General features: G+C 35.2%; 22 protein-coding genes across 41 annotated transcripts; 6 read left to right on the plus strand and 16 right to left on the minus strand.

Annotated features, from left to right (window-relative positions):
- Window positions 1-5787: 5787 nt before the first annotated feature.
- CysRS (Cysteinyl-tRNA synthetase) lies at window positions 5788-12694 on the minus strand. Its single transcript, XM_053744510.2, has 12 exons — window positions 12560-12694; window positions 12282-12468; window positions 11620-11886; window positions 11186-11402; window positions 10892-11102; window positions 10234-10466; window positions 9583-9816; window positions 9055-9190; window positions 8152-8357; window positions 7584-7746; window positions 6861-7057; window positions 5788-6197 (listed from the first exon to the last, which is right to left on the minus strand). Exons 2-12 carry the CDS (start codon window positions 12461-12463, stop codon window positions 6072-6074), a joined length of 2172 nt encoding a protein of 723 aa, XP_053600485.1. The 5' UTR covers window positions 12464-12468; window positions 12560-12694; the 3' UTR covers window positions 5788-6071.
- Window positions 12657-19613, plus strand: LOC128669598 (uncharacterized). The gene is made up of 7 exons (XM_053744514.1): window positions 12657-13590; window positions 14057-14239; window positions 14643-14965; window positions 15175-15334; window positions 15658-15775; window positions 17216-17352; window positions 17852-19613. Exons 1-7 carry the CDS (start codon window positions 13468-13470, stop codon window positions 17951-17953), a joined length of 1146 nt encoding a protein of 381 aa, XP_053600489.1. The 5' UTR covers window positions 12657-13467; the 3' UTR covers window positions 17954-19613.
- Window positions 19614-19958: 345 nt separating this feature from the next.
- Window positions 19959-33268, plus strand: nompB (no mechanoreceptor potential B). The gene is made up of 19 exons (XM_053744509.1): window positions 19959-20289; window positions 20696-20838; window positions 21191-21317; window positions 21766-21870; window positions 22041-22154; window positions 22261-22364; window positions 22588-22697; window positions 23378-23496; window positions 26796-26947; window positions 27204-27432; window positions 27722-27935; window positions 28376-28535; window positions 29018-29120; window positions 29202-29315; window positions 30116-30224; window positions 30704-30811; window positions 31215-31280; window positions 32000-32054; window positions 32719-33268. The coding sequence occupies exons 1-19, from the start codon at window positions 20074-20076 to the stop codon at window positions 32840-32842; spliced, it is 2472 nt and encodes an 823-aa protein (XP_053600484.1). The 5' UTR covers window positions 19959-20073; the 3' UTR covers window positions 32843-33268.
- Bcat (Branched chain amino acid transaminase) lies at window positions 33174-44278 on the minus strand. The gene is made up of 8 exons (XM_053744511.2): window positions 43809-44278; window positions 42454-42633; window positions 41018-41227; window positions 40300-40530; window positions 38932-39115; window positions 38352-38474; window positions 36110-36264; window positions 33174-35116 (listed from the first exon to the last, which is right to left on the minus strand). The coding sequence occupies exons 1-8, from the start codon at window positions 43827-43829 to the stop codon at window positions 34928-34930; spliced, it is 1293 nt and encodes a 430-aa protein (XP_053600486.1). The 5' UTR covers window positions 43830-44278; the 3' UTR covers window positions 33174-34927.
- A 139-nt stretch (window positions 44279-44417) lies between these two features.
- On the minus strand, window positions 44418-46265 carry LOC128669599 (succinate dehydrogenase assembly factor 2-B, mitochondrial-like). The gene is made up of 3 exons (XM_053744515.2): window positions 46063-46265; window positions 45858-45988; window positions 44418-45195 (listed from the first exon to the last, which is right to left on the minus strand). Exons 1-3 carry the CDS (start codon window positions 46090-46092, stop codon window positions 44922-44924), a joined length of 435 nt encoding a protein of 144 aa, XP_053600490.1. The 5' UTR covers window positions 46093-46265; the 3' UTR covers window positions 44418-44921.
- Window positions 46266-47111: 846 nt separating this feature from the next.
- On the plus strand, window positions 47112-106868 carry btv (beethoven). The gene is made up of 78 exons (XM_053744548.1): window positions 47112-47344; window positions 47422-47555; window positions 47792-47959; window positions 48183-48282; window positions 48949-49078; window positions 49156-49289; window positions 49801-50045; window positions 50292-50391; window positions 50476-50615; window positions 50958-51179; window positions 51474-51617; window positions 51770-51988; window positions 52575-52760; window positions 53122-53250; window positions 53418-53563; window positions 53925-54074; window positions 54575-54784; window positions 55156-55408; window positions 55853-55996; window positions 56615-56838; window positions 57331-57446; window positions 57854-57999; window positions 58343-58510; window positions 59349-59507; window positions 59801-59919; window positions 73530-73743; window positions 74161-74406; window positions 74617-74987; window positions 75084-75225; window positions 75356-75475; window positions 76055-76249; window positions 76588-76811; window positions 77016-77198; window positions 77561-77684; window positions 77842-77949; window positions 79576-79732; window positions 80223-80430; window positions 80766-80940; window positions 81244-81387; window positions 81626-81819; window positions 82066-82168; window positions 82423-82548; window positions 82867-83009; window positions 83462-83585; window positions 83832-83945; window positions 84252-84462; window positions 84725-84810; window positions 85125-85262; window positions 85613-85772; window positions 85976-86138; window positions 86757-86952; window positions 87310-87524; window positions 88012-88108; window positions 88250-88386; window positions 88788-88997; window positions 89289-89502; window positions 90001-90101; window positions 90200-90356; window positions 90964-91112; window positions 91405-91565; window positions 91781-91890; window positions 92221-92352; window positions 92670-92828; window positions 93223-93378; window positions 93486-93608; window positions 93974-94166; window positions 95059-95189; window positions 95522-95662; window positions 100511-100609; window positions 100914-101058; window positions 101328-101584; window positions 102031-102154; window positions 102567-102694; window positions 103631-103738; window positions 104038-104170; window positions 104558-104683; window positions 105196-105338; window positions 106229-106868. Exons 1-78 carry the CDS (start codon window positions 47305-47307, stop codon window positions 106394-106396), a joined length of 12312 nt encoding a protein of 4103 aa, XP_053600523.1. The 5' UTR covers window positions 47112-47304; the 3' UTR covers window positions 106397-106868.
- Window positions 66596-72952, plus strand: LanB1. Its single transcript, XM_053744549.1, has one exon. The coding sequence runs from the start codon at window positions 66670-66672 to the stop codon at window positions 72025-72027; it is 5358 nt and encodes a 1785-aa protein (XP_053600524.1). The 5' UTR covers window positions 66596-66669; the 3' UTR covers window positions 72028-72952.
- Window positions 106863-114226, minus strand: LOC128669622 (uncharacterized). Its single transcript, XM_053744550.1, has 8 exons — window positions 113893-114226; window positions 110776-110988; window positions 109951-110123; window positions 109736-109849; window positions 109133-109253; window positions 108935-108985; window positions 108583-108664; window positions 106863-108255 (listed from the first exon to the last, which is right to left on the minus strand). Exons 1-8 carry the CDS (start codon window positions 113898-113900, stop codon window positions 108073-108075), a joined length of 945 nt encoding a protein of 314 aa, XP_053600525.1. The 5' UTR covers window positions 113901-114226; the 3' UTR covers window positions 106863-108072.
- Window positions 114227-115515: 1289 nt separating this feature from the next.
- Window positions 115516-124421, minus strand: LOC128669417 (uncharacterized). 2 transcript variants are annotated; one of them, XM_053744237.2, is made up of 8 exons: window positions 124309-124421; window positions 122162-122380; window positions 121307-121464; window positions 120537-120665; window positions 119855-119975; window positions 119385-119480; window positions 118880-118955; window positions 115516-118291 (listed from the first exon to the last, which is right to left on the minus strand). In XM_053744237.2, exons 2-8 carry the CDS (start codon window positions 122356-122358, stop codon window positions 118073-118075), a joined length of 996 nt encoding a protein of 331 aa, XP_053600212.1. In that variant the 5' UTR covers window positions 122359-122380; window positions 124309-124421; the 3' UTR covers window positions 115516-118072. The 2 variants fall into 2 exon arrangements, with proteins under 2 accessions (XP_053600212.1, XP_053600211.1); XM_053744236.1 differs by lacking the exon at window positions 124309-124421 and adding an exon at window positions 123947-124214.
- Window positions 124422-127161: 2740 nt separating this feature from the next.
- LOC128669380 (transmembrane reductase CYB561D2-like) lies at window positions 127162-129214 on the minus strand. Of its 2 annotated transcripts, XM_053744183.2 has the most exons (3): window positions 128983-129214; window positions 128634-128881; window positions 127162-128262 (listed from the first exon to the last, which is right to left on the minus strand). In XM_053744183.2, the coding sequence occupies exons 1-3, from the start codon at window positions 129209-129211 to the stop codon at window positions 127747-127749; spliced, it is 993 nt and encodes a 330-aa protein (XP_053600158.1). In that variant the 5' UTR covers window positions 129212-129214; the 3' UTR covers window positions 127162-127746. The 2 variants fall into 2 exon arrangements, with proteins under 2 accessions (XP_053600158.1, XP_053600159.1); XM_053744184.2 differs by lacking the exon at window positions 128983-129214 and having other exon boundaries at window positions 128634-128975.
- Window positions 129215-129286: 72 nt separating this feature from the next.
- SkpA (SKP1-related A) lies at window positions 129287-130827 on the plus strand. The gene is made up of 2 exons (XM_053744185.1): window positions 129287-129705; window positions 129832-130827. Exon 2 carries the CDS (start codon window positions 129832-129834, stop codon window positions 130318-130320), a length of 489 nt encoding a protein of 162 aa, XP_053600160.1. The 5' UTR covers window positions 129287-129705; the 3' UTR covers window positions 130321-130827.
- A 283-nt stretch (window positions 130828-131110) lies between these two features.
- On the minus strand, window positions 131111-134114 carry LOC128669292 (uncharacterized). Its single transcript, XM_053744031.2, has 2 exons — window positions 132850-134114; window positions 131111-131608 (listed from the first exon to the last, which is right to left on the minus strand). The coding sequence occupies exons 1-2, from the start codon at window positions 133176-133178 to the stop codon at window positions 131383-131385; spliced, it is 555 nt and encodes a 184-aa protein (XP_053600006.1). The 5' UTR covers window positions 133179-134114; the 3' UTR covers window positions 131111-131382.
- Window positions 134115-134249: 135 nt separating this feature from the next.
- On the minus strand, window positions 134250-139077 carry LOC128669291 (uncharacterized protein). 6 transcript variants are annotated; one of them, XM_053744030.1, is made up of 7 exons: window positions 139059-139077; window positions 137836-137946; window positions 137295-137539; window positions 136757-136903; window positions 136321-136453; window positions 135147-135344; window positions 134250-134608 (listed from the first exon to the last, which is right to left on the minus strand). In XM_053744030.1, the coding sequence occupies exons 2-7, from the start codon at window positions 137903-137905 to the stop codon at window positions 134487-134489; spliced, it is 915 nt and encodes a 304-aa protein (XP_053600005.1). In that variant the 5' UTR covers window positions 137906-137946; window positions 139059-139077; the 3' UTR covers window positions 134250-134486. The 6 variants fall into 6 exon arrangements, with proteins under 6 accessions (XP_053600005.1, XP_053600001.1, XP_053600002.1 ...); XM_053744026.2 differs by lacking the exon at window positions 139059-139077 and adding an exon at window positions 138747-138850; XM_053744027.2 differs by lacking the exon at window positions 139059-139077 and adding an exon at window positions 138556-138836.
- A 346-nt stretch (window positions 139078-139423) lies between these two features.
- On the plus strand, window positions 139424-142998 carry Hmt4-20 (Histone methyltransferase 4-20). Of its 2 annotated transcripts, none has more exons than XM_053744023.1 (3): window positions 139424-139684; window positions 139991-140323; window positions 140731-142998. In XM_053744023.1, exons 2-3 carry the CDS (start codon window positions 140003-140005, stop codon window positions 142492-142494), a joined length of 2085 nt encoding a protein of 694 aa, XP_053599998.1. In that variant the 5' UTR covers window positions 139424-139684; window positions 139991-140002; the 3' UTR covers window positions 142495-142998. The 2 variants fall into 2 exon arrangements, with proteins under 2 accessions (XP_053599998.1, XP_053599999.1); XM_053744024.1 differs by having other exon boundaries at window positions 139424-139606.
- Window positions 142999-143849: 851 nt separating this feature from the next.
- On the minus strand, window positions 143850-145556 carry Roc1a (Regulator of cullins 1a). The gene is made up of 5 exons (XM_053744032.2): window positions 145364-145556; window positions 145247-145274; window positions 144995-145116; window positions 144144-144229; window positions 143850-143980 (listed from the first exon to the last, which is right to left on the minus strand). Exons 1-5 carry the CDS (start codon window positions 145454-145456, stop codon window positions 143968-143970), a joined length of 342 nt encoding a protein of 113 aa, XP_053600007.1. The 5' UTR covers window positions 145457-145556; the 3' UTR covers window positions 143850-143967.
- Window positions 145557-149095: 3539 nt separating this feature from the next.
- Window positions 149096-158639, minus strand: LOC128669508 (proton channel OtopLc-like). Of its 5 annotated transcripts, none has more exons than XM_053744402.2 (12): window positions 158516-158639; window positions 157959-158158; window positions 157110-157282; window positions 154855-154971; window positions 154251-154368; window positions 153860-153947; window positions 153212-153420; window positions 152038-152451; window positions 151552-151764; window positions 150812-151035; window positions 149556-149757; window positions 149096-149281 (listed from the first exon to the last, which is right to left on the minus strand). In XM_053744402.2, exons 2-12 carry the CDS (start codon window positions 158082-158084, stop codon window positions 149096-149098), a joined length of 2070 nt encoding a protein of 689 aa, XP_053600377.1. In that variant the 5' UTR covers window positions 158085-158158; window positions 158516-158639. The 5 variants fall into 5 exon arrangements, with proteins under 5 accessions (XP_053600377.1, XP_053600379.1, XP_053600378.1 ...); XM_053744404.1 differs by having other exon boundaries at window positions 157959-158141; window positions 158516-158636; XM_053744403.2 differs by lacking the exon at window positions 158516-158639 and having other exon boundaries at window positions 157959-158168.
- Window positions 158640-160128: 1489 nt separating this feature from the next.
- Window positions 160129-171791, minus strand: LOC128669503 (proton channel OtopLc-like). 3 transcript variants are annotated; one of them, XM_053744393.1, is made up of 14 exons: window positions 171651-171791; window positions 168752-168858; window positions 166373-166525; window positions 165870-166034; window positions 165238-165352; window positions 164814-164916; window positions 164117-164230; window positions 163380-163840; window positions 163197-163299; window positions 162403-162575; window positions 161934-162048; window positions 161479-161633; window positions 160824-160970; window positions 160129-160321 (listed from the first exon to the last, which is right to left on the minus strand). In XM_053744393.1, the coding sequence occupies exons 2-14, from the start codon at window positions 168856-168858 to the stop codon at window positions 160148-160150; spliced, it is 2085 nt and encodes a 694-aa protein (XP_053600368.1). In that variant the 5' UTR covers window positions 171651-171791; the 3' UTR covers window positions 160129-160147. The 3 variants fall into 3 exon arrangements, with proteins under 3 accessions (XP_053600368.1, XP_053600370.1, XP_053600369.1); XM_053744395.1 differs by lacking the exon at window positions 171651-171791 and adding an exon at window positions 170021-170104; XM_053744394.2 differs by lacking the exon at window positions 171651-171791 and adding an exon at window positions 169185-169419.
- Window positions 171792-213772: 41981 nt separating this feature from the next.
- On the minus strand, window positions 213773-228439 carry LOC128669435 (proton channel OtopLc-like). Its single transcript, XM_053744274.2, has 15 exons — window positions 228275-228439; window positions 227320-227472; window positions 221301-221373; window positions 220986-221048; window positions 220258-220408; window positions 219590-219695; window positions 219358-219507; window positions 218945-219089; window positions 218556-218752; window positions 217599-217758; window positions 217087-217245; window positions 216709-216814; window positions 216260-216415; window positions 215406-215655; window positions 213773-215026 (listed from the first exon to the last, which is right to left on the minus strand). The coding sequence occupies exons 1-15, from the start codon at window positions 228437-228439 to the stop codon at window positions 214706-214708; spliced, it is 2355 nt and encodes a 784-aa protein (XP_053600249.1). The 3' UTR covers window positions 213773-214705.
- A 449-nt stretch (window positions 228440-228888) lies between these two features.
- Window positions 228889-233782, minus strand: LOC128669436 (uncharacterized). Its single transcript, XM_053744275.1, has 8 exons — window positions 233515-233782; window positions 232897-233067; window positions 232051-232397; window positions 231648-231810; window positions 231339-231434; window positions 231156-231254; window positions 230676-230887; window positions 228889-229120 (listed from the first exon to the last, which is right to left on the minus strand). Exons 1-8 carry the CDS (start codon window positions 233668-233670, stop codon window positions 228889-228891), a joined length of 1476 nt encoding a protein of 491 aa, XP_053600250.1. The 5' UTR covers window positions 233671-233782.
- Window positions 233783-235359: 1577 nt separating this feature from the next.
- LOC128669602 (uncharacterized protein) lies at window positions 235360-240159 on the minus strand. Its single transcript, XM_053744526.2, has 9 exons — window positions 239960-240159; window positions 239702-239819; window positions 238982-239084; window positions 238366-238522; window positions 237868-237960; window positions 237371-237469; window positions 236926-237140; window positions 236065-236187; window positions 235360-235564 (listed from the first exon to the last, which is right to left on the minus strand). Exons 1-9 carry the CDS (start codon window positions 240098-240100, stop codon window positions 235480-235482), a joined length of 1134 nt encoding a protein of 377 aa, XP_053600501.1. The 5' UTR covers window positions 240101-240159; the 3' UTR covers window positions 235360-235479.
- Window positions 240160-245875: 5716 nt separating this feature from the next.
- LOC128669304 (uncharacterized) lies at window positions 245876-247958 on the minus strand. Its single transcript, XM_053744046.1, has one exon. It carries the CDS (start codon window positions 247899-247901, stop codon window positions 245940-245942), a length of 1962 nt encoding a protein of 653 aa, XP_053600021.1. The 5' UTR covers window positions 247902-247958; the 3' UTR covers window positions 245876-245939.
- A 9550-nt stretch (window positions 247959-257508) lies between these two features.
- LOC128669575 (delta-sarcoglycan-like) lies at window positions 257509-280693 on the minus strand. Of its 6 annotated transcripts, none has more exons than XM_053744479.1 (8): window positions 280449-280693; window positions 279785-279853; window positions 279178-279378; window positions 263210-263432; window positions 260997-261186; window positions 259606-259798; window positions 259244-259367; window positions 257509-259171 (listed from the first exon to the last, which is right to left on the minus strand). In XM_053744479.1, the coding sequence occupies exons 3-8, from the start codon at window positions 279264-279266 to the stop codon at window positions 258977-258979; spliced, it is 1014 nt and encodes a 337-aa protein (XP_053600454.1). In that variant the 5' UTR covers window positions 279267-279378; window positions 279785-279853; window positions 280449-280693; the 3' UTR covers window positions 257509-258976. The 6 variants fall into 6 exon arrangements, with proteins under 6 accessions (XP_053600454.1, XP_053600456.1, XP_053600458.1 ...); XM_053744481.1 differs by having other exon boundaries at window positions 279178-279468; XM_053744483.1 differs by lacking the exon at window positions 279785-279853.
- Window positions 280694-288358: the final 7665 nt, after the last annotated feature.

Genomic DNA, 288358 nt, shown 5'->3' on the forward strand with positions numbered 1-288358 from the left:
AATTTTATACATGGTCGTGAAGTATACGAATATATATATTCACGGTGTTGGTTTCAAAATTTCTTTTTTGTTTTTAAATATCACAGTATTTTAATTTGATTAATATCAATTCAATATTCTATCTTATAAAAAAAATTTGATACTAATATATATTGCACTTACAAAAAGTAATGAGTTTAGTCGAGATAGATACCCATAGATACGCACAAGCAGTACCTACACTTTGATTTATTGCTGAACAACAGTCGCAAATTAAGGAGAATCCCGCGGACACCCGTAGCTGAGTACTTAGCGCGAGACAAAGTATAAAGTAGCACCCCACCCACCCACTGAAAAACGTCTCTAATATTCTTTTAGAAACGGTGGCATTTACGGGCTATATTTTATCCTGAATTTGCATACGCTCCTTTTTTCGTACCCGTCCTCTATTTTATGGGAGAGTATTTTTTCATCCGGGGGTTAAGATACAAAAGGGTAAAGCGCGGGAGCTCGCTCCGATAATTAAATTGCAGCCTACGGTGCGCGCGTGGAGTGAACTGTGCTCCGAGCCCCACAATCGCAGCGGACTACGTCGCGCTTATACAATAACTACGGTTTGTCTCGTGCTCGCTCCATTGTATCCTCGGCTTTATTATTGTTTCACGACACATTAAATTCGACAATTAAGCGATTAATCTCCCGAAATGTAATTTCTTTGTCTTTCCACCGAGACTGTCCTAAAATAATTTTCCTTTCTATTTTTACGCTCGGTCTCATGAAAGTAACTAAACATTAAATAAGTACACGTTAAATTTATGAGTTAAATGTTATATAGGCTCCAAGAGTTTCGGTTGTCACGATAATTATAAATTTAACTAACAAATTAGGAGAAATCTTACCCTGCTCTAAGTCAAATTTCCATAATTGCTAATCAAATGTTGGTAGGAGTAGCCGGCGTTATTTCTCTCTAATTACAAATTCTAATTCCCTCTCTTGTTTCGTGGCTCTTTTGAATTTATAAATTATTGTCTTTCGGTACTATCAAATGAATTCAAATTAGGAACGTTTCAGAATCAACCCAAATTTTAGGGAAAAAATATTAGCAAGAGTTTTAAATTATTACCTACTGTAGAGACGATGAATACTAAAAATATTTATAATTTGGGTGGAATATAGAATCGTTTTTGATGCTTCAAATACTGGAAGCAAAATAAGATCATTCAATATCCCGCCCACGGGCACTCCTGTCAGCGGATCACTCATTTATATCTAAACAATCGATTTTTTTTCATTCTTTAAATATAATTTTAAACAGTAATTATGTTAGTGTATGTACTGGTTGTGATCTAAATCCTTCCGGCTTCACTACATGGCCAATATACTAAAGATAAAATAAAAATTTGTTTGCCTACTCATTAACATTACTACCTAGTTAATAGGTACAGATACTTACCTATTCAACGTAATAAACGAACTGATAAGAAATGCTGTAAATTTGTTTGAAGTCTTACAAAGAGGATTTTCTTGAAAGGAAAAATCGTCAAAAAACTTAATAATATTATAAAACATTTTCAGTAAGCACCTGCCCATTCGGGAGCGACGTAGCGCGCGATTTTAATTCTATCACGAGTCTACTTATATATAAATAACACGGCTCCAATTAAAAGAGCGCGACAGCTTTGAAAAGCGGAATGAAGCAAATTATAAGTAGGTGGGGAAATGTGCTCGTGTTTACGGAAACCTCCGGCAAATATTATCGCGAGACGAGCGCGATCAAATATTCAGGCGGCGCGCGGCGCGGGACGCAACCCTCTCCAACTTTCAAGCCCTTCCCTTTGCACGCCCTACACTAATTACGTTTAGAGTTCTTAAGCGAAATTACTTAGGCCCCTCGCCACCCGCGCCCCCCGCCCTGCAACCCCCTTCCGGAAATGAGGCGCGCTGGAAAAACAAGAAAGAGGAAAGCGTTATATAAGAAAGTCAAATCTGGCCAATCTCTAAAAGATGTTGATGTAATGATTTTTCTTCATTTTCGCGACCGTTCTCTGTTCATGAGCGGTTGCTAAGTGAAAAGCAATTAAAGCATGGGCGAGTGATCTCCACACCGCGCCCCGGGGGCCACCCCGTGTCTTCACTTTCTCGATCAACAAAATATAATTATCATGAGTTTTACTGGTTTGTGATACATTTAATTAATAAACTACTATCAATACTTATCCTCTTTAACGATGTCACACAATGTTATATATATTTTGTGAAAGAAGTTACATAACTACTTATGTTTTTTAAAATAAAATACTTTATAGCGTCATCAGTCTATTAGAATATTACGATCTAAAATACCACGATTTATATTCTATTGTATAAGTAATTCTTACGCAACGAAAACATAAAGAATTTTTACTAACAAATAAAACATTATTAAAGGATTTTTCCATATCTAAATCCGATTTAATTAAAATTCACTTTAATATTTTTTTAAGAAATTAAAGAGAATAGTCGAGTCATCAGCGAAACAGCGGCATGCTCGCTCCCCAACGAGGCTATACCTCTCGTTTCCGCACCTTTCATGTGCCAGCGCACAGTGTAATTTCCTAATTTTCAAATTTTCCCCGAAAACAAGACTTATCATCAAATCGGAAGCGACCGTCATCACAAACATTCAAGTGTCTGTGTTGTACTACATAAATTCGTGTACAGCGTCATAAATACAACAACGCTGAATAATTTCCTGTTTAACTAAATGGCTTTGAAAGCGGTAAATGGATTTTTAGACGTATTTAAATTTATCATTTGGATAATCTGGTATCGATATAACTATAACCTTTACAATTTCAATAAAAGTACAATAATTATTATATTAAATTGTAATTACCTAAACAATATTATAAAGCGTATTTTAAATTTAAATGGTAAGTTATATATCAAAAGTCCTAGCTTAGCCGGAGTCCCAGAAGACTTTTCACTAAATTTGGCGCCGAGACGAAGAGCGTCTCAAAATTACAAAACAAGAGGGAAACTTGCGGCTGTTTAATGAGATTTAAATAATTAATGAGCGTGCAAAATTGGTTTCTTTTTTCAGAAGCGGCAGCCGAGTGCTGCGGGGGATGTGATGAAAAACAAGCCATAATTGAAACCCCGTCCGACGGGACACTGCGACGCGCCAGCACCAGATCCTCTAAAATATATTACAATAGATTAAAAACGATATTACGCAGCGAGGACGCCCCCGTTCATAATTCATAAATTAAAATTTTAATTGCCATCGTCGTAAATTTGCTAAGACAACAATTATTGCGAAGGTAGTACTCATCACTGAAACGAAGCATTAATAAGAGGGGGAAACTGTCGACAATGCTAAATAAAAATAATATTGGCCGTTACATTTGAGCAAGGTATACATTAAAATAAAGATTGTTATCTCAAAAATCTAATAAAATGAACGTCAGAAAATTAACATAAAGCTTGGCGATGCATGCCTCAAATCAATGGTCTCAATGGTGCGACCGTTAAAAATGTCACACACGATTGGTCCTAACGAAAATTTTATGAAAAGTAACAAAACTTAAATCACGATTTTCACTTCGTTGACTTCATTTCAATAATCAATCGTAGAATCTTTCCGAAATGCGGAAAAGGAACAATGTCCGCTTTGAGCGACTCAGTCGTTGTATTCAAATGATCGTGATTGACATCTCGCCGGGCGGCCGCCAGCAGTAATCGCCCCTTCCGAATTGCTTCCGTACACAAACTCATTGTTGGGTTGACCACGATCAAATGTGATTGTGATCAAATGCAGAAACTATTTCAAATTCCTTCCCTCTATGAAGTTTACTATTTGACGGTTACCTTGGGAATATCCGTTACTTTAATCCAGAAAAAAATAACTTCAAGTAGAGATTATGTAGTCAACCGCAATCTCAATGTCAACAAATATCCAAACAAAGTAAGCATGAAAGTTGAAGCCATGGCTACCCATGGGATATTCGTCTATAAATTATTTGATTTCGTTTATTGCAGCGGCACAGAGAAATGTGATGCATCAGTAATCAGACGACAATAGACCATGCTAATGAAACTTGGGTCTAAACTGGTATCGAAGGTAGGTAGGAAGGAAGTTAGGGCATAGAATCTTACATAATATAATTTTTGTTTTACTATTACTGTCCATCATCATCAGTCAATATTAACGAAGAAACGACATGAACCAGTTCTGTCTCTGGACCTACCATTAGGTTATGAATTTATACCCAAATGCATATTGTAAGGCTGTGTTGTTTGGTATTTTTATAGTTATATAGCTCGTCTATAACATTTATATAGCTTTCGCGAATTGCTCGAGTATCCCTTGGCAAAAGGGAAAATCCCAATAAGTGCTGGCTTGATCAAGGTGGTCAAAGATGATATGCGTGCCAATGGTGTGACAACTAGATGATGAGAACGAAGAAGAAGAGACAAAAAACTAGGAAAGCGAACCCTGGACTCCGATACTCAACGGCTGAGGAAGGAACCGGAAATAATGCTTCGATAGAAGAGAGAGAAGCTCCAGTTCGTAATTGAAAAATGTGTAATTAACTAATTAATGCATTTGAAATATTATAACACTGTTTGTTATATTATTAGGAAAAGCGAATACTTCGATTACTTGCATTCAACTTATTCTCGTGTGGATTTCATCACAATTGTGAAATGTAATTATTAAAATATTTCATCCATTTATATAACTTATAAAATAATTATGTTATATGCCAAGCAAAATTCTTTCGACGCCCGGGGCGTTAGATGCAGCGGTACAACTCGCGTGCGGTACTTGTGCCACCCCACTACAAACACCATTGTCGGAGCCACAACAAAAAACGTGGCAGATTGTTTACCTCACTTTTTACCTTTTTTAAACTTCTGTTTAACGTTTTTGTCGTATTTCGGCAGCGGCGCACGCGGCCACTTCTTTTTAAAGATCTCATTCATGCGTTGCGTTCCCATTGTCGCGATCAACGATGAAGTGATTTTTTTTAAATGTTTACATAAATGTAGATAATCTGCGGACTCTGACACAGCCCTATTTTATAGCTCAATTTGTTGAATTCGATAATCTGTCATTCTTGTTTACGGTAATAAAAATAATTACAGACTCCCCGATTGATATTTAGCAAAACAAATTAATCATGACACAAAGTAGGTATTTATTAGTTACTTTCAGTTTTGTTTATTTGTAATAATTTTATTGTAGGAGAATAAATACATAGATATAAAATTTATATTTTTTGCAATCTTTCCTGTATAGAAAAGGTACATATAAGATATTCCTACATAGTTTTTTTTATTACAGTAAATATTTGGTTTATTTAAAATACTCATAAATTTCAAGCAACGTTCAGTATTTTATTAAAAGGAATAAAATAATTCACTAAGGAAATCTTCAAATAGAATTAACAAGTCTAATGGTATAATAATAACACACGTTCAGTAAGAATCATTTATTTTTCCAATTTTTATACATACAATCTTATAAAAGTAGCAAATAAATTAATGAAACTCATGTAATACTGAAATAACAGTATGTTTCTACAATTTACCCTCATAGTGACAACTGCTAAAAGAATAATACAATTCAATATCAGTAGCAATTGCTTAAAGTGCTCTCCATTATACAAAACATGTTTAGTAGGTATGTATGTAAAACAATGACCAATATTTGAGATATTAAGCTACTTACATTATGTCTTGTAGAATCCACATTTGTTATTGAATAAAACTTTTAAGGTATTTTTTTTGTTAAACATCAAAATTTGTCATGCATGTATATACTTTTTAAATTTTACACTTATCATGTTCCATTTTTAAGTAGTGCGTTATGTTCGCGATGGTTAATCAAATTAAAATAATTGCACGAAATTAAAGAAACCTTGTGGGAATCTTGCATATAGCTGTAACTTTCATAAGTTTAATAAGGTGTTAAAGAGAATGATAGAAGAGTTATTTTTTCATAACAAGAAATTATTGGTCTATCTATAGACAAAACAAATATTTGATTAAGCCGCATAGATATAAATGCAAAATTACCTAATATTCAGTTCATGCGTTGGCAGTCATCAGCAGGCATTGACGGAACTCAAATACTCGTTATACTTTTTCTCCTGCGCTAGTTGCAGTTTCTGCAGCTTCTTCACGAGCCCCTTACTGAGCTCTTTGCCTTCGTGGTCATGCGTTGGCAAACCCTGCAAATTTTTATGCAATTGTAAGCTGTTGATCTTTAATGTTAAGATCAGTAATGGATTCGCCACATATAATATGCAAGTGAAACAAATGATTATTATGCCGCGGCACCAAGGTAGGTTGCGGCACAATGATTTCACCCAAGTGACCTTGGATTGACCATGTCTGATTGGAGGAGGCACAATATGTCAGGCGCCATGTGCCAACTGCTGGCTACAAATGATATTGCACATGGACAAAAAACATGTGTCAGAATATGTGTGGAAAGCCTGTAGACAAATAATAAATTTTACCATACCGTAATTGTTCGAAAGTTAATGCAGTAAACCAAAATAGATGAAATACGGTTTGTTCATATCTCTACTCGTAAATTTCACGTCGAAAAAACGGATAAAAATATTTTTTTATTAAAAGAGCGTAGTGTAAAATTTATATAAGCGACGGCTTCGCTTAAACCATAATAAATTTTACACTCCTTCCCCAGCAATAACACTATGTGTACAAAAATAATCGTCCAAATCGTCCAAAAATCCATCCGGTAGTTTATTGCATTAATACAAACAAGGATAGGATAAAACAATAAGTTTTTAAGTTAACAAACACTTTACTTATCGAGATACCTATAGTATTATACAAAAAATCTCAAATATTAGACACAAACTAACCTTGTCGTCGAACTTGGAGTATTTGTCAGCCTCTCGTCGGAACATTTCCGAGGGAGGTATTTTCTTCTGCTCCTCTTTAGCGCGCTGGGCTTCCAACAACTCTTGTTTCTTACGCTGCTTCTCTGCTTCTACTCGCTTCTTCTCTTCTCTCTCTTTCATCAGCTCTTCTTTACTCACGAGCTTGACCACTGTGCGATCTGCAAAAATGTCTAATGTTTATTATTGAAATCTTTAAATAACTAAATCGAACTTCCTACACCGACATCGGCCGCTGTACCCAACATAATCTTCACATGTCATGTCTATGTATACTGTTCGATCAAGTACTTAATGTACATTCTTTGTTATATTACTAAAAATATAAAATGAAAGAAACAAGAATAGTATGTGTGCGTTTGGAGCACTTATGCTGTAGTAAATTTGTCTTATGACGCTTCCATTCCACATGGACATCACATATAATTTAAATATGACGTAAAAAGAATGCGCAAAGGCCAAATTTGATGGCGGTCATACCGATGGCCGGTGTCGGAGTAGACTGTGGCGAAACTACACGGTATCCTAAAGTGCCGGGCAGACCCCACAGTCATCGAACATCGTTACACCTCGATTTATTTTATACTACCTTTAACAATTAGTGTGAAATAAATTAGTATCTCAAATACATTAGCGCTAATTCTATCAGTGTGATGTGGCCGTCTCGTATATAGAGGTCTGTCTCACCCGCCTTATCCTCGAGCCGCACGCCGAGCCCGGGCAGCACGCGGTCGCGCAGCGCGTCGCACGCGGCCAGCACGTCGCGCACGCGCGCCGCGCGCGCCGCCTCGCGCACCTCCGCGCGGAACGTGCTCAGCGCTTCCAGGTACGGCATCACTATCTCCTCCACCTGTTGCCAGCGGACAACCGATCTATTACCAGAACCTACGTCTTACACTAAATTATGGAAATTATTTACAAATAATGAACGGCATATGGTATTCGACCTATCAACGCATAACACTAAAGACAGATCGCACAAGGCATATAATAAATGTCTTTCATATAGTCCCCTATGTCTGCTCGCGTGTTCCTGATAACGCTCGGAGCTTTGAGGCTATAAAGTTATATTCTAGGGTGGGACCACACACTTAACAACATCACACGTCTCTCATACAGTCATTAGTCAAATATCGTGAGGGGTGTAGATGGCATAAGATGTGAGTGACGAGTAGGTCTGATAGCAGCAACGAATAACAACGGTGTTTCCTCTTAACGTAGTCACGCGTGGAAGAAATTAAATTAATATACTCACGGAAACATTATCAGTGTCAGAAATGGGGAATCCGATGCCGCCCCTGGGGCCTTCAACCGCGCCGAATATGTGTAGGATATCAGTGACGTATCTAGCGGCGGTGACGAGCAGCGGGGCGTTGTGCGGCGAACTCTGGCGGAGGAACACGTGCGCCGCGCCGACCAAATCACGTAACGCGTCGACGGCGGTGCGTGTATCGATGTTGTCTAGTGGAAATATATCGGGACTTAAATCAAATGTTTGTTTGTTTACTAGTTAAATAAATCCAAGTAACATACTATAAGTCAACTACTTTCAACCCGCAATGCTGACCTGATGATGGATTATTGAAAAAAAAGTTACTAATAAAAATGGTCATGATTAATTCGACATTTGAACACAAGAAATGTGAGAGTAGAATATACAGTGGGTGAAGTTTATTATGAAAACAAAGTTAAGTCTTAAGCAAAACTGCACCTTATAGTATAAATCAATGAAAACATTCACGACAAAATTCAGATAAGGTGTTATTTAACTGCATTCATTCGAGCAGAAGTAATAGCCATTACCTATATCGTTTAAATATGCTGCTGGCCTTGACGATACATACGGTAAGTACTTACATAGGTACGCAAAGAGAGAAATTTGGAATAATCGACCTTACATACAAACTACTTTTTGTATGTAAGTCGATTATTTTGTATATTATTCGAATCCTTTTGAAGTGATTTTTTGTTTTGTTTAGTGCAGAACTTATTAAAACTAAGTATAGGTACTTTGTTGCCATTTTTTTTGTTACGCATTTATGTGCTACTAAAAAAACAATTTAGATCAAAAATAAAAATATACAAAATAACAGCACCTGCATAAACCGTGGAACGTCACACTTTAATGAAGCGTAGGGTATAGAGTGAGGGTACGCACCACAGAGCGCGGCGTGCACTCGTTCGCGAACAGCGGCGAGGCGAGCGGCGAGCGCGCGCTCCGCCGGCGCCCACCCGCCGCCGCACCCCGCGCCGTAACCGCTTCGCACCGCGTCCTTCACGGTCAGGAAAAACTCCTGAAATATTTGTAATCAATCAATTTATTGCTGGAAACATAGTATAAAGACGAAATGGTTCTGGAAACTTATGTTTAGTCAGAATACAGGGTATTTTTTTATACATTGGCCTCTGTCTACATGCTTAGTCGATGATACTGAACAATTTCCACGAAATCAACAAAAACACGAAACAATAAAAATGTTTATTACAATACCTAACTTGAGAAAAAGTTAGGTATTTGATTGTATGGAACAGAATGAAAGAATGTATAAAAATCAGATTGACATACAACATTTAAGGAGTCAAATTGGTCACGTTTATTTTCGAAAATGAGCTCGTTGAAAATGAAATAAATTAAATAGATAACTTGTCTAACAACTATTATTATTGGACTTTACTAAATGCTCACATTGAAAAGTTTCTCAGTCTGTATGGCCATTTCCATGGTATTGTCAGAGTAATCGAGCGTGTCCTTCCATCCATGCAACAAGAAGGCTATGCGGAGTTGGCGCGCTGTGTACCGCTGCAGCGCGTCAGATATCGTCACAAAGTTCTTTAGGGATTTAGACATCTTGCAGCCCGCTATAGTGAGGTGGCCCGTGTGCAGGAAGTAGTTCACCCATCCAGGCTCATCATAGTGTGCCTAACAACGAATAAAAATGAGACCAAAAATAAAGTTTCAATAGTACAAACGCCAAATTATTCATGCAAATAAATTTAGGTAATCATTGGCAACAATACGATAGGTATTTTGTTTTGATGCAAAATGGTTTGATTCGATTTATTCTATCTATTACTCGTGGCGTAGCCCGGGGCAAAAAGTCACCTATGATCTCCAACTATCTCTATACCGAAAATCACTTATACATATATATACTTACACATATATACTTTCACATTTAAATAAAATACTATAATGTAGACATAATTAGTACCCATAGTATAAGTATAAGTAGTAGGTACTTATTTTTTTATTTACAAGTTTTATATTTACTCGAAGTACCTACTGAAAATGTGTAGTATGTTTTATATTGACTTGCTTAGGACGATTCACACATACCTCACTCTGAGCCAATTCGTTATCATGATGCGGAAACTTGAGGTCGACCCCTCCGGTGTGTATGTCTAGCTTGTGCCCGCAGACGTCGGAGGCCATGGCGGAGCACTCGATGTGCCAGCCCGGCCGGCCCGCGCCCCACGGCGACGCCCACGACGGCTCGCCCGCTTTGCTGCGCTTCCACAAAGCAAAGTCGTTAGGTGAACGCTTTTCATTACTGTCGTCGCTGAGATCACCTGGAACAGATTATGTTATTGTTGCCAAATAGTTCACCAAAAATTGGAGCATTACATGTAAATTTCTGGTTTTTCTGTTGCTAAGGTTATTCATTCGCATCAGCATGTCTAAGTTCCGCGATAGTCACAACGTAGTCACGACACGTCAAGACATCAATGTTTTATTTAATTTAAAAAACTATTACACTGATATATAAAAAATGTTTACAAATGGTAAACTTAGCACCATACGGTATTCTCTACCATTATACTCTATATATGATGGAGTACTTTGTAATTTTCAGATATGATATTGTCGGTAACAGTTTGTTTCACAACTAATATCAACTGTTGTCACCCCAACCATGTGTTGGCTATAAGATGAATGTGCAAATTGTGCTCATTAAAATGTAAAGTTTTTCTTCCATCTATATGCTTTTCCTTACCTTCGCCTTCTTGTAAAGACTTTGTGTCCCCATAAGCTTCAGGAACTAATCTAGCGTAATGATGTTGGTCTCTGCTATCAAATTCTGCCACATTAAAGTAAACAGACCCATTTGATTCATATGCTAGACCATTATCTATAATTTTTTGTATATATGTAATGATTTGAGGAACATATTCACTCACTCTTGTTAATACATCTGGAGGTAATACCTAAAAAATAACATTACAGATATTGAATTAGTGTGTAATAAATACATAGATCTGCAGTTTTTCTGAAACTTAAAATTACTTACATTTAACGATTTCATATCATTATGAAATTCATTTTCCCAATGTCTTGGTAGTGCTGTAAATATAGCATTGTCAGTCACGGTAGCTCCAAACTTACTGTCCAGCCAATCAGATATAGGGTCCTTGGCAGATTTCAACAGTTCACATTTTGCTACTTTAATTTTTTCATCATCCTTTTCTTCCACACAGGATTTTAGGTTTTTAACTGCTGAAGCAACACTAAAAATCAATGTAAGTGTTAAAACTTGACATAGGTTTTTAGTAGTATTTTAGAAACTTTATGTATGTTGTTTGCTGGCCATCCTATACCATAATTTAAAAAAAGATATAATAATAACTGTTGGTAACAAAATCATTCATATACGATCCATAAAAAATTAGTCAATAAACACAGATTTCTCTTAATCAGTAGCAAAATAAATAAAATTTTACATACTTATCTAACATCTTTTGCATAGCAATCTTTTTGTCTGGGTCACCTGTCTGTTTAACTACTTCTTCATAGTAATTTGCAACAGATGTTGCATCATCTATGGTCACGTTTAGGCTTCTGGTTTCTTGTACATATTTCTCAAACAAATAATTCTGTCTTGCCCTCTTTATTATCTTGTCATCTATATCAGTGATATTCATTACATACAAAATGTCATATCCAAAATAATCTGACATAACTCTTCTCAATATATCAAAAGATATGTAAGACCTGGAACAGGAATAATATTATAAATGATGAATACAAGATATTTTTAAGAATACAAGCATAATGAGTAATATGAAAGTCATTTCTTGACAGTTTGAAGTGTGTAAGTCTTAGGTCCACAGCACTAAAAGTTTCATCATGAAATTGTTTGATGGAACGAGCACCATCTTACCTTAACATAAACATTCCGTTTATGTTAAGGTGAAGAACCGTAAGAGAAGCCTTAAGTTATTGGATTTCATTAAATATAAGTTTAGACTGTGGTAAAGACATACTCTTTATAGTCTACATAGGCTGCCATTCTACAAGGAAAGGTGAAATGACATTGTCAGAGAAAAATTTTTTTCATACTACTTGTGAACCATACACATATACATAAAATCGAGTGCGATAAATACCTGGCGTGACCCATGTGGGAAGCATCATACACTGTAGGTCCACAGCTGTACCAATTTACATGATTTCCATTGGAGCATACAAACTCTTCTTTCTGGCGAGTTAAACTATTGAATAGTTTTAAAGTAGGTCGCTTATTCGTAGTAGGAGGCGGGGACCAACTAGGTTGCAATCTTTTCGACATTTTTGCTGCAATTACTCATTTATCAAATTCTAACCTCCAAAAAGAACACTTATGTTTACAAATGGTTTAGTAATAATTTCGAAAGCAATTACGAACTTCTGTTAAATAAATCAAATTAAACTTTGTACTTTTGCCACGTTCACTGCAATAATGAAATAGGTAAAACAACACAAAACAGCATGCAAACACACCACTTCGACACTTTTTGTTGAATGAAATTCCCAACCCAATAAATTATATTCCCTTGATGAGTGACGTGACAACGTCAATTTGACGTCTATAGCGTGCTGCAGATGCTGACATCATCTGTCATGTCAATCTTTGATTATGTTTTTTTTTTATTCAGACTCAGATTCCTTAAATTAACAGCCACTGACAGCTTGTAAGTATATGTATACATTTCACAGAAATATTGCTTTGCTTATATATGTTGTGATAATATATTCACAGTCTAAGAATATTCTTCAATGTAATGTATGTTCTTATATTTGTGGATATATTACATTTCATGGACCGTTACAAAAATTTATTGCCTGCTCTTTCGCTTGCCGAAAACGAAAGTTCGTGCGACAGTTTGCAGTAGGTTGTGAAAAGATATTATATTAGCATGCATGCATTCGTGATTAATAAAATAAATACCTATATGGGCTCAGCTCACCACACCGTGACTCATTACTACTAGTAGGTCATCATACTTATCTATCACTATCTCTTGAAAATTAGTACGTGACTGACTACTGACTACCAATGAATATTATAGGCATTTAAATACAAAACAGTCATCGATAATCTATTATGCTCACCCATGCCATGGTCCATGGTTTTTTATACACACACACCAGCAAAGATAGCAGTTTCATTTTGGTCTCTTCTCTTTGGTTGAGTTGATACACACACATACAATACATTATTTTTATCTATAGGATTTACTGTGCGCGTTCACGGCGTTTTAGTGTATTTTATTTGCTATTTTAGCCATATATAGGCTCCAATTTACTGTCATAATGACCCTGTGTATTTGTAAATGTTTAAACCTAACATTGGAGAGTGATAAAATTGAAGAAAATGTTGATTTTGAGAAGTTGGATCTAACAACTGCGGAACAAAGGGATATTTTTTTCAGTGAGGTAGGTACCATCGGTAAACATGTCAACAAGGTCAATACCTTGACTTGTATTATAGAAGGGTTGTGTGTTTGATGTAATTTAAATGAATGAAATATGTTGGGTAATGTTATGTTATGTGGTCATATCGTAATATACGCGACATACCTACACAGTTGGTATAAATAGCGCAATACATGTGCGACACATACTCTTCAAATACAATACAATTTTTAAGTAGGGTTATGTATATTTATTATTTATTTTTTGTAAATTTAGAATTGTTTTACTACCTATGCACCTACTCTCCGGAGCATCACTACAAAATATCAACCTGTTATACTAGTACATTTCCTGTAAATGTACATACCTATTTGTTTTGTGCTTTAAATACAATATTTTTATTTTATTAATATCAGCCACTTCTGACATTTCTTATAAAGAAAATGATATGGTCTTTCTGAAAAGAAATTTATATTGTCTTTTTCAGAAACTGGTTTCATGTCCCAGTAGTACTTTGAAGACACAGGTGGCACAGCAGGCCCTGCTAGGCCAGCGTGTTGTTAACCGCTGGACGGTATACTTCTGTTTGGCCTGTGGCCTCAACACACATGCGATTCTCCATGACCGACCTAATGGACCTTTGATTGTTCTCATTGCTAAATCTACACTTGTGAGTACCAATACAAATTTGTGATTTTTATAGTTGTCTAGTAGGTATACATATGTTACTGGCTAAATCCAATTTCGGAATAAACTAGTTGTGCCTGGCAAAACTAGTTTGACCTAATCCGGATAGGATAAACTAGTTTAGTTTAGGGCAAACTAGGTTATCCTAATAGAAATACACACTCTCACACTCAAGATAAACTGGCATCAATATTTCAACAAAATATCTCAAAAGTTTAGAGTGATACTCTTTATTGCTTGTATAATGATAAATGTAAAATAGTCATAATAGTGCTTTCAATTCGAAATTCCATTTAATTCCATGTTATCAATACCCATGAGAAGACACATGACTAAACCTTTTTTCTCATGTTCTCTAAATAATATTTTTTCATCTTTCTTTTCAGACTACTTCAGACCAGATCAACGCCTTGCGGAGTTCTAGTAACTTTTCACCAGTGTTCAACTTACTGGTACCAGGAGTCAGCAGTGATGTTGAAATGAAAGAGAACATAGACACAAACAATCGCACAATAAATAGCAAGAATATGTGGTCTGGTCAGCCCGTGATTGGGAATCTAAACATGCAGCTGCGAAGGACATTGGAGTCCCAATTAGAGTCAAAGCTGGAGGCAGTGGAGGACTCAGTTCGACAATTTAAGGATAAGAAATATGCGGAATATGAGGCATACAGAGAAAGAGCACATAGAGATCATAAGATATTAGCTAGGTATGTTTTTTCATAAAGCTGGTTTATTTACATTCTTTATATTTTTGCAAGACCATACTCAAAATTATTTTACAAAGTTTAATCCATATTTAGTCCATTATAAATTATATTATGACAAATAATTGACATGTCTACAATTTATTATTGTGACAACAAGTTCAACCTATACAACAACTAGAAATTATGGAATGTGTGTTAATTTATTTCAGCATTGTAACAAAGGCCCGTGAAGACAATGATAATGATGACCTTAAAATTGATACAAGTCTGGACAATGGACCTCCCTCCCCACTATTACCTCCTCAACAAAGAAGAAGACTGTCCTCTATCAAAGATGCCAAAAAGATTCCTCAAAGTCATGTAATTAAGGTATTCTCGTCCTACTGATATTATTGATTTTAAAGTTTTTGTGTTCCATTCCTTACATAGTTGTCAGCCTTAATTGTTGTTGTAAGCTCAATTATGACTAAACTGTTAAGTGGATATTCATGAAATTTTGTGATTATAAAATATTTTGTTCTTTATGTTGACTACATATTTCATTTATTGAAAAGTTTATAATGATAATAAAATAAATGATTGGAATTCACCATTGATGTATGATGCATATTACAAATAAAAAGCTTTTAGTTATTTATAGTCATGTTTTGAGCTGATAATTACAGCAAATTTTTAATTTTTATGTTTTCCAGCGTAATCGAAATTTCTCACAAGAAGATGATTCATCGGATGCTGATGTTCTTTTTGATTTGGAAGGCATGGATTCTCAGAACAACGCTAATTCAGATCAAGATGATTACGATTCTGATGGTAGGTTCCTTTGATATTTTTATTTTAAAATAATCACAGAACTATTTTAGTTTACTTAGTAGTTCTCACTCACATGGATTTAATAAGTATTTCATACAACTGGATAGATTACTACGAAATACCTGACAAACCTATTTTAGAATAACCATTGACAGGAGACGAAACTAACGATATTTTTTTATTATCTATGTATTTGTATATATGTATGTAATGTATGTATATATGCATGGATGGATGTATGTAACGCGATAACTTTCGAACCGTTGATCTGATTATGATGAAATTTAAAAGTATGGTATGAGGTATGTAGGTTTTGACAATAACGTAGTTAAGTTTTTAAGTTCGTAAGGAAACAAAATCGGATAAGTAGTTTTTGAAATATTCACAAATATTTGCGAGGTCAAGTTCATGGCAAACAACTAGTATTAACTTTGAGCCCACTTGTGTGATTCAGTGCCAGAGTGTTGTATGTATCAGTAAAATATCCTATACTATTAAAGTCTGGGAGCTAGACCTATCAGCTGCTTCTGACACAACATAGACCGTAGGAAGTCGGTCTAGGAAAAGGATGATGCAATTACCCGTCACGATTTTGATTCCTGTTTCAACCTCTGCGCCCACCTACACGTACGTGGCCTTTGGGTATTGGCGAAAGGGATGAAGACATGATACAATGTATGTGAAACTTTAGTTAGTTTTAAAAAGTACTTTGTTCTATAAGTACGAGTGTTCACTTGCGAGTTGTGGCGAGTGTGTCTAATGAAATTTGATACTTACAACAGAACCAAATACAACAGAAATTACGCGACTATATTGCAAGATTAAAACACCAACTCACAAAAGTACACTTCATTGCCTTCGTACTGACTCGTGCCTATACCAGAAAATTTCTTTTAACATGCAACTCTCGTCAGAAAGGACGCACGAAGATTTCGGGGCTCTCTCAGCACGGTCTCAGTTTATAGTCATAGTGAGCTTTCCAGTTGTACGGAGTACCTACTAATTCCATGGTTACTCATAACTACATATATGTATATTATATTAGTACATATATGTCTATCTTGAATGTACCTGACGTTTCAATGACCTCACTCGCTTAGTTCGTTGGAAGGCCAAAGAGAATTTTTCGCCCATAAATCTTTTATCCAAAGAGTTAAAAAATATATTTGACCAAGCGAGCGACGCGAACTAGTTCTACAAATCAACTTGGGCAAAAATTTTTTTTTGTATGTATGGTAATATATTTCGAACCGTTGGTCTGATTTTGATGAAATTTAAAAGGTATGTAGTATCTGTCATTAGAATTTTTAAGTTCGTGGGGCAACAAAATTGTTTATGTCGTTATTAATTTTGTAAAAATTTATTGTATTCGCGAGAATTAAGTTCACGGCGAACAACTTGTTTATTTAATTTGACCATTAAGGAAATATATTGTCCCAGACGGCAGTAACGACGAAGGTATCCAGTTGTCGCGGCCGCGCGGCAGTCACACGATGCCGGACATCGCTCACTCGCTCCCCATCTCAGTGCCTAACTTCGACAAGGAACGCTCTACACGCCGGGAATTGGATGACGATGTAAGTTTCTCTCTCTTATCTGAGCGTTCTCTCGGTTGCTTCCTACGTTAAAAAAATATTCCTCAAAAGAATACACGGATATTCACTTACAGAGGAAATTTATAACTTGTTTACAGTTTTTATATGTCTGACGTGACAGATAGTAACATAAGTGAAGTAACTTTTGATTATGGTATACGAATATAAATATTTTATATTGATATTTGCATGTCACACATGCTTTTTAAATTTAAATCAGATTAAAAAATATACCGAAATAAAACAGAGCTTGAAACATATTAGAAGAGTATTTAAACGTTATAATAAAAGCTGAAGTCGGCGTTAAGAAGAAAGGTGATGAAATAATGCGGCCTAAGGCCTAATAATTCAATAGCTAAGACCACTGTCCCGGTTAAGCAGGAGCGTGGGTTCGATTCCCGCTCGACTCCTGAGTTTTTTCATCTCATTATTTTAAAAGTATTCCTGGAACATGGAAACCATAGCGCGGTATTGGTCGCAGGAGGTGTCCGCGGACATCGCGGCCAGCATCAAGGCGCTAGCGCGCTCCGTGCACGGGGACATGTTCGAGCTGCCCCCCAAGCGCTGCTCCACGCAGATCTAGTGCCAGTGGTCCTCATCCTCACTCTACCTTGCTCTCCGTACTGCGTTCGCTGCATACACAAGAAAACTAAAGACGGGCTTGCGTACCCAAAGGATAGAAGATTTCCATACAACATCCCGGGCCATCTCATACAGGACTAACGGGCTAAATCTGGGGTGTCTTGTAAAACTGGACACACGCTAAAGGACAAAATGTATTAGCACTCTGTTCCGTTTCTTTTCGTGTATTTCTAATACGCATTTCTCTTATATGAGCTAAAAGAAAGTTGGCGAAGTCTATAGTTTTCTCTGTCTACGGTTCTCTGTGTGCGAGTGTTTTCGGCCGATTCCACAGACACATTGGTGCTTTCAAATTGTGATTGGTGACCCTAACTCCATATGCAGCTACAGGATATGATTCCGTACGCGTCGGCGGCTACGATCGTTTTCGTGGATTTGTTATTACATATTTTTATTATATTTACTTCCTACGTTTGTCATAACTACGCAGTTGCGATTGTGCAGTCGGAATTTTACGTGATTAAATTATTTGAGTGCCAAGTTCAGTATGGCTCAAATTTAATTATATTTGAAATTTATTAACTACAACTAATATTCACTGGAATTGAATTTGCGATTGATATTGATTAGTTCATTTCCTTGTAGTGACGTATGCTTAACTAATTGGATAATAAGCAAAAAGAAATATTTTTAATGTTACAGATACTGTAGACTATATAAGCAAGAGGCTATGAATTGTTGTTATTATAAGATCAGAAATATATTCACTTTGATGATACATGTGAAATATTAGTATAGCTTGCTTTAAAATAGATAAAAGTAAATGGCACGTTACAATATTGACTGAATAAATACTAAATTCTTCTATTAATTTAAATATTGTATACAGAAATATTGACTATGCTTAATATGGGATATGCCGCTTACGTTTACAATGAGAGAGCCAAATTCACAACGACATATGTGCCCATCCAAATCCATACAAACAATTTCATAAAGTGTGTGTGTGTGAGTTATGTTAAGTGTACATATAAAATTATGAATTATATTGATGCAAGTAAATATAAAAATATGGAATGTTAACATCTAAGTCATATCCCGTTAATAGTTACTTCTATTGTTTTTATCTGGTGTTATCTTATTGATAAGAGAAAGTGTACAAATTTAACACTTGCATTTCATACTAGTCTTATAGGGTCACTTTATTATTTTCAGCATTAGATAGTTTTTTTAATCTCATGCTTATGAATTCATGAAAGTATACATACATAGTTAAGATCATTGTTATTGCTTTCGACAAGAATACAAAATTTTTGAAATATGTTTATTTTTTATACCAGCGTATTGAATGTTTATGAAAAGGATCCTATCGAGTCGGGCTTTGGTAGTAGTGTGTCTTTTCGTTTTTAATATTTTATCTCGTAGATGGAAAACAAACTTTAGTTGTTTGGAAGTTATGTTAAATACCAGTAAAATAATGTACCATATTTCAGTGTCTTCCAATAACACTGTTCTAAAAATATTTTTTCTATATGAAAAGATTTTGTGATTGTGTTTTCAGTCAGTTGTATTAATTTTAGTCATTGGTATGATGTTTATAAGAAGGACTTTGAATGTATCGAAATGGAGATCATGTAATAAATATTGACCATGAAAAAAAATTGTTTTTATTATAAAATTTCATGTAAAATTGATTAGATAATATATTAGCACATAAGGCAGCAAAAAACAACCACTGATTTTCAACAGTTAACTTCGCGAGAAGACGCGAACAATTATTTTGAAAAATAAGTATTTTGTAGGTGGATTAGAAAGACATTAATTACTTACATATATATTTTTGTTTATCTACTCATGTTTTACCCATGGAATTAGTAGGCACTTTGTACGAAGTACATATTAAATCCATGGTTTTACCATGTATTATTATTTTATAATTGTATATAACACCACCAAAGAGTATTGATCTTGATATATGCGACGTCTGTCACGACCTCGGAAATGCAACAGCCGTTGTCATGGCGACGGCGTCAAAACACTTATTCACAGCGAAACATACGTGTTAATGTGAACAGTAACAAATAACAACAACCCAAAATAAAAGTCGTTTCGTCAATCGCAATGTTGAGTTCGCGGTATTATAGCGCGTCGCGAGTGGGCACCGACGCGAAGCCTCGCACTGCGCTGGTGGTGGACGAGGAAGATGAACTGTACAGCGGGTTCAATGACGTGGCGCCAGCGTTGGACACCCGCAACCTCCGAGAGGATCAAGCCTTCCAGGAGACCCTCAAGACTGCCGGCATCGGGAGGAAGGTGCCCAGTCGCATGGGCACGGGGGTAAGTGACATCTTGTACCGTTTCGTAATGAATTTTCATTACGGCTCGTCCCGACTTCGCTGTGATAAAGTAACCTATGCTACTCCAAAAGGTTTCGTTTATCTATGTTCAAAATTTCATCAAAATCGACCCAGTAGTTTTTGAATTTATTCATTGCATAAAAAATTGCAAAAATACAAATCTTTTATTAGTATGGAAATATGGATATTATCTAAGTATGGATCAAGCTCCCGCTGCCCAGAAACAACTGCAAGTAATGAGGGCATCACAGTAGGTCTTTGACGAAGTTGTGGATTAATTTTTTGAAAGTTCCGAACTTAATGCTAAAAGTATCTAAAAGTTCTTTCGGATTTTCAGAGCCTATGTGGGTGCAAAATATGTTTTATATCAGTTATATTTATCCCAGATGTTTCGTGTGGGCACCGTGAGCGTGCGCGGCGGCAGTTCCCGTGCAGGCACGGCCGCACGGCCTGTGACTGCCGTGCGCGCGGTCGGGTACACCTCCACGGCACGGGACGCGCCCGGCCGGGAGGACAGGAAGGAAGAAAGGTGACTAAAGTAGCCCAAGCACAAAACATTCTCGTTATGATAGTCTTCTTGAGGTTAATATATAAGGCTGTGGTAAACGTATTTGCTACAAAAATTAAATGATATTGCAAATAAAAGTAGTATTTTAACAAACGAGGATATTGTTTATATAACCTATCTTGCGGATACAAAATCAGGCGACAAATCCTCAGAATGCGTCCTTTTATCTTACTGTAAAGCAATCTATTTCTCGAGTATACACTACTTACTAGATGTTTGCTGAACTAGTACGCCTGTCTGTGTCCCCTATCTGTAGCCGAGATAGGGGATAGATAGCAAAACGAGACTTATTTATATTTGCTTTTGCTTTCAGTATAGAAGACAAGGTGAAACAGATGGAGGCACGAATAATGACTCTTGTGGAAGAGTCGTGTATGCTGAGCGCGCGACTGGAAGCTGAGGATGACTCAGCTACTAAGAGAGAGCTGGACTTAGGACAGGTATTTTTTTTTCATTTCTCATACTCGAAAAATAATATACTTATGTTTGATTAGAGTATAGGGTGAGGAATTGGGAATTCCCACCCGCGGTATCCATCAATAGTTAGATTTTGTACTGTCCCTAGTAGGCCATCGCAATAGGTATCCTAGTTGGAATTGATATTTTCACATGCTACTTTTCATTTCGAGTTTCGAACTTATTAGGGAGTGGCGTGCATGCATCTAAATACGTCCTGTAATTTATCATATTAAATGTTTGCTAACTTCTACTATTTTTAACATTTAATTAGGCTTTTAATGTTCTAGTTACTACTTCCATATCTAACGACATATATCTCTTTGTATGAAAAATTCTAATTGCATTTTGACCATACATTTGCCTCAGTCAACACGTTGTCTACGTCCTGCAATATGTTTCACCAATGTTAATTTGAGTTTTACTAAACAGGCGTTAGCGAAAGCCCAAGAGGCGTCAACATTGGAACGTCAGCTCATCAGGATGCAGGAGCAGGCCAACTTAGGAGACTCGCACAATTTGGATCTTACTTTTGCTGTAAGTATATCCACATATTTTTTTATCACAGACTAAATTGTAGTTCTGTCCAGTCAAAAAAAAACTTTGGGAAAAGTAATAAATACTAATGAGGCTAAAAATACTTTTGGGGCTACAATGATTGATATGTGTTATTCTTATTATATGCACAATTCGATGATTTTTTACAGGTACTATGCAATTTGGCTGGGCAATACGCTTTGAACGACATGTATACAGAGGCGCTGAATACATATCAATTGCTTACTAGGAACAAGCTGTTCCCGCATGCCAACAGGCTCAAGGTACGCTTAATAATAAAATTTTTAACTATCAAACATACTATGTATTTTATCAACTGCATTTTTGTACGTCAATTAAAAATAATACATTGAATGATCTTATTTTTAGGTGAATATGGGAAATATTTATTTCAAAATGGGCGAACATCCAAAAGCATTGAAACTGTACAGAATGGCCCTAGATCAAACCCCAACAGCTGAAAAAGATCTCAGGTGAGGATTTTACAAAGAAGTCATGTGTGAGTAAAAGTTCTTTGCTTATATTGCTTTCTCAACCCTTTGGAAATGATGTTATACCTATCAGCTGTCAAGGCTTTTGATCCCTTAGTACATATCTCTATTCTATGGCGTAAACCACACGCCGTGCCATGCTCTGTTGTTGTCCTTTCATTATTTTTTTTTATTATTATTATATTATAAACTTACATATTTATAGGATGAAGGTCATGCATAACATCGGCCTCCTTTTGGTGCGGATGGGCAAGTTTCGGGACGCTGTAACGAATTTTCAGCATATAATGCACGAGCAAGGAGACTTTCAAACAGGTTGGTTTCTGGCTGCTAAATTAAAATCGGACGGTGGTCAACCTGCTAAGTATTTATACCTGGGTTACTGGGATATTATCTAATCCGTGCCTGGCCACGGGCACTTTTTGAACCCGGTGCTCCACTTTATTGTAAAAATAATAATTAAAAAGAACAGCGTTAATCAATCTACAATTTTCTTCATTGGCCAAGACATACAAATTGGAGACATACTTCTTCAGGACATACAAATTGGAGCAATTTTTTGTTATATAACAATAAAGTTAATATTCGTTTCAATTTGACATAAAATGGCTCAAGCCTAATTTTCATCACTGTATTAGAGCCGCTGAAATAAACACTATAACCACATATTATAAAACAAAGTCGCTTCCCGTTGTCTGTCTGTCTCTATGTATGCTTAGGACGAGCATAAAAATAATTATTGACACTACTAAACTATTTTGATGTCACTAGTTTCATAATGAAAATTATGCTATGTATTAGTAACTATGTATAAGTTACTACACATATTCAGTGCAGCACTAGTTACTTTAGTGCTATAACCTGAAATTGTTGTTACAGTAGTGTATTACAGCTTTGCGGCTCATCAGATCTACCTAAACAAATTGACTTCTTTTTTTTCATTTGTGTACCCTCTATTCTTAAATACAAGTACTATACTCATATAAATGTTGTAGGTCTCCATTTGGTGTTATGTTCCGTGGCGCTGAGCGACGCTGAGGCGGGGAAGGCGGCCTTCCACGCGATGTTGGATGTGGAGCCACCGAGCTACCATCAGGATATCACCATTGATGATGTATGGAATTTTATTTTCCTCATTCATCAATTAAAAATATATTTGACTAGGCCTAGAATATATTCTTTGTTTTGACTCGTTGGTTCAATGTTAAATAATGAAGATTTCTTTCTTCTCTAAATCTCGATAGGAAAAAACCTAGAATAAGGGCCCGTTTCACCGCTTGCTGATATAGTATTAGATAGCCTAAATGGTCGCGTTAAAAATTGTTTCACAAGTTGCTAACTGGCCCACCACATCAGGCAGATTTATTAAGCAGTTCGTTCATCTGTCTGATTACAATATGATATTTTGTCAGAAAGTGGTGAAACGGGCCTTATATTTTCCTTACCTAATCAGAAAATAAGATGTTAGTACTCGTACTCACGTATTAATTTCTGTAGTATTTAGCAAACTGACTTTCAACACACTTTTAGTCAGTCTATATAAAAAGTACCGCTGTGTCCTCGTCGCTGGCAACACCGGGTGTTTATCAATCATTCTTGGCCATTAAATTTGTTATTGCAATCACAAAAGTATTGTTCCTTAAAAATACGCTTTCTATTCTCTATAAACAGGTCGTAGTTACTAATGTTATAAAAAATCATAAACACGAAAATTTATATGAGTGTGTTTATTACACAATCTTGAAAATTTGAATGGATTTTGATAAAACTTGGGTACTTTTTATCCTCAAGTAGAGACCCGGGACGCAGCTAGTTTTATATATGGTAAGAAATTACCTCGTGAAATCACAACATCGAAGCGACTTATTTTTGATTAATGATTTTTGTGATAAGATAAATGTAGATAGGTACCAATATTAAATGTATTAAATCCGCTGGCTTGTTTATCGATATGATATCGTGTGTGAGGTAGCTTTTATTGCATGCATCCGTATTTGATCTTTCGTATAAATTCAAAGTAAATAATCGTGGTATACTATAATAAATAATGATACACGTGCTATATTCTGTACGGAAGCAAACAGAAAATGAGAAATTCTGGAAGGTGGTTTTATAACTATTTAAGAGGGTGCTTCCTGCTCACTAGCACCACCATCACATTTTTATCAATTTCTTTTAATTAATAGCTAAAATATACAACTGGTGATTATGCTTCACTACATGAATTATTTTATTGTAGTTTTCAATTATACAAAACGTAGACTCCATTTACGATAAGGATTGTGGGCAATATTTTATTTTTAGTAAATTTTTGACGACCTCGGTTGCGCAGTGGCAAAGTGCTTGCCTCTGAACCGAGAGGCAACCGGGTTCGATACCGGTCGGGTCATGATGGAAAATGATCTTTTTCTGAATGCCCGAGTCATTGATGTATGTATTTGTTATAAAATATAGTATCGTTGAGTTAGTATCCCAAAACACAAGTCTCGTATCACAACTTACTTTGGGGCTAACTCAATCTGTGTGATTTGTCCTAATATATTTATTTATTTATATTTATTGTCACCGTGTCCAAGAGATAGATAACTATAATACTTTCTAATAAAATTGTGTAGCAAAATCCTTGTTACTTTAGTGTGCGGTTTGGCCTTTTCTTAAAGAACTCTATATTTATATTTGAACTATTTAGCGTTGGACACCTATGTTAAGTTCAACGCGCAATTAAAGAAAACCCCAGCTTTCGTAGCAATATGCTTAGACTTCTTAACAGAAATTGTTAAGAATCATTACGTTTGTTATTTTTCTCATAATATTTATCACTAGAGAAGAGATCATTTGGTTACCTGTATCAAAGCTAAAGTAAACAAAAATATTGTTTATTTTATTTCATCACTTCTATTTGTAAATATGTAACCAACGTGCTTCTGACATAATATTATGTTTTGAAGTATTCGTGCGTGTTCTGTTGTACGGTCGGGGGCAGATAAAGCCGGGTTAGCTTAGCCTGTGATAGGTAGGTAGATGGGAGGTCAGGTTTATCTGCCACCGACTGTACCTAATGCCTTAGCAGCCACTCGGCGGCAGCGTGGCCGCCATGTGGCAGGTTAACGTTTCGGGGTCATTTGCGTCGCTGATTTTATCTGCCTCTTATTCTTGTTTTCTCATAACTTATTGACCTATTTGTACTGATTTTCTGGTATTATCTAGCGAATAAATACACGGATATAAGAACAGTTTTGTTATCGTCGCTCGTACGTCTTGGAGCTGACAAATATGGCAAACAAGTTTTGCCAAAGCCGGGCTCATAATTATATTCCAAAAACTATCATGTATTCATATGGACGGACAGACATGTACATGTGGATTATAATTCAAAAGAAGCCGTAAAAATGACATCATATTCGCTAAAGCATTGCTAAAGTAATAAATTGCATATGAACTTCAAATATTTTTCTTTCTAAATATGACACAATCGATCTAGTCTGTTTTATCAGACTAACAACCAAATATGATAATAGAGGTACCTATATTATATTCTACAAATCAACTACTTACTTGCTACCAAGGAACAAAAACACTTTAACTGTAATCAGATATAGATAAAGCAAACTGGTCCCCCACGAACAGATAGCAATCTAATGGATACTTTTTAAACAACAACTGCCTGTCATTATTTTTATATTTTTTGGTTAGGTTAGGTTAAACCTTTGTAGCGGTTTCGGTTGTATTTATGCTTCCAATCGAAAACGCACTGTCTGCGCGGTCTAGGCTTATTAGCTTTTAGTAGCGAGTCGACCGTCCATCTGTCTGTAGATGTCGTGGATCACTTGTGTGGCTTGTTATTCGTTGCGTTTGGTCGGCTTTTTACATCTGCACCGTTGTGCATGTGGCGTGGTAGATGTCGCCACACCTTTATCATTGGAAAGTAATTAAGAAGTCTTGATAATAAAAAAAAGTTGCAAAAAGAATCTTTATATTGAAAACACAAAGCAGAATCAAATTTTAATCATTTTGTTTAGGTGCCTAGTTACTTAATTAAACGGATATCCCTTTTTGTCATTTTTTATTATTTAACCGGCGAGCAAATTAATTCACAATTATAGTTTTTTTAGAGAACGAAAAAGCATAGTTAAATGAAAATAATACACCTACACTTGATGTATACTTTGATCCTTCGCCATTGATCGAAAGGCCCAGTTTCGAATCCCGCTCGTACCACATGAGTTTGTATACCAATCTGATACATGTGTACTTAGTAGTTTTCTTTGACAAACACTTGCTTCCAGTGAAGGAAAACATCGTGAAGAAACCTGAACACTGGTTGACTGGAATTAAAGTTCACTATTTTATTTGCGACTACGCTTGCCACACCAAATGTCGCCAGAAGGAGTGACTGTTTGGCTCAATTTGTAGGAGAATGATGCGTACGAGTGTGTGCTTCGCGACGTGTTACGCGGGGACCGCTTGTCGCGGTGGTCGCGCCGCGCCGCCGCCGATGCAGAACGCTGCTTGGCGCTAGCTGCGGCTGCGCTGGTCACGCCTGCCTCCAGAGATGACGACAGCGGGTGAGAGAGAAGGCAATTTAATTATTAGTTAATCTGTTGTAAACCAAGAAAACCAAGAAAACTATGCTAGCTTTCACTGTTTATGACCTGTTGTTACTTTATTATCTATCGTCTGTCGCGGTGGTCGCGCCGAACTCTGCTTGGGAGGAGGAAACGGGAAATAAATTATGGCTTTGTTCTGTACCCAATTTTTTTTCAATGGATTGCGATGGAAAATATGATATAGCATAATCTAATGCGTATTTGGTTTTCACAGCGGTATGTCATGGTGCGTGGAAGCGCTGCGCGGCTACAGCGGCGGCGGTGCGGGCGCTCGTCTCGAGTTGGGCGGTGCGTTGGCGGCGCTGCGAGCGGGGCGTGCGGCGGCGGCGCAGCGGGCTGGCGTCAAAGCGTTGACGAGGTTGAAAGCCGTGGCCCGCGCACACCCCAATGATAGAGTATTGAGGGCCGAGGCTAATGCTGACGCTGCCTTTGTGGCTTATGCTGTACGTTGTCTATATTTTAATTCCTATATCTGGAATCAAAATACTGTTTCGTCTATTTGAGCCACTCATTGACTACTTGATAAAAGATCAATCAATGAAAAAGATGTGAACAAAGTCGTTATATTTTCGCCGAACCGTAGCCAAATTCGTTTATTTAACAATATCTATATTAGATTAGATGAGTTAGGGTTAGTATTTGATGAAATTGAGTAGCTATTTCATTTATTGCCGTAGGTGTGAATGTGAAATCTAGATGGCAAAATTTACCTGATAAAGAAAATTATATCAGCTGGGCAAGTATTCTGAGGCGCGTTCGCTGAGCGAGTCAGCATCGCGCGATGACCCATATGGCTGCGCGGCGCGGGTGTCGCTGGCGCTGGCGGCGGCGCGCGAGGCAGAGGCGGGCGGGGGGGACGTGGCGGAATCTTGGGCAGCGGCCGCGCCTGCGCTTGCCGCCGCTGCGCATCTCGACCCGGCCGATCTCATAGCCATGCATGATGCCGGTATGTGTTTCATGTAGCAAACTTGCTGGTTGATTGGTAGAGATCCCTACATGAGATAAGTCCGCCATTGTTACCTACTTCTTGTGTATGTATTTTTAGCATGTGTAGGTACTTTGTACAAGATAACAAGATTTTTCTAGTGACAAGACATGGTAGATTCTGTTAACTTGCAAATAGCGAGATTGGCGGACACACCGACGGTCTTAGAAGACGCTGAATACGTTGGGATTAGCTTTGCTATCTTACCTACTTATCGCTCACATCTCGAGACTATGGAGATACGCCACAACTCCTTTATTGCATTTAATACAATAAATTTACACTAGGCGTTGTGAATACTGGTGCCGTAGTTTGGTTACTGATTTATAGCCATATATTTAAATCTTCAAAAAATACATAAGACAAATTGCAATATGATTGTACATAACTTGTATGCGCAGCACTGGCTCTAGAGAAGAGCGGTTCGGAAGAAAACGCTGTGGCGGCGGAGGCGCGGTGGTCGCGCATGCGCAATGCGGCGGGCGCGGGCGCGTGTGCGCGCACGCTGGCCGCCGCCGCGCTCGCGCGCCGCGCAGACGACCCCGCCGCCGCTGACCACTGGTATCTCTCCTCTCTCAACAAGTGCTCTCTTTTTCATTAGTGCTTACACCAAAGCGATGGGTAGTAGTGGTCTTACGACTAGGGATGTCGTGGACCGTGCGAAGTGAAGACAAAAAGTAAGAAAGCGAATCCTGTGCTCCGACGTCCCAGATTCGAATCCTACTCCCGCCAACAGTTTGTATACCAATTTGACTCATGTACAGTAGTTTTCATGTTGCTTGTTTCTGGTGAAAAGTCTGATTGATTATTTACTGTACTACAACTAATAATCTATGACCGACTGCACCTAGATCTAGCCGGAGATAAACATGATACACCTAGGTGTAACCAACGAAGCGCGGCTGCACCTTGGTCTAGCCGGCTAAACCTAGGTGTAGAGCCGTAACATATATAACATATTTTATAAGAGAGAGGCTATCCAAATATACTTACCGATATTCAAGTTATTAATGTTAATTTTTAAATCATTTTCCTTGGCTCAGGTACAGCATGATCGGAGGATGGGACGTGGGCGTCACATGCGCACTTGCCCGACTGCACAGTGAAACGGGGGACACCAACACAGCCAAACATCATTATCAAGACGTAAGCACCAACAGCTCGACCAAACGATCGCTACTATCACTGTTAGCTTTTTTCGTAACGTTGGACTATTTGTAATTGTAGGTGGAGGCCGTGTGGCCGTGCGAGGTGTCTGCGCTGGAGTGGCTGGCGGCGGACTCTGCTCCCGACGCCGCGCTCGGCTACTACCGCCGCGCCGCGAGGCTGCAGCCAACCAACGTGAGATATTTATTTTTTCAAGTGAAAACGTACTTTGAAACAAATTGCGAACTTACATTCTCTTCCAGCTAGCCATTAGGACAAACAAAAAAATGTTAGAAAAATAACTATATTTTCATTTGGAGCTGTATCCTCTTCCGTTAATAATTGTCGGCAGTTGATACTAACCACATAAAATTATCTAAAACGTCTAGCCATCTTTCCCGCGTTCTATCCCGACGTCTTTTTGACTGCACGAGGAAAACACGTCAAGCTAAATTTCACACAGAAAACGAATATTTTTATCCCAATCGAATCAATTAACAGATAAAGCCTGTCTGAAAAATCTGTTTAAGTAAATTCAAGCCCGTGGTTGACGGTGTGAGCTGTCCTAATTACAACCATATTTGCTAAACCAAATCTTGTTCAAAGTTAAATTTCACCTACTTCCGCTTGTCCTATAGAATTGAAATTTTCCATGTCACTTCGTTTCCATACCATCTAGTGACAAGGTTACATACATACTCAACGTCAACCAGTGTGTAGGTTTTCTTACGATGTCTTCCTTCACTGGAAGCAAGTGATGGTCTTCGATAACTACTATTTATACATGAGTCAGATTGGTATACAAGCTCATGCGGCACAAGTAGGATTCGATCTTAAGACCTTTTGGTTCCCAGGCGGCCGTCTTAACCCCTACATATAAGATCTCAGACGACAATAAAGGTTGTCATTTTTTCAAGAAATCTTGCTCATTTTTATTTATATAAAAGCTCTGGTTGATTTCCACATATTGGTTGTACTCGTATGTTGTTGCCCAGCCGCGGTGGGGGCTGCTGATGGGCGGGTGTCTGCGCGCCAGCGGCCACTACCAGGAAGCGCTGGGCCTCTACAAAAAGATGAACGCCAGGTTTCCGGACAACGTCCAATGTAAGTTCTAATATTCATATTCGCCAGCCAACCGACAACGACATAAGTGCACCTACGGAAAGGCCTGATTAGGCAACATGAACTACCAAACGCGCCGCAGATTTTGTGGCGCGCGAATCTCACTCGCTTGGTTTTGCTCACTATTTTGTAAGGTAGGAATTTTCGCCTTCTGTTCTATAATCAAATTTTAGTACAAGCTTTTATTTAGTTTCACCTTTCTCCTTGTTTACTTGTCAATCTGTAAATATAAATATAAAGTTGTCCTACAAAGTTGAAACTTCCCACGTCGCTTCAGTTTCAATGATAATGCATTATTATGATAAGCATGACCTGATGGTGCACCCAGGATGGGTTCCCAACGAGGGAACTCCTCAACGGTTTACAGCACTGATATGGCAGCATTTGCCAGGCGTTAATGACACAAGATCTCTCTGACGACAATAAAAACTTGAACTTATATCATGATCATAATGTTACAGGCCTGAAATTAATCGTGAAGCTGTGCGGCGACCAGGGTCTCTCTGAAACTAGCGCTTGGACCCGCGAGCTGCAGCGAGCTCAGGGCAGGATCAAGCAGCAGGAGCGGGGTACTTTGACAATATATATATATATATATTAATTACACAAAGGAAACCCAAGAAGTGGTGGCTTGATGTTGTCGATTGTTTTATCGTTGTCAATGGTCTCACAACTAGGGATCCCAAGACCGTGCGATAAGTGGAAAAAAGTAACAAAGCTGACCTTGAGCCCCGACGGTCTATATGGCTACCGAGACAATGCTCAAAAGACAAATAGGTATTTAGAAAGATTATATGGTCCAGACACCCGAAGACAAAAAAATTGTGTGTGTTCTAACACCGAAAAAATCTCAGTACATTTCCACTTTTTTTATTTATACTCATTATTTTTATAGCTTCACTTTTATAAACAATTTGTAATAACATGATACCACCATCTCAATGCAATTATATAGATTTCCTTGTCTTTCAGTATCTGTGACGTCGGCGAGCAGTGGATCATCCGGAGCCAGCCAGTCGCCTATCGACCAGATTAGAAGTAGGAAGCTCTTTGACACACCATTAACTTGATTATGGAGACACTATAATAATAAACAACGCAAAGTACATGAATGAGTGGCATGGAGCTCGTGCACATTCTAGATTTCATGCTGATAAGAAACATCTAAAGAAAAACTATTAAAAAAATAAATGTGACATTTTATTTATTATTGCAAGGTTAATAGACATGTTCATACTAGTTATTCTCATTGTATTAATGTTACCCGTTTTTAGAACCAGGCAGTTTTATCTGTATAAATATTAATTAGAAAATGTTGTATAAATCGTGGAAGTAGAAACCCATCATATGACGCAACATCTTGTAAACAGTGGTCATATTAGGGTGATGTTGTATTCATGCGTCGCTTTTACGTCATCCTTGCCCTCAATCGACATATCGATGTTACGCTTTTTCATTTTGATGAATAAACAATTTTCTTATCAGTATAATTGAAGCTACGTAAGAAATACATATTTAGTTTTGAAAGCAAAGCAAATACGTGATGTAAATAAAGTCTAAAGCGAACTAGATTACACCTTCAGCTTCGCCCGCGTCTTATATTTATTCACCAAACAATTCTTCATGACCCGTCCTCTAGCTAAAAGTTGTAGGAAAAAAAAGTAAAGGTTCTTGACTTCGCAAATTATAGACGGAAGTATAGCCTTCTCTAGAAATGCATAAAAAATTACAGGATTAAAAAAATAATATTTTTTCAGCTGGATCAAGAAGTGGCAGCGGTCGAGCCGACAGCGCTATGACACGAGTTACAACGTAAGTACGTAGTTATTTGTAAGTAATTAAGTACGTAGCCTTTTGGTAAAGCACTTTCTGAGATAATATTTCAAACAAAAATAAATAGACGCATATGTGTGCGAGGCATTCAGTAAAGCAGTGACTTAGTTTTATTTTTCTTTGAAAAGGAGACTTTGTAGAGAGTGTTCATCGACCAGGAGGTCGTTAAAGCATGTTTATATGTTTTACCTCTATACGTATTTGTTTGCACTCACAAAAACATCATAGTTTCATGCAATATCGGTCCGCGTGACATGAGACAATGTCACAAAACGTGCCTGGAAATATCGACGCCAGCCGGGTTAATTAGGGTACATTAGCATTAGAATGTATAATTTCTTCTACGCACCAGACAATTTCACCAGTGAGACTGGTGCGACGTAGTGGTGGGGTCAACTGACGGAATATTCATATGTTAATTAATTTCATTCAGGCTGCTTTGCACGTACTCAGCACAATTTATATCTAATATTAATTTCAATTAGTCGTTTCCTAATATTTAACTAATTTTAAGTATTTCTTTGTCTTAGTATGTGTAGTCTGGGTTTCAAAATATTTTTTTCAGTCTAAGTTTTTGATTTGTTGTTGGGCTATAAGTTTTCTTGCTATTGCATTGGCCTCCATAGAAATGTATTTCTTGCAGTTACTCTAACGATGCGGTGATCCAAGACAGCATACAACCCGTGTCTCGATCAGTTCGGCGCTCCGCAGGCCGTAAGAAAAACACGGACGAATTCGACGAAGACTTACCCCTGCCCCCCGAGTAGCCAAGCCAATGGTTTCATAACTTTATATACGTACCTAACTGTCAATATAACTTGTTTACGTAATTTGTAATGTATGGACGTCTTTGTTTTTATTTGTAAACTCATAAGACTATACGTCATTTCGATGTGTACTATTATGATTTATAGATCATAACTTTACAAACAACAGTTTGATAAATATTAAGGATCTCACATGGATGGATTTCATCCAGGATCTGATCGCTAGTAAATGTTTATCATAGTGCTACATATGATGCATAAAAAAGGTCCTTGCACTGTGTTGGACTCGAACATCGAAGGTGATGGGATCGCGTAAAATAACAGGCCTTGAAATTATTAAACTTCTTTATTAAAAATTAATTATTTTTCATCGGAGGTATGTACAATGTTTGTCTTTTATAATAAAATACCAATACAACCCTACAATTGTATTTGTTACAGATTCTTAGACTAGAATAACAAGACTTTCTGAAGTATTACAAGATTTCTTCTTTGCTTCTTAGTAAAATATCGCTATAAAACATAGCATCCTAAAACATTCTGGATGCTTATATATTACCGTTTTTTGCACGCAACTCAGTTGCGTGACCAATGTTTTTTACACAATCAGAAGAACTGAATAATACTGGCGTCTTGTTTGGAAGCTCAAACACCGGGTTTTATAGTTCAAGGTACTTAAAGAAATTCGTCATCACATAATTTAATATCACATCAATAAAAATATAAAATAAATAACATTTTTCCTATAAAATTCACATAGTTACAATGTCGCCAAAAGGAAGCGGTAGAGGCTCCTCAACAATCAAAATTTCGTAGAAAATATAATACTGAGATTATCATCCTGTATTGCAACATCTTAATAAGTTTTATTAAAATATGAGAAAAAATCTAAAGGAAACATTATTTCCAGACATATCTTTATATTTTATCAAATTAAAAATAAATAAAACGTGTAGATATAATTTATCGGGGATAGACAGAGGAGCCATTCTAACTTACCTTACTGAAGACAGTTAATTACGAGCAATTTGCTTGCAGCATTATAATTAAAAAATATTTACATTACATATAAGTGTATACAATAAATACAATTCATAATATAATAAACATATCACGTTCTACATACTTATATACATACGTATGATAAAACTTTATAAATTCGGATTATGATACAAAAGTTTTATTACTCGACTTCTAAATTTTAGAGGTACATGCTATAGATATCACTTTAACTGGAACTTTTTTGGAACAAATAGTATATAAAGTACACTGTTTTTTGGACAAATAGTGACAATTAACTAAATCAGCTATTAAGCCCCGTGAAATTTTGCCGCACATTTATGAGATAAGAATTGATCACGATAAGTTACCGACTATGGTCCTTCTCAATGCTCTCAGCTATATACAGCTATAGTTTCGGCGTGAAAAGCAAACACACTTTTCCATATACATAATTTGGTCACAATTAAGATTAAATATTAAAAGTAGCTTTTTGAGCCTTGTAGTATCTTAATTTTATTGCCCGTGAGCCAAATTATACGGGAAATAATTATACGCAGATAGGTATATGCTACGCCGCACTTTCAGTGGTTATTCACATCACATTTACAATTGAACGGCGAAGTAGATACCTCGTGTCAACGACTTCCACGAAAAGTACCTAACAAATATTGTCCTTTTCTTGAAAATATAAAAATACTTTTCCTTGATGACTTATAAATGCCAAATAGACTAGTAACGAACAACGACTATGATGAAAACTGGAGCGCTAACTAAAAGGCTTATTTAAATATTTTTAAAGATAATAAATTAAACATTTACAAACTGATACCGTAATGACATCGCGATAATAGTGAAAAACCCACGACATGTCATACATAAAATACATGATGCGCAGTATTTTAAATTCGTAAACATCTTTGGCCCCACTGTTCACTGTAACCTTATGTTATCTTTATCGGCGGTGTTATTTACAGTTCAAACAAAACTTTCGATGATAGAAAGTTACGTAAGGTAAACACAATATTGCGTAATGATTGTCCACACTAAAATTAATCACTGTGTCTTTCACTAGTGTCTGTGATCTCACAGTATGACGCGAGCGTAGGGGTGTTCTATGTGGCCGTACTGTATGGCCAGCAGTGTGTCCTTGATCCGCTGGAAGACGGGCTGCGGCTGCTTCATGGTGGGGATGTGGATGTGGTTGTCCAGGAACCCGATGCGGCTGATGGGGCTGATCACCGCCGCCGTGCCCGCGCCGAACATTTCCAGCAACTGATGACAACGATATAGAATTAATAAAAAACAAATTACATAGATTCAGTTAGCACCAAAGGTCGAGATTTGCGTTATGGAATATTATCTCAGAAATAAACGTCCAAGAAGCTGGAAGAAATGCAGAAAGAACTAAAACACAAGACCATAAACAAATACAAAAAAATAACGTAAATATCCTAAAGCAATAAAGTCATTCATTCACAAAAATATGTGATATGTCTTTGGCTGAATATTAAGAGTCCAGCGCTAAGTTTCAAACTTCACCATCTGAGACTAAACAGAGAATAGGAATATATCATAACAAATTGTCTATATCAGAATAAAAGTAAGATTCGATCTTAAAACCAACAAATATAAGAACGTCTAATTGATAGAAATTATATGAAATAATTATTACAGTTATCTGAAACTGAACAAGTCAAGGTCTATCCAGACACTTTAGTGCCGACTCACTGGTACTAGTGACATTTTATCCGTCGACAGTGACGACAGATTGCTTCTTAAAAAAATAATGCGATAGGCATGTATGTAATTTCGATTCCAGCCGACATTTTTAGTCAATTAAAATCTATATTATTCAACGAAATCTCTTACACGTGCCTATCTATCTGTGTAATCTAATTTGTTTTCACAAATATTTATAACCAGTCGAAACCAGACTATTCAGAGATAAGTTATAAGAAACCGGCACGTTCGTATTCTAATTCCCATAACTGAACATTAGTACTGCACGATAATACTATTTGACAAAAATATACAAAAAAATCGTACTTTAAGTTTATTCGACTTTTCGAATTTAGATAATCGATTTAGAAGTTTATCTCAGTCGTAAAATAAGGATCATCAGCTTGAAACTTATTTAAGCTGTAACATACAGTGTTCCAAATACCTACAAGTAACTAATAATTTTTAATATGATCATTATACAGAAAAATCAAACCCTAGCGCATAACATTTTAGACAACACCATCTAGTCATCTAGCCACTCACCCGTCCTTTATTGTTGAGGTCTATGATCTGTCCCATAGTGAGCACCTCCTCAGTGACCACGAGATCCTCCCACTGCCCCGCCAGCTCCAGCACGGAGCGCCGCGTCACGCCCGGCAGAATCAATCCGTTTAGAGGCGGCGTGCTCAGCTGCTTGTCTATTCAGGAGAAAAATAAATATTTTTAACATAGTGTTTTTAAAACTTTCGAGCTTTGAACTCATATGGGTCTAAGATCGTTTATACGTAAGCCACAAGGAAGAAGTTCGTGCGTTAATATTTACGAGTATGTAGTCATTTTAATCATGTTATGCAGTCATGTATTGTACGGAAGTTCTACGCTAGCTAATAATATATAGTAGTTATACACTGTTTATAAATTGTAAGTGAGTTAATCTTCTCAAAATCTATCGTCTTAGCAACTGATTGAGAATATCAGTGCCAATATGGCCGTAGGGTTTGAATACTCCTTCATTTCTGTTATTTTTTATATAAACACCTTTCCCTTTGAAGATCGATCGAAGAAAGAACAATGAAGATTAATCAAATTTGTGCTAAATACTCGCACCATTTTCTTTCTAACAAATTCCACTTTGAATCAAAGTATTTGCAAAGCTAAACACGAGTCCTCGCTTATTTACAGAAGGTCATATTAGGGAAGGCATGAAGAGCATGTGCAATCAACAAAACTAACTTCATAAGTCACACTATTGTTTATTTTACGGTTGATTATTCTTGAGGGCCATAAATAAAAGTAAAGTAAATCGTAATCAATATATATAAAACTCTTCCGTTACTGAGTGACGTGACTGACAAATAATGCACAGCCGAAACTACTGTATGTAAGAAACTGAAATTTAGCATGTAGGTTCCCCGAGGAGTGTAGGTGTTCACTAAGAGGATTTCTGGAAATTCCACCCAGAAGGGGGGTGAAAGTGGTAAAAAACTTTTATATGAAATTTCTACATAGTCGAAGTTAGTTACTTGAAAATTTGGATTTTAGTTATTTACAACACATTAATGAATAAATGTTTCAGATTTCTCTGAAAATTAACCCTCAACCCCTTCAAAAGGGGGGTGAAAGATTGTATGGAACTTAATACAAGTTTCAAAATAAAAAGCTGAAAATTGGTAACCATTCCCTTCATTTTTCTTAAAGAATGGCCGAGATTTTACTATGATTTTCACGAAGCCGCGGGCAAAAGCTAGTATTTATCTAGACGATGTCATTAATTTCATAGCCTATTTAAAAACCTAATGTTGATAATGCAAGTGCAAGGGTAAGAAGTTTAATTTTCTCCGGGTTTCCCCTTAAACTGTTTTTGAAGAATAAATCATTTACTGTTCTTATTTTCACTGATAATTCAAATATACAGGTCATGTCTACAACCGTTGCCAATTTATTTTTTTTCCTATTTACTCGCCTAACATTTCAAAATATAGCGACAGATTTACTTGTGACGACACTTTGTCTCTCCCTCAAACTCGCGTGTTCCCGGTTTAATTCACGGCCATAAAGCCGAGGGTCCGCGTCAAAAATGTCTTTTGAATTTTAAAGTCTGATTTTGATGCTACGTCCGCCGCTTGCCTAACGTCAATCTTCTTTGCTTGCTTTAGGTGCCTTTTAGGTCGTAGCTAAAGCTTTAAATATATCTCTTTGTTGCTTCGTACAACATCCTTGGGTGGATATGGAGTGGTCCTAATCTAGGTTGGGAACCAACCTAGATTTCGCAACGCTGTATTTTCTTAATGACAAAGGAGCAATCTTAGCTACGCCCACTGATGTTACTGACCCTGTTGTTGCTTCAGATACATACGAGAATTTACCAGCCCGGGGTCAGACGTCACCGATAAAACGCCTCTATCAGCTTACACGGATATCTAGTTATGGAATGCATGATTCCAACGCGGACCAATTAAATGTAACGCTTTGGAGCGCTTATCATACAATTTGGGTGTAAAGCACAGATTGGACGAAGCTAAATAAGTTTTGGATATTGCAAATTAGGTTGAGGTCTTGGGGCGTCTTATACACTTTGGAGTCTAGATATCTTTAGTTGACGGCCTACGACGGCGATGTTTATGTGTCAAGGCAGTGTCTGATAACAATAGAAACGGGTGGAAAAGTGTGGGGAGGGTTTAGCTCGATATAATAAAAATAGAAATATATACATTTTAAGCAGTGAGACTTATCAGTAGACTAACAAAACTTAATATGTACTTTAGAAAGTTGTAGTAGCAAATACCTCCTTGTTCGTTAATGTATACAGCGAATATGTTCATTGCGCCTACTTCGGTGATTTCGTGGTTCGGTCCAAATAACCATAATACTTGATCGTGGCCCATTTTCGCCGCCCTACTCGTGGCCTCTGTAAACAAAACCCAAAATTATTCGCAATTCATTAACAAAACTGCAAAATTAAATCTCTATCTCCAAAACTGTGGTAAATAAGGCTCTTATCTCTATAACATCCATCCATTACGTTGTGTTCACATGGATTTACTGAATAACAGAAATCTTATAACTATCAAAACAAATTTATTATCCATATACAACTTGTTTACTGCAAATATTTCTCTCTCTCAAATTTCATTTACAGAGACATTTTAGAGAATATTGTACATACTAAATTAGTTTAATCATTAAATTTCATATTTCCACGATCCAATGTAAATTAATTCCATATTCACTAAATACATTAATAATACATACATAGATATCAACAATCATGACATGCAAATATGGTTATATTATACCCAATAAAGTATTGAACGAACTGTACACGTAGCGGCAAAAATATATGATCATATAAAACAGGAACTGACCTATAGTTGGGCCGTAGTTGGATCCGACTTTCCTATTGCCGACGCCTCCCGGGAAGGCGCGCACCACGTTGGGGTCCGCGAAGATGGACACTGCGCCGTCCTCGCTGTTCTTGTAGTACGAGCTGACCGGGCTCAGGATCACGAACAGCAACGCGCTTTCTGGCGCCATCACGCCGAACGTCGCCTGGTGGAAGGTTACGCTTTAAGGTTACGTTTGCGGAAAGGACGGAGAGAATTTTCTACTCTTTTCTCCATCCTACAAGTAGAACAAGTCAAATCACGTCTTTCTAAAATTGTCTTTGTACTAACAACTACATTTGGTATTTAATATTTTTAATACTTAATAGTTCTTTAGTTTCAATAAATAAAACGGTGATAGATAAAACATAATGGCAGACTGCGATGTCTTAACTGGCTTTACTTCCATCTCATTTCAAAATTAAATATGTATTAAAACGGTATATTAAAATAAGTAAAAAGGTTAGTAAGACCGTGGGATTAAAATTAATAATAACAAATTAGACTTTGTAAATATCAATATTATTTTAAAGAAATATTGGTTTCAATTATGTGAAGCATACGTAATTATACAATATGGTATGATACGTATAAACTGTGATGTCTAAAAATTTTAAAGATAAATGTTATTTGCCATTTGTTATCGCAGCTGATAGGCCTAGCAGATTTAATGTGTCTATTTTCCGTGTAACTATGGTCGGGCAATATTAATAACAGAGTAATAAGTTATACTATATATAAATATATAATAAAATAATAAGTACTGTTTGGTATAAATTAATTCAAAAGCGAATCATAAATTTCCATAACCAAAACAAAGATTATTAAATAGAAAACTTTCCTGCTACCTTATAAATGGAGATTAACCGATTATTATTATTTGCGATTGATTTCACATGCTACAAAAACGATTAACCGAGTAGAGATCTGTAATTATTTGAGCACGTTTATTCATCCAACATTAGGGATGATGCTGATAATACATTTTGCGATAAGATAAAACACTCACAAATTATATAACATAATTATTTTTGTCAAACTGGTATTAATAAATATTATTGCTTCAATTATTGCTTCATTGTATGACTGAGGCACGTCTATTATGATCTAACAATGTGTACCTATGTCATACAATTCATACTAGTATAAAAATAATTCGTTAAATCGTAAAATAACTTCTTAAATAACTGTTACTTGCTGGTATTGTATTCTTTTTCTATACCTATCTACTTAAATAGATCGTTGGAAAAGTTTACTTGACGAGGCCAAGGCCCACCCGCGGGGCAGTCTTAGATGATGATTAGTCTTAGTCTTAATAAAATAATAGAATATTGAGATAAGATGTCTTACCTCAGTGCCTATTAATGTAGGTCGTATGTAAAGCGTGGAAGTTTCCGAGTGCGGAACCCACTCTTGGTCTATCTGTATGAGCCTAGAGATGCACTGGACTAGTTCTTCCCCCTCAAACATCGGCAGGCCTGACCTCTCCGCCGCTAGGTTCATTCTCTCCATATTGCAGTCTGGTCGAAACAGTCGTATTCTGTCGTCCACGCCCCTATATGCTTTCATACCTTCAAACAACTGCAATAACAAACAAACAAGTTAACGTCATTCAGTATTTCCCTCCATTAAAAACATGTTGATAGAAAGCCTCGTAAAGGAAAGATAAAATTTGTTTATAATATAATGTTATCTCGTCTATGACTGCCTCGAACTTCGCATAAACAAGTTTATTAAACATTCTACTTATCTATTCTACATACGCCATAAACGATAGAAATCTAGGTTATGGCGTGTTTGTCTTTCTATAATAAATAAAAAGAAGACTTTTTAATTCCAATTGAAATTAGTGGCGAAAATGACAGAGGTCAGTGTGACTAAATATTTCTGCTTTGTAGAAAATTTGTGGACGTGGTAGCATGGCAATTTGAAATTATATTGAGCAGTTTTCGCGTCACATTTATAATGTCAGAATCAGTATCAAGTTAAAGAAGAAGATCAACAGAAGTAATATCAAGTTAAAAGTAGTGAATTATACAGAGCAATAAAACTTGAATTGTATAGTAACCTGTATTGCATAGTGAAGAGCTTTGGCCGCAGGGTGTATTGATAAATTTTCGAAAGGCATTATTTCAGGTTTCTGCCACCCTCCGAGGTGTTTGTGGTACTGGATCTTGAGCATGTGGTCGGTGAAGAACTTGCCAAACCCGACGTCGCTCACGTCTGGTTTGGGCTGTAGCTGGTACGGTGCCGCCAGTCTCACTTGCAGATCCTCATACTGTAACAATTTACTGCATATAGTGAGGGCCAGGGATGCCACAGAAAATGTAGAAAAACGGATATTGAGCTTTAACGCTCAACGGCTGTGGAAGCAACTGGAAAAACAGATCATAGCTTTCCGTTGCTTCCACAGCCAGAGTTTGTTGCTCTCAACAGAGAGTGATAGCCCCACATAATCCTGAAAAGATCAAGCTAAAAGTGTGGTGAATTGATATGTAAGAAGATAATGTCGAAAGAAAGGTTATCTTTAGACATTATCTTTTTTATTAATATGTTGTATAATTAAAGCTTCGTACACATATAACAAAGTATAGGACACGTTGCATCAGAAGTGACACAAGTCACGTGTTAGTTGGCATGCTGGTAACTCCTATCAATGCATGTGAGACTAGTCTGAAGACAGATTGAAGCCGAGAATTGAAGCGGAGAAATAACTATCTATACCTAGTCATATCATAAAGACGTAAGCACTAATGTGATAAAAGTTCACAAGCACACGATACGGGGTTAATTTCTCTAAACAAGGACGACGATAAACTCTGTGTGGTAAATAAGTTTAATTAGAATGTGTATAAATCGGATTTGGGAAAACTTTGGTTCTATATATTTGTTTTCGCTTTACCTTATTTTACCTAAAATTAACAATAAAATGGATTTGGCAAAATACCTAGTAGCTTGAAATTTTGATTGTAACATTGCACATTAATTATAGTTTAATTAAGTCAATTGTATTATTGGTAAGATCAATTGATTATTATTGTGTAAATCAATTAATCTTACCAATAATCACCACTTTTAAATGAAGAAGTAAAAGTATCTCTTTATCGTGATTTTTTTAACATAGTTGAACGGAAACAAGTTATTTCCTTTTAATTGCACTCCTCGGGCCTGCTATTTTCACAACTGTATAGCGAAAATAGGTCACATCGCGATACGTTATTAGAACCCGAATATTGACAGTAATAATGTTACGAGCGAACGTATGAAGTAAACGCGGGCGAAGCCGCGTTTATTTTAAAAAACAGCACATTGTTTGTAATGTATAAACATTAAAAGCTCTCGCTTATTTGTATGGTACCTCCATAAATTGAACAAATGTTTATCATGATACATCATATGAGATGATTGTTGTTCTCTACACATATGTGCAAATAAGATATAAACAGTATGACACAGTAAAAATACGTAAAGAAGATAATGGAGTATAATGAATGATGTAATCACCTTGAAGGATTCTTCAGGCGTGATGTGTGGGCGTGGCTGCGCGGACGCCGCCCCGGCCACGTGCTCTTGCGCAGGCGTCTGGCCCTCCTCCAACTCCTTATAACGCAGGGAAGAACTGCATTTCCGCACTGCCTGTAGTTTGTGCTGGTTCTCTAGGATCCATTTCACCAAAACTTGTACCTTGAAAGAGATATACAACTTAATAATATTTTCTTCAACAATGCCTAAATTGCAACTACGATAAGTTAATTTTTACTCTTACCTGCACCTCGAATCTTACGGTTGTTTGGGAATACTTCCCTTCATCCTTCGAGCTGTCTATCTTTTACACTTTCTCGGACTCACGACTAACAGTTGAAGTGAATTATTCTGCACTATGGCAGTTATAACAATTATAGGTACTTCTATGTTTTCTCGTAGTGTCCACGAAAGTGTTATAATATTTCATCAATACAAAATTTATCAACATCGAGCGGTACCAACCAAACAAATTCCGATTTCTATGAGTAGTAGTTAACTATATAAATAGAGGATCATGGATTATGTTACTTTTGATAGTTAATTACAGTTAAGGTAACTTTTAGATTTCAGGCGAAACTTGGCGCCATTTCCGATTTCGCCACTTATGATTACAACTTTGCTAATTAACAAAACATATTTTCGGCGCCTCAAATATAGAAAACATTAGTAGTCAATATATAATTATTAATTACTCCTTGTTCGTTAGCAGAAAATAATTACTAGTAAAATAAATGAACTTTGCACTAAGACTTGGAGGAAAGTGTATAAATTTACTTATTTTAATAGCTTATTGTTTGCGCCACAATTACTTACACCGAGTTAATTAAAAATATATAGGTATTTATTTACTAGCAATCGGCCATTTTTTTATTCACTTACTATAGTCATTTGTTTAGTTATCATTTAAAATTTTAAAGTTTGTCCAAAACAGTTAAGTTTAAAATAGTGGTGCAGAAAAATAGTTTCGAAAATTACTTTGTTTTAAGTTTTAAAAATACTACTAATATTCTGTTACATGAAACAAGATTTTTTCGTTAACTTTTAAGAGAGTTACATTTATGAAAATTATTTAAGAAAAAATAATAATAAATATCTTATGTCATACATTACACTATTTAGTATTTCCAAAAAGTTTCATAGAATCTGTACTTTTATAAATAAGCATTTGAAACATCGAATAAATCTTCACTTGTTGAAAAAGCATAAGAAATTAAGATAGAGAGAAGAACCACATAAATTTAATTAATGGTAAAATTAAATATTAAGTCGAAAATTTAAATTTCTATAAGGTCGTCATCTGACAACAAACTAACACAGATCAAATATACATTTACCTGATTTCTACGAAGTGGCATTTTAATCACTTTGCAATATAATCCACTATAAAGCACTAATTAAAATACAATGTATTTTAGTTCAAATTATGTTATCACTCCGAAATATAAGAATATATTATTTTATTTTAATTTACAAAGCACTGTAGTTCATTCATAGACTGCTAAGACTTAACTGACTTCACTGGATATAAAGCACAAACATTTAAACGAGAATTGATAAGAGACAATCAGCAGTATGCGTAAGTATTAATAATTATGAATTTGATAATGCTAAAAGTTGATCAAAATAAAGATTATGCACAAAGGCGGTTATTTGTTTGAATGTGCTACGCACTATAGTGGCAGTAAGTGCTGGTAGCGCCGAACCCCAGCTCGCGGTGTCGCGAGGTCGGGACATGGCTGTTTTAGGTCACCCAGCGCCATGTCCATACACAATTAAATGAATATGTTAATATACCTAGCGAATCAATGCTCATTTACGCACAACGACACCAATTTACATTATGAATTATTCTGCATAATAAGTGCCTGCTTAAAAAACTATATCGTATAAAAATTCTGAGGTGCAAGTAAATAACAATTTGATACATACATATAAAAGAATAATTTGACGAATAGATCGAATTTATTCCATAAGCATTATACAATAATTAACAACTATCTACAAAAATACTATCTACAAAATCACACATCATATTTTAAAATAGAAATAATGTTAAAATATAAATAACCAAATATTATTTGTACTCATTTATCTTTATGTCATTATTTAACAAAAAGCAAACAATGTCATTATTTAACAAAAAGCAAACAAGTTTCGAAAAATTCAAAATATAAAACAGGATAAAAAATTATTTTATGAACAGAAAAGCATCAATTGAATTTTAAGTCAAATAAAAGTAATTTGATTTTGCATGTTATTTCTGTAACTTGATTAGTTAGATAAACGACAAGAAATCTTTTACAAAATCTTTATTGACTAGATATTATAATTAAAGGGACTCTTTTTAGAGCAAACTTCTATTTATGTAAATGATGAATCTGACAAATAAATTCAATCATGTAAACTAAAAATGTTAAATGCTTTTGGCTTCAGATACCACCTAATAATCAGTCATGAAGATTGGGTTGTTGCAACATAACCCTATCTTCATTTTTTGCATGTTTTTTTAAAAGATCCATGACTTCATTATCAAACTCTTTAGGAGTGGGTTTTTTCTGTACAATCCAGTGGAAAATATCCCAGTCATTACTTGGAGAATTGATAAGACGGTCATACATCATTGTTTGTTCTTCATTGAATGTGTTTAAGTACTTCTTAGCAAATGTGCTCAGTAGCAGGTCATTCTCCAGCATACCCCTTTTTCTGGATTGGTAATGGAGTCTGAAATATTTATAATATTTTAATAAACAAAAATTATATGAATTGACACAAGACATGGGCTCCCACATTTTACTAAAATACAGTACATAAATTACTGACTGACAAATGACTGAATTCAGTCCCATAATAAAAAAAAAATAAAATCTACCTCTGAATTGAGCTTCTTGTTGTATTCTATTATAATATGCAATTTAAATGTTTCACTGTATGTACTACAAACAGAGGATTAAAAAAAACTTTACCACTGTTTTCATTTCCCACATGTATTATTAAGAAAACATAGGTTTCTTTAAAATATAATAGCTTTAAATCTAAGGAAGACTATCAAAGCACTCAGATAAGGAATGTCAATGAGTGTTAAAATTTTTCTATTTATCTTATTTACATTTGTTTTGCAATTAAAAATATGTTTGTTTTACCATCAAACAAATTATTTGTCGTAGGTTTCAACCTTAAAATCTAGTTTCAGTCATAGTTTTAGTTTCGCCCAATACTTCATTTCGTCGTTAAACTTACCTCAAAGCTATATACATCAACAGGTGTCTGTACTTTAGTCAAAAACAAGACTTTCTTTCCTTGTTATTAAAGTATTGTTGCTAACAAAAAAAATCAAGATTTCATAGTTTTGGTTGAACACGATATAACATACAACTATTACTAACCTGGCTTTACGCACTTCTAGAGGTTGTGCCTTGTCAACATTATAAACAGGTATTTCCATGTATGTGGTATCGACATGTTTAGTACCGTCGCTGCAGAAAGTTATGCTACGTAGCTTTTGAGCAACATGCATCTGTGACAAAAAATCTCATTAGAATTTATTGAGAGATCATTAAATGTGAGAGATATTCCAAAAACGTAACTTACAGGCCGGAGGTACCCGATGGTCCGCAACATTTCTCGAAAGTGCAGAGATTGTAAATAATTATAAACAAAATAAAGTGCTTTTTATGTGTTCTTCGTACGAAATGTATTTTAGTGTTTATTTCGTTTACTAGAATTGCGTAATTTTGAGATTTAGCTTTGTTTGTTTCGACTTCACTTCAGTAGACTTCAGTTCAGAAAGAAAACAAAACAAATGTGACGTTGACAATTGGCATATTATTTTTCTGCAATAGAATTAATCTTGTACATCCTCACCATTTCCAATTTACCCAATAAATATTTTAGCTATCAAAATGTTTGTTATATCTATCTTTAATTTCGCTCATTACAAGAAAGATAATGCATATTAGAAATACACGAAAATAAACGGGAAAAGTGCTAAAGTGCTAATATCTTTTGTCCCTCACTAACCGCTTTATTTATAAAATTTTAGTTCTCCGGTTAGGCTTGGAGTAGTTTTTCTTTTTCTCTCTTTTCAGTATATATAACGTTGAAAGAACGAGACAATACAAAGAATAACTAATTCCGAGGCTAATCAGAGGATAACGTTTTTATTAATAAGGGGGTAAGTGTTTCGTTTATAAGATACAATCTACCGCTATGCGTTACTGAGAAGGTACCTAGGTAGTTTAGTATGTACAAATTCAAATTCAAATTATTTATTCAGAAATTAGACCTTCACAGGCACTTTTTCTCGCAAATTTTTATATTTATAGTTATTTCTCACAAACTACAAACTACTGGAATGAATAGTAAAAGTAGATGACCGTATATATTTATCAGCAGTGCGCGAATCTTCGCCTGATTGGAGCCGCAGGCATCGAATCGGCAGATTTCTCACAAGCTACAAACTACTGGCATTTCGGAACGACCACTGCTGAGAAGAAATGCCGAAAGAAACTCATTTGAACAGTGTTGGTCCCTATCAGATTTATATGTTGCTTGGGTTGAGCATTGTCATTGCCAAATTGCCTGGCTGTCACTGCCATTAAGTTTGAAACTTGAAAGGCAGCGCGCTTTTGTTTACAAAGTTTTCAATTTTGTTTTCTTGGTTGTTACTAAGGCAACACAGTCGTTAAGCATTTTCAAACTCCAAACAATGAGAATATTATCAGCACAGAGTAAATTATTGATTATAAATGACAATTTGCATGTGTCGTTCAAAGGAGTTACTTGAGAAAAAGTTGTGCTGTGGGCTGGCCAGGCCAGTTGTTATGATCTGCGATGGCCTCTTCATTGCGAGATTTTATTTTATACACAACTGGTATGTGCACCAGTTCCTATACCTATCACAAAGTAAATGCACACTCCGCACAAGTATATAGTTTTTGCTTTTTTCAGAAAACTACTATAGTTTGCCGAAATTGAAGGTGGATGATAGATCTGAACAGGCTCTGTCTGACTTCATTCATAGTTCACAGACATTACTATTGCAAGGTGTTATGAACGGAAACTCTGCTACCTTTCACACTAAGGTGATATCTTACCTATATTGCATTCATTACTAGGTTCAGAATAGTAGTGATTTTTTGTGAAAACAAAATATCTTCAATAATTTAAATTTAAATGTAATTTAAAAACTGAGCTGGAGTACTAAATAAAGGAGCAAGTAAAACTTGTGTAACTTTACTGGTCTATTTCCAAAAATACTGAAAAAGGCAACAAATACTGTTTTATCAACTTGTACTGATCATATATTTATTATTTTCAGATATGTAGTGATAATAGAAGCCAATCAATCATATTCTACAAAACCTCTGCCCAAGATTTGACTGGAGATAATTCAGCAAAGATATTGAACATCACAACATTATCAGCTAATGTGGCAGAGACTTTGTATCAATCTTTGAAACAAATATACACACCTTTGTTGGCCACAGTAAGTATATAATATTGTGCAAATCATTTTTGTATACTTGCAATCACATGGTATATTTAATTTATCTAATGAATGAAAATGAATCAAACAATTTTTTACCTATTGTAGACACAATACATTCTCTGTGATCTGATTTATTCAAAATTAAAAAATATATATATATAACATCTTGCATGCTCAATATATCTGAATGGTAGCTCAAAACTAAATGGTATGTTTTCAGTATGATGATGTGTATTCAAATAAACTTCAAAAGAATCTTTCGGAGCTGGAATCTCATCTGAGAATCTTGTCACATGGTAAAGGAGAAGGCAACATAAATGGTATTTTTCTTTAATTATATATTATAGTAGCTGTATCATGACATGTTATTCATATAACACGCAAAAAAATACAAATGTATTTTAAAAAATACTTATGTTTTTATGCATGGTATCTACTTTATAAAGGGCCATATACTACCAAAATTTTTGACCAAATCCTATTGAAAACCCATACTTTCGGGATTAAAAGTATACTATGAGTTAATCCATGAGTGATACCTTGCATTAACTCACTAACTACTACAACACAAGACTAACCCAATACAAAAATTTCATTAAAATTGGCATGGCTGTCATACTCACAAACTTTTACCTTTATAATATTATTGGGACTATGTTATCTATTTATACAGACAAAAATTTTAAAAAAAATGTTTTGGCTTCTCCCATAATTATTTTTCTTTAATATCTCATATGTACAGACATAGCCCACTTATAGTTTTATGGTCTTTATGGGACTAATAGAAGCTAAAACAATTTTTTTAGAAGCTAGTTAGTATAATATATGAGATTAATTTTAAAGTATTAATACATCTAAGAGCAGACAACTAGGTTTATTATGGTTGTCTAAGAGCAGAGCAGGCAATAACAAACATCATGTCATCTAGTCCTATGATAATACTTTTGTATTGCTGGATAATTTGTAAATTGTGTGAACATTTTCAGTAATATTGTCTGTTGAAGATGAAGTAGAATATTGGAAAACATTTGGCCGGAAGTGTGACAGCAGCAATAAAGAGAGGGAGACATCATCTACAATGTGCGAGATATTTGAAGATGTTTGTGATGAGATACGGTAGGTAGGAAACTCGAGGAAGAAAATATATGTTTTTTTTTTTATTTCTAAAAATGTCATGGACTTGTTTTCTTCAGGTCAATGCAATCCACTAATATGGCTGATACTCGGGAGATAGTGGAAAACATAGGTGGTCTTTTAGACGACGTCTGGCGCTTTACTACAATTCCATACTCTCAAGATAGAATGATACACATTTTCGATATCATTGGTAAGTTAGAAAATACACTGACAAGTAAATTACCGTCAATGTGCAAATTGTGGCCTGTTATAGTGGGAACATGGGAATGTAGTTTAGTTTACTTAATAACCTGATTCGTGACATGACTGAATACACTTTCATGAACATAGATACTACAGAATGTTACTGGATATCAAGTAACTCTATGTGAACTATGCGGCAGTATTAAGAGGTTGTATGTTTTGGAGTGATTTTTTATGGTGATGCTCTATGTTTTGCACTTAATGGGGAACACTACTGAATACACCTAGGGTTACTAGAGTTTAAAACAAAAATTCTGTTGCAACTGTTAAATCCCAATTTCCTTAAAAAAATCTGGTCTTTGGCTGACAATAAATCTCATATTAGATTAAAATTAATACTAAGTTTTATTATCATTCATTCATTTGAATACTTGCACAGATAGTCAAGTCAGGTGGATACAGTCATCATCGAAAAATTCGCATCAGTTATTTTAATCATAAAATTCGAATATTTTCAGGTCATAACATATGCTCAATCATTCAAAAGGCTTGCTTCAATTTGGAACTGTGGAAAGTAAACAACGGGAATAAAGAAAATAGTCTAATACTATTCCTATCTGAAAGTTTAGCAGTGATCCAAACTTGGATCAGTGCATGTGAATCACTCACAGGCACATACTGGCCTAATTATGCACTACATGCATGGAATGGAAAAACCTACATCCCGCCATTTTGCGTTACGTTTCAAACACGATTAAAACAGGTAAAATGATTTTAGTACATTATGTGCGATACTGATTCCGTCGTAAAACAATACCTTGGTTTCATAATAAGACTATTATTGAGATGCACTTCTCATCGATTTCGATAACGGCAATCTTCGACAATAGTATTTGTTTATTATAAACAAATACTATTTTTATTATAAGTCCTTAACCCTAAATTTTATTAAATCAAAAGCTTAGACGACAAACTGCTTGTTAGATATGGTATTAAACTTTGTTTTCAGATTTCCGAAATAAGATCTACTTACTGTCAACTAAACAAATTATTGACGAATGCTGAAAAAACCGAATTGAAGACTCACCAATTATTCGAACCTTTCGAGAGTAAGTATTACGCTTTTATAGCTTAGCTGTCTTGCTTCTCTAGCTTATAGCTGTCTTGATGTAATGATAATTATGTGGACACAGATATCAATGTTTGGGCGTGCAATGGTCAGAATAATGTGTGGGCAGAAGCAGTGTCAAGGTTTTCGATTGCGCTGCGTCCTGCTGAAACTAAAATTGCCGAAAAGTTGAGACCAAGACTACATAACACTTCGACAAGACAGGTAAAGGATGATTCCCCACAAACGCTCGTTTATTTTCTCGCGATAATTATTCAATAAAATCTCATATATTGTTTTTGTGTTATCAATACATTTATATGTTTTTGTTTACTCATGGCTGTGCTCACTGCTGGGCTGTGGAAATTTAAGGGGTCTTAATTTTTCTTTTTTATAAATTTCTGGAATAGATTGCTCATTGTGCTCAATTCAGCATTTTTCGCTACATTTTTTCTTATTACTGTATACGGTAGTGTAGCTTAAATTTTACTATGATAATTTTCTTACAATAAATGTTACTGTATAATAAGATAACTTTAAATTGAATAAACAAAATACGCAAAACAGATGTTGTACGAGTTCATACGTTACAAGTTGCTCATAGAGCGACCAATAGTGAAGCAAGCGCTCAACACTGAGTTGGAAATATTCGTGTCTTCTCTAACGTCGCTGGTGAAGAGCATCCAAAACCAGTTGCAAGCGGACGAGATGGACGTGCGCATGTACCAGCCGCCGGAGATGTCGCGCCTCGTGCAGCAGCTGCAGTGGGCCAAGCAGATGGAAGCCAAGGTAACATCCATCGAACAAGTATGGACAGACAGATGCATATTCCATGCCAGAAAAGGTCCGCATCAAATGAGACTCGACATTTGGGACTTCATCTTAAATTAGTAATATTCGTTCGCTCCGTCAGTAAACATGTCGCGGTGATCGAAAAAAGTTATTGAAGTGGTTGATTCTGTGGAACTATGGATTTAATTCTATAGTTATCGAAATCATGCATGTGTGCCCCAGCAATGTAAATATCCAAAGACAAAAAAAGCTTATGAGATGGGTGTAAATTTGTATAACATTCCTGGACAGGTTAAAGACATCCAACTATGTGCTGAACAACATCTGAAGGAATTCGAAGGTAGCGTAGAGCTGTCGAAGCTATCGGCACAAGTGCTGAAAGACCTGAAAGCAATGTATACTCAGCTACATGAGGAGTGGTGCAGGGATTTACAGGTAATGTGGACCTTTCGTTTTATTATTACTTGATTTTTACATACAGCCTACATTTATTATTACTAAGCAATGTCTTAGAGTATTTTATAACACACTTTTTGTGTAGCATAACTAAAATGATCCCAAAAATGTAGGCATATATATCTCTCCAGGCCCAAGTGAAGAACGGATCTCTGCAGCTGTCCATGGACAAGCCAGTGGTGGAGTTTTCATCAGAGAGTCGTCTTATGGTGGTAAACTTCAACCCCCGGCTGGTGTGGTGGTCGCTGGAGGCGCGGGCGCTGGCGGCGCTGGGGCTGCCGCCGCCGCCCGCCGCCGCCGCGCTCGACGCGCTCAGCGCGGCGCTCGAGCACGCCAGCGCTCTGCAGCAGGTATCAACCCTCGGCTAGTGTGCTATAACATTGTTGGACCTGGACCTATGTTCAGGTAGAGATCTACAGAAGAGGCATGCCTCTTCCTGTAGATCGCTTGAAAACATCATGCGTCTTCCAGATTTTGATACGCGGCTTTTATGTCTTCGTAAGCCGCCGCGCTTGCCAATACGTAGCCGCCGCTCCAAAACCATTTATTATCCTGAGACATTATGCCTAAACGCACACTGCGATTTATTTTATTCATACTAGCTGCGCCCCAGGGCTTCGCTTCCGTGGAAATTTTGGGATAAAAAGTACTCTATGTGTTATTCCAGGTTATTTTCTACCCGTGTATCAAATTTCATAACAATCGGTTTCGCATTTATAACATTAGTTGGGATTTTTATCCAAATTTGCGCCTACTCTCCTACGAACTCAAAGTTACGTTTCCGCGATAAAAAATTCTTTATGCAAGCTAAACAATGATTTTTTTTCTTAATTTTACGAAGAAATAAAATTAAATATTTTAAATATATTCGGAATGAAATTTAATAAAGGCCCCTTAATTTATAAAGACATTTCAAGAAATACAAATTGCTTTCAGATAGCGTCGTTCCACAACACTCTAGGTGAGCGCATGATCCCGTCGACGCGGCCAATGATGTTGCAAGCGGCGCTGGACTTGTCCACGCTGGTGCAGGACCAGAAGGCGGTCTACTGGGACGATGTGGAACAGATCGCCAACTACACCAACAAGCTGAAGACGCAAGTGCTCAAACTAGAGACACAGGTTTGTACAGAAGAACCTTATTTATTTCACAACAAAAGTAATCCATACTTCCATGCTTAATTGCTTAGATTATGCGAAATAGAAATTCGCAAATTTGTCCGTTTATATGTCACATTTTCACATTTAAACCGCTTGGCCGATTTTGATGAATATAGCATGACCCGTGCTCAAACATAGACATTTGCAGGCGGACATGTAGAACTTTTAACTTTAAAACATTTAGCTTAAAAACTTTTTTTTGCTTATTAGCGGCTATTTATAGAGGAAAATTATCTCACGTTACCTCCACACTTATTACAATACTGTAAGTTAAGTGTGCTGGATTAACATAAATGATTAAAATATATATTTTTATTTTTAGAATTCATATTTGACCGGCCAACATCTAGCTATTAGAAATATTGTGGAAACACTCTTGGATACAGAACTTATAACACAACAATCAGAATGGAAGAAACTTATAAAGGATATCAGAGACATTATAGAAAATGTAAGTAATACACATTTTTTAATTAACTAAACGTCACGTAGTTGCGTAAAATCTTTGAATATATCTTAAACTTTTTATTTTATTGAATAACCAATGCTTGATTTTAAAGATATTTCTGAACTTTCTTTTCTATCTAACTGATATAATTATTGCTTCGTCATCCACAGGTAGAGGCTAATGGTTATAAAAACACAGACGCGTGGAGAACTCATTGGGACTGGCAAATCTACAAGGTCCTCGAGTGTCAGTACATCAAGACGTTACTCTCTTTGCATAAACATTTCCCACACGTCAAAGTAGACTTGGTACTTAGGTAAGTACTATTTTCAGAATCAAGTTGTCGATAATATGAGTACTGCTCTAGTCATGGTTAAGATACTATTTCAAAAGAAATATGCAAAAAAAACACTAAAGAATCGACGACGTATTTTTTCATTCCACGACGTTACAAGTTTCTCGAGAAGTCATTCAAAGAGAATGAGAAATATCCTTTTATTTACACAACAAAATGTTTGAATCATTGCTTCATTGGCTATCTAGCATTTTATTCAATACACTCGAAATTTTACGACACTAGTTTTATTTTAGTTGTGGCAGTATGTTGACTTAATGTGGCAGTATGTTGAAATAAAAGTCTAAATTAAAAAGAAATATTTATTTCTTATATAATATAGAGGGCAGTCCGTCCGTGTGCAACCACCACTGGAAGAAATCCGAGTGTCGCACTACCACCAGCTGCGGCGGCTGTGTGCGCTGCCGGCGCACGTGGCTACGTTGCGCCGCGACGGCAGCGGAGATCTTGACTTGGCGAATATCGTCCACAAGTGAGTACGCTTTTCGTGTATCTTTTGACCAAATTACATATGTAATATTTTGTAATTGCGATTGTGGAAAAACATTTTATGGTAAAAATAGCTGTTTTTTATTGAGCTTTACATTTCGAACTCTTCGAATGGACCTACGACAGTGTTATGTATGTTTGAATAATAGCTTCAACAGATTTGCTCGAAATTTTACGTTAGTGTTATTTTAGTTGTAGCAGTGTGTTGACAAACAGTAGTCATTACAAATGCTTTGTTATTGCCTCTACTTCGCGTCGGGCGGACATCCCTACTCGTATGTAATGACTAGCATTTGCAGTTTCAGAGTTTCAGTTACAGTATCATCCGGAACTTCGAATATAGCGCTTCTAGTGATCGTCGCATAACGAAAAGTCACAAATTTTAATGTATTTTGTTTTAAACAAATATATCCCATAGCTAATACTAAAAATGCGAAAGTCAGTTTGTAAGGACAGTTTACTTAGTCGTCCCCAACCCAACAGCCACAGCTGGCTGGCGAACAAAGCGGTGCAGCAGCTGGAAGCGACGCTGCGGTCGCTGCAGCAGACGAGCGCGCACTGGTCGCGGCGCGCGGCGCTGGCATGCGCGCCCGCGCTGGCGCCGCTGTGCGCGCGGCTGGCGCTGCCGCACCACTGGGAGGACAACTTCAAGGCCTGCAAGGCGTATGGCCAGGCTGTCGCTAAGATGACCTTGTAAGCTTTTTAATTCGCTTATCGTCAGGCTATCCGCATGCCCGTTTGCCCCACTATTCTACTAATATTATGGGATTACAACACTGGGTATTTATCTTGAACATTCAACTTAGTATTGCAATGGCGTTTTTAAAATGCCTTATCTTTTGTAGACAAATTGTACCTTTTAAAGTTTAAAAAATAAAGGTAAAGTGTTGTCAGCCTAGAGGCCCTCATTTATTTTTTACTCTTTATAGACATACTGCAAGAGGCTTGTTTTCATATAAGCGTTAATCGATTGAGCTAGAAACCTCAATTGTTTTACTTTTTGTAATAAAAAGAAAAAAATACAAAGCATATGGAATTTCAAATATTTTGTCAAATTTCAACAGTGAAGACGAAAAAATAGAATGGATAACAGTTGGCACAGCGTCCCTGCGCCGCGAACTGGAATCGTCATCGCGCGCTCTATGGGCCAACCTCATGTCGTCTCTGCAAGCGAGTTGTCGCTCAGACGCTTCGAAGTTGGACGAATTTGTCGCGGCCGCGTCGCTGCTGTTGCGCGATAAACAAATGCCGAAGAACGCCAAGGAACTGTCAGAGTTGAGCGCGCAGCAACAAGCACTGCAAGCGAATATGCCTGAAGTGAGTCGAATCAATTTGTTCATCTATGAGTGTAGTCTGTTAGAAAATCATTTATTTCTTGCCACAATTTTCATACTATGTTTTTCCTCTAGAACATTTCTTTTGATGAAAACATTAATTTCTCGGCTTTCGTCAAAATTACTTTTACTATTAAGACTACTATTTAAAAAGTCCTTGATCTTCTTGTATGTATAACCGCATTTGTATGAAAATTGAAAATGCGTCATATGAAATTAATCTGAATAGAGGACTAAGAAACACCTAGCATTGGCCGATATTTAACAATATAATTCTCAAGGATAATACGTCAAGTAAGTAGGTAGGTAGGTATAATTCTCATGGATAATACGGTAAGTAGGGCGGCCGGTCGTAAAATCACACACAGAACACGTGAGAATAGAGAGAGGCCTTATTTTAAAATTTTTGTATAATTGTTTATTTCAGATTGAAAAAACCGTAGAATGTCTGAAACGTAAAGGTCACATGCTGCGCACGTGGGGCGGTGACGCGTCCATCGACGGATCTATTCGCGAATGGAACAAGACTCGCGACCTGATGGCGAGTCAGCAGCAAATGTTTGAACACCAGGTCAGAATCCTTTGAATGAATATCGAACGGATATGAGTTTTCAAAAACGATTTTATTTTCATTGATTGATTGCGTTGAATAGCAAAAGGAAATTTATTTGTCATGGTCCTTTATACACAAAAGCTTCATGACTTCTTCATGTCGACTAAACTAATTGGGCTAACAACAATAGTTTGCGTGGTCAATGTATAATGCGTGTTCTGCATCAAGTGCATGAGTCTGGAGTGAGAGTGGAAATGTCATTTCCTTTTAGATATTATGTAATATTTTTTTCACTTTATTGATGAATCGCTGCGGTCTGTAAGACAATAGTCTCAAGTATAAATAAATCAAATACCTTTATTGAACTTAATGAGAATCAGAATAATATACACCACTCATGTTATAAATTTATTTAAACAGAAGTTTACTATGTCACAAACTTCACCGTAGCTTACTGTTGTCGTCATTATCATAAAGTACTTGTACTGACGATATATTTATACTTCTGATATTGTAAGGTTCGACAGTAACATAACATTTTTATCTAGCCTATGGATGTTGTGTCCTATTATTGGGCAAAGACTGTGACTGCGTTTTTTATATAAATAACAGGTTTAAACTGTATTTCAATTTCAGGCAGAAATAGTGAAAACAGGTTTGAGCGGTGAATGGGAGAACCTGAGCAACACAGTGGAAGCGTTCGCGTCGCGCTGGGAGCAGAACAAGACGCGGCTGTGGGACGCGGACGCGGACGCGGACGCGGACGGCGTGGAGTACGGCGCGGTGTCGCGGCGCTGTCGCTCCGTGCTGCTCGCTCTGCAGCGCTGGCGGACGCTGCTCGCTCACCGGGAACTCTTACTGTTAGTGCGCTTGTTTGGTTCATTCCATTCATTTTAACTATTGCACAAAATATGTATAAAAGTACATTAAGTGGTACAGTACGCTTTTAAAGGATCTTACTGCCGCGTACTCTGAGCTTGTGGCTTCAAAAGGGCGTGACAAGACGTATTTAGGACCGGCAACGCGCACGTGACGTCACAACGTGCAACGTGGTATTGCGGACGTGCATACGCTGCAGTGACCACTTCTGGTGGCCCGCATGCCGAAAGAATTTATCCATATTTATACCAAGAAATATTTACATGAAATGGCAGAGGCTAATCCTCCATCAAAGGAAAGAACTATAAACTGAAGATTCTTCTCTTAGGCCATCAATAAGCTCGCAATACATGATCATGGAATCTTAAAAACCACTAGGCCCTTATTACAGGAATATAGATTGTGACTAAGAGACGTCCGCTAAGAAGGGATTTTTAGAAATTTCAATTTCATTATTATTTTTGTAACAACAGGCAAGAATGCGAGAAATTCAACATGAAAATAGAACCGTCAGCTGTCTGGGAAGATGCTGAGAAACTTATGAACGAGTATGTGTCTCTTTGGACGCCTTTCAAGGAATATAGCGAGGGTAAATTTAAATTTTGTTGTAAATGAGAAAAATCGAGAGACAAAGAGATTTAATATATATTTCCTTTTCTCTGATTATATTTTCATCGCGTTATTTTATGTAGGTATAGATTATATAGAGGTACGTTTATAGATCATACCACACTTATACCGCACCGCTCCCACCCGGAATAACGTTAATTGAAATTGAGCTTTAAAATTTCCTCTGAAGACATCTGTAGATCTCAACATTTCCGATTGAATCTATTCAAGAGATAGAAAAAGCCGTATAACATTTTACAGTACCTTACATTATTTCATGACTCTATTATGGGTTTCGCATAGATTTTATATCTTATATGCTTTACTTTCAGTATTTATTTTTTTAAATTTTATCTTTATGAAATTTGTTATAATAATTTTCAATAGAATACGAGTCAATATCGGAGCAAGAGTGGATAGTGTTCCAAAAAAAGTTGCATTTATTGGACGAGTTCGCGAACAAGTGGGCCGCGCGGCTCGACCCCTACACCGCCGTCACTCTCTTCATACGACAGGAACTAGACAAGTTTGCTGTGAGTATACATAAAAGTAATAATACTATACTCTAATGCAAAAAAAAGAAAATTACAAATGATCAGCATTCTTAAAGATGTTTGACGTCAGGTAGACTTACGGTCGTAAAATCATAGACGATTATGCTGACGTATTCTTTTTCTTCAAAATTTTTAGTCAATTTATTTTGTAATTTTCGGAGCGCTACATCCCAATGTAATCGAGTGCAACAAGAATGGGTCAGATAGAGAGAGATATTCATATTGCTTCCTTAAAGTGGCAAAGGAGCAAAATTGCGAGACATCTAACTTATTATGAAGTAGTATAAAACGGCCACACTACACATAACTTATTATTTGGCAGGACTTGACGCCCATATTGAAATACCTCCGCGGCTCGGAGTTCACCGAATTCCATTGGCGCGATGTCTTCAATCTTTTGGAAATGGAGTATAAAAAGCCTGACACCCTGGTGTTGAGAGACTTGCTCGGCGTCGCGCCGAATATCAAGAAACATGTGAAGGCGTTACAGGTGAGCTAAATTTTATTTTATTACCACGGTAATCTTGAAAGTTTCAACCATGCCATAACGTGAATTCTAAATTTTTACACTGTGATTATATTGTGATGGCAATCAAATGTTTATTTTGTGAATTTGCTTTTGGTCACACAAATTTATAAAAAACTAGCTTATGCCCGCAACTTCCTTCGCGTGGCTGAACAATTTTTGGTAAGGAGTCCAAATTAGTTTATAGTTTAGCTCGACCATTATGACTCTTCCTCAGGTGCTCCAGATCTTCGATTTTTATACATCAACAGGAAATACTCATCAGACTGAACAACTTTTGTTAGGGCGTCATTTCTATATTTCCTGTAGTTTAGCTATGCCATCTTGGGTCTACATAAGGTATTCCAGATATTCGATTTTTATATCTCAACAGAAAATGCTCATCAGGCTGAACAACTTTTGTTAAGGCGTAATTTCTATATTTCCTATAGGTTAGCTGTACTATCATTGTTCTCCATCAGGTGTTCCAATTTTCAAAATCATTTGTACCCTATATTTTGCCCAGGCTTAATAGCTATATAACAAAAGTTTCATTAAAATCCGTCCAGTAGTTCCGAAGACTAGCGTGTATAAACAGACAAACAGACAGACATACAGGAGTTGTTTTTTTCAAATTCTTTCTCTGTTACTATGACTCTATCGTCTAATTTTGTTTTTATGTAAATATATTCAATGTATAGGATTTTTTAATGTTTATGATATGTATTGACAAAATATAGATTTTAGTGAGGAAGACAGACTTATTTTGGGCTTGTGAAAATAGAAAATATCCCTAATATTTATTTTATCTGTTATTGTTTAGAAAATAAGCGCAAACGCTTCGAGTGAGGCGGCCATCCGTAGTGCGCTGAACGACTTAGAGCTTTGGTTCGCGAGCGCTCGCGTCTCTATAACCTACTACTCCGATCACGACAAGCGACCCACGCCCATCGTCAAAGACTTCAAAGATATTCTCGCTAAGGTAAATCCATATTACGAATCTTAATCTATACTTACTAATTTACTTGTTTTCTTACGACGTTTTATGCGTATCTTTTCATATTATAAAACAAAGTACACTGTTGCGTCTGTCTGTTTGCGATAAATTCAGAAACGACTGCCCGGATTTTTATGCGGTTTTCACCATAAAAAGGGGGATAAAAAGTAGCCTATATATATTTCATCCGTCTGAGAGTGAAGAAGTAACAAACCTTGAAACTTTCGCCTTTATAAATGGCCTTTAGTGGGATAAATAAAAAAAAATATGATGCGTAGATCGAGGAGCAGCAGTGGATAGTGTCGTCGGTGTCTGCGGGCGGCGCGGGCGCAGAGTGGGAGGCGCGCCTGCGCGCTGCGCGCGCGCTCGCCGCCGCCGCGCATCATGCGCAGCGCAGGTCAGTACTGTACTGTCACTACACTACACTACAGACTAAACTACCTTACTTAATATATACCGTATCCATACTAATATTTTTTGTTGTTGTAATGAATAAACTCAAAATCCAGGGTAGCGACTTTGATGAAATTTGTCTCAAAGATAGACGAAACCTTACATAGGCTACTTTTTTATTATGGTTTTACCCGAGCGAAGCCGGGGATAGGCGCTAATATTTTATAACTTGTCATATACGAAAGATTTCACTCAAATAAGAAAAAAAAAATGTTCCTTTTCTTCTCGTGTATTTCTAGAACGCTAATATTTCTTGTCTTATTGTCTTCAATTGGCGAAATCATTTACCATCCGTATTAAAGAAATAATTATTCACGATAGTAATAGAAACCATTGTACACTATGAACGATATTGATTTCATAAAACTACACTGCTGATATGCAAAGTAACTCGTAAAGGCGTTAACGTAATCGATAACTAAAATACAACTTTACAATGAGTCGTATTTCTATTTATCGTATCGATTAGGTACGTTTGAAAGCTAGGCCGGTCGAGCGCGTAATTACTATGAGAATACTCTATTATGAGATTTTGTGAGTAATGGACAGATTTGGCCGCCGCACATGTGCGTCCCAGATGCGCTGCACTCGAAAATGTTTAGTTCCTTTTTCGTTATTTTAGTACCGATGTTATCACTTTAAACATTTTATGTAAAATTAATTACTGCAGCAGACGCTAATACAAATTATTAACTAAATAACTTGAAAGCTGTAAGCACAAACATTACCCAGCGAATCAGATCGCTTTAATAATTTCCACGGACATGATTTTGAAAGAATTTCTCCTTTTATTTACCCTTTTTGTGTGTCAAGCTCACAAAAACCGCGGTAATGTGCATTTTAAACAGAAACAAATTGTGTTATTGGAGTACTTAGGGGAATACCCTGAAATTCAATAAGCTCAACCAAGCACTTCGTTAATACTCGACAGTTCTATTAACATAAAAGTTTAATGTAAACAAAATACTTCTAGTATGACTTTTGTTAAGATAATGCACAACTTACAAGAGAAACAATATATTATTTTATATATTATTTAACCGCAAAAATTTACAATAGCTAGAATCCTTAAATATTTGAATTAGTAAATCTATTGAACTGATTTCGTTAATCTAGCACTATTCACGAAGAGACGAGATTAATTTCCCCAAATAAATATACTTTATATAGAAACGAGATAGGTACATACGAGAGAAAAGCCCCGGGCGCGTCTAGTGACGCATAAATTCCCATGCATTTCGTAGATGTAATCATTCGCTAAATATGGTGTGTTGCCTTGTCAGTGCAGTGTGGAATGCTTAATACTATAAGAAAGCGGCTCCGATTACTGCATTCTGACTGCTTTGATGCCCGACAAAAATGTCTGTGAAAATGAATGCTCGGTAGTTGAACTGTTTCTCACTTTAAAAAATAAGTATATACACCTTCTACGCAATAACTATTTTATGGCTTTGCTTGGTAATTTCTAGCAATAGTATATTAATTCTAAACCCAGTTTTATAGCTTGTTAAATTCTATTTTAGCAATTTGTTTAAACATGACTTCAAAGTCCCTCCGGGCTTGTGGCAAACCCGAATTTCTGTACATTTGCTTATGATGCCATTATGTTCTATTAGTTAAGTATACCGTAAATGAATAAGCTTGATAACACTTGTGTATTACATGTCCCTACTCAGTAATCTATCTAGATAACATGGGTTCACTGACCTGCACTGGAAGCTGCTGGTTAGCTCCATATCATCCACATTTAGGCGAGAAGCTATAAAGATAGTGTCTATGAATTTTAAGACAGCGAATGAAATAGAAGTATCTTTAGTTTCTCTCACACTAACGGTTCGCCAGTGTATTATATTATCTAAGACATTCATTAAGCTAAACCATAAACTAATACACCATTCAAAAAATATATTATGTTTGGTCAGTCTGATGTTTTCTTCTTTGGTTTACAATTTATTTACTGAATTAAAAAACGCTCAATTGTCAAAATTCAAATTCAAATCATTTTTTCAGAAATTAGACCTTCATAAGCACTTTTTCTCGTCAATCTTTAAATTTATAGTTATTTCTCACAAGCTAGAAACTACTGGCATTTCGGAACGACCACTGCTGAGAAGAAATGCCGAAAGAAACTCATTTGAACAGTGTTGGTCCCTATCATGCCAGATCGGCTTACTATTATTGTTTCTTACAATGTTTTTTTTTCTTTCTAATAATATATAAAAGTACATAATGTACATAGTCAAAAGGTATATCAAAACAGGTTATGATTGTGATCCGAGTGCTGATTATAATAGATTATATATATATATATATATATATATATATATATATATATATATATATATATATATATATATATATATATTGTTTAATCTTGATTACAAAGAAAGATAAACAAACACTATAATATTTTTATATTAGATTTAAATTGTGTCATTAGATAGTATGTACGTTTGTAAATGAATATTGTCCAGTAGTATTTCCTTTGCTGTTTTTATACTCCTATGTAATAGTAGACCGGTGAGGTAACCCGAGCGATGATGTCCCTTGGCTTCATACGCACAGTCGTAATCCGTCAAAACGAGAGTTTACGATTACGATCTGGCGCCTGTAACGCCGCAGTAGACTATTTTAGATTTCCCTTCCTGTTTGCTACGTATGAAATAATTAACTTTTCAGCGTGAACATCACTTGAAGCAAGGCTAGATTGCTCTTTGTATAGATTTTAAAATAATTTGATTCGTGTATAAGTAGCTAACTATCGTCAGCAGCGTCGATTGAAATGTTTTCTGCAATAGCACCACATATTAAAATATTGTCTATGTAGGCTTACATATAGATAATATAATTTGCCAGTGTGTATATGATGTGAAAGTAAACTAAAAAAATTATTTTTAACAATATGTTATTAGCACACCAATTAAATATCTGGGAATGTGAGATAAGCAGGAATACAGATCGGTAGCCAAGCGTTTATCACAACTGAACTTTGACATCATAACCGCCTTTTGAGAATGAACCCTTATCACGCGAAAGCGTTCATTCACAGCGCTGATGACGCACTCTACCACAATTTTTGTTATGCTTCATACAAGGGGTTTGAAGCTTAATAAAAATTGTGTTAGAGTATCAAGTAAAGGATATGCTTTACTTATAATTGTTATTTTTAATATTCATATTCATTAAACCTAAATCAATTTTTAACTTTAGAAAACATAAGACAATATGCTTTTAACATTCTACATCTTCACTAATATCTAATTACATCTTTTATGAACGATGTGTTCCCGGGTACCTACTAGTCAACTTGACACTGATAAGGGGTTATCGCCAAAACTGTCGAAATTGTAACGACTTATCTATAATAGTTAAAGAGGCCGCTCTACAATTTATTCAAATTGGACAGTTAATGAGTCACATCTCACTCACCAGTATTTGGTAAAATACTAAGTAATGGATTTGTCTATCCTCACAATAGTAAAAGGTGCCAGTAAATAACACCTCACCATCAGCCAGCCAGCCAAATTATATTAGTTTTAGTTATATTTTTGAGTAAATAATTACTGGATTCTCTCCTGTTTCTTTTTTTCCTACGAGTTTGATTTCAATTGCAATAAAAGGTCGCCACAGAAATCTCGCCGAAGGCGCTGGTGGTGCTAAAACCTGCACTGAACGTGACACACCATGCATGCCCAATGCGGGTTGGTGGTTGTTAAGTTTATACGGAAAAATTACTTAAATTAAACATTTCTTTTATAATAATCATCATTTCAACCCCTGTGCTCTTTTCGCAAAGGTCGAGTACGTTAAACCATGGTTATGAGGATAAAATGACATTTTGCTCCCCTAAACCAATGGTAACTTAATCCATATCTATACTAATATTATAAAGAGAATAAATTTATTTTTTGTTTGTAATAATTAAACTCAAAACTACTGGGCCGATGTTGATGAAATTTGACACAGAGATAGACGAAACCTTCAGGAGTAACATAGACTACTTTTTATTATAGTTTTTCCCGAGCACTATGAACTATTGCAAAAAATTGGTTTAATATGAAAATTTGCATACATAAATAAAACCCTGAACTTTAACTACGGAACGAAATAAGTGATTTATTCAATGAAAAGTTGCAGCTGAAATAGACAACTTTAGTATTGGTTTCGTTTTGCCATCGTCTGCACGGTTCACTAATGTTCATAATTTGTTTAGACAGTATAACCTTGCGTAGGTACAATCAGAGAACATCAAGCTATTTATATTCATTGCAAATTCGCCGCTATTACCATCGTATAGAGGTCCACGCCGGGTAACTTGAAATGTTATCTTTTACTCCTCATACATAACTAGTTTTGGTCCAACAGAAGGAAATGAGCGGAATGCAAACGCTTTGTCCACAATTCATTCAGTTCATTAGACAAATGCAGGTCTCCTTTTGTAAGGGAAGGACCCCTCTTTTTTGCTCTCGTACAGTATACCGCTAATGCCGTTGTCCTTCATCTTGCCTTTTACATCGTCTTCATTTTTATGAAGACGATCATCGACATCCTTTTGGATGAGATTATAAATTGATAATTATATCTATATGTTAGAGATCTAATACGGAATTCCGTAATTTATAAACTTGCAATTGAATTGTATTTTGTCTAGCAGCTTAAAATAAAATCAAACAAAATGAAATCAAATAAAAACATAGTTTTTTTGTTTGTAACGTAGGTATGCGAAAACTAAAAATAAGTTTTTTTATTTTAATTTCAAGTTGATGTTTCCAAAAGTCCTATGACATCTCTTGATAAACAGTCCTTTTTAAAGTTACAGTTAGAAAATAGATATTTATAGTGATAAATATCCAATATTAAAAATAGTTTTTAATTCACATTTGTGGAGTTACGGTATTTACGATATACGCCGGGATCGCGCTCGTTATCAGCGACGGATGTGTAGGGCGGAAGGCGGTCTCTATATCAATGCGTGACCGAGAGATCCACTCTATTGTACTCAAATTTATTTTTCATACTAATATTTGCGAAACTAAACGTATAAAGATTTGTTTTCTCTTTACTGCGAAGAAATAAAATGCTCATCCCATTTATATTTCTAGTTTCTAGGAAAATTAATCCTCCTAAACCTCGCTACTAGGTTAAATAATCTGTGCTCGCTACGAATATCGATGTAATATTTGCACTTTTAGGTAGGAGATTTCAAGGACAGTTTATAGGTATGTATATAGAATATATTTTCAGGAATTGAGCTAGGCTAGAGACATATTCTGACCTAGAAGGATTCAAAAGCCTAATACTATACAGTGGTTTCTACCATTCTCTGCCATCCATTCATCATCTGCTCTGGGAAAAATATTTTTTAAATTTTCCAGTAGTTCAATGAATATAATAACCGGAAACTAAATTTTATAAAAGTGGCCCATAAAATGTAGTACTGTCAATGAATCATTGTGAAAAAGTATTCACATATAAATTGAAAAAATATTTCAAGATTTGTTTTTGTATTTCTAATTGTAAAGGTAGGTATTTTGTCAGTTTGCGAGGATGAAATTTATTATTGCTCAATATGGCATAAAGTTAATATAATAAACAGATTACTATTGCTATCCTGCCCACATAACTAGTGAGATTTGCAGACATGGCGACGATACTAGGAAGGGACTGTTGCCATAATAATGACCAAAACAAAAAGCGCATCCCGAAATGCGTTGTTATTTTTGTTGCCTAGTGCCCGTTTCGGAGAACGGCACGAGCGGGCGCGGGCGGGGACGGTCGTCGCCTCGCACAGGGCCCCATTCAGGCATCCGGTTTTTAAAATGTGTCTTGGTTTAGCACCTAGTCAGGTGCTCGACCTATATCCGAATAAACGCTATTTCGAATATAATTTTATAGAAACATGATACATTTAGGAAAACAGATAAATATACATACTAGCTGACTGTATTGACTGTTTTTAATATTAAGCTGACCCCCATTTTTTCCCAAATTAAGTTAATTACTTATTTAAATTTCAAATACTTATTACTAGGAAACACTACTACAGTAGCTGCTAGTCCATTATCAATACATGTAATAATGTCAGTATTGATAAGTATAAACCATAAAATAAATATTATAATTAATATGCAAAATATTACTGCTCAATTTTTATATAATCAAGCAAATAGCTATCTTTCAGAAGGATTTCTTGAGCAGTATCTATATCTGCAGGTTATACAACCTAATCCTAACGTCCTAATACATAGTACAAATGCGAAAGTAAGTTTATTACCTTTTCAAGCTTTATCTACTCAACCAATCTTGTTGAAATTTTGCATACATGGAAAAAGGGTACCGACCGGGTATTCATCCGGAAACAAAAACTGTTCCCTTGGATAATTCACGCTGGTAAAACCGCGAACAAAGACTATTCATCTGTTAAGTATGCCTAATGAAGAATATGCCATATATATACACCAAATTTACCTGTAATCCGCCCGACATGTAGTTTTTGCTCCAATAAGTCACAAATCTCAACCTCCTTCCATTCATACTTACAAACTTTGACATTTATAATAATTAAGTTCCGGTAGATACGTCTCTGAGTTTGTAGGAGAGCCGCGGCGGGCGGCGGCGGACGGCGGGGGGTGGCTGGCGGCGCGAGAGTGGCGCGGCCACAGTGCAGTGAGCGGCGCGGAGAGAGCCTACCGCCATGGCTCTGCGCGCTTTGTTTATATTGCTCGCGCTTATCGCCGCTGGCGACGCCGTGTACGACCGCGAGCACCTCCGCGCGGACCCTCGCTTGCTGGACAGAGCTTGCCAACTCAGCCCCTGCTACCCCGCCACCGGCAACTTGCTCATCGGACGCGAGGCCCGCCTCTCCGCCTCCTCCACATGCGGACTGCACGGCCGCGAACGCTATTGCATCGTGTCCCATTTACAAGACCGCAAGAAATGCTTTTGGTGCGACTCGACGAACAATACGATACACGACCCTCAACTGAACCATCGAATCCAAAACATCATTTACAAATTTACACCTGGAACGCGGAATAAATCTTGGTGGCAGTCTGAAAACGGAATAGAAAATGTAACTATTCAATTGGATATGGAAGCGGAATTTCATCTAACCCACTTAATAATACAGTTTAAAACATTTCGACCGGCCGCTATGTTAGTGGAACGTTCCTTCGATTTTGGAAAAACTTGGCGCGTCTACAGATATTTTGCGCATCGCTGTGACGAAGCTTTCCCTGGAGTTCCGACGCATTCTCAACGATCTTTGACAGAAATTGTGTGTGAAAGCCGTTACTCTGGTGTGGCCCCGTCTACGGAAGGTGAAGTGATTTTCAGAGTGTTACCACCTAATTTAACATTCGTCAAGAACCCTTACTCAGAGGAAGTGCAGAACTTGTTAAGGATGACCAATTTAAGGATAAATTTTACTAAACTTCACACTTTAGGTGATGATTTATTAGATAACAGAGCGGAAATCCACGAGAAATATTACTATTCTATTTATGAAATGACTGTTCGTGGTTCATGCTCTTGTTATGGACATGCCTCTCGCTGCTTACCTATGCCAGGAGTAGAGTCTAAAAACAATATGGTACATGGAAGATGTGAATGTACTCATAATACTCGAGGATTGAATTGCGAATATTGTGAAGATTTTTTCAACGATTTGCCATGGCAACCAGCGGTAGGAAGAACATCTAATGCTTGTAAACAGTGTACATGTAATAATCATGCAACTAAATGTCATTTCGACGCTGCGGTTTATAATAAGACAGGGAAAAAGAGTGGTGGAGTGTGTGACAATTGCCAACATAACACAATGGGAATCAACTGTGAACGATGTGAACCCAAGTTTTATAAAGATCCTAATTTAGATATTCAAAGTCCAGATATTTGCAAACCTTGCGATTGTGATCCAGAAGGAACGACCGACGAGGAAATTCTATGTGATGATGAAACAGATGAAAGTAATAATAAAACAGCTGGTCGCTGTTTATGTAAGATGAACGTTGATGGACCTAGATGTGATAGATGTAAAGATGGCTTTTGGGACTTTGATCCACGTAATCCTGAGGGATGCACGGCCTGTACGTGTAACGGGCTAGGAACGATTAACGAACGAGGATGTGATCCAACGACTGGAAACTGTTTCTGCAAGCGTCATGTTACGGGAAGAAATTGTGATCAGTGCTTACCAGAATTTTATGGGCTATCTGAAATTGACGATGGATGTACGCCTTGTGACTGTGATGTTGGTGGTTCAATAGATAGGGACTGTGACGTTATAACAGGACAGTGTAAATGTCGGCCGTATGTTACTGGTCGACGTTGTGATCAACCAATACAAAACTTTTTCGTCGGCGCTCTAGATTCTATGGTTTTCGAAGCAGAGTCTAGTCAGTGTGATTCACAAATCGATGATAATGCTATTCAAAGTCAATTGTGTCACGTTGTTATTCGTGAAAACTTTCCTGATGGAAGAAAGGAAACTTGGACGGGTCCTGGTTTTATGAAATTACCAGAAGGAAGCACTTTGGTATTTATAATAGATAATATACAAACCACCATGAATTACAATGTTTTGATAAGGTATGAGCCTCAATCAAACCTGAATTGGGAAGAAGCAACAATATTGGTTAAAAGACCAGGACCTATAGATTTAGATTCGCCTTGTGCCAATATTCGCCCAGAAGATGATAGAATAACAACTTATTTGCCTGCTAACCAACGAAGTGTTTTAGTTATACCACCAGTTTGTTTAGAAAAGCAAAAAGAAACCGAAATCAGAATATATTTAGGACACCAAGATAGAAGAACTTCAAATCCTAGAGCTACGGTACTTATCGATTCCATTGTTCTTATCCCATCTTTTGATGATTTGCCATTCTTCAATAGTAACGATTCAGTCGCAAATAATATGAAACGGGAATTTGATCGTAATAATTGTGGAGATCCGTATTATTACGACCTTAATAGAGACACTGTTCCAGAAATATGTAAAAAATATCACGCTAGTATTGGATTCTACATAAGAAATGGATCTGAATCTTGTCAATGTGATCCCTCAGGATCAAAAAGTCATCAGTGTCACCCATATACGGGGTATTGTCAGTGTGTGGAAAATATTGTGGGTGCTAGATGCGATCGCTGTGCTCCCGGAACGTACGGATTTAGCAAATTTGGATGCAAGCGTTGCGATTGCAACAGTATAGGGTCTTTGGACAATTTTTGTGATGTAACAAGTGGTCAATGTAAATGTAGAGCTAATACATACGGTCGTGCTTGTGATTTATGTCAACCTGGTTATTTCAATTTCCCTAATTGTGAACAATGTGATTGTAATGGTCATGCCGTTGAATGTGACGATAGAACGGGTGCATGTAAAGAATGTAGGGATTACACAGAAGGTCATCGATGTGAAAGATGTATAGGCGGATATTACGGTGATCCACGCCTCGGAGTTGATATTGCTTGTCGTCCTTGCCCCTGCCCCGGTATCAAAGGTGATCCAAATAAAAATAATCATGCAGATTCTTGCGAACTCGATTCAGACACAAAGGATGTCTTATGTGAATGTAAACAAGGTTACGCTGGAGCTCTCTGCGACGTTTGCGCTGATAATTATTACGGCGATCCAATTACTGGAACATGTGAGAAGTGCGAATGTAATGAAAACATCGATATTACAAAACCTGGAAACTGCGATCCTTACACAGGTCAGTGTTTGCAGTGCCTACATAACACAGCTGGAGATCACTGTGAAGTGTGTGAGGAAGGCTATTATGGAAATGCATTGGAAAAAGCATGTTTCAAATGTAATTGTTCAGTCCTAGGAACTAACTTTACTCGAGGAAATTGTGATGGTATAACTGGACAATGTCCGTGCTTCAATAATGTAATGGGAATCAATTGTGATCAGTGTACTGAAAATCATTGGAGAATTGCTCTCGGTACTGGATGTGACCCATGTGACTGCGATCCAATTGGATCTTTATCTCCTCAGTGCAATCCTTATATTGGCAAATGTGACTGCAAACCTGGCCATGGTGGAAGACAATGTGATCAATGCCAGGAAAATCACTGGGGTGATCCAAACATAGAATGCCATGAATGCGAATGTAACGTATATGGTTCTATATCACCACAATGTATGCGTGAAAATGGGTCATGTGTTTGTAAACCTGGTATAGGTGGTTACAACTGTGATAAATGCGCTCGAGGATATTTAGGGGAAGCTCCTGAATGTTATGGTTGCGGTGAATGCTTTGAGAGCTGGGATCGAGTTATTGATGATTTACGAGTTCAAACTGAATATGCAATTGGAAATGCCAGTAAAATAAAGGTTGTTGGTGCTACGGGAGCATATACTAGAGATTTTGATGAAATGACGAAAAAATTAACTGAAATAGAAAACATGTTAAATAGCGCTGATATGGGACAAACTACAGTCAATGAATTAATGGCAAACATCAGCAATTTACAAAACGAACTTACTAAAACCGAGGAAAAAGTAAAAGAAGGCAATTCTAACTTAAATGACATAACATCTCAAATAAATTTAGGTAATGTTACTTTAGATAATTTGAGAAAGAGTATTGAGATATTAAAGAAAAAGACTATAGAATTAGGAAATAATGCTACAAAGCTGCAGGAAGCAAACTTGGAAGGAGCACTTAATTTGACACGAGAGGCTAAACAAAGGGCAATAAAAGCATCAGATGAAGCTGAAAATGTTCAAACTATTATTGCTAATACTGACAGACAAATAAAGAACACAGATCGCCTAATCGAAATGCAATATACACATTTTAATAACAATCAGAATGATAATGAAAAGAAGTTGGACGATATACAAGCAGAGTTGTCTGAACTGGAATCCCGATTGCCAAAATTAAACGAGAAAATGTGTGGCCAAGAAAGCAATGCTTGTGATATATGTGGTGGCGCGGGTTGTGGAAAATGTGGGGGAATATCTTGCGATCAAGGTGCTGTTACAAAAGCAGAACAAGCATTAGATTTTGCCAATAAAACTGAACACAGGATTAAAGAACATGAACTAACTGCTGAAGATTTATTCCGATCAATTTCATTAGTAAAGCAGGACACTGTTGCAGTACGATCACAGGCAAAAGAGTTGTTCAACAAAGCCAACGAATTCAAATCATCAGCTGAACGTGTTACAAATGAAAGCAAAGCCATAACATCTGAACTTAAGGACTTTTTATCGAATACGTCCAGTACTCCAGCCGATATTAGGTCTTTGGCTCAGGAAATCCTTAATCTCTCTATTAGCATAGAACCTAAAGAAATTACTGAGTTATCACAGCGTATCAATTCGACTGTATCCCAGCTGACCAATATTGAAAATATCATAACTGAAACCAAACCTGATTTAGAAAGAGCTAAAGGACTCAAACAAAACGCAACTGCTGTTAATCAGTCAGCTAATATTACTTTGCAGACAGCTCAAAAGGTGCTACAGGCTTTGGATGATGCGCAAGCAGCTCAGGATGCAGCAGAAAATGCAATCCAAAAAGCAAATAGTGATATAAAAACGGCTAAAGATGACCTAATCCCGATAGCTCAAGAAACTGAACAAGCACAAAAAAAAGCAAATGAAACTAAAGATGAAGTTGATGGATTACGACTTCGTCTTTCAGACTTACAAAAAAATATTCTTAAGATTGAAAGTGATGCAGATCAAGTGAAACAAGAAGCCAATGATGTAGTAAACAGAGCTGAAGGTGCTGAACAAAAAGCGAGACAACTGCGACTTGATTTTAAACAAACAAATATGTCACTGGCACAACGAGCTGACCAGACTTCTAATTCCAGACAGCGAGCTCAATTGTTGCTCGATCGAGCTACAAAGCTTGCTAGTGACACACAAATGCAATTGAAACTTCTTGCAAACATGGAAGAATTATACAACGATCACAACGAGCAATTAAACACTTTGGAAAAAGAAATTTCTGAACTAAATACCTTAATGAATTATTATCTCGCCGAAATCACGAAACGATCTGACTACTACAGAGCTTGCACTACATAGATATATTAAATTTCCTAATTCAATAATTATTAAGTAATCTACGATCAATATTTACCTCTATTGGTGTTACGGTTTTCACGAGTGCCATATCATGTAGTTAACAGTGTTAGCTTTATTGTTATTGATGTGGTTTGACTACATCTCGTCTTTATTTGCAATGAGTGTCTTTCAGAACTTGTACTTTAATTTGTAATTTCCCGAGATTGTACTTATGTTAAGAAAAATCTCAAAATTATATAAGTCGTGAAATAATAGTTTAATAGTATGATTAGTTACCCACCTCTTGCCCTAAACTAGCTATAGTTCAAACTGGCCTTATGACTTGTCAGATTCCTTTGAGAGATTTGTGGATAAATGGTGCACTTCCATTCCGTTAATTTTCTGGCGTAAATGGGTAGCTTTACATAAATGTTTTAAAATATTCCAAAGAATTATATATTAGTGTTTTTGAAGCGATGTCTGTTTTTTATATCGAAGTCATTGTGAACTAGCCATAATTACATAGTTGTAATAATAAGTAAGGTGTGATACCTTTTGTTAATAATTATAGATAATTTATGTTTAATATAATATTGTATGTTTATATGTAGTTTACATATATACTTTTCATAAATTATAGTTTAATTAAAGCATTTGTGTTGTAAAAACCTTTACATAATTGTACTGTACTTCTACTGCATTTATAAATTAACTTATTAACAGTGCATACATTCACGTGTTTATATTTATATGTATTTTTGTATATATTTTTTTTATATTTCGGTGCCATAAGTGTAATTTTCTTAAACCTTACGTATTTTTAATGTGACTTTATGCACTAACATTTTTTTACATTTTGTTTTTTTTTTCTGTAACTTATGTAGTTAAAGGCACCAATACTTAATACTTAATCATAAATAAAAACAATGAAGTACATAATTCATAATTTTAGTTTTATTTCCATATAAAGGCATCCCTCAACAAGGTAAAAATAAATAAGATCACTTCTGAGTATGAGAAATGAACATTAATTTTAAAAATCTAATAAATTAAAAAGCGCATATTGGTCATGTTCATAAAGTCATGCAAGCTCACAAAATGTGAATAAAAATACAGACTAAATGTGACGTCACATTCGTGTTTTTAGGTTAGCACGAGTTTTGATAGGTACGTAATAATAAAGACTACGTAATAAATTTTATCGATCAATAAAAATTTTATGGGAAATTAACAGCGAACTTACTTAAACGTAACTATTAAATATGAATTTTGACATTGTCAATACTATTTATTACGTTCCCGTAAATAAATAAATCCCGTAATCCCGTAAATACTTTGCTAAACTCACTGTTCGCTTAAATATTGTATAACTTGGATAACTTTAACGAAAAAGTTTACAATGTTATTTTTCATTAAAAATATATTACTAAAAAACTACTCTAACATCGTAAACTCAAAACTCTAAATAACGGATAGGTATACATAATAATTTCCTGTAAACATTTACAACAAAATTTCTACAGGTGGCTGTACTTAGAGCCAATACTTTGCAACGATGAAGGAGTATTGGGTACAAAGTTCCGGAAAGTGGACCAAGGGTTCCGACAAGTAGCAAGAATATTCGAAGCAGATCCAAGGCTCTCTGCCTTGCTGCAGTCCTCGAGACTCCAGTCTATGTTGGATTCTATATCGGAGCAACTTGTTTCTTGTCAATCAGCGCTCAACCAGTATATCGATGTGAGTTCAAGTTGGAAATAATAGTAATATTCCAATTCAATTATTTATTATGAGTCCTATCGTTATCCTTCATAATTTAGCGCTGATATTGATATGATATTGATATATACCTACCTATATTAAGTGTTGTTCCTGCTTAACCTGACGCATTAAACTGAAGTGATCATTCCTTTGCATATGATAGCCGGATTCACACGGAAAAATAAATACACAAACGTGTAGAGTTTATTATTCTTTGCGAATTCATAATAATAAATAGTAGTAGTATTTAGCTGTTAATAAATTTCCAAGACTACCTCCGAGCAAAATAAAAATTGTTAACCTTAGTCCAACAGTTATTCACCTGCTGTCAATCAGTAAAATGAGATGTTTAAATATTATTAACGGATTAATCAACACGACAACATGGATTTTCAGGAGAAACGAAGTATTTTCCCAAGGCTTTACTTTTTGAGTGACGATGATCTTCTAGAACTGCTAGGACAGGCCCGCGCGGGGGCTGAGGGGCGGGAGGTAGTCATGCAGACACATCTCAAGAAACTGTTCCCTGGCACCACGGGGGTGCGGCTGGGCCCTGGAGGCATGTCGATTACGGCACTTTGCAGCCACTTCGATGAAACTTTCCAACTGGACCATCCCGTTGATATTGATTGCCCGGTTGAGGTGTGTATTGATATCTACTCTACTCATTGAGGTATCTTGTCCACGCGCCGTGAAATTACAGCGGCGAAACGAAAACATGTCCGCTGGCAGGCCTGAGACTATAACATCAAACTGAACTCGATTTATTATGCAACTGAGCTTATTCGAAACATTGTTATGTATACACTGTCTTCTTTTTAATTAAAACATTTTTTCATTATACAATTTCAGATATGGTTAAAAAATCTCGAAACCGAGATGCGATCGTCACTAAAAAACATAACATTGAAATGCGTACTGACAAGTTCTGTACAAGATCAAGATCCGTTTTCGCTGCCTCCGCAAATACTTTGTCTCGCACAGAACATAAGATTCACTGAGCAAGCAGAAAAAGCTATAGCTTCTAAGGATCTGCACAAATTAAAAGCGAATGTAGAAAAGGAAAATTCTTATTACGCTTCGACCGAGGCAGACGACGAGAGTGAACGACACAAAAGACAGGCTCTAATATTACAATGCGCTTATTATATATCGGTCATAGCCGCTCTGATAGAGAATAATGTTGTGTCGACAAACGACTGGTTGTGGCAAAAACAGTTGAGGTAGGTATTTTATGAGCAACATTTTGATTACCAATTATATCGAGCATAATTTATATTTTAATGTAAACGTACAAACTTACAAGAAAATTTTTTTAGGTTCTATTTACTCAGTAACAAGGAAGTAGTAGCTAAAATGGGTCTTGCCGAAATATCATATTCATATGAATATCTAGGAGTGAACACGGGACAGTTTGTAAGGACGGAATTAGCTGACGAATGCTTTCTTATATTGACACAGGTAAATTTGTAGAATACGTTTGCTTAATCGACAATATTTTTTTCGCGAGTTCTTGAGTAATGTATGTAGTTACTGTATACATACTACATATATTACTGTCAATGTATGGCAATTCTTATATTTTTTTTAGTCTCTCCATTTGGGACTTGTTGGAAATCCCTTCGGACCAGCCGGCACGGGAAAAACAGAATCAGTCAAAGCTCTCGGTGGTTTAGTTGGACGACTTGTTCTAGTATTCAACTGCGATGAAGTGAGTAAACTGCATTTTCATTTATAAATGAACGATGTGAGATTGCCATGTTCCTTTCAGTGGTCTCATTTTCTCAGTTTGGATCATTCTAGACGAAAGGAATAGTTGAAACTCATGAATTTAAAAGCGCTGTTACATAAAACCAGATTTTAGCGGTGTAAAGGGTGCCAACGTTGTGGTACATATACTTTACATTAATGACTCATCCCATGATATTATGTGCTATGTTGTACGAGTTATCAATTGTGTTTACTTTGCAAAGGGCATAATGTTTCAACTAGCTGCGTGTAGAAACTTCGTTCCCCTCATAGTTTTGGGACAAATAATTTTAAACAAACAAATATATGTGTATTTCAGGTTATGTTCTATCCGGGCACCAAATTGTATAGATATCAGTTTAGTAGATTTTGCGACATTGAGTACAAACATTCACACGCCCTTATATTTTTGCATAATTTATAATATTAGTAAGTAGAATTGAAGCATAACAACAACTGAAGTTTATAGAGGTGTTCTTTTCGTAGATTAACTCGAGTATGTACAGAGCCTACTATATATAAATAGTTTAATTTGATATAGGCAATGGACGCCGAATGCATGGGTCGGCTGCTGAGTGGGCTGGCTCTCTGTGGGGCTTGGGGCTGCTTCGACGAGTTCAACCGGCTGGCGGCCGACACGCTGGCGGCGGTGTCACACCAGCTGGCGTGCTTGTTGCCAGCCATGCAGCGCAGTGTTGCTGGCAGGCCCGCCACCGCTCTACTCAACGGAAAACAAGTCAGTTGTTAGGCAACCTTGCCGGCTCTCTGGAGGACGTGGAGCTGCAGTTCGCCGAGTTTAACCTTTTGCATGGCCGTTTAGATTCAGGAAAGCAAAGATGATGGTACTTGTATGTCCAAAAAACGCCTATTCTCTCTGATCTCTAAATCGTAGGATATGGATTGGATTGATTATTTTATGCTTATATTGAGTTGACACAGGAACAAACTAAATGAAAAGAAAGCTGGAAGGCCTTTTCCCAGCAGTGGGAAACATGATGGCACTAATAATAATAGATAATAATAATAGAGTTGGTATTGATGGTTTCTGTTTTATAGTTAGTAATATAAATACAGGTGGAGGTGAACGCATGGTGCGGCGTGGCGGCTACGATGAACCCAGCTGGGCGGGGCTACGGCGGGCGACGGCAGCTGTCGGCGGCGCTGCAGCGGGCGCTGCGCCCGGTCGCGATGTCCGCCCCCGCGCCCCGGCCCCTCGCCGCCAGTCTGCTGCGCGCGCGCGCTCTGCCTGACGCTGAGGAGCTCGCCAGTCTGCTGTGCGACGTGTTCTCTCTGGCCAGGTAACTGGTGCATTGTCCATACTTTGGGATATTTGAAAATAACATAATAATACCACAGTTTAATGAGATTCATACAGTCGTTCGCCAGTGACTTTATAAAAAACGAGGTTCTGTATAGATAATGCAGTATCAGTATCATAACACAAAATTAATATAGATCTATATTGATTGATTTTATTTTACAAAAGTTACAATTCAATTTAGTGAGTTATTAAGCGGTCAGCGTCATTACGACTGGGGCTTGCGCGCCCTGAAGGCAGCAGTGAACAGTTGCGGGGCGGCGCTGGCGGCGGCGCGGGGGGCGGGGCGAGCGGAGCAGAAGCTGCTGCTGCGGCGCCTGCTCGCGCTCAACAACGTGTCCAAGCTGAGTCCGCATGATGCTGATAGGTAAAAAAATATAAAATATTTATTCAAAAACTTTATTGCACAAAATTAAAAATTATGTTCAAATGGTGGCCATAATATTCTCACAGTCAACCATCACACCAAATAGAGATAGCAAGATGCAAGTGCGATAAAATGCAAAAATAGAATACTTGTTCACCTAGGTTCAAACTAATAAGACGTTTTAGAAGTAAACGTTTTGGAACATTTTAATACAAGGTTGTTGAGTATACTCATTGTGTACTCGAAAACTATATAACTTTTTAATAGGATTTTTTTTTCATTAGTAATTGCTTTACTTATTATGCTAATTTTAGCAGAGACTTGACCTTTTAATAGAGATTTTCACACACTGCATTTTTCAGGTTTGAAGATATTTTGTCGCTAGTCTTCGGCGAATCAAAGGACGAAAAAAGTACTGATGATCCATTAAAAATTGCACTTGAACAAAGCGTCGAAACATTGGGTCTACAACGTAATGAAATCCAGGTATGTTTTGAGACTTTAAAAAGTAAAATACGTAACTTTTTTACCTAGAGCATTTTTGACTTCCATGGGATAAATCCGTTGTCACCATTTGTTTTTTTTTTGTTTCGGTGTGTTTCATGCAATAAAGTTGTAACACACTTTGCAATTTTCTTTACAGATACAGAAATGTATTCAGTTATATGAACAATTGCAACAACGGATGGGAGTAGCGATCGTCGGACCACCAGGGTCCGGCAAAACCACAATTAGAAAACTATTGAAGGCTGTAAGTTAACTTTTTACACATGAAATTCTCTCGTTACACTTGGATCCACCAGTAGTTTTTAGTTAAATTAATATGTAGTTTGATGTATGTGTTAGTTTCTTAAAGTTACTTAAAATGACAACTATTCCTTTATACATAGTTATATCCATACACTCTACTTCTATTTCTTAAAAGTTTTAGAAATACTATTCCCGAGTAGATTGAATCCAAATCTCAGTAAAAAGAAAATTATCCCAAACCATCAGTTCGGCTTCAGGCACGTATATACCACAGTAGAACAAATTCACAGGCTCGTGGTTAGTATACACGACTGCTTTGAAAATAAGAAATACTGTTCTGCGGCATTCTTGGATATTTCGCAGGCCTTCGATCGAGTGTGGCATGATGGCCTACTCTTCAAAATAAAAGAAATGCTCCCAATAAATCATTTTCTATTCCTAAAATCATATTTTTATCAACGCCACTTCTTCGTTAAATCTGGTGAAGATATTTCCAACCTAGAAGAAATTCAGGCGGGGGTTCCCCAGGGTAGCGTCTTGGGCCCAACCCTTTACATTTTATTCACGTCAGATTTGCCACTAACTGATGGTGTCAAGGTGGGCACTTTTGCTGACGATACTGCGCTTTTATCTGTTGATGAAGACGCATCCAAAGCTTCGGGCTTACTACAGGAAAGCCTTGATGGTATCTCGTCTTGGCTCAAAAAATGGAAAATTAAAGCCAATGAAACGTAATCCGTCCATGTAACATACAGTCTGAGGAAAGAAAATTGTCCACCCTTTACCCTAAATGACGTCAGTATACCGCAGGCTCAGGATGCTAAGTACCTAGGGTCTTTATTTAGATAGAAGACTTACTTGGAAGAAACACATTTTTACAAAGCGTAAAGTTCTCAGTTTGCAATTTCGAAAATATTGTGTGTATGCTTAATCGGAAATCCAAGTTATGACTGGAAAACAAACGGCTTGTATATAAATGTATAATAAAACCAACATGGACGTATGGAATACAACTTTGGGGTTCATCGGCAAACTCAAATTTAGAGATCTTACAATGATTCCAATCAAAAATGCTGCGATATAGTAGTGGATGCCCCTTGGTAAAATGCACAATTACATCGGGACCTAAATATCCCCACAGTCATGGAGGAAATTAAAAACAGAATGCCAAAGTACAAGGACCGTTTCTATTAAACCATACCAATGAGCTTGCAGCTGGTCTCATGAAGCCGAGAGTGGTTTTTTCCAGACTAAAGAGAAAATCGCCCTTGGACATGTGTTCATAATGCAATGGATTCGAAGCGTATACAAACAAGTGCAATAAAAGTACTGATTTATGGAGAGGACAAGTCAATGGATTTGGACCAATAACTGCTTAGATGCCATAAAAATATTGTTTAATATCATAAACGGACAGATTACAATAATAAAAGGAAAAACTTCTATTTAAAATACTATCTTAAGGTCTATTTCAACGTGGAAACAGGACCTCAGTTTAATAAACCAGTCGCAATTTTACTTGCACATTACATTGTGAATCCTGAGATCATTACCAGCAACAACGACAATCACATTGTATCGTTAATTTAAGCTTGTTATATGGGCAAGCTCCTATTTATCGTTACAGGCCCTAACCCGTCAAGGCAGAACCATTGTGGAGTACGTGATCGGGCCTAAAGCGATGAGTCGCGATAGCCTCCTGGGTCATATTGACCGCGACACTCGCCAGTGGGCTGACGGCGTCATCTCTGCAACGGCGCTCGAGATTTCTAACCAAGCTGCTGGTAAAATGATTTCCCTTATTTCATTCTAGTCTAATGTGGTGTTTTGATTGGGCTTAGCTCTAGTCTATTTCTTTGACTCATGTCCTGATATTTTAAAATAAATAAAAAAAAATAAAAATCATTTATTGCAGGCATAGCCCATTTAAATGCGAAAGTAATAAGTTTGTTTGTTTATTACCTCTTCACGCATCTACTGGAACGATTGTTATGAAATTTGGTATACGGGTAGAAAGTAACCTGGAATAACTCATACGGTACTTTTTATCCCGAAATTCCCATGGGAGCGAAGCCGATTAGCTGCGTCCCGCGCTAATCGATGAAGTTGCTCTTGCAAACAATCGTAGTGACAAAACGCTTTCGGAAATACCATGCTAAACCGGTGACATATATATTCGATGTTTGCCATGTTATTGTAATTAGAGAGAAATATTAAGCTGACATGAAAGATAACTTCTTTATTTCAAGCTTTTGAAACTTGTTACCTTCCTAGCGGTGTGGTCATGGGTGGTGTTAGACGGGGACATAGACCCGGAATGGGTGGAAGCACTGAACTCGGTTCTCGACGACAACAGACTGCTGACGCTGCCGTCGGGCGCGCGGCTGCAGCTGTCCACGGGCGTCAACTTCTTGTTCGAGACGCACGAGCTCAGCCACGCCTCGCCCGCCACCATCTCCAGGCTCGGCATTGTACTGCTCAGGTGAGGTTTCTGCTTGCTCGTCTACAGGCTTTGTCTTACACATACGTCGAAAATATTTCAAATATACAGACCCGTGTAAAAAGTATGTAAAATACTGCATTCTTAAATAATGCTTTTGTCTCAGGCGGCCTTCTAAAAATCGATGACATTGGAATCCTAATTGTACATAAATGAATGGGACACATCAAATGTTAAGAGATTTCAAAACCTCCCACTTGTACATAACGAAAAAAATATTAATTGTTAAAAAACAACTTTACAATTTTCATCGCAATTTCTTTCAATCTTTTGAAGGATTATGACACTGATTTACTAGTCTTAACTTTTTTATTTAGTGACAAAAACGGTTGTGCTGAGGAAGCATTAGAAAGTATTCTTCGAGGAAAAGACTTTGAAGATGATACAGTAAAGATGGCTGTACCCCTTCTCCAACAAGTCGTCAAGAAATGTTTGCAGTGGTTCGACTCACATAGATCTGATGTTGTGCTCAAAATATGCAATACTACCATGGTAATGTTATGTGTGTTCAATAGTTTTATTGATGAATCTAGTCTCATGATAATTTCTTTGTTGATTCGTTTCATTAGCACAATAAATATTTACGACAGTAGTATGTATGGGAACGGTTCAATATAGTATTTTCCATATCATGTACTTCGTGAATTTGCTTACGATCTTGTAGTTTGACTACGTCATGATACTTATTTACTTGGGAATCAATTCAAACTCAAAACGCCACCTAGCTTAGTTCGAATTGTGCACAGTATGAGCGTATTCGCTCATATCAATTATTGTATATATTTAATATTTAAGGTGAAACAAATGGTGACACAGTTTACGTTCGCCTCTCAAAATTCTCCGTCGCCTGTTACTCCAGAAGAACTGGTACAAGTGGCTGTGCAGCGAAGCGTCGCTGGGTTATTAAAGGCGAAAGCTGTTGATTCCTTCTTTGACCAGGCAAGTTCAAGCAATCAGCCCGCAACTCGAGTTAAAATCTCAGGTTTTGTCCATGTACAAGCGATCAAGGGCCGCGACTTTTTTCATTTGTCAAAATTCATTTCAACTGTTCTTGTATGAATATATAACCTCGATTTATTGATTCGTTTATTTTATAATCCTTGACATCATTCCGTTAAGATGAAGCTATTATTTTCAGAAATACAAATTTTAAAAGTATATTCCTATATATTGGCAGGCTTGCTCTGACATCGGCGGCACCGTAGGCATGCAGGATTCGATTACTCGCGCCACGATCTCCATGGAATCCTACACTTGGTACGGCGCAGTTCTGATGTCGCCGCGACTGAGCGCTACCGAACCAATACTACGAGCGGCATTGGATGTTGGACAACATCTCATCGTAGTTGGACCTCACGCTTGTGGGAAAAAGTATGTTCTTAAACATCTTTCATTAGTTAACATATGGTATCTCACTAATATTATCGACTCTAGTTAAATATCGGTAATTCCTTAGTGGGAAATTGATTTATTTAGTTCTTCAAAAAACCATTAGGTGACATGGACGTATATTATTTATTATTTCACTGTCCGAGACTTGAGCAAGTAAGAGCAACTTTTACGACATCAGTAAATATAATGGTTTTATGTATTTTAAAGCAACTTCGTTTTTTTCAGCTTATTAATTGAACATGTGCTGAAAGAAACAGACTCTACTGTTATTACGATAACTTGTACTCCCATCACAGATCCGACGGATATCATAGCAGAATTGAAAAGAGTAAGTATCTAGTCTAGTATTTCCAAGTTATTACTAAATGATCTTTACTTCCTTGTTGTTGTTGTTCCATGTTTTTTTTTGTTGCCCGGATATATCCAAAGTCGCTCGTCTCCGTTAGAACTGACTACAAATATCGACATCGATTGATTTCTAAGTCCCGATTTATTCAGAGTGTAGCCAGGATTCTTCAAAGGGGGTGGAGTAGACAAAAAAGGTGCTCATAGAGCTTTAATTGTGGTTGGTCTTGTTATCAGCATAACGTGGTGCGGACGGGGGCGGTGGCGGGGGGCGGGGCTCGCTGCGTGCTCGTGCTGCAGGCGCTGCACCGCGCCCTCGCCGACCACTGGGGCTCCCAGCCGCTGCTGCAGTTCCTGCTGCAGGTAGGTGCGACATCATCTGTGAATCTCGCTGCCTCTACTAATTCTTACAGCCACAGATAGCGTTCGGTTTAAATACTGAATTAATTATTAAATTGATATTTATTGCCATTCAAATTATACATCAGTTTTCTTAGCAATAGGCACACTGTTTACAGTTTGATACGATATGAATCCTGTTAGATATTTGCAAAACAAAAATTGAATCGGCAGCATTTTCCTACATACTAAATAATTTTACGTGCACTCGTCTAGTTTCTTTGTATAGCATTCTATTCTATGCTGCAGTTTGTGTTCCACATGAAAGTGACATTTTTTCAGCTGATCCAAAGCGGTGGTTTCTGGAGCGTGGGCGGCGTGGAGTCGGGAGCGGTGTGGTGCGGCGCGGCCGTGCGGCTGCTGGCCAGCGCCGGCGCTGCGCCCTCCGCGCCGCGGCTGGCCGCATTGTCCACGCTCGTGTTGCCGTGAGTTCTTTATGTCGTCAGGCATGACAATGTCCTGACAACTAAGGGTGCCGAAGACCCTGCGAAGTGAAAAAGAAAGAATAGGAAAGCGAACCTTAGATCTGACTGTAACTACTGGCAAAACGCTAAGATGTGAGAGAGAAAGACCGTAATCTATAGGTCGTCCCGCTCGGAATTTTGTTTCTTTTTCGCTGATTTCATCTCCTTTTCATAATCATTGCTGGACAAAATTCCCCATTTAATTTTCTCAGACAATGTTCCTAGCGTTTATTGATTACAATACAAGTACCGTCTTTCCTCGTACTTTCCTCCTTTTTTTTTGAATTTTTAGTCAATTTTGTTACTCCTTAAAGTAATTTAAATATTATCTATGATAATGTCATAATTTGTAATACCTAAAGATGCATGCAAGTCGTATACCAAAACTAGCAAATATAACTTGTATTTTTCAGCGAACCTGATGATGATGAACTAATGGAATTAACAAAAACTTCATTGTTCAATAATATTGATAAGAACATGAAAGATAAAGAAATAACGAGCCTCGTCCCCAAGATTGTTGCTATGTTTAAAGAAGTAAGTTGCTATGTTTTTCCAAAATTTTCATCAATTTCAACATTACCTAATATAAAAAGTCCCCCTGTCGCACCTGTTTGTCTCTTTGTGTGTCTGTATGAAAACTACTCGACGGATTTGTCACCAATAGATAATGTAATTCCTGAAGGTTTAGATTTATAATTGATTATTGTTTTATTCGAGCAAAGCCGGAACGGGCTGCTAGTTACATCTATTTTTTGTTTAGAAATATTTTTCCGCTTGCAGGTAACAGAGACGTTTCACTCTCGACCACATTACAAGTGGGACACCTCACATCTGATGAGATGGTGTGAGAATGTAAAATATTACTCCCCTTCAAATCTAGCTGAACTGTCATTGGTAAGTTTTTCATTTGTAGGTTTGGATAATACATTTTTTACTTTCTAAAGTAAAAAATGTATTATCTAAACCTACAAATTAGTATTTCGGGAAGAAATTTGAATTCCTTTTTAGTAAATCTTGATCAATTTGGACAAACTTTTTTACTTTTTGCGTTAATAGTTCTTAATAGTACTTTTGCTTGTTTGTTAATAGTACTTTTGCCCGTAGCTTCGCTCGTTCTTTGCGAAGCGGAACAGACCTGATTTTCATACAAACTTTCCCCCCCATAGATTCTTCTTTTCTTGTTAATGTTATATTTTCCAGGCTTTAATTGCTGAAGCAAATTCAATCTTCAAAGACAGACTTGTATCAGATGAAGAGCGCAGCACTTTCGCTTCGATATGCAGGCATCACCTGAAAGACAGTAGTGATATTATGTATTTTAACACGAAACAGCGCGACAACGGAGTATACTTGGATATGACAGATAGAGAAGATTGGTACCAACGCACGCAGAAGATTATTAACCAGTGCCGTATGTGCTTATTTTTATTATGGGTCTATTTTTTATGTTTTTTTTTTATTTTTTTATTACACGATTCCATCCAGTCTCCACTGGATGGAGCTATGTTTCAGGTCTCATGTTTCAGGTTCATATTTATTTATGCCAAAATAATTCTTAACGTCTTGTCAAATAACGATGTGGGAGGATGTCATTACATTCCTTATGTCATTCCGAACATAGGCTATGTGACGTCATAACAAAATCAATATAGCGTATTATTTTATCTTTACAGTATCTGAAGATGAATTGGCGTTTGGTGCAATCGGCGCTGAAGTGTGCTTGGAGCTATCCGTATTATCTACGGCAATGGCTAGAGCGGTAAGTTGATGAACGTTTTTAGTTAATTTCGTTGATATTACTATATGGCAACACAGGTGATTGTGCTGATAATCTTAAATTTTTGAATGTAAGTATAAATGAATATTAAAATTTGTTCGGATATTTTCTTCTTTTTATATAGAGTCTGTCTGACGACAATAAGTAGGTACTTGTATCAAAAATGTCACTTGAAAACCTATTTTAAATACAAAATTTTTCGTTGCTATTTTTTTACTTTGTCATATTTATTATACTTCGTCATATTTATTTTGAAAGTATAATCGTCAAACTCCTTTTCGTCATGTAATTGTCAGACAAGCGGCGGCGTGGTGACGTGTGTGGGCAGCGCGGGCGCGGGCAGGCGCGCGGCCGCCAGGCTCGCGTGCGCGGCTCTGTCCGCGCACTTGTTTGTCATCGAGTCCGCGCAACAATTCTATTTACAATTTAAAAACGTGAGAATTTTCAATGTTTAGGATCTGATCTACTACTTACTCATAAAATGTCATATGTGTCAGATAAAGTAACTGTTAGATAAATCTGCCTGAAGTTTTTTAATATGCCCAAGGACCGGTAGAACATAATTCGACCATTTTTCACCAGCCTTTAAGACCATAAACTCCGTCTTCACACACTGATGAGGTAGCACACGATTCGCACACTCGCACTAGAGATCGTAGTCTAACGGTAAGCCCTTTTGGCATAATAGACCAACACTATTGAAATATTATTTTCCGGCATTTCTTCTCAGTATGTGAGTCTAATTTCTGAATAAGCTTTGACTTTGATAGGCTATTTGTATCAGGCGACGACGGTGGCTAGCGAAGGTCGTCGTGCGCTGGTGTTGGTGAGTGAGAGCTGCGCGGAGAGCGCCTCACTGTCGCGCATCGAGGCGTTGCGCCGCGCTGTCGACCCGCGCGCCGCGCCGCTCGCGCCGCCGCAACTCTCCGCCGCCGCTTTACAGCGTAGGTGTATTTTAACTCCGTAGCATATCTACTCTTCTTTCATGGCATAAAGACATGTTTTATGTTTGCATACGTGCAAACATAAAATATGTCTTTATGACTATACTACTAACCATAAAAATAAAAATTGAACCTATTTTCTGGACAATTTACAATATAAAAACAAAAAAAAATGCTAAGTCTGCAATTGTAACATATTACAGAAATAAAACAGTACTTAGGCATTGTGATATGCCTGGACAAAAGCCAGGAAGACCTGTGGGACCTCATGAAAAAGTTCCCATGGCTACATACGGAACACGTAGTGTGGACGGAGGGATGGTGCCCGGACACTATCCGGGAAATGCCCGGACTCATAATCGATAGGTTACCTTTACCTTTGAAACTTGCACGTAGTTGTACCAGCGCACTTGCTACTGTTTTCGTTTGAGGTAGGCATTAGTGTAGTGTAAGGTTTAACGTCAAACTGCTTTTTCATATGTATTATTATTGTAGTTTGCTCACTTTCACAGCTTGGTAATTTTTTTAATAGTAATTGCTGCAATATCGATTAAATTCCATCAATTCGGTTTGATTCTCGGATTCAAGGATTGGTTCTATTGCATTTTGTAATTATAGTTCAAGCTAAAATTAAATTTTCATGAGATATTATAGGACTCAGGTTGGAATCGAACCCACGACCCTGCCTAACCGGGGCAATGCCATTTACCACTGAGCTATATACCCACTCGGCCCAATTAATTCATCTCTTTCGTCTTACTGAACTATGTATTGGTCCGTCCGGTAGTTTTTAAATGTATCGCGAACAGACAGGCAGACGCGACAGTAAAATATTAATAACATAATAATGCCGATAACCAGTATTTTCATTATAGAAGATAGTTCAAATTTTTCTGGTGCTCTTAATTTTTTTTATATTGTTTTTGGTTTGTCATGTAAAAGCAATCTAGTAAGTAATTTATATTTTTGCGTAATCATTTTCAGATTGATGAAAGAAGATGTTTCACAAAGCAAAGAGCAATCAGACCCGGTACCCGTCGACGGTTTTGTAAACATCTACAAGAGTATAGAAAATGAGGAGATGCGTGCGCCGTACAAATACGTGCGCTTCGTGAAAACATACTATCACATATTGAACAAGAAGAAACACGCGTTGTTGCAGAGGCAGACTATACTGTCCGTAAGTACTTACTTCGGATGGCACTGCAAAGTAGATTTCTTTATCTGTTTCCAGAGTGTTCTATTCTTTTTTCTCGTCTGCGCCAATGCTTGACTCTTGGTGGTCTCTTTACAATACACACATTAGAAATTATTTATTATTGTCCTAGAGCATGAAAATTCAATTTTCAATGAGATTGATGAGCATCAGTGATATCCCTTTGTCATACACGCTGAGACGCCGGGAATGAAATAACAATAACATTATATTAACTAACAATAACATTCTACGACACCAGCTCGGAAAAATTCATATATCATATTAAAACATACATGTGAAAGTAAATGTGAATATCAAGTGTGGTAATTTCACATCCAGGCAGGAGTAGAAGCACTGCGTCGTGCGCGGGCCTCTGTGGCGACATTGCAAGAAGAGGCGGCTGCTCAAAGAAGCGCCCTGTCGCAGCGGCAAGCGGCGGCCGCCGCGGCGCTGGACCAGATGGCCGCCACCGTGCGCCACGACTCCGCCAAGAAGGACGACATGACCGCGCTGCGCGCTACCATCACACGGGAGAACCACAACCTGCAGATCAGGTATGGCACACTAACACAGCGGGGAGGCTGAACGGAGAGGCGTAAGGCCTACTCCACACTATCGCGGTCCATTTCGCTGAATTTGGCGAATTCGTATCGACTACATTGCTGGTTTTTCATTGCGGTAAATAAAACCACTCATATAAACTACGCAATGTGACTACTCAACTTTACACAAGTAACTAGTGATTCTGACGACCACTACCAGACCACTACAGTATTTCGCATATTTTATTTGTGCTTGGATACCTAATTACGAACAAATTCAGACATGCAAAGAGCTCCACTAAATCAATAACATTATTACGGGATTCGTTGAACCTCTTCGTTCCATTTTAAAATATTCAAATGTAGCCAGTATTAATAATTACAAGTTCTGGATCTAAATTATTGACACATTATTGTCCTTAGGTATTACTCCTAAAGAAACCTGTTTTTTTTTTCTCTTTGGACTGATGCTGTTTTGACACCCAAAATCTTTTTGTAGGAAGAAAGAGATAGAAGCCGAGCTAGCTTCAGTAGAGCCGGTAATAGAGGCTGCTAGATCGGCTGTCGGTGATATTAAGCCAGAATCTTTGAGTGAGGTATGTCGAAAATGTATGTTTTTTAACATTGTAGGACTTAAGATACGTGTGTGACTTAGAATACGTTGTAGCATTGTATTAAATTATTCTAAGACTATTAGTACAAACTCAAATATATTTATTAGTCACATTAATTTACAGGTTCGTTCTTTGCGCGCTCCGCCGGATGTAGTTCGCGATATTTTGGAAGGTGTTCTACGACTTATGGGCATTGCGGATACGTCGTGGCACTCCATGAAGAATTTCCTTTCCAAACGAGGAGTCAAAGAAGACATTAGGTTGATAAATTAAAAATGTATATTTGTTGTTGTTAATAACCGTCATGTTTTCTAGTCTAGAAGTGAAGATAAACATAGAATGTGGCAAATACATGTTAATGTTGTAAAAGTCAATCAAGAAAGGTTGCAAATTAGAGACTGGACTTCTTTCCATAGACGATAAGCTGACAACTTGACACTATTTAATTGCAATGATCCCACCATACAGCTAAACGTGGCCTTCGAGTTGTGAACCTATTGGTTTGGGCTAGAACGGATAAAGACGTATATAATATGTATTTATATATGTCTATTTTACTTATATTTTTAGCAAAACATGTGACAACATATTTGTCACGATGTATACAGTGTACAGTTGAGGACAAGGCCACAGATAGTGTGATGGCGATATATATTCGCAGATGTCTAGATGCGAGTCAGATCAAGCCGGAAGCGGCGGCGGCGGTGAGCAAGCTGCTGGAGAAGCGCGGGCACTCGTTCGAGCCGAGCGTGGCCAAGCGCGCCAGCGCCGCCTGCGCGCCGCTGGCCGCCTGGGTGCGCGCCAACCTCGCCTACGCGGCCGCGCTCGCCAGGGTGCAGCCGCTGCTGCTGCAGCAGCGGGCGCTGCAGCGGTCAGTTGCGTCCTTTGTCTGCAAACGTGGGCTTATGCCTCTATGGCTATATACTGTTTAAATATTCACAATATGTTTAGTACGTGGAAGAATATTTCCATACAAATTTAGTGAAAAATATAAAAAAAATCGGCTCAGCTTAGTAAGTGTGACATGTTCTGATTGTTTAGTTGGGTTATCGATTTGTATAATATAGCAAAAAGCAATCATCTTTTGCTTTAGATATTTTGGTTGGTTTCAAAGCAAAAATCACATTGAGAACAGTAAGAAGTAATAAATGACATGAAACAGAAATCTCCAAGAAGCCGAGGCTCAGCTGGCGGCGTTGTCGTCCGGGCTGGAGAGCGTGACGGAGCGCGTGGACGCGCTGAAGCAGCAGCTGGGGACGGAGACGCGCGAGGCGGCGGCGATCGAGCTGCGGCTGGAGGCTGCCACCGCCACCATCGCGGCCGCCGAGGGGCTGCTGGACAGGCTGGCCGACGAGGACACTGCTTGGGGAAAACACGTGAGTTTATTGTTCAGTTTTTTTTTCTATTTTTCACGGGTTTTACAGCAACATGTAGTACTAGCTGAGCCCCGTGGCTTCGCTCCAGGGCCAATTTCCGGATAAAAAGTACCCTATCTGTTATTTCAAGATATATACCACCCGTGTACCAAATTTCATAACAATCGGTCCAATAGATTTTGCGTGAAAGAGTAACAAACATACACAACAACAACATGTATGTTTGTTGTTGTGAATGTTTGTTACTCAACAACAAACATGTATGTTTGTTGTTGTGTATGTTTGTTACTCTTCATAATCAATCTTAATGTGACGATGTATCCTCACAAACTTTCGCAATATTGATTGAGAGACAGAGATTTGCTTCAATCTTGACAAATCTCACCTGCCTCCTCTATACTCTATTCTCTCTTCAAGAATGCTCTCCGGTAGTGATTGCTTCAAATATTATGAAGGAGATTGTTTTTTATAATACGAATTTTTGGTGTTATATTTCAGCTGGAACACATTTCAAAAGAGATTGGAGAGTTGACTTTGAGATCATTACTCGCGGCCGCATATCTTATCTATTTACCACACCTCACTGAACCCCAAGCTAAGTAAGTACATCATGATTCTTATTAATCAATTTCAAAGTTAAAGTTTGGCAATTTCAAAATTTTTTATTTTAAAACTTTTATAAAATTGTATTTTTCAGAGAATATATAAGTAAATGGAGTTCGCTAATAAGTTTCGCCGACACGTCTTTCTCCGTGATCAACTTCTTGTCAACCGTGGAGATGCAGTTGAAGTGGGAGGCGGACGGGCTGCCTGCCGACGAGACGGCGATAAAGAATGCCGTTGTTATTACACAGGTTAAAACTTGCTTGTTCAGAATTAGATGTTTCTAAAAATTAAGATTCAAAGGAATATTAATTTTTCTTAAATTAAAACCCCATTCTACTGCTGTCGACAATGTGCTATTTAATAAAACTTAAACATGTCTGAAAAATTAAAACAAATTATATAAAAGAGAAGGTTTTTTACTAATTAGAAAGTGGCATCTAATTAGTAACTGGATGTCCAAAAGTTGTTGCTCTTTTAATGCCACCAATTGAAAAATTAGAAAGATTATGAAAAATAGGTCAAGAAGAGATGCTAGACATGTGTGAAGAATGATGACGGATAAATGGATTCGAACGGGCATGATGTTAGTACCAATAACCCTTTGGTACAAAGATCTGGCGAGGCTGATCGAGAACGAGGTGGCCGGCTTTGAAGAAAATGGAAGGGAACACGCTTTGGATCGAGAGTTGAGATGTATATATAAGTTGAGATTGTGAAGGTCTTTGCCCATCAGCGGGTTATACACAACACTTGAAAAAAACAATTATCACTTACCACCAATATAGCAAATAAGTACCGACGCTCAGTATGCGCAGATTATTATAGTGCAATACTATTATATAAATGTCCCGCTAGGCGCTAGAACAACCAGCGTGCGGTCTGACGCCGCTGCTGCTGGACCCGGACGGCGACGCGCTGCGCTGGCTGTGCCGCAGTCTGGACTCGCACGAGCTCGTCGCTCACTCCGCGCACAACTTCAGCACCGCCGCTCAGTATGCGCAAAGGTAATGTATCACAATTTGCGCCAAGAAATATTACACCTGACATATCAATGGTTTGTGCTACTAGTCTCTTCTTTCGTGGCGCGGATTGTCTCTGTTTTTTGAATGATACATGTTCTGTGTTGTATGACTCAAAATAGCAGAAATTTTTTCGTTTCGTTACAGTACAACAAATAAAAATATGTGTTTTACCTATCCACTGCAAACACACATAACTAATATTTTCCATGAACTAAGTCCTCGCGATAATTTTTCTCCGGTTTCACGGTAGGAATTTTTGCTATTCTGTTTGCAGACTAAACCGCCCGCTGGTGGTGACGGGCGTACGAAGTTGGTCCGCGGCGCTGGACGGCGCACGGCTGGCGCTGCAGTGTGAACAGCCGCCTAGTTTGCCGCCGCGGTTTGCCGCTCAAGTCGCAATGGTTAACTTTGCTGCCAGATTAGACCCGCTCACTGGTGGGTTCTTTTATTTATTTAAATTTAAGTTTCGCAACAATATAGCTAACACAATCATAACATGTTTGTTGGTACTAAAAACCGGCCAAGTACGACTCAGACTCGCGCACTGAGGATACCATGAAATCCGAAACTTTAACTTATTCATTACTAATTCTTTCCATTAGAAAAATACATAAATCATAGTGTTACTTAATACTAATAAACATTACCAGATCGCTTGGTGAATCACGCGCTTCAGCAGCAAAATCCAGAGATGAATGAAAAATGTAAAGAAATAAAAATACAGAAAGCTACGCTACAGAAGCAGCAGTACGAACTTCAGGTATGTTAGAAGGATAATTTTTAGGTTCAAATATGAAATGTATAGCCTGGTGATCTTTATGTTAATCTCGTTGTAAACAATTGAGTAGGCCTTGAGTAGGCCAACAGCCAGGAAGTAGTATTTACAGCCTTGTCAACGCCGGCTTGCTCATAGGTGTCACACGCGCATTATATGACTCATATTCAAATAATAAATGGGTGTTTTATTCGAGGAAATGTTGGTATTTGGTATATTATCTAATCTTCAAAAATCACATAATTGAGCATGAATAGGTTATTTGGATAAAAATACGAATATCACATAATGATTAAAATTGTTCAACATTTGTAGGAGAACTTGCTACGTGAATTATCAACAAAGATTGACATACTGCACGACGCCAACCTCCTCGAATCGCTCAAACAAACGCGCGCTACAGCTGTCACCATCAAAGAAGCGCTTCAGGCGGCTGCGGATTTGCAGGTATTAATTGCACTCATTCTTCAGTTAGCTTACAATTTAATGACATTTTTGCCACGTGCTTTTATTATAGTCAGAGAGAACTTCTTGCATACAACTTATGACAAAAACCGACGAAGAATTCCTCGCTTTTTGTGGGTCCAGGTCACACCGTCAGGTAATGCATATCATAATAATACCTTGTCACGGATCTGAAGGGACGTGGAAAATTCCAATACTGTAGGACCAGTGGAAGTGGATATTTTTGCAAGATTTGATTACAGTCAGACATCTGACATTTGACCTGTCCCGAAACGAAATGAAAGCTTGTGAATTTGCAGCGGTCGAGCTCGGCGGCGGCCGCTAAGTACTGCAGCAGCGCGCGCCGCGCCGCGGCGCTGGCGCTGCGCGTGCGCCGGCTGGCGGCGGCGCGCGCGCTGCTGGCGCTGCCCCTGCAGCCCGTGCTCGACCTCTACGTCGACGCTGTGCGACACGCTGAGGTTGCTCATGCATTTTTTTCGAAATCGATGCAATGATCATTATCTTATCCTTCCCCGATGTTTACCGACCACAATTTCTCATGTTGACATTTTTATACTTAGTGCCTTTCACTGTTTGCTTGGGCCCTTAACCCTTAATTTTTTTTACAAATTGGCATTTGTATACGTCCTGTTTCACCACTTTCTGATAAAATATCATATTATAATCTGACAGATATAACTAACTGCTAGATAAATCAGCCTGATGTGATTGGCCAGTTAGCCCTATCCAACACTTGCGGTGCACAATAAAATATATAAAAGTAATAATTCGCAACAATCCAACTCTCAATCATCATATTCATACAAGGTTTTAATTGGCATGTAGATTTAATAGCCGCGAATTTATCCACAGTCAAAAGACACAAAGGACGTCAACACCGAGGAAGTAGTAAAGTACTTCACAAGAAGAATCATCGAAAGGGTGTTGTTGGCTCTGCACAAGAAAGACAAATATACCGTAGTGATATATTTGCTGAAAGAAGTTTACGAAGAAGATTTCCCGGAGAAGGTATACTTTTACAATACTTCTATGTCATATTTAAATCACTTTTTTATTAATAAATTTGAAATTATTATTTCATTATTGAACAACGAATAAATACATTTTCCTTGCAGCTTTGGCAGTTGTTTTTGGGTAACGTCACCATTACTGATGATGACAAAGATATTATCAACAAGATCGAGAAAAGTTACTCGTGGATTCCTGAAGAATGTATCAAGAATATTGCACAAATTATGGTATTTATTAATTCGGCATATTTTTCTTCTTTGCTCCATAGATAAGTCTACATTAAGGACACGCAATGATGATAGTAACACTTTTTTCACATTGTTATTTATTTCAAAATTTCTGTTTGTAATAGTTTGTTGTTGTATTACTTGTAGTTTGATCATTACGTTTTATTTTTTCAAACGTTTGATTAAAAACAGTCTATACAGAATAGATAGTGGGATCGCTTTGTTCTCTTGGCTTGCAAGACTGAGTGTTTATCAACAAATCTTCACCATTAGATTTGGTATTGCAATGGCAAAAAAAAAGTTAAAAATCGGTTTATAGACAGACTAGACTATGTCGTAAAATAATATCCCATTATTTTCTACAGCTAACAAGCAAAGTTCTATTCAAGAAGTTGAACTTAGACGACAAAGCACTATGGCAAAATTTCATCGAAAGCGGCGACCTATCCTCGCTCGGGCGCTTAGGACTAACCCCACTGGAGACCGCGCTCGCGGCCTCCGCGCTTCGCCCCGACTCGCGGTATAGGGCTCTTGTGGCCCTGGTCGACCATTATCTAGGTAACTGTATAGCTGTATAATGCTGGGTTTCTCGTTTTCGTTTTTGGACATTGGCATTATACATTTTCACTGTTTTATAAATTCTATTTTTGTAATAAAAATTGTGAGGACCCATTACCCGTCCGATGATTGCGCTGGCGTTACAAACCAAGAACAAAATAATAATCATCATCATCATCATATCGAGTGCGTTACTGCTAATACTATTGTCAGATTTTATTCGTCTAAAGACATCTGACTTTAACGACTACCTACCGCCATATAGTGGAAGGTAGTCGCATACACACTAGGGAACTACACTGTCAACCGCGATGTTTTCCTTCAACTATATAAGAGTCAGATCGGTATACAAACTCATATGACAAGAGTAGGTCGAACCTGAGATCTTTCGATCCACAGGCGGGCGTCTTAACCATTACACCACCACCGCTTCAGATCAAAATAATAATAATAATGCCAGACTGACGTTTACATTGACAACAGAAAGTTTTCCTCTTATTAAATTTTGCTTACGCTTACAGTAGACTATCTTTATTTCTCTACATTAACATAATTCAGCCGAGTAAGGGAAAGGTCGTAATGGGTTACGACAATCATACTGTCAACAGTTCAAAAGTGGTTTTGCGCTCAGTATATTCCCAGTTTCTTCCCAAAAAGTCGGGCGCAACTCAACTAATTAATAAGTTCACGCAAACGTAAGCTTAGAACGTATAAGACGTTCTAAGCTTACGTTTGCGTGAACTTAGGCAGAAGAACGTAGGCATATTCCGTAAGATGAAAGCTCTCAACTGTCAGTAAACGCTTGTCTGTCACTAAGTACCACCACTCCTGTCACGTGTCTGCTGGAAAATATTTCTTCTGAAATCATTTATGGTTACGACTAACATAACAGGCAGCAGCGTGATGCGTTCATCGGACGTGATCCAGACCGCGGCGCGACTGGCGCGCACGCGCCGCGTCGTGCTGGCGCTGGGCGCGCACGCGCTCGATGCGCTCGTCGCGCATGCGCGCGCTCTCACTATGGTTTGTACTCTCGTTTGTTCTATTACATATCTTTTATATCGGCACTCTATCACAATCTTAACATGTTAATGAATAATTTTTGACCATATAATTATGATGCACTTATCCGATGCAACTTTTGCAGTACAAAATTGGATACTGTCAAAATCTAATTATTTATTCAGAAATTAGACTTCACAGGCACTTTTTCAAGTCAATTTTTATATTGTGTAGTAATTTCTCACAAGTTACAAACTACTGCGCTCAATAGACATTTTCGGAAGAAGACCGGGGCCAGTGTCTATAAATTTAGTGGAACAGAGTGATGAAACATTGTGGTCACGCTACTTCAGATCAACGTATCGGAAGGCGCGGCGGCGTGGGAGGCGGCGGTGGAGCGCTGCCGACGCGGCGGCTGGCTGTGCGTGGTGGCGGGCGCGGCCGCGCTCGGCGACCAGCTGCAAAACTTCGTGCTGGAGGTCACTCAGCGCCCGGTAATTTTCTTTTTAATGAAAACCCACAGCACACGATCTTAACCCAGAAAGCAGTTTGTGACAATCCAGTATTATGGAATGAAAAGAAAAGAAAAATAAAAAATGTCTTAGGTGTACGTCCACAGTATGAGCGTATAACGTAAGCGGATCCGTAGCGGATGTAACAATTGACTTGCTTGACTAGGTCCGAGCTTCGAGCATACGCAGAGTTCGAGCATTTAATACCAGTCAAAATGCCGTGTAATTTACAGTTATTAATTTCATGTCTATCTCAACTATTGATTATTAAAAAATAAATTTAAAAAGACTATGGCATTGGTGCTTAGCAACCAATAATAAAAATGATCTTTTGAGAATTCTTACAACATATATTTAATTTTATTCCCTTAACCACTGCCCAATTTAAGTAATTTAAGTGGTTATGGGCCCTGAAAAGCCGATCAAGGGAATAGATATTGAGTAAAGAGCAGAAGAAAGGAAATATTTTCCGGGAAAAAATTTTCCAAAGAAAGTGAAGATCGCAATTCAAAATGGAAGTGTCAAATTCAATGAAAATTGAGAAGTTTGATGGTAGAAATTTCAAGCAATGGAAGTTCCAGGTCAAGTGCGCCTTGAGAGCAAAAGGCTTGAACATTGAAACTCCAAAACCAACTGAAACTGCAGCGCAAGTGCAATGGAACAGAGATGACGGTATGGCTATGTTTATTTTGACCTCGTCAATGGACCTGAATCAGATATCTCTGATAGAAAACTGCGAAACTGCGAAGGAAGTTATGAGTAAATTAGAAATATTATATGAGCATAAGTCGGAATTCAATAAAATGATGGTGCATGAGAAATTCTACCAATATTCCTATTGTTCTGGTGATACAATGGCACAGCATGTTTCAAAAGTAGAAGGGTTAGCCAAACAGCTTAGAAAATGTGGTGAGAAATTAAGTGATATGGCAGTGATAACTAAAATTTTGAGCACATTACCATCTACATATCGTTCTCTGCGCCAAGCATGGTTATCACTTGGTCCAGATAATCAGACGATCCAAAACCTAACGTCACGTTTGATTGACAAAGAAGCAAGTCTACTGAAAGATATGAAAGATGATACTGCTTTGCTAACCTCGAAGAAAAATTTGAAACAAGTAAAAGAGGATGATAAACCTAGTTCCGTGAGAAATGCAAGTACTTCATAGATTTATCTGATTTATCTGGTCATAGATTTATCTGTTACAATTGTAATAAACGTGGTCATTTTGCTAGAGAATGCAGAGCGCCTATGAAATCTATTCGTAAGAATCAAGAGCAACAGAATATGTTAGTATACAATGCAGAGAGTGATTGGTCATCTGCAAATGGAGACAACATATGGATATTAGACAGTGGAGCATCCATGCACATGACATACAGGCGTGAATTCTTCTGTCAATATATGGAATTTAATCAGAATGATAGTAACAGGACTGTCAAATTAGGAAACAAACAGAATATTGAAGTACTTGGTGAGGGAACGGTTTTGGTAAAAAGTAAGTTGAAAGGAAATTGGCAAGAAAGCAGATTAGAAAATGTACTGTATGTGCCTGATTTACGAAGAAATTTATTTTCTGAAGGAGCTGTAATCAGAAAGGGTTATATAATAATGAAAAATAAAGAAAGTACTCAAATAATAAAAAATAATGAAGTTGTAATGTCAGCACATCTGAAAGAAAACAATTTATATGAGCTAGATATAAAAGCAATCATACAAGAAAGCTGTAATATTGTGCAATCAGATATTAAAATGTGGCATGAACGATTAGGGCACTTAAATGTAAAAGAGATTAAAAATATGAGCAAAACTGGAGCAATTCCCGTAGTATTGACTGGAAATGGCAATTTTGTTTGTGAAGCATGCCAATATGGTAAGCAAGCCAGAAATCCATTTAAGAAATCCATGAGAGGTGCAACACAAGCAGGAGATATAGTCTACAGTGATGTTTGCGGACCTATGTCGGAGTCATCAGTATCAGGTAGTGACTATTTTGTTTTATTTAAAGATGGTGCTACGAGTTATCGCCATGTATATTTTCTAAAGCACAAGGATGAAGTGCTTGAATGTTTCAAGAAATATAATGCGATAGTCAACAATAGATTCCAGCATGATGTACGTATCCTGCACACAGATAATGGTCGTGAGTATGTGAATAAAGAATTTAAGAACTTCCTGGAAATTAAAGGAATAACTCATGAATGTACAGCCCCTTATACCCCGCAGCAGAATGGAAGGTCTGAAAGAGAACTGCGAACAATAATGGAGAGCGCAAGGTCTATGCTTTATGCAAAAGATATCCCCATGAACTTGTGGGCTGAGGCAGTTGACTGTGCTGTTTATTTGTTGAATAGAAGCTCGTCTAGTCAAACTATAGATGTTTCACCTTATGAGCTATGGTTCAATCAAAGACCGAATTTGAATCACATTAGAATATTTGGTTCAGTTGGGTATGTACATATTCCTAATGAAAAACGAAAGAAGTTAGACAAGAAAAGTACCAAAATGATGTTGGTGGGATATGAGCAAGAAAATTATAGAATGTTTGATCAAAATACGAAAAAGATAACTGTGTCAAGGGATGTCAGGTTTGATGAGCTCAGTAGTGTAACAGAGCCAAGGAGAAACTATGCGGAAATAAACATTGATGGACAGGCTGAGGAAGATCAGCAGACAAGAACTCCACAACAAAGTACCTTAGATGAAACTGATACCCTAGAAGCATCTTCATCAGATGAAAGTATGAAAAGCTCTGAAGATCAAGATGTTTGTTATCAACCAGCTAGCAATACAGGCATGACATTAAGACCTCGGAAAAATAAGAATATGGAGGTGAATTTAACAGAAATCAACATCCCAGAGACGTATGAAGAAGCTGTGACTGGGCTGGAGAAGAAAAATTGGAAGAAAGCTATTGAGGATGAGCTTAAATCTCATGAGAAAAATAATACTTGGAATATTGTGGATAGAACACCAAAGAAACCTATCACATGTAAATGGGTTTTTAGTATTAAGAAAAATAAGGAAGGAGAAATAGAGAGGTATAAAGCTCGCCTGTGTGCTCGTGGGTTTTCCCAAATTAAAGGTATGGATTACAAGGAAACTTTTTCACCGACCTCCAGGTATGATTCAATTAGATTAATATTGAGTGTAGCGGCAAAAAAAAATTTAGAGATTGAACAATTTGATGTAAAGACTGCATTCTTGTACGGTGATCTTTTGAAGGAAATCTATATGGAGGTACCAGAGGGTGTCGAAGCAGACTCGTCGAAAGTATGTAAGTTGAACAAATCGTTATATGGTCTTAAACAGTCTCCCCGCTGTTGGAACAAAAAGTTTACATTGTTTCTTACTACTTATGGGTTTAAACCGTGTCATGCAGATAATCTTTGTTGGATATTTTAATAATATTCAAGTTTTGTTAATAATCTATGTAGATGACGGATTATTGTTATCAGAAAACAAAGACATTTTATCAGTAATATTAAATGACTTAGGAAATAATTTTGAAATTAGAACATTAAAGTTGAATTCTTTTGTTGGTATGGAAATAAATAAGAGACCAGGTCGTATATCTATAAGTCAAAGATATTACATTGAGAGTGTAATAAAAAAGTTTAATTTAACAGAAGCTAAAGGCTGTAGCACACCCGTGCATGTAAATGTAAAACTATCTAAAAATGAAGATGAGAATGATACTGTTAATAGTTTTCCATGTAGAGAAGCAGTGGGAGCGCTAATATTTTTGTCTTCGGTGTCTAGACCTGATATTACTTACGCTGTTAATTTAGTGAGTAGATATGTAAGTAATCCAGGTGCTACACATGTCAATGCTGTAAAACGTATTATACGTTATTTGATTACTACAAAAGATGTGTCAATTGTATATGGAAATGGTACAGAGTTAATTGGATATTCGGATTCTGACTTTGCAGGTGACATAGATTCTAGAAAATCTAATACTGGACATTTATTTTTAATGAATGGTGGACCTGTTACTTGGGCAAGTCGAAAACAGAATACAGTAGCATTGTCTACAACAGAATCCGAATATATGGCTGCTAGTGATGCTGCTAGAGAGATTTTGTGGTTAAGACAATTTTTATTGGATATAGGCAAACCACAAAATACTGTAACATTAAAAATTGATAGCCAAAGTGTTTAAATTAATACATAACCCTGTATTTCATAAAAGAAGCAAGCATATCGATGTTCGTTATAATTTTATTAGAGAAAAGGTGGAACTGAAAATAATTAACATAGAGTATGTAGAAAGTTCGTATCAACTTGCTGATTTTCTGACCAAGGCGTTACCCCTTAGCCGGTTTAACTTTATTAGAGATAGTATTATGAATAGTGTTTGAGTTATTTTCAGTTAACAAAGGGTTATGGAATATTTAATTAATGTCAATGTAGGTCTTTTTAATTTAAGTGGGAGTATTGATTATTAAAAAATACATTTAAAAAGACTATGGCATTGGTGCTTAGCAACCAATAATAAAAATGATCTTTTGAGAATTCTTACAACATATATTTAATTTTATTCCCTTAACCACTGCCCAATTTAAGTAATTTAAGTTCAACAGTACTCAACTCTTATCATATCTTATTAGCATTAAGGGCATGTGGTCATACACACAGTCCTTGTTAATTTATGTACACAGCCAACTCCGCGTACGCAATATACTGAAACGCAGGACGTGCACTAATATGAGATAGAAATCATATCTTTATCATATCTTTCGTACTGTGAAATGTGTCCAAAAGTTATGCGGCCTTAATTATATCAATAAACATTTTTCTCATTCGGCAACGTTTTGTTTCAGCCTGAAGATTTTAATGACGATTTTCGACTCTGGATTGTTTCCGAAGATAGCCAAGTCCCAGCAGTGTTGTCTAATGTCTGTATCAATGTTATTTTGGAGGTAAGTCTATTGTTTCTGTATTATTTTTTTATCAATTAATTATTTCAATTCTAAAGCTCTGTTTCATCACTTTTTGATAAAATATCATATAATCTGATGGATAAACGAACTAGATAAATCAGCCGGAAGACCAGTACCAGTTTGTCCAACACTTGTGTAACACATTTTATCTGTTAGATATTTTACTTGTATAGGCTACCAGATACTTGTCAGCAAGCGGTGAAACAGGCCCTAAATGTTGTGTTTCCATTTTCTAAAATAATTTGTTGCGTCACGGTATTTTTGTAAATAATGTTTGTCCCAGGCGCCGGAGGGGGTGAAGCGCAATGTAGTTGGCACACTATGCGCGTGGGGCGAGTACTCGGCCGAGCCGGCGCTCGTGCGCATGCACGCGTGTCTGGCGCTGTTCCATGCGCTGGCGCAGGAACGCCGCGCCTACATCCCGCAAGGTGGGCTGTTTAACATCATCTTGCCATTCTTCTAGCTATTGCTGTGTATTATTTTCTTATAGAACAGCTAGAGAAAGTTAATCCCTCCGGAACGATCGGTTTTCTTTCCCGTTCGGTCTAATTTGAAATAATAATAATTGAACATTTTGTAATACAATCCGTCTACTTGTCAATCCGTCTACTTGTAGTTCCGTAAAGATCTACTTTACTTGTGTAATTTGAAACAGTTTGACAAGTGAATTCCACATTACAACGAAGTTGAACATCAGGTTGGAGCCAGTGGTACTCATGGGAGTGGGGCGAGGTGTCGACGTGCGCGGCGCTGTCGCGCTCGTGCTGGGCCCGCCTGGGCCGCGAGGGCGCGCGCGCACTGACGCAGACGCTGTACAGCGCGCGCGTGCCCGCAGCGCGCGACCGCGTGCTGCTGCGCGCGCTCGCCGCCGCCTGCCTCGCCGACGCTGCCTTCGCGCACGACTGGCGCCCCAGGGGGTTGCCGCTTAAACTACCGCTCACCAACGAATTACATGTGAGTGTTTTGTGGAATAACGTAGGTTAGATAGTGAAAGGCCGTTTTGTGTACTAGCCTTGTGTATTTATTACGGGAATAATTATTCTTACAAGCTTTGATTAACTTTCACCTGTACTTCCGCTGATCTTACAAAGTAATAAAGACAAGATGTTGCATCCAAGATCAACTTTTACAGAACGATTCTAATGCAACTCAGTTCAATTTAGGCACCTAAAATGAATCTCATTCATACTAAAAATTAAGTCGATGGTACGAATTTGCGATGCAGCTCAGTTTAGGTCTTAAAATGGATCGCTTTAAGAGATGATGGTAAGCCCCAAGACTCAACTACTGCAAGAACATTATTTTTTGTCACCCGTTCTAAGCAACAGAATCTTTCTGATGACAGTTTCACATTCAAAATATTATTATTTCGAAAATATTAATTTTGGTTGTTGCTCTAGACTTACGTGTCAGCATTCGAGGGTTTGCCCGATATCGATACACCACAACTGCTGGGCTTGCCTGCCAACTGCCGCGTCGCTTGGGAGAGGACCGCCGCTGACGATATCATTATGGGATTGAAAGGTTTGTTGATAATGGAAGTTATAATGAATTTTTGCCTTTTCCTTAATGGACTTCTAATGGACTTTCAAGTCTCAAAATTTTCTTTGACCTTCGAAACAACACATGAACAATTTCTCAGTTTTGTTTTACCATAATGTTAAGAAAATTAAAAAATCTTATTATATTTGCGTTTTTCGTTTCGAAGCCCTAGCTACAAGAGTACACTGCGTCAGTACATTGTTTTATAATAACTAGGTCCAAAGACAAAATAAAATATTGAATCAACTGTGCCCAGCGACAGCCTTGCCTTATGTACAGTTAACCGCAAGTCAAGTTAGCCCGCAAAAACTTACACCCCGCAAGAATCTGACAGTAAAATGAATTTGCAATTATTTAATGTTATAATTGTAGTATAATGATGTATTGCTTCCAGAATTTGATACCATCGCAGATACAAGCAAAATCACTGGCGGTCCATCGCCTGTCGCGTCTTTGCGGTCCCTTTGGAAGAAACTCATGTCTGGTAATCCTCTCATCAAGGAAGATTATCAGATTAAAGATGTAAGTACCCTAGACACGTTACGACCTGCTTGTTATTTGTATGATCCTGTTTTCGATCGCATTGTACGACTCATCTAGGCTATGGTCATCATAACAAAGCAAAAGCGATTGCTTTATCATGGCTGCTTTTATGAGGTTTACTTACGTCTGTGTTATATTTAGCATTGTGTTATACCATAGTGTTTCAATGGCTTTTCTATAGCAGGTGGTATTTTTTACACCCTCATAGCAGAGACAAGATTTTGAATTAAATCGAATCAATGGATAAGTGGTGGAAATAGCCGATTTTGCATGAGGCAAGCCTCATAGTTGCTTATAAGTATGTTAGCAAAATCGGATAAGTGTAACATTGTCCTTTACTATTTTACGCAAGTACGTAGCCAATGATTAAACAATATTTATTAATGGTGCCACTGGAACGGTATCTGTCATATAAGTACATATATTTAATGGCTACCTAGTTGTGTCATATTTATCTATGTTATCTTGTTTTAGACATTGTTTTGTAAATTCTGGCGAGATAAGAGTTGAGGAAAAAAGAGACGCCTTTGTCCAGCTGTATTATCAAAGCATTCATTTTAATTTCTAAGAACTGTCATTATACAATACTATTGCAATTGATGATAATATGAATTTACCAAAACATAGGTTCTATGTGACCTAGCCACAATAAAATCATGTTTATGATATACAAGCTTTCGCCCACGTGACTTTCCCATGGGAACAATACTTTCTCCGACATGAAAGTTGTCTATGTCCATCTCTGTACTACGAAATTCTATTTATGCAAAATTTCAAAAATATTTTAGATAAGGCATGAAGACGTACAAACTAAAGTGTTTACTTCTCTAAGTCTTAACTTACGCATTTCTGTTATTACAGAAACTAATTGGTGATGAAAGTGAGGGTGGTATTTGATCATATGTGTGTATTCAGGTGGGCGGTGGTTGGTGGGGGTCGGTGGCTGCCGGCGAGGCTCTGTCCGCGGCCGCGGTCGCTCGCACGCTGCACGCCACGCTCAGCCGGGAATCTGTGCTTTATACCGTGAGTTTAACGTTGTACATCGTCGTGACGATTGTGAATCGAAGCATTTAGTGGCGAGGGTAAAATTTTGTTTTACTATCGAAATTCGTGGATGTACTGGCCGCTTATAAGTTGAGTAAACGAATATATATTTTCCCTAGAACATTTTACTGTTGTATGAGATTTTATTTTACACCGAGCAAACAAGACATACAAAAATGAGTATATTTTACTTTCTATGATCTAACTTTAGGCAGCTTACATTGAAATATAGTGTCATAGTTTACGAGCACGAAAAAATAAATTGTTGTATCTATCAGGTGCCGGCAGAGTGGCAGACATTGTGGTCGGGCCCGGCGTCGCCCGCCGCATATATACGAGAGTTTTGTGAGCGTGCGCGTGCCGCGTTACAGCGCATGCGCGACGTAGAACGCGGCGACCAACTACCTAAAGGTGCCTTATCTTCAACTTCACGTGCTTTAGGAGTTCCGATTTTTAGTTTTGATATTTTGCCTGTGATAGTGTACTTGGGCCACAGACCAATTTACTTGAGCAAACATGTGACAGAGCCAAACCAACTAGATTCAGACTTCTTAGATTTTGGGAAGACCACTACCGAAGAAACAGCCAATGAAAATAAAGAAATGCCTATTACTCTTTATTCGTTCACTAGTTTGCGCCTCTAGCGAAAAATCATTTGTTTCTTTTCATCCAGTTCTGTTCCGTATGTACATTATGGGTGTGACATTAAAAAGAAACATAAATAACGACAATATACTAGACAAATAAAATAACAAGATGTTAAGTCAGTGTAAGTATGTGAAGCGAATGATGTTTCAGAGCTGGACCTGCGCCAGTTCCTGCGGCCGTCGCGCGCCGTGTGGTCGCTGCGCGCGCGCGCCGCCGCGACTCTCGCGCGCGCGCCGCGCGACCTCGTGCTGTGCGCCAGCTGGGACTCTGCTGCTGGTAACTATTAGGGGTGCCACACTAGTATCACTGAATATTTTTTATTTACAATCACGCTGTTTAGTCAACTCTAGTATGTTATTTTTATGTTAATATATAGCATAGTAGGACTAGTGTGTCAACTGCCAACAGTTAAATATTATCGCAGATTATCCGTTTTGGCAGACTTTGACGGAGTTGAGTAAAAGAGTGTGAACACGTAGTAATGAACTCATTTTCGCATTTGTATTATAAGATTTAATATAGTTTATAACTTAATCAGCTAGCGGTTACTATGGAAGCTATGATAAGAAAACAATAATTTACCGCTTGTAGTTTTGAGGATTGATATTTAATAAAAATTTGCCATTTTGAAGATTGATATTTAATAAAAATTAGATGTTTTGTATGGTAATATAATTTACTATATAAGACACTGAGAGTCTTATATAGTAAATTCTATTAAAAGAGAATCTAATTATTTTAAAAGAGAATCTTAACATAAAAGCCTGATATACGAATATTATTATCAGAGGACGACGTGTCGGCGGGGGTGCGGGTGGTGGGCCTGCGCCTGAGCGGCGCGGTGTGGGGGGGGGGCGCCCTCGGCCCCGCGCGCGCGCACCATGCGCCGCATGCGCGTGCGCCTGCGCTGCTGCTTAGGTATCTGCCGCAGGTAAGTACCGTTCGTTACTGTATTATGTAGTAACTTCTACGTGTGGTTGCAGGGTAGATGTCTATAACTGGCATCTGTATTTCCCGATCATAATGCCAAAAAATTAAGTCTGTGTTGGCATGACTAATTGTCTGATATAGCTGATAGGCAACAATATCGTTCCCAAAGAGGTCAACAACCAGACGTCCTGCCGTAAAAAGAAAATGATCACCCCTTTTTTTATCACCTATGTGCAATGTGCATGTCGCGAGCGCCCAAGCTCTTTCAGTGAACTCCTCATGTCACGTGTTTATTGTGTAGATAGCAGCTCTTAGAATCAAAAACCTGAATGTGCTTCACAAATTTTAAGACATTACTGTATTCTAGCTGATTATTTGGTGTCAATAACGATTAACGTATTTAACATATCTTTGCAAGTCATTACTTGTTAGTTTGTATTACGATAACAACACAATTCATTGGTTTTGCCTGCACAATATGAAGCACATATAAAAAGTATTATTTATATCAAACCACTGTTAAATCGTTATAAATTTTACCGATATCCGCCAGTTGATTTGACGAAATCGATAAATATAATTTTCTTTACTTCCAAAAGTTATTATAATGTTTTTTATATTCATAAACTATTTAAGCAATTTGTAGAAATCGCTGATTTCATCCTAAAAGCATTCTCTACTGGCCAACCTTTGGAAAAAATGGAATAATACTTATTTTTTACTTCCTACGTAATACAAGTAGTGATATTCTATATTCAACTTAGGAAGATATACATCGCATAATTAAAAAAAAAACTTAAAACTAAGTCTTCTGACGACATCGCAAGCGCAAGTGAAACAGCGCAACAAACTTGACCACAGCTTGCAGCTGACTTGTTCTGCTTGTTGCAGTCGTCAGAATCGCCGCTGGCGCCGGAAGGCACCGTGGACGTGCCGGTGTACACGAACGAAGCGCGCGAGGAGCTGATCTGCAGCGCGCGCGCACCTCTCGCCGGCGACTTCCCCCGCGACACAGCTCTGCTCAACGCTGTCGCTCTATTTGTCGCGCCTCTCGACTAATTCCACCTCTCTCAATATTAATACTAGACAACAACAAACATGCAGTACAAAAAATCAATTACAGGTTCCCGCCGATAATAACGGGTACCTATAATTACAAGTGCCCTAAGTATGCATCACTTTTAAACAATACAAAGTATGTACACATCTTAGTGATAAGCAATCCACCGAAAGCCCGTTATCTAGCTCCGAGCCTCGTGCCTCTCGAGTCTGTCTACCCCGTAAGGGATTAAGAAGTATATAACCTCTGTCATAAAAATGTGGCTGTCATTTATAGATTTTTATTTCCAAATCAATTAATTCAGTCATAGTAGTAGATTACCATTAATTATGTTACATGAAATGAAATACGATATGTTTGTGTGCCTGTGTGATGCAACTTATTTTAGAAAAATACGTGTATTGTATTGTAATTGATTTTGCAATGTCTAAATAGTAAGTTCTTCGTTAATAAATTAAACCCAAATTTCAACGTATTTTTTTATTTCTTGTAACTAAACTACATATCACAAATTTGTTTTCAATTGGCTAGTTATAATATTAAATGATAATTTTGATATCCCTTGAAATCACCACCCACCAAAGGTAAATGAAGATCGAAAATCACACTCTGTTCCATAAAATCAGTTATAAAATTATATCCAATGTACTAAAACTAGCATTTTTAAACTTAAATTTGTAACTATACAGTTTATGCAACAACACAACCTATCTAATAATATATTTACATAATGCATATTGAGCAACTTATTTACAAGTTTCTACATACTAGATCTTAAAAATGAGATCAATTAATGTTATGTATTAAAATGTACATTTTCATAAGGCTGCATGAGATTTAGTTCACATAGAGATTCTAAAAAACTAACACATTTCTTAAAACTTAAATGAAAATAGTTAAGTACGTTAAAAAGCGGTCATTGATAGATGAATGATTGAAGTTGCTCTGAAACTTTTAATGAAATCAACGAACTATTTACAACTATTTTCGCTAAGCTAATTTCGTAATGAAAATAGGCTTTGCTCATTATATACTGCTATGAAAGTCATGCACTTGATTAGGCACTTTGAAGACAATATCAACGTGATAAAGACATTCGATGTCCATTCTATCATCAATCATTATTATCTTTGTGTAATATAATTAATCAACTACTAGAATTAGAACATACTTTTATGCTTTCGACACTGGCAAAGTTTGCTAATCAGCGTAATCGTATAGGTAGTACGTTTTTTCGTGCTCCGTATTTGTACCTAAATTAATAGCAACATTAAACCACCTTCGGCATTCGAGCACATTAATTTGTTTTATTAGTAGATATGGAAGCACGTTTTATTTTACAGTTGTTCAATTATTAAAAAGAAATAGTAATACATAGATACCTAGTAAAAAAATAAAAGTAAGTATATTTATTGTTGTAGACATATTGGTTGTTTCTTAACAATAATTATTATTATTTTAATTAAGCGTGTATTTGATCATTTGAAACTTATTTGATTAATTATGCGATATTTATAATAAAATTATAGACAATTGTATCGGGAAGTACTTCATATGCCGAGTTCGCAAGTAATAATAATTGACAAGTCATAAAAGTAAACAACCGTCATCTGTGACACAATCCTTAATTACTAATAATAAAAACCAAGGCAAAGTATTTAAGTTGTTGGCAAGGCTACAGTGGCTGTACCGTGGCTTGAGGTATAAAAACACTAGTACCATTTACTGACACCGACTGTACATGCAAGTTGTTGTTGACGACAACCACCGGCGTAGTGCACGTGCGCAGCGCTGCGTCTCCGACCTCAGTATCGACACGCTCATATATACCTCTGCTCATTCCGTTGGGACATTCTTCCTGTATAAAAAAATGGACTTCTAAAATGTACCGTTTCACAAATTAGCATTCTGCTACATACTTCTTTACAGAAGTATATCGATAAACAATTACTCGTACTTGTTTATCGATGAGACAATCATTTTTGGGTAATTAAATGTCATACATAAGTACATTGCTCAATGAAAGAAAATTATTTTCACATGACAATGTTTATTATTCGCCGCTTCCAATGCTTACATATAAAGCAATTACATTAAAAGGGGTTAAATAAGTATAAATAAATTCATACATTAAGCGTTTCCACAAATTAGGCAATCAATTTTTCCAGTAACAATGTATACTTACCATGGCTATGTTTGAGACTGTACCAGTTGGCAGAGAAACGACGTCAGTAAGTGGGGTGCGAAGACTGATCACTCCATCGACGCTACACAGATGAAAATGAGTGATTACTTCCAGTACACTAGCGCCACCTCACATTTTAATTAATTTCTTAGCGATTTTTTTTTTCAAAAGACTGACACAATTTCAGAATGTTTGCCCAGTGCCACTTCCAACGTGAACACTAAACTTAGAAGTTTAGAATATGATTTGTAGTTAGTTTTAGAAAACTAAACTAAACTTCTAAATAAAATAATATTTAACAAACTACAAGTACTAAGTGCTACATCAAAGTACATATTAAATTCGTACCTACCTGTTTTCCGTGACTCTATCTTCATGGATCGAAAATCTATCAGGTGTGGGTCTGTAACAACCAGAATGGTAATGTAATTCTAGTAATATGTTTGGCATTTTTGTCTTGATTCACTGGCATAGAGACGGTATATTTTTTTTTCGAATATAAAATCGACACAAAATTAATAATTCCTAATCTAAGCTAATCTATACTTACATGGCTGATAGTTGCGGGCCACGAATGTAGTTTGGGGGGTCGAAGGGCCGAGTGGCCTGTCGGTCCGCAGACTCGCGGATGTCGGTAGAGGGCGCTGAAGGTTTCACGTAAAGAGGGGGCTCTGGAAATAATAATAATAAAAAACTCGTCAAGTGCGAGTTGAACACGCGTGAAGAGGTTTCCATATAAAGCCAAAGTCTTGATAAACTCTTTTCCGTAAAAACGTATTAATTATACTAAATTTACCACTTAGGTTTTCCTGTAAACTAGAATCAATGAACTATATTTGTATTTTTTGTTATTTTTTATGGTATTTATTTTACAATAATAACAAAACTTTATTTGAGTTCCCCATAACAAGCCCTTCAAGTAAATAAGGTTTACAATTTTTTTTTTATTTCTTAATTTACCCCCCGAAAATTACCCTTATTCGAAAAAAGAATTCATTTACTCTGCTCTTTTTTTATAAGACCTATTTGGTGTTAGCATGAGTAATCTTATCGAAAACTTCTTTTATGTAGATAATTATGTTATCTGGCGTACTTACCTATAATATAGATAGGCACTCAATTAAAGTAGGTAGGATAGGTATATAGAACCAACCTTCTGCAATATCTTGAGGGATGTTAAATACTGCGTTGTAAGCAGGTGGTGAACTCCACGTCTCCAAATTTCCATTTGTTCCAGGAATTTGACTTTCCGATCTGGATACGGCAGCTGAAAATAATCGGCTAAAATATAATTTTGCCTATGCCTGCTTCTTATGTAGAGAAAATGTGTGTTCTAACAAAACTACCGTGACAAATAATGATACTCACCGTAAGTCGCTTTGTTGATCACGGAAATGAGCACGGCACCACCGATGATCACTACAACTATCAGTACCAGCAGAACCCAAGCATACACTGGAAGTCTAATTTCATCCGATTCTAATTCTCCTATCTTGTTTTTTGTTTTCGGTCCACAGCCATAGTTATTTCCATCATCTTTCCTGTTAAATGATAACATTATTACAATAAATAAAGCAAAGTGGGTGGTCCAGTTGTTAAGACATCTGTGATCGAAATTTCCCAGACAGGAATCATACGTGTGCCATACGCGTCTGTACACCTGTAGGCCTACCATCAACTCCCACAGAAAGGTTCCAAGGCAACAGTTCAATTTAGGAACCTAAATTGAATCGCATTCATACAAAAAATTAAGTCGATGGTACGAATTTGCGATGCAGTTCAGTTTAGGTCGTAAAGTGGATCGCGTTAAAAGACGATGGTAAGCCCCCAGATAGTAATTATCATAGGCCGCAATTGCTTTCGGTGAACAAAAACGTCGTGAGGAAACCTGCACACTGGTTGACTGTTTAGTTCATTAGTGTGTACCTATTCGGCTACTTGTCATTAGATGACGGTGGGTAGTCGTAAAAATATTAGTAAAATACCAGTTATATTTCTTTTATCTATGATGCCAATGTTAACAATAACACACTCGATAAGAAAGAAAGATTACAGTAATAATAGCGTAACCAACATTATCTCATCTAAGTACCTACCTACCTATTATTTATACTTATTAGGAATTTCCTACTTAGTTACATCGTATCATGTATGTTGCATGGCTCACGAAAGTTGTATGACCACGTTACTTACTGCTCAAGACATCCTCCGCATTCCACCATTGACTTGACGCACGGAGTGGTCGCGGGCGGTGGAGCTTGCTTGAAGTCCTCACACCTCAGGCACTGGCGGCAGGAGTACGCCTCAAGTTCGCAGTAATAGTCCACCGGGCAGTGAGAATCCTCTGTACAAGCTGTCGCCTCGGCGCTCCAGCAGGGAATACACATCCCGATGAAAAGTAATAACCTAATGGAAAAATAAATTATTTGCAAGAAGTGCTGGCTTGATTTTGTCAAGCCAGCATGGCATGGCAAGCCAATGGTCTGACAACAAAGGATACCGTAGACCGTAGGTAAGTAGAGAGGAAAAATTAAGAAACCGGACCCCGCGCTCCGACGATTTATGATTCTTAGCTCAAAGATATGTGGAGAGTTAAAATTTACAAGTGTGGCACAGGTTTATTTTACCACCATTGTGGACCTCGACTCGACTGTCAAAAAGTTACCGATTGCTAATCTAGATTATACCTAAAACGAGTTCGTAAAGCAAAACAATTTCAAATTGCCAAAATAGAATAGGTACCACTAACATTTTATGTTTTTTTTTATTTAAAAAAGTTAAATCAATACAGGTTACTACACTTAGATTATGTTTGGCATGGCGTTAAAAATAAAAGCTATACAATTTATAAGCCTAAACATTGCCAATTTTGTAATTAATGACCACATGATATTTAAAAGAAATAGGTAGATACGAACCAAATAAAATGAAAACTTTATTTTTAACTAGCGGCTCGTCCCGGCTTCGCTCGGGGAAAACCATTATAAATTATACACCTTCCTCAGGAACCACGCTATCTATTGATGAAAACAGCATACAAATCTGTGCAGTAGTTTTTGAGTTCATCGCGAACAGAGACAGACACGGACTTTGTTTTGGTTTTCAAGGTGCTCATCATGCGAGCAACATTCCCGCACTGAAATTCACTGTGCGAAGTGAAAATAGGCTACCCGCGCTAGGGTGACCAATTTGACCTCCCTCAGCCAATAGCCGTTTAGGATGGTAAAAAGATGCGAAGTAGAGAATGAGAAATGTAGAGTGTGAGTTAGTGTAAATTTATATTTTATTTTTTTGTTATTAAGTATTTAGTATCTTCATTGATTTTTAAAAACATATGGCCCTATTTGTAAACTTAAATGCTCATGTTTTTTGCAAATATTTGTGGTCGTCCAAATCAAAAGGGACCTGCCGTTGTTCCAATACAAAACAACGGCAATAAAGACCTAAGTACTAACCGCCATAAGGTCCCTTTGATTTGGACGACCATATTTTATTTTTTTTGTGACGTCATTATATGACCTAGAATAAGACCAATCCATCCTTCCGTGGACGCCATTCAGCAGCTAGCATTTCCAAGGAGAGTTCACGTCAGACAGTACAACCACAGATTTATAATCTGTGAGTACAACTAAACAACAAGTGAAAATGAAAGAGAATCTATCAATACCTCATTGAATCTCTGGAAGAAAATATGATGCAAACGCCTCCTTTTTAATGCAACATTGCATCATCCGTAAAGCCGGTGTCCAAGTTTTATTAAAATTCCTGAACATTCGTGTTGTGTAAAGTTCTCACTTACCTACTTAAAAATGTAGTAAAGTGCCTCTATTATACTGATGATAGATACCTACTTATATACTACTTAATAAGACTTAATATTGTTTAAAATACCTACTTGTTTTAATTTTAAATTAACTAACTAGGTATATGTAGGTCTCTAAAATAATGTTTATTTGCATAGGCCTATTTTCAAAATTTTTGTAGTTTTCGCCGTCGCTTCTTACCAGAGGTATGAGTATTTGATGTATAGGTACGTCTGTTCTATAGGATAGGTATGATTTCTTTATCTACGAGCTGCGTGTCAACGACAACGTTTCATACAAAATATTTTTGTCGTTCAAGCGTCGTGACTCGTGCCGTGTAGATTATAGAGATTTATCTATTACTGATTCTGCAGTTATAAACTACCTATTTTTATTTAAAAAACAATACCTAAAGTAATTTGCGTCCTGGCATTCATTTTTATTACAATGCTTTGTAAGGGAAATAGATTAGTAGTTATTTAATTTATAGGCCAGACATTTTTGAAGCATCCATGACATAGGTAATTTAGTTCGCTGTCATTTTTGGGATAGAGCACAGACCATTCTATTCTCTAAGGCACAGACCCATGGAATTAGTAGGTACTCCGAAGTACTTACTAAATCCATGCACAGATCATATAACTATTGTGTCAATATAAATAAATCAATATAGGAAAAAGAAAAAAAAACTATAAAAAAATAGAAAAGCGGAGCGGAGAGAGAGTGAACGCAGAGTGAATGGTTTACTGAGGTTACCTAAGTAAGGGTGAGTAAAGTTAAAAAAAGTTTAAAGGTTGAGTAAGGTTACGTAAGGTTGTCTTTTCAATGTGTTTATTTTTTTATTTATTATGACATAACAAAAAATAAATAAAAACAACTTTGCATTGAGATTTTTAATTTTTTGTATAAGTCTTTGTAACCATATCCCTATTACTGAAAGAAAAATGTAAAAATTTAACAATGATTATTTTTGGTTGGAATAGGTAAAATAGTACCTACCTAAGTAGGACGTTTGAAATATTTTCATTCAATTATTTAAAGTCTATCACCAAAAATAGTAATATTAGACATGATATCTTATTTAGGTAGCTATTCCCTATGTGGAAGTAGTTTATTTTTAATAGTTTATTTTTGTAACGTTTTCAATTTTTGTTACCTAAGTAGGTAAGCAGTTTAATTTTGTTTCACAAAAGTGAAAGTTTTTCACTCTTTATTTTTAACTCTTAAGTACCTAGGTACCTACTTACATATTAGGTCGGTCTCCCCAAATGTGCTAAAATGGCTTTATGTAAGTACCTAGGTAGGACCTGTTTATGTAGGTACTTATTGTTGTTTTTTTACTTTTTGCTTAGGTATTTCTCGGGAAGAAGGGTGCCTACCTACATAGGTAAATATCATTAATGATTTCTGTGTAGAAAGCTACATTCATAAGGAAAACTACAAAATATCCCCAAATTCCCACTGAAGCAAATCCGCGGTAGAAAAAAACTTAAAAGAAAAAACTTACCAAAACATTACCAACGGTAAGTATCCTTAACACAACAAAAATATTTTCTTAACTTAAAAAATCCGCGGCACTACACACTGCATAGGTGATCACTAGGACTGATTCACTGCACCAATCGGCCAACTGAATCTCTCGAATGACAATCCCGCGAAACAACTTTAGAAGCTGAGTCACGCTCCTACTTGCCCACACGCGCAACACGACTTGTTTTGTTGCCGTCCCGCCGGTACCTAGCACCACACGGCCATTTGCGATCTTCCCGAGAATATAATGAGAATCAATGATGTGATGACTCATTGACTATTAGCTGCCGATGCTGGTATGGTGGACCACGTCGTCGAGTCGGTCGCTTCGGTTCGTGTCCGAAGCCGCCTAAGTGGGGATGGTCTGAACATGTTACGACCTGTCGCCTTTCCTTGCAATTCGAACCGCAGTCCTTTGTTTGGTTGATTGTGAATGATATAATGATGTCGATCCACCTTACCTGCTCATTTTTTTTGTTTCTGGTTGACCTTACTTAATTTGGGGAATGTATGTACTACCTACCTATGCCTACCTAAGTACTTGCATTTCCCAAATTAAGGTAACTAGGTACCTATTAGAAACACAGAACTTTATCTCGATCGACTGTTGTGTGGTTTGCTTTGAAATAACAGCAGGTGTAGGTAGCAGTAGAAGGTTAGGCAGGTACAATCGATTTATTGACATGAATACGAATACCCAAAAAATAAAAGTTAAAATTTCAGGCTTCATATTTGTATCACCTAGGTACAATTGAATTATTTATACGAATACTACTTACCTACTTACCTACTACATTTGCAAATAGGAGTTACCTATATTATTAACTCTTAAAAAAATCAATAGGTAGGTACCTATTGATTTTTTCTCCTGCTATTATTCTTATGCGCTTTATCAGATAACGATGAGTGGTACCTATGTCGTATCATTCGATTTCTTACGCGGGTTACGCGTGACGGGCTACCATCTATAAGGTGGCATCATTATCATCACATAGGCCATTCTAATTACGCACGTGTTTACGGCTAAGTCGCTGAGCCGACTTTGATGAAATTAATAATAGGTAGGTATATATTACTATAGGTAATGAGTTAAGTACTTAGTTAAAAAAATATATTCTTTAAAAGTTATATGTACCTATATTTAAAGTGTAAAATTATAAGGAATCAATAAAAGCTTTTTATTGTATTTTTATATATTACTAGCTTTTGCCCGCGGCTTCGCCCGCGTTAAATTTCCGGGACGAAAGATACCCTATGTCCTTTTCCATATTTCAAACTAGGTACATGTAGTTACCTACCTATGCAAAATTTCAAGAAGATTGGTTGAGTAGATAGAACGTGAAGAGGTAACAAACAAACTTACTTTCGTATTTCTAATATTAGTTAGATTATACTCCTAGGCTCTCGCGGTCCCCAACGGACCACATCTACCACATGACAGCACGGCTTCGTCCGTGCTGTCATGTGGTAGTTGTGGTATCTATCTTATGCTTGACCTACAGAATTAATAAAATGACTTTACCTTAGCGGCGAGTTGATAAAATGTTAACCAATATTAGGTAACCAAGTCTTCAAGTTCTTAACCAATAAAACAAAAACATTGATGTTTAAATATAATTTATTGTGAAAAATTAATTTAACCTACCTATAGTAAAATTACATTTATTGTAAAATAAACTACAACAAATTGCTTACACTGAAACTAATAGATCGTAGGTAGTACCTACAGTGACTTCAATTTGATAATTTTGACAAAGAACTCAACCTACTGACTGACTGACTGTGTAGGAATGTAGGTAGGTACCTATTACTTCATAGTGATTCTTTAAACTTACTAACTTCAACTTCTCTATTTTGTTGGTTTAATATTTTCAATAAATAGGTGTAAGCAAAAAGATAAACAGAGTAGAAACTTTAACGATAGGTTAAAATTTACTATAGGTAGGAGGTACCTATAGGTTAGTACCTATATCAAACATAGAAATGCAATTTGACAATTTTATTTTAGTAATGTTATTTATTATTTAAAAATGTAGACAGAGAAATTGCTAAGTCTTTGTGAAACAGACTAATGCTACTAATAGGTACCATTAGGTACCTACATAATAGCAGATAATAATTCAGAGTATGATTATCAAAGGTACGTAAGTACCTACTGGTTACCTAATTCTTTCTGACAATCGTTTGTTTTCTAAAAAAATACTCATATCATCATTATTAGTTACATACATACATACATTATTACAACATTTATTTAATGCTCAATAGGTATACATAGTTATGTACCTATTGGTCTTGAAATTATTCTACAATAATTCATCTCTACTATACTTCATTATTTTCTTTTAATAAAATAAAACCATACAAAATCATTTGAACATAATAAGAACGACATATCTAAAACTAAGAACAGGTACATAGTACCTACGCACATAGGTATTTAAGAGTCCCGTTTATTTTCCCGAATAGCACTTGATCGATCCCAACTGGTCGAATAAACGCTTGTTTTTTCTGCTTCTGCTGCTGATCTTATCAAGGTAAGGTTTGGCCGAACTGGTTTATTTATGACAGAAATAATTCTACTTATAAATATCAAATTATATTAATCGAATACACGTTTGTCGAAAAAAAATTTAATTTATTTTTTTAATTTTAAAATTTTTTGTTGTCGTAATTTATTTTTTAATGTTTTCTATAAACGCGCATTCGACAGGACGACGAACGTACTTTCGACTAATTTGGCTATTGTCATAAAAATAATGATATATATATATATATCATTATTTTTACAGCACAGAGCACACGCTCTGTGCTTATATTCGAAGTTTTCTTGCTTTTTTTCAACGTTAATCCCAATATCAACATATGCATGGTTACTACGTCTAATAGATATACTTATTGTCATGGTTATTGCCTGAGATCAAGCGTTGTCTGAGATCAAGCGACAACTCACCGACGCAAAATATAATATAGTAGACACATTAAAAAAATAAATATTAAATGTATTAAATCTGACAATCGCGAATTACTTTTCGACACCTAGTTACCTACCTATCAACTTATTGTGAACACTACATTTTTAGCATGGAAATGCCTGGAAAGCTATTTTGAAATAAAATATAAAAAAACTACCATCGACGATTACGATTTATGATCCAAACCTAGGAAAGAATCGTTATGCTTGAATCACAGCTACAGCTACCTTTCAGCCTTGGTTGTATGGTCTGAGGCAAGTAGCCACACGATATTCCTCTCTATATGCCTAGATTTAAAATCTGCACATGATCACTAAGTGCTTTAAAAGTACCTATAACGAGGCCCCGGAATTATAATCGGTTCGCATTATATAAACAATCATCAAACATTTTGGTCTGAATGGAATTTGATATTCATATTTATCAGTGATTTGTTATCTTTATGAACCAGATAAGACAGAATGCAGACTTTCGCAAACTTTGTAAATAGATAGTGATATAATAACTACTTAAATAAAACCATACAACTTAGGAAACATACTAAGCTGGTTATATGCATAGTATTTTTAAAACTTAGGCACCTAAATTGAAGGATTTAGGTAAGCACCGTAAATTCGATATAGGTACTTAATATTATATTCTGTAGTCATTTTGTTCAAGAAGCGGTTAAAGCAAGTTTGGGATTGATATGAATAAAACAGTTACTGCTGTTATACTATACTGTGGACTTTGAAATCGAGTAGCCCGGGCGGAGTCCCTCGCGGGAAACTATTTGATGTAAAATCACTTGATCTGTGATGTTCGATCAAATAACTATAACTTCTAGAAGCCCCTCTCTGACTGTAATGGAACAATATTTCGTGTAGAGGAATATACGCATCTAATATACCACAGATTTACTTTCCTAATAAGTACGTTAGGTACTTACACAAAGATAGCAATCAATCCTGTATAATCTAATTCATTCAATATTTATTTAACTTACTATATAGATAAAGTTGTCAGACCGTATCTATCAAAAAATCTAAAACATTTTGAAAAAGATCAAAATGAAAAGAGATGACGCAATTTGTTATTGAATATTGAACATTTGGCTCATACGCCTTCGAATTAATGAGTAATAAACAACAATTAATATCACATGATCATGCGATTGCTATCACAGTAACAGCTTATCATAATCTACTTTCTAGGTAGGTAAGTCTTATCGTTATCACCAGGATTGTAAGTTTTGGTGTTGTTTCCTTGCAAGTTAAGTACTGGTGAGATATTGTTGATAAATTGCACAATGAGGTGTTGGGAGCCGCAGGCGTCGGCCGCGGGGGTGCCAGACCGGGGTGTGTCGGAGTCGCTGCCGTGGTCCCGGTCGGCGATGCCGACGTTTGTGTTGCTGTCTTGTACCTGAAGCAGAAACCTTTATGTTTACGACGTTCCAAGAAAATACCATTCATCGGAATATCGAAAAGCTTATCATAGGATAACAACATGTTACCGAGATAGATGTTCGTATTCAGAACTTAACGACCTATGTGGAAAACATCGAGAGGAAACCTGCACACTGGTTGATTCTTGTTAACTTGTGTGTGAAGTGGAGAAGGCAATGACAATTCACTTTCATTGCCTTCTCCATTTCACACACGTTTCATTCACGTAACAACCACGACCCTCAGCCATGAGGAATACGACTATGAAGAGAATTGAAAGGAAGCTTGTAAACTATCCGTGGGATACAAACCCACCGTCTTGTGGACCGGAAGCAAGTGTTGGATGATGAAAACTACTATACATGATTGGTATACAAACTCATGTGGTACGAGCATGTAGCATTCAATCCTGGGACCTTTCGATCCACAGGCGGGCGTCTTAACCATTACACCACCACCGCTTCACTTCAGTTACCGCTTCCTTTCAGTTACCGGTTTCAGAACTAGAGAAGGGGTCGATCGACCATACTGCAATACAGTCCACTTGATAAAAAAAACAAATTACCCGCGTGATATCGCTCAGCAGGGACGCATACAGGAGAGATTCTGCTTCGGGATCCGCCGCGGGCAGGTTGTTATTGCTGGGACAAAAATTAAAACTTTAACAGAACGCAGAAAGATCCTATGTGTCAGTCAGTAATTAGGTATGATTTGTAGCACGAGCCATTCTTTCACTTTCCAAATATTGATAATTGCGCTTATCGCAATTACTTATATTAATATTAACTGTGTCTTCGTAAGACTACATTTCCCATGGAAATACTTTAATCCTTTTTATCAGAAATGAAATGTAGATAAGTAATTATAATTAATAAAAGTATAAACCTCCCTATGCGACATTTTGAAAATATACCTAGGTTGTAGATAAGTGTAAAGGGTTATAAAACTAATAGCAATTGTATTTCTTTTCTCTATCGGAAACGCTTCTTAGTATGGCATATTATGGACAGGTCTTGATATTTATTTAATTTGCTGTAACTATAATGTAAGTAGGTATTGAGAATACTCACTTAAGTACATCGGCTGGGTCATTAACGTTTTCCTCCATTTCCTCATTCTCGAACAAATTTTCATTAGATTCTTCCGTCGATTCTTCAAAATTGTAACTACATAAAGACAACATTACAGTTATTAAGTAGGTTCCGTCAAGATCACAAAAATTGGTTTAGTTATAAATAGTAATAACGATAGGAATTGACTTTGTGCCTTAGATTATATAGTTTGTGCCCATTCAACTGAGGAACTGTCCATTTAACATATTTAATGTACTTATTAGTAGTACTCGTATCTACCCTACAGGGAAAATTCTATATAGGTAGGGTACTACTACTAAGTATAATATAAGTTCTAAGTACATAACTACGACGTAATTAAAACGTAGCTATCCACACTAACGCAACCCGAAATTTCTAGGAAAGAGTGGTTGTCAAGCCGAGGTCAAGCCTATAGTCATTCATTAATATGATACATTTCCGGTTACCTGTTAATATCATGTGGAAGATTGACACAGTTGCTGTAGGGGTTCGCCATTTGTTGACCGTCCATTTCCATTTCTTGAACACAAGGCGAAGAATTCGACGGAATAAGAGGCTTTGACGGCTCTGAAAAAAAATTGGTGTGAAACATCAGTGAAAATGGAATACAGACCCACGCAACTAAGTATTATCATATTCTAACACTTGAAGATTTTTGTTATAATTAATGTTTAACTACCTTGCTAGATGCGTTTCAGTGGTAAGTAGGTACGTATTTTTAAAATAAAATTTATTTTAAAAACAAGTCAAAAACAAAAAGTTGGAATGGATATCCATTCCAACTTTACCTATGAAAAACATTGATATTTCATCGAAATTCGTCACGTCGTCTTTCGCGTAAAAGAGTAACAACATCAACCTTTTAATGTTTATTAAAGTACCAGTTAGATATGTTATTATTATTAACCAGATGTTGCCCGGAACTTCGCTGCCGTGGGAATTTTGAGATAAAATATAGCCTATAGCAATCTTGAATAATGTACCTTTCTAATGGTGAAAGAATTTTTGAAATCGGTTCGGTAGTTTTGGAGATTACCCGCCTCTAACATCCGAACACACAAACGCTTTATAATAATAGTATAGATAGGATTTTAGTCAACAAAAGTTTAAAAATTCCAACTAATTTACCATTGTCATTAAATTGAGGGTTGTATGGAGGTTGGCGACCTGTGTAAGGCGGCGGGGGCGCCGTCGGGTGTTGTGCCGACAGCAGCACTGCGGTGGAGTTGATGACGGAGTCGGCTTCTGGGCAATAACCTGATTAAAAAAGAAATAAATTTGCAGTTATCTCATTCTCTTCTCCTTCCGTGCCATAATCCTTTTATTTGGCCTCCGTCTATCCTGGGTTGTCCAGTCGAGCCCGTTCCAATTTTTTTTTCCATTTAGTTGTATCATATCATATCATTGTATCATAAATTATATGATTATAATAAATAATTAAGGGGACAGAGGACTATTCTTTGTTTATTTATTTTAAAAGTTTTAAGATAAAGATGACTAGCTACGCCCTGGGGCTTCGCTCCTGTGGGAACTTGGCGTGAAAAAGTACCCTACGTGTTATTCTAAGACATATGTTATGCATTTTGGTGCACGGGTAGAATTAATCCTACCAAAATGCATCACATAAATTCATATCATATAACTTGGGATAGTTGTGATAATAATAGCTCTATATAGGGGGAGTGAATAATAGGGATAGTTGGGATACTCAGCCAGATTATTGTGCGAAACTATTGTGTGATATTATTTATCGATGGAATATTATTGAAGTTTGGAGCTGTACTACTTACAATAATGATGAGTGGATCTAATCATATAAGTAGATAAGTGAGTACGAGCCGCTTACTTTAAAAGAATTAATGTGCTTATCACTAAATACCTAGAAAGATTTTACTTACGAGTTTTCGACCTTTTCTTTTTCTTTCGAATGCAATAAAACGCCGCACAGACGACTATTAAAATCAAAATGGCGGTGCTGGATGCCGCACCCACCAAAAAAAAGAATATTCTTAAAGTGTACTGCTCCACGCATTTCCCAGGGCTGTGGAATTCGTATCTGTAAAAAAATGTATGTGTATAGTAAACCGTATGTCAAATTACCCTGAATAGTGGCGAATTTGCAATGAATTTGGATAGGTTAATGTGCTGTCGACTGTACAAAATTATTTCTAATAAGAAATAACATTAGATAGCGCTTATGCAAGTAATAAGCTGTGTAATGCATAGCGGCTTTTCTTCTCTTCCTGGGCTAGCAATCCGTCACTGAGAGAGAGCATAAATTCCTATAAAACACAAAATTCTCCAATTCCTTCCCAGCTCGTATCGCACCTCACCCTGCCCCGCCGCCAGATTGTCGCCGTCGCTGCTGGCTGCAGGCGCCGCGGTATCGCAAACATAAAATTAATTAATTATTTTGTTTTTGCGATATACTTTTAATTTTTACCTTTGGACTACCTTCGTGAATAACAATCCTTCATTTATCTACTTACCGTTATCAGTTAGCTATGTTTAGGACGTTTGTGATTAGTAGAAATAGCGTCGAAGAATTTATTTGAATGCGTTACTCTCTGGATGTTCGTGCGTCTGTGTTGTGCGTTTAAACAACTTATATGTATATAAATAGGTACACTTACATATAGGCTATCGAATCCCAAATTTCGAGTAATAGATAGGTATAAAACATATTAACAAGTGTATCTTAGAAAATAAAACATATTATTAATTATTTGGGGTAGTATTATGATTAAACTTACCCGTTTTTGCACTCCCCACAATCATCGAGAGTCTTGGGACACGTGGAGGTCTTATTTACCGTTTCAAAATTTTCACATTGAGCACATTTAATACATCTGTAGTTACCGTCGCAATAATAGCCTGTTTCGCATTGTTCAAGTGTATCTATTGTCGTACAATCCACTTGCCCGTGGGTCACCGGCATTCTAATAACCATATAAAGCAGCCATAATGAAAAACTGAAACAATTACAAGCTATTGCAAATAGGCATACCTATAAAGTACTAGCTGTTGCCCGCGGCAAAAGCCTGACATTCTCCAACTCAACAACTATCTCCACACCAAAAATCGTTTTGACGTGACACACAAACGGACAACTAAACACACAAACACACTTACACATTTATAATATTAGTATGGAATGGACTTGCCGTGCCCGCAACTTCGTTTGAGTGCGAGATTCGAATTGATCTATGTTTTTCCTTTATTATTATATTTTTTTGCGAATTGAAGTTCTTACTAACAAATTATTAGGTACTCTAGCAAAAAAGGTACTTGGAGCGAGCGCAATGTAGAAATGGGACCTAGCCCATTGCTGCGATAATGCACTCCGTCATTCTCCAATGCGGTGACTTCGACTCCATTGCGTTGAAAGAACTTTGTACAAGATTGCAATTTCTATGTTAAAACTCCATAGTTTTATTTTTACATTGTACTGCGTTGATCCGTTGACGGAAGTACGTGGTACTTTGCTTTGAGTCACTTACTTATTCCCTAATATTATATGTATCTGAATGAACGTCATACGCACAAACGCAAAAAGCATAAGCTCCTAAAATCTGGTTTTTTGTACTTAATAATAACAAATTAGGTAAATAATAAAAAATCATCTAGGTATCCTTGTCACTTGTCACCTACATCGACATCGTTTGTTTCGTAACGTACAATGCAAATCGGACGGTACAGAAAAAAACAGATATTTCGTAGCACGTAGCACATTTCGGCGTAGTAAGAGTTACGACTGCTACGAATGCTACAATTGGCTACGAGAAAAAATATGACTATTGCTACGACCCTTACGACCAATTCAAATCGGCTAAATTGGTGTTGACTTTTTACTCCACTCCACACTACTGGGCGCTTACCATCATCTCTTAACGCAATCCAGTTTACGACCTAAATTGAACTGTATCGCAAATTCGTACCATCGACTTAATTTTTTGTATGAATGCGATTCATTTTAGGTTCCTAAATTGAACTGAGTTGCATTGGAATCGCTCTGTAAAAGTTGATGGTAGGCCTGCTGGTGTGTATGTCTGTATTTTTCATGCTACTAGATGGCTGTATATTCATGGCTGTATTACATTAAGGCTTATTTTTATGCTTATAGATTAAGACCCTTATGTATAATTATGTTAGGAATTTATACAAACGCTATGAAAGTGATAGATTTTTTTTTAAATAATCCTAATCTATGCCTGTTAGCTACTACGGAACCTATAGAGAATTCCGACTCGCACTTTTTAAATTGTTATAAAAATCTAAGTACGTAAATATAATTTAGTACATAATTTTAATTAATATTCAAAATACAACATTCTACATTGCGCAACATGACGACATGTATACCTAATTATTATAACTCTTACTGATCATAGAACTATATATTGTTGTTGTTTTTAATAGGAAAAAATATTGAGTTTAAGCATAAGACAAGATAGTTTCTTACTGCAACGGATGGTACTCGAAAATCTAGTCTACCTTTCGGGCTAGGAACAAATATTTTGAAAAAAATATTAAGTTACCTTGTTAACAATTTGCGCATTTTACGGAACTCCATTTCACTGCAATCCAAATACTACTGAGATTCTAATTTATATATATTCATATAAACACTTTCACATTTGAGCAACACCACATGCCAACTAATAAATTGTTCACCTAACAGTGCCACTTGCAATATTGAATTCAATTAGATTAATTTTTAGATAAGATAAGCGTAAAATCAGGTGACATTACTAAGCAGTGCCCGACCGCCAATGTGTGGTTAGCATGGACCTATAAAAGTATACTGTACAATTTTTTTAACATATTTATGAAGGTACTAGGAACGCATAATAAATTACATTGTGAGTCTGACAGATAAAAAATAATCCCTGCTACTTACATAAATATAACGTACTACGTATTTGCCTAAAAATCCTGTGAACGAATCAACGGTTTGATAATGGGTGGTTGTTTGTTATTCTTTCACGCAAAAACTACATAAGTAGGTACTTATGTACAGAATTTTGACCAAATTTTTGATACTTATCATTCTTTTGCTATTTATTCTCAGCATGTAGGTAGGTACATAACATGCCGAGAATAAATAGCAGGCACACTCTGTATGTGCCACCCCTTTGTGTGATTACCAGAATACCTACCTTATTTATACTGAGCTTTAGTTGAGCCCCGGTGTTTGGCTCCTACGGCATTAAATGTGTGCCTTCACCATCGTTACACATTCTACCCATATAGGTAATTTTTTTTGGAACTGCCTCATTTAGATAGGTACATTTCACGATATCGTATAAAAAACTTCCTCACAAATAGGTACTTAGGTATATACACATTTTTGTATTTATAATATAGGTACTTACCTTGTGAAGTAGAGAAACAATCTATACTATTATTATAAAGAGGTTGTAAAGCGTTTGTGAGTTTGAGGAGGATAAATTAGAAAGGTATAAGACGCTATAACCTAGGAATACCTATTTTATCTCAAACTTCCCACGGGAGGGAAGCCTCAGGCATCATCTACCTAGTACTTAATACGTTTTATGCAATATTTTACAAACAATAAAACAAGTGAATTTTTGCGATACATGTAATTTATATGATACACTTTAGGTAGACAATAAGCTTAGAATATTCATGATAATATAGGTAGGTACATTCATATATAATATAGGTAGGTACGTAACACATGAAGTATATTTCTATTGCAATATTTTTAATTAAATAAATTTATAGTTTGTTATTTGTGCCTTACACATAACGTACAGAAATAATTGTTATGGGAAAACTAAAATTCTAATTTCGTATTGAAGAAAATTACACTCGTGATTTGTCTTACCTATAATATTTTGTATAACCATAAATGCTATTACATTTGGATATTGTAAATATATTTTATGTACTTAACTTTTATTAGACAACGTATAAAATCTCAAAAGCAAAACTAAGGCACAGAATAAATAAGTTTATAATGGGGGTTTTTCTGTTTGTTTCGAACATAAAATACACACCGGGCCCACAGTGTGTTTTGCCTTACATAATCATGTCCATCCTTACAAATCGTAATATCATCCTTACAAACATATTATATCACTATACATTTGGAATTCAGAAACACGTATACAAAGTACCCCCATGTGGATTAACAACAGGCAAGGTACTTTCATGTAATCATATTATCCGCCATTTTGTTTACTAAAGAAAAAAAGTTTAGTCCACATCGCAAACATTTCGTGTGTCATTTAACTACGTGTTTTTGTTGAATGTTTAAAAAAAACTTTCACTGGATACCTTCAGATACTTACACATTTTCTATTGATAAAACGAATACCTATAGAATACTTAATAATAATGTTAGAATTAAATTTTAAAAGCAATATAAGTAGGTAATAATTATAAGTAGGTACCTACTTTTGCAATTATTCGATTGTGAAACAAAAAATTAAAAAAATTTTTTGTTCTTCAGCCCTAACGCTTAACCAAACTCTTTTAAAAATCCATTTACATTAGAATTGGGGTCGTCATTCGATAGAGCACATTTAATTTGGATGACATAACATTTTCACTTTTACAAGATGATGTAGAACTTGTAGCTGAGAAAATTATCAAAAAATCACTATAAAAAGTCGATCAACACGAGGCTAGTTCAATAGGTAGTTTAACAATTTTCCAAACTTTACTATGTGACCTAGTCCAATAATCGACCAATATAACGTGCACAAATAATTAACTTAATATTTGTAGATAAATATTAATTTATGCATGCCATTTTTCATAACTTACAAAATGATAAGAGGCTCTTTAAAGTAAACGTTGTTTTATTTTTGAAAATAAAATCATAATTTATTTGTGATAGTTCATCCCACTCCATTATAATTATTATTTGATAGTCAATTAAAGTTCACGAATCACATTGATAAAATTATAAAGGAAGCCAATAAATCATTAGGTTTTATACTTCGAAACACCAAAGATTTCAAAAAACCATCTTCAGTAATTCTACTTTATAATAGCTATGTAAGAAGTAAACTTGAGTATTGTGTCACAGTTTGGAATCCAGATTATAAAGTTCACATAAAAAGAATAGAGAGAGTACAAAAAAAACTGATCCATAGCCTATCCTACCGTTTCAAGATACCAAGAACATTGAGGACCTATACTGAAAAGTTAAATTATTTCCATCTAACTGCGCTTTCTGTACGTCGTGTACATCTGGATATGTATTTTCTTTACAAAGTTATTAACAACCAAATAGATAGTCCTGCGCTGGTTGGACGATTTATATACAATGTTCCTTCTCGTATGCCAAGGTACCCATGTAAATTATTTAATATCAAATTTTGTAGAACAAGAATGGGTCGTAATTCACCTGTTGTTAGATTGGCCCGTCTGTACAATAGCCTATCAGGCAAGTTGCCCGAACTTGACATTCACTTCCAGAGCCTTCCAAAATTTAAGAAAATTCTAAAGGCCAATGATTTACTTTAGGTTGTCGCTGTTATTTTTCTTTATATGCTACTTACTACCTACTTTATTGTTGTTATTTTTTTTTTCCATTTTTGTTTAATTATAATATTTCTCTTTGAAAACCTATTGCAAAATTTTAACGCATGCTGTGGTTAACCTGTAATTGTAAGTGCAGTTAGCTTAAGGTAATTTTATTTGTACTGATTTTTTTTTTTTGTATGATATTGCTATACTTATGTTGGTAACCCTATAAATAAATAAATAAATAAATAAATAATTAAAAACATGATAACTTTATTCATTATTCTGCATCAGATCACTTAATTTCAATTAAAATATAACATACAATTAATATAAATTAACAAAAAAAAACAATACCCTGTTTTAAAATATAAGAGCTCTTGTGATATTAAGCATCTTATTTAAAATTATTATACATATAGATTAAAAACATTTGTTTATAAAATTTCCAAAATATATATACTTCATTAAAGTTTTTCTTTACTTTATCTTAATTATTACAAGATAAAGTAAAAAATATATATGTAAGTTCTTATGTTAAAAAATATCTTATGTTTAGTATTTTGGCACACTACTTTTCCTGTCATAGCAATTAAATATTTTGTGCCTGCCTCATATGATTCTTACTTAAAAAAATATAATAAATTTTAGGTTTAAAAACAATCAAAAACATTACCCTAAAGAACTTGTTGTAGTTGGGTTAAAATGTTATCTTTGGTTTTAGATTTACATGGTTAATATTTTCAAATTATTATCACAATATAAAAACAAATTAACTAAACTATTTATATCACAAAATTCAGGAAATGAAGATCATAGATGTCATAGCCAGGGTAAGTTAGTTCACATTATCTAAACGTTCTCTCAAGCGAAAGTATACCTTCAAAGAAGGCCGCAGAAGAGTAAATAACATTACAAGAATAACAATTACCAAAGAAGTATATTGTAAAATTTCCCCTTTGGCAGAGAACCAATCAGAAAATAATCCACATGAAATTGCCACAACTCCCAAAGAAAATGTGACCAAGCCAATAGAGGCATGTAATAATTTTGTATAGATTGGTGCCAAATAGTGTTTGAGTTTCAGACTATACAGAGCACCTATTCCACCCAGCATAGTGGCTGCCATAAAAATCAATGCAGACAACCCAAACTTTGCATGCAGTGTGGCAAAATGTGGTTTATTATTGATGATTTTGTTTGACAATATTACCAAAAATCCAGCTAAAATCAATATTGCTCCGAACAACTGCAAAACCCAATGTCGAGCACTTCGAAGTCTAATTGGCATCCATTCAGTTGCTAGATCCCCGGGTGAGATTGCATTTATAGCAGAAGTCATGATGATCATCCACTGTAAACAAATTAAATCTTTAATATCTACATAATCTTTAAATCTTAGAAGGAATACACATTTTTAATAAAAAAATAGGTATGTAAGTAGTATAAGATTTATTTTTCTTCTTCTTTGAAATTTAAAAACTAATACAATCCTAAGCCAGATAAATACTACTTAGGTAAATAAGTAGGTATTTTGAAATTTTTGGGTGTTTGTTAACTCTCATATCACATAAATTATAAATATACATAACTGCTTAACTGTTACATCAATAAATAGGTCATAACACTACAGCTTAGGTGTAATTCACTGATGATTTGATAATTTATTTTTAATCTACTACACAGTATGTAAAATACAATGTTTTTTTTTAAATGGGTACTCACTCCAATTGCCATAAGTGGTGGGTGGAAAGAGAATAAAGTGATTCCATTAACAAAAGAACAATATGTTACAATGCCCACAAAAACTAAGGACAGAAGATTACTGAAGATATTTAAGTAGCTGGGCTTGGATGAAGCGTTGGCAGTTACAAGCCGTGAAGATTCAGAATTTCTATCTGGCTGCGACATATTGTTGTCCGATATATCTTGATCCAGGGACTCCATAAACTTATGTTGAATGAGCAAATGTGCTGTGAAGAGTGCACAGAGTTAAAACTTGTACACTTAATATTATAAGAATATTAGAAGCGCGGACGTTCCACAAGTGGAAAACAGTCAATAGAATACCTACCAAGAAACCTATCAAGTTCACTACAAAAACATTGCGCATGCGAAATAATATGGCGTCGACATATGTAGTGTAAATTAAGTATTTTTATGTGAAAAATGTCCTTCCTTGATAATAAAATAGGACTGTAGAATCGATTGCAGAATCGTAAATATTTCAGTGCGAGTGCGAGAGCGATGCGATGCATTACATTGCAGTAACAATACCTACTAATTCCATAGCAAGTATGCATATGCATGCAGTAGGTACCAACCAAACAAAAAGGTATCTAGGTACCTACGAATGACGTGTACAAAAATGACAATGACAAACATTTGCGTTTGGCGTTGGCGTAAGACAGACCTTGGAATTAGTAGGTACTCCGCCTCAAAATCAAAAGTTGCGGCCACTTTCTCTTAAAATTGTCCAGTAAGATTTCCGAGAAAATTTCTCAACGGTAGTTTCACGGGAACGGTCTGAAGAAAATTCTCGGAAATTTCCAAGAACATTTCCTCACCGTTTCCGTGCATTCTTGAAAATTTGGAGAACAGTAGATGTGGCCGATATATCGATATCACGCTGACTTGACTAACATGACAACACTAGGTATTCACTCAAAAAGTAAATGACACTAGGTACTGGTTTGTTGTGCCCTATCATTCACCGAGTGCTTTTGTCTATTTATTCATTAACGCAAGAAATTTCCGAAGATCTGTATTTATTTGTGTGTATGATAATTAATATAAGGTAAATACCTTATATTATTTCATAATTTGATTTATTTTTATCAAATTATTGTAGGTTGTAGCTCGGGTAACTATTTTTATAATAAGATGGCGTCTTCTAGTATATTTTGTTGTGTTTCTGTTTCAGATGCCCAGTATTAAGTTACAGTCATCAGACAATGAAGTCTTTACAGTAGATGTAGAGATTGCAAAATGTTCAGTGACGATCAAAACTATGTTGGAAGACCTTGGCGTGGAAGACGAGGAAGAAGAAGTCGTTCCATTGCCCAACGTGAATTCTGCCATTCTTAAGAAAGTCATCCAATGGGCGACTTATCACAAAGATGATCCTCCATTGCCTGAAGACGACGAGAACAAAGAGAAAAGAACAGATGACATATCTTCATGGGATGCTGATTTTTTGAAAGTAGATCAAGGCACTTTATTTGAACTTATTCTAGCGGCAAATTACCTAGACATCAAAGGATTGTTGGATGTCACTTGCAAGACTGTAGCTAATATGATCAAAGGGAAAACTCCAGAGGAAATCCGTAAGACATTTAACATAAAAAATGATTTCACAGCTGCTGAAGAAGATCAAGTGCGCAAGGAGAATGAGTGGTGTGAGGAGAAGTAACTGCATACTTTATTTTTTAAATATATAGCTGCTGATCGAGAAAGACTTTTGTCATGGTTAAGTCCAATGAAGGGCTATATTCAATCATTTAGCAATATAAATTTACTGACTTTAGCATATTAGTTATATAAAGATGCAGTGATGTTTTGATTTCTCATTATTTCTTGGTGTTATAACTTTTTGCTTGTGACAACAGAAAACCCTCATCCAAAACAAAACTGGGGCCTTACCCTGTTAATAAATTTACCACATAAGTCATAATTTGAAAATCAAAACTGCCTAAGATGAAGACATTGGTTATGGTTGTTAGAAAAGCATAACTTATTGTGGAGATCTGTATTATAATAGACTAATTTATCTAATACAGGTACCATCAAATTGGATAAGTGTCACAACAATTGTAATGGGCAGTGTGATATTTCAGAGATACATGTTTTAAAATTACATTTAACACATTTTCTTTGTGTAATATTTATTGTTAAACACAATAAACCGGTCTAACTATTATTTTGATTTATTTGCCACAAGAACATAGAGCTATTCGCTATGGGGCTCCTTGGATTTAATAAATAATATATTAATGTTTTAAAAATGTTTTTGATTCTGCATTGTGTTGATTCAAAAACTAAGCTATTTACATCATTCAAAGTTGAGTCAATGCATAAACAATTTTTCTCTGGGTAACGCAGCTTGATCAGTGATGGGCTAAATGTTAAGAAATAGGTATAGACTTAAAAAAGTCTATACCTATATATAGAAATAGGTATAGACTTAAAAAAGTCTATACCTATTTCATCTCATCACTGATCAAGCTGCGTTACCCAGAGAAAAATTGTTTATGCATTGACTCAACTTTGAATGATGTAAATTACTTAGTTTTAGAATCAACACAATGCAGAATCAAAAACATTTTTAAAAGATTAATATATTATTTATTAGATCCAAGGAGCCCCAAAGTGAATAGCTCTATGGGCTATGGGCTCTATAGGGACTTCTCTATATTAGCAAATTATACTATATTTGAATAATATACAAGTATATTCAGTATCTTAAAAATAACATTCATACAATACTATAAGCATCATGAACAATCATATGTTGATCAGGTATGAAGAAGTTGTCAATGCATGTTAATATGGGGCTGTTAAATCTACCGAGGAAGGATCCACACGTAGCTGCACCCATGATAAGACCCACCAGAAAAGTCCAACCAATATAAATGAATATTACGTATTTCTGGTGTTTCAAAAGTAATTCTCTAAAGTAGCAGAAACAATCGTATAATGATCTGAAACAAAGAGTTATTACGTAGGTACTTTTCCTGCTCCTTACTAAAATAAATAGCTTCTTCTTCTTCACTATAAACCTATAGATAGTGAAGGCTGCGCGTAAATTTTCAAAATCTGGCTTATTACAAAAAATTGCGCATGGTATTTTTTATTGTCCTATCCTTTCGTCCTATTTAATCCCTTTCGCATTCTCGCAACTGCTTGCAAAAAATTCGTTCGACTTACACACTTGACCGGATTTCATCCATAGTTAGCCTAAATAATCAGTATTACACCCATATTTTAACCGGTAAGTACCAACGCATATGTATATAATATATTTTCTAAACTACTTTTTACATTATGTATTTGAGTGATTTATCCCACTAGTAATACTTATAACCTATACGAAAATTTGAATATGAAGATTGTCGCATTCAATAACGTTAGATAAATTCTACACTCAGATTTTGATGAAATTGGTACACAAATAGAATCCCAATCCCATGCCCACTAAAATTATAAATGCGAAAGTAAGTTTGTTACCTCTTCACGCATTATTTACTAGACCGATTGTTATGAAATTTGGTACAAGGGTAGAAAATGGAATAACACATAGGGTAGGTATCTACTTTTTATCCCGAAATTTCCACGGGAGCGAATACGTTTGTTACTCTTTCACCTAAAATCAACCGGGCCGATTGTTATTAAATTTGGTACACGGGGAAAGAATATAACCTGGAATAACACATGGGATACTTTTTGTGAAGCCCCGGGGCACAGCTAGTAATACATATATGTACAGACAAACATCCAAGACCCAGGTCAATCTGAAAAAGATCATTTTCCATCGAGACCTGACCGGGGATAGAAACCGTGACCTTCAGTGTAGAAGTCCGGCATGATGACCATTACGGCCGGTTCACGGCTACTTATGGATATCGAAACATAAATATACCTACAGAAGTGTTTATATTGTGGGAAGAAATAAAATGTTTTCCAGAAGTATATATATCCGCGAGAGTAAGTTTCTAAGTACTTATCTTTATTTAATTCGTGCACTATTCTGGATATCGATGAAAATGTTAAAAATATGCTACTTTCCAATCAAAGTAAGAGATAATATTCGAGTCTGAACGACCTCCTCTCGGAGTAAGTCGGGGAATATAACCTGGAATAGCACATAGAATACTTTTTATCCCGGAATTCCCATGCAGGGCACAAAGTCTCGGGGCGCAGCTAGTAAAAACATGAACCTGACCTGCAACAGTGTGGGTTTTCACTCAAAAGTTTATCCGTCTCATCTAAGAGGCGGTGCAGTTGCTGCTGAGCCAAATTAATAACGGGACACTTCTTGTGCAGTATGTTAGCTATGTCCGCCTCCTGGTCGATGTCGCAGCTGCAGCCGGGACCGGCCGGGTCGTAGGCGAAGCCATCGCTGCGGATTTCGCTGCGAGGAGACAGCTCTGATATCTCTATATTCCCATTTTCTCTTGGGCTATGAACGTCATGACCTTGCGCGCTCCGTGCATTTTTGTATGTCTTCCTGGTGTACCGGTGAATATTCTGAACACGATATTCATCAGACATAAGCTAACGGTTTGCTTGAAACAAAAGTTTGTCTATAACAAATATTATCAGACTTTGTAAAAATCTTTCTCAACCTTCAATCTATCAATCGTTGAATTATTTCTGTCTTCTGCCGTATCTGTCTCGCTCATAGATAATAAAATATTGAGCCCAATCCTCTAACCATTAATCTATGCTATCTAGGGTACAAGACAAGGTCAGAAAATTGTAAAAAATATGTACCTACTTACACTTAGGTACTCGTAAGTATGCACTTAGCAGATCAGTTAACATCAAACAGGGAGACGTGGAGAAGACCCCTTCTGAGCGTGACGTCTAAAACGTATCGAGCTAAATTCAAGAATCATATAATTTTTCCAACATATATTGCCTAAATCTCGCCAAAATGGCTAAAACTCATGTTTTAAATCCTAACTACTATTATAAACGCGGAAGTGACTTTGTATATTTGTTTGTTTCTCTTCTTTATACCTATACCTATCTAAGATGATAGTGATAAATCATAGACTGTAAAATAAAATGTAGCTAGTTCATTGTATAAAGACTTAAAGTTGACTATGAAACTATGACATAAGTTGACTATGAAAGTCCATTAAAAAAATAACATAATTATAAAAATAAACTTACTCAACCATCTTACTGTAACGTGACGTCACGTTAGTCAAAATTCAAAATAATTTTCACAAAAACAGGGTACAGGAGATGTTCATTGCAGAAAGAAAAGAACAGCCTCTTTTGCGACGAGTCCATGGAATTAGTAGATACTACCAATGTAGATGACATTTGGTGTGGATAAGCTGATGACCAATTTCCAATGCAATGTCCACAGAAATCTTACTACGTACTTAAAAAATTATATCTGAATGAAAATTGTATTACCTTGTATACAAGGCTCATTAGAAGGCAAGGCATGTGTTATGTCATCCTTACAACAATACGATAACATATCAGCTGTGTGGCATTCCACTTGACGCGGTTCAAAACTGATAATCGCTTCATTAGAGAAAAGATCATAATTAAATGCGCAGTTAAAAGATTATTGATCGAAATTTCGTAAAAAATAATTACAGATTATAGAAATAACATTTAATATATAACAATTTATACTAAATCTACTTTGGAATAACTATCACAACTTGGCAGCACTTGGTCCTGAACTTTTAATAACTACAAATAGGAGGCACTGTAAAGATTAAAATTGTGTGACGCGCACATCATAAAACCCGTAATATTTAATATAACCGAGGGCTAGAGAGTCATAGTCAAACCTATGACCCTTTTCGGTAAAATATAATTCCCTATTACAAATCAATCACCAAATGATTGGTGCATCCATTTCTTGGAGTACTCGTACACGACGAAGAGCGCCGCAGTAGCAGGGATGGTTCGCACTAACGTTGGTTTGAGTCCGTTGTATAACGCTAGTGCCCCTGTAACAAAATGTGTGTTTAAAATTACATCCATGTTAAATGTTTAAAACTTTTGATCTGTATTTGGCACGCGTAATTTAAAATAACAAATAGTTATATTAATTACATTTTCACAACCAAACAAGCATTTTGTATCAATGTCTTACATTCTTAAGTGTAACTCATACATACGTATTTGGAATTGAAAGGAATTATTCTTCTTATCAAGCACACTTGATAAGAAGAATAATTTCTTGCTAATATTGGTGTCAAATTTTTTTCAAGTCATAAAGACATCTGACATGATTTAATTTATAGGCAAGTAGTTTCATACATACTAATAAACTAAAAATCAAGTGGTTGATTTTTGGGTTGTGCCGGTTTCCTCACGATGCTTTCCGTCAATATACATGAGTCAAATTGGTATAGAAACCCATGTATATTATATATGAATAGTAGCGTTCGAATCTGGGATCTTTCAAATCATACATAGGGCGTTTTGGCAACATGACTACTATGACGACTGACTAATTGAGTTAATAGGACAAAGAAACACTACCTTCTTTTTTAATAATTTCGTAACCCACAGTGAGAAACTTCTGACTGGTGTTGGATATCTGGACGCGCGACTTGATGACGTCCGTGGGGAAGATGACCGTCCAGAGCACGAGGCCGCCCACCGCGCCGGCGGCCATTGTGCGCAAGAAGCCGATGTCGTCTTTTGACTGCCCAGGTTTCGTGAGCAGCTCCCGAGTGCCTGAAAAAATACATTTCTTATTTAATTTAAAGTATTGCACACGTTAACCTATCGAAGTCGTTAACGAATGTTTTCTGTTCGTGTTTCCATTGTTCGAAATCAGTACGACGATCTTTTAAATATCAGATAGCTTCTTTTACACATTTTGTGTTTCTAGATAATAAAATATATAAAATAGAAATATATAAAACTAGATGTTGCCCGGGGCTATGCTCCCGTGGGAATTTTGACATAAAATATAGCCTATAACAATCTTGGATAATGTACCTTTCTAATGGTAAAAGAATTTTTGAAATCGGTTTTTTGTTCGGTATCGGTAGTTTTGGAGATTACCCGCCTCATACACACAAACACATAAACGCTTGCCTCTTTATAATAATATTAAGATATATATATATATCATAATCAGCACTCGGATCACAATCATAACCTGTTTTGATATACCTTTTGACTATGTACATTATGTACTTATATATATTATTAGAAAAAAAAAACATTGTAAGAAACAATAATGGTAAGCCGATCTCGCATGATAGGGACCAACACTGTTCAAATGAGTTTCTTTCGGCATTTCTTCTCAGCAGTGGTCGTTCTGAAATGCCAGTAGTTTGTAGCTTGTGAGAAATAACTATAAATATAAAAATTGACGAGAAAAAGTGCCTGTGAAGGTCTAATTTCTGAATAAATGATTTGAATTTGAATTTGAAATTCGACTTAAGAGAAAAGTAATTTCGATCAATCAAAAATATAGAAAGTAAAAAAAACCGCAACATTTTCACTCTTTTGAAATTTGTTCTATCTATTCCTCTTTAAGATAGGTAACCGTTGCAAACACATACCTATTTGTTGTACTTATTTTCGAGTCACTATGCAGTGAAAGAGACATAAATTTAACATCAATTATTTTTCAGTTCAGCTGACAGTCCCAAGTTCTAATAATTAGAAGAATATTTTTAATAATTAGATGATATAGCACCTTCATATCCTCCAAAGAAAAAGAAATATCCAGGCATTTCCCTCATGATTGTAGGGACCAAGCCTCGGAATAACCCTTGAATTCCATATTGTCTAAATATTTGTTGCGTCAGTTGTAAAGGCGTCACTTTGACCTGGGAACAACAACACGCATATCAGTAGGTGTGACCATTATTGAAATGCAATGTGATAATGACTATTGATAAGAAACAATGAGATAAGCACAGCATACTGAATAACTCATCAGCTAAGCCATCAAAGATTTTAATTAGATATCAAACAATATTCACAAAAAAAAAAACTCCTATTCTTACATTTTTATCTTCAGATAACAGAGTGCCATACAAATTCAATGAATCAAAATATGATAAAATATATTGTCAATATTTAATTAAAATCTTTTATGTTAAATAATATGTACCCAAAAATCACCATACAGCTGTTTGGGCGCCTTGAACATTGACTTCTCTCATGGCTTGCAGCTGGCACTTAATAAGTTCAGTTGGGCAGAGAGTGAACGAGGAGAAGAATGCAGCCAGGAAACCAGCCGAGGCGTTTCCTAGTGTGGACAGCTGGTCTACACTCTGAAAAATATTTTGTTAAAATACATTTCAATACAAATGTTCATTTTAGTGAATTCCAAACAAGAATAGGATTTCTACCTACTCTCAGACCAAAAAGTACTTCCTTATACTCCTTATTATGTATTCCTTTTAAAAAGATCAATGAAATTTTTTGAATACATATGTAAGTATTTTAGATATAAACAATTTTACTACCTAAGAATTAAAAAATATGACTGACATTCTCTGTTCAGTTAGTTTCTTTCGAAAATCATACTTTCAATATCCCATTTGAGTACATTGGTACTATGTATTAATCAAAATTTTTTTTGGTCATTGAGTGATTACAATAAAGTTTTCACTGAAACAAGATATTATCACAAACACAGTTGAAAATTAATGATAAAATTACCTCTGTTTCTGTTATCCGGCACACAAATTTTTGACAATATCCATATGCAGCAAACAATACCGAGTTTTCAGCAACATTTGCCATAATCGCGGGAGTCGTGCCGGCATAAAGCCCACGAACTATGCCATCATTTCTTAATGTTTGCTTCAAGCAGTCCAACATTCCTTTGTAGAGATGAGGGAATGTTTGCATCTTCACTTTGACTGTGTCAAGTGGTTGCCCAACATAGACCACAGCAATGCCACCTACACAAATGTTGTTATTAATATAGTACCTCCACATCTGCTGCCTACAATTTGGATAAGTAGAAACTCAAATGGATTATCATGTAGTTTTTATTAATAGATAGCACTTGTGTCTATAAGCACAAACTGCATGAAAATGTTCCACATCAATAACTGGTCATGAACAAGATTTAGGAATAATTGAGAAGATAAATGACAAAGGAAACATTCATGATAAATTAGTACTTAAATAAAATAGAACACATAATTTCTGGAAAAGTGAATAACAAATAAACATTGTAATTTAATAGGATTACCTAAAGATCCAGCAGTGAAGTCAATTATGCCATTTTTAACATTCCCAGGTGAGTCTGATGAATGAACCATGATGTTTATTGTATTTTATAATTCTTATTATTACAATGGACCTGAAAATAAAGTATTTCTAAGCTTTTTTATATAACAATTTATTTGTGGCTATGTACCTACTTACCTATATCCCAAGATTTGTCTGCACAGTTGTAATATTGAAATTCTTATTTATTATACTGCTTAACTAATTATTCTTCTTCTTCATATTACTACATTTACCCACCCCATTATAAGTTAAAACATAATGTGTTTTGTCACTATCGCACTTTCCAATATTTGGCATTGACAGAAAGAGACAAATTATATTTTAGCTTAGTGTGCTATGAATAACAGGGTTAGTGAATTCTAAACTTTTCGTTTATTATCAATATATGATATTAAAAAGACAGGCATAAATTTGATCTACTGGAAAGTGAAACGGTGGAAAGTAAAATTATGAATATTAGAATCTGCGTGAATTGAACTCATTTTCAGCACGATAGTATAATGCCTTTATAGTGCAACTGCCGAAGGAATAAATAAAGTAAAAAATATATTCTGAAATTAGACTTTTTACCACAACTAGCCGTACGTTATCCTGTGGTTATCTTAGTTGAACAACACACACTATTTCATAGAAATTTAGGACACACACTTGAAAGTATATTTACATCAGATTTTCTAACCTCGATTTTTAAATACTACAGGTGGTTTTTATTGTGAAACCAAATAAACTGGTATATGATTAAATTAGGTAGTGAGTTATATTATAAACAAACACAGGTACACCTACTGGTAGTAGTATCTGCTATCAGTAAAACTGAAACCGAAGGGACTGAATCAGTCAGCTGCTGAATCCAATAGAGTAGGTATTTACCCATTTCCCAAGAGTCAATGAAGTTGTATCATGGAATAGTACTTAGGTACCTACTCCGTATATAAGTACCTACAAAATAAATCCATGAGTTGTAGTGTCAATGTCAGGTGTTATAATAAATACCTATAAGGAAAATGATGAACACTCATGGATTTAGTAAGTGCTTACGCAAGTTTTACGGAGTACCTACTAATTCCATGTGAACATTTGAATGAAAGATTAAAAATACATGGCAACAGTGAACCATAGAAACAAACAAATTGAAGCACTGAAATGCTGATAAAACACACTATATCATAGTTTATATTGCACCTTAGGTAATAGATGAAGCAGGTGAAAGTTTCCGGCCCACAAATTTCAGCAAAATACGATCTTTTTTAACACTTCACTTTTACAACTTTTACCGCCCGTAACGTTTGACATTGACTTGTTCTAAAATATATTTCGTACTGTTACCAGATAAAAAAATATACGTGACCAAATCTTTTATTTCAAAAATTCCAAATAACCCCCTGATTGCAAATAGTCCCACTTTACGGAACTAATTTGCCATATTTTGTAGCCGTGCATAACATATTCTATGCCTTCATATGATGAGCAGTGAAGGATTGTATTCATATGATAGATAGAAGGAAGTGAAAACCGAACGCACCGACTTCATATGAGCCAACCCTAGCCAACCGAACAACTACGAAAAAAAGAAAGAAAGAAAACATGGTTGTTTTTCAGCATTCATCCAACATTATTTATAACTTTGTCTGTTTTCATAGTTAATCGTCTTAATTAATTATGAATGATGTTTATTAAAAGAATTTTGAAACTTAAGTTTGTTATGTAAAATAAATGTAAATTTTCTAGAGGTTAGCGTCAAAGTGCTTGTGGATAGTAAAGTTGTTATTGGAATTAAACATGGTTTCTGTGCGTATTCCATGATTTCAGTAAGTGAAGTAGCTGCATAAATAATTTTACTACAACTTTAACTGAAAAAAAATCTTTGTTCTTTTTCCGTTTGGTACAAAATAATGTCTATCTTTTGACGTGTCTTTCTGTGGAGTTATATGTTAGGCCGCCATGTTTGTCCTTTTATATTTTAGAAATAGTGAAAAATGAATGAGTGTAGAGTTTTTCAGTAAAGATTCACAGTTTTAAACTATTGTTTATTAATACATAATATATGGGAGTGAAACTTGTGCCCTGTAATGATTTGAAACTGTTTGGAAATAACTTGCGTCCTTTGTGTTTAGGTGTAGTTCAGAATGGTTGTCGGTTCAGCGGCATATCCTGGGAGGCAAGTGCTCCACAAAATGCAGCCAATGGGCATGACACCTCGTGAGCTGTCGGAGTATGATGACTTGGCGACGGCCCTCATAGTGGACCCATACCTCAACATTACTACACATAAAATGAATATCAGATATAGACCCTTAAAAACGAATAAGGAGGAACTAAAACAAATAGTAAAAGAATTTATACAAACTCAGGATTATAATAAGGCATATTCAAGATTGGCTAGTGGGGATTGGATGCCAAGACATTTCAGTAAAAATAAACACCAACAAAATAAACTCAGAGAACATGTAAGTGCATATTATTTTAACTGACATTTTTCTCACAATATTTGTTTGTATAAAGCATATAATAATATGCTTTATTTGTTTGGATGTCAATACCTGTGAACTTACTTTTTATATGATCCTTCCCTCCCATTTGTTCATCTACAATTTCTGACAGTCTGTGAGAAGAAACTTATGGGTGAAAAATCTTATCCCATATCCAAGGGTTATTTAAAAACCTGTGTGTGCTATGTATGCCCTTTTTTATGGGTCTTTGATTTGTCAATAAAATCACAATATCTAAAAACTTCAATAGTCTAATGCTAGTTAATTGTTTACTTTAACTTACAAGTAGAAATATATTCAGTTAGTAGCTTAATAACACTAATTATTGTAAGGGTTTCTTTAGTGTTTGCTCTTGTTATTTTCAGATAAACCGTTATCTCAGAGTGTTTGACAAAAAGGCTGGTTTTGTTATAGAACCATGTTACAGATATTCTCTTGAAGGCAGAGTTGGGGCAAAAATTTCCACAACTAAAAAATTTTTTAAACATGAGAGAATAGATTTTTTAGTAGGTTGTATTGCAGAGATGACAGAAGATGAAGAAAAGCAATTACTTCATCCAGGCAAAAATGACTTTTCTGTTATGTATAGTTGTAGAAAAAATTGTGCACAGTTGTGGCTTGGACCCGCAGCATATATAAATCATGACTGCAGGCCTAATTGCACATTTGAAGCTACTGATCGTGGTAAGGCATTTGTTCGTGTTCTAAGAGACATTGAGGTTGGTGAGGAAATAACATGTTTTTATGGTGAAGATTTTTTTGGAAATGGCAATTGTTATTGTGAGTGTGAAACTTGTGAAAGACGTGGAAAAGGAGCCTTCTCTGTGAAAAGTCCTCTAAACGATGAGCAAGCAACACGGTATAGATTTAGAGAAACTGATAATAGAATTAATAGAACTAAAGCTAAGCAAACTCAGAAAATTAATGATAAGATACCAGATAAGCCTCGAATGACAAGTAGACAAAATTCTAGTATTGTATCACCTCTTAGTATGAAAGAAATGAAAGAAAAAGGATTAACAAAATATGATGCCGAGCTTTTGATTGCTCAGGGTTGTATTGCTGATATTGTTGATGGGTCTATTAATAAGCAACCACAAGGTAGCCGGGAATCGTCAGCATCCAGCCGGGGTGAAAGGCTGCGTCGAAGAACTGATAGTAGTCGTATAACAAATGGAGTGGTACCAACTTCAAAGAATACCAAACGTGTGCCCCCATCCAGATGTTGCAGCACAACCAGTTCCCGTAGTAGTTGGGACTCTCATAGTGGGATTGTTTTAAGAAGTCACAAACGCTTACTTGATTCTTGTGCTATAACCAATTGTGGAAAATTGAAAAATAATATAAAACAGGAGACTGAATCAAAATTAGAAAGAAACCTTAACACTCCTCAAGAAGAAACTGACTTGCCCAGTTCTGTAGAAAATGAAAAAGTAGTTATAAAATCTGAACCAGGGCATGAAAATTTAAGGAATAATTGTGTATCAGAAGCAGATTCTGTAATTGCTGTTAAAATTGAAAATATGGATGGTGATTGTAATGTGAAGGAATCTCTACTACAGAATATGGAATTGAGTTCATCTTCAGAAGTTAAAATGGAAGATCCGCCTTGTAATACAAAGTCAGAACAAAAGGGTGAAGGTGTTGAATGTACAAGTGATGCTTGTTCTAAAAGTGAGATTTATGACTTTAGAGAAAATGTTAATCCTAGTGAAAATGATTGTAAGTTGAGCAAGGGCAACAAAATAGAATCTAACAGAACACAAGAGACTAAGAAAGAATTAGATTCAGGTCCTCCTTGGTTAGCTGACAATTCCAACAAAGGCAGTGAGTATCCATGCACTCCACCAAGGAGAGGATTAAAGTTGACATTACGTGTGAAGAGAAGTCCTGTTGTGGAAGAAGTTATGGATTGTGGAACCACAGCAGAGGTTCCTGAGTATGAGGTGTTGCGTTTGGAGGGTGTAGACCCTGAGACAGTGCGCCGTATGAAGAAGCGACGTAGGTCGAAAGAGCGACATCGGAAGCATAGTCCTATCCGTCCCTTGCCCCCCATGAAACGTCTGAGGCTGATCTTCGGCAATGAAAGTCGCACTATTGACTTGCCTCCTGCTATATCAGCAGACTGACCGCAACTACCTTATGGTAATGTCTCCACCGTTATTATTCAATTATTAGTTTAATTTTTGCTGACTAGGACTTTATGTCTAGTATTTATTTTCATGATGTGAAATCCTGATTTTAAGTATTTGTGTGATAGGCATCAAATTTTTATTTGATGATTCCAGGAAATATTTATTAAAACGAAAAGTATAAAAGTTGTTATTTCATTAGCACTAATTTATTATTTCCCAATTTTATGGCACATATACATTATATCAAATAAGTTTAATTACTTAAGTAAATGTATATTCTACTTAATAATTATTTCCATTTGAAATGGGAGTATTACTGCCTTTACTTTAATATCTTATTTGATGAAGAGGTATTTAGATCTGTTCTCCTGATTGCATTATGAAATATCTTAAAAGCAGATTTGTAAATATTGCATGTGTGAATGCATTGAATTTGTATGTATTTAGTCAATATTGATCGATTTTCGTTGGAGCATTAAAACTATGAATAACACCAAATGCAGATATTATTTGAAGTCCAATTATACATTTGAATGTAAGTGAAAAGGTTTTAGTTATTCAATCTAAATTGGATTAAAAAACAGTTGCAAAATTATTATTTCTGCGTATTTTAAGGCGTCCATTGCGTATCGTAACTAGAAATTTCTCTTTTTAAAAAGGTTCTAACTGAGAATAATTTCGCGACATGGTTATCGCTTTCCTCCCTGCTCGCCAGTCATGAAAATCGATTGCATCGCGCGAACTTAAACGCTATCGAATATAAGATTAAATTTGTGTGAGGACGTGGACCAATATGATGATTGATATAGTATTTCTATGACGTTATATAGGCATAGGCCTTTCACGAGGCACGAGATTAGAAGCCTTTTTCGGGATGGGACACCACATTGCAGGCGGTGTCAGATTCTGGCTACGAACAACGCCCGGAGTAAGCATCAAAAATTATAATTTGTTCCTGTGATTTCACATGCTGCCAAGGTTCCATTGCCTTGGTAAACGAAAACCTCTATAGAGACCCTTGATTTGTTTCGAAAATACTGCCTATGTGAGTTGGTTTATATAGCTACAGATATGGATGTGGCCCTACAAAACCGGCCTCTTTTTGTTTTTTAGGTACTTATTTTCGAGATCTGATGAATTACTGCTAAACAAAGCTATTTGTAGGCTAATTTAGGGCCTTATGCCTTCATGGGAAAAGTTGAACAACACCTATAATGATTAAAACTTAAAAAAATAGACGCAATATAGTAATCTGATAGATTATTTACTATTTTTATATAATTTTATTTTTAATATACTTTACAAGATCAAATAAAAACAATGTTCGCGAATTTAATAATAACGAAGAATTTAGTATTTTGAGTTTTTTATTGAGAACTTAGTGGATATATTGACATTAAAGTCCAATTTACACTGGTAGTGGCTTCTTGTAAGGGCCAGGTTGGAACCACTAAGATATCGATTCCTCTAATGTCCATATCTGAAAAGACGAAAAATAATCGTAATATTAAATCTGTATTGAAAATAATCCTTCTGGAGTGGTATCAAGCCTAACCACTAATTAAACAGAGCTTTTACAAGCTGCTACAAATCACTGGTTATCTAGGTAGAAATAATATGTTAATAGATTATACATTACTCACTTTTGGAACTCCCATTCTCTATTGTCTAAAGGACAGACTTGTCTGGTTTTCAGCCAACGTGAGATACAGTGGAAGTGAAATGCATGCTGGAAAAATAGAGATAACAATTGTTATTTGGTTTCAAAAATATAAAATATTCAAAATATACATACTTTATACAAATTCTAAAAGTTAATTGATAAAAAAATAGGCTTAATTCACATCTCACAGCAACTTAATGTTTTGTTTTTGCATAATGCTATATTTTTCCAAATGTTTCTGAATTACATACAACAGATAAATATCTGTTGTATGTAATTATATGTTTAACTACACATTGCAGGCTTCAAGCGATAAGGGCATATAAATAAATAGTATCAGTTTTACACCCCTATGGTTTGATATCCATGATATATATAAATTTAAGCGCTTTAAGACCGGGTGTGAAGGGCTTTAGTTAAAAGCAAAGTTTACGACTGAACTTCACCAATGTGCCAATTTAGGCAACAAGTGCTATCACACTTGGTGTTAAAAGCTTAAACACCTGTGCAAACCAATACAACAAGAAATGGTGTGCCACATGCCCATGATAACATTCACCAATAAGATTGGCTATTATAAGCTACATGAGCACACTAGCAAGTTCAAAATTGTTGAAGTTGTTGCCATGACTGCAATTGGTTAAACATCATATTATATATTAACCATGGATTTAGTAAGTACTTTGGGAGTACCTACTAATTCCATGATATTAACTGGCTGCTATCACAGCAATTGAAATGTCATTGAAACATCTATATTTGTTCTTACTGTAATCAAACAGAGCAAATACTTTTCTATCAAGATATAGGTATAAATTAAAAAGTTCTTACATTACAAACTCCCCAAGCCACTGTGCACTCCTCACTAGTGGCTGAAGCTTGGTTTGCCTGGCATTCTATGCATAGATCCATGATGTGATTACGGCAGATGGCACAGTTGTCCACCACAATATCTACAAGGAGAACAATATATGAAACAACATCTATGATACCATTACTAGGTATTGATGTTTGAGTACATAATATATTATTTTGAAAGGTTATGTTTTCTACTTATGCATCATATAATAATACACAACTCACCCCATGCCCAGAGAGCAACCGCATTCCACTGAAATAATGAAAAGTTTGTAATTCTTAACGAATAGTCAGATAAAGGGAAAGCACAAAACAATGATTAAGCGTTTAGTCAAAACGTACCTTTTTGACTTCAAATCGTTTTTTGTCTCCCTTTCCGCTACTTGAAGAAGCCATTTCTACTTCTTCTTCATCAACATCCATTACGGCTGCCATTATGCAAATTTCTTTTTTTCAATTATAAAATATTAGAAATAAATTTTATTTGGGAGGCAGAATTTCAGATTTTGTACAAATGTAAATGACAATTGCAATTTTACTGTCAACTTCATGACATTGACATAAAATACCACTGACATTTATTTAATTTTATTAGGTTGGCTGAACGTAGTGTTACCATCTTTAAAATCTGCCAAGCAGGGATAAGAACACCGCACAGAATATAAGATGTTCTTATAACTATATGTGGAATAGCGATGTACCTACCTAGTACCTACCGTTTTCATATTTGAGATAAGAACGTTTCATTATAATGTTTTTATATCTGTGGAGAAGGCACACTAGCGATTCGAAAATATCAGAAACTCCCGAGAATGTTCTTCAGATCGTTTTTATAATTTCTCTTAAAACGATTAAGAATTCCCTCAGATTTCCAAGAGAAATTATAATATATATATATTATATCACGAGACAGTCACCCATCGCGAAGCTCAACCACGATAGAGGGAACCTCCCAACACGATCCACAAACGCCGCCACTGGTTTGACCATTTGAGTGTGCATGATACCTATACTCGATCGCCATAATCTAACTTACTAGATACCTATGTTACTTTCAGACACTTGAAGATCACAAATCATGTATATGTTTTACAAGTATATGTCAATATAATATGTGCAATAAACATGTCAAAAAAATATATAAATAATTATAAAAAGGAAAGATCAAGTGTGAGAGGTAAATGTTTTAGGAAGAGTCCAAGTTTTTTTATCATTTAAATAGTCGCTAATTGTGTAATAAGCATTAGCCATCAAAGCATTTTTAATATATGATAAAATTTTGGCATTGGCCTCTAAAGCGAGTTTATTGAACAATTTTACACTTTGACCCACGAGGGACCGGCTAGCATTTTAAAGTCGGGATCTGTTCATACAAAGTTTATGCCTATTGCGAGTGTTTACACTGTTAACATCGCTCAATGTTTTATACAAGTGTAAGTTAGATTTAACAAAAATAAGTACGTCGAAGATGTACTGAGATGCAACAGTCATAATATTTATCGATTTGAATAAATCTTGCAAGATATCCCTTGGCTTAATAAAAGCTCATAAATAAAACGAATTGCTCGTTTCTGTAAAACAAATTTTTTTCCTATATCAGCTGCATTACCCCATAACAATAATCCGTAAGACATTATGGAACTGTGTACCCATTCTAATACTATACCATTAACTATTCAAGGAATAACAAGTTGGGGTGCGTTTGAAAGAGAGAACTTAATACACTTCTTAATACACAGGTCTTGTCTGTGTTTAAAGCCAGGTTATTAGTTGTAAACCAACAAGCACAAGTGAAATAATGTTGCTTACATTGTTATAATTTCAACTTTTCCTATCAACTTTAAACAGTAGTGACGTGTCGTCAACAAATAAAATTACATCACACAATTGTTGGGCAAGACAAGGAAGATCATTTATATAAACTAGAAATAGAAAAGGACCAATATGCAGGCGTGCCTCAAGATGCAGCCTTGAGGCACGCCCATGTGCACAGGAGCGCTGTTAGAGGCTGCTTGTCTATCTTCTTAAGATAGTACATCAAGGGCCGCTCCAGTGACACAATAGAATTTAAGCTTATTTTTCAGTATGTTGTGGTCGACACAGTCAAAAGCTTTTGAAAGGTCACAAAATACACCTATAACATCCTGTCCTTCCTTTGCAGAGAGCGTAATGCTCCGCAATGAGGCGGCGGAAAGGGAGAGGGAGGATACAACCGACCTCCCCATTCGCCGCCGGCGCACAGGGCGCAGGAGGCGGGCATACGCCCTGCACCTGCTGCCCCCACAATAGGGCCGGTCTGGTGGTGGAAACGGGATTTCCCGTCGCCCGGCATAACGGCCCCCGGGTAGAAAGGCGCGCCCATGCCAAGCGCGCCTTTACCCAAGCGGGTAGAACTGAAGGCTGACGAGCCGTCCCGCTGGCCGCTCTCCTCGGAGAGCCTCGAGCCGAGGCCGCCGTGGTAGCGGCCGCCGCGCCGGGGCTGTGGAGCGAGAGTAGCACATGGTCCCGGCACAAATGCGGTTGGCGTTGGCATCGTGTGGTTTTAGTGGGTTCAAGTCCCACACACCTGTCCGGCTTCCCGTGGCCGGATGGACGGGACGAGGGTCTTTCCACGCGTTAAAAAAAAAAGGTAGTATAGAAATGGGTCGGTAATTAGTAGGATCGTTTTTAGCGCAATGTTTGAAAAGAGGTATAATTTTGCCGATTTTCATGAGGTCAGGGAAAATTCCATCTGAGATGCAATTATTGAATATAATAGTTAACTGGGGAGCAATCAGATCAATAATAGTGCTAAGCACTGAGACAGATATACCCCACAAATCCTCGGAAATATGTCTAAATCGGAAGGTAGATTTAGAATCAGAGGCATTTCTTTGTTATAATAATTATAATTTTAATAATAATAATTTCCAAGAACAGAGTCTCAGCGGCACATTCACAGTTATTACAAGAATATTTGCTATATCCTGTGGGCACATTGCTAGACAAAATGGTGGAAAACCTACCTATTTACGTTATGTCATTTACGTTATAATATTTTAAAAAAGGTTTTGGAGTGTCATCCCATAGATTTAGATAGAGGGCGTGCGGGTTTCACCACATGTTTTTATACCTGTGAGTTTCACCCTGTTATAGAAGTTCAAAAGTACTCTTAGCTAAGATCTTTAGATATTGTTCCGAGGCTAAAATATCACTTTTGTCACTTGCATCTACCTAGTAAATCCTTACTGAGCTCGCTGTAGACTATAGGTTTTTTACCTTGTCTAGGTTGTTTGTTGACGACCTCGGTGGCGTAGTGGTAAAGTGCTTGCCTCTGAACTGAGAGGTCTCGGGTTCGCTCTCCGGTCGGATCATAATGGAAAATGACCTTTTTCTGATTGGCCCGGGTCTTGGATGTCTATAGGTATATATGTATTTCTTATAAAATATAGTATCGTTGTGTCCCATAACAAAGTTTCGAACTTACTTTGGGGCTATCTCAATCTGTGTGATTTGTCCTAATATATTTATTTATTTATCTCAAGGAAGAACAAAGTTCTACGGCTGGGCTGATGCCTTGATCTGTCTATCAGAAATCCCTTTGTCTTTCCATGGCCTTTCCATATGAATAAACGTGACCAAAAAAAATGTCTATAAAAAATGCATGCACTTAGCTTACTAAATCCATGCATTTCTGATAGACATAGATTAGTACTAATTCCGCGCAGAAATGTTCTTGCTTTTATTCGCGCGCGGTTTTTTTTTAATTTTACTAACTCCTCCTAGTCTAGGTATGGTATAGGCATCGAAATAATAATAAACCCACGAATAGGACAGGCTATGTTGTGATACACATTTGCAGCTAATATCTACCTACGATTTTTAGGACATAGACACGTATTTTATACTTCCATAGCAATTGACTAGCTAGGTCGATCGTAAGGAACTGTATCCCATGGAATTAGTAGGTACCTACTACGGTACGGAGTACCTACTAATTCCATGCTTTATCCTTCTACTGACGTCGATGACTGTTGATTCAAGATAAACAAGGTACATTAAATATATTTCAAGTTTAAAAAAGAAATAAACACTTTAAGCGATATGATGGTTTTTTAATTCAAATTCATCTACATTTATTTCATTTCCATATTTTTTTCTCTTAAAGCAATTTTTCCAAATTTCGTAAAAGCAAACGGTGGCTTGAAATCTGTAGCAAACTAGTAAAGGCACGGATACATGGGTAATAAGCGTCCATGCCCAAACACCAAAAAACTCCATCTAAAAATAAATTGAAAGTTTATGGTAATATTTTTATGAATAAAATGTAATTCATAAAATGGATCGATTTTACAAGGATTATAAATAATTTATTTTATTATGAGTTCTTCAAAAATGTGGTGGCTTTTCTTTTTTTTTAATATTTCGTGGCCTTCGACATTGCAACTCTTGGCTCTGTCTACCTCGTAAGGGATAAAGACGTGATAAGTACCTACTGTATCTGTATCTTCAAAAATAGGTACTTACCTACTTAAAGTAAAAAAAAAATATCAACCTGTAGAGGATGGAATTCCGCTCTGGCATTTTTTACTCTATTAAGAAGCCAAAGAGCGAAGTTGCCAACAAGAAGGAAGGTGACGAGCTGTCGTCCCGGTCGATGGCTGATGGTGGTCTCCACACACCTGCGGCACCAGGAGTCCAGGATGAGCAGCGTTTGGCAGGAACTCTGTACAATAGCACAGAGGGGTGACAGGATCCTGTAATACAAAATTGAATTGAAAAAATATACTTACTGGAATATTTACGATCTGATTGTAAAGTGAACACCCAGAGTTGAGCACATTTAATGCCGGCTAGACATTATGGCCGAACTCGGACATATGTCGATGCGAATGCACAAACATTGCGTAGTTTGTATGGTAGCTTTTTTTTACCGCAATGAAAAACCAGCAATGTATACCGAATTTGTCAAAGATCGTTAAAAAAAATCACATTCAGGGAATTTTTCTTGCCTAAATCGCTGCCATATGTTAAAATTAATATCAGCGTGATTTTCAGGAATTGTCAAACTAATTAGAATGGATTAGTATATAAGTAAGGTAGGGAGATCTGGAGGAGGATGATCCAAGACATAAAGAACATCATAAAAATGGTCCACATTAGTAGTATAAATATATTAGGACAAATCACACAGATTGAGCTAGCCCCAAAGTAAGTTCGAGACTTGTGTTATGGGATACTAACTCAACGATACTATATTTTATAACAAATACATATATACATAATTCAAGGTCCGGACAATCAGAAAAATTTTCCATTTTCCATCATGACCCGACCGGGGATCGAACCCGGGACCTCTCGGTTCAGAGGCAAGCACTTTACCACTGCGCCACCGAGGTCGTCAATAGTATACATAATTACTAGTCAAACTATACAGGGTTATGTTTGATACCAATCAAACGCAAAACCTAAAAGACTACTTGGGTACATCAAAACAAGAAACTTCTAGGTACGACTTTTCGTAATTCGTAATTTTTTCATTCATATAAAAAAATACAATCTAATTTGCGATTCTACACATCTTAACTCTATGTATCTAATAGCCAAGCAACACGAGACAGTACAGACAGAGCGTTATATAGCAGAATCGAATATAGAGTTAACGTTTTATACGATTAGTCTTAGAACAAAAGATGTTAGTCTCTATGTACCTTATGCGCCTTTGGAAGGTTATGCGTTAGATACCAGTAACCCTGTGTAAATACGTGTTCTAAAATGAGTAGTGAGTACCCAATAAAAGTATCAACTTGCCTAGTAGCCCTCCTTCCTTCCGGGTATCGTTGTATGACGAATCCTGCGCCGATGATTTGGAACAGGTAGTAGAGGTAGACTCCGAACTGCGTGACGAGCAACAAGGAGTGCTCCAGAGGCAAGGAGGGCACGGTGCGCCGCAGCGGCAACCTTCTCATGCGTTGCAGACAGGCGCCAGAGCCCAGCGTCATTACGATGAATAGAACTGTTTCCCATATGTTTATCTGAGAGTAAACGAGTGTGTTTATTTTTCATTTTGCGTACTCGTAAAGTATGTTATATCCAAATAGGGCAGGAGGTGGACAGGAGTCACAGGTAGTAGGGGTTAAAAAGTTATAGATGTAGGGGCGGGATTTAAAAATAGAATTCTTTGGTAAGACCTCCGAAATCGGTCCTAAACACATATACCTACATATGTACAACACATATACTTGCATACTTAATTAAGAAATTAAAACATGAGGAAATAAATAGTAGCATTTTTAAAGAGAGTTTTTTTTAAACCCGGTATGAATTAAAATATATAATATATGTTATCATCAAGACGGCTTGCACTGAAGACTAGCGTGTTCCATATTACAATGCACCTCTATATAAATACTTCTTATCTGGAAATTGATTCCTTCCGGACCTTGGATAAGGTTCTTGGTACAAAAATAAGTTTTAACCACCGGACACAAAACTTAATTTGGATTTTACCAAAAAATAGACAGTGAAGACATGACCGAGAACAACTCTACCTGCAACAACGCCAGTTCCTCATGCTTGCCATTCTGGAACAGCCCGTTGAACAGCATGAGGCTGACGACCGTGCCGGCCAGTGTGGCGACCCCCGCGAACAGACCCTTGTGAGCGCTGCCGCAGTCCACGGAGAAGTGCTTGCTGTACTTCACGCGCTCGCAACATTGTTTGGCGTCTTTGTTCAACGAGTGAGCTACCTTTTTCACAGATCTCTGAAATGTAATAATGATATCTAGGCGAATGTTGCAAAGAAAAAGTTAATCTCAGTAACTTAAAAATTCCAGGTAGGTAATCATTATATGATATGTATCATGACATAATATAAGTAAATTAAAATAAAAAATACATAAATTTATTTAAGTAAAATAATTATTGATATTGTTTGTTATGAATAAGAAAGTTGGAGTGGTATAAGAATTTTAATAGGTGTTAGGTACACCTACCGACAAATTTATAAGATTTCGCCAATGAAAATATTTACTCACCAATCCCGGTACAGTGCACAGGTCGTTCCATATGACCACCAATATTACGGAACAGAGTAGGCTATACTCAACTCCACAGTTCCTTAAATAGGGATTGACACTTCTTATCAAGGGGGTCACAATATCCGAGACATTACAGCTCCAATTTAAATCAATTGTGATGTTGTCATTCAGGCCAGGTGTTGTAGACTGTGTTTCGATGAAAGTTGCATTATCGCTTTCATCGCTTATGATAGTTTTGTAGCCTGCTGTGATGTTGGCATAGCGCAGGAGAGTCGGCCTCTCGTATGCGACGGCTACGATGTCGTCCCTCGTCTCCTGGATGACGACATTGAACCACTCACACACGTTTGTGGCTATCAGATGCATCAGCCCGAACCTGTCTAGGATTACGCCTCTCATGCGATCCAGTTTCTGAAATAATATTGTTTTTTTTTTTGTTTTTTTTTTTGAGTGAATCGGTTAACGTATAATTAATTCTGCCAAGTATATACACAAATAGTCTTACACAAAATGAAATATGACGTGCGACGAGTACGTATATACATATATATAACAACTTTCGTCTCAACTTCATCAAGTATTAAATGTCATCTCAACTTTGCATCATTTAATACTTTTTTGTAGGTGGGAAAATACAAAAATATTGATAAGTAAAAAAAATGCACTAAGCAGCTAGCTTTAGCTTGATACAAAAATACACTAAGTTCGGTATATAGACCATTGGCCTTTTGCTTTTTTCTATAATAGTTATTGTAATATTTATATTGATATTATAATTATCCTGTAATATTATTGACGACGGAGTTGGTGTAGTTATTAAATAAAAGATTAACAGTTACATACTCGTAATTCGGAGACATAAATAACAACAAACATACTGCATATGGCATACTGCATACTGGTATGCAGTATGCTATATCCAGTATGTCTGTTGTTATTTATGTCTCCTGCATGTATTAAGCTACATATCTGTTGCCCGTAGTTCCTCCCGTGGTAGTCTATGTTTGACCACGGGTCATTACTACATTTCAGATTTTGATGAAATTTTGAATCTTTTAAAAAATTGGATATTTCATCAATCTACCCAGTGGCTTAGCCGTGAAAGTGTGACAGACAAAACATGCAGACAGACTTTCGAATTTATAATGTATGGATGCGTAATCATACCCACATCTGTATAAGAAAATATAAAGACCGTCTGCGCGACCATGAACAAGATTCTGAGTGCAGGTTTGACGGCGACGATGGCCATCCGGCAGTCGCCCGAGAGGTCGAAGTACTCTCCGAACTGCAGGCACGAGTAGATAATGGACCCCACGCCGAAGCCCGCCACCCCCATGTGAAGGTAGAAACTGCCATAACTTGTGCGTTTCTCCACCTCTAAGAAAACATTTAATTTTGTTGACAGTTGAAGCTTCTTAGTTAGGTATATAAGTAAAGGCTTTTTAAACAGCAGTCAAATTGTCACAGTAGGTTTGGATGATGAAGTAGCGAATGTCTCAAAAGAAATATTAAATTACAGTTACAGAAGAATCGTTGCGAATTTTTGTAGTTGAAATTTTACCTTCTTTACATTAAATATTGTAGTTTTATTATTTTGTACAATAATATAATACATTTTTAAGATGTTGTACCGGTACATGTATGTATAAGTACTACGAAACACACACATTTTGAAAATTTGCCAAGTGTTTAAAAAAATCAGTTTTATTACAAATTCAGTTTTAAGTATTTAAGAGAGATCGTTATCGAATAGGCTAAACTATTCGGTATATTCACTCTAACATTTCACAACAGATAACTTAATTAAATACTATACCATTTTTATCCTTTTTCGCTATTCGAAGATGGTAGAAAATGTAAGCAAGGAAGGACATGCTGACTAGATACAAGTACATTGCGAAAACCTGAAACCAATAGCGCAACATGAGGACCTACTTGTAAAATTTTTGCTCTGCTTAAAAAATACATTTGTTAGGCAGGAATTAGGTATAGTAACTTTTTTGTTGATCTATCAATATACTAAAACTTACTTAGGATTAACTAAACAAAATGTTAGTTAAGCAGATTCACATTTGCAATTGGCAATAAAACTGGCATTGAAAATACAGGCTGTGCCAATATTTCTTTTTGCACGATAAAATAAAAAAGTCTAGATATTTGAGATGAGACCTTCTAAATATATCTAATTATAGTTAATGAATACTTACGTCAGATGTGATGTTGGTGTATAGTTCATTTTGTATGGTGCTTGTTACGGGGAATGCTACACCTAAAATTATTAATAATTTAGCGTAAAACGCTGAGAGCACTACTGTCATTGATTCACTGAAACAATTTGAAATATCGAATTAATTAATCAAATGACGAATACTGAGCGAATTTAGTTTTAGTGTGCGCTTATTTGTTGGGCTTATTTTAGAACATTGCTGATATCAGGAATATCATTAGGTCATTAATTAACTTGATGAGCCTTTTATGATTTATGACTGTAATTGGGCGTTTGTACGTATGTGTTCTATGTTTCACTTCGGTTAGTACTTCAATTGCCGATATTAACAAGGCACACAGTTGATTCAGTTCCTGGTCACTGACCAAGTTTTCCGAGGTACCTAACGAATGATAGTGCCAGCATTAGTAAGTATATTTACAGATAATCAAGTCAATAGAAAAAATACTATAAAATAAAAAATGTATATACAGTCAACAGCACATCCTCCTACCCAAATTCATTGCAAACTCGCCGTTATTACCGCGCCATAGAGGTTTATGCAGGAACGTACGATTAAAATACAAAAATGTAAGTGCACATACTCGGCATGGGACAATGTCTGCCGTTGAGGCTTCGCTATAGGAATGTTGTCAACACTGGAGTTGCTACTAGTGGGCGGCACCACACTCAGCCGTGGCAAGGAGTGTGGTGGATGTTCTCTGTAACAATATTAAATACATTCCTCTGTGAGACTGCTTCTGTGGGACTCAAGCAGTGTAGTTCAGTATTCAATCAGAGGAGTTGTAGTGTCGTAGGTCAGGGATGTAACCCAGTTGTGTAGAAATGAATCAAAAGATGGGCCTAGTATTCATATATCGACACCTATATAAGTTCCGCTATCACTGACACTTTCAGTATTTATAAGAATACAGAAGCTTATGTATGACAAGCCAAGCTACTACTACAACAGTCAAAGGTTACCTGGGTTGTTAAATATGAGAAATTCTATATTGGATACCAATTTAGATAAATAATTACTGAGGAATACATATGAACGTTACTACTTATCCTTGTACCACTTAATTTATTAGATGGTGTTAAAATACAATATAAAAATATGCCAGGAAATTGCAATGATTCTGAAAGCTACACAGATGTACATACAAGCGTCAAGGTTAAAATATCCCTATAGAATTTGATGATAAAACATTACGCAATATAAACAAGATCTTCCTTTATAATCACGATTAGAGCAACTAATATTCATAGCTGTCGACAATAAAATAAAGCAGTCGCTGATATAACGTTACAAGCAGCAGTTGTTTTGTTTAAACGAGCATTTATCGTCTAATAGTGGTTTTAATGATCCCGTCAGCTCACCTTTCATCCTCAGGCACTGCGACTAGGGGCTCTGAGCGTTCCCGCCAATCTTTAACAGTCTGGTTTGATTTCTCCTTATTTTTCATCATAATTTCAATAGATATTTATTAACAAAATTTAACACAACTAAAGAAAAGGTGTCGATACGTTAAATGCAAAGAATACACTGCTTCAACAATGCTAAAGTGAGTAACGTGAATGTATGTCTAAATAATTAGTTGTGATTTGTGAGACGACTAATGTGTCACATGTATATGGATCTGCGTACTTTCAGTGGTGGATAAGGTTAAAATAGTTTTCCAAGGTTACGTATCAGATTAGGTGATTGACGTTAAAGGTGTATTAAATGATTGAGATGTATTTGTGTTTTTAATTTTAGAATATATTCCATATTATAAATCACAACGTAAAGTTTTCCTTTGTGGTGCGCACGACGCCACTAATGACAAACCATCTACGAACTCAATATATTTAATAATAACATTATTGTCTACTGGTGAGGCTATGTTGTGTGATACAACTGACACATATTATTTAAATGTGGTAAAATTAGGTGTCATTTTATGCGAGCATCTTCACTCACATACAAATGGGTTTCTCTTGGAAAACCATGCTTATTTTTGGAACAATATATGTCCAATGATTTTTTCCACGTATAAAATTTATTAAATTGTATAATACTTTTAGATCATGTGTGTCAAGTTATTATAAAAATACCTATATGAATAATATTTTACAGGTACCTAATATAAAAACTTGAAATTTATAGCGTAGATCTTTATAAAATCTAAAAGTACTATATCATCTGTGTGTGATTGCGGTTTCATTCTTGAGCTGTACCGTAACACGCTCATACCAGGTTTACTTAAAATACGACCAAGCACGGATTATAAATTTACATATAGGAGAGGTTTTATTTTCCCGGTGCATCTGCCGCTTGCTGTCCTCACAGGTAATTAGCGTCCCCGGTGTCACTTTCAGACGGTCCTCCTAACGAGGTACATACCCCCCCCTCCTCCATCACCGACCACTTCTTATACGCAGCCGTGAGATTAATTAGAACTTCAATTACAAACGATCTCGCGACCTCGACTTTTTATGTTATTGAGCTTCATTTACCTACACGTTGATATGTTGTGGATCTTAATCCTTGCTGGAATTTTCCTGATTTTCTGAGATATTATAATATGTTACATATATATAAAATACATATTTCGTGATCAGCTATTTTACTGCTGGGTCATCGTCCGTCTTTATCGACGGAATAAAAAATGAAGGGGCATGACCCACTACGGGGCCCCAATGTGAATTGGTGGACGGACATATTATACAGTATTGGAAAGTTAAGCAATATTATGACAAATATTCTCTTCTAAATCATCGTCATCTGTTTAGATTTCCGTGCCTCAACTCAATTTAAACGGAACTTTCACAGGTTAATTTCATTGCCTAAATTAGATGTGGAAGTAACATGTACCGGTTATGGCGAATTTTCCGTTCCAAGGCCGTGCTGCTTTGCTTGCGAGGGTGAAAGTGGTGCAGCCCGTGTTCGTAATGGTGATGTGCGTGGTCATAATGCTGAAGGAGTCCAGACTCGCGATGTTCATGAGACGTGGAAGGCCTCGGCTGGGTGTCTGCGGTCCTGAAACACTTGTCAACTTTTTATTTTCAAAACTATGGAAAGAGAACAAAGTAATAAAAGTGTGATTTTGACTAGTATGATATGTGTTTGGCTATGTGACAAGACTGATTTTGTTAAAACTACTGCTCAATTATGGATGACCAGAAAAATATGTTGCTTTTTAAACCTTTTTAAAAAAGCCACACTATATTTGATTTTTTTAAATCGGTCCCTCCATAATTGAGCTCAAAGAAACAAACAATAAGTAACTAAGTTAATGGTTAGTTTAAACAAATTTTGTAACTAAGTAAAGTTTTGTTTTTCTGTCTACATTGCATTCACACTTCTCATAAATTTAATGAAGTAATTAGTGAAGTCATGACTGAGCATGACAATAAATATGCTAATTATAAATTTAACTCTGGACTAATAGAAAAGTTGATATGATTGTTTATATATGTAGATAATTATATAAGATTGTTTATTAATTTAGGTACCTACATCATTTTATAAACAATCATACATTATAGTACATAATAACCAATAATTGTGTTGTAAATCTTGATAAGAATGTAATATAAGTTCAAGAATATGATAGACGATCATAGGATATACCTGCAGAATGAGAGTAAGGTACCCATGCAGTAATCTTGGTCTACATCTGCTATCTATTTTTATTTCTTAAAAAGTCAGATTTTTACTTACCACTCTGCGTCCTCGTCGATGACGTCTTCCATCTTCGTCCTGAGCATTTGCAGTGACATCGTTAAGTAAATTATCATTGGCAAACTCTTCGCTCGCGTTATCGGCTTCTTTGAAATTCCCGTACATTATTTGATATAAGTGTTCAACGGAGGCTGTGTACTATCTGACACGCGGATTCCTTATCTATAATTTGGGAAGCGCTATAAAACAAACAATGATGCAAGCCTTGGTTTATGGTTATGTTCATGACTAAATTACAAAGTATATTCATGAAGTTCATTGAGTCAACAATGAGTAATTCGTAGGGAGGTGAGTCATCACCATAGAGAAGTTTGGTGTTTGAAGTGACTGACCGATTTTATTGCACTGATTCAAACTGATATGGTTATCATTTTGAGATGTTCCCTATCGCTGATATATGCCATTAGAATAAAGGTGAAAATAAAATACAGCCGCTGCTTTTCACGTACTTTAAACGAGAATTTCTTTCGTATATGTACCTAGCTTATTCCCGCGGCATCGCCCGCGTGACTATGTATCATATATATTTTAATTACCTATTTCACCCTCATAGAGATGCAATTTTCAATTATTGCATTATTATTGTTTTACTAAGTAGATCCTGTCAAATTTAAATAGAAATATATTTATTTGTAACATAAGCAGATGATACATTTACATAGAGATGAATACACCAAACATGGAGTATGTTTGGTGTATTCATCTCAAAAGGTATCCGTTCATCTTTCAGCTAGGTTTTCCAGATTTGTGTGATGTTTCAGTGAGTGTTTTTCGCTTTTATATTCGTATAACTATAAAGTTGTTAGTTAACTACAGCTGGTCTCTACGAAGTAGCTCTCACGATTTTCTTGATCTTTTGTGTTTTAATTTGAGTCTTTTCACATAAAAATGTATCGTGATAATTCCTTTGATATTATGCTGTTTTCATAAGACAAAATGCAAAATATATATTTCACAATCGGCCTGGTCTTTGTGGAACTTTAATAGGTCTCCACCATATATATCTGGATAGCCTGTAAACATTAGTGTGGTAATACGATGCTAGGAGTTACTATACACTTACACGATTGTTTAGGTAATACATTGTAATTAGTGTAGTATTGTCGCGCCGCATTGTTCGGGACAAAGGGCTGGCGTTAATTTCCCCGTCACGATCGCGCTCGACGCGTCGCCGATAAGGTACAATAAATATACCACAGAACTCGCTTGTCACATGTCTATAATATTATTATGTGTACCATTTTCTCTATCATCTCATTTAGTTGAAATGTTTTTTACACTTAATTTTTTTCATGTCATTATTATATTCAAATATATAACTTGTTGTATCCCGCAACTTAGTTTTCACGGGAATTGTGGGATTTTTAAAGTCTTGTGGTTTTCATCGTACACAGAAATACTTTTTAGTTCGTTCTAAGGAATAAATAGCACGTTCAATCAAACGAACGAAATTAATTATAGAACTATACTTAAGAACGGTTTCTTTGAACTATAATAGGTTGTCCAGCACTCCAGCGTACACAATATTAGGAAGTATGTCGGTGATAACTGGATAAGGCGGCTAGAGGTAAGCAGTTACGAAGTCAAGATGTAGGAGGTCTATGTTCGGACATCTTTATCATCATCAGTGCAGGCTCCAGTGATGATGAGACAGATAAATATATACGATTCATTGGGTTTTCCTTCTGTACTTTCGTCGTTCAATGAGATAAGCGTGACAAATTCAATACTGTTCGATATTTACCCAATTTTAATGTAATTTCTGCCAACGATATTTAAATACTGTAAAGAATCTTGCTACCTATATTTGCAAATAAGATTTTTTTTTATTAGGTTTTGCTTATTGTAACAGGGTTTTATAATCTTTGAAAAAATATATTACTTATGTAATATAATAGTAGATTCAAAATAGATCGGTAGGGAAAAATATCGTTTGTCCGATTTTCCTCACAATTAAACGAAACTCATTCGCATTATACTACTATTAGAATATATGTTTTCTAATATGCAGTAGGATAAGTTATTCTGCTGCATATTTGTGTTAGAAAATATATATTCTAATGTACTCCACATAACAGTCGACTTATCACAGAAATTATGACTTTGTATCAGTTGAGTTGGGGGAGAGAAAAAAATACAAAGATATTCTTCCAAAAATGTTCTATTCTTTAAACGTTTAGGTAAATCGGTTTGTTTTTGAAGCAGTTCTTCCAGATTTCGAAGAGGCAGATGGTGGAGTGGAACCGGTAGAAGATGGCCAGCGGCATGGAGACGTGCGTGATGATAGTCCACGCCCATGGCCCGTAGAACGCGAGGTGGTCTGGTCGGAACTCAGCTCGATTCTGAGAAAATATTATATTAACATTAAACTTTATTATATGCTGTTTTTACATTGATTGCTTTTTTTAACTATGTTTTTCGCCGTAATTCAAAACCGTAACGCGAAAAGAATTAGTTATGTATATACGTCACTGCATTGTAGTTCTTTGTGGCAATGGACGGACGCGTATGTAACTGTGGCATATAATACTGCGTTGATCCGTTTCCGATTCCATGCGAGGTCGTAATTTGTGTTTAATATATCTTTGGGCTTCGAATCGAACTATTTTATAAGTAGATTATAATTTAGCAGTTTAAAACCCGTTAGAATGATTCAATAAATTAGATAGAATGGATTCACTAAAACGGTTGGCCATACAGTTTGATATTAAACTTCTGTTAATTACTTAGGTACTATAGGTATATCTTATTTGAATAATTACCGTTCGGAAAATATTATCGAAAACACACATTTATCTCACGGTTTACTATAGTAAATCCATTGCTACGAGTAAATAAACGTACCTTTTCTAAAGTGTTAATCGCCCACATGGCCATGTTGGCGACCAGTAGGAACGTGACTAGCTGCCGGCCCGGCTTCTCTCGCCGCTGCTCGGACGTGCTGCTGCGCCGCCACCACGCGTCGATTATAAATAATGATTGTAATATTGTCTGAAAATTCATTATTTCATTTTATGATGCTATAAGAATTAATTACAACATCACTGGGCCGTTATCGATTTTGATGCACACATATTACGAGTAGGATCATATAAGTGTATGTTTGTGTAAAGACTACCTCTATTATACAATTGCCCCCCAACAGTCAGTAGCAAAGGCGCACCTGAGATTTTTTTTCAGAAAATAAATTCTACAAATATTCGGAATCAGCAAAGTAAAGTGAATCCAAATATGTATATTATACAATTTCGAAACAAATTTTAGATGTCTTTTAAATACCGAAGTTATATTAAAATAATAAATACTTTTTTAAGAAGTCGCACACTTCTTTTCTTGTTGGGAAAGCCTAAAAGAATTTATTGAATATATAAGATACACTTTAAGTATACCATACTTAAAATTAATATACTTAATCTTAATATTTTTTTTGGGATAAGCAGTAATTTTTTAAATATATATATTTTTTGTAGCAGTAGTTTTATATCTTTTTATAACTCACCTGAATAAGTGATAGGAATTCCGAGAAGAATCCGGTGAGACTCTCGCTCTGGCCCGTGTTGAGGGTGTGGTGGGAGCCTATCATGCTGAACATGCAGTAGATAAACATACCCGACTGCGCCAAAATTAGCAGTGATGTGTCTAACCCAAGGACGGCTGAAAGTTTTGTATAATTTAATACCTTTTAATACTTTATTGTAAAAATTTCGCATGTAAGTTATTGAAATAAAGATTCTTTATTTATTATATTATTATTATATATTTTTTATATTTTATTTATAAAGATTTGGATATTTACAGGGTTTGATTTGAAATACTTACATTTATTTGTGTTGCATCTGAACGAACAAACTCTATCAACTTTTGGTAACGTAACTTTATCAAATATTTAAAAATCGTGTTTAAAAGAAAAAAGAAACCATGAAATATGTTTTAACTCACAAAATGAAAATTTACCTTGAGATTTTCTTTTGTACGGTAGAACTCTCATTTGTTTCACCGCTATTGCTGACGCTAGTAGGGTCAGCGAATACAGAATTAGCTCGCAGACATTTACTTCAAATATAGCATTCTGTAACAAATTGTACAAAATGTATCGACATTGCAGGCAAGCTTAAAACAATGATCTATCTACTCGTATATGTATACTTAAATAAATTTGTATTCGAAGATAAAAATTGCATTATATATGGAGTTCTTAAATTGGTGAAGTTTATTTATTCGAATAATACAGACTTTGCTACAGACCGAGACAGGTGGAAAAGTAAAAGGGAGATAATGGCCGCGTCACATACAGATTAAATAAAAAAAGTATTTGAGGGCGCGTCACCTACAGATTAAATAAAAAAGTATTTGCTATTTGACAAAATAACTTTTTGTTCGAAAAAAATACTCAATTTTCAAAAACCAATGTAGAAAAACTCACATTAATGGTGTTTGGGTTATTAGCGAGCACGAAGAACATGATCAAAGATATGATAGTGAGGACGATGATCAGGATGCCGGCGAAGAGGCCGCGGTGGGCGTGAGAGCAGTCCACAGAGAAGTGGTGCAGCGCGGTGCGGCTGCCGTGGGGGGAACTCACGCCCAGCATGCCAGCTGAAATTTAACGAAAGAAATTAAATATACTTATATATATTATAAAACAAAATCCACTATCGCGTCTGTCTGTTCGCGGTAACCTTAAAAACTAGTGCTCGGATTTTCTTGCGGTGTTCACACAGTGATTCTTGATAAAGGTTAAGGGGTATAATTTATTATGTTTTTTACGCGAGCGAAGCCGGGACGGGCCGCTAGTATAAGTATAAATCACGCATATTTCATGCATTCATATATATATATATATATATATATATATATATATATATATATATATATATATATATATATGTATACTTTACATAAAGAAAATCGAAAATTTATATTGAAACTTATTTTATCTACTATAAAATTGATAGATATATGTCATCAAGTCTCTACGTGCCACAAATCGCAAAATTAGAAGGCTACGTTTAGATATCGGGCTTATTAGTGGAATAGATTCTCAAATACACAGTAACAGGTCGCAAGTCCATCGCCTATGAGCAGAAACTGCCCTTGATCGAGTTTTTAATCTGCGTGGATTATGTGCTTATTACGATACTGCTCAAAATAGGACACTATTTTCGTAAAAAGATTGTTTGTAAGTAAAGTTGTAAGTTTATTTTATTCTTTTCTTACCAAATTGCTGCAAAATCTTCTCTGGAGTCACAGAGTTATTGCGTGATTTAGTTTTAACCTGGTAATTAAACTTCTTCTCAAAGTCCTCAGGGGTGCACTTCACCTGAAATTGATAATTTGAATTCAAGTTTAGAATTTCGTGAATATTTAAGAGAGATTATCGTGATCCTGAATAATAAATACCTCCTTCCACATTTCGTACAAAATGACTGCGCAGATCAACGAATACTCGATTGTACATGGGAAGAGAAAAGGAGACGCGTTGCGTAGTAATGTTCCCATAATGTTTCCTCTTCGACAATAAATTTCGGTTGTAATATTGTTAAGTCCCGCTGTAATGTTAGCATGAGATGCCATGGAATGTTCTAGATGATGTATTTCATGTTTAGTTTCTTCCACTAGTACATACAACCATTCGCACAAGTTTGTGGCAATCATGTGCATGAATCCGAATCTCTGTATCATCTTGTAAGCTCCTGATTCTATATCTTTACTGGTGAGGAATATGAATTGCATTTGAGCGAGTGTCAGCGCCATACGAAGGGCTGGAGTTATGGCTGCTAGCACTGACCGACAGTGGTCTGTCATTTCAAAGTATTCACCGAATTCTAATCCACTGTATACCATTGACCCGATTCCAAAAGCTGTAAAACGATTAATATATTTTTATGATGTAAATATTATATTTAGCTAGTTGTTACTTGTAGCTCCGCTTGTAGTTACTTGAAGTTCATTAACGATACTTATTCCAAATTTCATCTAAATTGGCAAACAGAATATGCCGAGAATAACTTTCTCGTTATGAATATGGTGGTGACGGTGGAAATAAAATGTACATTTATTGTTGTTACAGCTTCATATATACTTAGTAGTACCTATCTAAGTTATTGAGTAATCTGGGTAGTTTCTAACATACTCACCAATAGCACCAAGTCTTAAATAGAAACTTCCATAGCGGGATATGACTTCTTTTTGCTTAGGTTTTTCAACTTCTGTCTTGACCTCTTTTGTTTTTTCATCTTTATCGTCGCCTTCTAAAATTATTTGCATAAAAATATTACCTCCGATGTGTTGTCAATAATACTATTTTATAAGTAAACTGCAGATATTCTCAACCGATTGAATGAGCTAAAATTTTGTAGATATATTTGGATGTAGGATAAAGTTTGTATTACAATGCATAAGTTATTACGAACACAAAGACAATAATTTAATATCAATTTAATTGGTAAGTATTATTAATAATTAGAAAATAATATTACCAATGTATTTTGATTCCAAAATAGTGACATCACAACGACGTTTATGGCGACATTTAGAAAATGCATCTGAATTGACTTGTTCTAATTATCCTATTAATTAAAAGACATTAGATAAAAGGATCATTTACATATTCCGAGATTAATTTTCCAGTACGAACACTTATGAGGATGGCAGAAAACGTTAGTGAAATGAAACTAAAGAAGGCAATATTCTTCGTCGACGCAATTATGCAAACTAGATGTGATTTTAATGTCGCATTTTGTTAAGCAAATGTCAACTAATTACTGCTGCGCATGTATTGCTTTTCTCTGTTTATAATAAAGTTGAAATTAACCAATTAAAAGATGATCTTACCGTAGCTGTGTATAATAAGGTTGACAGCCTTTTGTCGCATTATATTACCATATTGAAATATTACGAAGATTACTGATACTAAGTATAAATATAAATAGAAACCCTGAAACAAATAAGCAGACATTACTCAAGCTGACAGGATGTAAAAGAAATTAAGAGAAAAATTTACTAATAGACAAAATTATTCCAGAAAAATACTTATGTACTATATCTACGGCTTCTAAATTCATGGCCGAATCAGTGCGAAAATTATTTGATGTGCACAATTTGGACGTGCGACTAATCGGCGTATAGCCAATACGTCATAAAAGTGGTTTTAAATGTTGGTGTAAAATAATCAATATTGATTTATTAACAACATAAAATAAATTAGCACTCTATGGATATGTAAGTACCTATACTAATAGACACAGAAGTAAGTAACCTGATAGTATGCGTCCGGTACGCCATGAGCAATGACTTCAGTGACCGGAAACGCTATTCCCAATACTACCAAAAGTTTGGCGTAAAGTGCTGATAACGCTTTACTTAACGCATCACTGAAAGAAATTAAATTAAGGTAATTTTTCATCTAACAAGATGCATAGATAGATCCAGCAAACGTATTTATGCAGATAGACCTGGAAAATTATGTATTGTATGTGGGATGGTTGTATTTGTTTTTTATTTTTTTTGGCAATGGCCTTAATTTAGAATAGTTCACTTTATTTACTAATTCATTATGATGTTTAGTTTTATGTTTAAAAGACAGAGAAAATAAAAAAATAAGAGATAAAATTGAATATGTTGTAAATAAAGACAATCGCAGATGTTGTGTTGTTTTACCAATTATTATGTGGAATAATGAAGATGAATATTTGCAGAACCATACAACTATTACGTGACAGCTAAAACTATACTTGATGTCTCACAATTTAAGAATTTTAGTTATTATTAGTAACTATTTGGTTTTCAAGAGCAAATTGTATGTAATAATTTATTTTATATTACAAAACAAATAACAGCACTTGAGGGAAAAAACGATAAAGAAAAATAAGATGATAAAGCAATACGTACTGGCCTAAGATCTCTGCAGCGGACGGTGGATGTTCGTGGATAGTGGAAGCCACAGACGTCCGCGAGTGTGGTCCAAGTTCTGACAAGAAGCGGCGCTGGGTGGCGGCGCACAATGCTAGCGCTTGTGATGGCCGACGGAATGCTGCGATTATTGCTGATGGCCGCCTGTTAAATTTATTGTTATCAAAGATTGGCGAGAAAGGAATAGGATTTTGATAATAATAAATTAAAATTATATATATAAACCTAATTTAAAATATTTAGTCTATCGGGGAGCCACTTTCAGGTTTTTATCGATTTATTTACAAGTGATTTGGTGTAAGGATCTGTATCGGCGGCACAGCATGGCGGCCCGTGTAGTATACCAGATGTTAACGTTGGCGGCGAGTTTGGAGTCGGGACATATGACGGCTGAGCGATTGCTAGTGCGAGTGCTGCAGCAGGCTCTCTGTTGGCGGCACAGCATGTAGCGCGTGCGGTGTTGGATGTACTGTGTGGTTTACCTGGTGTTAAGATTGGCGGTGAGCTTGGAGTCGTTGTCGGACATCCGGCGGCTGGGCGGCTGCGAGTGCTGCAGCAGGCTCTCTGTCGGCGGCACCAGCATCGCGCGAGTGCGGTCCCGTAGTCGCCCCAAGTCCGAGTAGGATGACTCGTCACTATATCATCAGATTCATTAATATTAAATCAGAATGGATTCCAGATGAGTAGAGAAAATTGAAAATAATAAAATATAAAGGGATAAACTCCCGTTGAGCTTTGTCCCTTTGTCCCACTAAGACTAAGCACAAAGCTTATATCGTGGTGGGTGAAGACAAACGGTGAGACGAGCTCAACATACTAAGTACCGCAGATCAATGCAAAATAAGTACAAATATTTGCCTGCGTAGGGAATCTAACCTAGGACGTCCAGATAGCGGGCGAGGGTCGTGTCCCTCGCCCGCTTACGAGCCATTTACGCCACGGATGTCGTTGGAAAAAATACAATTTAAAATACGATAAACAGGTAAACCAGCCGATCCAGTATACACAACAGTTCAACAATAAACGAAACGGAACCGTCAGGTGCGAGGAGTATCGCTCGGCACAAAGCAGTCTATCAAATGTCATAAATATTTTCGAAGCTGCAACGAAATCCGCTCTATGTGTATGCTATATACGGATATACCTCGTGGAATCCAAGATACAGTAGGATAAAGAAAACGAATTTTAAAGCTAGCTATTAACTATGTTACCAATTTTTCTTATGTGACTTAGGTATAAAATCGTGGCGACATCGAAATGATTCCATAACATAAAATTAAATAAGATTTTTTTATTGTTATATTTTACTAATTATTGTGCATTGCCCCATTTTCTGACAAAATATAATTATCTGATAAGTAGGTATTGTTTTTGCTTCTAACTTCGATCGAATAGAATCGAGTCGAAAGAAGATGTAAAAGATTTATCATTAATGATAATTTATTATTACGTATGAAATATAAATGTCGGAAGAGATATTAGACAATTTATCTTTAGTTTAAATAATAGCTGATACAGAATATTTAGAAAAGTTTAGGTTAAAAATCCATCCTGTATGTTGAATATTCATGTAGACATGTCTGCAGTAGCATTGAACGATTTGGGTTGCATCGCTGTGAGCGCCAAATCTCCAAAATGTGCATCCGTTCACCGGAAATGTCTTTCTAAGCTTCGTTATGCTACTTGGAACGATTCTGAATTTAAAAATATGACACATTATTTATTCGTTTCGATATTTAAATGTAATGCTTGTTTTATTCAAATATCGAGTTGTGTATCACCTATTTTACGCAAGAGAAATGATGCCAATTCTAACGTAAAAAAACTCTTTGATGGTAATACATAATTACTTTTATTTAGTTAGCTATTTTATTGTTTGTGGATATCAAATTCGTTATGTTTAGTTTTTTATCACATATTTACTATAAATCTATTGATAAACTAAACTTTCAATTTACATCCCACCGATGTTACTAATACTGATAGCGTCGGAGATAAATATACCGAGATGACGCGTTCAGATAACGGATAAGCCTGAGTAAGAGCACAAAAGAATACACAGTTTAAAAGAAACTTTAATTAAATGGTAAGGGTTTGCTTGCCGCTTGTTTATGACGACTATCTGCCGTCTGCTGTGCCGCGTTCATTTCCCGCGCTTTACCGAACGGCTTTTCATTTTGCATTAAGCCGTCAATAACATTTTACAGCATTGTTGTATCATTCTTGTTGTGATCCTTTCACGGGTGTATTTATACACTTGTGTGTATCTACTTTTTATGATTCATATAAGTAATTCTTTCTGTTATAATACATAAATACGTATATCATATCGTATTTATGACATTGATTACGTTTTATTTAATGAACTATTCAGCGTTCGTCCCCTTAACTACTTATAAGAAAAAACTTAGCGCAAGCAATTTTATATGACAGAATTAATAAAAACTACTTAACACTAACTATTAATTTCTTAATTAAAAATGAGTTTGTTTCAAAATTCGAATAGCAATACCACTGACAAGTACTTTCAATTATGATTAACTAGCTTTGCCCCGGGGCTTTGCTCCCGTGGGAATTTCGGGATAAAATATGTAGTGTGTTATTCCAGGTTAATTTCTACCCGTGCACCAAATTTCATAACAATCGGTCCAGTAGATAATGCGTGAAGAGGTAACAAACAAACATACTTACTTTCATTGCATTTATAATATTGTTGGGATTGGGTACGAGTAAATAAACATTTAAATAAATAATAATTAAATATATTAGGACAAATCACACAGATTGAGCTAGCCTCAAAGTAAGTTGAGATAAAACATAGGTACTCAATTATAATAAAAGTAATAATATGAGGTACATACCTATCATTTTCATTGTCGTTTTCCTCGTGTACTGTATCCATATCAGTGACTGTAACACTCGGGCTGCCCTCGTCGGACAAGCCTCCTCCGCGCTTGCTTGGACTCATCTGAACAAATTTCACATTATTACTCAACATGCCTGTAATGAGATCTTTTGATTTCTTCATTACGCGTGTCTAAGATCGCAGGAATTTGGGAGTGACGTTACAATTAATATTCCGCGTAGGTATACCATGAGTATGACATCATTTTAATTTGCTACTTATCGTTGAACACAATGAAAAACTACAATGTTCATGGCTTTAAAATTGAAACAAACAATTTCAAGAATTACAAAAAATATAGAAAACCTCAATTTCTATTAATATTGAATTCACAACAAAAGGGATATAAAAAAAAATACTTTATGTGAAAACCATTTTCGATTCTTTACCTGTCAATTTTTAAATGCTTGCTAGATTTATTTCTGGAATATTTTTTCATTGCCCTAATCTCCGTCGTAACACTGGGGCGTACAGCGTAGGTAATTGAATTGACACGGCACATCCAAATTGCTTCCAGTAAATGTTTTTATATTTTATTCTGTTTTCTCATTTTTTTTTCGTCTTTTCCACTTTGTAAACCTCAGCCTTCTAAGGCGTTCCGCAAACAAATGAGAATGTAACTACAAGGCTTTTGTTTACGCGCGTGAGTCAGAACAAAATGTATTCAAACTATTTTTGTGTGTAAACTTGATCCATAGACTTACATATTAACCTTGATCCTATAATCACCGAATGTCTGCATTTTTATGACAAGAGGGTTATTCCACAAGAGCCACTCGGTGCGTCAAAGCAAGATCTTATCGATAGCTAACCATCAACTACGTCGATACTTTTATGACGTGAGCAGTAGGTGTGTATTTGGAATTTTGATTAGAGAGATCAAACGTTCTCAACTATAACATTTTGTGCCCATTTGTAAGGTCTTATACAGAGAAAATATAAATATCTAAAATACCTCAGGGACATAATGCTGCCAAAGTTAGCTCATAAAAAACATATCAAGTAATAATAACATATCAATAGTATCATAAACTTCTCAATTTTTTACATCTCAATACCAATCACAAAATACTTTTAATGTATACAAAGAGTGAGATTAAAGAGTAAGTTTGTTTGTCTTGCGTCCGCCGGGCGGTCCGCTCTAAGGTTGTTAGGTTGTTGAATAAGTTTCTGAATTAAGAGAACTGAAAGTTTTCTCATCTCGAGATTACAGCAAAGTGTTTACCGTTTGGCTGTAGATGCGGCCGCGACGGCCACGCCGCGCCGCCTCGCCGCTACTCTCGCTACAAATGCTACAATGTAATTTAAGTCTAACACCTACACTATTAACCACTCATATTTTAATTATCTTTTGAAATAGACAATATAATTAGCAGCTATTTACATAATATACATTGCTTTTAAATTACTTGCCCTTGTAACGAAAAAGAAACAATGGAATCACGATAGAAATAGAATGTGTATTTTTCAAGTATTTTTTTAAATTTATGTTCAATTTAAAAGCATCGATGTAAGTAAGCACAACACTAGGATGGTTGATATTTTCTTAAAATATTTGCGTGAATGTATCGCACCTGATGCCGCGTCGGCTGCACTAAACTTCTGTGATTTACGCCGCCAAAGTGCTGTTTGCAAATATTGAGCAAATGTGGCTTTGGCTTATTGAAGTTACTGCAACTTAAATATCTACAAATTATGCTGATAAAATGATATTTTATCTATACATTTTACGCATATTCAACCAAAACATGTGACGTGACTTCGAACTTCGTGACGATTTTAATACTTTCCAAAGGTTGAATTTTTTTTCCAATATTTTCCATAACCCATCAAGGTAGCAAAGCTCGTGGCAATAGCTATTATTCAACATCTAATTTGAATGGTACGCAATTTAATAAAATAAACTATCTATACAGCCATAGCTTGTCTATCTGTTTGTTGTGTGCAGGAGATGCAAATTGAAACAGATCACGACAAAGAGTGCTAACAAACAGTGCTCTTATTTGTGTACTTAACTTATGTCTTTGATATAAAATTTATCAATTCAAGTCAAGTAGTTTGGAATTAGGCATGGGTAGAAAGTTGAATGTTTTATAAAAACCTGTTTTTATAAACTTTTTTTTAAACTGCTGACTAAAAGAAACATTAATATTAATGACAATAATGACACTACTATATTGAAATATAGTTTAAAGCTGGAAAACCAGTATAATATTAGAAAACCAGGTCTGGATAGTCCTTAAACCAGCGTCTTAAGGTGGTGACAAGGTAAGGGTGTAAGTAAATTGGACGTGTACCTGGGTTCGGCATTAATTAAGTACTCGGTACGTCGGCTATGCTTCGGGCAACGATACTAGTAATAAGTTTAACCGGTAAGGTTCTATCCTACCAGAGTGTATTTATTATATTTCATGAAACGTTAATCCCTATATTGCCGTTTCAAACTAAATTTTTTGAAACAGGTACAGAATCGTTTTTATCGCTTTTTGTTTCACGAGGAAAATATGTGTAGTTTAGAGAATGGTTTCGATTTTAATGCTGTTTTTAATATATATATATATTAGTTTTCATCTATCAGTTAATTTTACTACGAGTAATATTAACATTTTATACATACGTTCGCATTTTTAGAAACAATAGAGAAGCTAATGTTTTAAACGTGTACATTTTAAGTCAAGAGTTCGGTTTCGTTTTGTTTAATATAAATATATTAATACAAGTATTATTTTTATATTATGCAGTTATAGTATATTGTAATAGTTAAGGATACTAAATTCATTTCCATTGAAAACATAATAACTTTAATAATGAATAATTTTAAAAATATCTTTTAAAATGTCAAAAAGCTGTCATACCTTATAACACTTTGATTGGTCACTTAAATTCCTTGGTGTCACAGTCCACTGTGGCCAGAGACCACCAACCTCGCCGCGCGTCTTCACGAATTTCGGAGTTTCCTCCTGTCGCGTTCACGTGCTAATGGTTATATTAATTTAAATTACACGACTGTTGTACGGATGTGGCGTGATTGTACATTATATGAACTGCCAGACAGATGGAAAATATATGACTTTTCTTTAACTTCATAAAGAATACTATTTCGGTTCTATATTTTGCATAATTATGTTTGGCTACCGTTTTTGAGATATCTGTGCTCACTCATGCCAACCAAGGTAGTGAGGAATGCGATGTTTCATTTCGCGAAGCAGGTTTTTGTGTGACATTTTTTTTGGTCACACTATCAGATGGGATAAGGTACATGTCACGAGCTACCATATTAATAGGTATATGAAACTGTGGTGTGCTAGGCCAATAATGTCAAGCTCAGCTAAATCGTCACAAGGTAATTAACTTCGTTCGTCATTGTTCAATTTTCGTGTACTTAATTAAATGCGTAGGTATGCCAATAACCGCTAATTTAAGCAGGTTGGTCAACTGTCAAAGTAATGGAAAACATGGCGGCAAGTATATATACTTGGAACTACATGAATAACACCTATGTGTTATTCATGGAATTAGTAGGTGCTTCGTAGTACCTACTATTACCATTGTGTTTAGGTATTTACATTTTAAAATGGTAGTTGATTCATATCAAGGATAAAAAAGCTACTTATTTACATAAATTTGCGAGTCTTTTTCTAGCCCTTTATACTTATTAACTTGGTATAAAAGTTTACTTTCATATTTATTATAAAAGATACAATTCGATCCAATTAAATTCACTCCTCAGGTCAATACTAATTGATTAATGTTATTATAATTTGAATAAATTCTTTAACGATAAGCTAAGACTAAATGACAATAGCCGTAGCCAGCCGTATGTAGGATTGCAATAGGTATATAGGAGGCTACTCTTTAACACCATACCGTAAATAATGTAAACTCATGTAAATAAACTACCTTTGTCTTTGCCTTCAATCCAACATCATGAAACATTCTACCAAAAAGTTTGAAACTGGGTGTTAACCTATTTTTGTGACCATTTCGTGTAAATTCTTTAGTAGCATGATATTCGAAAATAGTTTTTTGGCGATAGGCACCATTTTTGAGCGTGACGGACGTATCAGGGGAGTTTCAAAGGTGTCAGTTTTTTCTAGCTGCGACCTGGCGATGGTGCGATCAAAGCGCTTTGCTGTCCGCTGCAGCGTTTGTGCGTCGCTGCAGTAAGCCGCTGCAACCAGTTGCTGATTGAAATCAGACCCGTGTAAACCGAGGCTGGCTTTGATGCTTTGCTGAATTAACTTCTAATTTCGAAATAGTTTATTAATTTATCTAGGTTTTAGTATCAATTAATTTAATATTATTTTTAATTATATAAGTAAGTATCCAAGTGTGTAAAAAATCCTTGTATATTATATAACAAAGTCCTCTGCCGCGTCTGTCTGTCTGTCTGTTTGCGATAAACTCAAAAACTACTGCACCGACCTTCATGCTATTTTTGCCTATAGATAGTATGATTCCTGAAGAACATTTAGATGTATAAGTTTTTTTTTTTCATCAGAACGAAGCTGGGACGGGGCTAGTGTCTAATAAGTGATTCTTGGAATTGGATGTACGTCATTTACTTGGGTAGATCTGTAAAAGGACATTAGATTACATAATTAACTAAATATAATAAAACTCCATATTAAATAAACAGATTTTATTACAGGATTATATGATTTGCTTTTTCTTTCAGAGATGACAATGATCAGTAGTAGAAAGCGGCTAAGATTTTTATTAAAGAAAGTGGTATTTAATTTATTGCATTATCTATCTTTTCGATAATCGATGATTCATGATGATTTTCCGATTCAAGTTTTCACCTATCGCACCTAGACCCGCACCTCAAGTTATCCTGAACTCGATGTACCGGCAATAGCGGCAATGATTTTAGAGGTTTCGATTTGTTCGACCTATTTATAATGAATATACCTATACTTTTCCATTAGTTTCTCTTGTTTCTCAGTATATGTCTCTCTGTTTGTAAATATATACTTCTCTATTCTCTTATCTGTATATAAGTATCATATTTACCAAAAATTATATATAAAATCATATGCAAAGGATCAAGCCCAATTAATTAAAGAAATATGGTTAAGGATGATGATTGACATCAAAGACTATAGAACAACGAATAACTCCATCTAGGCGTGATAAAACTGAGATTGACCGTGATATGCGCTTAATAATCAAACGTCGTAATTATAATGACATTAATGAATTAATTAGGATTGCCCTTTTGTGGGTATTCACGGTTCGGCTTTGCGTAAACATTTTCTAAGCGACACAAAGGGAGGCGCGCTGATGCCGCGTGAAATTATGTTCCGTAAAATGAAGTTGAATATTTTTTATTCTCCTTTGACGTTCAAAGTTCCCGGAGTTAATTCAATTTATTGTCTCTCTTAAAACGAGACTCCACCGTAATGTTATTTATAGGGTTCACCTACGGCTTGTTGACAAGCCCGAAAAGCGAGTGCAGGAGCGCAGGGCTAAGTGATTCGATACACGTTCAATATGTTTCATTAGGCAGCCCGGCGCTGGGTTATTCAATAATATCGCAGCGGAGTTGGCGAAGGCGCGCGCGCCGCACGACAACGCAACCTCTGTTCACTTCACTCAATAATCAGTTTTTCCGACTCAGTAATGGTATACAGTCAATTTGTAGACATTGGAATACGTCCTCAAATACATTTTCCGGCATGCCTTTTTAGGCACTTAATTGTGTTCGTGTTACACCCCTATTCCATTTAAATTGTCTGTTTTGTAAAGACCGGAAGCCTTTTTTTATTATTTTGTTTTCAAATTCGATATAATTCCACGATTCTGTGTCTTATAATACAGTTTTCTTATTTTACATTTTTTTTCAGCACAATCTGATATGAAAAGGATGCAAAACTGGAAAAACAAATGCACTGTTAAATCCAATTGCAGGCTTGGTTATAGCAATGTTTCCTTCCTGCGGCGTCGAATGCGGAACCATTCTCAGGAGGAACCGTTTCTTCTCCAACGTTCCACGTCCGCTGTCACCGGAAATTGTAATTACCGCCTAATCTCGTCCCGAGCGCAGGCGCCGCCGGCCGGATATGAACTTCCGTTATGAACAATTTAGCGCGCGAAATTGGACGACGGCATGCTCTGCATTCAGCCTATCGTAGGTGAATCAGGTGATATGGCCTTAATTATAGAGAGAGCAGAATTGGCATTTGTTTCTGAAAAAGCTGAAAAGTCATGAAGTTTTTAATAGCTTTCGTATCATATATTTGAATGAGATTGTTCTATCAACTTGCAAGAAAAACAATACGTAGTAAAAATATATTTCATCCTATTTTTTACAAGAAATATTGGTGAAATGATTTTGGAAAATCCTTCGTAGACGGTTTTATCTGTATCTAATTTAAGAAAATTTATATGATGTTTTTTGTTTACGATTTTGGTGAAATAATCACACATGGCATCACATCTGTATCCTATATAACTGTAGGTACGGAACACACGCGCGTGCACTCGTTGAACCCCATTCAAGCTGCGGTGTGCACTCGCGAATAACTAAAACTCCCTACTGAATGCGTCCCATGAAGCTTTTTAAAGGGCAATCTGGATGAAATTGCATTTTTATTCAATTTAAAAGTTAAGTGTGGAAAATTTCGCTCAGTCTAAACCGTTTAACGAATTCTCAGGAAACTGAATATTAACTTTACATTACCTATGTATGGTAACTAATTCGTTAGGTTTATTTTTGAAAAGCAGTTTTCTTATTTCTTTATGTGTTCTCACTTCTTTAGTAAATTCATTATCATATCTATAATAATAATAAACCAATAACATACCTACATTCGTCTTTGAGTGCAAATGGATGAACCGTCAAAAAAACCATTATGATTTTAAATAGGGTCAGTCTCATTATTTCTTATGTAAATGCTTGCAAAAGCAGTAAGGTAATAACAGTGCTTAAAATCTAATGCATTTGTGGTAAAACGCTTTCATAAGTAGACATTATTTGCATCCATTCAACGGTAGTGCAATGCTATGGCTCATTTCAGGTATTAGGCATTACGATAGTGAAATGATGCATTCCTGTAGATGCAAATGATGATCACAGTTGGCGGAGGCTAATGATGACCATTCATCGTGATCTGCATTGATACAGAGCCATTATTGCTGACCCACAAGGCTGCCAGCTATTTGTCAATGTGAGAGTGAGCCAATGGCTGTCTAAGTCTCATGATCGTACATAATCACAGGCCAATCAGACATCCGTAATTGATACAGTAATGGCCTAATACGCATTGTTATACAGTAGTTCCTATTCTATTGTAAGTCCACAATGATCGAAGCAATAATCTGGGAAACAACAAACACGTTAATTGCTGAAAAGAGCTGGTATAGCGTAAAATATTCCGGTATTATTTAAGTCAGTATCGCGAATGAAATCTGTTTTTCACGCAGCATACGAGACATGACGTTAATAAAACGTCAGATGCCGCGTATATAATTAACTTACTGCGATACCAACGCGGCCAGGCGAGGGAATCAGTGTGGATGGCACCGCTCGAAATGCAATGAAATTGTGGGAAAATGATTTGGATATTCAGAACGCGAGAAACGAATGGCCGGCCGGTTATTGTCGACTCATACAGCCTCCAAATGGACTGCGCTCGTTCAATTTCGATACTTTTACAACACAATAGATGGAGTAAGGCGTGCTCACTCACCTGTCAAATTAAAAAAAAGCACTTGCATATTCCAAATAAACTAAAGGCCTGGTATTGTCATTCGCGATATATGCAATATGGGTTCTTTTAATATCGTTTTTGTTGTTTCTCACATTCAATTTCAATTTTAATTTATGGCGATTTCAATTATTGATACCTTTACCTGCATCCCGATATCGGACGGTGCTCTAAAAACGTTTTCTAGAAGTGCAACGAGCACAAAGAATGTTACTGAAAGTTATGTATTTAAAAAAAGAGAACTTTATCGACTAATGAACTTTATGTGAAATGTAACCCGCTGTTAGGAGTTCTTGAACTACTTCTCGGTAAGCATAAAACTTTACCTTATAGACCCAATAATGCAGGCAGAAGAAGAAGATACGGTCGTTAACAATCGCTTCACTTTTGTACTCTTATATTATTTCTTACATATAATTAACTACGTTAACACGAGATACTTTACAAATTGAATAAAATAAAACTTTAACCCTGTTTTAAGTATATTTGGTAACACCGAAAAACATTAGGAGGTTCCTGGCACAAGCTTCTTTTTGCTTCAAAGGAAGCCATAAATTTATCAAATGTTACTCAAAAAAAAAAAAATAATTTTTTATTATTACTAAATTGCACATTAAATTATGCAAATAGTGATACTACTTACGATACTACATTTAAACCGAAAAGAAAGTCTGTCAAAAAGTTAAGGCATTTTAGATCTCAAAGATCGAATTTTTAGATTGTTATCTCTATTGTCACAAAATAGAGTTGTGTAATGCAGGGTAATGAATAACTATAGGACCGCATAGATTTAGGAGGGCCCTCTGTTCCTAATTTCCGCCCTCTTAAGTTTAAATTCCAAACGTGTATATCTTTCTTGTTTTTAGGGTACCGTACAAAAATAAAAAATGGAACCCATATATGACCCTTCGTTTGTCATAACCAATTTACTTCAAATCTACTGGACCAAATCAGGTGAAATTTGGTAAGTTTGTGTAATCCTATGAACCAACAAACATGCAGAGTTAATAAATGTTATTTCAAAAAAGGGTGATTTTCGGGTGGTAGCTAAATTATGAAATAAAAAAAGTTTTAGCAAATCTTATTGTGTCATTATCAAATAAATGGGTTCGTTATGAGGATCTCAAATTTATTGTTGTAAAAAAATGTTTCGATGTTATTCATGAAAAATAACGACTGAATGCTTTAGATGCACAAAATATTACTTATTTAGAGAAAAACTGGAGAGATAGGTTGTGAATGGTTTCAATTTTTCACTAAAAGTTCTTCAATGTAGCAAACATTATAAAATATTGATTGATTTTAAAATTTCTAAGTTTCTAGGAAACTGGATTGTTGTGTAGTCATTAGATTACGACATAAGCTAGAATGTTTGGGAATGATTTACTTTCGACATATTTTTATTTAAAAATGAACCTCCATAATAAATTGATTATAATTATTTAAAAGCGTAAGTAGACATCAGTCTACTATTACATCTATAGTTCATGGGAGATATACATATTTTAGCCGCTCATACGAGGGTTGTACCCAGTATAGGTTAATATTGAGGATATGAAATAAAAATACATTAGGTATGTACGATTTGGTGATTCATAATCTTGTGTGGTTCTCTTACGCGCGTTTTCGCGTCAATATCCAGGATCCGCTAGAATATCTTGTACATGGGAAATATATTATATTTTTATAAATTACAATAAAAACTAGACTGAACCAAGGCCTACTCGCTCTAAAACATTATTTTAGGCAACTAGAGGTATACCTATTTATACCATTTCCTAATAAAGTAATGCACAATATTACTTATTATACTAAAAAGTGACTAGAAGATTTACAACTGTGTCAAATGTGTGACAGTGAACCTTTATTCGGTGTTACAGCAATACTAGATTAGATTTGTTCCGCGGTTAATATCAGTTTGAGTGTTTGAAGAGCTTCAAGTTAAGCAGGATCCAATCAGGAGAGAGCGGAGCGCAGTAGTTCGCCGCACATTTTGCAGGTTTCGTCGACAACGAACCGACTGGCACGGTTACATCGTCCCGAAACCCGAATCATGTGCGGATTCTTCTTCGGTCTTCATAATGTCTGGATTTTCTTCATTGATGTTCAATCTTCTACTTCTATTAATACACATAAAATAATTCATGTATTTATTATAAATGTATCTGAAGTCTTTAATGTACAGTATATAAATTATGAGACAGAAAATAACAAATGTAAATATCTAAGTACAATTGGCGGTCTTATTGCTAACAACGCTCATTTTAGGCTCATACATAAAAACCGTATCTAAGCCTTCTTGCAAAGGACAGAATAGACAAACTAAGGAATTTCATTTTTTTTATTCTACTGGAATAACTTCATTAGTTATGTGTTTTCATTAAAAATAAGTTTTAAATTTAAAGATAAAATATTTGCAAAATATGTACAAAATATGTACAAATTTACAAAATATCACATTTATGTTATAATTAATTAGTTATTAAAACCACAACACAATATCATAGGTACATAAAGAATAATTACATATATAGTACAAAATAACTAATAATAATATAAAGTTCATATTAAAATCAGTAATATAAATAGACACATGCAATCCAAAGTTCACACATAGTTTTCTAAAAACATTTACCCAGCTTCTTTAGGTATAATTCGCGTCCACTAATAGAGATCGGCCACACTCGGTAGAGTAATTTCTTCAGATGCACCGAGCATCTAAAGGAATAGAAATAATGTGTGTTCGTTTTCAAAACCAAGCCTGTGCGGTCCAAAGCCAAATCTTACAATAAACAGAAAATAAAGTATGATGAGACTTGAAAGTATTATGGCCTGACGTTTTTCAATTAAGAAATGGAGGGCAATTAATTAATTAGATGGTGTCCTTGCAAACAAACTGTTGGCTGCCCTGAGACGGGCCCAATTTCTTGTCACCAAGTGAGGTTGAGTACTTATACGTAAACGATTTTAAAAGAAAAACTTTACTAAGTTATTGTTTTGTCAACAGCATTGGTTTCGATAGAATTGATTTTGTATTGTTTAAGGAGAGCTTTTTAGGATCAAACAATAATCATATTATGATGATTGAGACAACAATTTGTCGTTACCATGCAATCTCAAAATTTTGTCATATGATTTATTCATAAATAAATCGAATGAAAAATTAAACAAACATTACACCAATGCACGAAAAAATTGGTGAAGATAAATTTTATTATGGGTATATTAAAAAAATAACACTTGAATATTATAAAAATAAAAGCAATAAGTAAAGAGAAAATCATCTGCGAAAAGTAGGCCACTAACAAGCAATTAACCGAAATAGGAGCGTTTCCTGTAGTAGTCTGTCTCAAGATTAACGCACGTTTAGACATTCCCTCTCACTCAACAGATGACCAATTGTTCGTTCTCCCATAACGGGCGCCGCTAAAAGTTTTCCCATTTATTCAGTACTCATATGTCAAGCAAGAGTGGAGTAGTGGGCGCAGCGTGGAGCGGAGCGGCGCGGAATGGAGTGGCGCGGGGCGGGCGGGCGGCCGACTCGTTCCGGCGTGATAAGGCGCCGGCTATTGTCGCGGCGTCGGCGCACGTTTCCTCCGCTGCCGTCGAGCCTCCCGCATTGTTCCCTCTGGTAATGAACAAACTTATTCCCGAGGCTAATGCTACAAATACGCCGCCGACTGCCGAATTCGCTCACTTTAAACTTATCTCTGCAAATTGTCACGGCGGCGCAACATCGCGTCTCATGTCACGACGACGGGCACGACAATGCTTTCATAGTCTGCCACCTATCGGCCCAGTTTTGTTTGAATAGCTAGTATCGGGTATGTACTTATATTAGCACAATTTAGAGGGGTTGTTTGACGAAGGACCCGAATTCTATTAAGACATACCAAAGATAATGTTAGTTATGAGGTTCGTCATAATTGATGTCATGTTTGTTTTGTTAACCGTATAAAAGGATCAAATGGACTGGTTAACTCAATTCTATAAAGATAAATATTGTTCCAATTTAATATTATAAAGTAAGTTAATTGAACTATTTGGATTACATGATAAAAATCTAGGGTATGTCTGACAATTGACTTGATGACAATTAGCTCATGTTTCTGTTTGAAATATTGCGATGCCAGGAGCGTCTCATATAGTATCATTGTCAGGGGCTTTTTGTTTTAATGCTGAAACTAAAAATGATCCGCTTTACCCCAGTCCACTCTCACTAAATACACAATTGATTGCGAGGACAGACTTTGTAATTGGCAGGTATTGTAAACAGTTAATTGAGGGTATACAATTTCTGTAAATAAATCCAATTTGAATAAAAGGGAAATGCTCGACTTATTAAGATTGTTCTATTTTTGTACACTTAATCATTATCTGTAAATAATGTTGCCTTTTACAATACTTGATCGCATTTAAAATTTCAATCATATATAATATATAATTTATGGTGTATGTACGAAAAAAAAAATACCTTTCAGATCAGAATACATACTTATAGTATTGAGTTAATTATATCTTGACGAGTATTATTATTTGAGGCTGGAGCTGTCCTCGGCTCCATAACACCACCCTCGGCCTACTCTCCAATAGGCGATTCATCGCCGTTTGCCTCCCCTGTCTTTGCTTCGTATTATGCATTCTCCGTGGCGCCAAAATTTCTTATTCATTCGAATACATTCAAAAACATCGTATAGCAACGCCCTTTTTGAAAAGCGAAAAAATTCGAGACGACCCGGCAATAACTCCGAAAGGAGAAAATCGCATTTCGTTCGAAAGAGGGCAAATCTTTTATGTAATATGAGATTGTCATCGCGATTATTACAGGCAAATAGAATACGCCGGATCAGTAAGTAGGTTATCTCTTGCTTCCTTTGCCCGGATCACTTTGTTGCATGTCGAAAGTATTTCCATTTTATAGGACTTCTGATTATTTCGGTGGTTTTAACAATAAGGCAATTTAAACTTTCTGTCAATTATCTTTTTTTAGACGCACATAGGTAACTTATTTTTCTTATTCACAATGAAGACGCGATAAGCTATCTTTATGTAATAAAAGGCTTACTCGAAAATAATCGAGTAAGACTTTTATTAGTCGTCCACAGTCATTTATATCATTTAATGAAAAAAACAAAGCAGCGAAATCAGACCGTTTCACGCAAGAACCAGTCGACATGTCGTAGGTAAGGGTAGCACCTTACCCTCTTTAAGGAACAATACTTGCCTACTTTTGAAGAATCTCGCTATTTGTCGTTTTTTGTAAAAAGGATATGAATCAAAACTTTTTCCGAGGGGTGACGTCAATTTGTGCAAAATGCTCTCTCCCAGTGACTCGAATTACTCCCAAACAAACGTCCCTGAGTTTCTATGTAAGTTTATAAGAAAAATGTGTGTCATTCTGCAAAATTTACTTTCTTTGAATTAATTGAAAATTTGTCTGTATTTCTAGATTTTTCCGTAACAAAACAAGTAATGTTTATTTTTTAGTTATTGGAAAGACCTAAAAATAACAATATCTAATCTCATGTAAATACAATTGAATTTAGCATAATAAGGTTGACAAAAGTAGGCACATTACTAACGATCTTGGTTCGCGACTTGTGAACCGAAGCTAACCTTAATTGCGAGACGTTGCACCTGTAGCATGCAACAGTTACGGAAGCAGATGCGCGGAAAAATCAGAGATTATTAGCAAGTCGCATGCGTCTCAGCAACGCCTCACGTTTGCGACATATTCATATTTAAATGTCATGTTGCATTGCATTCGATGTTAACTCATGAATGTAATAACGGTACAACGATTTATTATTTGAAAATTATTTGAAAAGATTCTTGTTAGCTATTGCAAAATTTTAATGCTGCATTATTACTATTGCAGGATTTGAGATAGATAGATAAACTCTTTATTGCACCATTCACAAAGAAGTTATAAGTTTTTTAAGGATTTTATTACTTATTCCAAAATCCATATACTAATTACATGTTATAAAACCCCTTATATATGAAAATTAAAGATAATTACCTAATTTATATATTTAATATAACAAACGCACCTTTTAGTTGGAAAAAGTTGTATTTATATGAAATGTAATAAGAGAGAAAATCAATCGCCTATAACAACATCGTTTCGACAGTGGAGTATTACAAAAGTTTAAATTCCAGGTATAATATCGGAGGCTCTCAACCACAATGAGCGCGTTTCATCGGTAGACAATCAAAACGAGTTACAAAATTACAAAGACTAAAAGGATCCTCTCTTAAATTTCCCAACTACAATACAAAGGGATAAAAATGTTGGTTGCAATTTTGCGGAGAGTCGACTCAATCCGGCCCCGCTCCGGGGAGTAAACCGAATTTATGGTTCGAAAATTAAACTTAAATTGGATATTGCCGAGTTATTTTTAAGCATTTGCATTTAGTGATTAATTACGTCGGTAAATTTGATGGCAATTTCTGGATCTCGCAATTTAATAAGACAAATTTTAAACGATCAAATTTGAAATGTAATAAACGTAATACGAGCTTTCGTTTTTTCGTAAATTCTGGGGTGATGGTTGATTATTTAACTTATTATTAAAAATAATCATAACCACAAGACTGAAGAGCGTTTTCCACCAAACCCTTGTTCTTTAGAAGATGACTTCAGTATGTAAGCTCCCACACGAGGTCTACCTACCTCTTTAAGTATTAAATAAATAACTTTGTGATTAAAAAAAAAAGCTTTATAATTTTGTAGCCTTCTTGATTTACTTAACATTCAATTTCAAAAATAAATCACCGGTAAATAATATCAAGCTATTACGTATTAGTATTATTAGTATTTTACGTAAGTACATGTGTATAACTTCGCGTGGCCAAGTAGAATACATTTTGTTTATTTTTTATACCTCAGAGTTTTTTAATTTAGTATTAGATTTTTTCAATACGGTCTAAGGTAGACATTTCAGTAAGTGAAATAAAAAGTCGGGGCATTCCACTAGAGCAATAGACGAGATCATATCGAGCGTACAGTTCAAAGCAGCCACGTGAGGCGTGCGGTCACCATGAATCACTAACGCACACGTACGCCACTCTAATGTGAGTACAGATATAAAGCTGTTGGGGCAATAGGGCGAACTCTTAGAGTACCCAGTAAAAAAAGCCATGTGAGATCACCCTTTACCACTGACGGGTATGCGACTGTAATATTTATAACATATTCTATGATAATAATTGTAAGTAGTGAAGGTATTAAGCATACATATACATGTACATGTACAAGACAGGATACTCTATTGAAATACTGCAAGAAAGGAAACTTTATCAAAATCATAACCAAAACCCGTGACAAAGACAGTTGTCGAAAATAATTATCGTGGTTATTGTCTTATCACTAATGGTTGCAAAAATCTGACTTTTATCCTAAATATGAGACGACTAGTTTATTAAACAACCAAGAATAGTAAATTGTTTTGTTACGTTTTTATATATGAGTTTTATATCTGTACAAGAAAGTAAGAGAAGGGAGGGTTTTGGTCAAAATATTATAGACAACAAAACACATAACGATCGTATGTGTTAATACCAAAATAACATTCTCATACGAAGGAATAATAATAGTGACACGGCTAGTGGAAAGAGCTTTTTACTCTGTAAATTATGTGTTTTGTATTGCTATGAAAGCTTCGCCCGTGTAACGTGACACAACGTTTTACCGCTGCATCTAATGAGAATTGTTTTTCATGCCAATATCACTAATGGGCGGTCAAGGGGGTTATTTAGGAAGACGGAATAGCTCGAATTTTGATAATTGGGCTAATTTGAGAAAAAAGAATAATAAAATGAGGGTAATAAAAATATGGATAACATAATCTACGTTTTTTAGTTCTATCATACGGATAAAAATCGAGAGCTAATAAGGATAAAATACGAGACATACTCCATTTTCACTTAGAAAAAAGAAAAGGAAAATTGTGGAGATTACTTTTGAACAAGCGTGTTGACATTGCAGGCTTTTATCACCCTTTTTACAGGGGGAGAAATCTTTGACACATATTTAAATAGGCAAACAATACAGCCGTCAAGACAAATATAGGTGAAACGGGGTGAGTTTGGGAAAATTACTTGAAAGATTTTCATATATACAATCATGAAAATATTGATTGCAAAAACAAGGGGAAACAAATGGGTTTGGGTAAACAACTTATACATATGAAGTTTCTTATTACATGGGCATTATTTATTGGGTATATTTTACCACCAACATATAAAGCTTTAAGATCTACTAGTAAGTATGTCATTACATAATATAGATTTATAGAATACATAGATATTTTAAAAGAAATAATAAAATCACAACTGCACTACAATAAACTTTAAAAAGTAGCATAGTTAAATAGCTATAACTATTTTTATTTATTATACACTAGCTTTTGCCCGCGGCTTCGCCCGCGTTAATTTCGTACGTCCGCTAATAACTTAGAACTGTCAATATCTCGGGTTCTAAGCAACGTATCGCGATGAAATCTATACTAGATTTCAAGTTAGACTATCCCCTATACAGCTGTAAAAACTGCATCAAATTCCATCCGGTAGTTTTAACCAATAATTTTAAAAAAATGTTTTGGCATCTATTAGTCCCGTAAATGAGGACCCCATAATTATTTCTCTTTAATATTCTATCTAGACCTACTCACAGTTTTACTATACAGGGTGACTTTTTATACATTGGCAATATTTTGTCTACATGCTCAGTCCATAATTCTGAACAACTTTTCGTATGGGAAGTAACTCCGAAATCGCGAAAAAAAAATCAGCTGTTCTATACAAAATTAAATACCTAAGTTGTGGAAAATGTATGGATCAGCTGATTTTTTTAAAACTAAATGGCACCTATGTATAAGAAATCACCTTGTATGTAGGTAGAAATGTTCAATAGAATAATTTAAGTTTATTTATAAAGTTTGTACCTACAAACTTATAAAACTTACAAAATATATGTTCTAACACCTGTTAGACCATATATTAAACAAAACGACAAATTTATTAAACAATGACTTCTCTATCCGGATAATTTACAAGAATGTCCCAAGTATCGGCTTACAAAAATTATTTTCAGAAACAACCATGGAACAAATCTCCGTGCAAACGAGTAACCCGAGCCGGGAAGATGACACGCCATATTTTAAGTATTGGAGGAAAGTCGACACGAAGGCGACACCTAGTCGAGGAGACAGGTGCTCCCCTGCCTCCCCTCTTTATTGATATTACGGTCGGCGCATTAACCACTCCACACGCTGTGTATTGGCTTTCACATGAGGACTACAATAAAACTAGGATAGTGGATCGTGAGCCACAATAAAATTTTCCGCTTTAACTATCCCTTGAAGGCCATCAGTGCTGAAAAACTCTACCTATATACCAGATTGGTCGTTTAAGTTTCGATTGAGAGGTGTCAGTCGCTCATTGTAATCATGTGTAGGTAATTACTATTCACTACAATTGAAAAATATCCTTTCGCACGATAAACATTAAACAAATGAAAGACGTTAAATAAACTATTGAATATAAAAATACAAGCTATTTATTATGCACTTTTCAAAAGCAAGCTACAGGCAAACCGTAACTAGACGCGGAGGTGCATTGTCACTGGAATAACAATAATGAGAGAGCTCCGCGTTAAGAGCTTATATTTAAAGCTAGACGGTCAATGGCGACGATTGCTGTCTGTAATTGCGTCCGGTGAAACTCTCCTTAAAGCCACAAGCAAATATTCAGCTTCCTTACTTTGTCGTTTTCCGAGATCTATAATTTTATTCATTGTGTACGAAGCCTTGCAATCTATTAAGGCATACGTATGGCTTAATGGCCAGCGGTGCGAGTGCTTCTTCAGTTTCCAAGTTGGTTCCGGTATCGCCAGGGATAAAAGTTTGCAGGCAGGCGCCGTCACCTGACCACGAACGCCACAACAACTGCCGAACTTCGGAACACTTTAATTAGTATCCACTCGTCTTTTACTATGCTTATTAAGTCAAGTTGTTTGAAGGAAAATATTGTTTTTAAATAAAAAGAGCGCTTTATTTTTTCACAGAAAGTTCGGTGAAGGTTACATACCAAGAATTCTTAAAGTTTAATAAACATGAAACTCTTCCAAGATTCAGTAATTAAATTAAAGTTTATGTAAATTGTAACGTTCTAATAAACATAATTAAGTATAGTGGTATTATTTTTAATAGGAAATTGCAATACAGTGTTGCCATTGCAGAAGTGCAGATCAGATAGACAAATAATAGTCGCTTCAATATCAACATTGAAGAGCACTGTTCAAGACTTTTATATTAAAACGCTGGCTTTGTACAGCTAATAACTTTACAGTCTGATAATATTGTTAGAGGTACAAAGGTAGAAAATACGTTGGAAGTAGGTATTATTAACTTTAGCGCCGACTACAAGCTATTCGGGATTTCCCTGCAAAGCCGCTCTCAATAGATGGCGTCGGGTAATAAGCTCAGCGATGGACTATTACGAGATACGAGAAAAATTCGTATCGTAGAGGAGCCTACAGACTGGAGGGTATCACTGGCGTGCAACTTTTATGGAGCTGGGAGATTGGAGCGTGCAATAGGATAGCAATCGATTGGATCGCCCAACAATTGTTTGTGACGACTGTCTCCACCTCGTAATGCGCTGATATTTTTAATGCTATTTGGTAATCAACAGCGGGCGTGTTATAGAAGAAAATTCGTTCTTATTACATAGCAAATACTTCTTTGAAACTCATATTAATGATACAAAATATAATCTTAAAACAGGTACTTTTAATTTAATTATTAGTTTTGATTAGATTTTCAAAATAATACAGAAAACATGATTTACCTTAGCTTTCAAAATAGGTATATTACTTTACTTTATTTTATATGTACTTATATAGTAAATAAAAAACTAAGTGAGTGAATTTTATACGCCAATCTTCTTCTCAAATTGATAAATTAGATATGATAAAATAATAACAAATTTAAACGTTATATTTCTAAAAGATAAGTAAAGGTGTATTCTTTCAACTAAATTCGTGATTATCCATCATTTCTTAGTAAAGACGAAGTCAGTTTTAGGACAAACGGGGCTCTAAATCAACAAGCCCTTTCCCGGCAAGGATAAAGCTGCTGTTTAATGGGCAGTTGTTATTGTAAAGGGTGGCTGTCTAGTGCCCTCTACTGTTGTCGTTGGCCAAATCTTTATTAAGGTAAAAACTAAAACTAGCGATCTAAGAAATTGTTGTTTCGTCCTATATCACCTGCTTATATTTTAAGGATCAATTTAATCTATGAGTTGTAAGTGCCTACATCTAATCTAAATGTTTATAGTAAATATTTTGGCGTTATTGTAAACTAGCTTTTGCCCGCGGCTTCGCCCGCATGAATTTCATAGCAAAATCTCAGTAATTTTTTTATCACGTACTCTGTAAGACTGGTAAACATATTATATGATTTAAATTCGGATTTTTTCTCATCTTTAGTTCAATTTCCGCAGCGTGTCTCGTCCCGCAAACTTGTCCAATGCCGCTTCCTGCTATGTAATGTTTCCTACATATTGTGTCATCATGTTTTTCGCAATGTGTCCTGTCCCGTTTCCCACTACGTGTCTCATTCCCATTTCCCGGTCTGACTCCCACTCCCGCTTTCTGAAACGCGTGTCGTCCCATTTTCCATGTCGTTTTACGTCCCAGTTTTTTAGTAACCACAAACGTAAATTAAACATTTTTGTATTTATTTACTGTTAAATAACAGTGAGTATATACAAAAAGTAAGTGTGCCAATTTTCAGCCTTTTATCTTGGAAATGGTATTAAGTCCCATACAATCTTTCAACCCCCTTTTGAAAGTTGAGGGTTTATTTTCAGAAAAATCTGAAACACGCATTCATTAATTTGTTGTAAATAACCAAAGTCCAAATTTTCAAGGCAGTAACTTCAATGGTGTAGAACTTTCATATTATCAGTTTTTCACCCCTTTTTCAAGTAAATCGGCTCCGTGGATTGTTATTTTAATTTTTCTACAGGACCGTCCTCATTTTCCGGGATGAAATGTCTATAAAATGTTAACCCGGGATTCTAATGTATTATTGATTCATTATTAGTTTTTCAATTATCCTACGGGAACCTGACCATTTGCCGGGATGAAATATATATAAGATGTTAGCCTGGTATATAAGCTACATACGAAATTTCAAGCAAATCGGTGCAGGAAATTTCGAGTGATGCGCGTACAGACAGACAGACAGACAATAATTTCCAAAACTATTGGCCTTTCTTCAATTGTATTATATGTATGATGATTGATGATGATGTGGGAAGAGATTCAGTTTTAAAACATATTTTAATTTTTTTTGTTATATAAATGAAAACAACGAATTTGACTAAAATTTGATTATAATTACTTTACCAAATTAAAATGGCAGTGGGCTTCAATTTGTCTGAAAGTACAGTAAAATGTTAAAATAACAGTAAAATTTGTGAAGCCTTCCGCAAAATGGCCCTTAACGTGGATTAAATAAGTAATTCCTGTTTGCTTGACGCGGAATTTGGATTGCGTGCCGTGATGTTGGATTAACCAAAAGATTCAAACAATACAGATATTATCAAGTATTTCATAGATTTCAATTTCGAGGCACTGCTCTTATATAGGTATGTAAGTATAAGGTGGGTAAAACAATACATGTCTAGATATAACCTAATAAAGAAATAGTAATAAGAAATCATAAAGCTAATTGAATTAGTTTGACTTTGTTGAATTTGATTTATTAGATAGAAATACTAGATTTAGAAATCCATACGGATCTAAAGTAACCATTATGACACGATTTTAAGACTTTATTAGGTCCAGCGAACAGTAATTATCACTTCGCTTGCACGGACCCATTACTAAGCAGGCCCACCGCTGCGCGCTGGGTCTATAACAATAGCACCAACATAGAAATTAAAATTACGAACACGGCAGAGAGTAGATGCTGTGTTACTTGTTGCAAATGAGGCTGAGATTGTTATAATGTCGTCAAATTTAATTGAATAAGGCTCGCTTACATTTTACGCGAGGCGAGATGGCGACCTAAAGCCATAGCGTTAATCTCCTCGGCGAAATCAATTGCCAAAAATTGTATTTACACAGATATTAGCAGCTTAATTTGGTACCTTGCGGGATGGGGTTAAGTTGCGTTTTCGCCTGACCTGTGGCACGGAAGGAAAATCATATCAAAGTAAATTATTTCCTCGTTTACCGTCATTTACGAAAGTGCACATCTCTCAGGTGTAGTTGGGTTTTAGAAGTAAATTTTATGTGGTGGTGAGAAGGTTCATATTAGATTGTGCGGATGTGGAATAGAGTTTTTATTGAGAAATTTATAGAGCGGTGTTGAAGAGCGTCACCGCAAGAACCTCCAACGGAGACATCTCGCTGCCCCTTTATTGCTTGCTTCAAATTAATGTCTTAACCTTACAGCGAAGGATTTTCTACTTTGTGGGACCGCTTATCAGATTTTATTACGTAAATATTTTATGAAGAAAGAACAAAGAAACATTTTTATTCTATTAAATAGAAACAACAATCTTGGTGGTTGATCACCACATAATTTGTCAATGCGAGATTTAACTTTGACTTTGCTCTTGTGGGTTTATTGAGGAGAATGTATCTCGTGTGAATACTATTACTGGGTTTACAATATATGTCATTACATTTTACGACAGGACGTTTACTTTCCTCTTTGTGAATATTGTTGTTACCTGTCAAGGATTTTTATCTCTTAGTTATCTTGGAAATCCATTCCACTGAAGGGTATGGAGTGGACATGTTCTAGGGAGGCAGAGAGGGCCAGCCAGTGGATCGCAGCATAAATATCACTAAAATATACGTTTTAAACCTAAAACGGATTTCAGAAAACAGGATGAATTTAAATAAAGCGTGGTCCGGTCATTGTTGCTAAATGGGTAGTGAACGGGGTAGTTTGTCAGTGTTTTGTCCAGTTCACCGCTTCGAACGTGAGGGAAAGGACAGGGTGTGGTGAGGGATGGGGGTGCGTGTAATTTTCAGATTAGTTTGTTCAGTAAGCGAGCCACCCGCCGAGCCGCAAATATGTGGCCAATAATAACCACGTCCTCACACTGACGCCGCACTTTGCTGAATTCTTTCGCAAATTTATTATTACTTTCTAAAATATTTAATCAAAAATTTTGCTCTGTAAATAGTCTAGATGTATGGCTCAATCTATCCAAAACCGTTTTTCCGTTCTTGGGTATCTATATTTTTGAAAAAGTTACTATAGTATTTTTTCATGTATGCTATTATATAAGTATATTTATAAATGCTAATAGAGTTTTGTGTATGTATATTAAATGAAATGAAATTAGATAATATTAAATGAATATTTTTCTAGATAAATTTTATCAAACCTACCAAATCCATAACCTTCACCTTTGCAGACTTTTGTAATATTCCTTTACAATTTTATGAAACTTCATCATTTTCTTTTGAGCATTAGTTTATAAAATCTCAGTGCCAGGTTTATTATCAGTTGCGCTCGATAAATAAAGTCGTATTATATTCTTGAGCGGGCGATGTCGTCGCTCTATAAATCATTTTTATTGTGCTGTCGAAGGGCCCGGTAATGGCGGAGTTGAGGCTAAATTGGGTCGACTCCCGCAGTAAATAGATGACGCTTTACAACAGACATACCTTGATCACGGTCATGGATATTAGGAATGGATTTGAATATTCATATTTTTGTAATGATACTCTCCGTCCAGGAATTTTTGTCATTGAATTTCATAGTTTGGTTATATTTAGGGGATGTAGATTTGTAGATATTGTATTGAAAAAATATAAATGCTTCCTTAATAATATCTATAAATAAAAGAAATTCAATATAATTTACGTGGGATTGGAAAGAAAGATTTTATTAGAAATATAAACATTTCCTCATAACATTCTTCAAGTTACTCCCACATAGACGCTAAGTATTTTTAAAACAACCAACCATTTTAAGCGAAAAAGCGTATTCTCGGTCCATTAGGTACTCCGGTTTAATTAAAATCGGTTCAATGTAAGAAAACGTGTGCGCGCGCGCTGTCATTCGGAATTTGAAAACAATGAAAGCAGACATTACTTCCGGTAGTTACGCGACACTGTCCACGCCTCATTGGCGCTCCTTCATGACCACCCGAGCGGACATCAGCCTTTGCAATAGTATAGCGACATTGTTACTGAAACTTAAATTTTGTACTTTGGTAACATCGATCATCTATAGAAAGCATGCCAAACTACCTGAAATTATTATTTTAACAATATAGATAGGGCTTCGTTTACAAGTGTATAAATTTTGTTAGATAAGGAATTAAAAAAATGTCAGTTTCAGGACAGCGTAAAAATACTGTCGACGTCGCTAGATTCATAGCCAGTCGATAAGCTAAGTAAAGCATTTGATAATTGATTTTAGAAAATTCAGACGAAAATTATGAATACTTACCTGATGGTATGAAGGATTTTAGAGGAATCCAACATTCAGCCAGTAACCAGTAACTTTTGCTAAAGAAATAGAAAACGTTACAAGCCATGAGGCTATTTAAATTTTCTGGATCAACATATGTTAAAAATAAGGTAAAGTTTCTATAGGTACCTACACAGAATTATGGCCCAAAATTATCCTAACCTTTACCTAATTTTAGCGTTTTCGGTAAGCTACTGAAGCAAGATTGATACATTCTGGGCCTGAGTTTTACTTTATTTAAAAATGCAAAACAAAACATGTCACAGCTAATAATAATAAATTGTCATGTTGTCTTTGTCAGTAATTCACGGTGCCCGGTCCTTTGAGGCTTGCATAGGGACATGGGTCCAACATGTAGACCTTGTGAGACGTTTGTCCTAAAATGGTATGGGGCACGAATGAAAGTATGGCCGCAAGCACACAACAAGCAATTATTATCATTATTGTTGTAACTTGTTTTGTGTAGCAGTGTCCAGTTTCTAATTTTATAATTGTTTTGCTTGGCTGTTGCAACTTATTTTACTCGGATTACAACGTTTTTCTCGAAATACTATGTCCAGCATTTGCGTGAAAGGGTAACAAATACAAATCCATTTTTCCAGACATTCTCACAGACTTTGTGAAGCATAGTTTATATTTAATCAATATTTACAATTCGATGTTTTATCATGTAAAGTGTCTCGCAATGGCGTATGATCGCTGGATGTTATAAGCCCCGTTATAAAACTGAGGTATAAAGGAGGTTATTTGGTTTCGCAGGCAATAAAGTGGTATTCTCCAGGACAATGAATACTGCACTCATCTAAAGCGAATAGCAGATATTATATTTTTGTATTAAAACTTTGTGGGCATTTATTTTAAAGTTTTGCATATAGCATGTATATTTATAACTTTATTGTTATTACTAGCTACTTAGCTAGGCATACCCCTGGGGTTGACTCACGTGGATATTTTGGGAGAAAAAAGTAAGAGCTATTCTAGGTTATTTTCTAACTATGTACCTCTGTCTTTCATGCGGTTTTCCCGGTTGCATCCATAACCATTGAGCGTCGGTGCCCAGGATCCGTTGTACATATATATCATTTCATCGAAACTCGTCTAATAGAATTTGTGTGATTGTGTTACAAACAGCCTTACGAAAAACTTTTACTTTTTAATATTCATGGAAAGTAGGACGATGGGACCGTGGAATAGTGATTAATTGATGCATCCCTAGGTATTTATTTCAAAATTTGCTAAATTCAATTTTTCATCTACCTGTAATGTGTATAATTTTATATATAGTATTATTTTAACGATAGAATCCTTAATCATCTCATTGAAATGTATATTTAACACTATCTATATTTATATTTGGAAATATATTAAATGCAAGACTGAGGTAAATTTAAGCGACATTTATCGAAATAGGTTATTGTACTAGAGATATCGTAGTTGCAATATCGGAAGCTGTGGCGACAACAACAAAGCGGCCTGTTCGTTAGGAGTTGAGGTCGTCTCAAGACAATCAACTCGACTCGCCTGATAAGGTTTAGGCAACAAGCGCCTAAATTTACCAGCAGGGGTCGGGCGCAAAACAAGACACGTTTAATTATTATGACAACCAATGATTTTGAAACGTTAAAAATAATTTCAGCTGTAGAGAAAATTGGAAATTTGAAGTGATCGTGAAGATAAATAAAAAGGTTCGTGCTATCCCGTTAATATATGTAGTTACGTTTTCAAAGCACGAAAGTTTGAAAAACAACTAATGTAAAACAAAGATGTGCAAAAAAATATTTATGTGCGTGTAAGAAGTTTGACTAAATTCTAGATGTAATTTTTAGCAAAGTAAATATTTGACTTGGCATATTGTCATATTATTGTATAAATTAGACATTCTGTCATTAATAAATACTGACTTACCGTAATCATATATTGTATCTCGTTTTACTTGCATACTACAAGCATAAATTTTACTTCAGACTTCCTTACAATTATGCCACAAAGGCACCAAATGGTTATTTACGCGCTCGCGTAGTTAAGCCGCGCAAACGAGAATGAAAAAGCAACCATGTACAGCGGCCGTATTTCTGATAAAACAATCCTATAACTGGACGCAGTTACGTTTATAGAAGGGATTAAAAAGAGCGGGCGTGTAACAAAGTTCATTTTTACTCGGTGCAGCGGGAATGTTAAAAATCCAGTGGATTGTAACTCGCAGATCGTCTTATTAAGCGGTGCTAGAAGTAATTGTGGCAGACTTACAAAGTTAACCGACCGGCAATAAGCCGCTCGCCGCCGCCCTCAACGCTCATAATCGTTATTTTGTCTGCGGACTTGGAGGCGTGTCTCTACGGCCTATAATATTTACCTGGAACGAGATTCTGACAATTTCTATGTAAATCCTATCAAATTAGAAAAGTTTTCAAAGCACGGTTATAAAAAGGAGGTAATTATTAAAGTCTATCGGCTTTGTGCAACCGTTTTACGTCTTAGGACAATGTAAAGTTAAAACAAAAATACATTTAAAATTTACGCAATAAAATACATTTCAATACTTATAATACTAAATGATTCACCGACGAGAACAATAATCTCTAACAGACATGTTGTAATTATTTCAATACCAAACCGTGCAGCGATTCTCTGAAAGACCCTACACGAAGCGAAATGTCATTTCACACTAGCAATGCTCTCTCGCCCAAGCAAATCAGAGTGAACGATACAATTGGGGATTCGCATTCACGTCCACGGCTCGCATGCGAATGATTTGAAATGGTAAAGTTATCAAATGGTGGTCACATATGACTGCATGCACGACATCACGACGGCGTCCATTCACGCCGACATGTCTGCGCCTGCCGCCTACTGTTACGTACGTACAATAGTCACAAAACACCGACAGTAAAGAATTCAGACTCATATTTGCTGCAAAATGTGTGTTTTGCATACATAATATACATATAGCTAGTTGCCCTCATATAGTTGCCTCGACAATACTTATAAAAATTTATTTTCAACTAGCTCATGCCCGCGGCTTCATCTGCGTGAATTTCATAGGAAAATCTCGGTCATTCTTTTATCGCGTATTCTATAAGACTTATAGCTGATTCAAATTCGTATTTTTTCTCATCTTTAGTTTAATTTCCTATTTCCCGCTACGTGTCTTGTGCCACAACTTGTCCAATCCCGCTGCCCGCTTCCTTCCATGTAGGAATCCCGTACCGATTCCTACATATAGTCGTATTTTCCACAACGTATTACGTCTCGTTTTTTACCAACCACAAACGTAAATAAAAAATTAAGAATAATAAAGTTTAATATAAATTTTCACAGCTAAATCATTCCCCTAGAGATGCAATTTAAAAAAATATATTATTATATAATATGATAATGTTTTATTATATTTTCTTCTTCTTCCTCTTACCTAACATTTCAAGTTATTTTCACTTCAAATATGACGAAGAAGTATGTTTACCAATTTTCAGCTTTTTATCTTAAAATTGTATAGTAAGTCCCATACAATTCAACACGTTATACAAATTCTGAAACACGTTATTTATCTATTTATTGTAAATAACTAAATTCCAAATTTTCAAGTCGCTAACTTCAACGGTGTAGAATATATATATATATATATATATATATATATATATATATATATATATATATATATATATATATATATATATATATATATATATATATATATATATATATATATATATATATATATATATAACCACTAGTCGTTATAATAATATAACTCTTGCAACTAGAAGAATGAACAAAAAATTACAAAAATCAACAGGTGCGACGAAAAATAATTACTAAATCACCAAATCAATAAATCAATTTATGTATTTACTTATTTATATTGCTTCGAACGCGCGTAAAAGTTATTTGCCCTTTCTGTGAACGTTTTGGGAATAACTTGTAGCGCACAACTTTAATGATTTTTTCGTCTAGTAGATCGGTCGTGCTTTGTCTGTCAGTCAGCTAAGAAAGTATTATAAATATATATTTATAATACTTTCTTAGCTGACTGACAGACAAATAATATTATTTGATAACCTTGTCCAACTTTTTTAATTCTTGTCTCTACTATTTAATCTAGAATTTATTTCCACATTATCATTGTTTTATTCCAATATAGCTTATGGAACAGACAAAATTCGATCAATCAACTAGGAAACGACCACCTTCGCGCGACCACACGGTCCGGTGCTGATAATGCGCACTTCCATTCAACCGTCCAACCGGAGTCAACAGTTCTGTCATTGGAAACAGTTTCAATTTTCATAATTACGAGTCTTGATGAGAGTCGTTTTATTGTGACTGTTGAAGTAGTAATTGATTACATACTGTATGAAATATTACAACCTAGTCAATCATAATAAATAAATCGTTATTATTCTCTAATAAGATAGAGGATAGTGTGTATATATTTACGGCTTTTTGAACGACTTTTGACAAAGCCTTTTCGAGATTACTCTGAACAAACAGACGGACAGAAATACAAAAAGTCTAAAAAATGGGTCAAGTAATGGAAGGGTTATTAATACCACGAAATTTATAAAAAATGCAGTTTTTTTTAATTACAGACAGAAACTTCAATTTCATTCATTTGTATGAATATCATGCTATTGTCAGTTTAATCACGTGCAATAATAATATGTACTCACATAATGATCCAATAATAATTATAATGTAATAGAAAATTATTATCAATGTTATCAGGATCGCGTATTCTTGGTCCTTAATATAAGCATTTATTTTAGTCTCTAATCTTTAATAATACATGAATAAAGTAAATGTTAATGATATTTCCTAGTAAATGCTTTAAAATTTCATTGGTTGACTAACAAGACCAAGTTTGATTGGTTCTAAATCACACGAAGCCGCGGAGTCGTCAAAACTCATTAAAAGTAAACATAAAATGTCGTACTCACGGCACTTGATCAAATATGAGTGATGTTACGATTTATTCCAATTATAACATCATTTTCTTCAAAAGTTTAATACGGTATATAAAATAAATACGTATCAATGTGGTATCATATAATTTAAAGCATTAGGGATATCGGGATAAATCGATTGTTTTTGAGTAAGTAATTCCTTTCCAAAGTCATCTTTTTGGTATCAAATAAAATAAAAATGTTTTTTAACTTCATCTACACATATAACTAAATAAAATTGAAGTGACTATTTGTAATTTCAAAGTTACTCAATTATTAGGGTAGGTAGATTTATTTCAGGTACTTAATCAAAAGATGGAACACATTTTTCCAGATTATCCCATCTTGTAGAGTATCATTATGATAGGTGTTTTAATAAGTAGTAAAAAAAATTGAGACAATTTAAATATTTTTTTCCACAGGGGTTTAGGGTTCCACATGCGAAATATTTTATTTAAAATGACAAAATTTTGTCCGAATTCCATCCTCTACCTTAATTTGGGTGAGACGCGGACACGTGAAAAAATACATCATTGTAGCAAATATTTAACGAATTCGATATTCCTATCAAATTATCACGGTTGTATAGACTTTAATCTAAAAAAATCGATTTAAAATCTAGGAACAAATTTCATTTTATATGTTAGTAATAACTTATGTACTGTATATCTGGAAGTAAATATAGGTCTCTGTATTTTACATACGTGTGTAGCACAAACATACCTTTAGAATAGGTACTTACATTGCGCGTGACCCGGCACACATTTATTTTTCCGTTTTTCGACGTTTTCGTTATTTTTTGAAGTGCGACAAATGCAATTTTATCTTAAGATTTATGATTATTAGCTTGACGATTCAAAAAGTTAATAATTAAAAAATATGAAATTATCCTAAACACAATGACGAAATAGCGACTCATAAACTAAATATACTCGTCAACTCGTGAACGAACAACGTCAGCGTATAATGTCGGATAACTAGGAAAATGTAGTCGTAACAAAGGAAACAGCAGCTTTTCAGCTCCCGCCGGTCATCTAGTAATGAAACAGTCATCATCCACTCTACCCTCATTCGCTTGTTGACTATATTTTTACTATTCCACGATGCACTTAGCTGTGGTTTATTATGCGGTTAGCTGTTTGGAGTTTCTGATCATGTTTTTAGCGGTTTTTAACTTTCGTCATGTTTTTTGTAGGTAACCCAAAAAAGTGACATAACATATAAAACTCAGTCAACATATTGGATGTTACTCACAGCATTTATTACTTATTAATCATTTAAATGATAATTGAAAGATTATTATTAACTAAAAAAGGGTTTCCATAGTTTTATTTTCGTTAAAGCTTTACAAAGTTTAGTTTCATTTCCTTATTTTAATAAGCAAAATCGTAAATATTTTTTAAAATTGGAAATAGGTTTGACAGTTGCGTTCACACATGTCCGTGTTAAATTTAATTAGATCGTGTATAAAGCAAGGGGTGCGGAAGTCGGTGTCAAGTTAAAAATTACTACAATGCTTAACTATTCTTATACATACATCCCTTTAACTTGGCATCGACTACCACTCAAGCAATAGATAGCTTATCCATAAACTTTATTATTTCACGATTTTTTACGAATATGTTAGACTGTTTAAATATAATAGAGAAAAAGTTTTTATAAAAATTGCAAATATGTTTGATAGCCGTTTGCACAGGCTTTACCTAAAATTCTTGAATTGATAATGTTTACTATCTTCATAAAACTTTTTTGTTATTGAAATAATTTGCTGCATATTTAATCAAAACTGAAATTCCGTCATCGTTTTTGCAATTCATCCTGTAAATAGTTTCAATACAAAATAAGATCGGTACATCAACGTTAGTTGTAGTATTATCGGATATTATCCTTTTAGCTTATAATTTCTTTAAAACGATGTTTGTTTCAACACATACACATTTTTATTTTGCAACACGATTATAAAAGAATAATAAAACTCTCTATTTACATACAAATGAGAATGGACCAATGTTTATCAGCATATTGCAATCCTTTGAAGATTAATATTCCGCCCGACATGGGTTTGCATTAAGGAAAATATAATCCGACGGGACGTCTTCGATCCCGTGCAAATAAATATACTTACTGTAAATACCCGCTTTATCTAAGGATTCTGTTTATTATGGCCATGCCATATCCAATTTTATTTATTCATTTAAGTAAAAGAATATATATATTTATTTTGTTTAAAGTTCAAATAACTACAATTAAATATTAAATTTTATAAATAAATGTAAAATAAAATGCAAATCAGCTGAGAAAATATTCATAAACACTTTTTTCACGCTGTTCATAAATACGAAAATGTTTACGAAAGTATCTGATATCCATAATATAGTGAAAACGAAATCCTTAAATTACCACACGATAATAAGGAGAAATAAAATCACGTTGTAGAAATTCAAGAAGATTCTGGGGCCGGTTCTTGCATTCACTGCTTATCTGCAAAGATTGCTTTTTAATCGAATGAAATTTTCACTTACCCTCGAGGCGGGCGCGCGGTGAGTAGCCCGGCGGCGGCGGTACGCGACCTCGCCGTTCTACCCCTCGACCACAACTGATTTTCCAGCGCGAAAACTTCCCTCGAACAGCCTCGAACGCGTCATCACTCACCCCATTTCCAGAGCTACCAATCAGAACGGGAGACAACGGCGAAGGCTTCCGGTGACGTCCGAGGACGGCCGACCGCGGGGGTGGCGATTGGATCTTTTAATCTGAAACGTAAATGCATACAAAAAGAATACGGATTGTAAGCTTCCGCGAACGGGATGTTCCAAGCTCGAGCCGCGCAACAGGTAAAAGTTTCAAGCCGAAAAGATTCCTTTAAGTAAAATATGTGCTTTTAGCTTTAGAGCTGTGAAAGAATATTAGACGATATTTTTAACCTTCGAAGCCAGATTTTATGAAAGAAAAGTGAGTATTTGGGACAGTTCATAATTGTGAATTCTCACTTACTTTTATGACCACAAATTAAACATTAAATATAAATAAGAATTTGTGTTTTTTAGTGTCACTTTTCGACGACAAAATTACGTCGTACCATATCCCGGTTGATTATGCATATTGAAGGGAAAGGTAATGAATAAAAAGACATAATAAAATCATTCACAAATTAAATACACCCACCTAAAAAGAAAGAGAGTTGGCGAATTCCCAAATTATGAATTACCTAATTTACAATTCTAATTATTTGTTTGCAGCTAGAAGTGGGACAGAATTAAATTGTAAATTTATTCTTGGGACAGCTTTTTTGTTATTTAGCCGGAGGTAATATTTTTATTTCTTGCTAATTGAAATATATCTTTATTGTGGGAATAAAAAGAAAAATATTATAAAGCTGTTAATTAAGCTGGTCCATTACAATTATTCTTTATCGCACAGTGGGGATGAGCATTATCATTGCAAAAATTTTAGACTAACGTGCAATTATACTCTCCTCATCTCCTTAGACTGTCTTTCCACTCCGATCCTCTCAAGTCATAAATCGTGGCAGTTCAACTAGGTATATTTATTTCTTAAAGAAACTTTTGGTTGGTTACCTACAAATTAGAATTCATCTGTTTGAAACGCAAGTACAGTTTGCAATATCTCTCTCGATTTACCTACAAATTATTTTACGGAATTAGAGTGGCATCGCTTAATCCCGACCTAAACGTGGCCAGTGAAAGACGAATCGTAATTGAAATGCTTTCAATTGAATTGCGAGGGCACGTTACGTGTGGCCCATTAGATTACTTGTTTAATTCTTGACCACGGAGTAATCTAAGTTGTAAACTAAATCTTGGGGCGTCTCACATATCCTCCGTAAGCTGGGCTCGTGTCTGAATGCTTCCCGAACGACCACGAATTAGTATGCGCGCTCCATTCGGCCACCAGGCCCGCAGGGAGTACACGCCTATTCTAAATCAAAGTTAATATTTGTCATATTAGTTATACAAACAAATACCATACTATTTTAGTATTACAATATAGTATTGTAAAGTTTTTTTTTTTAAGTTTGACCCCATATATAACCGTAACATCAGCCAATTTTCATGAGTATATTTTTCTCCCATATTTTTATGAAAACTGACAGAAATTTAAATTTTCGTAAATAATGTCTATGTCATTAAAACCATATAATTACTATCTAATAGTTTAATAAGTCTAATAGTTTAGTGTCTTAACTTACGCATTATATTTGTATGTTGAGGCGCATGTACTTATTTATTATGAGCTACTCACGCTCACCAATTACCAGTACAAAATAGTTTTTCCATAATGTATTTGCATTTACAATTGAACGAACATTCAGAATACGCCCCTGACTCAGTTCAATTTGTAAGTGGGATCTTGGGATACGTTCATTTTGTGTATTACGGCACTAGCAGAGTCACCGCCGCCTGAATTATGTAAATATGGAATCAAATCAGAAATTTGTGTAAATTTTCATCAGAATTTCGACAAACAAAACAAACAAGTTATTTCTTTTATTAATGGGGGTTTATTGACTTTTTTGTTACATCGTAATGTGGATTCGAAGAAAAATGTTCTTTTTAATATATAATATATATCTGTTATGGTATTTTACCTAGTTGAAGTACCTTAATGTTGAAAAAGTTAGGACCATCGCTAATTTTTCAGTAGTATACAATTTGTGATCGAGTCGAGACGTTTTATAATTGTGACAGTATCTGTAGTGATAAGTACAAGTTGTCTGATACAAAGTTCCGAAGTGGGCTCTCAGTTATCTTGATGTAGTTCCCTTATCGTGGGCTCGGCATTGTTTCCATTACGACTACAACTTGTGCCGTCCCGGACTAGACGTAAATTGAGCCGAGCATAGTTCCACTTAAGATGAAGTGTGTTTCTATAATATATCGTTATTAACCTTCTTTATAATTTACTACATTCTTTTCTCAGTTTTGGGCCCTTGGGACTTTCGGGGTAAAACGTATTATTATGAACTATTTTTGTACCACATATCGGAAATGACCCAGTAGATTTTGTTTGATTAATTAACAATTATCCTCGCTCATCTTTAGTAAAATGAGGCATAGATGGATTTTATATATAAAACTACATAGATATTAAACGCTTAAAGCTACTACCTTTCTTATTTCCCAGACGTTTCGGACCTTAATATCTGTCGTTTAATATATAAAACATATAACTATGCAACGCGTAAGTTTATTGTCTTATATTTTAACTATTTGTATATTTAATTAATTATTTAAATTACACTTTAAAATTCTGTTTAGTAGAGTCAATCAAAACTTTAAAGTTAAAACAGTAACACAAAAAGTTAAATCTTTATTGCATAAACAAGCGATCGACGCGTCAATAAAGCCGTCTGCGTAGATACAAGGTAATTTAAAAATTTGTCCCCAAGGCGTCACCTAGTTGTCTATATTATGGGAGTGCGGCGCCGACCGCCCGCGCCGCTCGTAGCGATAGCGCTACGAATGCTACGACACGAGCTACGGTGCGTTTACGAGCTTTTATAACTTCTTAATTCCAGGATGTAAGTTTTTTAAATTATGTTATTGCTCTATGTGACATAACTTAGATTATAATAAGAGCATATGTTTATAGATGGCCCAATTTCAGGTGAAATTTGTGCTTAAAATTTGAAAGACTCTCTTTTTGTAGGCAAGATTAAGTTAGATCACTATGTATTATTTATCAAACAAAAAAAATATCCACATTCAATTTGATTCAGAACGATCTTGTTAAAATTAAAATCTTTTATATCGCACCAAACTCAATGTGTAAATGTGCCTTGAATGTTGCACAAACATTCATTTGTATATTTTATCATTTCATTTCATTTGTATAATTAAAATTTATATATCAGAGTGCCCGCTCTGAATGTTTGTGCATCTGCGCTCGCTCGGCCGCCGAGGGGCGCGAAGAAGACCTGATTGGAAGCCCTACTCCATATTTATTATGGGCCTATTTTGTCGTGTTTATTGACGTGCCTGAGGAGATATAATACTTATGAAGCGAATTGCCTACTTGTATGGTTAAAAGATTAGCTGCGTTTTCATTATGAAAGCATCACAAACAAAGACAGTTTTAGGTATTTATTAAACTTTTAATTATTTGTATTTTGTCAGGGGTCTAGGCTAAACTAGACAGAGAAGTATGTGATGTTTAAGAAATAAAACAAGATAACAAATCCATATTCTATGTACTAGCTTTGGCTCATGGGGGTTACTTAAAATAAATAATATTTTTTATATATTTCTGTCATGTTGTTATCTTATGATATAGTTAAACAGGTTGCATTGGAAGTAATACTTTATATCTGATCGAAAGAGCATGGCATGGTATTAATATACCATCTAGTTATAATACATATTAAATTAAAGTTAGTCACATGTTATAATCATAATTTGTAAGTAATTTTGAGTTGGTAAGAAAATATAAGGAATAGTTTTCCGGCTTATTAGTGTACAACATCATAAAGTGCAATGCACAATGTGTACCTACGTAGGTATAGCTCGGAAAACACTTAATGTGAGGTCGAAAGTCTATCAACAAGCGAACAGCATGACTTGAAGGCGAAGAGGGCTGGAAGCCTCGTTTGCTTTACGAGGCCATGTTGCAATCAAATAGTGTAACGTAGACATTGGGTGGTAATTTTTTTTAATACTGACTAATTATATATCTTATTAAAAATATAAATATTATACTAGGTACTATATATTATAAACTAGCACTTGAAAATGTATTACAATGAATAAATACTTCAATATTTATTAACATTTATATTCCACTTCTACAGATGACGTGATGTTTTCAAGGAAATATTTTTCCAACATTTTGTTTCAATTTTCAAATCATAGTAATAATCACACTCATATTCATTCAAATCAAGTAATAATCACACTTGATTATTGTCACTTCATAAAATATATGAAAACAGACTCATTGATATGCACTTAAAATGATTAAATTTCAAATATTAAATTTAAACGTTAAAATTTAAGTACAAGAGTTTTCTATCTTCCCTATAATTATAAATACTGATTAGACTGTAGAAACCCTGTTGGGATAAATATAAATCCATTATTCAGCATATTTTGTTAAAAATATAAGTATCATATTATTTTTTCATAGCTACACACTAGCTTTTCGCACGCGTGAACGGAATCGAATTAAATTTCAGTTATTCTTTTATCGAGTATTCTAACACTGATAAAATTTATTTATTACTTTTATTCATATATTTGTCATTTTTAGTTCATTTACCCATTTCCCGCTACGTGTCTTCGTTGTGAAACTTGTCCTGTCCCGTTTCCTACAAATTATGGGAAAAGACATGGGGTCTTTTCCCGAAAAGTGCCCCATCCCATTTCCCGCTACATATCCCACTCCCGCTTCTTGTTACGCGTGCCGAACATTTTATGGACCTTTCTTCAAAAATAATAAAGTTTCGCATAAAGTTCCACCCCTACATCATTCCCCTAGAGATGTAAATTTCAAAATATCCATTTATCCAAAATATTCAAAATATTATTTATGTAGATTACTAACTACAAATTAAAATAAAAAATTTTATGCGTCTCACTTAAAAAATGACGAAGTTTCATACAAATTTGCAACCCCTATTTTACCCCTATAGGGATGTAATTTTCAAAATCTAATTAATAGCAATTAAACCTACACATCCTCAAATATGCCGAAAAAGTAAAAAATAAAGTTCTTAAAAAATAAACTGAGCAAGTAAACTATCATGATAGAACGAGGCTCGGCACGGCCGGAAGCGCTGTTAAAGGCATTATTATCCGGACGGTCGCGCTGCAAATAAATCGTCTGGCTCGGCTCTTTCGATTATCCTCAAATCTTCATTACACCGACGTATGCTTTCCCGTACGTGGTTTATCTTAGCTATATCTTAAATATAAGTGTTAAAAATCTTAAGCAATACCGACGTTATAATTATTACAATGATATTTTTTGTGGTTTTTTTCGTAATGTTTCAAAAAATTTAGTATTAAGTACCTATATTCCTACAACCTTAAAGTATTTTCATTCAGATTAGTTTATATCAACAGCACTCGTAATATCAAGGATTGGATATTGCGAGAAATTCCCGGTAACATGTTTCAACTTGTTTCAACTCCATGGAGCAATGAAACTTCTGTTCGATAACAAACTTTTAATGAAACGCCGTTAGTGATCTTCTTACAGGATGTTTTTGCATTATAATTTTCCAATGTATTAGGGAACTTATTAATATATCTAATACAATATACTTGTTTTGATTTTGAATCTCTGTTTTATTGTGAATTACGAGTTTTATCATTAACAATTTAAGCGGATTATAAATATTTTCTCTTTCTAATTGAGGTATATAGCTTTTTCGACAATTTCGTTTACGATCAAAGATCTCCATGTTGATTGTCTTTGATAGATGGGATGAAACATATTCATATTTGTGTTAAACTTAGCATGTAATTATTTTGGATGGTATATCATGCCCCAAAATTTGAAAATTCTACATGAAATAAATTATTATCTTCGAAACATAACTATGGGCATAATATAGTATGTTTATTCTATATTTGTCATTAAAGTATATGAAATTAGACGCACGAGTTAACAGTTTTAAGCGCGGCCTGGCGCTCCCACCGGATATTGATTTACAAGGGCCAGTGGAGCACAGATCCGGCTGCATCCTCCGAGGCCATGTTAGCTTGCAGGGCACGTTAAATAACATACAGATATGTTCATGTGTAATGTTCATGTGCATTCATTACTGCGTTGTATGCAGTTTGATGAAGTCTATGGATTCAAACAATAAGAATAATTGAAGAATAATTTGAAGTACATCCTGATCCTGATGATGTGAACTGCAATAATTTATTATAGAGCAACGTTTTAAGTGTAAACTTAAAACATTATTTATGCTAAAATATATTTTGTCCAAAATATTTATAATGCAAAAACTTCCTTAGATTTGTATTTTTCTGTCAATTTTAAATTTAACCTGCATATTTAAAATTTAATTTTAGTTGCCCTTCCATACTCTAATCATTTTATGCCTACAGCTGCTTTGTGACTAATTAATTTGATCAAACCCGCCATGAAAACGTTGTGCACATAAAGATCATATACGCTAGTGATCATACGTGATATCACAGCCATCAGATTTTATAGGCAAGGCCCTTTAGTTCTTAGGTCGTAAAGCTGAACGCTTAGAGAAAACTCTATGAGGTAACTATAACTATACGCGCTACTATAACTATACGCGTTATGCGTTTTGGCCTACCTATAGAATTTCCTACTTTAAGTACGGTGTGGTAAGTTATACTAAATATAATAGTGTGAATGGCGTAAAAGGCACCTAAGGAACACATAACCTTGGCAGCTGATAGGCAAAAAATAGAATTTCGAAAAAAAGCTGGTGTCAGTCAATAGACGGCTAGTAAAATCACAGGAAAATTTTCAATATTTTATACGCTAATTTTTAATTCTGACTTCGGACTTCGTGGCCTTACTACCCCAAACATGTAAGGATGGCATATTTTCAAAGGAATAAAGTTCCAAGTTCCCAAAAAGTTCACTTTTTCATTTGGGCATCAGTACCTAGTGTAAGTGGTTCTTGACACTTCACTAATGTTTTTGACGAATTTCGCAGCTTCTTAAAGAAAAGTAATGAAATCATGGTAAAGTACTAATACCACACCACTTGATCGAAAAATACGCCTGATAAAACAAAACATAAAAACAAATAGTACCTTATTTGTAATTAATGTATTCACTAGTAGCTAATCAAGCTGATAACACGCCGTATTTGATCATCGTGCAACAGCATGCAGCTAATACCATGTTACAAGCAGGTCCAAACAGTGGGAATCAACGTAATGCTCTCCAAACGTTTGATATGGTATGAATAACATCACAGGCGCATTACAAATGGATGAACCACCGGACTAACATACGATTCGTCCGCGATTCTAGCATATAATTCATTTCCATTTAGTGGATGTGGCATTTTATTATAATATCAATTTAAATTACAGAGTTGCTTTTAAAACTCATAGTCAAATTTATACAGTGCATCGAATGGAAAAAATATTAACTATTAAAAAAAAACATAAAACTTCGATTTTCCAAGCGCAGTCCGATACACCCATTCATCAATTTGCATGGTAGCCCGTCATAGATGGATCGAAATTGTCCATGGATTCACATGTGGATCAAAACGGATCCGAAGTGGAAGGAAGGAATATATTGTCATATATTAAATAAAATTCTACTCATTGCGAAACGAAAATGCTGTAAAAATATTGTATACTTAATTGTTTTTTACAATTGAGGTTGGGTTGCACCGTCAACTTTGTCGTTAACTTTTACGTCTGCCGAGACAAAATGGGGTATGCCAATTTGTCTAAACCTCAGCGGCGCGTCGATTAAAATTAACGTCAAACTTGACGGTGCAACTCACCATAAGACTATTTAAAAAATAAAAAATATTATTATAATATGGGTATTATAATAATATTTTTTACCAGCTATTGACATCATAATATAATATATATTTTTTAGATGCGATGTTTATCATAATAAGTTTTAGTAGTTCCCCGTCGATACCCAGTCGGACGCGCGCGGCCGGGGTGGGGGGCGCGATTCTCTCACTCGACAGATCACCTGAAAGTGTACCACTTAATAACTCACATCCTCTCCCGGTTCACTGAACATCCGCTGGATCGTCACATATCTCTAAATATGGTCGCTGGAGCGTGGCGGTTGCCGCTACTACTAGGGCGAACGATTCGCGGATACAACATATGGTACAAAGTATGTGATTGTCGCTTTTATGTTTCGCTTCGTCAAAATTACTGGAGGCTGATTTGTTTATTTTATATTTGTAATGAATTACATATTTATAATTTTTTGTTTGCAACCAAACAATCCAACCATAAGTGTTGGTAGTAGCAGGAATTCATATGAAACTGAGGTAAATAACTAGAAATTGCAGTTACGTTGTGTAATGCCTCTGGCTCCTTACTATCGGCGAACTCGGACAAATGTCGACGCGAATGAACATACATTTTTTAAAGTAAGGAAAAGCCAGCAATGGACATTGGCCATCAAGTTTAGTCCAAGGTGTGGAGCCGCTATAAGTGAGATTGAGATCCAATAATAATAGAAATAGTCTGTTCTGAACTCTTAACTAAATTGAAAGCAAACTTATGTAGCAAAAGCAAAGTTGTGATAATTGTATTATTTATACTTTATTTTAAAAAAGTAGCAATATCACAATGATTACCACGATAATATCACAATGATTGCTATAAAACCTTTTTATGTTTTATACAGATACAGAATCACGTCTTATACCATATGGAGTGCTAAGCGAAACTCAAGGCTACTTTTAACTGTATGATGCGCTTATGGTGGAATTAAGATTAAATAGTGACAGATCTTTTCTATTAATTTCTAATTATCTATATAGTTACTTATCACAGACTCATATATTAGTGATAAATCAAGTTATTTATACGGACTAAAGGGTTATTTTTACATAATCCGTTGGGACCGTCAAGATTTACTAAAAGAGAATAAATTAGGTACACGGAACTATTGAAGAGTTTAATAATATTCATTGGGCCCGGGCAATTTTCCAGGCGAGTGGCGGCGCGTCTTTGATCAGTCCTGACTGGTCCGGGAATAGTCAAACTGATCCGCTAACTATGGCTTAACAACTTTAACTACACTTTAACTAACCTTATTTTACTATAATTACTTAAAACGCGCTGATTTTTATAATTTTTATACCTTTTACTAGAATTTTACTTACTTTAATTAGAAATAACAATCTATTTTTTAACAATTTATGCATACACTTAAATATCACTGGCCATAAATAATGATCATCATTCGATAAATTAAATTATTATTAAATATTATGTAAAAATAATGTCATATAATTTTCTTCAAAGCAACATATTAACTTTTAAAAACTCGGTCAGCAGGTAAAATAATCTAATTACTTGTCACAACATAAGCACGTAGGTACCTAAGTTAAAAGGGACATGTACCCTTTGGAGAAAGGGTAAGGGTTTGAGGTGCGTCTTGAACCTATGTGCGCCTTCAAAACATTATTTCCAGCGTGTTTATGGATAATTATTCATAGCATGATCACAATAATGAATAATCACAGGTTCGGAAGCTGTTCGAGTGAAAATCGTATTTTGGTGAACTTCAATAGACTATGTCATGTTTTTGTTAGATATTATAATACATCGATGCGTATATTGATGTAACATCAGAGAAGAAAATCATAAACTCTAATTTGATTTGAGATTATATACTTTATTTTTATGAATTTATTTGTAATATTGATTGTTGCATCCATAGATATATAAGTATTATATTAACTGGTTGCATGTGCTCTGTTGTGTATAGAGTTATCACTTTAGTCCTTATGAACCCGTTGAGGACTTCCGTAGGGTAGTAGACTATGAAATCTTGGTAGGAGCTATTGAGATTTTTAGATAATATCAACAGCCTACCCTTATCCCACTTTACGTGGGGTCGATTTTTTTTAGATAATAATTTTTAGGTAATAACTTTTCCAGTTATCATTAAACCTTACTTTTCCTGTGACTTCTAATTGAAAGAAAGAAAATATATTTTCTGGTGTAACATTTTTTATACTTGTTATATGGCCTCTTAATGTTATTTGTTTCAGCAAACCCTGTGATGTATTGAATCTGCCGGGAAACATCGCAAACGGTAAACCAATATCAACACCTCAACTGTTACAAAGGGTCATAATGAACTCAATTTGTTGTTTCGTAAAAGATTTTCGGTTAGCGATTTGTCCTTAATAGTTTCCTAAAGACTTTTGGTGTTTATTTCTGAATATTTTTGCAATTGTGAAATTGAATGTAAAAATTTTTGAATAATTTAAAAGCCATGGTGATAGGTGTAGTATAAGTAATTGAAAACAGGAGGAAAAAAACTTTACTGGTAAATAACAAATAAATAAGGGCTTTTTTGCGACATACATAAAATTATAGGCTATAGGTTGTAGCTATATAACAACATGGATCTTGTATGACGTCACAATTTCAGAGTCAAAAAGCCTTACGAAAAAAAATATATGAAGAAAAATTATACAGGTATATGCACAGATATTAGAACATTACAATATATGTAATAATAGTACATCATGATATAAGTACGGTAAGTTGAAAATTACAGCCGAGGCGATATCACTAGCCCGAAACGTACGCGAGGGCTTCAAGAAAGCAGAGGCTGTAATTTTCAAGCGCACGTATGTCATACGACGTTTTATAACATATTTGCGAGGAATGAAATAAAACTCGGAAAACGAATCTTTAATTACTTGTTAAAGCAGTTATAAAGTAAGTTAATATATTTGTGTTTTGTTATCGATAAATGGTTGTAATATATTGTCAAAATTAATTGAAAGAATAAAATGTTTATTTATTATAATCTCCTAAAGTTAATTTTATTCATAAAATGTTGACCACATAAAAACTCTTTGCTAAGATTTTAAAAAGTATCGTTCGTCTTTCGACTGAACATCTTGATAAAACGTGCGTTTTACTTTATTTAAAAAAACTTGTACGATACGATATTGAAATAGGTGAAATAAGTGACCCTTTACAAGCAAATATGTTATAAAATTAATGAAGTAACGTAGCATGATTTCATGTGGGTTGGCCCAGTTTTTATATATATTTAAAAGCTTTTGCCCGCGGCTTAGACTATATTTGTACGAGTGTCTATAACAATATGCCAAATTTAATCAAAATCGGTCCAGCGGTTTAGCCATAAAAACGGAACAGACCGACAGATATATAGACAAAAAGACATTCACATTTATAATATTAGTTTTGGATTTTGGTGTGAAATACCCCATTATAAATAATGTTTTCAAATCGGTTAATAAATCAAAGAAACACACTCACCAGCCCACACAGCGGACTGAAGAGGCTCTCCCGGCTATTGCCTCTTCATGTCTATAAACAAAGAGTAGCAGGTCCCGAGGGCTCTTCAAGAATTCCACTACTAATCCCACTGATGCAGAGGTGCTCCATTTCAGGGTGCAGACGGGCGTTAACGATTGTACGTTTCATTAGTTGGCTGTATCGCCAGTTTGATAGCTAACGAAAATTGGCGTATTATGAACAACCATAGTTTGTTTTATAACTTTTTCAATACCAGTATGGAAGAGTGTGGTTTATAAGTGGTTAGAAATTCATTATGAATATTTTTTTTACAATAACCCACTATTTCACTAACTCGACGAAACTGAATTTGGTTAATGACACAGTATATAATTTAATGAAAATTTAAAACCTAGATTACAGTAGCGTGTGCTTCATATAAGTAACAAAACACGTATGCGCAGGTCACGGGCTTCGCTTCCGGTGCGTCGCAGGCGCGCCCTTCCGGCTGCGCGCGCGCCGCTCCGCTCCGCCCATCAACCGTGACGCGCCTAGTACTTTATAATATGCTATTGTTGTCCAATAAAAAGAGATGAAAATAATCTGGTTTTATGTATTAGAAAAACAAAAGTAACGACGAGAGCGTAACGTTTCAACGGTAATTTGTCAAATATTTTACTTCCTATGTACTCATCTCTCATTTCTAAATAGGTACATTTAATCATCAAACAAATTTTTGGCTATGTTTAATTATTTATTTGGGTAAAAGAAACTTATGTTTTGCGACGTAGAAGCTCGACAGTTATTTTGTAAGCGATCTTACTCTTAACTGTTAAAAATCAAATGTGACTTATTACAGGTTATTAAAGAGGTTTAATAATTTATTTATAGAAATATATGAATCATTAGAGTGTAACGAAAATCGTATTAAATAGGCAATGTTTATTACAAGCTCCGTAGTGTAAACCAATTAGTACGCTCGGAGAGGCTTTTATGATGCAATTAATGCATACAGTTAAAGCGTCGTGAAAAACAAAAGGGTATTAATTTTATAGTGACACGATAATGGACTACGACCACCTGAGCTGTTATTTAAAAACATTTTCGCTACAAATATATTTTGCGCGCTTCGACCGGCCGACCACTAAGGACAAACGAATTAATATTACCCCGGCGCAATTCAATTAACTTTGACTAAGTAATTTTGTTACATTAAAACGAAACGGTTAAAATGCGTGGTCTGGAATGGAATTGATGCATTAAAAAGCTTTTACGGTATACGTGGTCGAACTTTGTCAATACATTGCTGGTTGCGTTTATTCAGACAAGATCGGAAACAATTAGAACAGTGGCATTGGTCAGCGGAGCGCAGATCCGCACTCGCGATGTCCTACTGTTACTCGCGGATAATATTTTCCCGACCCATTTGGACAAAAAAATATAATATTAAACATTTCGTTGAATTTTAAATCTTAATGTAACGAGAATAGAGACCGTTATTCCTAAATACCCACCCGGACTGACGATACGGATTTTTGTATCATTTAACTACACTAGCTTTTCGGCCCACTGGCTGAATGTAAATATGAATGTAATTGGCCAAGTTGTATGTTTCGCTATATCTCTGTATTAACTGTACAGATTTAGCGTTTATATATCAGTAGTTGTTGGCTATGAAAAGAAATGTGAGTAGACTGTTGCTAAAGAAATAATGCATTTGTTCAAGCAGAGATATTTTGATACTTTTATGAAGTTATTTGTATATTCAGAAGTAACCTTACATTAAGAAGTACATCATTAATATTAATTTTTGGTTGTTATTTAAAAAAAAATTAACATGTGAATGAAGTGTTCACTTATGTTTCTTGAATAAAATTGCTCATCTATATTTTGTATCAACTAACTAGGTTAACCTAGCTACAAACACTGCAAGCCTATGTTCCGAAGTACAAGTTTGTATCTCGGGCATCGCCTAAGTGCGTTGGGCTCCTGGACCGTCCGAGTACTTAACCTAATATGCTGTAATTCTATTAAGGCCCGCTACATTAATTAACCGGTGTGCGAGTGGCGGCTAAGATGTCCTATTGATACGTGCTTTGTGGTCGCCCTAATGTATGCTGCACATATGTAACGCTTTCGAGCTGTGTATTGCATTGATTTCGCATGTGATTCTGTAGTAGCTGTGCGTGAGACTTGTTTACTATTGAGAAATCAAATAATAAATTTTATTCATAAAACCTTTATGTCCGATTTCGTAGGTGATACATTGAGAAAATCTGTGTAAAATTGTTATACGATACTCAACATACATTATACCTATATAATATGATAAAATGGAATTCATAATCAGTAGGCTAAATAAGTAGTTTTGAAACAAAAAATAATTGCGAAATGCTATGTAAGATAGCTAGTATCTTTATATTATAATCTTGACGTTTCGTCTGACTAAATACTCAAATCCATAGTAATATTATAAATGTGCACTGTCTGTTCCGCTTTCACGGCTAAACCTCTGGACAGATTTGGTATGCTTGTAGTAAAAGACCCCTTTTCAAACAACTGTTTTTTTTACAAATATCAACCCCCTAATACTATAATGGGCGGTGAAAGTTTGTATGAATATCACGCTTGTGGGCGAAGTGTGGATTAGCATTTGACTTCTCAAATGAGACACAGCGAACCAATCTCATTGCGCCATTGTGACGCAACGACAACCACACTGCAACGTCATTGGTTCGCTGCGTCTCACATTGAATCGATTCGATGGTGAGAAGTAAAATGCTAACCCGCACTAACCCCTCTGTTCCGCTTTCGCAGAGAAATACACGCGAAAGAAGCCGCGGGCAAAAGCTAGTTAATAATAAAATAACTTTGCTCATTTTGTATGTAAAATATTTAATTAATTTTAACTAACGATTTCTTTTTTAATACAATGTTGGATTATCTCCCTTATCGCAATTCTATAATACCTATTTATATCTTATCATTACGAATACATTCACGTTATAATCGAACAAAATCTTAATCATCATATCTTTTAAAAATAAAATTCCCCAAGATAGCGTATTGGAAAAAAAATCTGAGGATTCACGTATTTACATGCGTTCAATACGAGCAAATATTAGTGGCCGAACTGGTGTATTTTTTTACGTCGCGTTTGAAGTGTTGGTGAATTTCAACTTTGAAACAGTACACATAAAGCTCAAAATTGTTTAGCGGATATTTTTTCAGTATTATTATTTCGAGCTGTATATGTATGACAAACGTGAAATTCGCCAATTCAAAATTCTAACGCGGCCATACTCATACTCGAGCATAAATGATTTTATGGATAAACTATACTTTATTATCTCTAACTAATATTATAAAATATATAAATAATTTTAATTTATAAAATAATTTAACTACTATTTCTATATTACAACAAACAAGCAATTTGATCATGTACCTATTTTTTATAGTTTCACACGTACAATATTATTTTTAGTCCTTATAGAACAGCTCTTGAACGAGCATTGGAATCAGTCATATTTACATACATATACCATCTACGAAATTTTAGAAAGATGATATGAAGAACTACAGTTATATAAATAATATAATTAAACATGATAATCTATAAAATATTTCTTATTTTATTTTACAAAGCCAAAGAGTTTTATTATAAAGCTTTAAACGGTCCAATCTTTGGACCTATATGTCTAATTTTTTTGTAAATCATATAGAAATTTCTGTTAAATATCAATTTCCGAGAAGCATTGAATTCCAAGTCACAGTTTAATATGGAATATTTAATGTTCACTGCCAGGTTTGTAAGCGGAATTCCAGATATCAGCGAAACATACACTGGAATGGAATCTATAGAACATGATGAGAGGTAGGGTAATATGACCAAGTATTGACCACATAACCTTGCCATAGAAGGTGTATCGTTCGTCGAGGCTCTCGGGTGACTTAAAGGAGAAGGTGTAAAACAGCCACATGCCCACGTTGGCGATGATGAGGAACATGAGCAATTCGCGACCAGGCTTTTTTCGTCTGAGCTTCTTTGTGTTGCTGCAGCGGCGAAGACCGTCCATTATGAGAGGCGTCTGGACCAGCACTTGGATTACCTGGAAATTATTTTACTAGGTTTGTTTATTTAATTTAAAAAAATATTTATTTAAGGCCGGCAACGCACGTGTTACAACCTCGGTGCTGCAGGCATTCATATGCTGTGGCATTCATGTACCATTTCCTATCAGAAGGGTCGTATGCTTGTTTGCTTACTCACTATACTATATAGTTGTTACCCAAGAGAGAAGGATATTATAAGGTCGTAATAATGAAACATCACACATTTAAATCAGTCAACGTGCTCAATGTTATCTTATTATAACTTTTATCTAGCCATATTTCTTCATAACTTGCGCAACAGATTTATATTGTTCTTACTTTTTTACGTCTGAATCAATTTTATCCCGAATATATACTTAATATGAAAGAACTTACCATGACCATAAAATCAACCGATTTGACAATATTTAAGATGTTAATAGTCGCGACCATAGACAGCAACGTTTCCATGAAGAAGGCAGGCAGACAAATGAAGAGCAGGACGTCATCCAACAAAGATACAGGGTGTTCGTTGATATCCAGTTTCCGAAGCTGGTTATATGCGAAGACCACAGAGAACAGCAAGGCTGTGTGGATAGCTAGTCTGGTGGCGTCATTCAACATGTAACCCACTTCAAAGAAATCGCTGAAAAAAATATACGACGTCTGAGTAATAAATAACGTGATTGAAAATTGGAATATGTTGGACACATAATGATGCTTAGGCTATCTTTTGTACTAAAGTAGGTTATCCTTAATACTAAGAACATGTATATATACCTACATTTTATCAAATAGAAACACACACGAACATATTTTTATTGCATTCTTTGTATGCATTTTCTGTATGAAATAAGTAAATAAGAAAATATCGAAATAATTTTAATAAAAAAATATTTATTCTAGAACTTTAAGAATATGTTATTTCAAGTATCACATGCAAGATGGGATGGTATGGATAAACTCACGCAAATTCTACTGGACAATTTTTATTAAATGGGTAGAATAAACTTGATCCATAAAATATTTTCCCGCAATTTCCATGGGAGCCCCAGAGAAAAGTACATTAAAGTTATTCTATAAAACATATATCTTCCATATTTAACATACTTACCATAAAATGCTGCTGAAAGTGTCGACAGTGATGCCGACATCTGGATTAGACCGACGAACAGCTCTTTGTTAAAGACGTGGCATTCTGAGTTGTTCTCTTATTAAAGGTCATATATCTCCCGCTTTAACAAACTTACCCTCCAATGCTACTGAACACGAAGCCCAGGATGAGCATGCCAGCGACGCCGACCATCAGGATCAGACCGACGAACAGTCCTCTGTTGGAGGCGTGGCAGTCTGCGTGGATCACGATGTTACTCGTGAAATCATTATCCTCGTTGGCCGTTGGGATCCTGTGTCAGTGAATTGTGATTTGTTAGTATTTCTTTTAATTCCGCTTTAAATACTTTTACTCGTACAACTATGAATGTAATGTTAAATAACAATTAAAATTGTGCATATCAATAACTCACACCAGTAATAACTTGTTTGTTTGTTGTTACATTTATTATTTTGATGTGAGAAATTGAATGAGAAATTGCAATTTCAATTAGGCGTGTAAAAAGCATATGATTTTAATTTTAAATTCGAAATACTTAGTTTATAGTACAATCGAAAACAAACAATCATGAGTTGCGATACTGACTTGCAAACCAAATAGTTTTCATCTAAACTGGAGTTGATTTCTGAGTTAAGGCCTTCTTCGTTGTGGCAGTTTCCAATATTGCTCCAAATTATGTAGTAGACAGCAACTAGAATATCGGTCAGATTATTTTGAAATTGGGATACATATTTATATTTATTTATCGGACGACATCTATCTACTTACATAAGTAGTATAACAAAAGAAATTTAAGCATAAATACGATAGGTACATACATAAGACAGGTAAATTTTCATATATTCCCTCTATCTAATTAATTTTTACAGAATATCTAATTTTGAGACGTTATGTCAATCGATTTAGAAATTGAATTAAAAGAATATTAAAAAATAAATCTATAACTAAGCGTTAAACAATTACCAATAAAAATGTTGAATTCAACGGTGAATGGATACAAGTAGGGCGAAAAGTTTTCAAAAATGGTCGTAAGAGCTGGGGAGCTGGTGCAGTTCTCATTGTACAGGTTATCTATATCTATGAAGTTCTTCGAAAAATCTCTATCTGGACCTGTAGAGTATTCTGTAAATATAAACTTATATTTTGATTAACATTGTGGTGCTATAATTTATTTAAATTGACTTTCAGGTTTCTGTTGCTAGAATCAACAATGGAATACCACTGGTATCCGTAGAGTACCAGCGCATTGATGGACAAAATGCTGAGTGAAGGCCTAGTTCGCATAATATTTTGGTGTGTTATTTAGTGTATTGTTAGGTTATAAAAACATGGCGCAAATTATTTGTTTATAAATTTTATGGCGAATAAACCATATCCCATATTCTATCTCATTCTTAAATGTTTACATTACATGAAAAAGATCTTAATTTTTTTTTTCATGGAAAGTGTTTTCATAAAATGTCTTTTGTTATTACCGTTTCTAGTTGTTACTGTTGCGGTTTCATTTGTACCATAATTATCATCTCTAGAGTTAGCATAATTTGTCAATCCGAGTATAGTTTCCCTCACAATGGCGGAGATCCAAAAACAGAGACTGCTGCCAATCATGTGCATAAATGCAAAATGAGCAACACCCTGCAATAAATAAAAAAACATAACTTTAGGAAATTTCTTTGTCTCAATAGTTACTACAGAAAACATTTCGAATAATAGAGTATTTGTGCATTCTATCTATAAGAAAACTGAACGAAGTGTTTTCGTAATTTGCCCTTCAGTGTCATTTCGAAGCTCAAGATATTATCAAAAGAAGTAACAAACTTGAATAGAAAAAATAATCTAAGATCCTAAGGAGTATAGTTATCAGAGTTTTTTTTTTTTATTTAGACATATTATAATTATAAATAAAAACAATGTGAAATATCCAGGAATTAAAAGGGTACTTTCATCAATATACCTTAATATAATAATAACATAATAAGCCTAACATAATAGAAGAATATTTTCTTTAAAATACATAGTTTGAAATGTTCAACAATTTATTGTTATTATATTTTTCCTAAATAATTGAAAATTTTATAAAACGCTGCGCTCGATTAAATTCAAATCAAGCCGCTTTCACATGCCGCTCTATCGAGAACTTGAGTAAATTTATCAAAGTAGCTAGTCGTTTTTGTGGAGCACTTAGCGACACAAAACCGCTAGTGATATTGGTTGTTTATAGAACACTTATTAGTACATATCGCATAATTTTTTTTATTTTCGATGCCACATTCAGTTCTATTTAGATAGATAGAGGGATCTCGAAAGCTGTAAGTAATAAAATACTGAAACTGAAAAAATAATAAACAAATGCTGCATCTCCCACCCGCTATTCGCATTAAATATACCACAAGTATTCCAAGTGAAAAAAAAAATATATAATCGTCTCTTACCTGAGCCCGCAAAATGATGACGTTGGAATATTTGAATATAAAAAATAATTGTAGGAAACAGTACATTGGACTCATAATGTCAAGGACGATTTGGAGAATATTCACACAATCATCATTGTTGACGTCATCATCGATAAGTTGGTTGATCTGAACCGCTATCAGCAGCATTGAATGGACGAGATGGCCCATTGCAAATCCTGCAAAAGAATTTTTTTAAACATTCATCAACTTGTGAATTTTTGATTTGTACATGACGACCTATTGTGCATTGCACACGTTTGACCATTGACCAAGTCAATTAAAGGGACATAAAGTATTTAGTTTTTGTAAAAAATTTGAAGCAGCGTTATGTACCGGCCTTCCCAGCGACGTAACGTTACGATACTAACCGGCAGCACCCATCTTGAGGTAGAAGCTACCAGAGTGCCTGCCCTGACTGAAGCAATAGTCGTGGCTCAGTGGCAGTATCTGTGGAAGCGCTATGCCTCTGTACGGCTCCGGCCTGTCCTCTGGCGAGTTGATGTCGTAATCTTCCTACAAATCAAGTAGCCATATAGACCAGATTTAAAATGAATATGGGTTAGGAAGTAGTGTTATTTGGTTGGTATAGGATATTGGATGTGTCATGAGAAAAAGGAGAATAATGTAGTTGAGAGGATATATTCAAGCATATGGAAATAAAATTAAGGAAACCTCAAATTTTAACGAATCTATTAGGTAGTAAGGTTTACTTTTTCAGCGTTCAGAACAATAATCACTTTAAGTATTTACCTATATAATATATTTTAAGTTATAAACTTACCTCCTGACTTCTGTAGAATTCAGCTATCTTTTCTTCATTTAAAGCTTTTATTTTTTGGTTTTTCAATGCTATTTTTGTATAGCGTCTAATGTCAATTATTAAATAAATGTGATAGATAAATCCAATGGAACACAGTATTAGGGAATAGTACTGAAATTTAAAAAATATATATTATCATATCGTCATAAACATGAAATATATACATAAAATAAATATTAAAATAGTACTTTACCACGGCTGGGTCAAGATCCAGGAAGCTGTCTGCTAAATAAACCATGAATCCCACTGTTACTAACAGTATTGCGTACATACAGCTTGCTATAAGGGACAAATATTTTCTGGAAAGAAAAAACAAATATATAGTTTACTACTACTATTGAAAATTTATTCATTTATAAAATTATAAAAATACCAACCAACCGTAAGAATTAACGATAGATATATATATATATATATATATATATATATATATATATATATATATATGTCTTTATGTCTTTGTCTTTATTCATATCACTTAATTTAGATCTAAATTAAGATTTAAAATAAAATAAAACTAAGGGTGCCTCAGCTAGGAAGAAAAATCATCCATGGATAAATCGTATGGATATGGATAAATACTAGTCTTCCTCAGAAAGAATGGACTCTGAAGCCTTTGTTGCTGTCTTATTTAATTTAAAATCTATTTTACTATGGTTAAATAGATTTTAAATCAAATTCAAAAATCAACACAATTTTTCCCACTAATGTTATGACATAAGTGGGAAAATTTGTGTTGATAGACGTTTGTCCCATCACGCCAAACACGCACGAATCACTTTTTCGGTTTCGTTAGCATCCCTGTGTGCCATCCGAAATTCTCATAAGAGCGGAATATTAAACTTAAAAGGAACTCCTTACTTAGTCTGCTTCTTGTTCTCCTTTGGATGCGTGGGGGGCGGCGCGTGCGTCTCGACGGAGCGGATGGACTGCGCGTCCATGGTGACCACCGACCGCTTGCGAGGAGTAGTCCCTCCGTGCTCGCTTGCGGGCGTATACAAGCGATAGCTATCTGAAAAAAAAGATTCTAAATGGACTGAAAAGGCTAGTTAGTCACAAATTGAATTAAAATTAATTAGGATTAATATGGATTTATCATAAGACTATAAAAACTTTCTAGGTCCATGCTACAAAAACCATGACATAATTCTTAAAATGTACCTTTATTCTCTCCCTGAATAACTATCTTTGTATACAGTGACATGATTGCATACTAAAATTTAAAGTCAAACGAGGAAGGTGTCATTTAGATAATATTACGTTATTAGATGATTCATTGTTGATTACACTGACGATAAGTATCGAGTTGCCATCAATACAAAATCTAAAATCTACCAACTGCCTGGATAACTTATTAGGTTAAGTATAGTTGACTAATATCACGCTTCTTACACTAAACTAACTACAAAGTTTTGTTACGTTTCGGAATGCAATAATTTATTATTTATTCGATAGGTACCTCAAACCCACATTTGTCAAATCTGTTGCTTATCATTTTACAAAAAATATTTACACTTTTGATTAAAAAAAATAGAATTGTTCTTTTTATTTGAAATATATATACAGTAAATAATTAATTGTTTACTTACTAAGTGATTTGATATCACCATTCCTGTAGCCGCCATTTTGTAGTGGACTGTAATTCTTGTCGCCTGAAATGTACTTATGTTTTTATTTTTTTATTTATTTACTTTTTGTTTTTATTTTGTTCACTTTGATGGTCTAAAATAGAGATTTATAAATAGCTTGCTAATTTAATTAGCTCCGTACAGACATGAGAACTTCAACTCCAAATCCATTGCAAAAGTTATAAAGTAATTTATTTTGTATCTTTCAAATTTCTATCTTATTAAACTACATCACAAATAAACTGAAACATAATAAAAATATATATTTTTACCTACCTATGGGTGTAGTAGTGCCAGAATCATCGTTCGAAATGACCAGCTTCGGCGATAGTTGCTTATCAGGGCTGTCCTGCAAATAAATAGTAAAATGTAGTTTTATAAAACTATTAAAAGTTTTTATTAAAAATTAATTTAGTTTATTTATATTTACCTAGTTTATATTATTTTTCATATATTTTTTCTTTTTTTTGTTATAGGTACTATCCTTATAATATTTTGAACATTAAAATCACCGTACCTACTACCTACCTTACCTACTATTAAAAAAAAAGTTGTCTTTATGGAATCCTGGAAATGCACAGTAAGAAAAAAAATTGTAGCAGGGTTCTTGGCCCTGTCTATGTCCCTTTTTATATTTGATTAACTTTATATTAAAAATTCCCATTTTTAATAGAAATAAAAATAAAAATTAATGATGAAATATTAATAAATGTATCCATTACTCACAACCTTTCATCTAAACACACCGAAAAGTTAGGTTAACATAGATAGTTTTCCATAAGGACACTTAATAATAACACTTTTCAGTGGCGGGTATAAACCGAAAAAATTATACCATAAGTGATTTGGTCTCCTGCTGTTAATCTTAAAATTCTACGCCACTGTCTGAATGATCTGAAATACATACATTCAATTACGTTCTCCTTAAAAAGCTGCGATACTCAATAGGTACCTTTAAACAAAAAAAAAAAACGATATACCTACCTACATGCCAAAAAGCCCGTGGAAAAAAGTGTTAAAAATCATATCATATATTGTTTTACATACTTGCAGGCGTCTAGGAATATACATAATTTCTTACGCAACGCAGGCATCTGTATAATAAATATTATATCAGCTTCCGAAATGACGATTCGATACTTCGTGTTTTATTATCGATGATCACAAACAGATTAAAACGTTACTATTATCACCAAAATGTATCTAAGTATATGAGGTAGGGCTATGTATCTTTTAAATGTTTAGAAAGCCTATTTCATCTTCATCTCGTATTAACACGCAATAAAAACTACTATTATTAAGATGCGATATTGGCATAACGTACATAACGTACATCGAGGGTTGGAGTTCGGATGGTGGACAATCTCATATTTCCGCCATGCGAGCAAACAAAAAAGAAGCGCGCGGCCATCGAAAGCCGAACGAAATCGGATTAATAACTTCATTAGTCGCCTGTTCCTCTCGATCGACACTGCCCTGTATTTCACTATAATCCCATTACGGTGTCCTGCAATGAGTTTCGTATAGAGATGGGCAACGATCAGTTAAAAATTGGACTGTTCACGAAGTCTATTCTACAAACTCTAAGCAATAATAGTGTATCAATATTCTTTATTTTTTCAATATTTAGTGGCGTGTGGTTCCGCCTTAAGGTGAGGTTCATACCCAACCGTGGATGTCGACCTACGATGTGTGACAAATAGCCTAAGCAGGTGATAAGCAAAAAATTGTATTCTCAAGGAGTTGTATAATTAGAGCTGAATTTTCAAAATATTTAGTTTGTTTTTATTTACAAAACAAAAAACAAAGCTTCGCTGTGTCTGCGCCCCAAACGCAACCGGGAACATGTAGAGATCTCTCATCTCTACATGTTCCCGGTTGCGAAAGTGTCTCAATATACGTTCAATCAAACAGTGCTGCTCTACATATTTACAAGATCTGTTTAAAAAACGACTACAAAAAAACGACTACAATACGATTCAATTCATGCCTAATTTCAAGCTACCTCAACCTTTCATCACACTTAAATTAGACATTGATAAGGTGTTGTTTATTGATATAGAAAAAAAGAGATAAGACGTTTTATTTACAAAACACGTGTTAATTGAAAACATATCGGTAATTAAAATATTAAATGTATATGACATGAAAAACGTTTCATGCAATAATTTCATATACAAATATATATTTTTTGAGTAACCATTGTAATATACGAGAGAAAATAAACTATAAAATTTTCATTACCTGTATTTTTTAAATAAATATCAGAAGTTGTTTTATTTTTATTACTAGCTCGTATCTGTAGGTATTTACATAAACAAAAATTACTCATTATATTCATTAGTCACTATCAGTATTGCTATTATTGACAAATAATACTTGTGGGTATAAATTTCTCATAAACATAACATGTCATGTTGTTTTAGTAACCGACTAGATAAAGTTACTACGTGTTCTATGATATCCAAACTTCCATACTAATTTATGTGAAAGTATGTTTGTTCTGTTGTTTCAAATGGAGCAATGCGGTGATTTTTAGTGTGGAGATAGTTGGAGAGTGACAAAAGCACGAGTGTCGGGCAGCAGGAAAGATTACAGATTTAAAACATGAAAACGAAAAATTTGGTTAAAAGGATTTTTTTAAACATGGGTCTTGAAATGATCTGTAATAATCCATAATTTTGTATCGTTAAGGTAAGCGAAGTATAGTCAGTCTATAAATAGTAAAAAGATAGAGAAGAGATATATAGATAATTAATCTGTGAAAACATGTATGAGGCCTTCTATTAAAGTACATAATAAAACCACGCAGTTCATTCCACGGCGTTACCAGTACGTACGTATGTCGTAGCTGGTTGTAACAAGTTGTAGAGATCGTAATAACGACTTTTTAATCATTCCTTCATATAAAATAAAATCTCAATCCTACATAATAGTTTGCATTATATTTTAAAATTGATATCTTACGTGTACAATTATTACAGTGTGGATTTCATTTATCAAAACGATCGACTTGCACGTGATAGTACGAGAAATTACGAGCGATACAGTACACGATCTGAGGTACAGTTCTGCGGCGGCGTTTATCGGCGGTTTATACTGATAAATATGAATGAATAGATTATAACGGTGTTAATGGACATTCCGATTGCGTCGAGTTAACTGCCCCTGTGGGAATAAAAAATAAAGAGATCGAATTTTCATTAGCAGAGGCGTTGGGGCGGCACGGTGTGTTCGCGGCCGGTATTTACAGGAGGGTCGGCGCGGGGTGACGTGAGGGGTGGTGCGGGGAGGTGGCTCGCGGCCGGCTGGACTCAAAAGGTTTACAGTTCGCTGCGCGAGAGTGAACCGCCTCACAAACACGGGCCGCGCCGCGCTCGCCACTATGGACGAGGCCCTTTACAGCGAACCTCTCACTTTTATTTTTGTAAAGAGTACTGCCTTGATTGGTTTTTGGTTGATGAATAAGCCTCTCCAGCAGCGTACTAGTCTGTTGACTTTCATTATCATTATTATTCTAAAGTAAATGAATAAATTTTGTTTCTTCATTTTAAATTATTTTCTGTCTTCCTCATTTTATTAAATACTCGTATTCTGAGGACACAGATTTAAAGTTATGAGGGAAAAACTATTAATGAATAAGGATTTTTGAGTAATATTTTTCATTTTGATTAGAAGAGAAACTCAATGTCAGTTTCACCTTAAATGAAAATTTCTACCTTCTGCTTAGATGTAGAATTAATTTTATTTGGTGATATATCAATTCAAACATAGTTAATCAACACGGTAGTACCTCATGAAAAAGACATCGATATCGATATTTTCAGACATTTTATAAGATGTTGTAAATTAATATTCCACTTTACTGATAAATATTTATAAATAAACTAAAAGTACATAAAATCGATCTTGTTGTGTATTAAAAATGCACTAGAGATATAAAGTTATCACGAAAAACGAAATCATGATAGTAACGCAAAATGTTGGTGTTCAATTCCGAAATATGTCCACATTATGCCAACGGAAAAGTCATTACAGCCCATTGCTTCCATATATACGAATTCGCTGTTTAAACTACGGGACGAAGCTTAAAATAAATTTACTTCAAAAACGGTACGCAGCCTGTTGCAATATTGTCATTTTTTTTCTCGTATATACATGGGATCTCTGTCATCGTAGCATGTGCCCGTTTCCATTCTTGGTTAAGTCGGCCCTAAACCGGGGTTCTACTTCCTTACATTATAAAAAACTAAATCTGCCACGTCTGCCTGCCTTTTCGCGATAAATTCAAAATGCACGGATATTCATGCGGTTTCGGTAAGTATTCCTGAGGAAGGTGTATCTATAATTTACTATATTTTTACCCAAACGAAGCCTGGATGGGCCGCTAGTACAAAATAAAACTTTAAATTTTGCAGATTCAGCTCTGATTTTATGCCTACCTAGCATCAACCCTCATTAGGGTTAGCTTGCTTAGTAGTTTATCTTTTTATCCCTTGGTTGTCACGTACGGAATCCATGGGAGGATATTAAGTGGTTCCTTTGGCGGACACTACTCTCTCTAGGTCCGCCTATGTCCAGGTTTATCAAAAATTAATATAATTATATTGAGTTCAAACCCAAAAGTTATTGTATGTTCTTTGTAGATACACCCAATCTGATTATTACTTCATCCTAATCATTATTAATTACTTGAATACGTGACGTGGATTTGATCGATAATATTTTTTACCTTTGATTTGAACACCCGTGATATTGTTATATATTTTTTGAGATACAATCCAACTCACTATCAAGGACGCAGTGGAGAATACTGATAATACGTGGAACGTCATTTTAAATGATTATGGTGCTTGTAATTCATTCCCGTATTCCCTTTCTAATCTGTACTTTAAATTTACTTCTAACTAATCTTACTTTACTTCTACTGGCATAATTACCATTTCTATGATTTTTGTAGCGTATGGAAATATTTTGGTTATGCAATCAATATAGCTTGCTAGCTATAGCTAAAACAAAAAAATATATATTTTTGAAACTATTAAAACAATGACATCCGATATTTTATCAACGAAATTTAGTAAATTAAAATCACTCAGTTTTTTTTTCGAACAAAGTTGTTTTATTTATTTGTAATTTTGTTTTGTAAGCCATCCAAACTAATAATCATATATTTATCAAATCTATACATAAAATAAAACTGAGCTCGTGTGTAAATAGGAAATATAAAGAAAAATATTTATATCTATCTAAGTCTTTATGGTACTAATAAAAGCCCAAACAACTTTTTTTAGAATCTTGGTCTGTCTTGTTTGTATGTATGTTTGTTCGCGCATCACACAAAAACTACTAGATGGAATTGAATGCGGTTTTTACAGTTGTAGAGGTTTCATCGCGATACGTTGCTTAGATTACGAGATATCGATAATAATAAGTTATGAGCGGACGCACGAAATTAACGCGGGCGAAGCTGTGGGCAAAAGTTAGTTTAGTCATAAGTTACCGTTAAGTTAAAATTTACAAAGTTCAAAATTTTTTGTTATTTACCGCTATAAAAACTTTTAAAATTATAGAACTATTTATAATTCTATCTTAAAATATTATCAACTCCGTCAATAGAACTTTAGTCACATTTTTTTCAGATTGCTTACTTAATGGGGAAAATCCATAATTGGATCATCATTCCACTCAAATCGGTCGATCAATAAACCCAAGCATGATGTGACGGAAAAAAGTTACAATCTTGTGTCGACCAGTGAAATCTTTTAAGACGATAAGACTTTAATAACAAGGAACTGAAATAAATTACGTCTCTAAATCAATCAAATGTTTATCATTATATTATTATTTATCACTCTAGTTTGGACAAATATTAACTCTTGTCACAATATTGCGTGATAGTTTATCGGAAATTTCTGTATTTTTGAAACTATATTATTTCTAATTACCAATGTAATAACAACAGACATAAAAATGTAATTGAAATATTTATATAAAAACATCGTAACGATCGAATTTTGAAATACTCCTTGGCATATGGTCATATTCATCTGGTAAGTAAAGTGAGCATAAGATGCACTCATACTTATTTTTTATTGCAAAAACTATGTATAGTTACAGGTATAGGTGGTACGTACAATTTTAAGGATCCACAGGTCCAACAGTTTGCCCTTTCAGGCATGCAATATTTATTCATCATCAGATTACATCTTGGTAATTTACTCTGTTCCTGCGTCAACGGGCCATAATGTAGTTATTATATGGTGAAAATGCCGAGTATCGAGATTGTACTTACATCTAGATAGGCCACGCCGCGGTTGCCGCGTCGTCTCGCCATGCGGGCCGCGGTTGCGGTCGGCAGGTTGCCGGACAACGGTCCGGGTTGGGACATGGTCCGGCGCCGTTCTGGTATCTCCTCAGACACGTTGCCTACTGATGTATTTAGCACCTGTGAACGATAATCACATGAGAAAATTAGCGTAAGGTTTAGGTATAATAGGAGCTTTAAACTCATGGAATTAAAACTGGAACATCTGATGAAGAACAATGATGATACAGCTAAACTATAGGAAATATAGAAATGAAGCTTTAACAAAAGTTGTTCAGCCTGATGAGCATTTTCTGTTGAGATATAAAAATCTGGAACACCTGATGTAGACCCATGATGGTGCAGCTAACTATAGGAAATATGACGCCCTAACAAAAGTTGTTCAGTTTAATGAGCATTTTCTGTAGTATACAATTCGAAGATCTAGAACACCTGATGCAGACCCATGATGGTTCAGCTAAACTATGACGCCCTAACAAAAGTGGTTCAGCCTGATGAGCATTTCCTGTTGATGTATAAAAATCGAAGATCGGGAATACCTGAATAAGAGTTAAAATGGTCCAGCTAAACTATAGGAAATATAGTTTTTCAGTCTGATGGGCATCGTCTGTATATATAGGTATCGTTACGCTTTGTCTGTACAATTAAATTTCTCTAATAATTTTGACTCCTTACCAAAAATTGTTCGGCCACGAGAACGAAGTCACGGGCATCAGCTAGTATTATATATAACAATAAAATAATGGCCTGAGGAACCGAAAATTAGCATAATATTTTATAACCTTTCATTATAGTACTTATGTATTTGATTTTATTAGTGTGTAGCCTATGTCTTTGACATATACGTAATTGTGGATCATATCTAGAACGTTCTTATGCAGAAATGTAACTGTTAAACTAAGTAATTACAAAATACACTCACCCCTGGATCTTTTCTAACAAAACCTTCATCATTTTGGCTCTTATTGGCATCGTCGTCGAAATGTTGCAGCGACGTTTCTGAATGAAATTTTTTATCGCCCATTTTTTTTCTATTTATAATTTCATCTAATATTTCCTGTCGTTTATTATTCATGTCTTCTGCCATTTTAAAAATTAAATATATATTTTTGTTTTCAAATTCACTATGAAATTATCGCGCACTACGGATATTGAAATATCATTATTGGAAATGAATAATGATCGTGAAATGGATTATAATTGATATAAACGTGTGATATAGAAGATGTGCGATTTACAATTAGATTGCAATTGAAAAAATATTTAATCGCTATCGGTTATCAAAGCTAAACGCACATATCAACAAAGGAATAATTATATCGCGAACGATTTAACACTTCGTTATTTACATTTTAATCGATAGTGATACGTATGTCTTTTACGTTTTGCCATTCAAACCCATTTTCGAGAAATTATGTAATTTGTAGCAGCCATAAGTCTACATAGGTATTATAGTTTCAGAGATCGTCATACAGAAATGTAAAATAAATTATTTGATCAAACAAAAATACAAAGAGTAAATTCAACAAAATAAAATCAGTCATTCATCAGTTTGCTCAGCACAGATTTGAGCTCGAGTTGGAACTGAGACACCGGCAAGTTGAGCTCTTGTTCCTCGGCGGAGCCCTGGCGTGTGTCCTTGACCACGTAGTCCGAGGGTACCACGAATAGCTGCTTCTTGTCGCCAGGAGAGTCGATGGTGTGCAGGAACTGCGGCATCGGCAGGTGAGGTCGTGACTTCAGCCATATGTAGAACGACTTCGTAGATCTGATAATAAAAATCAAATCATTTATTCAGAAAAGAGCTTTTGCCCGCAGCTTCACCCGCGTCCGCTCCTAAACCAGAATTTAATTTAGACTTTTCGTTATACAACTGTAAACCGCATCAAATTCCATTTAGTAGTTTTTGCGCGATGCGCCAACAAACACAAGACAGACAGACGAATATTCTAAAAAACAATGTTTTGGCTTATATTAAGGCGGGTCAGCTACACCATATTTTGAACAGAACATTGTTCAAAAACATAAAAAGGGGCGTAGCCGAACGTGTTTTATAGAACAAAATACACTCGAACGTGTTCGCCGGAGTTTGTGGACAACATCCCCCGCATTCGTCTAGGGGCGGGGGGAATTCATTTAATGTTTGATTTTGTGAACCGAAAGTTCATTCTGAAATATACTTTGTTTACTGAATACAGGTAGGTTGCAGAAGACGGGAAATGTTTTAAACATACTATACTCAAGAACAATGTTTTGTCCAAGACATGTCGCAGTAAAGACCTCTCATAATTATAATGTACAGACATAGCCTACTTACAGTTTTATTATATGTATAGATTAGACCATCACAAGCACTTAATATATTATATTCTAAATTTAATAATAAATTCAAAGCTACAAGTATTATGGATGCTATCAGTGGCACTGAAAACTGAATTAACAGTAAAAAAACTCGTTGTAATTATCAAGGCCTGTGTAGCTATCATGAAAAACAATCTAGTTGATTTTGCGAGATGATTAATAAATGATAGGTACTTTTTTTTTATTTTAGCAACGTATTTATATTGGTTTTGTACTAGATTTCATAATTTAATGTTTTTATCTGAAAGATTAAATAGTCGAAGTTCAAAGATTCTAATTATTTTGAGGTGAATGTCTTTATTTACATAATAATTTGTGTATATTACATGAAATGTTTTTTAATGGTGCAATTAAAAGAATGAATCAGTTAAATTGTGGCAATAGGAAGATATCACTCGATCAATAGATTATGCGGAATAATACCAGCAGTCATTACTTAGTCTATTATATTTGAAATACCTTTTTGAATCACGTCTAATAAAGATCCTACATTAATGTAAACAAACAAATGTAACAAATTTAATTACTAATACGAGAATACACAGGGATTCTACTTTAGTATGAGGAATTTGGAGAAGGTAAACATTGTCGTGAGGACAACTGCAATATATTTGACGATTTTACTACTGTGATTATGTGTGAAATTGAAAAATAAAAAAAAACACTCCATTAATAATGGCGATGTCGATAAAGGGTAGTGTTGGAGTACCTAGCTTCCTTGAGCGGACACTAAACGAGGTAAAAGAAGTTAATTATTATACAATCTCAACACAGTTTGCCGAAAACGAAGATCTAGATAGCGATTACTAGATAGTGACATATCTCCAAAGAGCTAAAGGCCTAGAAGCTGAAGCGGCATCGGACATTTTGTTTTTCTTCGTACAAAAAAAAATCATAGTTGGGCGCTTATCTTTTTTGCATTAAGGTCTATGTTTATAAACTGCCACTAAGATTTTACGCACGTGAGATGTTGGACGTCACCCCAGACGGCTTCCATAGTGCGCAGATCCTCGGGAATCTTGACGCAATGCCACATGGTCTCCGTGTTGTTCCGCGGCGGGATGTGTTTCAACTTCTGTGGCAGTGACGAGTCGAATGCCGTCGTGTGCGCAGGGCTCGTCTCCGCGTGGATGTCGAACGCGATCTGCCGCTTGAGAACTCGCGGACATGACGTCTAAATTGCAAACATCGTTTTAATGAAGAACATTGTTCTTAAACCACCAAGAACAATGGTTTGAAGAGATTTTCAAGTGTATATCTCTGTAATCTGAGCATTTCCCTTAGCTACCTCTTTGACCCCCCCTCTCTTGTAGGTGGCAAATCGAGAACAGTAACCCAATATGGTGGTGATAGGTGCGAATAAGCAGTCCCCGACTAAGCGGCGGGATTATAACAATATAAATCAAAATGAAAAAAAAATCTTCATATCTGAATAATCTTACCTTAGGCACGCCCACATAATTTGCAATGCTTTGGAGTACGCAAGGCAGAATCTTTGGATCCAACATCAAGCTACGAGATGCATGTTCATCGAACCACACCTAAAACATAAGTTTATTTATTTATAGTGATAAAAAAAATATTAAACATTTCGTATTGATTAATTAAAACAACATTTTGCCAACCTGGAAAAGATCTTCAATATCTTCTGGACGTTTAATTTCACTCTTAAACTCTTGACTACCAAGGTTAGTCCACCAGTCATAAAATTCTTTAGCAATCTGTTTAAATAGATAAGGATATTAATTTTAGTTCTTGGGAAACAATGTCTACTTAAGTATATCACCCTGACTTCAGAATTTACCCGTAAGCATTTTGTTGTCTATAAACTTTAAAATATTCTATTTTGAATATCGTAAACATTACCAAATAAGAAAATCATTTTTCTCATAAAATATTTCCTAAATAATGAGAAAACTTATTAGGAGGCTCACCTTCTTCGTCATAATTTCGGCCTTCTTACTAAATTCATCGGATGCTGATACTTCAAAGACTTTTTGTTTGTATTTAGATTTCCACTTGATCATATCGGTTTCAGATTCATTACAATATAGCATGTCAAAATGGGGATTTTTAGAACTATATTTGCGCGGTATACTAAAAAAAGAAAAATGCACATATTATTTAGTGAGTCAGAGTTAAGTGCACAAGTGAAAATTTGCAAAAAGTTAATTACTTAGGTATTTTATTTTTGGTACAAAACAGGGACCATTCATAATCTAGTATTCTTTCAGCTCTTTTAATTTGCGACACACATATAATAATAATCCGTTAAATATATTGCGCATATACCTATATTATTCATTTATTATTTTATTTATTTTAATAATTACTCACCCATAAATACTTGCCAGATGAACATCCATATCATCGTGTGTGTAGGCCGCAGACCCTTCACTCGATTCTTTAGACGAGTGACTCGGCGAACTGTCTTCAGGGCCGGCTATCGCTCTTTGACTAAAGCTTTTTGAAGATATCATCCTAGAAAAGTTTCTAGAGGCAGTTATAGTCGCCGCGTGGGAGGTTTTGACTGCCAAGGACTTGCGGGAGGACTTTTGTCTTACAATAGTGTCTGCTTGCGACTCTTCACTCCACTGCTCCGACTGTTCGTCTTCTTGAACTTGCTCCTCAACTATTGACGGTTCAAAGTCACTCATGGAGAAGTTAGGTCGGCTTTCAATAACCTGCCGAAAATTTCATTTCCTTCCTTTATTATCATGCAGCGGGTTCTGAGTTGCAATTGCATACCATGACCTTGTTGTTGTTGCTACACCTGTGACCCGTTTCTTTAGTAGATATTATAATTACTGGCCAAGTGTGTATCGGTCCACACACAGTGTACAGTTCTGTAGTTTACTATACCAACTAAACAAGTGCGGACGGACAGTTGACTATTAATCGATACTTATAAAGGAAAATTAGGTGTAATAGTTTTCCTTCTTATTTCGTAATATATCGAGTACTAATGCCGTAACGTTTGAATTCCTAACGATAACCGTTTCATTGGTAGAGAGGTACTTCTTACCAGAAATACGTGCACTTTATTTATTTAATAAAGCATTTGCTTTATTAAGTAAATAAAGTGCACGTATAATTCAGCGTTTTAGCTGCGATCGTCGCCATGGAGAATCATAACCCTAGCATAGAGGAATGAAGGTACAAGTTAAATAAAAGAAGTCTTACTGCTGAAGTCAACTTGGCAATATAGAATTCGTCTGAGGCCATGATGGAGGCGCTCTCGGAAGGCGGCTCATACTTTACTTCCTCGGGAGGCAGGTGGAAGATCTTGGCGATGCGTGAGAACAAGCGCGGGCCCACCAACTCGCGGACTGTCTTGCTTTGAGACTCCCAGAACTAAAATATATATATATACATATTTATGGCCGCTATATTCTATCGGCAAACAGTTCGCCGAACTTTGGCCGAGTTCGATGTCTGTTTTTTCATGCGGCGATAAAAAGCTCACAAACTACGCACGAGGCATTTCTGAGTTTAGCGATAAGTGTGTATAATAACATGGTAGCCCATCGTAAAACGGTTAAAATTCAGTTTAAATTTTATTTATATATCTAAATATCAGTTTGTTCTCAGTAGTTCCTCTAAAAGTTCCTTTTGAAGGGACTAGTGACACTTTTGTATCACGGTAGTACCTTTAAAAAACCACTAAAGGTACCAATTTCAAGAGACCCTTTGTAATGTATACCGACGTTCTCACCTATATCTGCGAGGCACTATTCGTATCACATTCAAGCGTCCTAGCAAACATTTTCACCACAAGTAAAGATATGATTCATGAAATACCTTATCATCTTTATACGACAATTCCAGCTCTTTAACAACATTCTTCCAATGCAACTTGACCGAGGCCTCGTTTTGCTCATATCGAGACGGCTTTATCACTCTTAAGTTTCTGGGTTTGTCCCAAGTCTTATTCAGAGGTCGTTTCCCGCAGGGCATCTTGGATAAATTCTAATAAATCAAAACTGGATACTCAGTTCACGCTGTTTTCAGTAATTATTAAGCATTTAACTTTCCATCTCCTTCTGCACGTATTCTAGCAATAAACTGACTTATGTCATTTGCATTACAAAGAGTCTTATTTTTTCCTAAAAGGTATATTGTACTTAAAAAAATATTGATTTATATTTTTAATTTATACACGATATAAATTTAAAAAAGTAAAATGTAGATCAGCAATATGAATGAATAAATTATCTGTATTTATCAATAAACTTATTACTTACATAAAACTTCTGAATTCAATAAATTGTAAGCATAAACAATAGTAAGGAATGCGCTATCTATTAGCGCCTACTATTATAAAATATGATGGGGTAAAACAAAGAAAAGCAGTAGACGCGGTTTGCTATTCAAGTCAACCCCAAATCAGCGCCATCTAGCGGGAATTTTCTGAAAAACTTTGGAAATGCTGAAAATGGGCTTACGCGTTTTCTGAGTTATCCGCTCGAAAATAGCGCTCACTTGTATAATGAGATGTCGCTACGTGCCGTATTTTCTGAAAATGTTTAAAAGAATTTCCACTGGTTTTTAAAGTTGCGTTGAGCAACAAAAACTGAAACTGAAATTATTTTATTTTATTTACTGTGGAGTTCATTTTGACTTGATAAACTTGTGCATACAGTATATTGCTGAAGCAGAACGAAACTTTTGAACTTTATACTCGTATTGTGTCTCTTGTAACTACACAGTTATTGCAATAAAGATAAGCGGGTTGGACTTCGAGTTTGTAATTTTATGTGCATATTGAAGAGTTTCGATTAGCTCATTTAAATTCTTTTCTTCAAATAAACCGATTAGCTCATTTAAATTCTTTTCTTCAAATAAAAAAAAATATGTAGGAAATTTATAATATTTTGTAACCAAAATCTGTATTTTGTAATCAAAATACGTAGTGTTATTTATTTAAAATTTTACGCTTTGAAAAGTGAATTTCACCATACATAAATCCGAAACTCTTCCAGTAGATCTATTTATGAACCCCGTCTTCAAGTTTCATATTCTACAATTCTGCAAATAGCGATTATGAGATATAATGTCGAATATTTGAATTAATTTGCTCCATTACGTGAAGTTAGTCCCAGTTAACCCAATAAACACCCTTTCCAAAACAAATACAGAGTTATAGATTGTCATCTAATAGGTATCTTGTTTTACTTGACATGTCTATTAATGAGTAATGTTTATTAAGTACTTACTTTTGCCCGCGGCTTTGCTCGCGTGTATTTCTAATGGGAACAGTACTTATTACGGAGTGAAAGGTGATTTTTGACTCGTGGGCCCACCAATAAAGTCCCACCAATTTCATCATAGTCCCACTAGCTTTAGGATCGTAGTTCCACTTTCAATAAAAAAAAAACCAAGAACCACTGATATACACATTTAGGTTTATTGGCTCGGTTTTCTTCGATCGAATATAATTAAATATACTTAAGTAAGTACGCGAAATTTCAAGAAGAAATTTACGAGAAATGTTTTGGGACCCGTTCTGTGGAAAAAAAACTTTATGATCATTTTATTGTTTGTCAGTATTTACTATACGATCTATGTAGATGTGTAGACGCGTAGCAGTTCGTAGCCTCTACGCGTCTACGGATCTACTACGAGACTTTAATTATCCCCACATCATAAAAAACAAATCAGAATTTATTTATTTGCAACAACGCCAGACCGCTTCTGGCTAGTTAATTGATATATTAAAAAATCACATTAAACTTTAAATTGATGCCAAAATCTTTAAATTGATGGTCACTGGGCCAGCTCCGACAGACGTTTCCGTATATTTTCGACGGGAGCTGGAGAGTTGGGGTCTGCTACGGGTTGCCATCGTGACCTGTAAATCCATACTAATATTAGCTGTCTGTTCGTTCCTCTTGTACAGCTAAATCACTGGACATCATCATCAACATCGGCAAAATGACTTAGGGGTTAAAGGTTTAAAATTTGTATAAAAGTTTCTGTTCCGCTTTCGCAGCAGAAATTCACGCGAGCAAAGCCGCGGGCAAAAGCTAGTAAAATATATTTAGATAACTCCATACAATGACAAAATCTTGTAAATGTCATGTTATTAGTCTCCTCTATTTTTGCCACCAAAAAGAAATGCTTTCATTGTTGTATTGCCGCTGACGGATGAAAAAAGATGTGTAATTACAGAGTACAAAGTCGGCAACGCACGTGTAATACCACGTTGCAGGCGTCTATAATCTGTGGTGATGACTTCCCATCTGGTGGGCCGCATGTCTGTTTGCCTACTTGTTAGTATAGAAAAATAAGGAAATAAGCGCCCAATGAGAGTGCTCTCACCCCTAGACTACAAACACTAGGAAGTCTCACCCTGCTTCAAAGGTCTGCCTCGCCTCCAGCACGGCTGGGTCGAACATGCCCAGACTGGTGAGGTATGGCGCGCGCCGGTACTCTGGGTGCTCGATCATCCAGCGACAGTACTCTCGGACACTCCTGTTAAACACACATTATTATCAGAAAGACCTCAATATTCCTAATTGGGTATGCACAACTATAATTGATTATTATTTGTAACAAGCCTTTAGCTTCCCACTGCTTGGCAAAAAAGACCTTCTTTCATAGCTATAAATTTATTATAGAAGTATTTTATTGTCACTTGGTATTTTTTATTGACGTTATATCACTCGAGTATGGACAATAGGTAAAAGGTAAATATTTTTTATTCATTTTTTCCACCCGACTTTAGTTTTTCATCGGATCGCGATATTTGGCATACACATTGCCTTTGATACGAATATGCACACAGGAATTTTGTCCATACAGCGTCAAAAAATACTTGTCATTTTTAACGCTCTGTTATTTTACAAATCCCTATAGTCTTTTTATCCTATCCTCCTTGCCAGCACTTTTGATCGATTTGGCGAAATAAATTAGATTTAAATAGTGACTTATTACCTCAAGTAGGAAAGAATGGCGGTCCACCGGTTAAGTCTAGGATCAAAAAGTTGTTGCTTCGAATCCTGTTTTGGCAGCATAACATTTATATTATTTTTCATAAGACACCACTTGTTCCATGAGAAGAAAAACATCTTTAGGAAATGTACACACTGCTTGACTGTTTAGTTCCATAGTGTGTATGCGACATGTAGTTATATATAGTTACATGGAAATGCCAGCTTAATTAAAATCTAACACCAATGCGTATAACAATACTCGATAAAAAATAAGTACCTCAAATTAGTGATGCCCTCCCAAACAGTCTTCAAAGTGACGAGATCCTTCGGCACGTGTCGGGCAGACCTCCACAGCGCCTTGGTGTTGTTCCGTGGCGCTCGCCACTGATCGTGCCTTGCGAAGCTGTGACCGAATGCCATGTACGCGTCCGGCCTCTCCTCCTCCTTGATGTCTCTTGTTATCTGCCTTTCCACTGCCGCGTATTCTGATTTCTGTACATTAATACTTTAGATATTCAAGATATTTAAGATGTTCAAGTTTTTATTAAAATATTTATAGTTACTTTGATCACACGTTAGTTAGTTTAAGTTATAATTGTATACTAGCAACAATTTGTTTTTGTACACCTCTTTTGAATTTCAGTCGATTTACAAATGTTTATAATGGGTCATGTATATACAAGCTTTTGCACTAAAGGAATAGATATTAAATTCGTCCAAACCTCTGGCTCTCCCACAGCAGCGGCAATTCGATCTTCTACGCAGGGCAATTCCTTTGTCACTACTTTCAAACTACGAGCAACATGAGTGTCGAACTCAATCTGTAAACAAGTATAATATAGACATACAAAATATTGATTAACTTTAGGGGTACGAGACCTATTAAGGGAGTCCAAATTGTTAGAGTTTTAAATTCCACCCTTCCTTGTCCATATTCAATTAGCTCCTCAAATAATATTGCAATTTTAACTGTATGTAAAGATTAAGTTAATCCTAAACTGGGAAATGACTTTATTAAAAAAAATAATAAGTAATGGGTGGGTTTTACTATATCCATATAGTAAAACCCACATCGGATAAACAAACATCGGAATAGGAGGAAATAAATAAAAGCATTTAAAAAAATAACAACTTTAAAAATCTTCGGCAGCAATGTATTACCAGTTGTAATAGGAATGTTATGTTACTTGAACGAGCTGATACCGAGATCTGAACGTACTTGAAACAGCTCTTTTATAGCTTTTGGCTTGAACAGCTGCGACTGTTGGTTGCCTCCCAATTGCTTCATGTACTCGCAAAATTCATTTGCTATCTGGAATTATTTTAGATTACATATTATATTAATGTAAACATTTGCGAATAATACAACGAATGAATGAATGTTCGAATTAGATAAGATTTTTTTTATAAATGGATGAGTGATGTTTATTACCTCAACCATTACTGAGTGAATTTTGACACACTAGACTTCTCTAGACCAAGGACCAGGCCCTAATGCTCCATTGTACACCGTTCCATTGACGTCCGTCGACGGATTAACGCATAACAATGCACATTTTATTCTAACGTTGACAATGCCAATAACAATATATGGAAAACAACGGAGGACAACGGAGTGTAACGCTCTGCGAACGAAACAAGGCGGGTTCTAATGTGTGTAATGTTATTAGTGCCCATACAAATTCTATGTAGATTCATTAAATATACATGAGCCCACCCGGTCTGTGAGGTCGTCGGCTTTCCGGATCAAACTCTTTTCTTCTTCCTTCTCAGGCTGCAGGTAACGGGTGGCCCACGTGACCTGTTCCCGCTCCGGCTTACTAAGAAACTGTTGATGAATGTTTGGTTTGAATTCCCCCTCGCTTTCCTCGTCACTGCAAAATTTATATCGCACTTTCATATTCATCAACTACCTATGGAAAGTATACCGGCTTTATCCTTTAGGAGTAGACAGAGCTAACAGTTGTGAAACTCACAAGTATCTAGCTACCTATTGCCTTTGAGAATAACTGTAACAAGCCACATATTGGAGTGGTTGAAGGTTCAAAGTTAAGCATCATAAAATCATATTTTCTGTACAGTTGTATTCACTCAATTACCTACCTTACACAAAAACAATTTTGAAAAACTTGAGTTTCATCATAAATTTATTTTTCAATAAGTGTGACATGGTGAATGGCAAACCACCCCATTGATAGTGCCAAGAAAGTCGTTGTGTGCGTTTCATTCCACGTAATGAAGAGATAATGTATTTTTGAGTGCAATAAAATTTTGTAAATCACTTTCAGGCTTGCATTTTGGATAAATAAGTAGTTTAAACGTTCATCAATTACCTCGGATATTCAACATCGGTGTCCGATTCTAGCTCTCTATTTACGTACAAACTCTTTCTAGAAGACAGCAATGGTTCTTTTATTATTCTCCGAATAATATGTTCTGGAAATATATACATTATGGTTATTCATTTTGCAATATTCTGCAATATGTCTATAATATTGCATAATATTCTTTAAATGTTTTGAGAATTTAACAATTAATTATGGCTAAGAACGCTTTTGATGAAGTCAATTTTAATAACACTAGATCAAAATCAGCTATTCGGTTGGGAAATGTGAGTCCGTCACAGACAGACATACAGGATCACAGACACGTCATTCTTATGATTCACGTCGTTGGGGAGTTAATACTTGTATTTTTCATAGCCTATTACGGTACAGTATCATAGTAATTCGTTTAACGAAACAACAAAATGTATGCTTCATCGGATCCACAAACACAACGTGAATTTTGGGTAAACTTTCATATTGTTTATTTAAGTCATCAAACATTGAGAGTATGCTGTATCTATCTATTGTAGGTGCTTATATTAAACTTCAAATTATGTTGACACATTCAGAAAATTAATGGAATTAAAAAATTTGTTATTTTTTAATTACAATAACATTCTTTAAAGTCTTTTAAAAATTAGGTACATACTGCATACATACGTAACATACGGTACATTACGGTAATTTTTTTGTTTATAAAATACCTGCTTAAGATTCATTACTTACCTTTAATTTCTAGGCTTTCTTCGTGCTGTGGTTCTACTTCAGGCATTTCCAAAATATCACATACTCTTTTGTAAAGATTTTTTGGCAAAACTTCTGAGAGTCTTTGGCTTTCTTTCTCCTAAAAATTCGCAAAGAAGTAATAGTAACTTGTTAATTATTTAGAATTATGTGCCACTTAAATTAGACAAACTACGGACTAAGTAAATGTAGTGCCAAATTAGTTGGTACAAAAATAAAAAAAAATCGAACAGAACTCACCGGCGACAGTTTACATACATCTAACTCAGAAAAAACTTTAGTCCAATATTTCTTATTGGTGTGTATCGCCTCAGACGCTTCATATTTCGAAGGTTTGACTTGAGGGATCTTTCGTGGTATCTTGGATTGTTTATTTTCCATTTTTGTCAAAACAATGTCGCCGCCTAGATGCACATCGAGTTGGTCTGCACAGCGGCGCGCCGCAGCTTGTACTTCAAGTTCGGAATAAAGGGGATTTAACCAAACGCTTCATAACATTGCCTTATTAAGCCTAGAGCTGGCATACAGACTTTTTCATTAATTTTTTTTTTTCATTAAAAGATAACGATCACATTTTATTTATCTTGAGGAAATAAATTATGTACTTAGTAGATTCAATGAACTTATTACATATGGTTATACAAATGAGTCTGTTTTTAGATAACTGAGTTTGATGGATGGTTATTACAATACAAGTATAATTTTGTTTTCCATTTTAATCCATTCTCCATTGTGGTATCTAAGAAATCAGAACTGAAAATGAATAGTAAGGTGATTATGTCTGAGTTCCTTCAAACGTAATTGTTTAGGCTATAATTTAGTACAATGTTATAAATCAATGCTGGGAAAGGAATATATTGATGTGACATATAACAGACATTTACTACTCCTTTTAAAATCGCACCTACTATGGAAAATAGAATTAGCAGTTAATATTAATTTTGTATTTATGACACTTCTGTTTTTTTTATTAAACTTTGGTTGTGTGTATATTGTTGCTATGTCGTTACTACGTTGTAGTGGCTGCATTAATTTGAGATCAATAAAAAAGTGGTATCTATCATTATTCGAATAAATTTATGGTAAGATCACAAACCATATTGATATGTCTGTTACATATATAATGATTTTGGATATACCGGTTTCATTCAAACCACTGTATAAAAATCAAGCTAAGAATATTTACTTTACTTAAAAAGTATAAGTACGAAAAACAATGAAATCTTATAAGAAGCTGTACAAGTACAAGTCTCGCAACGATTACAAAAGAATACAAAAGTCTGAAACTCATGGTATAAGTAATTTGAAACCTTATTTTTACAAGCAAAAAAATACCTAGGTACTCACCATTTTATTAATTTATATACAAGTGATGTAAAAATAAGCTTTGGATAATGTTTGCTTTAGGATTCCATACATACGCTGTTGTCCAGGGCGCGTTTGATCGATAGTTGCGATAAGCGAGACTTGTACCTAAATACTATCGGCATATCTTACATTAACTGTGACTAACCTAAGGCTAGGTACCTACTCCCGGAACCACCATGATGGTGGATTGTTTATTAGTTGCTAATGGTGGAATTACATCTATTTAATTACTGTGTCTAATTTCGCCATATAAATTAGTGTTTATTTATTTTAGTATTTTATATACATATTTAAAAAATTGTTGAAGAAATTTGATCAAGTTACTAAACTTGATCAAATTTCTTTCTGTTCCTTCGCACATTAAGGGTGTATTGCACCGTGAATTTTGTCGTTTATTTCAACGTGCGCAGAAAGGCGCAGTAGAAGTGCACCATCAAATTTGACGGTGCAACTCACCCTATGAACTAACGATACCGTTAGATAATTGTGTTTCATTCTAAGAAATGACCACAACCGTCATGCATCGGTCATAAAGTAACACAAAATAGTGTTGAAATTACCAGACAAAAAAGTATATATTAACTGAAATATCCTTACAATGAAAAGATGAATAAACTCTTCGGAAGTGAAGTTAGCAAGTTTATTCAGTCTGCGCAGTTGTGTCAGATTTCACGGGAACTGCCGCTTAACACAATATTATGGCATAGCGAAACGTCAAGTTAGCATAACACTGTTTAACTTCGTCCGGCGATAAAAGCGAGGATACTCGTTTTTACCACAAACCCACTTGTTTATTGAAAACCACAACGTTTCATTGAATAAATGTTTAATTTACTCTGGGATTTCAACACTTTTCACTTACTAGGACTGTAATACTAGTAATTCCTATACAGGTAGTGGAAATATTTTGATAAAATTTTAGAGTTGAAATAACTATATTCTAAAATTTCAATATATCGTTGTGTATGATTCTATGAATATCTGTTTAATATTACAAAACTGACGCTTTAGGGTTTAAGGCAAAAATTAGGCTAGTCACACGAAGAAAATAACTTCTAGGTTCTTCGTAGGTTTGGGAAATACAAAAGTAGATAGTTTTACCAACCACCTACCTACTTAATTATAGTTAGCTTAAACTTTCCTTTAGAGCTGGGTTATTTAATGCAAAAAGTTTTAAATTAAACCAATAGAGATTTTTAATACTTACTTAAAATTAATATAAAATACAATAAGATCTACATCGGCAGTATTTGTTACGATCGTATCAAATATCTTTGTTTCAAATTCAATGATTGTTTGTGTTGAAATCTTAAATTAACGCTTCAATGAATAATATTTTTGACACTGCCACAGATTAAGTTGGCACTGCTTTGTTTTGTAATAAATTCATTGTTAGAAATCGAATCGCTAGTATTCTTCATCATTTTTTTTTTCTTTTAAAACTAAGTAAGGTAAGTTGTTATGTTAAGGTAAGTTATGTTCACGAATTGAGTTTTATTTTAAAGAAGGCAAATAAATGTTATCTTATCTTGAAATTAATTAGAGAAGAAGAGTATTATGAAAACTTATTCTCATAAAAGATGATCGTTTATTTCACGTAGGAATGTCATGAGACAGTTGTGGAGACACATTCGCGACAAAGCGCCGACGTCAACGACTTAATAAGTTAAGTTGTTAGGGAGTTGTGTAAATTTACCTTAACGCCCGATATACCGCGCATCCGACCCGACATTATTCTCAGCTAACGAAGTAATTTACACGGGCATATAGCAAATGAGAAATTTGAAAGGTTACCTACTTGTATCCACGTTTGTTGTCGAAAATGTACATTGGATGTAGAGACGAAATATTTACTTAATATTTAATTTATTCAAGTATTACACATAGAGCGGTTGTGGATAGTAGTAGATCCGCAATAGAAACGACGCCAAAACGGAATAACAAGGGAATTAAAATTAAAAATTTATTAGTTAAAAAATAAATCGTCTAAATATTCAAGTTTAAACAAAATAGATAAATAACATGAAATACGAGTATATAAAATATTAATAACAACAAAATAAAAAATATAAAAATATATCGATAAATTAAAAAGGTAAATCGTAATTTTCTTCAGTAAAAATTATGTTATGTAGCTTGGGGTGATCATTTACTAACTTGGACAACATAATTTTACGGTCGTGCATTATAGAACTGATTGATCTCTTTTTCGTATCAGTTGTGTTAGCACTGGACGATGCGAATCTATCTACGCAAGGACATGGACTAATTTCTTCTGTTAAAGTTTCTTGACTTGAATACTGTGTTTCTGTATTACGAAACTTTTCATTAGTTTTATCAAAGGGAAGTTTATCGAACACAATATCTGCTGGATTTATCTTACTACGTACTTTACTTGATACCCGTAATGTACTTGTTATTTGCTTCAACTTCTCCAAATTTTCTTCAGTGTAATTTAAAAATGCATTTAAATCTGAAAATGTGTTGTTGAGTTTTTTTAAATTACATTTTTTGATTGGGCATTTATCCAATTTATGAATATCGTCAATTAGCAAATGTTCGAGAGATGAATCATTTTGAGATAAACTAGGCTGATCTTTTTCTATTTTTTCATGAGAAATATTGGTTTCAGAGCGTTCCTGTTCTTCTAAATACTCGGTCTCATGATTGGTGTCACATTTACATGGCTGTAATTTGAGTATTGTCTTCACTTCTTCAAAATTTTCACATTTTGCGTAAACAAACTGCCGTCCCACCCGGAAAAAGGGCAAATTTTCATTAGATGGTATTGTTTCGCTACTATCTCTAGTGGGGACATCATCTGACATGTCACCAATTATTTCAAATGGTTTTTTATCACATTGCGTTTCCATCGGTTCTGTTTTCTCAAAGTTAAAAATGTTGTCATCTTCTACTAAAATACAAGAGGCAGTTAAAGGTGATTTTTGTAATTCATTCATCTGTAAAATAACCATTTTTTCGAGGTCTAATAGAAAAGTAACTTGTTCTGGTAAAAGTTTCAAACTGAATCCAATAAATTTAAGGAATAACTGCACAATTTTGGTTATTTTTTCTTCCCATGATTTCATAGAAGACATTTTCGTATCCCATATTTTCCAGTCTTCTAACATCTCTATTCTGTGTTGTAATCTATGTTTCAAATCTGAAATTTCTGATGTTTGATCTTTTTGTATAAGAAATTGTCTAATTTTACATTTTTTTCTTTCTTCACAAAGAACGTACATCGTATTTGTAATATTTTTCATATTCATTTGCCTAAGAAATGCACGTAAAGTATAATTATTTTCAATCAAAGCTTGATTTTTCAACTTATTGTTAATGTGTATTATATTTTTGAGCAGTAATTGATAGTAAAATTTTATTTTACTTAGTTCATACCTTTTCTTTTGTTTTAAAATGTAATCTAATCTTTCTTTTTCAATATTTAATTTATTCGATATCATAGTGTTAATGTCTCTTTTAATTTTTGCTTGTAAGTCAACTAGAACTGTCTGTACTTCCGATCTCACATGATCTTCCAATTGTTGTAAAGATTCTTCATAGAACTTTGAAGTTTCAGTCAAAAAGATTTTCTTTTTGTTGGCAATAATTACAGCATTATCATGTTTAATTTTGTTCATGATCGATTTTATTTGATGTTCTAAAATGCCTTCACAAGCAGCTTCATTTTCTTTGATTTGAAGATCTAAATTCTTATGAAAGGTATTTAAATCATGTTCTTGTATTAAATTTTCCCCCTGAGCAAGTATACCATAATGAGTTTTGCTTCTTAGAAATCTTGAAGTATATGGGGGTAAACAGTCCACCAAGTCTATTATTTGATCACTTGGCGATTGCCAATTACTTTTTTTTACACATTCTTGGCTCAATTTACAAACAGGATTTTTCACAGACGGCTTGAGGTTTTCAATATCATCGGGTTTCTGAAACTCACAGTAGTCATCTTCCAAATATAAGTCAGCATACATACTTGTAACGACTCTTTTTTTACTCTCATATTTATCATTATTAGAGGACATTTATATATTTATATAAAAAATAGAATAATTAATGTAATCATAAATTGGTAAGACTATATTATTTTTTAAATAATTTTCAGACTTGAAATGTTTGGCACGTGCCAAAGGTGACCATTAATATTTTTTTACCATATAGTGTCATTTTTAACGATACGTTATAAACGTTACCAATAAGGTATTATGAATATTATTTTTATTTTAATAGCAACAGACTACGCATTTTCAGCCATTCCCGGTCATATGAGACATTTATGGGACCGAAGCCAACATTGTAGGTATAGATCTAAATGAGGTTAAATATCTGTAGAAATCTTACAATGTTATTGTTATAATAATATAATTTAAAATAATATTAATATAAAAACACATGAATATGTGTTTTTGTGTGTGGAGTGGAGATAGAAGGGTGGTGGTGGCCGGAGCCGTGCGCAAGATTGTGTTAGGAAATAATGTAACTATATATTTGGAAAAAAAGGAAAAATTGAAAAATGTTTCACTAAAACGTGCCCAAATTTGGGTGTGAACCCTCACACCTAAAAACAATGCCTTAAAACATTAAAAAAGCTATATACAGCGTACCTGAGTCCTCAGGGCTGTGCTGTTATTTACTGATATAGATCATGTTCTGACTGTGAAGCAAAATCGATGTCCGTCTAATAACTTTTCCGTGGTTGTGGAACAAATATATGGAATACCTCAAAAAATCAAATATTTGTGGAATTATTCAAATAAATATAAAACATACTCATCATGTCACAATAAATATTATTAAAAATAATGTACATTATAATTATAAAGTATTCATTCTGAGTCTATAAACAAAAGTCAAAACTTTCATCAGTAAATAATTTAAGAAGGCTGGGATGGTCTTTAATTAATATCCGCAATGATATTTGACGTTTTGCTATTATTTCATTAACAAATTTTTGTGTCTTTTCTGTAGCTTGGATTTTAGTATTACTATATTTGGTATTACTATCATCAGCACAGCAGTCACATTCAACATTGATGTCCAGTTCTTCTTGGCTAGAATACTGGGTCTCTACATTTTTGTTGAGCTCTTTTGTTTTTGAATATGGCACTTCTTTGAAAACTATATCTTTTGCGCTTATGAGTTCCGGTATTACGATTTTTTCCTCTAATTTTCCAATTATTATTTTTAGTCTATTTAAATTTTCTTCAGTATAATTTAAATAATTATCTAAATTTGGGAATGGTAGTTTTTTTATCCAATCTTGACATTGGCTTGCAGGACACTGATCCGAACGTTTATAATCATCTATTAATATTCGTTGAAAAGAAGATTCACTACTAAGTTCACTTGGTTCTGTTGTTTTTGTTGTATTTTGAGCATCAAAAGGAGGTTGAAATGGTTTTTCTTCGAAAGCGTTTTCGTCCTTTTCACGAGGTGCTCTGCATTCACAAGTCTTGCTTTTCAAAAATGCTTTCACTTCTTCAAATTTGTGACATTTGGCATATATAAATTGTCTATCAAGCCTGACATAATGTAAGTCTACATGAGAGGGTATCGTTTCGGTGCTTCCATAACTAGTTGGGATTGAGTCTGCGGTATCGCCCACAATTACGAATGGTTCCTTATCGCAGGGAACTTGAGAAGGCTCTACTTTTTCAAATTTGAAAATATTTTCCTCTACTAATATAGTGGGCGCTTTTGGTGGTAGCTTTTGTAACTCGTTTAACTGCAAGACAACCATTCTCTCAAGATCAAGAAGAAAAGTTGTCTGTTCTGGCAGTAATTTTAAACTAAAGCTAATAAATTTTAGGAACAACTGCAATACTTTTCTTATTTTCTCCTCCCAATCTTTATTTATACAGCATATTTTTACATCTTTACTCTTAAAATCATCTATAATAGCTTGTTTATCCTTTATTATTTTTAATTTTTCAGAAATTTCTGCTGTCTGATAATTATCAAGTATGAATTTATTCATTCTACATTTTTTTCTTTCTGTACACATAACATACATAGTACTTGTGATATTTTCTTGGTCAACTTGTCTCACAAATGCCTGTAAAGCATCATTTCTTTCATGTAAAGCTTGATTAATAAATTTATTAATTCTATTTTTTTCATTTTTTAAAAGAAGTTGATAATATAACGTTATTTTATCAACTTCGCATTGATACCTTTTTTTCAATATAGTTTCTAAGATATTTTTCTCTCTCTCCAATTGAAACCTTATTTTGGGATTTAAATCACTTATTATATTTGAATGGGTACTTATTAACACTGGTTTAATTTCTGACTTTAAATGTTCTTCTAATTCTTTAAGAGAATTCTCATAAAATGCATAACATTCATCTATCATTATTTTACTTTTTATCGAAAATATTTTATCGTATATTTTTTTGACTCTATCATTTATTTTTTTCTTTTCATAATCCAAAATGAATTCCCATGCAGCATTGTTATCGTATACTAGTTGCTTAACACGGGCATAAAATTTGGCTTGTTCAGCTTGTAGTACATCATCACCAATTCCAAGTATTCCTTGATGAGTGATTCCTCTAGTAATTTTTGAAGTGAATGGAGGTAGTAATTCTAGTATTCCTATTAAAAGGTCACTAGGTGACTTCCATAATTCATCGTTTGCGTACTTTTCTTTACTTGGTACTTTATAAACATCACCTTTCAATTCGGTTAGGGGTTTTTGGTAATCACAATAATCGTCATCATAATATACTTCAGCGTAAGTACTGGTAACCCTTTTACCCCTTTTACCAAGGGTATTCATTAAACCACCAGTCTCCATATTTATTGTAAATAGTTAAACAAATTTTCACAATAAAATTCAATGTCAAGCATTTGATTTCAATGTCAGACTTGTGTTTGATTAAAAAATGGAATTACAAGAATGGAGTTTGAAATCCAAGAAAGGAGTTTTTGACATCAAAAGCACTAAATACCTCTATCAATTGATCTCTAAAGTACCTACTTTTGCAGAACAATTATTGAGCGTTATATAAAGTACTATTGCACTTGTTACTTAAATACCCTCTTCCAACAGCAGAAATAGTGAAATTAAGGTTCTTTCATGCAGTAATATATATTTATTTGTATGAAAATTATAGGTTTAATTTCAATATAAGCTAGATGATAAAATTGCTTAACTTGCACAAAACACCATAAAAACAATTCAAGAAATTCGTTTCTATTTATGTCGATAATACAGACTATACAAACCCTCAATATCAGTTGATTCAAACAATATACTCCTGTTAACGCCTACAAAATAACAGTTAGGAATTCAAATAGGCGAACGTGTCGACGGCCTACCAGTGATTAGCGGCGGTGATGTAAAGCGGTGGAGCCCGCCGCTAGATTTAATTAAATACTTCCTTGCACCACCCACCTACTATTTCACCTCATGTACCTGCCCGCCTTATCTCACCCAGCGGTTAAAGCACGTAGTAAATATTTTTCATACTGGCTTAAAGTAAGATTTGTTCCACTGCAAGACACACAATTTATGACCGCACACAGCGTCCACTCTAATAGCTTTAGTGGCAAAACATTCGATTTCTCAATAGCAAATGCTCCAAATAAGAGCATGTGATAATAAATTGCAGACATATCTCGACTCCATTCTCATTACGGATGCGGCAATGTCCGACGGAGTTTTGTCATAACTCAGTCTCGGTTGAAATTATTTCCGTTGAGTCTGATGAGAAAACTAGAGGTGGAGAACTGGAAATGTAAGTATTCGCGCAACAAGCCGTGGAATAACGACGGGACATATTTCATTCTTAACGAAGTTAAATTTCCGGGAAGGTCCTGTAAGAGCGTGCGTAACGCTGATAAAAGGCTACCAGCCACAATACCAATTTTGTGTTCTACACTGTTTTCAAGCAATCAAATAAATATTTTGACTTTTTGAAACTTTTGTTGTTTGGATGAAATAGATAAGCATATTTATTTTTGCTTACTTGCATACATTCGTATATCGTATATTTCATATGGTACTAATTACCCACGCAACTACAAATTTTTATTTATCTCTATAGATGATTTTTTTTAATATAAAAATTTATAAATAAAAATTCGATTGTGAATCAGTATTATAAAAAGTGGGCTCTTATTCAATATATCACTGGCAGCTAAAAGAGCAAAAAAAAACAAAGTCGGCAGTTTGACGTGGCAAATAAAACAACAAACATAATTCAGAAACTGGCAACAAGTTGGATTGTTTTCTACACATCATATCGGCAAATAAATCTTTCGGCCGCTTATCTGCCGTCAAAGTTAATTCCCATGCATAATTCATCGCGTCGATGCCGTGTGGAAAGGGAAACTTTCTCCACTCCGACAACTGCCGTCTACCACCTGACATTCGTCTTTATAGTTTGCTCATCACTTCTTAATGTTTATTTATTGTCTATAGATTTAAATGTTTTTCTATTTCATTGCTTAGATGTAATAGTGTAAATAACATGACGATGCACGACGCTACTTTATGCCAACCTCCCTCATGGATTTAGTTTCTTGTTCTTACTTATCTATTAGCGAGTACATATTTATGAAACACGACTTTTAATAACAAGGATGCTGAATGGTGTTAAACTTCACCCAAATAACTTAAATTGTTGTGGTATGGTATATCATACATAATGCCAAAGTTGATGCACTCAATTGAAGACGTGCGCTGCTGCTAATGCAATAACTAAAAAATGTAAACTGTGGAAATGATTTGAGAAAGCATAACATTCAGAGTGTTACAGCGTTAAAATAAATGCAACATGGGTCCGCGCGCCGTTAGCGACATAGTCTACAATATTTCATACTTAACCAAAACAAGTCGAGTTCGTGCGAAACTGTGTGTGCTGCAGATAAAGAAAGTGATGGAGGCACACTCCAAACAGGTAATAAATATGATCAAAATAATAAATTGTGCCATAGGTATTGCATTGTATAGTAGGTGTTAAGGTACGTTTTAATGGTCAAAAATGTAAATATGTTTGTCTTTTACGCAAAAAGTATTAAAAAAACATTTTATTTCAAAGCGGAGTTTTTATGAACCTCTCCATTCACTGCATATCGTTCGGCATGACTTCATAAATCGGACACGGTGGCGGACAGCGGGGACTGACACGGAATCAATTCCGTGAAGCACCCGACATTTGTCACCGATGAAACTTGTTTCTTTCGTTCACTTAGTTCTTATTTGTATCACATTAACAATTATTGTTTTAAAAATAAACTCTTCAGCTCTATTTAATTCGTATAAACATACTGGGACACTACTAGCACACCTCTTTCGCCTCTTTCCTACCTCTTCCCTCTCTTTTCTCCTCGTCTCCATGTCGTGTTATTTCGTCCTCTTTACTTATGTTATACTTATATATCTTATACTTATGAAATAAATATACTTACAAAACATTTAAATACAAATTATTTACTTATTTATTTTATTTTACAAACTGTTTATATGCTCAATGAAAAAACGACAGGAAGAGTTCAGAATATTCGCAGATAAAGTCCTATAGTGCAACACAGTTTCACTAAGTGGACAGACAGGAGATTGACATCAAATCAATTCTCTGGAGTACCGCGACTGATGAGCGAAAAACGGTTGATTTTCCAGACAAAATTTTCCGATCTTGACATTTCCACACTTTAACATTAAACGCTGGTACGAATATTATTATTCTCTGATAAATGAGACACAATTCAGTAATATGATAACATAATTTTGACAAACTCAAATCAAATAATTATTGATTTAATTCTATTAAAAATTGTTATAATTAATAAGGTTATATAATAACAATATATGTGTGCAAGGGTTTTTTGCATAAATAGTAAAATGAACTTGCCCTTTGAAAGTTTTATATGTGGTGTAATTGCTATCAAACTCTATAATTTAAATAATAGCCGTGGTCATAAATTCGTGACTACAAACGCTGTTATGAAATTTGAAGTAGGTACAGGTACTAGTACCGATTCCATCGTGCATGTCCGGCAAGTTTGATATTTGTTTACGGCATTTAAATTCAGCGCAACCAGACAGCAAGTTTTAGCATTTGTCCGGTGCAACTGCAGTCACATACGGAATTGCAAATTTATTCGTCAGTTTCTTAGGGTCATTGCACTCCGAAAACATATACCTACTTTTTTAGATATTACTAAAATACTCCGCTTTCTGAGGTTCTAAGCAAAATGTTATGAGAATATGAAAAAAAAACAAAAATTTGTTTCACATTAAATTAAATCCTACTTCCTACTATTATAAATGCGAAAGTTTGTTAGTATGTATGTTTATTACTCTTTGACGTAAAATCTACTGGAAAATAAAAAAAATCAAAACAATCCGTTTTGATTTTTTTTTGTTTTAGTTTTGTTTTGTTTGGTTATTTTAGTACAGAATAAAAATAGATAACTAAATAGGAATAACAGTCATATTTAGACTGTGTGTTTTTACTTTAACAACCACAGAAACCTCGAAATAGAATGAATTATAAGTATAAAAATATAATATCAACAAAAATTAATGGTTCGTTTACATTTTCTATCATATTTATTACAAAGTAAATTATATATTTTTTATGAATGGTTTCAATTGGATATACACGATTCCTTTAGTTTAAAAGTATAAGGTCTTAGGCAGGCCTTGAAGCCAGATTATTCGACAGCCACGAGGAGGCAACCTGCTCCTACGTGTTATTGCCTACAAACACGACATAAGAAGGTGTTGCTTATAATTTCACTGGTGTAAGATTGCGCCGTAATGCCGGGTAAGGGCTGGTAGAATTGCTGTATTTCCTTAATAGTCTGCATTTACCCTCGCCGACAATTTGTGACGAGAGCGTGAGCTAAATTGTCGCTCGGAGGAAATAAACTAATTTGCTTGGATGTGATATTCATAAACTAAAGGGTTTCTTGAGACACAATGCGCCCATTGGATAACTATAAAAGGCATTTGTACTAATGATAGAAATGATATCGTCTGTTTTTTTATATATGGATAAGTCTGGTTTTTGGTATTAAGTTTTTTAACTATCAGAAAGCCAGGTAGTAGAAATACTAAACAGCGTAAAAATATACTGCTGTGCAATTAAATTAAAAAGATTTAAGTTTATAGCCGTTCTGCGAATGAGCACGTTTGGCGCCCTAAATCTTAGTTCACATTAACCGAGACAGTCACAGTCTCGGAGGTATTTCAATAATGAATTCTTTGAGCCAGCACGTACTTAATATTGCCGTTGGCGTTTTAATGAAGGGCATCATAAAACGTGTCATTGTTACGGGAGGATCTACGCGGTGGGAGTGTGGCCACACACCACGGACGGTACAGGAAAACTTCTTTGAGGAGCAACGAGATTGCTTCCAATACGAGTACAAACTCAAAAATTCGTACATAAACCTTTCACCTAGACCTATAGCTACATAACTATCGAAGAAAATATCTTATATTTTCTACATTTTTTTTAAAAGAAAAGCTTTTGTTTGGAGGGCGAAATTTTATTAACCGTATGTTGAAAACCGTTTGACACCGATGTGGAATCATTATATTTTATGGTAAAATTTAAAATACAAACTGCCTTTGATGAACCGACTAAGTTCACTAAAAGGCTTTGTTTCTGCACGCTCCACGCGTTGTGCCCGGGCCTCGCTCAGAGTTTAATGCCCCGCATTAACACTATCGCCCGCACGGGACGGATTAGCAACACTTTATGAACTTGCATATGCATGCAAACATCCATCTCCGACGAGGAAGTGCGTTTTCAACATTTTAATGTTTTCTACCCAGATATTCATAGTTGTATATATCCGTGTTGAAAAATCTGACAAACACACGATATAGAGGTATATATAGTTACAAAGTTTTTAGTACATATACGATTAACCAAAATTCAATCAGTTTGTATTCCTAATTTAATGCCTTATTCGAATCTTAAAACTTTTCATAAATGGTTACCTAATTTAAGGCAGAAATTCAGATTACATTAATAAATATTATACATACATTTTAAACTATTTCATTTTATATTTTACACAAACCAAATTTTATTGAAATCAATTCGCAGTTCTTTACAAATGAATGTAACTAGCATGACGTTTTTATATGTAAGTAGAAAAGATAATAACTACTCACAAAATTAAACCACCAGGCAAAAGCAAATTACTATATTTTACTTGCTATTTTGGGTTATTTTATGGCCAAGTATTATAGTGGAGGCATTTCCCTAATAGATATGTAACGTAGACATCAGAACTGGGAGTCCGAATGCCTGCCCGGAATCTAGTTCTAGGCCATTGCCCAGTGTCCGTAGTATAGATTACATTAGTCTGTGCACATTCCGGCCAGATAGTGGATGCCCTGCACCAAGTAGATGGGAACTATTCTAATTATTTATTGTTATTCACTATTCGATTAATTCTGTGTACTTGTCGTTCGTTAGATGCCATGAACTTGCCCTGAAGCTTGCAGTTACATTTTCATCAGATGTCAATTTGATGCTCGCAGAAAAATTACATACTTGGCTGCAATAACTATACGTTACTTACGTGATATAGATGTGCACTAGAACATGCTATAAACTTATTTTATCATTCTCTTTTATCGCTCAGATGAGAAAAAAACTTTTACCTCTACAATAAAACGTACCAAAATATATAAACTAACCACATTATAAACATGTAATGCAAGTTGTTAATATCAATCTATAGTTAAACATAAATTTTGCACACATAACCCCACTTCATATTTTTGATAATGTGGACGTTTAGTTATAGTAGACATTATGCGGTATATAGCTTAAAGTATAAGGGTAATCGCCTATGTCATTTTACTAGTTTTCCAATTATTTCCACACTAAAAATCACCTCCCTTGCTTCGTGTTGACATAAAAGAAGAAAAAACATATAAACAATTGAACATACTTCAACAATTCAACGTGTATAATAATAAGACAGTGTGCATTTAATAATAAGCACTCATCAGCTGAACATTTAAATTTCAATACTTTACGTGGTAATTTTATCTCTTTCCTGAAATTTTCTGGCGTGCGGCCGGCGAGGGCTGTCACCGTGACGCAGGTCAGCTTGAAGACGGTTCACCGCCACAATTGAATCATAAAAGGACACGTGACCTGCTCCCTCATTGTGGACGTTTGCTTGTCTTGGACGTGATTCACAATCAACTGGTGAATAAGGAACATTTAGTTGACTTGATGCTCTACTGCAGGGGTTTATTCAAATATAAATTTCGTAATATTCACTAAGTATGTATATATTAATCCATACTATATTAGGTATATCGTATCAATTTTGCATCATATAAATATGTAAGTACCACTGAGTTGTATCTTTTTGTATTATACTGCAGCACATACTTATTTTCTAAGTAATTTTTAAAAGCTCTCTTGTCTATACCTAATTAAATATAAAAAAGAACTAAGGAAATTATAAAGATGTTACAGAAATATGGAACTAACAATTATTTTGTCTTCGAAATCAATAGTCTTTGAGCACACTCCAAGTTTAACTGTCTATAATAAAAAATCCAATGCCTAGTATTGCACGATTTACCTTTCAAATTTCCTTGAAATCTCGACCAAACTCAAGAAACATCCCCACATATGACAAACTAACAGGCCTATAATCCCCAGTGGAGCGATGTCGTAATCAAATCCTGTCCAGCCCTAATCGAGGCACACCACGCCTGACCTCCGTCAAATCGGCTAAAGAACACGAGCTGGGTGTCAGGTGACGAGATATCTACAGTCTACGGACGAAGTACTGAGGATCGACTCCCCCGTTTCATTCCAGTTGGATTCATTTTTGACACGAACGATGAATTTGATTTGAACTTTATTTCATAGAAAATGTAAATAAAACCTACATACCATAACTGTATTTTTGGAGATTCGTAGAGTTTAGTCCCTATTTAGTATAAATAGTAGGTAATAGAAAATATATTTAATTAAATAAATAAAGTACACGTCAGGTTTGAGAGGTAACGATCACTTATACCTACTGTTACTGATTAGCAAATATTATAAATTGCTTAAATTAGTTCTGGTGTCCCTAGGTACTAATTTAGTTATTCAAGTTTCAAACTATAAGATTCAAAATTTGATAATAAAATAGGTTGATTAGACAAATTGATCGTTAGATAAAGTTCTATAACTTTCCTTTGAAAAGTTTCTAAAGCGGCACGTGAATAAACTTTGAATGAGAATGAACTTAACAGCTAAACCGGATTTATTTCAGTAATATAAATGAATGTTATTGTAGTTGTATGAGAGTTAATTTGTATTTGTTTTTATACATTGGTATTTCGCTTGCCAGTGTTATTATTAATGTATATTTTTTAACCTCCAACGAGAAGGCAGGGTCCTCGTTTGTCGTATCTGTAAGTAGGTATATCTATCTGATTCACCGTGGCTCCCAAAAGGATCAAACGAATGTGATCTATTAAACAAGGTTGTTATTAAATATAATTCAATGTGGGAACATTTTTAAAACTCATATAACAACGCATATAACCATAGCACACCAAAAGCAAATGGGGGCCGTATAGTTTTTTCCATTTCCACCAAATCAACTATACATTAATTATATTGTATGCTCCCAAATGTCTGCTACTAATAAGCCCACAAAATATGGTTGTCAATGATTTGTATGAGGTTTATTCTCTACATCCCCCTTGTTTTGTGCCTCGCCGCTTAGAACGGGCCTCCGGCTGTGCCTGCAACATATTTCACTACATAAATCATAACTTTATTTCCTCTCGCTCGTGGCTACGGCTGGATGCTCGAGTACAGCGATGTCTTTGCTTTAAAATGGCTATGTTGTACAATTTAGAGAAATATTTATAATATATCTATTTTATTTACGTTTTAAATTTTTATGTTTTTCATGGTGGAATATAAATAAATTGCAATTTATAAAACTTTTCTAAAACTTGCCCCATGAGAAGTTTTCATCACGATAACGATGTATTTTAGGAACAATATTACTTTTATTATTTAAACAAGGTGACAAAAGACATGAACAAAATTTTGCAAAAAGCGTTATTTTTATTATCACATTACTAAGCAAAAACAAATAAGTCACCGATAAAGGTAACCTTAACATACATAAATGATTTCATTAATGCCCATTTAGCGCCGTTTTAGCGTTCTTCCTGCCAATTAGCGCCGTGAAAACACCGCGGGCGCAACAAAAGGAGGGGGAGTATGAATTTATTGTTAGGTTTCTGGCTTAAGTTATTTAAGTGTACGGCAAGACGGCAAGGCGTTATTCACGTGCGCAGCGCAGAATGCAGCTTCCTGCGACAATTTATCATGAATCTTTAATTAAACTTCAACAGTGACTGCGAGTGTCTCACAATAAGTCTGCTAAATCAATTGCTCTGATGCTGTTTATACTCGAGGGTTTAATTAATTTGATTTAATCGGTAATTAATTAAAATTTTCCGTATTATAGGAATATACATACTTCTATATCGAGTATTACATTTTCGTATAACCTTTTTAAGATTCTAATCACATAATTGACTTCACTGAAAATACAACTAGTAATATGTTTTATTTAAGTGAACCCCAGGCTTCAGGACGTTACAGCCGATATGCGGTTTCATGTTCAAATGACAGAGAAAGAATCATGAACAGATTATTTTATCTATATATTCAAAATTTTTGCACAGCCTGTGAAACTATGTAAACAAGTATGAATTAAATCTAAAGTAATTTAATTTCATTTTATTAAGTTACACTAATATTAACTTCACTCATACAAGTGCCCGTGTAATTTTAATACGAATTTGCACAGTTGTTTGTAGAAACATGAATTAAAACTAAATTAAATGTTGAAAGTTGTAGTTATGCCGAGTTCGTTTGTAACAGAGTTAAATACTTATGTCAGTTCATGGTAAGATTCAATTAAGAAGTTCTGGAATAATTGGAACTAGAAAGGGAATTTTGCACTGGCTCTGGGACAATCATTGGCGCAGTTGGATAACTATTTAGTTATGTGTATTGTGACATTTAATACGTTCATCACTATCACTATATCATATATACCCACTCATATATGGTCATATATCAGTATATAATAACATAGTGGCGCGTCATCTTTTTCTAAGGTTTCTTCTTTTAAAAACAAAAACTATATGAATTTTGATGCAATTTTCATTGTTATTTAGACAATTAATTCTCGAAAGTTATGAGGCTAGGTCGCTGTATAAATATAAGAAAAACATAATTTTAACAGTTACATTAATATGTGGTATACCTATATTAATAAATTAAAAAACTTAAATACTTCATCTGGAATGTATGATTTGAATATATTTTGAAAAAATAGTCTCCAAATGGCAACGGAACATCAAGTAAAAATACGCAATTGATTTCATATACACTTGTAATTTACAATCTCTACCTTTACATTTAGTACGTTTTTATAATATTTACAATTAATTCAACAAATCGTTTAATTCATATATCTATATATAAACTAATTGTGTAACAGACTAACTTTACAAAATCATCAACCTGCATGGTCTCATACAAATACGTCATTAGTAGCAAGTATTGCGAATATTAAAAGTTATGATACTGATCCCTAACAACTCTTAAATGAATTTATACCCTTTGTAGCCCAACAAGTCTATACTCAATGTATGTATAATTGTGATAAATATGTACTTAAGATTACAATACAAGGTATTTTTCCATTTGGAACTTTCATATGACAACAATGCTTTCACGAAAAAAGTACACTAGAAATGAATGACTAACACAGATATAGCTAAAACAAAACGCTTTGCATAAAAGCAATTCACTGAAGGCGATTCGTATGTTAGTAATGATATAATCTAACATTTACAAGACATATGATATCTCTAAAACATTCAAGATCGATTTAATGTGCTGACGCGTTTTAATGATTATGTACAAGGAAACTGTCATACTTAACGAGGAAGAAATAGCAAATAGCATAATGACAATAAGGGTAGAAGCTGTATATACGTATAAAGAACTTTTTCTGAATTGAAAAACACTTATCGTATATAAACGTGATAATAATTAAATTTCTTTTGTTAAGTGTACGCCAAAGTTTATTAGAAAAACCACAATACATTGTTTCGATGAGACCGGACTCCGGATAGACAACTGAAATTGACATAAAGCAATTTCAGGACCACTATAACAGTAAAATTTTGAGAAAGGCTGAAAAATTACAACATAATTAAGAAAAAACTTGATTCGAAGTTCGATTTCGATTAAAATTGTTAAAATTTAAGCAAATGGCGTCGAGATAGGTAATATTTGTAATTTAATATTATTTTTGCCAATATTAAGTCTAAATTGCGATTCCAAAAGGCACTAGTTATTAAAAAATATGTATGTTTAATACGTTTTTAAAGTCGTTGTAGTATTCTCCATTAATATTTATACAATACCAATTTCCGTCATTAGAAAATGTTTGCATTCACATAACGTGTACAAACTGTACACGTCTTATAAAAACATTGATTAAATTAATTTATTACCCGGTTCAGCAAAGTTTGTACACTTTCTTAAATTTAAGATTTTAGTTTTATATTCAGTTGAACAGATACATATTTTCTAAACTATATACAAATTAATGAGACGTGCACTAGTCGGGTCATAATATATTCGAATGATACCTTATATTGTACTATAACTAATATCATAACAAGAAATAGACATGAAATTGACTCTACTAATTTACAAAGTACAATACACGTATAACATATTCAACTTTAAATTACTGGATTTCTAACACAATAAATGTTCTCTAAAACATATTCAACAAACTAACGGAAATTTACAACAAAGCTAGATCACAGTATGAACATCATCGACAGATAAGACTCTCTTCCCTGGCTGCACAAGCACCGTGAGGAGGCGCAAGAAACAGTTTCCCGTTTGCGCACGCACATAACTGGTAAATGTTTTGGTGATGGGGATCATGCGTGTGAGGCGTCGATGGAGGAAGTGGCAATGCTGATTTTAACTTCGGCATGTATATGCTCGGAGCATCCAAACGTATCTGAAACATGTGGAAATCATTGTGGAAAAGATAAAAAAAGCGTGGTATAGTGACTATGATATTGATACTTACAGAACCAGCAATGGATCGCAGACGGAATGTGGTGAGGCAACTTGCGCTTATATCGCCAGCTCGTGATTCCAATGCGATATTCTGAGCAGCGTGCATCTCCAGCGATCGCGTAGGCGACTCCAAGCTAAATAAACATTAATTTTATTTAATTAATTTCAAAATTATGTACTAAACCTCAAAACAAATCTATCATATTCGTATATCTGGTGACATACGAGTAGGAGTACAACTATATTACATGTAGCGTAAGTTGCACCGGAAACCTTACATAATGATTAATATGTTTTTAGTTTTTATATTTTTAACTCTTGACAGACAAAGTTGGATTTGGGATTTACTTGGATATACATAGTGATACTTACACAAGTGGCTTCGAAGGAGGTGCTTTGACAAGCGGCGTCTGCGCAGCGTTTTGCAGCGTCACGCCAGCAGGGCTGACCACCGTGAGCGTGTCAGCACCGACCGTCACGGCGTCCTGCCCCGCGCCCAGGAGCAGGGCTCCTCTGGCGTCCCGCACTTCTAGTCTGCCCACGTTCACTTCCAGGCGGTCATGACCTGTATGAGCTAGTTATTTGATATTCAGGCATATTAAATGAGACAAAAGAAAATTCTGGTGGGTGCTCTAAGTTCCCGAGGTACAAGGTTTCCCTAGTTGGGGCACCGATGTTCAAGTTAAACATCGGCTCTCATTTTTTAAATTAACTTATTTTTATTTCATTTATTTTTATTTTACTATCCGTAACCGTAATATAGATAAGTATGCACAATAGGATGAAAAATATTGCTCAGCATATCATGCTTTCGAAACCAATCAAGTTTTTCAGACCCTGAACTCTAATAATACAACTAGTGTTACAAATGTAAAATAATAAAAAAAAAACATTTGACTCTTTCTCTTTCTTCGGTGATTATCACTCAGAAAAATGTTTTTAATAGAAAATCAGCTCTTAGAATAAGTTTTATTACTAACAGCCTATAGTCTAGTGGTTAAACCAAGAGGAATCGTCCTGCTATCTCTGGAGAGATACTCCAAGGCCGGAAGGCAATACTTATTTATAACAGGATGTCGCTAATAATCGACCTCGGTGGCGCAGTGGTAAAATGCTTGCCTCTGAACCGAGGTCCCGGGTTCGATCCCTCATAGGGTCATGATGGAAAATGAACTTTTTCAGATTTACGGGTCTAATATGTTTATCTATATATATATTTGTTATAAAATTTATCGTTGAGTTAGTATATAACTCTCGCCATAACACAAATCTCGAACTTACTTTGGGGCTAGCTCAATCTGCGTAATTTGTCCTAATATATTTATTTATTTATTTCAAAATTGGTCCGAATCTATGGAGAATGGATGAATCTTCTCAACTGAGGGAACAGAATTGTACATTTTGCAGTGCTACATGTAACGGCTTGGCTCTCGTCATGTGTTCACGTAAGCCCCAGATTTATTAATGTGTTTTCTCGGAACTCACTAACTTTCGTTTGATGTTCTTGAAATCCTCAAAGTCCTGTTCTTTTTTCAAGTTATTCTGCCTACAAAGACGTGATCATGTCTTTGTAATAAACATAATAAGATAGGTTAGCCACTCAAGTAACTCCGACGTTCGATGCAAAAATAATGCATAAATTTCAATCTTAGCCTTAAGAGTAAAAATATCTATTTATTTAACTTTATTGTTCCAAGTAAAAACATAGTTTTATCGAACTGGCGAAATTAACGCTAAAAGCATTTTTTTAAATAATCAGTTACCTAAATACAATCTACTCTGCAGCAGTCCATGGGCGTCCCTGGTGGAGACGGTGAAGTTGCGTGAAGACTCCACAGCGATGGGCTGTCCCCTCCGCGACTTGATGCTGGAGGTGAAGAGCGAGTCCAGGACCAGAGCTTGGCCGAGGAGTTGCAGCCCGCCGGGCACGATCCGCAGTTGACCCATGCCTTCCTAAATTTATTTTAAAAGATTGTAATTTTATTAATACCAACTTTTACTTTTTGAACGATTTTCATGTTAGACATGAATGGTTCGAAAATATTTTTTACATTGTTTACGACCATTATTTAAATTTTCAGACTTTTTGAATATTCTGTTGTTAGAAATATAAGGGCAAATTATGATATTTGAGAGATGAGATTTCTCTTTTTAGAGATGAGTTTTCTCTTTTTAGTAGTTGATCAATCACCATCTCAAGCGCACACAGCACGCTGAGGGTCATGGTAGCACGCTGAGGGTCGTGGTTAATGACCTCACACGACAGCTTTCTTGGCACTTTGCCATTGCCTTCTCCATTTCACGCACAAGTTAATATTCAACCAGTGTGCAGGTTTCCTCACGATGTTTTCCTTCATCGAAAGCAAGTGGTGGTCGATGATAGTTTCATCGAGGTACATGAGTCAGATTAGTATGCAAACTCATGTCGCATCACGAATAGGATTCTAACCTGAGACCTTTTTATACACAGGCGACACCACCACCGCTCCAATCCAATCCGTCATTCATTGACAGCAAAACAAAAGTTTGTCGCTGACAAGACAAAAGACAACTTTAGGACAGGTGGTTTCACAAAGATTGTTGCATTTCACTTGGTAAGTCGAATGATCCAATAAGCAGACTTAATTCGCAATTAAAGAATTGGCAAAAATAAAATCCCACATACAATGTTTGATTTTTTATGATCAACAATGTTTGATTGTATATTATATTACGAAATGCAGGGACTGGCATTTTTGTTAATATATGTAAATAATTCTTATCCTTTTTTTAAATAATTTGTTTTTATTAGTTTTAATTTATTTTCTATTAGTTGTATAATGTAAAAAATATTATAGTTGAATACATACTATTACTTTGTAAATAAATAAAAAAAGGTCTATCCACTAGATATATTTAATATGATAACTCAAATCTATATAAAAGCGAAAAACACTCACTCACGTATTACGAAATCTCGAAAACTACTGAGCCCATGAAAATGAAATTTGGTTGAAAGGTAGATTGTGACTAGGAGACGTCCGTTAAGAATTAATGATATTTCGAAATTCCATCCCTAAGAGGGTGAAATAGAGGTTGCCAGTTTGAATGAAATTTTTGACTTAAATTTGTAGTTGGTAAAAAGTAATAATGCATTAATTCGATTTTGATAATTACATCCCTATAGGGGTGAAATAGGGGTGGCAAGTTTATATGAAACATCATAATTTTAAGTAAGTCACATGATTTTTTTATTTAAATTTGTAATTGGTACAAAATAATAATATATTAATTAGATTTTGAAAAATTCATCCCTATAGGGGTAAAATAGTTTGTATGAAACCTGGTCAATTTTGAAATGACATGAAAATTGAGAATTTTTTATTTAAATTTGTAGTTGGTAATCTATATATAGTTAGTAAAATATAACTAGATTTTAAAAATTGCATCTCTAGGGGAATGATGGGTGGAAATTTATGCAAAACTTTATTATTTTTCATGGTCCAGGAAATGTTCGGCACGCGTTACGGGAAGCGGGAGTGGGACACGTAGCGGGAAAAGACATTGCAGGATAAGTTTCGGAACAAGCGTACGTACGTAGCGGAAATTGTAGCGGGAAACGGGGAATTGAACTAAAGATGACAAAAATACGAATTTGAATAATAAATAAATTTAACCAGTCTTAGATTAGGCTATAAAAGAATAACTGGAATTTTACTTCGATTCCTTTTAAGAACTGAAATTCACGCGTGCGAAGCCGCGGGCAAAAGCTAGTTAAATATATACTTAAAAAATTGTTTCACATAAGGATTGCTGGATCATTTGAACTGATGATGAGATGATCTGTTCCAAGATAGGTATGTTATTCATTATTTGCAATGGTAAATAATTTCAAGTTAAAAATATATGCCTTAATTTAAACCATAATATATTTGGTACTAAAACAAAATTTTGGTACTCAAACAAAATTTTGGTACTAAAACAAAATTCTACTTACCGAATTAAAATCCAAGACCTTCAAAACCCACAGTGTGAGCGCCAAGTTGATGATCATCATAAACATGAGCGCCATCACAAGAATATACAGGCATTTTTTCCTCCAGCCATAGATGCCAACTTTGAATTGGCTATTATAACTATTTCTGATCGAGTCTGCCTTTGTGTCCCGCGCATTGTTGTTGAGGATTGGCTCCGGGGTGATCTTGTCGGCGTATGGTATTCTGCAAGGAATATTTTCTTTGAAACAATACTGATCGACCTGGATAAAGATTTGTTTGGCATTTTCCTTTTGAGTATTTTGACTTAGTAGTATTGACATTTTCATCGTCCATTGCAGTGATTCGTTTTAACCGCTTATTTGTGTTGATATTTATGTTTACATACTAGTACCTTAGTTTTGATACACATAAGTAACTATATTATCTTTAATCTTATAATCTTATAAAAGGTATCGAATAAAATTGCTACTTATACGAATGTGCTACATATCTAAATGTAGATTATCTTTTAAATAAATTATTGGCCTAACAACTTTACTAAGTATATTTATTTCTGAGCTAGCTTTGTCTAAAAAATATATGGACGGCGTCTTAGAAATGTGGAGTCCATTTTTAGAATAATAAACATATTGTTATAGGATTATTTTTATTATATCATTTGTGTTGACGTTTTCAATTTTGTACCGTCACCGCGGTGTTAGCCGGTCGGCTTGCGGCTCGGCAGTCCTTCGGGAATTTTATCACATGAAATACCAGGAGTACACACTGCCCATATAATAATTTTAAATAATATCGTTTTCGTCGGGATGAATATATTTCCCATTTTATTTCTATAACTAAATTTGCGCAGGGCATTTTAACAGTCGTAAAATATATAATCTAATAACGTAGACAAATTCAATGAAACTCGCCAGTGAATTTTAAAAATGTTCTCGTGGCTCGTCTCTGAAGTTTATAGCGAAGCTTAGTATGACTCGTACGGGTGTGTTCTTAGAATCAAGTATTAATGCATACATACACGAGCACATCTTTCGTGGAGACATGTACAGAAGTGCCCATCTAGTATTCGTAAAACTGGCCAGCGACAGCGGCGAGCGCCATAAATTTGCAAGGATTCGAGCGCGACGGGGCATCGCACACTGAAAAATTTTAGAAAGGACGTCTCCACGCTGTAAGGGATATGAGCGTCGCGTTTGCATTTCTCATATTCCATCATGCTTGACAATGCTTTATTCTTCATGATCTGTTTGACCTCAATGAGGTCGTCGAATCAAATCTATCGAATGTTTTATTTATTTAACGTTATAATAATATTGTCGTCACTAAATTATTGTTATTCTTGTTTGGTGAATGGATTCTTGCAGCAAATAATATACATGGAATAGTTATAATAGATAGGCTTGAGTGACCAATTCTAATCAGGTAGATACATGCATGTTTGTAGTAATATAACACAAATAAAGGTAACCACTACACAAGAAAATCATATTTAAAAATAGAATAGCTAGAATATGATTTTGAATTATTCCTTATACAATTCTTTTTTATCTAAAAAAATCTTAGGAAGAGTAAGATGTTTCTTAGAGTAGATATACATACATACTTACACTTAATTACATATCACTTTTTGGAGTAAGTGCTGCGTTTTAAATGCAAACACACTCCAGAGTCGGGCAAGTGTCGCACGCGGGATTTTCCCTTAATCCTGATACAATAAGGAGGGCTCCATTGAACACACTCGTATATTTTACCCTCTTTCTCAACTTTCTCATCCATATACATCAAGTGCATTAGTATGTTTAATTCTTTTTTTTACTAAAGTTTTCTAAACAACCCCACCGTAACTGACATCAAAACAAAAGCGAATTTATTTACTTTACTCTTCATTTTGTGAAACTGAAAATGATATAAAATTTAACATAAGCATTAAAAGGAGAATAGAATATAGAATAGAAAGGATAATAAGAAAAATAATAAATCCAACATATTTTATATGCTTCAATATCATTCAGTATTCAACTCAAAAAATTGGATTGAAACGCAAATCAAACTCATCTGTTTGAACAGCACACATTGTCACTGAATTCGTAATTTATCATGATAAATGTGCACTACAACGAAATCGATTAGAAAGTGAAAAATATAAAATTGAAGTGAAATCTGTGTGCGGGCAAGCACTTTATCTCGCAGTCCAGTCTCGAAACACGTTTGGGGGGTTTACGTGGCATTAGAAACCAATTACAGCAATAATACTCGCTACCCTCCGTTTTTTCGAGTTAAATCGATAAACATTGGGAAGGATTCGTTGAAAAATATCTAACAAACATGAGCAATGATAAATACAGACGTTCGTTTGTTATAAAAGACGTCTTTACATAATTTAATATATCTTATTTGGTGAAATTAAAGTCAATCGATACACTTGTGCATATTAAAATATAGATTTTTCAACTTTTCTAATTTAAATGAAGTTCCGAAAAAAAATCCGTACTTTTTCTACCAAGAGCCACCGTCTCTTGGTAGAAAAAGTACGGAATTTTAGTTTTTATAACATTGAATCATCTACATTTTTGGTATTTCATGATAAAACTTAATGTCAGGCTGAAAACCATGTTAATAATTTGAGGCTTACATCGCTGTCTCAAATAAAATGAACACGTATAATTTTATATATTTCCATGTAATCTTTGATGTTCTTAATGTAGTGTGGTTACTTTGTAGTGTTGCATTATTCAAGTCTCGCAAAAGGCTAACATAATAAGCCACTGCAGATTCCCCGTCACAGCCACAACCGTGTCGTCATTTACGAAGATCAAGATGGAGAGAGTGAAAATGTTACCGCGGTAAACATCTGTTTAATAAGTCTTTTTTGTTTACGATTACTAAATTGGCAACAATTCTAAGTACTAAATTTGTGACACTTCCAGAGTAATTTCTCATAAAATTTAAATTTGAGTTATGGCAAATCAAAAATATTATTCCATACCAAAAAGTAAATACTGTTTAAACTAAACAAACAAGTGCTAACCTTTTCAATCCAACCTTTGCATAACCCATTAAAAATGCCAGTATTCGTAAAGATCTTTCAAGAATGCAATAAGCATTTTATTAAGTACACAACATAGATAAAATGTATAAATGGGGTGGAATACAATAAATTCTCGACGCGGAAGCGTAAACGATGTACGCAGACGGGCACGTAGCAGTCGCGTAGCAGCTACGCCGTAGCTCGTAGCCGATAGTGCCGCTACGCCACGCCGCCTCGTGCCGTAGCCGTAGCTCCTAGCCCCAGGCGGAGAGCGAGCACCGCAAATGAGCCATATTAATCATTTTCATGGCAACTTGACTTCTGAGTTTCCTGTGTACCCAGATTGTCTTACCATGATATATTTTTCTTGGCATCATTTGCATTCGGTATTAAAATAGATTATGCTCGAAATATGGATTTCATACCATAATTTCATATTGATAAGTAATTTACCTTGAATAAATTTAAATACTTTTTATTAAGATCTAAATGTGAAATTTAACTAAATGCTATTATTTAGAATTAAATAATAATAATTCCAGTTAGATTAAAACATATATCCTACTATATCCACTTATTCACAAACTTTAACGATATAATATTACTATATTTTTTGAAATGAATAAATATATTATCTATTTCTCAACTTTTTTATATCTTTATAAAAATACGTATACACTAAACATTCTAAGATTCAGTACTACCTTAATTATGTTACATGTAGAGCATGCTTACAATCCATTAGCCAGGTAATTGTACACTACATCTCAATTCAATTAGACAAGCTTATATTAGGGATAGTTACATATATTATATTCATAACATGATTATCAAGATTAATTTAACTGATATCAATAGATGTTCTATGATAGTTATATTTTCTAATGTAAACCTACCTATCTATGATACGGACGATTAAAAATAATTTCAACATGTATAATAAAGCCTAATGAGATTATTGTATAATATTTTAAGAATATATTTTTTATAATTTGTTTGGTCTCTTGGTCTTGAGAAAACTCTAGCATTAGAAAACGAGCAGAGAAAAAGTAAAGAATAGTACGGTATATCGAATATTTTCATGCTAATAATAATATGTAAATTTGAATCGAAAATTTTCAATTTAAGTTCATCACAACGCGTATGATTACCAATCATTTGGTATCAACATAGCATTATAACCGGCAATATTTTATACAAAGATAATAAAGCCATTAATACAAGTGTGTATAATTAATGACATGTGTGAATTAGTGGTAGTTTGTATGAAATGTTAGTGTGTTCGCTAATTGAGCGTTTCACAGCCGCCGGCCGCCGCCGCGCGCCCGCCGCACATTCGTTAGCAATATTCCGCTAACGAACCAAACTAATGGCTATTAACTTGAATAACGCAGCACTTCGCGATCCCACTCGCACGCACCGACACTGATACCTCGGAACTGATACCTGCGTACCCACTGCTTGACTTATGTGAGAAGAAACCTTAGAAATGGGTACAGTTATCAAGATTTCCTTATGTTTGTAAAGTATAACGATATACCGAGACTGTGTCATGATGATATTACAAATAAACAGGATGAGGAGACGCCATTAATTGATGATATGAAACGTAAACGTCGGTCTTTACACTATTCAGCAAAAGGCACTTCTTGCCAAAAGCGAATAAGGTTACAACTTCGAACGGGTCATGATAGTGACAACGTCTATTCGTAGAATACATCTTGACAATATTATTTCCCATGGATAGGGTAATTAAAAATAATCAGAAAATAAAGAAAATATTTTTCTTGACTAAACATCCAACTCTCAACTTTTGCGAGAAATAAGTAAATCCCGGCTTTTAGGCTGTCATTCTCTAAGCTATGTAAGCTCGAACCGTAGGAGCTATAAATTAAGTTTTCAATTTGCCAATGACGCACCGCTGAGACGCCCCGAAACGGCTGGTACTAAATACGTTTTAATGTTTAATTACCATCAGAAAATTACTTCAACAGATTGCAAATAATAAAAGTTATAAGTTTGAATATGAAGACAATCCAAACAAAATCTTATACTTCAGTTAAAATTCTGTAGCTTATAATACTTTTATAGGTAACAACCCAACCAATATAGGTAAAAGTAATTTGAAACCTAATGATAACCTAACACAATCACGGTAATGTGTTTCGAAACTAGATCTCAACGTAGAGCAATTAGCAATTGTACATATTATGTTGGTGTATTTATATTATGAGATAAAGTAATTAAATACCATGTGTGTCATGCACGGGTCTTTGCATTTCAACTTATATTATTTTCTAAATGTTGATTCATACGTATTAATTGCACATGATCTTAAGTTTTCCCTTTACCTCCTGTTAATATATTTTACCGTATATCATAAAAATATCAAAAAATTCAGAATACATATTTACCTAATCCTCGCTAAACGTATTTGAATAAACGAAACCTAGTCGCTGGTGTGCGGTTGCATGCAGTAGAAACGCAGCGCACCATTATGTGAGCCATAAATCAAGTGCATTGAAATCTCCTTCCTCCTTCGTGTCGGCGGGCCATCGCACGACGGATATTTGAACCAATGCACCGCCGACCCGCCGCCGCTGCGTCTGACGTGCACGCGCGTGCTATGCACGTAAACATCATATAACTGATAAATTTATCCTTCTAAAATTAGTCAGATGCGTTTAGGCCTTGTTGGTTCCGACCTAATATAGGACCCCTAAATCCATATCCTCCCGATGTCGTACGAGGCGACTAAGGGCTGACAAGTAACACTATAGCATTTCCAAGACGTCAACCCTTGACGTCAGGCAGGCGGCCGGTAGTAAAATCACAACCGACTCTTCAAATTTTTTAAGTTTTTTACGCTTACTCCAGGCTTCGCGGCATCATAACCCCCAACGCAACCGAGAACATGCGAATATGAGTGAGAAATGCCTATAGGCCTCTTGAATAGAATCTGACACCAATATTACCAATAAAACACTCGATAAGAAATAAAAAAAGAACTCAGTAAATGAAGTAAATATCACTCTGAATACTGACTGAAATAGTTTTAGGTTTTACTTGATAAAACGTACATCTATTTATCGCTTAATAGGAATCAAGAGCTTGTAAAACAGTGTTTTCTAAGTACTTTTTTTTTGTCAAAAGCACTTGTTATATATTAGCTGTCAAATTTATGTTGTCAGATACTTTTGTTATATAATGCTCAAGATATGCTCAATTGATTGAAACTAAAATGAATTATGATTTTATGTTTGAAATTCCTGTAACGCGATACACAGAAGAAAATTGCAATTCTTAAAAAGTCATTTACGAAAATGAAATGGGAGTTATTTCAGGAAATTTGCATGCTAATGTTAAGTCTACATAGCTGTAGTACGATTGTGTGAACATGACATATTCATGTTCGCACAATGGAGAGGGCCGCCGTCGAGGTACATCCATTCACTCAGTGTTACTCAATGGCTTTTGCATGTTGCATTCTGCATTTCGACTGCTATCGAACTTGTCCTAATATTTCGCTGTCGCCGCGAGATTATTATCATCTGACATTATTTCCTAGATTATACAGTATAACACGATTTGGTATATCATAATTGCCTGTATATTGCATTTAATTTACAATTTTCAATTTTAAATTTTTCAATTTTAATTAAATTTTCAATTTTGTTTTGATTTTACATATCTTACTATAAGTAAATTTACTTAAAATGTACATTATTTATTTTTATAAATTAAGGTATTAAAATAGCTAACATATATTTATTTCGAGTTCTTAGTGAAACTTGAAAATAACATAACTTGAAAATTACGAACTTCGGTCACATTTTAGTGTCATTGATCACATTTCCGTTACTACTATATACTTACTACCTACATATATTTATTTGTTCATGGAATCGATCAATCATTATAATTATTGCAAAGAATTTATCTTTTGATCAATTCAGAAACACTAGATATATAATAATGTTATATAAGTATCCTTTATTTTGCTTCAACATATCAGAAACTAAACTTTATGAAAACCAAAAGCACTTTAAGATGTGTCAGTATATATGAGAGAAATAGGTGCAGTGAATAGGCAGTGTATGTCATGTACGGGTTAATACCTACCCTGAGACTGGGAGACATGTCGGGCTCAGCGAAACGTCAAAGGGAAATTGAAAATTAATTTATGCTCCTAAATTTCATACACAAGTCCCAGAGAGATCGCAAATCTGCGACTTTATGAACTGTGCTCTTAATTAAGATTTCTTGGTAAATGGCCTTTAAACATAATACCGTCTATAATTTACTAAATAAATAAATAAAAAATAAATATCAGTTTTTAGTTAGTTCTAATTACTCACAAGTATGATAGTATGATAAGATTTGTCTACACTGCCATTTTGCAGTAATTTCTTGTACTTTATACATAACAATTGCACAGTTAACAAACCACACGGTTAAGTCCCGGACACACCGAGTGAGATCTCATGAGCGTTAAACGCACTCTCGGGATCTAGAAAGAGTCGTAAAGACACGTCCGCCGCTCACTTATAAATTAGGATCATAAAGTTGGTGAAGTTTGTTTGCAGCGCGGCGACCATAAAAACAAGAGGGAATGCACGTGTCTACGTCTGAGCTTCACTCGTGGTGTATCAATTTGGTCGTGTTATAACAAAGTATTATTTTCAAGGCACCTATCTATTTCTTTGTTTTATCGATAGTTATTACATTGATATTATGTGATCACTAATAGATGCAAAAATACATTAAATGGGTTTCATCATAAATATTGCATGTTATTGTCAGCGAGTACAAACGTTCTAGATGTCATTTACCTTTCATTTCAAGCTCTGCGCCTGAAATACCTGCGAATGAAGCTCATATTTCAACAATTCATTATGAATTGCATTATCATGAGGTTTTATCGTATATACCACGCTGAATTGTCAGTTTGGTATATTTAGTTATTTAAAAAATATATTTAATTTTTATTGAATACTTTAAATTTTTGCGTAATCACAACTGCTTTTACAACTACTATATTTATCCCATTGCTTTCAAAGGCTTTTAGTTTATTTTCGACTTCTGAAAGTATACCAAACCTTATCCGATTTCTAATAAAAGCGTTTACAATATTAATCGACAAAAACTTTCCCACTAAAATTATTAAGTATTATAATTTATTTTCCTAACGTCTTATTCAGAGAAAAAGCTAGGCTTATCTAACTCGAATTTCGATTGAAATCTCATTGTTATTCCGGTTAGCAGATGTGCAAGTTTAACTGATAAATTCAAAGATCGCGAAATCGCTTGGAAGTAACGCGCTAAGGCGAGTTGGCCGCAGAAGCTTGCTCGCACTTGAAACTTGAAGTTAGTTTTACGAGAACTTGGCCCGTCCCACTCATACACACTCCCGACGACAACTTAGTCACTTTTGTTCACTTACAACTGAACCGCTGTTCGCACATAAAGAGGATTTTAAGTTCATATCTGTTTTAGTTTGTCTCTAATCTCATGCCGTCTACAAACAATTTTTTATCGAATTTGTATTGTTTTGTTATAAGATTAATTTGTTACATAAATATGTAATTATTAAATCTTATTACAACAAAATATACAATGTCTTTGCCCGCACTCAACATAAAAAAATTTGTTGTTGGAACTGAACCAACCAAATAAGTATGATTGATCGATTCAAATTCTGGTATAGCTTAGACGATAAATACATATATCAAAACATAAATAAGTACTTAAGTACTTTCACATGAATTAAACAAAGACTCTTGTTTTTGTTTTTGACCAAAAATTGATACATTTTGAAATGACACTTCAAAATGTATTCAATTCTGGTGGCCCGGACAATAGTGTTTGTTATATAGCTTTTAAGTCTAAATATTATTATTTATTTTATAAAGTATTTTAAAAGAACACTGTAAATACAACGCTTCTTCAAAGAACGAGTGTTGAAAAGATAGAGAGATAAAAAATTAGGTTTCCCGACACGCATCCTGTGCTCGGCAATCGGCATCGAAAGAGCAGCGCGTGTGAATAATTCAGCCGATACGACGCTTGCTCCCGGGGCTTTGAATAGAATACCAACATCTGATCTGTGATTGCACGAGATAAGTCTGTTCTACCCACCACTGAAACTGTTTGCATGTTCTCTACATATAACACGATAGCTCTATTAATTAAATAAGATTTGTCTACACTCAGTTTTTGCTTATTCTAATATGTAAACTATTTCCACAGAGCTTATTGTAAAATTTTGTAAATAATATTAATTTTATTATTTTGAAAATATTACTATACACCTATAAATTTATACATTCTAGGGTAAAAAAAAAACATTAATATTTTAATTGATATTGCTGCAAAATCATAAGAATACCATAATATTGATTATATATAAATATGTTTATATAAAACTTTTTTCCCACATTTATCAATCAGCAGAAAATTGTATCTGACGCTTTCTATCTCGTTTGATACTACGCTTTTACTCGTTTTTAGTTATTAGGATCATAATTATATCCCAAAGTATTTAATAACCTCATTAAAGCCCTCGGTTTCTCTTTGATCCACAAGCGGTCCGAGTGTGGGTACCTGCGAACCAACACAAATAAAATGGCATCCACAAGTAAGGTCCCAGTTAGCTAATCTACCCTAACTAGTACTGCACATAAACCCTAACTAGTAATGCACAAACACGTAAACATATTGCATAGTTAAGAATTGTAGAATGAAATAATAAATAAATCATGATAATTTTGCTAAAGCAATACATCCATATAATGGTCGGTCTGCTATTCTCGTAGTTGTAATGAAAATGTAAAAAAATAATAACAGACCACTTTTCGCATGTCGTTTCATGCAGTTTCATTATAGCCCCGAAATACGTAACAATGTTTACAGGCCGGACACGGCTACACAGTTTTACAATTTGCTATCTTATGTGGACTTTTCCGAGTAATCAAATTAACCGCCACTGAAATCATTTCGGTGATTCAAAATATTTTAATTGACAAACAGAAATTTGGCCGGAAAATAGCGCTTAAATTATGCTTGCATTCGCTGGATGTTAATTCGATGAATAAATATTGCGTCAGAATAACATCAAAATTTGCTTATTATATTCAGAAAATGACGACCGTTGTTGCTTGGTGTTGTATGAAGTAGGGATGAGAAAAAGTAGGAAAGCATATCCTTCAGAAAAATTAATCAATAACTTGCTTAATTTTTCTGAAGGATCTAGTACATAATTGTTAAATGCACATCAGCTCCTAAAAGACGTATTTTGTATGTCGTCTCTTTCGTCCAAGCGCTTTTCGCTCTCCAGTCACAGCGCATTATATCAGCTTTCCTACTTTTTCTCATCCCTACTTCATACGGTCTTCAACATCTGTCATCAGATCATATTGCAAAATGTGAAACGATCAAATTGTATATAAGTCAGTAATTGAAAAATAAATCTGCTTTCTAATTAATGGTTTTGCCTTTTAAGCGGATTTATACCTAAATACTGATCGCGTGACTATTTGTAATTATCTGGGGAAAATCACCTTAACTTGGATTTTATTCATTCAGATTTCATAAAGCAAATTGTTACTTTAACCAAAACTTTCATTCAAATGTATTAGTTCAAAATTGATCTCTAATGTAGTTCAGACTTTCCGATCATTAACCTATATAAGGGAATTGATGATATTAGTGTTAATGTGTATACTATAATGGAAAGATAGGTGATGTAGTGGTTAGGTTCCATAAGTCTATACCTTAAGGATGTAGGGTTTTTCGAGGGAACATAAAATTTACATATAAGTTGGTAGAGGTGCGTCTGCCCGTAAATCTCGCGACAAGGGGATTTCTGTTTGTGAAGTTTCTTTTTTATATCCACTTTATCTGTGTACGCAAAGGACTGAATACTCAGGCGCAGTTGCTCAACTTCAATAAATCAATTTGTACACTTATCCGTACTTATAATGTTCGTACGAGTACGGGGCACGTCGCGCGACAGACTCGGAATATGGAATGTGGTTTGTTTCAACAGGATCTTTTTGAAAATATAGCACGTAATCAACCTTTGTTCATATCCTTGATGAAGTAGGATGGTTGACAAAATTTTGGTTGCCTTTCAGTTAGGAAGTTTACAATACTTTTATAACTTAAGTTATTTTTAAATCAAATGCATTTTTTAATTTGAAAATAAATGGTCAGCTACAATAATGATACCTACTGGTGATTATAATTATATTTTGATGTCAATCACATTATTTGTCTGTAAGTATTAAAATAAATGTTACATACAAATTTATTTACTCAGACTTAAGTAAAATTTAGTCTGTATTTTTTGTTAATTATTTATCTTTTTTAAAGCAAAGTTATCTTTTTCATTGTTGTGATTTTATTGGCAAAGTTTTGTTATCAGCCCTTGTTTAATGTCATGCTCTAAATATATTTATTTAATTAGGTTGATCTCTATGAACGATTGGAATTTTAAAAAAACATAAATGTTCACAATAATTCACTTTTAGTGCTAGTTTCACATGTGCAAAATCTAACCAAACTGTAATCAAATTTCTCATGGACACTAAGCACAATTAGCGAAATTGTATTCAGTAACATGGACGCACATACTTCTATTTGTCGTAGACATACACATAAACGAGTTAGTCATTTCGCCCACCGCCGAAATAAAAGGAGCAGCAATTGTTTGTCCAGTATGTGTCCATTTTGCATCACAAAGTTAGATGTGTTTGTCGTTCTATTTTAAACGCGATAACGCCAACTTTCCAGTCCTCGAAATGTGAATACCTTGTTGCGAAAATGTGACTAACGGAAACTGTACAAGTAACTCGACTGTCCTTCCGCGGACATATTCAACTCGACGCGCCAGTGTTGCCAACTTCGAGTTTCTTTTCCTCATTTTGTAAATACGTTTTAGGATGAAAATTATCCTTATTATGAAGTAAAAAAAAGAGTTTAATGGGAATGTTTATTTTAATATTATTTATTCTAATGTAACAAATAATAGTTTGTTTGACTTACGTACCGTATGTAGCGTTACCAAGACTATTCCACAAAGTAAATGAGACAAGATGGGTATCAGTATATATTTTCTGTTAAGTAATTATCTTATTTTCGGGGAAATATTCTCAAGATTCATGGTAACCCTACTCTCTTGCCCCGGCCTCCCCGTACCTACTTGTACGGACCAACCAACCATTTCTATTCAAATTTCTTTATTACAACTATCCACTTACTTCTTTCTTTGTTAACTTTGTCTGAAATTCTTTTCCGATTTTCTTTTTCGTAACCTTCATAAGTCGACTCGAGTATATTGGATGGGGATACGAATAGCGAATAATTTTTGTGCCATTTTTTATAGCTATGTATAAACTTAAATAGAATAGCGTTTAAAAATTAGCAAGTAGTGTATTTTAATACATGTCAAATAATAAAACAATAAAGAAAAAAACATTCTCTCATTTTCATAAACTGAAAATTCACTCGAAATGTATTTAATTCGTTTATGCCCAATCCCATACGTTTTTATTTTGTACGTCGGTCATCTGAATAAATCGATTTAAGTAATGCGCGCATGCACGGACACTAATTAACGAGCGTGCGATATCGCATCCGAGGCGCAGCGCCGCTGGATATCGTGCGTCGCTAACGAATCTGTGAATTTACTCTTTCTGTATTAATTGACACTAAAAATATTGTCTCATTTCATAGAACAATACAGTAATGTGAAAAAATTTAAATTAATACAGTAATGTGAAAAAAATTAAATCAATACAGTAATGTGAAAAAATTTAAATCAAATTAATACAGTACCTATACCTATTACCTACCTCCTTAAACACAACAAACGCACTTCAAAATATTTTTACTGGACAATTACCCAAAATATTATTACATTATTTTACTGGACAATTAATTTCATTTCGATAAAATCCTCAAATTAAAATACAACCTTTTAAATGGCAAAGCCGTTCAAAAGAAGTAGCTTTCCAGTCTCACAACAATTTTATTTCACGCCAGTGCTGTTATAAGTGATTTAGTGTAAAGCATCTCTAAATCCTACAGCGCGGAAACATCTTTACGACTGCACAACCACTTAAACGTATGTTCTGTGAGAATGGCCGAGGGAAATAACGAAGTGACTGAACTACGAATGAAATGTCATAACACAGTGGGGGAATTTAAATTCTTTAACAAAGTTTACTCGAGCACCATTCTTTCAGTGGTTACAAAGTTTCCACACTTAATTTATATGAAAATTTCTTTGCACAGTGACATGAACATTTTAAACATGAAGAATGCAACAGTCTCTCTCAGTCTTAAAAATGTGGAATATGTGATCGGGTAGAACTAGATGAAATACGTTTTAATTATTTTAATGTTGCTAGTCACTCGTTGTTGTTGTTGATGAGGGAGGAGGGTCAGGAGAGATGTCGATACATGTATATATACTAGTACAAGTAAAACTTAAATACTCGTTATTGAAGTAAATACATATAAGTTTTACACCAAGAACCTGACTTGATGTTGTGGAAGTAGATTCAGCCATTACCTACCTAAGAGTATTACCTAAAACTGGCTCCATGTAGCTAGAAGCTTTAAAATAAATTAAGAAAATTTGCTAGAAAGTTTACTGGTTTTTAAGTAAGTACAGTGACTCATAAAAATGCATAACTATATACGAGTACTTTGAAAACGTAACAAAATACTTTTTTTTTCTTTATTTATGTTACAATAATATATATGAAAAATACAAGCACTACCAACAAAAACCTATATAGGTTTATACGTGGTAAGGCGAGTCACAACTCATTACAAATTTACTCAGTATATATATACTTAAGCATTAATTTACATTTGGTTATACTGGTTTCCAAATTAATTATTTCCTCACAAATATTGTTAGGGTATTCATTCAATATAGATGACAGAAAATACTCCCACATTCTTTTACCGTGGACATTGTCAACTGAAGGTAGGGTATATCTAGGTAAGTATGTTAAGTTGCGCAAATCCGAGCTTCAAGTTTTAACTTTTGAGGAATTTATTTTTTTAGGTTTTCACACACAATTTCCATTTTAACTTTATCATATATATTTATAACTTTACGATGCCTAAATAAGTCCGCTAAGTTTGTATTTATTTTTAATTTTTTTTGGGGTGATTGTCTTAAGTAATCTTAATTGTAATTTATAAATATTTTCAATATGTGTCTTGTATGTTCTGCCGTAACTACTTATACCATAGTTAATAATACTATCAGCCAAAGACATGTACAACATTCGCAAGGTATGATATGGGAGTTTATATTTTAAAATAGACAATTTGGACATAATTGCTCTAAGTTTGTTACAAATATAATTATGTGAGGTTTTCATCAATTATAAGTCTAAGATAAGTATGTTCCTTTACTAATTCTATGTTTTTACATTTACATTGTTTTATTATAGTATGGAGGCATTGATGATCATGTGCAATTATAGAAGATTCAATATGAAATTTTAAATATGGAGTATGAATGTGCAGTAATTTTGTTTTGTGTGCATTAATTATTAAGCCGGCATCATGTGCCCATTTACATAAGAGATCGAAGTTATTTTGCATGACGTCTTGCGCGGCCTGTATGTGTTTGTGAGCTACTACAAGGCAGGTATCGTCAGCAAACTGATATATTGAACCTTCTTCAATTATATTACACATATCATTAACATATAAAAGATACTCGATAGGCCCAAATATCGAACCTTGTGCTGTGCCTTGATCAGTAATGTAATCAGCATTTGTTATGAATTCATTATTTTTCATAGCTTTTGGGAAATACATCCTAATAAATATTATACATGTGAAAATAAGTTTGTTTGGTACCTCTTCAGGCCCTATCTATTTAATCAATAATCAAATTTTGCATACATATACATAGTTTGAAGTATGGAGAAGGACATAGGGTAACTTTCATCCCGGAAAAATAACTCTTCCCGTGGGAATTACACACGGGCGAAGCCGCAGGCAAAAGCTAGTAATTTTATTTGAAAGTACCAAAAATGTACACATTTAGTTAAAATTTCACATACACATGATAAAACAAACTTAAATTCAGTGTGAAAATTGTTAGTACATCATAAAATAATATTAATAATTATTATTAGATGATAATAATAATACATTAATATTATTATGATTATATATAACTGTAGCTTTAGTTACACCGACATAGTATTCTATGTGACCTAAAGGGTTACTGTTAGAATTTTCCCGCTCTTAGCATTAAGTCCATCTCTTGTACCTTACATATTGTATTTTGTGCAATAAAATAAATAAAATTTAAAATTGTTACTCGCAGTCACCTCAAACACAATCCAATTTTTACGTAATATTTTAGGTTAATTTCAGATACGATTGCTTATGTAAAATACTATGTTCGGTAAAACAACAAAAGTCAACGCAAAGTTCAGTGGAAAATTAATGAAGATTACAAAATTCACGGCCATTGAGTTCCGGTTCCGCTCCGTCGAACCTTTGACTCCAACTTGCTTGTTAGACTAAATTGAGAGTAATAATAGCACTCATTTGTTTGGGTTAAAGGTTCACCCTTGGATATATTTCCGCAATCAAACTTGTCAAGTTGTACTAAATTTTAATTTTATTGTTTTATGGTGAAGGGTAAATGTTGTATGGAAAAGTTAGGGATTTTAAATTTAAAGATGGCCAGTTTAAAATTGATATTTTTTTACTTTAACTGAAAACCTATGATTTTTCGAAATTTGATTTATAAGCAAACATATGTTTTTGTTTAACTTCGTTAAGTACTTGGATTAAAATATATTTTTTTAAAGAAACTACGTTTCTCTCAAATATGAGTTGATAAAATAAAAAGGATATTTTTTTAAACATAAGAACATGTATGTATATACTTACTTTCTGCCTTTATGATCGGTGTAGACAATGTGGTTTCTCGCGGCGGGCGTCTGGCGACCTCTGCCGAGCGAGTGTGAGTCGAGAGCCATCACTTCACCAGCTCACGTCCAAACTGCCCAAAACTGACCACCGCAGAACAACTCGCCGCCGCCTGGCTACGTCCAACAACTTCGAATGGTCGCCTTGTTAAAACCGACTATTCTGTCGACATTGTATACACAGTTCAGACTTCTTGGCTGTGCGAAACTTCTCCGCTCTGTTGGTTTTGTCGGCTAACATTGTCCTGTTAGACTACTAATGCTGTTAAATTTAAGCCCACGTAGAACGGTTGCTTTGCAGTATTTTTCAGTTCAGTTATTTTGAATTTGATTTAAACGATTTTATTAATTTGGCAATATTTTTTTTTGCCTAATTCACTAATGCCATACTCGTACTAGCCGTTTCGACCACAATATATCGATTTTCCTAAGACAAAAACTTAGGCTTTCTAGGCATAATGCATACCTGTACAGTTATAGCCCACACTTATATTTCGTGTGTCTGCACTAAAGGAAAAGGTTTGTGTATCATAAAGTATATAAGCCGGTTTACATAAGAACATATTTACCTTCAGCGGGAGGCGGGGCTTGGGATCGAGGCGGGCTTATTTGGCATCGACAAGGAGGTGGAGTGGTGCCTGTTGTTTATCAATAGATAGCCGCGTCCAACAAATATATCTTTTTATAGAAAGTACCTATATATATATTCAAGAGAGTAGAATTTCAAAATATTAGAATAATAAATAATACATGGAGCTTTGAAAAGAACATTCCTATTTATTCGGGAAAATAATCTCAACAAACAAATAACTTAAAGACCTGAATCATTCCTGTCAAATATTTAGTGAATGTTGAAATGTTTTCTCATTTCATAAATTATATTTCTCAAGACAGTGTACAAATGGGCTTTAATTAACTGGGGAATGTCGAGAAAACGGCAAGTATGCCCGGATCGTCCGCGCCAGTCCGGGCCGGGCCGCCGGGCGCCGCCGTCCCCGCCGCCCCGTGAACGCCACGCTAACTACAATTTACATTGGGCTCTTATTTAATATAAGACACTGCAATACAATTTAATTACCCCAGCCATTTAATCATTCTGCGCAGTTAACCTAGGTCAAATCCGTTTTAAATTTATTTGAAGAATTTATATTTCTTCTTTAACTATTAAGGTGCATATTATTTTTATAATAAATTTTGTTTACAAGAGAAAGAGATATCATAAATTTTACTTACTTTTTAGCTTGTGATTTGGCTTTTCTTTGCAAGTTATGCTAATTTACATTTACATTAAGTTTGATCGTATAACATGAAAATAATTCAGAAACTTCGAATTCTGTTTAAAAACTCTTTAAAACGAGTAAAATTCGATAAAAATTTTACATTTTCTTCAACGCAAGTAAAATTTCTCAAACGAGTTTCGTGCGAAATAAGTTGGATACTCGCGGCCGGCGCGGCGAGAGAGCCCCGTTCACTCACCTTCAAGGCTCACAGCCAACTGAATATTTCCCTCTTTGCTGCACAATTATCCTGCTTCAAGAGTGAACGTTGCACACGAAAATGGGACTTGTAGCCATAAAAATTAAGCATATTTTAGCAGAAATGTGCACATAAAAGATCCGACCATAGACTGCAAATGCAGAGAATACGTCACGAAAATCTAATTCTTCATACATGAGCATAATGACGGCTTTAGAACCGTGGATGATGAGAAACTGAAATTTTAGACGAGATGACGAATCTCTTGAATGTAAGATCTCTATGTTTAGGATGCGAAAGTCCATTTTACAGGTAAAGAATCCCTAAGGGAGGCGGTCGTAAGGTTTAAGGGGTGGCGCGTAAAACGGACGCATGCGTAAATCTCTTGAATAATTTCACAAACTCTGAACTTGTCTGGCGCTCAACTGATTAGCGTTTAGAATTTATAGGGATTGCAGTGCTTCGCAGTAAGAAGACCAAACTTTTTTCTATTTAAAACATTTTATCTACATATACAAAGAACAGATATTTTTATAACCTATAAAATGTGTATATCATCTAATATACATATTTAATTTTTGACATTTTTGTAATGAAACCTATAATCATATGAGTAAAATTGGTACGGCGAGTTTCTAACCTTGTAACGGTATACGTATTAAGTATTTGTTTATCTTTAAAAAACTTTCGGCATCGACGGATCGGCATAAGTAAAAGAAGACATTGTCATTATTTATCTTATAAAAGCTTCTGAGTCCATCCACAGCGAAGGGATTAGTGTTGAAATGTCTACAATACAAAGAGGATTATATCAAAGATCGTAATCCACTGCGCTATGTATATACTTAAACTTATTTCATAAAAAGAAGAGAAAAATCAATAATACTATTGTTATAAAATTTACTTCATTTTATCAGGAGTTAAAATTTACACAAGAATAATAACCATTGGCACGACAGTGAAATATATTTATTTATCTATACATATAATAAAACAGTAGAAAAGAAATCCTGTACATTAAATAAATTTACATACATAAACTGGAACACTAGATGGAGAACAATGATGGTACAGCTAAACTATAGGAAATATTGAAATGACACCTTAACAAAAGTTGTTCAGCCTGATAAGCATTTTCTGCTGAGGTATACAAATTGAAGATCTGGAACACCTGAAGTAGACCCATGATGGTACGGCTATACTATAGGAAATATAGAAATGAGCCCTAACAAAAGTTGTTCAGTCTGATGAGCACTTCCTGTTGTGGTATAAAAATCGAAGATCTAGAACACCTGATGCAAACCCAGATGGTCTAGATAAACTATAGGAAATATAGAAGTGACAAAAGTTGTTCAGCCTTATAAGCATTTTCTATTGAGGTATAAAAATTGAAGATCTGGAACACCTGATGTAGACCCATGATGGTACAGCTAAACTATAAGAAATATAGAAATAACGACTTAACACAAGTTGTTAAGCCTGACGAGCATTTTCTATTAAGGTAAATAAATCGAAGATCTGAAACACCATATGCAGACCCAAAGTGGCACAGCTAAACTACAGGACATAGAAATGACGCCCTAATAAAAGTTGTTCAATTTGATGAACATTTCCTGTTGAGGTATAAAACAAAAAGATCTAGAACACCTGATGCAGATCCATGATGGTCCAGTGAATCTATAGAAATATGGAAATGACGCCTTCACAAAAGTTGTTCAGCCATGTGGAAATGCTAGGAAATGCATGTTGATGTATAAAAATCGAAGATCTGGAATACCTGAAGAAGAGTCACAATGGTCCAGCTAAACTATAGGCAATATATATTTCAGTCATATGAGCATCTTCTGTATAGGTATCGTTACGCTTTGTCTGTACAGTTAAATTTCTCTAAAAATTTTAACTCCTTACCAAAAATTGTTTGGCCACGCGAACGAAGTCGCGGGCATCAGCTAGTTTATTATATAAGATACACACAGCACTTACAGTTGCCCAACATCTGCTCTATAGTATATTGTTAGGTAGTTTTCATTTCGACAGATACTGGCCTTCTGAGATAATAATATTAAAATCATATTTAAAAATATATATAATACCTATATATAGACATATTTTCATTTCAGAAATCAGTATTGTACTCAGTTACTACAAATAAAAACCACAACAGTTGAGAAATGTAATTAACCTTTACACAAACGGAAACCAAAACCGTAACTGGCAAAATCCAAATCTACTAACAAAGTTAGATGACGTCATAAAACATTTGTTTGTCAACACGCGTAGTCCGGGATCTCGAGACAAAAGTCTCTCAATATGAGCTTTAAAACCGTTTCGCGCGCATTTCTTGTGTCACTGCATTGAATATATCGGCTGCTTTCCTTTGTGCACCGAATATTGCTCGTCTTTTGTCGAAATGAACGTTACCTCCCCGCGAGTTGTTTCTGTGAAGAATTTCGCGATTGCAAAGTAATATTTCCCCTTAAAGAATTTCGATGTGTTTCTTTTATCTTCGGGATGACTTTACTTCAGATTATATTGTGTTGCGCGACAGGACAGAGTTTGTTCTTCAATATCAATATTTCTTTGTGAAGTTCAAAATGAAAATGTTTTTGAGAAACCAGTCAAAATAGTTACGTCGTATTGCTTTGATTCAGAGAGTTACATTTTTATAGAGGTTCGTATTAAAAATGTGTGTTCGCAAATCATTAACTTTTCAAAATGAAGGATAATTCGGTTTAGAAATGTATAAAATAATTAATTCAATATGAGTCTTCTACAGAGCACAAAACATTACATACATAACAAATTATACTTTTTTGCAATTACACCTGTATTTCAAACCTGATAGCCTAGAGCCACCGTCGCATTTCAACTCCAATAGACCTCCGAGCACTTATTAGGGTCGGATTAGCGCCGGTCACCGCCACTACACACTCTTGAGATTGCTTGTTAATTATTTCAAAGTTCATTTGACTAACAACGTTCGATAGTTGAACAAAATCGTTATAATTAAATTTTCAAATATTGTCAAGTTATTAGGTTATAGGTAAATTTCTGCTATTGTGACAATGTTTTTCATTGTGTCTGATATATATTTTTAGTTCAATAAAAATAAATCAAGATATGTGTGTATGTAGTGCTGTGGTAGCCATAAAAAGCATAAATTTACTATAAAATATACATCAAAAATACATTCCAAAGCCACGATTTTATATTTTGCTTTTTGAGTCGGTTGCACCACCAATATTGTCGTCGACTTTAACCAGTGCGCCGCCGTTTAGACAAATTGGCGTATTTTGAATTTTCTGCTCTGATTAAAGTTTAAGTTCAAGTGGACTGAGGCAACCCACTCTAAGTAATATTCGATTTTGAAATACCTTTCAGTACATATAACGAAGTATTTTTAACAAGCAATTCTATATGTTTAAAAGTCAAAATTTCGAGTCATTACAAAACCCTATCAGCATAATTTGTCTGTAATTATGAATTCGCGGTACGCTGCGGCCCCAGGCAGTAACAACGTGATAAAAGCCGGGTCGTATGCTGCACACGTTACACGTTACATTGCGATACACACTAGGTACAAATCTCTTAGTTCTTCCAACATTCCAAGTATTTTAAAGAATAGTAATCTTTTGCTCAAATTGAAAAAATGGAAAGAGAGTATTATCCCAGTATTATTTACATCTCTATTTCGATCTATCTCTTACGGTTTATTACATTCGACACTCCTACCTAGTTCCTCTTCAATCATCCAAAAACGAGTAAGTACTCTATTGTAAAATTTACTATGAATGCGGTTGTGATACAAAATCCACAGATAAAATAAAATTCTAAAGAGGATTGACGTCAGGCAGATGCCGATCGTAAAAAAATCACATCCGAATCATATTTTTTACTTTATTTATTAACTATTAATTAAATTAATTATTAATTAATACTTAAATTTTTAATTATTTAATTTTTACTTAAATCCTTGATTACAAACAAGGAAAACGCGAGAATGAAAAGATAGAGATAACAATTGTTATTTGAAATAACGATAAAAATACGACAATTTTGTATCACCTTGACTGATGAGAATAAAAAAATTGCGTGAAATGTGTGATTAAGGTGTGATTTACATCTTTTTTCGTCCTCATCTAATCATTACTTTCAAGTATCTAGGAATGCCTTTTGACAGTAAGTTATTAAATAATAGCCATTGTTATTATGACTAACATTAGACATTTTGTCCGGATTAATTGGTAAAATAACTAACAAAGCTGATCATAAATGTTCGCAGAGCATGTTGTACATTCTCCAAGGCCGTGTTCTCGACAGGATGCCCGAACAACTGCTAATTAACGCTGGATTACGCCGGACTCCACCGCTATACTTACTGTTTTCAACCCAATTCCAAGACAAAGTAAATAATCCCACTATACCTGTAATTACATTGTTAATGCTCACACTAGTTATTAGTAGAAACTTAACAATAACAGAAAAAGATATATCTGTTCAATTTAGAGTACTTTTATGGACTGCCGCTTCGCCCGTGTGAATTCCTCATGGTAGAAACGCTTCTTACCGGGATTAACACATACACCCTATATACTTCGTCACAAATTTCGACTTTAATTTTTGCATAGGTACATTAAGTATACGTATGCAATATTTCAAATTTTCGCATTTCCATACAGACTCACGTTTTACACCCTATATTCTCATTTGGTTGCTTATAATCGTGGTCGCTCTAGTTGCAGGTTTAATAAAAATATTTTTGAGTTGCATTAATTATGTACAGATATAGTAGGGGTCATTATTTATATATGGTACGTTGGCCGCCACGCCTGCTCTCTAAATACGCTGCATTCTTGTAAATCTGTATTTTATAATTCGTTTGTATTCGATAATCAAGAGCATCGTACGTTCTCATTATCATTCATTATATCCATCGATCTTATGTCTAGAATACTTAGTTTATCAAGTTTTCGGACAATACATTATTATTTTTTCTATCAAAATAGATTATCATTATTATTATACCACCAGGATTCTATGCAGATAGGCTATCTAGAAATAGACATAAAATAAATTCAGTTAAGACTGAATTTGTTTTATGTCTATTTCTACTCCATAGAGTTATTTTCATTGTGTTTAATTCCTAAAAGGAAAACATATGAAACCCATTACCCGGCAAAGGAAACAATGGGGCAACAACAATTTCAAAGGTTACCATCGTAGACTTATATCAGTCTAGATACCTCACAAAATGCAAAGCAAAACCTTGTAAGATCAAAAGTCTAATTACGGACATATTATAATATTACGATATCATATAATTTTTGTAAGTATGTTTTATATTACACTGAGAAATTATTTATTAATAATATTGATTAGTTTTTTTGTAATGATAAGATAATTTACTTTTTGTTTATGAATACTTGTCTATGAATAGTGAATTTGTGGTCACCATATATATTGAAGCCATAGAAGAAAAAAATGGATACAATGCAGCACAATAACATTTCAAGTAGATATTCGGAAAATCAGAATCAAAATGAGATACGCATTACTTATTAAAGGCCAGTCTCTAATGATTACAAATAGGGTAACGCTGAGTCACCCAGCACTACAGCATCTAGCTTATTACAAAATCGATGGTAACCATAGTGGCACAGTAAATCTAGTTGTGTATTCTGTGCGCGGCGGCCGCAGCTGCCGCAAATAACAGAAAGAGCAAGTCCTTAGGGCATCGCTTTAGCTTTTCAATTTCCCTTTCGGAATGATTCGTGCTAATCGAATACGACCGCGGCCAGGGGACGCGATTGCTATGATTCATTCATGAGTTACCGTCCACTTGAGAAACTAGACATTATTGTGACCGCGCTATTGTGTTGTAACTACACGACCTACAAATTTTCTCCATTGCTTTATTTACCCGGGTGAAACAAGTTATCGGATAAATAGTAAAATGTTGATTTATTTCTGGTGTTTCTAATATGACCATGTATGAAATTGTATAATATTGACAATTATATAATTATTATCCTTTACATCATTTGAATTCAATTATATATACTTTTGGGCTTCTGGAACTTAAATAAATAAAAATGGACCCCTTGTAGAATCACTTCGTTGTCCGAACGAATAAGCTAAGATAAAATATATGACTTGTTGTAAATGGTAGCAATGTCGTAGCAAGTGCTACGGGTTTGCTACGGCCCTATAGATACGATTTACATAGCGCCCGTAGTTCGTAGCCAACTAGTAGCATATTTATTGAAAAAACACTGAAAAAAAAGGTATGTTGAAGTATCTCAAGCCTTCGCTTCAGTGGGAATTTTGGGACTTTAGATTGCTTACAACTAAACACTTTATCTATTTATTGTAAGCGTTACACATTCTGCATTTATATTTTTTATACATGCTTTTTAAGAATTTTAAATCTCTGGAAATATAAACTAAATACACTGGTAATGGAAACTTTGTTTCATTCCATAGAGCGTCTCGGGGCGTCCCATCGTTATCTAGCAGCGTCACTGCGTTTGCAAAATAATCGGGACACAGATGAAGACAACTGACAACTTCAACTTCAATTTATAACTTGTTTTTACATTTTTAGCACTTTTAATTTTTATTAGATTAGGCACCCCATATAGATTCGATATATTGATGATTCCTAGCATATCTTATAGCAGCAGCACAGAATCGAAAGTATATGTGGTAGCTTAACTCAATTCGCCAATTATATCAATTCATCACCTGTAATCAAGCATATTATTTCTACAACAGCCTTAGTTTATGGCTCGTTGCAAATGACGAGGCGAGCTACTCGTATTGTCGCTCCATTAATGAGCGCGGCCGGCGGGACAGTCGCGCGGAAGAGGAAAATTAAACCTCTGGGCCCGGGGCCCGTGTTCATTACTCCACACCCGATTACTGCCCTGTTTGCAATGCAGCGCTGAAATATCACCCCTGAATACTCGCGTGCTTGCAAATGTTGGAATTTAGAAGTAATATTTAACGTGTTGCCGCATAAAAACTCATTTACTTTGGTTCATTTCGATTTAAATGCACTTATTTAAAAGTTATTAAAGGAACTGTTTTACGACCTTGTAAACATTTTGAGAGCTTTATCCATTTCTTGTGGCAGGGATGATGATAAGTCCAATATTAGATTAGATAATTGGTTTATATGTACTTTAACAAAAATAAATCTATTAATATGTATTATGTAGTCAATCAATTCGATATTGTTTTCTTCGTATGCAATAAAAATACATACATATAATATTTTAGTTGTGTGAAAAAATAATCAGATATAAAATTGCCGTAACGAGCATGGCGCGGTGTGAGTTTGTTTTTCATTTCCAGTATATTGGTCGGGGCATAAAGTCCGTGGGGCATTGCTTTAAGATTTCAATTTCCTTCCCGGAATTACTTGTACTCTAATCGAACACGCATCAGGGGACACGAGGGGGGGGGAGTTGCGTCACAACCGCAAATTACTCCGACACTCGGTGTGCGAATGTTTAAAATAAATTATTGAAAACGTTCTTATTGTACGAGCAGGTGCTCTGGAGCTCTTAATTATACATAGAATGGATAATTGATCGGAAGGTTCAATCAGCTACTTGTTTCAATTATTCAAAACTTGTTTGAAGAGGTTCGTCTTTTCTGGTTTT

This window comes from Plodia interpunctella, chromosome 4 (genome assembly GCF_027563975.2).
Source record: "Plodia interpunctella isolate USDA-ARS_2022_Savannah chromosome 4, ilPloInte3.2, whole genome shotgun sequence".
Classification (NCBI taxonomy): Eukaryota; Metazoa; Arthropoda; class Insecta; order Lepidoptera; family Pyralidae; genus Plodia; species Plodia interpunctella.

Bases quoted from the DNA above. Each gene is read 5' to 3' on its own strand.
- LOC128669508 (XM_053744402.2), bottom strand. From the start codon at position 158,084: ATGTACGGGAATTTCAAAGAAGCCGATAACGCGAGCGAAGAGTTTGCC. The intron at 154,369-154,854 runs GTATGTGCACTT...AAATTGTTTCAG, and splicing joins CAGACATTGTCCCATGCCGA to TGAATCAATGACAGTAGTGC. The intron at 153,948-154,250 runs GTAAGTATTCAT...TATTGGTTTCAG, and splicing joins ACACCAACATCACATCTGAC to GTTTTCGCAATGTACTTGTA.
- LOC128669292 (XM_053744031.2), bottom strand. From the start codon at position 133,178: ATGTCTGATGAATATCGTGTTCAGAATATTCACCGGTACACCAGGAAG. The intron at 131,609-132,849 runs GTCAGGTTCATG...TCTTTGTTTCAG, and splicing joins GAAAACCCACACTGTTGCAG to ATCATTATACGATTGTTTCT.
- LOC128669304 (XM_053744046.1), bottom strand. From the start codon at position 247,901: ATGGAGACTGGTGGTTTAATGAATACCCTTGGTAAAAGGGGTAAAAGG.
- LOC128669503 (XM_053744393.1), bottom strand. From the start codon at position 168,858: ATGAGTCCAAGCAAGCGCGGAGGAGGCTTGTCCGACGAGGGCAGCCCG. The intron at 164,231-164,813 runs GTAAGATCATCT...AAATAATTTTAG, and splicing joins CCTTATTATACACAGCTACG to AAGGCGACGATAAAGATGAA. The intron at 160,322-160,823 runs GTACGTTTATTT...ATATTTTCTCAG, and splicing joins CGATTAACACTTTAGAAAAG to AATCGAGCTGAGTTCCGACC.
- CysRS (XM_053744510.2), bottom strand. From the start codon at position 12,463: ATGTCGAAAAGATTGCAACCTAGTTGGTCCCCGCCTCCTACTACGAAT. The intron at 11,403-11,619 runs GTATGTAAAATT...ATTGATTTTTAG, and splicing joins ATGCAAAAGATGTTAGATAA to TGTTGCTTCAGCAGTTAAAA. The intron at 8,358-9,054 runs GTGCGTACCCTC...TATTTCCACTAG, and splicing joins AGTGCACGCCGCGCTCTGTG to ACAACATCGATACACGCACC.
- LOC128669436 (XM_053744275.1), bottom strand. From the start codon at position 233,670: ATGCCCTGCGGGAAACGACCTCTGAATAAGACTTGGGACAAACCCAGA. The intron at 231,811-232,050 runs GTGAGTAATTAT...TTCTTTTTTTAG, and splicing joins CATCTGGCAAGTATTTATGG to TATACCGCGCAAATATAGTT. The intron at 231,255-231,338 runs GTTGGCAAAATG...CTTATGTTTTAG, and splicing joins ATATTGAAGATCTTTTCCAG to GTGTGGTTCGATGAACATGC.
- Bcat (XM_053744511.2), bottom strand. From the start codon at position 43,829: ATGCCACTTCGTAGAAATCAG. The intron at 39,116-40,299 runs GTAAGACATCTT...ACCTTCCACCAG, and splicing joins CTACATTAATAGGCACTGAG to GCGACGTTCGGCGTGATGGC. The intron at 35,117-36,109 runs GTGAGTGGCTAG...CGTTGTCATCAG, and splicing joins ACCTCAACAATAAAGGACGG to TTGCTGGAAATGTTCGGCGC.
- LOC128669602 (XM_053744526.2), bottom strand. From the start codon at position 240,100: ATGGAAAATAAACAATCCAAGATACCACGAAAGATCCCTCAAGTCAAA. The intron at 238,523-238,981 runs GTAATTGATGAA...TAAATTTTGCAG, and splicing joins ACCGATGTTGAATATCCGAG to TGACGAGGAAAGCGAGGGGG. The intron at 237,470-237,867 runs GTACGTTCAGAT...ACTTGTTTACAG, and splicing joins CTATAAAAGAGCTGTTTCAA to ATTGAGTTCGACACTCATGT.
- LOC128669417 (XM_053744236.1), bottom strand. From the start codon at position 123,981: ATGGAGTTCCGTAAAATGCGCAAATTGTTAACAAG. The intron at 121,465-122,161 runs GTAAGTTTAATC...ATTTTTTTACAG, and splicing joins TGTGGGGAGTGCAAAAACGG to ATACGAATTCCACAGCCCTG. The intron at 118,292-118,879 runs GTAATTTGTTTT...TTTCTGCTTCAG, and splicing joins TGCTGAGCGATATCACGCGG to GTACAAGACAGCAACACAAA.
- nompB (XM_053744509.1), top strand. From the start codon at position 20,074: ATGTTGAGTTCGCGGTATTATAGCGCGTCGCGAGTGGGCACCGACGCG. The intron at 22,155-22,260 runs GTACGCTTAATA...TCTTATTTTTAG, and splicing joins CGCATGCCAACAGGCTCAAG to GTGAATATGGGAAATATTTA. The intron at 30,812-31,214 runs GTACTTTGACAA...CTTGTCTTTCAG, and splicing joins GATCAAGCAGCAGGAGCGGG to TATCTGTGACGTCGGCGAGC.
- SkpA (XM_053744185.1), top strand. From the start codon at position 129,832: ATGCCCAGTATTAAGTTACAGTCATCAGACAATGAAGTCTTTACAGTA.
- btv (XM_053744548.1), top strand. From the start codon at position 47,305: ATGGCCTCTTCATTGCGAGATTTTATTTTATACACAACTG. The intron at 88,109-88,249 runs GTATGTCGAAAA...ATTAATTTACAG, and splicing joins AGCCAGAATCTTTGAGTGAG to GTTCGTTCTTTGCGCGCTCC. The intron at 90,357-90,963 runs GTTAAAACTTGC...ATGTCCCGCTAG, and splicing joins ATGCCGTTGTTATTACACAG to GCGCTAGAACAACCAGCGTG.
- LOC128669575 (XM_053744483.1), bottom strand. From the start codon at position 279,266: ATGGCTCTCGACTCACACTCGCTCGGCAGAGGTCGCCAGACGCCCGCC. The intron at 259,368-259,605 runs GTAAGTATCACT...ATGTTTATTTAG, and splicing joins CCTCCTTCGAAGCCACTTGT to CTTGGAGTCGCCTACGCGAT. The intron at 259,172-259,243 runs GTAAGTATCAAT...CACATGTTTCAG, and splicing joins TGCGATCCATTGCTGGTTCT to ATACGTTTGGATGCTCCGAG.
- LanB1 (XM_053744549.1), top strand. From the start codon at position 66,670: ATGGCTCTGCGCGCTTTGTTTATATTGCTCGCGCTTATCGCCGCTGGC.
- LOC128669599 (XM_053744515.2), bottom strand. From the start codon at position 46,092: ATGTTGCGGACCATCGGGTACCTCCGGCCT. The intron at 45,989-46,062 runs GTAAGTTACGTT...TTTTTGTCACAG, and splicing joins CCATCGGGTACCTCCGGCCT to ATGCATGTTGCTCAAAAGCT. The intron at 45,196-45,857 runs GTTAGTAATAGT...TAAATATTTCAG, and splicing joins CTAGAAGTGCGTAAAGCCAG to ACTCCATTACCAATCCAGAA.
- LOC128669598 (XM_053744514.1), top strand. From the start codon at position 13,468: ATGACCCTGTGTATTTGTAAATGTTTAAACCTAACATTGGAGAGTGAT. The intron at 14,240-14,642 runs GTGAGTACCAAT...CTTTCTTTTCAG, and splicing joins TCATTGCTAAATCTACACTT to ACTACTTCAGACCAGATCAA. The intron at 17,353-17,851 runs GTAAGTTTCTCT...TATTGGTCGCAG, and splicing joins GCCGGGAATTGGATGACGAT to GAGGTGTCCGCGGACATCGC.
- Roc1a (XM_053744032.2), bottom strand. From the start codon at position 145,456: ATGGCAGCCGTAATGGATGTTGATGAAGAAGAAGTAGAAATGGCTTCT. The intron at 145,275-145,363 runs GTACGTTTTGAC...TCATTATTTCAG, and splicing joins AACGATTTGAAGTCAAAAAG to TGGAATGCGGTTGCTCTCTG. The intron at 144,230-144,994 runs GTAAGAACTTTT...CTATTTTTCCAG, and splicing joins TGGCTTGGGGAGTTTGTAAT to CATGCATTTCACTTCCACTG.
- LOC128669291 (XM_053744030.1), bottom strand. From the start codon at position 137,905: ATGGTTCATTCATCAGACTCACCTGGGAATGTTAAAAATGGCATAATT. The intron at 136,454-136,756 runs GTATGGTGATTT...TGTTGTTCCCAG, and splicing joins TTCAAGGCGCCCAAACAGCT to GTCAAAGTGACGCCTTTACA. The intron at 135,345-136,320 runs GTGCTATATCAT...GTATTTTTTCAG, and splicing joins TTTCTTTGGAGGATATGAAG to GCACTCGGGAGCTGCTCACG.
- Hmt4-20 (XM_053744023.1), top strand. From the start codon at position 140,003: ATGGTTGTCGGTTCAGCGGCATATCCTGGGAGGCAAGTGCTCCACAAA. The intron at 140,324-140,730 runs GTAAGTGCATAT...TGTTATTTTCAG, and splicing joins AAAATAAACTCAGAGAACAT to ATAAACCGTTATCTCAGAGT.
- LOC128669435 (XM_053744274.2), bottom strand. From the start codon at position 228,439: ATGGCAGAAGACATGAATAATAAACGACAGGAAATATTAGATGAAATT. The intron at 221,049-221,300 runs GTAGGTAAAAAT...AGTACATTTCAG, and splicing joins TGGCACTACTACACCCATAG to GCGACAAGAATTACAGTCCA. The intron at 216,416-216,708 runs GTCAGTATCGCA...TCACTGACACAG, and splicing joins GAAAACTATTTGGTTTGCAA to GATCCCAACGGCCAACGAGG.
- LOC128669380 (XM_053744183.2), bottom strand. From the start codon at position 129,211: ATGCATACTTGCTATGGAATTAGTAGGTATTGTTACTGCAATGTAATG. The intron at 128,882-128,982 runs GTAGGTATTCTA...CACTCTTCACAG, and splicing joins TGAACTTGATAGGTTTCTTG to CACATTTGCTCATTCAACAT. The intron at 128,263-128,633 runs GTGAGTACCCAT...ATTTGTTTACAG, and splicing joins CACCACTTATGGCAATTGGA to TGGATGATCATCATGACTTC.
- LOC128669622 (XM_053744550.1), bottom strand. The intron at 109,254-109,735 runs GTTGGTTCTATA...TATTATTTCCAG, and splicing joins CCCTCAAGATATTGCAGAAG to AGCCCCCTCTTTACGTGAAA. The intron at 108,665-108,934 runs GTAGGTACGAAT...TCATCTGTGTAG, and splicing joins GATAGAGTCACGGAAAACAG to CGTCGATGGAGTGATCAGTC.